The 288,358-nt window shown below is 36.2% G+C and overlaps 1 long non-coding RNA gene across 1 annotated transcript; it reads right to left on the minus strand.

Moving 5' to 3' along the window:
• Positions 1–59,325: 59,325 nt before the first annotated feature.
• On the minus strand, positions 59,326–196,942 carry LOC132360610 (uncharacterized). Its single transcript, XR_009501130.1, has 3 exons — positions 196,863–196,942; positions 108,331–108,524; positions 59,326–59,641 (listed from the first exon to the last, which is right to left on the minus strand). It is a non-coding gene; the product is annotated as an uncharacterized LOC132360610 (long non-coding RNA).
• Between the last annotated feature and the right edge of the window lie 91,416 nt (positions 196,943–288,358).

Genomic DNA, 288,358 nt, shown 5'->3' on the forward strand with positions numbered 1-288,358 from the left:
TATTGCCTGTCGGCTTAAAACAAACAAACAAGCAAATACTAACTTATTGTTGAAGTTCCAAATGTTAGGTCTCAAAAATTCTTAGTAATTATAATTTCCCAAGAGGATATTTTGAACAGTATAAGTGAGCTGGTGTTAACAGAGGGAAAATCCATAGTCATATAGTTTCAGCAAACTTGACGTCTAGGATTCCTTTGGCTATTCGACTAGTAGGGATTTGATGACGATATGACCTCCCATTATGCTTCATGGTGCTAACCCAACCCCAAATTATTAGACTTTCAGGAAGGTTGAGGAACATATTGTAAGTCTGTAGTTCTAGGATTTGGAAGTTACAGAGAAGCATAGAAGAGTGGTTTATGGTGGGAACCTGCATAACACTTCTGTGTCTACAACTGGAGATACGGCAAAGAAATATCTCTTGTATTCATATTTCTCCACCTTCTTTTCTTAACTAAAATTCATCCGGATCTTTTCCAAATAGTTAGTGTTTATCAAGCTCATACAATCTGCTAAACAATAGATGATAAACAATGCCAAATGAAAGAGATAGCCAAGATCCAGGAAGAGAAATGGAAATAGATCTAGAAGTGACATTTCTCCTCATTATACTTTATTAGATGAGTCTTAGTATTTGATTCAAAGCCCTAATGAACTAATCTCTGCCTAGCTAATGGAAATTGTCTCCTGACACTATTCCTTGGACATCCTAAAGTTTCCCATTTACTCACTTATTCAACAAATATATATGACCATATACAAAACCATGTATGCAGGATACAGTATTGAACAAAGCAAAGTCCCTGTCCTAATGACATTTATTTTCTAGTGTGTGTGGGGGGCAGGGGGCGGTGGGTCAAGATACAGATTAACATATAAATGACCAAATAAGATAATTTCAGATAGTGATGAATACTAATCAGAAAATAAGTAAAGGATAATTAATGAGTTACTGAATTGAAGAATGGACCCCAGGATTTGGGTCTTTCAAGGAGATGACCTATGAATAAAACCTGAATAATGAAAAAGAGGCAGTCTTGGGGTGTTTGATGAGAATCTATGGAAAGAGAATGAAAGCAGAAAAAAAGTCCTGAGATTGAAATGATGTTGCTACATTCAAGACTCATGAGAAAAAAAGGCTCATATGGCTGAAGTATAGTTGGTTGGGTCTGGAGAGCTTGGAAAGACACGTGTCATGTAGATACAGGTATATGGTCCATGGTTGTTGTCACCAGCATTGTCTGAGAGCTTATTCTTGGTCCCCACTCCAGACCTACCAAATTAGAATCTGTAGGGCTGGTTCCAGGTAATTTTTATGCATCCTGAAATTTGAATAAGCACTAGTATATGTACAATTCTAGGAGTGATTATTTAGTTGGTGGCATTAATGTTGAAATTTAGTCTAATTTAAATGCAAAATCTTTGAGTAGGGGTTACTGCAAAAACATTGTGTGACTAAAATAAAACACTCTGGTTTCTGTAGAAAGGGAAGAGTGGAAGAAGAGAGACCACTTTGGAGGAAATTACAGTATGGTAATTGAGAAATGATTTTGACTTGGACTGAGTTGTATTCAGTGATGATGATTAAAAAATTATTTCTCCCAAAAAGATTGTAGGATGAATTGGATGTTGGGTAAAAAAAGAAAAAAAGGTCTTCCCTGGTGGCGCAGTGGTTGAGAATCTGCCTGCCAATGCAGGGGACACGGGTTCGAACCCTGGTCTGGGAAGATCCCACATGCCACGGAGCAACTAAGCCCGTGCACCACAACTACTGAGCCTGCGTGCCTGGAGCCTGTGCTCCGCAACAAGAGAGGCCGCGATAGTGAGAGGCCCACGCACCGCGATGAAGAGTGGCCCCCACTTGCTGCAACTGGAGAAAGCCCTCGCACAGGAACTAAGACCCAACACAGCCATAAATAAATAAATAAATATTAAAAAAAAAAGAAAAAAGAAAAAAAATTAGGAACAAGAAATGTTTAAGCCATTGTGGTTAATTGGATTATTTACTGAAATGTAAATAATTTGAAGATGAACAGGTTTGGTGGAGAAAAATGCAGATAATGAAGAGTTCAATTATGGACCTGTTAAATTTGAGAGGACTAATACAGTATAGTATAAAGAATGCTTACAACGCAATAACAAGAACCCAACAACAAACCTGATTTTTAAAAGAGCAAAAGGTCTGAATAGACATTTTACCAAAGATATGCATGGCAAAAACACATACAAAAAGATGCTTCAAATCATTAGTCATTAGATAAATGTAAATATAAACCAAAATTATATGTCTCTACCTACTCACTAAAAAAAACTAAAAATTCTTAGAATAGCAATACTAAGTTTGGGTTAGAATATGAAGCAACTGGAACTCTCACATATTTTTGGTGTGAATGCAAAACTTCTAAAGAGAAGGATGAAATTGTCTTCAAAGGGAAAAAAAGTGAGAATGACGTTAGACTTCTGACAAGAAAATACTAGAATAATTTGAAATAACTCCTTTAATATTGAGTCAAAATTATTTAAACATAAAACTTTATTATATTTAGCCATATGGCCAATTAAAAATTGTAACCATCAACTAAAAGATATTTTTTAAATATACAAGGATTCAGAAAACCTAGTAGGCACAGTCCTCTGGAAAAGAAATTACTGTTTTTAGTTGAGCAAAACAACAAGAAAAGGTGTTCCGAAAAAGAGGAGGGTAGAACATCTAAGAATGACTCAGATCAGCAGTAAGATCAAATCCTATGGTGACAGACATGCTACAGGCTAGAATAAAATTAGTCCAAATTATGTAAGGAAGTCAGAAGGGCTCCATAAAAATGTCTTAAGGAAGAAAAAGACTGGTGTCCTCAAAACCCTGCATTATATTAGTGTTGAGGTTCTATACAAAGAGGGGTAGAGTAAAGCAAGTACTTTCCTTCCATTGTGATTAAGAGAAAACAAGTTTCGGACTGAAAAACCAGAAAAATCAGTTATGTGGCATTATCAGTGGCATGGAATACTTTCTCCCTTGAAAATAATTGGCAAATTAAAATAATCATAATTATCATATGTTGCCCTTCGTACCATTTTCTCCTTACATTTTCTAGTAATGATCTCTTTGAGCAGCATATAATTAATGCCATAAAATAATATCTTCCATTTTAGGTGTCAAATCCCAGTACTTAATTCCACAAGAGATCATATGTAATAGCAATGTTTTAAATTTTGAGTGAAATTTGTAGAGAAAACTAGGAAGTCAATTATTATTATAGAATAAAATGCAAATGTTATAATATAACAGTAATAACATGGGGATAAAGATGATGTTAACCAGGACTCAGCCAGAGAAGCAGTAGGACACATACACACACGTGAGTGTGGGTATATGCATACATAATGCACATATTATGTATAATACATTAAGGAACTGGCTAAGCAAGCCAGAAGTCCATGGGGGAAGGCAGGCAAGAAGGAGGACATATTTGTCCTCCTCTGTCATATTGATTAGAAAAGAAGCATGGTTGTGAGACAGTTTTTGAAAGTGAAACACTCAGTTGAATATAAAGTAATTTTAAAATATGATTCTTTTTACTCCATAAAGAGATTTCTTTATTTTGGAATCACTGGACTATTATCTCTGTAGTTTAAAGCAGAGAAGAGATGGTTAAGCGATGGAAACTACCAGGACAATTACCGATACTGAAAAATAAGCACCATAAAAATGTAGAAATCTAATTTGGCTATTGGAACACCTCCTTAGCAGCTATTCACTCCTAATCAGCCTCAAGTTGTAATGAATAGAATAATAAGCACCATTAGAATAATTCACTATTCATCAAGAATAATAAACCACTTAGAATAACAAGGCTAAAATAATAAGCCAGTGCTTAAATCATGGGGAAAGACTAGGGAGAAGAAAAGGAGATTCTCAGAGGAGGTGAGATTATTGCTGTTGTGAATTACTGAGCTCCCCTAATGTATTGAATTTGGTATTGACCTACTTCACTCCCAACTTCTGCATACTGCTCGATATCACTCATTGTGGTTTGTAGACCACAGACTCACCTAGAGTGCTTGTTAAGACAGAGAGAGAGAGATGGGGGGTTGGGAGAAGATTGATTTTCAAGGCTTCACTCTAACTGGGACGATTCTTATTTATAAAGCTATCTACTGTTTCCCCTCAATGCCATTTACTTCTGCTGTCCTTTCCACCTAGAATGGGCTTGATTTCTAAATTCACCTGTTAAAAATCTGTCCATCCTTTAAGGCTCAGATTAATAGCTATTTCCTTCTTTACCCTTCCTGAATCCAATATCCCACCCACTTACCCATCCTGGCCAAAGTGGAAGTAGAACTTGGAGAATCTTAGCAACAAGAAAAGCTAAAAATTACTTAGTTCAGGTCTTTTCACATGAGGAAGAGAAAACCTTAAGATGTTCACTTAAAGGAAAATCTTCCTTTCCAAACAAGTATTATTAAAGTTGCTCCTAACAAAGGAACTAAATAGACTTATGTAAGAGGGTGATTAAATTACTATTACAAAGATTATAGATTTTTAAAAATGGATAGAATAAAAAGAAATAAAGACAAATACTGATCTCTTTCATATGCAGAATATAAAACAAACAAACCAGCTCATATATACAAAGAACTACAGAGGACAGGTTGGAGGTTGCCAGAGGAGGGTGAGGAGTAGGAGAAATGGATGAACTGTTTTTGTTTTTAGTTTAAATAAATAGAAATTTTAAAAATAGATGTGACTTTCAATGAGATATACAGGTATAAAATATATTTGGTTATTTGTATTGCTGTTTAAAAAGGAAAATGAACACTAAAAGATGATAGAAATAGAAGAGGGAATTTTAGGTCCTTTTCCAACCCTGATCTTCTATGGATCAATATTTTTCAGTTTTAGGACTGGCTTCCTTTTCAGCAACTGTGCCAGCCAATTGACTGCCCTGTGATCCTCTTTCTAAGTTTAACATACAATATATATATTTTTAATACCTGAATGAGAATTTACATACATTAATGAGTTGATTTCAGCAAAGTATTTTGAATAATGTGTTCTGAATGTATGTGTACAGATATGAAATATTAGTAAAATTAGCCTACTCCTTCTCCCCAAATATTTGAGTTTCTTTAAGCATGACACTGTAGTGAAAATACCAATATTGATTTGGTGAAGAATTTTTACCTCTTTTAATTATATCATGTTTGTATTCCTAAAGAGACAAATGATTTAGAATTCACTTAGGTATTTATATAATATTTGATAACTCTGTATTTTATAATACATGATAACTGATCAAATTTTCCTTTAAGGGAAACAGATAGATAATTGTATCCAATGAAAAGCCTGACCTTCTGAGAAGCAGGAAGCTCTTTCAGTACTTTGCACGTGGCTCAATATGGAGAAAAGAAGTACATTTACCAGACTGTTTGTCCTTTGGCTGCAACTTTGAGAGGAAAAGCAAACAGGTTCTTTCGACAGACCAAATGAATAAATCAGTACTAATTTCTGCACAGTTTAACACAACATGGACTACATAAAAAATGCTGTCAAAGGAAGAACTTTTAGTAGTTTTAAATTAGGAAAATAGTTCCCATGCTTAAAACTGTTTTAAATATCATTCTTATTGCATATTCTTATCTGTCCCTTTTCTCTGTTCTTGGTAAACTCATGTATGAGAGTGTCAGAAAAAAAAAGTGTGTTTCCAGTAAGGTTGTAGTAAATGCATGGATTCCATAAAGTTATGAAAAGCCCTTGGTAATGAAACTTTTTTGCAAACAGTGCGATTAGATATCAACTAACAAATAATATCATTATCAGAGGTTAACATCTGATATGACCTAATAAAGAGAAACAAATATACTTTTATAGAAAATAGACTGAGCTTTAATTTTGTTCTCAACAAAAGTTAAGAAGTTCATTGACTGAAGCCCTGAGCTATATTCCTGTGAAGTTCTGCTCATAGCCAATGTAAAAAATATGTCTGCCCCAGCTTCTTATTATCCAAATCCATTTGTAGCTAAACAAGTTATCATCAGAATGAAAAGCTGCACACTGGATGCTTTATCATTACTGCCTCCAAACTCCTACAAAGTGCCTTTCATCACTTTAGCTTATATGGAAAATTTATAAGAAGTTGATTCTGGTGCTCACCCTCCTTCCCTCCCTCCCTCCCTCCTTCTCCCTCTCTCTCTTTCTTTTAGAAAACTATATGCTATTGTGTTGTCCTGGAGGAAGAAATTTTCCTCTACCCTTCTAGGTTCTTCTGGCTGGTCTAAGAATTACATTGACATGAGTCAGATTAACAAGAGAAAATCAAACAAAATTTATAACATGTATACATGGAAGAGACCGAGGAAAACTAAGCAATTCACCAAAATGGTTGAAACCCTCACCTTAAATACCATCTTCAGCTAAAAACAAAAGAGAATGTTAGGATAGTGGCTTGGGACTTCAGACGAGAAGAAGGCAATTGACATGGAAATGGGAAAGAAAATGTTGGGTAAAGAAATGTTTGCTGGGCTGTGCAAACACAAGGGGACACAGAGAGGATTTTAACAGACTTTGCTAGGTTCCTCCCTGTCTGCCATACCTAGTTCATACTATTGTTATCTATGGTGATAGCTCCATTCCTGGAACAGGTCCTCTATCTGCATTCTTTAGACATTTAGGGGAAGGTCAATGTTTCTTCCTGAGTCTTTTGAAACTTGATTGTCTTCAGCTTGAAATAATCTGCATGCCAAAGACATATTCTGGAGTGGCAAATTTTGCTCCCCTGATAGTGTATTCTAAATACAGTCAGAAGGAAAGAGTAGAACTCCAAGGAATAGGAGCAAGACATCTAGCTAACCAGTACCTTGGGAATAGCAGGAGTTTGTGGGCCAGTGACTATGAAACAGTCACTTTTAGATTATCTGCTAGACTCAACTTCTTTGAGAACTATTTTGCCCATTCAAAGATAAAGCACTGTGGGATAAATAAGCTAACTCTATCTGTGGTGAGTTCACTGGGAAAGGGATTTGAGCTACATCCAGAAATCAGTAGGAATTTGATAAAAAGGAAAAGTAGGCAGTCTTATATAGAAGAAACATATTTGCAAACACAATGAAAAATAGAGAAGTTCTATATAAAATTCAGTGTGCTTAAACTCTTGAATGTGTGGTGCTGAGTGGCGGGAAGTGAGATGGCATCCAATCAGGAAGGGTTTACTTGGGATTAGCAAAGAATTGCAGTTCAGGGTCTGCAACAATGGCGAGCTATATGCAAGTCCCTGCACAGGAAGGGAAGGAGAACTCTTTTACAGAGAGGAAAAGGAAGTTGAGGGGGCTATAGTAAACAGAGAGTCCATGGCTTTTATCGGCTGAGTTGTTGCCAGGAAAGAAGAGGTCCTTCTTTTTGTTGGGCTCTGCTATTGCTGCAGGGCATGAGAGCGCCCCCTACTGGTGCCCTGACTCTAGTTAATTGAGGTTGCTGTTTATTATTTTTTATATTTCCCCTTTGATAAATATCTTCCTCTGAAAGCATCGCAGATAAGACTCAGGTTTTCTCATTTCAGTGGCTTTTTGTCCCTCAATGCCAGAAAGAATCTTTCCTGGGTGCAGTGTTTCAAGTCATAGGGAAGTGCACTGAAAACCTACTGAGGTCACATTTGAGTAACAGGGAGGGGTAGGAAGGAGAACTCTCAAGCACATTGAATCTCAAGTTTGTATGTTATCAAGATCTTGACATTAGTGATCATCTGAAGCGTTATGTTACCATCAAAGGTTTGGCAAAAAACTTCCAACAGGCCTGGTGTGGATATCTTGGGAAAGCTATCTCATCAGATGTTGGCTGCTTCAGTTCTGGGAAATCTTTACTTTCAGGTCACCAGATGATGTGCAGGTCCAGTCAGCGTTCAGTGCTATCTTTAGGTGTGTCACAGGAATCCAAAAATCTACTCCCTGGAGTTTGGCAGCACAAGGATTTATTGACAGGGTACCTCTCCAGTGGATGAAGAGCGTCCTTCTGGAGGCTTTTTATCTAATAGACGAAATCTCTAGGTTACAAGGTATGATGCTTAAGTTCTTTGTCTCGTGAGAGCACACTGTGAAAAGATTGCTCTACTAAGCATCTTTTACCAACTAGGCCTTTGCAATATTGGAGTATTTCTCCTTTTATCATTTGTAGGTCAAAAGAGGCAGGAGCCAAGTGCATTGAGTATCTAGTGACTATCTCCAAGGGTATGCATTCCAAAAAAGGTGGATCTGAGATTCAGAAGGACCAATGGATATGCTTTTGGCCAAAGTATTTGGAGGGCCTCTAAACTCTTGCCAATTGAGTCTTAATAATGCCATTAGTGCATTCAAAGTTGCAGTGAAACTTGTAAAACCAGCCAAACAGCACACACTTGTCGAAGTACCTGGCCAATAAAGTGGGCTCCCAATTACTAAGAAGCTCAAGAGGAGTTCCCCAAGCAGGGATAATCTTTTCCAAAAGGACTTTAGTCACAGAAGATGCAGTAGCCTGACTGCAAGGGAAGGCTTCAGTGCACTGTGAAAACATACAGACCATGATTAAAACATATTTATACCCATGAGACAGAGGAAGTTGTATGAAGTCCATTTGCCAGACCTTAAATGGTCCATTAGGCAGTTTAAAATGTCCAGGAACAGTATGGACATGCTTCCCTGGTTTGTATTTCAGATAAATGGGATGAGTGAGGTAGGCACTTTTTGCAACCTTGTTAATGTTTCCCCACCAATATTGATTCATGAAGGCTATCATTTTGTCGGTAGACCAGTGGTTTAATGCATGTACAGTAGTAAGTAGTGGGAATTTTAAAGTCTTCAGGACTGTGTTGTTATTTGGTTGGAAGCAGAGCTCTCTCTTTTTATCCAACCAACAATTGTTTTTCCAATCTTGTTTTTCCAATCTTGTTTTTCCTTTTCTGAGGCCAATTGTTGGGCTTTTTTAGCCAGTTTTTCTAAGGTGACAGAGGTTTGACTGATTTTGATTCCTTTAAGGGCAGCATTCTTTGTGGAAATGTCAGCAAGGTGATTCCCCTTAGTTTCCACAGAGTCAAGTTTAGAATGCTGCAGAATCTTAATACCTAAAGCAGCAGGTAAAAGTACTGGATCTAATCATGCCTAAGCATAGGGGCCATTTCTATTTTGCTTCCACTGAAAATAAGGTAGCCATGTTGCTTCCACAGCATTCCAAAATCATGAGCTACTCTGAAAGCATATCTACTGTCAGTATAAATATTGGCAGTTTTGTCTTTGGCTAAAACACAAACCCGTGTAAAATCTTATAATGTAACCTGTTGGGCTGAAGTAACCATAGGTGAAGGTGATGCCTCAGCATCAAAAGTTGTCATAATATCTTCAGCACAATATTTGCCATTGTCACATTTTAAATAAGAACCATCAGTGAACCATGAGAAGTCAGTGTTACTCAAAGAATCCTGCAGACCATCATGAGGATTCAGGAGCCATCTGTCAGTAGTAAGCATTTGTGAAGGACTTTGTTGGTGACAGAGGGGAGAAGAGTAGCAGGGCTAAGGTTATTGCAGTGTAAAAGAGTTATGTGAGAAGCAGTTAACAAAAGGTCTTCATAGGAGGTGAGACAGCCGACTGAGAAATGTTGAGTGTGATGAGAGTTCAGGAGGGCTTCTACTGCATGAGGTACAAAAATGGTTAAATAGGATCCCACAACAATTTTCTCAGTGGCTTTAACCAAAAGGGCAGTGGTTGAAATGGTTCTAAGACAAGGGGGTATCCCTATGCCACAGGGTCCAGTTGCTGTCTATAATACCCTATGGGTCAATGATAGTCCCCATGTTTTGGGCTGAGTTCCCCCAAGGGCATCCCATTCCTTTTCATATACAAAAAGGGAAAAGGGAATCTGATAATTGGGATGCCCAAGGGCAGGTGGGTTCATCAAACTCTCCTTTAATGCCTTAAAGTGGGTCTTCACATAAAATTGGGGTGGGGTTGTTATTGTTTAGTAAAACATACAGAGCTTTAGCCAGAAGAGAGAAATTTGGAATCCAGTTTCAGCAATAACTGATTAAAGATAACTTTACAGTTGGTGCTTAGGTTTGGGCTTTAGGAAACTTAGGATGCCATGAAATCTACCTGGGACTAGATGTAGCCCTTGTTCTGATATCTGATGCCCAAAATATTGAACCTGGGTTTGGGCAAACTGCAGTTTTTCTTTGGCGACCAAATGTTTCTTTAAGGCTAAAAGCTTTACCAAGTGGATGCTGTCTTCCTATGAGGAAACTTGAAAAAGAAAACAAAGAAGGAAATCATCCACATGTTGCAACAAAATAGAAGCCCTAGGAAACTTTATATCATCCCGATCAACCTCCAGTATTTGTGAAAAATAAGGACTCTCAATAAAATCCTGAGGCATTACTGATCAGGTGAATTGTTTTTCTTCCCAAGTGGTGGCCAAATGGTATTGACTAGCTGTATCAGCTGGAATACTAAAGAATGCACAGCATAAATCGATTATAAAGAATTTGCTTCCAGTGGAAATGGATGTTAGTAATGTATGAGGGTCAGGAACAACAGAATATCAAGGGGCGTTAATAATAATAAATGAATAATAATAACAGAGTGTCAGAGGTCATGAACAAACCTCCACCCTCAGCCCTTAGGTTTTCTTGCCAGTAAAATGAAAGATTTACAGGGACTAGTATAAGAGACAGAGAGGCCTTGAGCCCTATAATCTTCTATTATGGTCTTTATGCCTTTACGCCTTGAAGGGCTTCTTTACTAATAGTGTAGGGATTAATTCTGGAAAGGGGTTTTGAGGGATCTATTTGAATTTTGATAGGGGGTGCTCTGTGAATTTTGCCAATATCAGTTGGAGATTTTGCCCATATGTGTTGTTGCCCATATGAGCTGACTCAAGGGGGACAAATGATCTAAGTTTCCAGAATCACCTCTAGTGCCGTCATAGATGGAGCAAATAAAAGATATCAAAGGGTCATTTAATTCACCTGTTTGGTTACTTTGATTACCATCAAATTCTAGAATTACATCCCCGTTTTGGGAAAAAGAAATTCCAGCATGATACTTCTCTAAGAAGTCTTGGACTAATAAATGGTGGAGGCAAAGGAAATAAGAAGAAAAGGGTGTATATTTCTCAAAGGGCCTAAACAAAAGGGAATAGGTTCAGAGACAGGAACCTTTTGAGGTTCATTAGAGATCCCCACTATTTGAACTATTTTAGTACTCAAGTGGGAGCTGCTTTATAGTAGTGGGATTGAGCACCCAGAATGTGGGACCAGTGTCGATTGGGACTAAAGTGACTCATCCCCAATCTGGAGAAATGTTTCTCCAAGCCAATTAAGAGGGAAAATTGGGAAGAGCCCCTGTAGTTCCTCGGAGCTCCATCATCGATAATTGGGAGGTTGTTGGAAAGGCTGGTTAGAGAGCTAAAGGTGCCTAAAACACTTATGTTTATAATGATCTCTTTGTCCTAGCTCTTTGCAATAGTAGCAGAAACTAGGAGAGTTTTGGTTTCACTAACTGGAGTTGAAGATTAAGAATTTTAGTGGTCTTCCTTACAGGTGACTCATCTAGAGTGCAAGAAAGCTAGTTAACCAGATGGACTAAATCTGCAGTGGACATAGTTTCCCATTCCATCCTGGTTCTTTCTACTAGGTGGGAAAGGTCCCAGTTCATCCCATTAATAAACATAGCGTTAAAAGCCGCCCAGTGGAATTGATATCTGAATGAAGATCAGAATTTTCTTTAAAAACAATCTGAAGTCAATTGTAACAATCATGAACAGATTTATCAGACTTTTGTTTATGCAAGCCTGAATTTTGTTCCAATGAACAGGCTTTGGAAAAAGCCCTAGGAATTGCCCAGTGAAGTCACCTAGCAATTGCTCAAGCCTGATCCATACAGTAAGTTAGCAGGCTGGTCCTCCAGTTGTTATACTAGAGACCTTTCAGGATTTTCCCAATAAGTGGTTTTTATCCAATGCTGGGCCTGGCCTTCCCCAACAAGCATATGAACCAGCTAATGTAAGTAAGAGAAACCAGGTTGATCTGTGAGGATCTTTGGTTACTTTGGGGAAAACTTTGACTATGGCTCCCAGTTCAGATTTAGTCCAGGGAATATAAGAAATTAAGGATTTAGGCTCTGGATCCTCAGAACACTTAATTTTAAAGGAATAGGTTCTGGCAAGTTCAGAGGAAAAGGGAAGTCTGCTGGAGCATTGGTACGGGGGAACTGAGAGTATAGAGGAGGTATAGTTGGTATAGACGGGAAGGAAGAAGGTGGTGCCAGAGGCAGGGCTAGAGCAGGAGGAACAAAGAGAGAGAGACAAGATGTCAGGGAGGTGTAGCCTGAGACAAAGAAGACAAGGAAGAGGAGCATGAGGTTTTGGAAGCCATTTCATCTTTTTTTAATTGTTTCCCTCAGTTCATCTTAAAATTTTATTTTGCAGAGAGGCAATTTTAGACTCCTGATAACATTTGGAAGCCTCGAAATACCAATCAAAATAGGTATTCCATTCAGTTCAGGAAATGTTAGAGCTATGATAGTCCAATTCATTTTAAGAAAAGTAAGTTTGGGGATATCAAAAGATCCATAATAGTCATTGATATTCTAAATTGCCTATGGTTAGGTCAGTCCATTTTAGGTAGAAATGCACATAAGGAAGGACCATGGATTTTAAACATAAAAATCAACCAGAGTTCCTGTCGGGGGAGGGGAGCACTATCAAAATATTTAGACAACTGGGATCCCATTTCTCAAAGGTTTTTCTCTAGAGTAAAAGAATAATTTTCAAAGAGCCTAAACAGCTTAAGGTTAAAACAGTTTAAACACCTCAGATAGCTCAAGCAACTTGCAATTAAAACACATCAAATAGCTCAAACAACCTGCAGGCTTAATACTAGCCAGTTCTAAGGGAGCAGCTTGGTCCCAAAAAGAACTAGGCTGTAGGCTTCTCAGCTCAGTCGCCATAGAACAGCCCCTATTCTACAGGGATGGGCCAAAGGCTGAGCCGGCTGAGTTCCAATAAAACAGTCCGTGTTCCCAAAGGAATGGGCCAAAGGCAGAGCCAGTCCAGTTGGAACAGAGTGATTTCAAATCAGACCAAAGGGCCAAATGAGTACTTGCATACAGAACAAGGCCTTAACTAGGAAGGACAAAACCATGGGATAGACCCTGAATAAAGCCTACAGAGCTTCAAAATGTAAAAAGAGCATTATCTCGGATCCAGGAGAAAGATGTACCTTCCAACTCCAGGGTCATCAAGAAAAGCATTGACAATGGACTCAGTGTGGATAACGCACCTGTTTCTTCACCAGCCCCTGAGTCGTAGGGGGTCTTTTCTGGATCTCTGTACAAGCCACCAAAATGTTAACCTAAAATAGACTGCCAGTTATATCTCCAGCATAAATGGTTTTATTCAGGATTAACATACAATTGCAGTTCAAGGTCTGCAACCATGATGAGTCATGTGCAAGTCCCACCACAGCAAGGGAAGGAGAACTCTTTTATGGGGGGGCGGGGGCGGGGAGGAAATTGGGAAGGCTATCATGAACAAAGAGTCCATGACTTTTCATTGGCTGAGTTGTTGCCAGGAAGAAGAGGAGTCTTTCTTCTTCCTCTTGGGCTCTGCTATCATTGCAGGGCCTGAGAGCGCCCCCTTCCGTCTCCGGACGCTATTTAATTGAGGTTTCTGTGTATTAATTTTTTACAAAAGAAATGCCCAGGATTTTCTCTCTTACTGCCCTCAAATCTCTTGTGGAAGCTGCTGTTTTTGCTGAGTCCATCAGGAACCCAGCCCACAAGAGAGCCCAGAGGGCACAATTTGCATTGTCACTCTCCCAAAAATCTGGATAGAGAATTGGGAAGTCATTTGTCTTAGGCTCCTCTCTGTTTTCACACTATAGTGTTTTCCAGAAAGATGCCACTTATGCTTCAGCATCTGGACCATTTCTACAAATGACTTTCAGTGCAAATCTCCAGATAAGTCCTCTCCTTTGAGCTACAGACCTGTACCTAGTAGAAGCAAGATAATATATACTTCATATTACATTCGTAACAGTTTTCATCAGTCCTTTATTACTTGTTTTCTTTTCTTAAGCAGCTGTCAACAAAAAGTCTCAGAAAAACAAGTCAAAAATATTTCTTTTCCTTACCACTAGGGAAAAAAAACAGACCCCGTTCTGTGTCATCAAACTAGTTATTATAAAGTCATAAATTGAGATCAATGGATTAATCTACATGTTCTATTCAGGGCAGCATGTGTGCAAAATGTGTACCTGTATTCTGTTTTCTGTTAATTTTGCCCTTGAAAGTTTTATTGGTTAAAAGAAGATCTTTTTAGATACCTGGACACCAGAAATAATTTCTTTGTCCTATACAGTATAACAGTAACTCTTAAAAGTCTGTTTTTCCTCATTAGTCACTTTACTTGTTAAATCTTGGCCAAGAAATAATACTTATATTAACATCTGTGTTTTTCTAAAAGTATAAGCTTTTGTAATTTTTTTTTCAAAAAAGTTAAAATCTCACTTTTTCCTTTTAGCCATAAGTGCATAACATGTGAATTATGAGTACGCTGTATGCTCTCTTTTAACAGAAAGATTAAGAATATTTTTCTCCTTTAAATCAACAGTTTCCTTCAGCCATTAAAAGAAGAAGGAAATCTTGCTGTTAGCAATAACATGGGTGGACCTTGAGGGCATCATGCTAAGTGAAATAAATCAGAAAAAGACAATAAAAAAAGTATGATCTCATTTATATGTGTAATCTAAAAACAAAACAAAAATGAAAAAGTTTTGTTAACTTTTTAACAAAAGTTAAATTTAATTTAAAATTTGTCAGATAGTGTTTTTTCTCTCCTTCTAAAATATAATCTCAATGAAGACTGAGTTTATGTATTGAATCTCAGTAAACTAGTATAGTAATTAGCAGTTAATAAAAATATTAAATGCATGAAAAGATTCATGAATAATGTATATGACTGAGTCAATAAATTCTGGCCTTTGGTTGACACAGCTATTATCTCAAGCAAAATGATGAATGGTCTCTCTTAAAACCTTTTTCCTTATTAGTTTTTTATTTGTTATGGATTCCTAAAACTATTCCAGGTAGTTAGTTTGCTGGGATTCTGATTCTATGAGCTCAAAATATACTCATATTATCAGTTTCTAAATCATTACCCTGCTAAATAGTATAATAGTATTATTTCTTTAATTTCAAGTCAACCTGGGTTAATAGAATGAGAAGCCTTGCCTGTATAAATATGCTCAACATACTAGCTACAAGTATATTGATAATTGAGTTTATCGATTTAGCTTTTATGGAAAATTAATTTAAAAAGTTAATGCTTTCCTACAAGTCTTAATACGATCCAACATTTTGCTTCCATATAACCACTACTCAATCAATCACATAGTAAAAGAGCGTGTTATAAAGTATGCAGTTAAACAGTGGACTAAAGCTTCATCTACCTAAGTGAAACAAATTTGGAAATATATGACATATAATTCATAAATCAGTAAATTTTGGAATCAGAAGGCCTATTATGGATATGTAACTTGTTACCTTGTAGATAAGGAAAATGAGATCTGTGAGTAGTTGAATGCCTGGCCAAAGTCACCCAACTGTCTAATAATAGATGTCTAGAACCAACACTTCTAATTCTTAGTCTTTTGCTCTTTCTACTGTATATTACCTTTTATCTAAAATCATATTTGTGCCAGAACAACATAAATACTTGCCTTAATTCACTTTACCAGTTCATGAATCCGTTGATAATTTCTTATGTCTAGAGCAAAGATTTAACCACATGGCATACAAAATTATAATCAGCAATTGTCAAAAACATTTTAACTTCAGACCTAATAAGCTGTTTTATAAAAAATAGTCGATCTATCAATGTTCAATATACATTTAAAGTATATTTTTTTCAATGTAAATCTAGTACTTAATGAAAGCACAAATTGTCAGTCTTCAAGTACAGAACTCCTGAACGAATTAAGTATCAGCTACATTTAGCTAATAAGATGACTGTGAGGGACATTATACATGAGAAGTATAGAATAGGGCATAGAATGAAAGAAGAAATCAGATCAAGATATAGCCAAAAAGCAACATGCTTTTATGATTGATAATAAATTTATTAGAACAACAGTGTCTTGCAAAAGTTAGTTTGCTTTACCTTGTGTAATGAAATGGTTCACCAGATTACATCTAGACCTTTCTTTTCTCTCTAAACTTTTTTTTTCTTTCTTTACATGCATGATTTTTTAAGTATATGGTAGTGTATCTGAAAAACTAGAAATAGATTGAAAATTCTGGAATGAGAATTAAATAATTAAATAATAGCTTTAAAATATTTTGATATGTTATTTTGATTTTTACTTAGTCTTTATAGCTCTCTCATGTAATTGAAACACTACATTCAACGGCTATAGCATTCTTCAACTACAGAGAAATAAGTCTGGGGTTGGATTAATATACTGCACCAGAGTTTATTTATTTGGCAATAATGAAAACAGTAGGCATGAGGTTGTTGAGTTACACCACATAGTGATTAAAGAGACACTGGTACCCATAAAAAAAGAAAACAAGCATATTTTCTACTTCCTATAGGTAAAAACCAATAGCAGGTGATTCACTGCTAATGCATCTCTTTCCCTAAGCCTTGTTAGATGCTCAGTAATTCACAACTGTATGTTTTGAGTAACAGGCAACAAGAGTAAAACAGCAAATGTTTCATTTGTTTTCTATCCTGAGTCAAACCTAAGCAACTCCATGCTGGCACAGCTTTGTGAAGAAACCTATAACTTATATTGCTTTCCAAGGGGTTTGGAACTCCCTACAGATTACTGGGGTTTTGCCATATAAAGAGAAAGACCCTCATCATCTAAGCTGGAGAGTTAAAGCCCCCATTTTGTAAATCAAATAAACATTTTACAGTTTTCTTGGCATATATGTAAAATGCTTGACATTTCCAAAATATACCATGATTTTATTTCAAGAGCTCTATAATGTCTTCTGTAATATTCCCCATACTCTTTTCCTTGCAGGCAATCTTATAGGCTGTGTGTGTGCACGTAAGTGTGTAATATTTCTAAATAAACAAACAAACAGTATATATGTGTGGGTGTGTGAGCAAATGGAAGGATGATAGGCAGGCTCACCAAGGCTTTGGGATTTGAGTCCATGTGATGATGGTGTGTTAACAGTCCCTATTGTCTCTTGTGACATCTGTGCCTGTGTTGGATCTCAGACTCCCAGTGCCATTTGAGCTGCCCAGGGGCACATGTCTATATTGGAGCTGGCGTTTTGGGAGAAGAGGCTCAGTGAAATCATGGAAAGTATCTCTCAAACATGGTAGATACAGATTTCCTGATTAAAATTTGAGCTTCAATATTTCTATCTGTGTGATCTTGGGCAAGTTACATAACCTTCTTTGTCTCTGTTTCTTCAGCCTCCAGGTTAAATCAATATGCACCTGGGAGACAGAGAATAATGTGACTACACATTGGTGTTGGTGGTTGACAGCAAATATTTCCTATGGAATACACATTCCAAAGTTTTCAGAGAGACAAATGTCTCAAAACTGCCAGAAGCTACATCTTTTTTATGTACAGTTGGGATTCTAAATCCAAATAGAGAGTAATTAAAGTTTTTATTCTAGAAAATCTTGAGATAGCATTTTCTGAACACCTCCCATCATACTGCCCAGGATTCTTTCACCCAAGTCTAAGGTGACCACAAGGAAAAAGCATTACCATGTGTCCTGTGAGGCTAAGGGCTGACATCTTAGTTCATCTCTCAGAATGTACTTTTTAATACCATTTCTATTTATTGCTGCCCTTTTCTCCAAATAGCACTCAGAATTAGCCTCTGTTCAAGTAGATGAAGTCTTAGTAATGCAGTAAAACTCACCTTATTGCCTCATGCTCCAATTCTTCTATTAAATTCTTTTCTCTCTCAATCTATGTCTACTTCCTTGTGACCACCTCACTGATAGCCAGGTTGCCATACACAGTTGTAGCAGTTTGTGCTCTGCTCAAAGAGACCTAACCAAGGGAGTAGCTGAAGACTGAAATTCAAACTGCATTCTTCTTACCAAGCAATGTTCCCAGAAGGGTGGACATGTTTTTCTAAATTACACAGTTGAGTAGAAATAGGTCACAAGGCAATCTAAATGTCTTTTTACAATGGTGATGGGATAAAATGGCCAATAAAAAGAAATCCTAAAATTCCAAAGGATAAAAGAGGGCTAATTTGTGTGTGTGGGGGGAGGGTGGGTGTGTATCATATAGTTTTCCATTCTATAGAATTATAGATTTTCAACTTCCGTTATTCCATTCTCTTTCCCATAAAGAATGAAGTGAGGCCTAGCGAAAGACCAAAACTCACAGGCTCATGCAGCCTCTGCAAAATGTTACTTCTTATGCATGTCTAGTGTTTGGACACCAGAAATGCTTTTGCAAAGTTTCCTGTCAGACCAATGTATATGCTATAATGAAAGTAAAATATTTAAATCTTTAACTGTATGGTGAACTCTCTTCTTGAATTAAGTGGTAGGAATCCATAAAGATATTTCACACATAATTAAAAAGGTGATAATTAGGTTTGGGCCATTTGATATTCTGAAATGTGGTATTTGGCTTGCAGATAAGATCCTTTTAATTCAAGCCAGGAAAACTCTTGCGTAGAATCAAAGACTAATATCTGAAATTTCTTATCTTTGAATGCATTTTTTTTATTTTTGGAGCAGCAGTGGAAAGCATTTCAAAACTAATAGCTCTAGCAAACGTGATTCATCATTTCTCCCTCACTCCTTGGTTTATAAGTCACTTTCCTCCAGCTGCAAGTAGAAAAGGGAATTTTAACCATAAAACATTGAAAGACTCAAGCGCTGAGATTCTTGACAATTTAATGAAGACTCTTCATGCATTTTTGCCACCTTCATGGTTCTGATGCAGTGATTTCAGAAAGAATGGTCTACTCTGATGAAGGAAATACACTGGCCAAATTCCAGGGGTCCCTTTACTCTTTATTTCATAACCGCTGATTAATTTGTAATGTATTCAAAGCAGAAACTGGCCTTTTGGCTCTGAAGCTCTTCTTTTTTGTGCTTTGTGATATAGGTATGACAGAAATGATTTTTTTATATTGTTATCTGCCATTTAATGTGGCATTGTAAGGCCTAAAAGATATCAAAGACTAAGACACCAATTAGAGCATAATGCTAGACACTTCATATTTGGATGATATGCACTTATCAACATACCTTCAAAAATTCATACAACTAAATAGGTAATGCAACAAAATATTTCCTTTTAAAGAAAACTTGTCTTTGAAAGATGAGAGGAAAAACACCTCATTAATCATCTGCATCAAACTACTCATTGTTATTGTGCAAAACCTTATACCCTTTTACATTTGTACTATTAATCATGGATTGTACTGCTAGTAGAGCATCCATACATATTCCATGGATGCAAACAGGGATATTTTCACTTTTCCTGACATATGCCTAAAATTTGAAAATTGTAAATGTCTAGAATGGCTTTGATTTTTTTCATATATATTCTAGAGGAGGATAATGGATGTTTTTGAAGAAGCATTCACATGTGTACTATTTTTTAAAGTATACACATTAAGTTTTATTTTTCTAGAAGAATGCTTCCTTCCAGTTGGAATTTTACATTTCTTCGGAAAACTCAAAAGGCATTTGAAACTGTCAAATAATCAGGGTTGGGTTTTTCCCAAAATTATTTCATGAGAGAAATAAATGCCTTATATTTATAACAAACATTTTAATACTAATATTTATATTAGTTTTAAAGCATTGTAATATTAATAGAAACTGTGAACCAAATGACCGTGTTTAATTATGAATAGTAGAGCTTTTGGTAATAGCTGTTGAGCTGTATATTTAGCCCCAGAAATCTGCTATGATCCTTTAAAAAAAATCTTGAGTTGTTGGTAAATATGGAATAGAAGATAAAGACACAGGGTACAGAAAAAAGAGAAATAAAGCCATCAGAGTAGCCAAGGTCCATAGCACTATATAAAATATATTGAACTTATTTTATTACTATCAATCATGTACAGAGCTCTCTTATTAAAACATTAAATGTAAAACTTCCTCTCCTCTCTGTAAATTATAAAAAATCAATGAGTCTGTACTAAATCTTCCAAATTTTATGGAAGATACTTTTTGACAGTCAGTATATGAGTGAATTTCAAACAAAGCTTCTGAGAAGTAAGCAATTCAACTATACAAAGAACACTGCCTAATAAACCCTATCATGCCCTGATATAGAAAGAAGAAATGTATGACTTGTGAACTTCCTTCTAAACAGAATTGGAACAATAACATAATTTGCAACTTAAGTATATATTATAACATTCTTTACATGGAAATATTACTTCTTCCCTATCCATCTTACAGGGGTTATTGTGACAATCAAAATGAGAAAATCTTTGTGCTATTGCCTTGAAAACTGGCAAGTACTGTATTCTTCTTCAGTGTAATTATTTTGTTGTGATTATTTCTTTATAGCATAGATTGTATTTATGATGTATAAAACACCCTTCAAGTTGATATTAAAAACAATGAAGACTCATTATAGTATTTTGCTACACTTAACACTCTCCTTTAGGATTACTGTCTTCCTTTATTAGTTTCCTTGGAAACTTGTATTCAGTAATCACTAATAACTAGCAACTAGTAATCATTTGTATTAAGGTATGAAAATAGAGTTGCTAGGTTTTGACCCAGAATCTGATTGACATATCTTATCTGGAGCATCAGGAAAGCTGCCTGTGTATGAAGCAAACACATAACTAAGGCTGGTTTCAATGTAAAAATGACCTAGGAACTTGAGTGCTATAAATGATGTGCAGACTGTAAAGGCTTGTTAAATCTCTTCAGAATACCTGTCTGGTGATTTAAATAAATGGGAACTCTTCCTGCTTAAACAGAACTTTTGCTGGTTTAAGAATACTCAAGTCTTCTGTCTCTGAAATAGCAAAGGTCTCTGAGAGAATATCACATACAGATGGAGGTATGCTTCTTAGCTTTGCTGTGGGTTCATGGGGTGAATTGATCAAATCTCGGTTTGAGGCTGTATTCTTCAACTCAAAACAAAGAATAGTTCTGTAAACATTGACAACTAAGTCATGCAACATGGGGACTATTTCCAGATATGAAGGAGCACAGCAAATATTATTTTAAGAAATTTTTTAGAAATTAAATTAAAGCCTTTAAAAGCAGGTTTATTTTCACCAGAGAAATTTATAGGAGGCACAAGCCACAGTCCTCCTTATAGAAAGGAAGTGTGCTTTAACTCCTCTTCCTGCTGGTAAGAGGAGGTTGTTAATTTTTCAGGAATTTTATGAGCCAGTGGTAAGGTAGTTTGTATCTTGAAATTTGCCACGAAGTCTGTAACTACACCACAGAATCTGGAAAACTACCAATCAGGGCCTCTCTCTCTCTCTCTTTCTTTCTGTTGTGGGAGTAAAGTGTTGTTTCATTTTGCTTTCTTTGTGTCTAGAAAGTTGCTCTTAAACATTTACCAGCGTACTACGGGGCTTAATTCACCTCTTCAGTAATACTTTCTTGAAGACTGAAATCCATTTCTACACAAAACAAATATTCATTGGTTGTCTTCTAAATGCTTGACATGGCCAACTGTCCTTGATCTCATTCTACTTCTGTATCTGTATTTATATAAATAAAAAGAAACATGATGACTTGTTTTATAAAATAATTTAGTGAAAGAAAAATATCAGCTTTCAGGGACCAGGCAAGATAGGACAGACATTTATAGGTAATAGCTGCTTTGAGAGTTGTATGCCTGTGCCGCTCAATGAGAATAGCATTTGGTTACTGAATCACATGTTTATATCCCCCAATTTTCAATTTTCAAGGACATTTTGTTATCCTTTTTATTGTTCCTGGTTTTTCAGTTTAATTTATCATGTCCCTAAGCACTATATTATATTAGAGAGAATATGACATAATCCCTGCCCCAAATAAACTCATAATCTAGTGGAGATAACAAATGCAATCACAGTTATTTAAATGTCAGTATGTATGCATTATGCAAATATATATATTCATGACTTTACCATGTTGTAAAAACTGAGTTGATTGTTTAAGGAGACTATACAAATAGGTGAGAGATATTAAGAGGTACAAACTTCCAATTGCAAAATGAGTGAGTCACAGGTATGTAACATACAGTGTGGAGAATACAGTCAATAACTATGTAGTGCCTTTGTATGGTGACATATCATAACTAGACTCATCGTGGTGATCATTTTGAAATGTATAGAAATACCAAATAGCTATGTTGTGTAACAGGAACTAACATAAGGTTGTAGGTCAATTATACTTTGAAAACAAACAAACATACTCATAGAAAAACAGATTTGTGGTTACCGGTGGAGTAGGGGGAGGGGGAACTGAATGAAGGCAGTCAAAAGGTATAAACTTTCAGTTTATATGTAAGTACTAGGGATGTAATGTACAAAATAATAAATAAAATTAACACTGGTGTATGTTATACATGAAAGCTGGTAAGAGAGTAGTAAATCCTGAGTTCTCAACACAAGAAAAATTTTTTTTCTATTTCTTTAACTTTGTATCTATATCAGATGATGAATGCTCATTACGCTTATTGTCATAATCATTTCATGATGTATGTAAGTCACATCGTTATGCTGTACACCTTCAATTTATACAGTGGTGTATGTGAATTATATCCTAGTAAAACTGGAAGAAAAAGAGGGGTGACTATACATATTTCACAATTGTAATATAAAGAAAATACTATAAGGCATTTAATTTTGTTATTGTTGGTAGGATGACAAAAGTAACACTGATAATTTTTTTTTTTAATTTTTATTTATTTATTTATTTATGGCTGTGTTGGGTCTTCGTTTCTGTGCGCGGGCTTTCTCTAGTTGCGGCGAGCGGGGGCCACTCTTCATCGCGGTGCGCGGGCCTCTCATTATCGCGGCCTCTCTTGTTGCGGAGCACACGCTCCAGACGCGCAGGCTCAGTGGTTGTGGCTCACGGGCCTAGTTGCTCCGCAGCATGTGGGATCTTCCCAGACCAGGGCTCGAACCCGTGTCCCCTGCATTGGCAGGCAGATTCTCAACCACTGCGCCACCAGGGAAGCCCCCTATAATAATTTTTTTAAAAGGGCATAAACATTTGGTTCTGGTTCTAGGTCCACGTAACAGCTAAAGGTCCACTTTCCTCAGAGATCCAGGAAAATGTTTTTTTCTTTCCTTTTTTTTTTTTTGGTGCTGTGCTCCTCTTAACATGTGACCTTCACTTAAAGGCTTAAGATGGTTGCTTGAACTCCACACTTCATGTCTTCATTCTGCTCAGTATGAAGGAGGAAGGGGAGGAAAGTGTACGTCCTCTCCCTTTTAGGGAGACTATTTACAAATTCCTCTGCATATATCTCATTGATAAGAACTTAATCACATGGTCACGCTTAGAAGGAAGTCAGAGAAGTATAGTATTCTAACTGGTGCCAATGTTTAAAGTGATTAAAAAGTAGCTTTCTGTTATGAAAGAAGAGGAGAATGAATATATGGTGGTCTTAGGGGTTGGCCACATGTGGGAATCCTGCACATGGACGTTTAGTCATGGAGTATCCTACGCTAAAAGGAATACTGAAGAAAGGAATGTTTTCTACTAGTTCCTGAGGAAACACAGTTTTCTGGGACAGTTAACCAGAGCCTGAACTGGTGGCTGTATAAACAAGGGTGCTGGGAAGAGCTAGAGCAAGTGGCACAACAAAGGCCACATTTCATCAGATTCCTGGGCTTCAGCAAGAACAGCACAGAGTCTCTGGAGTCCAGGAGACAGTAAGCGGGGCACTGGATCAAGAAAGGTAGCCCCAAAATTCGTAAATGCTATTAGAGAAGGCAGTGGACAGCAGCCCTCTTCCAGAGTGGTCCTGAAAAGAGCATTTGAGAACTCTTGACTGAGAGGAACAGATCCAGTCCTGCTTCACTTGCAAACAGGCAGTACAGGCAGGTCAGAATCTCAGGCAGGTGTCTGGAAGCTGCACACACTGAAGAGAAGGATATTAGGGGCTGAGTGGACCTTTCTTCATTTGGCAGGTAAGGGCTCTGAGTGAGATAACTTGACTTATCAAAGTAAGTGTGACTTTACTTGTACCTGAATTGGTGAAACCGGGACATATCAATTGTAGTAGACCAGAAACCCCAAACTCTTGACTCTGCTGCAGAATATCAAAGGAATATGTCTTTTTTCCCCCTACCCTCTCTGAATTTCTCTTATTTTTATTTTATTATAAATGGAAAATATTGTCAATTGAAATTGGGTGAATTACATCCCTGTTTAAACATCAATGGAAATATAAGAATTCCAGATTGTATCATTTATCTTCTCATTTAATAAGATGTTAATCAAATACTATGAACTTCAGAAAAAGATTTGATTAAAAATTCCCTGTTTTTTCCTCAAATAGAAAGTTCTATGCAAAAATCAAGTGCCTGGTCTGAGTGTAAAATCAGTCTTCCATATACTACTGCACCAAAATTCAAAACAAAGTAAAATACACCATGATGTTTTATATAGATATATGTATAGCCTAGTGGTTAGCTTTGAGGGAAGGCAACCCTAATTTTGGATTCCAACTTTCACATTCACTGGCTGTGTCTATGAAATGAGAATTATATTAGTAGTACTCTGGTAATTTTGTTATATGGATTCATTCATTTGCTTATTTAGAAATATTTATTGAGATCCTACTATATTCATGACACTGTTTTAGGTGTTAGAGACACCTTCACAATGAGGAGGATCAAACACCTGCCCTCGTGGAGCCTCCTACCTAGGTGGAGATTAGCTGAGCAATACATTGAGCAATACAATTAGCTTGCAATACATTGCAAGTACTTAGCATATTTCCTGAAATACGGTAAATATTCCCTAAGAAAAGCAGCTGCCATTGCTTCTGTCGTTTGTGAAATAACTAGATGATTGAGAAAGTCACTTCATTAGAGTCCTACAGTAATCGTAACATTGTATTTGCTTTGGAACAACTGCTACTCTCCAGCTAACTCCAGCCATAATACTCCTTAATAAAAATATGAGATACATTGAACTTAATTCACTCAAAGTTCCTTTTTTTTTTTTTTTATTTTGGCGATAAATACAACTATGTGGTACAGTGGAGTATTCTAACTTTCCAGCTGAAGGTACTATTGAAAGGCTGAGTACCATGCATTTTGCCCCCATTAGAACTACTTTGTTCTAAATACTAAAAACTCAAATACCCTATTTTTTATGACTTTGATTGAGGAGAGAGCTTTAATTCACGTTTCTAGTAGCAGAATTTATTACTTCTACACAACTTCGACTGTTATCAGAATTAGATTTTACTTTGTCAAAACAAGTTATTTTATGTTGACCTAATGACCGAAGTATATAGAATACATTAAAATTGTATATCACCTGACACAAGTAATATTGTATGTACTTTATCACCTGTTATTTAGAATAGTGTTTCATCAGAAAATATTTGATAATACCTTTGTAGTATAATAATCACACAGAAGAAATCATGGTGTATAGCTCTCTTCTTGAGTGTGGAAAAAATAGATGAAGCAAATTTTGTTGCTTAATACATTTGTGAAATTCTTCATAACTAGGAGACCTTTAAATGGAATATAGAGATAGCAATATTTTATATTAAAAATTTCCAGAATATTCAGGAGAGTGGTGGATTGGCACTTTTTATTTTGGACTTTAAAGCACAGAATTATTTGAAAATATCTCACTTAGCACAACATGAATAAAATTTAATCACATATCACATAAAGTATTAAGTTTCAGTCTCATTTAACCACCATTATTCTTAACTACAGAAATGTTCATTGCTTGTGAGCTATTAAATATGCAATTTAATATTAAGTTTGTCACATTTTGGTAACTCTCACAATATTTTAAACTTTTTCATTATTATTATTTTTGTTTTGGCAATCTATGATCAGTGATCTTTGATGTTACTATTGTAATTGTTAAGGTGTGCCATGAACCACCCCCAAGATGGCAAACTTAATTGATAAATGTTGTGTGTGTTCTGACTGTTCCACCACCCAGCCATTCCCCCCACCACAATCCCTCTCTTTGGGCCTCCCTATTCCCTGAGGCACAATAATATTGAAGTTAGGCCAATTAATAAGCCTATAGTGGCCTTAAGTGTTCAAGTGAAAGGAAGAGATGCAATTCTCTCTCTCTAAATGAAAAGCTAGAAATGATTAAGCTTAGTGAGGAAGACATGTTGAAAGTTGAGACAGACCAAAAACTAGGCCTTTTGCAGCAAACAGCCAAGCTTTGAATGCAAAGGAAAACTTCTTGAAGGAAATTAAAAGTGCTACTCCCGTGAACACAGGAACATTGTGAAAGCAAAACAGTCTTATTGCTGATAAGGAGAAAGTTTTAGTGATCTGGATACAAGATCAAACCAGCCACAGCATTCCCTTAAACCTAAGCCTAATCCAGAGCAAGGCCCTAAGTCTCTTCAGTTCTGTGAAGGCTGAAAGAGATGAGGAAGCTGCAGAAGAAAAGTAGGAAGCTAGCAGAGGTTGTTTCATGAGGTTTAAGGAAAGAAGCTGTCTCTATAACGTAAAAGTGCAAGGTGAAGCAACAAGTGCTGCTAATAGAAGCTGCAACAAGTTATACAGAAAATCTAGCTAAGATCATTAATGAAGGTGGCTACACTAAACAATAGGTTTTCAGTGTAGACAGGACAGCCTTATACTGGAAGAAGGTGTCATCTAGGACTTTCATAGCTAGAGAGGAGAAGTTAGTGCCTGGCTTCAAATCTTCAAAGGATCTACTGACTCTCTTGTTAGGAACAAATGCAGCTGGTGACTTTAAGTTGAGACCAATGATTATTTACCATTCCAAAAATCTAGGGCCTTTTAGAATTATCCTAAATCTACTCTGCTTGTGTTCTGTAAATGGAAAAACAAAGCCTGGAGGACAGCACTTCTGTCTACAGCATGGTTTACTGAATATTTTAAGCCCTGTTGAGACCTACTGCTCAGAAAAAATGATTCCTTTCAAAGTATTACCAATCATTGACAGTTCACCTTGTCACCCAAAAGCTCTGATGGAGGTAGATGTACAATGATATTCATGTTTTTTTCATGCCTGCTAACACAATATCCTCCTTCAGCCCATGGATCAAGGGGTGATTTCGACTTTCAAGTCCTATTATTTAAGAAATACATTTGTAAGGCTATAGCTGCCATAGACAGTCATTCCTCTGATGGATCTGGGCAAAGTAAATTGAAGACTTCTGGAAAAGACTTACCATTCTATATGCCATTAAAAACATTTGTAATTCATGGAAATAGGTCAAAAGATCAACAGGAATTTGGAAGAAGTTGATTCCAACCCTCATGGATGACTTGGAGAGGTTCAAGACTTCAGCAGAGGAAGTAACTAGATGTGGTGGAAATAGCATGAGAACTAGAATTAGAAGTGGAGTCTGAAGATCTGACTGAATTGCTGCAATCTCATGATAAAACTTTAACAGATGATAAGTTGCTTCTTACGAATGGTCAAAGAAAGTGGTTTCTTGAGATCAAATCTACTCCTGATGAAACGCTGTGAAGATTGCTGAAATGACAACAAAGGATTTAGAATATTACATAAACTTAGTTGATAAAGGAGTGACAGGATTTCAGAAAATTGACTCCCAATTTTGAAAGAAATTCTACTGTGGGTAAAACACTATCAAACAGCATCACATGCTACAGAGGAATCGTTCATGAAAGGAAGAGTCAGTTGATGAGGTAAACTTCATTATTGTCTTATTTTAAGAAACTGCTGCAGCCACCCTAACCTTTAGCTAACACCACCCTGGTCAGTCAGCAGCCATCAACATCGATGCAACACCCTCCACCAGCAAAAAGATTAGGACTTGTTGAAGGCTCAGTTGGTTAGCATTTTTTAACAATAAAGTATTTTTTAACTAAGGTGCATACATTGTTTTTTTTAGACATAATGCTATTGCATACTTAAGAGACCACAGTATAGTATAAACATAACCTTTACACACACTGGGAAACTAAAAAAATGTATGTGACTCGCTTTATTGCGGTAGTTGCTTTATTCTTGTGGCCTGGAACTGAACATGCAATATCTCCGAGGTATGCCTATAGTGTTTTGGAGAGTCTTTTATTGGCACCCAAGCAGCAGTTGCTTTTTTCACTTTAGGTGATTTCAAATTAACACCTGGATGGAATTATTTTATTAGAAAGGTAGAAAGAAAGGAACTAAATAAGAAAAAAAGCGAGTATAATAGTTATAGTACTTATGAACGTATTGTACTATTTGGTAGATGTAAAACTGATTATAATGTTTGCAATTATGTGAAGCCTTTGTTTAATCACCGATCTTTCCTTATTAAAGAATTGGAAAACTCATTAGAGATATCAGCAAATGAAAAGATAATGAGTCCTATCCTTGGTCCCAAATAGCTCTTTTTTATAGTTTTCTGGGTTTCACATTTGTCCTTTTATGTTTAGTTACCTTCTTTTCTAGGGAATTAAATTTCTGTGCTGGATACAAAGATTCCCTCAGAGACTAGCTCCATTTACTTAACTAATTTGATAGTACAAATGGTCTTTTGAATATACTGCTCTAAAATTGTATTTCTATTACTCTTATCCTTTAATGTCTTTGGAAGCAAACTTTTTCTTTGCCTGTGACATTTATTCTAACTCCTTTTAGACATGATGACAACAATGACCCACAGATAAACCACATTCCAAAGGTCAAATTTGAACTTGGATTGTTTTTCATAATTTTTTAAATCTACTTGTCCTTTTAAAATATAGCATTAATAAAAAGAAAATTAAATTTTAAAGGAAGAACAATTGGAACATATCTGAGCCAAAGCACATTTTATTGTGCAGGTGAGAATAAAAGTCCAAAATATAATAAGAATTTTAATGATAGTTGAGGATACATTTTTTTGTCATAAATGCAGGTCAAGAAGTAGCTAGACTTGCTATAGGAAATATTTAGTCTACATCGGATAATGAAACACCGGAACCGTAGACACAGCTATGCCTAACTTACTCGATAATATCCAGTGGTACGCTGGAGGAGATTCCTATGAGTTTGCAAGAACCTATTATGCACATTTCTTTCCAATTCCACATTCAGTGACCTTATGTTAGTTGCTTGAAATCAGCCATGGTGGGAATATTTGCACCTCAGAAATCAACAAATACCTCAAATCAGAGCTTTCTCTCCCCTGGAGAGCTGCTTATTAAATTTACTAGCATACCACTGGCAATATCCTAAGAAGTGAAGATTGGAGTGTTCAACTTTTAAAGGCACAATTTAAAGCAAGCACATTGTGCTTGGTGAGATTCCAGAGATCCTACTTCTGCTCTTTTTCTGTGTTTAAAAACTGTGGATGATGACCTTCCTGAGTCCTACTTCCAACCTGCCATCACTTTAACATTTCTATCTTTCCTTACCTAATGCCAAGATGCTCTGGATACCAGAGGTAGTAAGTCCGAAGAATTAGTATTCATTTAGGCCTACAAGGATCAAAACTCTTAATAGTAGAAGCCCATTTCTCCCTGTAATTGCCTCATAACCTTTTTAGATGATTGGGTGAGAATCTTAAGAAAATTAAATCTCTACTAAAGCATACCATCTAAACCAAGGGCTCCTGGACCCTTGTGAATGCTGTCTCTTAATACCAACAATTATGTTAGGAGGTATGCAGGAAAGAGTTAACCCAGCAGGGTGTGGGTGCCCACTGTGCAGTAGAGGGTTAACTCAATGGAATTAGGCAGCTCAAACCTCATATATTCTAAAGAAAGGATTGGCTCTTGACCAGGTTCTGGGAGATTATCTCAACCCTTGGAATATCCTGCATCATGAGAGTATCTTTGTACAGTGGAGCCATGCGCCATGCTGGAGAGTCTATATTAACAATGTGCTTTGTGATGGGGGCCTTGGGCCAGGATGTATTAGTTTGATCTCTGGAGGGGTTAGAGATTGAGTAATTCAGATGAGGCATGCTGGTGTTCCATGCCTACGCGACTAACCCTTCCCACCCATGTGAAAAATCTCTGTACACCACAGCTCAGGTGAGCTTCCCTTGTGGGCAGTACTTCATGCATGCTGTCACATGTCATTGTTGGGAGAATTAAGCACTGTCCGTACGACTCCACTGGGAGAGGACAACTGGAAGCTTATGGCTGGTCTCTTCTGGACTATGCCCTATTTACCTTTTTCCTTTGCTGATTTTAATCTCTAATCCTTTCACTGTAATAAATGGTAACTGAATTTCTGAGTTGTGCAGGTCTTTCTAGTGAATAACTGAAACTGAGGGTCACCTTGGGAAATCTTGACACAAGTGATATTCAGGTGAAGGCTCTGACCTGGAAGTCAGGAGTCCTTAAATCTATTCCTCCTTCTGTCAAGAATGTAACTCTATGACCTGAGGCCATCTGCTCTCTTTGCTAGATTCCAGTTTATCTATATAATTTTTAACCTATGTGACTTCTGAGTTCAATTCTATATTTGATATTCTGTGATTCTAAATATGCAATTTACCTGTTATGTTTCTGTTAAGACTTCAAAGACAGTAACACACTCAAGTCCTAGATCTTTGAAAGTAAAAAAGCATGTGAGAATACTTTAGTGCTAATAGTAAATCTGGTTTACCTTTGATTTTTTGGGGGGGCCAGGGGGGCAGTCTCCCTCTGATCATCTGCTATTCAAAGGTGCCACTACTAAAGAAATCAACAAAACCAAAAAAAAAAAAAAAATAGCCCCCTGTATGTATAACAATGTGTTGGGCACTGTGGACAATGGATACTTTTTATATTAAATTATATTCTTCATTGTCATTATTGGGAACCATAAACTTTAAAATATTATGTTATTTGTCTCAAACAGGAAGACTATAAAGTTGTCAAGGGATTGGAAAATGTCTTCCAGCAAAACTTCAAAAATCTCAAAACACATTTATTAACATCAGAAGTTAAACCAGGCAAAGTTAATTCTCCATTGCTCTTATGATAAGATCATACATTTTAAAAGTTAGGATTTCTTGGAGCTTCAGTGATTCAACTATATTTTTGAGTAATAAAAAAAAGATGGCAAACTATTTCTGACTCTTTTTTTTGTATTTTCCTCTTAAATTAATGATTTGATTTAATTCTGGGGACAATCTTAATCAGAATTAACAATTTGGATTTTAAGCCAAGGAGTATAGAATGAATTGAGGCCTTTGCATAGTGTAAACTATATCATTCAGCCTTTAAATGTATCTTACCCATCTTTTGAGGGACTCCTGACAGGTATCAAGAGAGATCCAAGTGCTCCTCCCTTTTTTTAGGTAAAGAAGTAAGGAAATGCATCTTTGCTTTATGGATACCAAAAGAAGAAACAGGGATTGTCCTATATTATTTTGTTTTATTTTGGAAGAATATAACATGAAATCTACCCTCTTAAAAATATTTAAATGTACAATATGTTATTGCAGACTATAGGTACAATGTTTTATAGCAGATCCCTAGAGCTTGTTCATCTTGCTTGACTGAAACTTCATGCACCTTGATTGGTAACTCCCTGTTTCTCCTCAATCCCCAGTCACTGGCAACCATCATCCCACTCTTTGATTCTATAAATTTGACTCTTTTAGATACCTCATAAAAGTGGAATCACGCAGTATTTGTATTTCTGCGATTGGCTTATTTCTCTTAGCATAATGCCTTCAGGTTTCACACATGCAGTTGAATTTTGCAGAATTTCCTTTTTTTTTAAAGGCTGAATATTATTTCATTGTTTGTACAGTTGACCCTTGAGCAACTTAGGGGGTTAGGGGCACTGACCACATATGCAGCTGAAAATCTGAGTATAGCTTTACAGTTAGCCCTCTGTATCAGCAGTGCAGTTCTGCAGCTGAGGGCTCAACCAATCACCAATCATTTAGTACTGCAGTAGGTATCTATTGAAAAACAATTATTGTATAAATAGACCCGTGCAGTTCAACCCTGGTCAACCGTATAGGTGACAGTTTCTTCATCCATTCATCCTTCAATGGACATTTAGGTTGTTTCTATGTATTGGCTATTGTAAACTGTGTTGCAGTAAACATGGGAGTACAGATATTTCTTTGAGTTCCTGATTCCAATTTCAATTATGTTGAGGTATATTCCCTCAATACCCAGATTGTTGAGAGTTTTTATCATGAAAGGATGTTGAATGCTGTCAAATGCTTTTTCTACATCTGTTGAGGCATTCATATAATTTTTAAAAAATTTTTATTGAAGTATAGTTAATTTACAATGTTGTGTTAATTTCTCCTGTACAGCAAAGTGATTCAGTAATATATATATATATATATATATATATATATATATATATATATATATATATATATATATATATATATATTTTAAATGTTCTTTCCCATTATGGTTTATCTTAGGATAGTGAATATAGCTCTCTGTGCTATATATTATGACCTTGTTGTTTATCCATTCCGTATATAATAGCTTACATCAGCTAATTCCAACTTCCCACTCCATCCCTCCCCCAAACCCCTCCCCTTGGCAACCACAAGTTTGTTCTCCTATCTCTGTGAGTCTCTTTCTGTTCTGTAGATAGGTTTGTTTGTGTCATACATTAGATTCCACATATAAGTGATATATGGTATTTTTCTTTCTCTTTCTGACTTACTTCACTTAGTATGATCATCTCTAGTTGCATCCATGTTGCTGAAAATGGCATTATTTCATTCTTTTTTATGGCTAAGTAGTATTCCATTGTTTATATGTACTACGTCTTCTTTATCCATTCATCTGTCGATGGACATTTAGGTTGTTTCCTTATCTTGGTTATTGTGAATAGTGCTGCTATGAACATAGGGGTGCATGTATCTTTTTGGATTAGAATTTTGTCTGGATGTATGCCCTAGAGTGGGATTGCTGGATCATATGATAGTTCTATTTGTAATTTCTTGAGAAGCCTCCATACTGTTTTCCATAGTGGCTACACCATTTTGCATTCCCACCAAGAGTGTACCAGGGTTCCAATTTCTGCACATCCTTAAATATTTGTTGTCTTTGGGGATTTTTCCACTTTTATTGACATATAATTTACATACATCACTGTATTACTTTAAAATGTACATCATAATGATTTGAGTTATATACATTGTGAAAGGATAACTATAAGTTTAGTTAATATCCATCCTCTCATATAGATACAATAAAAAGAAAAAAAAAGTCTCCTTGTGATGAGAACTCTTCAGATTTACTCTCTTAACAACTTTCATATGTATCATACAGCAGTGTGAACTATAGTCATCATGTTGTACATTACATACCTAGTACTTATATATTTTAAAACTGGAAGGTTGTAACTTTTGATTACTTTCTTCCACTCCCATCCCCATCCTCTGGTAACCACAAGTCTGGTCTTCTTTTTTTAAGATTCCACATATAACTGAGATCATACTGTATGTGTCTTTCTCTGTCTGACTTGTTTCACTTAGTATAATGTTCTCAAGGTCCATCCATATTGTAACAAATGGCAGGATTTCCTCATTTTTAAGGCTAAATAATATTTGTGTGTGTGTGTGTATCTTCTTTATTCATTCATCTGTTGGTGGGCACAGATTGCTTCCATATATTGGCTAATGTAAATTATGCTGCAATGAACATAGGGGTGCCTGTATGTTTTTTTTTTTTTTTTTCATGTAATGTCTGAAACATTTATATTAACATATTTCCATACATATTTCCATACAAATACAAATATGATTTTTAGAAATTTCATGTAATGTCTGAAACATTTATATTAACATATTTCCATACATATTTCCATACAAATACAAATATAAGATTTTTAGAAATTTCATGTAATGTCTGAAACATTTATATTAACATGTTTCCATACAAATAACCCAATGAAAGTTTAGTATTAGTTGTTTTGTTTGTTTTTTTATACTGCAGGTTCTTATTAGGCATCAGTTTTATACACATCAGTGTATACATGTCAATCCCAATCGCCCAATTCAGCACACCACCATCCCCACCCCACCGCAGTTTTCCCCCCTTGGTGTCCATATGTCCATTCTCTACATCTGTGTCTCAACTTCTGCCCTGCAAACTGGCTCATCTGTACCATTTTTCTAGGTTCCGCATACATGCATTAATATACGATATTTGTTTTTCTCTTTCTGACTTACTTCACTCTGTATGACAGTCTCTAGATCCATCCACGTCTCAACAAATGACTCAATTTCGTTCCTTTTTATGGCTGAGTAATATTCCATTGTATATATGTACCACATCTTCTTTATCCATTCGTCTGTTGATGGGCATTTAGGTTGCTTCCATGACCTGGCTATTGTAAATAGTGCTGCAATGAACATTCGGGTGCATGTGTCTTTTTGAATTACGGTTTTCTCTGGGTATATGCCCAGTAGTGGGATTGCTGGGTCATATGGTAATTCTATTTTTAGTTTTTTAAGGAACCTCCATATTGTTCTCCATAGTGGCTGTATCAATTTACATTCCCACCAACAGTGCAAGAGGGTTCCCTTTTCACCACACCCTCTCCAGCATTTGTTGTTTGTAGATTTTCTGATGATGCCCATTCTAACAGGAGTGAGGTGATACCTCATTGTAGTTTTGATTTGCATTTCTCTAATAATTAGTGATGTTGAGCATCTTTTCATGTGCTTCGTGGCCATCTGTATGTCTTCTTTGGAGAAATGTCTATTTAGGTCTTCTGCCCATTTTTGGATTGGGGTGTTTGTTTCTTTGATATTGAGCTGAATGAGCTGTTTATATATTTTGGAGATTAATCCTTTGTCCGTTGATTCATTTGCAAATATTTTCTCCCATTCTGAGGGTTGTCTTTTCGTCTTGTTTATGGTTTCCTTTGCTGTGCAGAAGCTTTGAAGTTTCATTAGGTCCCACTTGTTTATTTTTGTTTTTATTTCCATTACTCTAGGAGGTGGATCAAAAAAGATCTTGCTGTGATTTATGTCAAAGAGTGTTCTTCCTATGTTTTCCTCTAAGAGTTTTATAGTGTCCAGTCTTATATTTAGGTCTCTAATCCATTTTGAGTTTATTTTTGTGTATGGTGTTAGGGAGTATTCTAATTTCATTCTTTTACATGTAGCTGTCCAGTTTTCCCAGCACCACTTATTGAAGAGACTGTCTTTTCTCCATTGTATATCTTTGCCTCCTTTGTCATAGATTAGTTGACCATAGGTGCGTGGGTTAATGTCTGGGCTTTCTATCTTGTTCCATTGATCTATGTTTCTGTTTTTGTGCCAGTACCATATTGTCTTGATTACTGTAGCTTTGTAGTATAGTCTGAAGTCAGGGAGTCTGATTCCTCCAGCTCCATTTTTTTGCCTCAAGACTGCTTTGCCTATTCGGGGTCTTTTGTGTCTCCATACAAATTTTAAGATGATTTGTTCTAGCTCAGTAAAAAATGCCATTGGTAATTTGATAGGGATTGCATTGAATCTGTAGATTGCTTTGGGTAGTATACTCATTTTCACAATGTTGATTCTTCCAATCCAAGAACATGGTATATCTCTCCATCTGTTGGTATCATCTTTAATTTCTTTCATCAGTGTCTTATAGTTTTCTGCATACAGGTCTTTTGTCTCCCTAGGTAGGTTTATACCTAGGTATTTTATTCTTTTTGTTGCAATGGTAAATGGGAGTGTTTCCATAATTTCTCTTTCAGATTTTTCATCATTAGTGTATAGGAATGCAAGAGATTTCTGTGCATTAATTTTGTATCCTGCAACTTTACCATATTCATTAATTAGCTCTAGCAGTTTTCTGGTGGCAGTTTTAGGATTCTCTATGTATAGTATCATGTCATCCGCAAACAGTGACAGTTTTACTTCTTCTTTTCCAATTTGGATTCCTTTTATTTCTTTTTCTTCTCTGATTGCCGTGGCTAGGACTTCCAGAACTATGTTGAATAATAGTGGTGAGAGTGGACATCCTTGTCTCGTTCCTGATCTTAGAGGAAATGCTTTCAGTTTTTCACCATTGAGAATGATGTTTGCTGTGGGTTTGTCATATATGGCCTTTATTATGTTGAGGTAGGTTCCCTCTATGCCCACTTTCCGGAGAGTTTTTATCAGAAATGGGTGTTGAATTTTGTCAAAAGCTTTTTCTGCATCTATTGAGATGATCATATGGTTTTTATTCTTCAATTTGTTAATATGGTGTATCACATTGATTGATTTGCGTATATTGAAGAATCCTTGCATCCCTGGGATAAATCCCACTTGATCGTGGTGTATGATCCTTTTAATGTGTTGTTGGATTCTGTTTGCTAGTATTTTGTTGAGGATTTTTGCATCTATATTCATCAGTGATATTGGTCTGTAATTTTCTTTTTTTGTAGTGTCTTTGTCTGGTTTTGGTATCAGGGTGATGGTGGCCTCATAGAATGAGTTTGGGAGTGTTCCTTCCTCTGCAATTTTTTGGAAGAGTTTGAGAAGGATGGGTGTTAGCTCTTCTCTAAATGTTTGATAGAATTCACCTGTGAAGCCATCTGGTCCTGGACTTTTGTTTGTTGGAAGATTTTTAATCACAGTTTCAATTTCATTACTTGTGATTGGTCTGTTCATATTTTCTGTTTCTTCCTGGTTCAGTCTTGGAAGGTTATACCTTTCTAAAAATGTGTCCATTTCTTCCAAGTTGTCCATTTTATCGGCATAAAGTTGCTTGTAGTAGTCTCTTAGGATGCTTTGTATTTCTGCGGTGTCTGTTGTAACTTCTCCTTTTTCATTTCTGATTTTATTGATTTGAGTCCTCTCCCTATTTTTCTTGAGGAGTCTGGCTAATGGCTTATCAATTTTGTTTATCTTCTCAAAGAACCAGCTTTTAGTTTTATTGATCTTTGCTATTGTTTTCTTTGTTTCTATTTCATTTATTTCTGCTCTGATCTTTATGATTTCTTTCCTTCTGCTAACTTTGGGTTTTGTTTGTTCTTCTTTCTCTAGTTTCTTTAGGTGTAAGGTTAGATTGTTTACTTGAGATTTTTCTTGTTTCTTGAGGTAGGCTTGTATAGCTATAAACTTCCCTCTTAGAACTGCTTTTGCTGCATCCCATAGGTTTTGGGTCATCGTGTTTTCATTGTCATTTGTCTCTAGGTATTTTTTTATTTCCTCTTTGATTTCTTCAGTGATCTCTTGGTTATTTAGTAACGTATTGTTTAGCCTCCATGTGTTTGTCCTTTTTACGTTTTTTTCCCTGTAATTCATTTCTAATCTCATAGCGTTGTGGTCAGAAAAGATGCTTGATATGATTTCAATTTTCTTAAATTTACTGAGGCTTGATTTGTGACCCAAGATGTGATCTATCTTGGAGAATGTTCCGTGCGCACTTGAGAAGAACGTGTAATCTGCTGTTTTTGGATGGAATGTCCGATATATATCAATTAAATCTATCTGGTCTATTGTGTCATTTAAAGCTTCTGTTTCCTTATTTATTTTCATTTTGGATGATCTGTCCATTGGTGTAAGTGAAGTGTTAAAGTCCCCCACTATTATTGTGTTACTGTCGATTTCCTCTTTTATAGCTGTTAGCAGTTGCCTTATGTATTGAGGTGCTCCTATGTTGGGTGCATATATATTTATAATTGTTATATCTTCTTCTTGGATTGATCCCTGGATCATTATGTAGTGTCCTTCCTTGTCTCTTGTAACATTCTTTATTTTAAAGTCTATTTTATCTGATATGAGTATAGCTACTCCAGCTTTCTTTTGATTTCCATTTGCATGGAATATCTTTTTCCATCCCCTCACTTTCAGTCTGTATGTGTCCCTAGGTCTAAAGTGGGTCTCTTGTAGACAGCATATATATGGGTCTTGTTTTTGTATCCATTCAGCCAGTCTATGTCTTTTGGTTGGGGCATTTAATCCATTCACGTTTAAGGTAATAATCGATATGTATGTTCCTATGACCATTTTCTTAATTGTTTTGGGTTTGTTTTTGTAGGTCCTTTTCTTCTCTTGTGTTTCCCACTTAGAGAAGTTCCTTTAGCATTTGTTGTAGAGCTGGTTTGGTGGTGCTGAATTCTCTTAGCTTTTGCTTGTCTGTAAAGCTTTTGATTTCTCCATCAAATCTAAATGAGATCCTTGCCGGGTAGAGTAATCTTGGTTGTAGGTTCTTCCCTTTCATCACTTTAAGTATATCATGCCACTCCCTTCTGGCTTGCAGAGTTTCTGCTGAGAAATCAGCTGTTAACCTTATGGGAGTTCCCTTGTATGTTATTTGTCGTTTTTCCCTTGCTGCTTTCAATAATTTTTCTTTGTCTTTAATTTTTGCCACTTTGATTACTATGTGTCTCGGCGTGTTTCTCCTTGGGTTTATCCTGTATGGGACTCTCTGCGCTTCCTGGACTTGGGTGGCTATTTCCTTTCCCATGTTAGGGAAGTTTTCGACTATAATCTCTTCAAATATTTTCTCTGGTCCTTTCTCTCTCTCTTCTCCTTCTGGGACCCCTATAATGCGAATGTTGTTGCGTTTAATGTTGTCCCAGAGGTCTCTTAGGCTGTCTTCATTTCTTTTCATTCTTTTTTCTTTAGTCTGTTCCGCAGCAGTGAATTCCATCATTCTGTCTTCCAGGTCACTTATCCGTTCTTCTGCCTCAGTTATTCTGCTATTGATTCCTTCTAGTGTAGTTTTCATTTCAGTTATTGTATTGGTCATCTCTGTTTGTTTGTTCTTTAATTCTTCTAGGTCTTTGTTAATCATTTCTTGCATCTTCTCAATCTTTGCCTCCATTCTTATTCCAAGGTCCTGGATCATCTTCACTATCATTATTCTGAATTCTTTTTCTGGAAGGTTGCCTATCTCCACTTCATTTAGTTGTTTTTCTGGGGTTTTATCTTGTTCCTTCATCTGGGACATAGCCCTCTGCCTTTTCATCTTCTCTATCTTTCTGTAACTGTGGTTTTTGGTCCACAAGCTGCAGGATTATAGTTTTTCTTGCTTCTGTTGTCTGCCCTCTGGTGGTTGAGGCTATCTAAGAGGCTTGATGGGAGGCTCTGGTGGTGGGTAGAGCTGACTGTTGCTGTGGCGGTCAGAGCTCAGTAAAACTTTAATCCACTTGACTGTTGATGGGTGGGGCTGGGTTCCCTCCCTGTTGCTGTGGCGGTCAGAGCTCAGTAAAACCTTAATCCACTTGACTGTTGATGGGTGGGGCTGGGTTCCCTCCCTGTTGGCTGTTTTGCCTGAGGCAACCCAACACTGGAGCCTACCCGTGCTCTTTGGTGGGGTTAATGGCAGACTCTGGGAGGGCTCACGCCAAGGAGAACTTCCCAGAACCTCTGCTGCCAGTGTCCTTATCCCCACGGTGAAACAGAGCCACCACTCGCCTCTGCAGGAGACCCCCCAACACCAGCAGGTAGGTCTGGTTCAGTCTCCCCCAGGCTCACTGCTCCTTCCCCTGGGTCCTGATGCACACATTACTTTGTGTGTGCCCTCCAAGAGTGGGATCTCTGTTTCCCCCAGTCCCGTCAAAGTCCTGCAATCCAATTCCCACTAGCCTTCAAAGTCTGATTCTCTAGGAATTCCTCCTCCCGTTGCCTGACCCCCAGGTTGGGAAGCCTGACGTGGGGCTCAGAACCTTTACTCCAGTGGGTGGACTTCTGTGGTATAAGTGTTCGCCAGTCTGTGAGTCACCCACCCAGCAGTTATGGGGTTTGATTTTACTCTGATTGCGCCCCTCCTACCGTCTCACTGTGGCTTCTCCTCTGTCCTTGGACGTGGGGTATCCTCCTTGGTGAAGTCCAGGGTCTTCCTGTCAATGATTGTCCAGCAGCCAGTTGTGATTCTGGTGCTCTCGCAAGAGGGAGTGACAGCACGTCCTTCTACTCCGCCATCTTGGTTAATCTCTCTGCCTGTATGTTTTTAAATTAGTATTTTCATTTCCTCTGATATGTACCCAGGAGTAGAAATGCTGAGTCATACGGTAGTTCTATTTTTAATTTTTTGAGGAGGCTCCATACTGTTTTCCATAGTGGCTATACCAGTTTATAATCTCACCAACAATGCAAAAGGTTTCCTTTTCTCCACATCCTCACCGGCATTTGCTATCTATTGTCTTTTTGATTATGGCCTTTGTAACAGGTGTGAAGTGATATCTCGTTCTGGTTTTTATTTGCATTTCTCTAATGACTAGTGATGTTGAGCATCTTTCAAGTACCTATTGGTCATTTGTATACCTCTTTTTCTGAAAAATGTCTATTCAGGTCCTTTGTCCATTTTTTTTTAACATCTTTATTGGAATATAATTGCTTTACAATGTTGTGTTACTTTCTGCTGTATAACAAAGTGAATCAGCTACACGTATACATATATCCCCATACCCCCTCCCTCTTGAGCCTCCCTCCCACCCTCCCTATCCCACCCCTCTAGGTGGTCACAAAGCTCCTAGCTAATCTCCCTGTGCTATGCAGCTGCTTCCCACTAGCTATCAGTTTTACCTTTGGTAGTGTATATATGTCAGTGCTACTCTCTCACTTTGTCCCAGCTTCCCCTCCCTTCCCCCACCATGTCTTCAAGTTCATTCTCTACATCTGCGTCTTTATTCCTGTCCTGCCATTTTTACCTGGATATTTGGGGTTTTCCTATTAAGTTGTATGAATTGTTTATATATTTGAGAAAGATTGGCATTAATTCCCCTTTAAATGTTTGGTAAAATTCACCAACGAAGCCATTTGATTCTGGGCTTCTCTGTGTTGGAGAATTTTTGATTACTGATTCAATCTCTTTTCTAGTAATTGGCTAATCAGATTTTCTATTTATTCCTGATTTAGTCTTGGTAGTTTACATGTTTCTAAGAAATTTTCCGTTTTCTAGGTTGTCCAGTTTGTTGGCATATAGTTGTTCAGAGTAGCCTCTTATGATCCTTTGTATTTCTGTGGTATCACTTGTCTCTTTTTTCATTTATTGTTTTGTTCATTTGGGTCCTCCCTCTTTTCTCCCCGGTTAGTCTAGCTAATGATTTTTCAATTTTATCTTTTCAGAGAACAAACAGTTTAATCTTTTCTATTGTTTTCCTTATCTCTATTTCATTTATTTCTGCTCTAATCTGTATTATTTCCTTCCTTCTGCTAACTTTGGTTTCAGTTTGTTTTTCTTTTGTCTTTTACTTTTTGATAATAATCATACTGACAGGTGTGAGGTGACAGCTCATTATGGTTGTGATTTACATTTCCCTGATTATTAGTGACATTGAGCATTTTTTTAATATAGGTAGGCCAGTTTTAAGTTTTCTTTGCAGAAAATTTATATACGTCCTTAGCCTATTTTTAAATTGGGTTATCAGGGGTTTTTTTAACTATTAAGTTATAGGAATTTCTTATATATTTTGGATATTACCCCCTCATCATATACATGGTTTGCAAATAGTTTCTCCCATTCTGTGGGTTGCCTTTTTGCTTTGTTGCTTATTTCCTTCACTGTGCAGAAGCTCTTTAGTTTGATGTAGTTCCACTTGTTTATTTTTATTTTTATTGCCTGTGCTTTTGGTGTCATATCCATCAAATCTTTGCCAAGACTTATATCATGAAAGTTTTTTTCCTATGTTTTCTTCTATGGGGGTTAAAGTTCTAGGTCTTATATTTTAAGTCTTTAATCCCACTTTGATTTTATTTTTGTGTAAGGTATAAGATAAGGGTCCAATTTCTTTCTTTTTTTCTTCCTTTTTTTTTGCATGTGGTTATTCAGTTTTCCCAGCGCCATTTGCTGAAGACTGTCCTTTCCCCATTGTGTGTTTTTGTGAAATATCATTTGACATTTTATGCATGGGATGCATGGGTTTATTTCTGTGTTCTCTATTCTGTTCTATTGGTCTATAAGTTTGTTTGTGTGCCAGTACCATACTATTCTGGTTATTGTAACTTCTTTTTTTTTAATTTTAATATTTTTTCTATTTCTATAAAACTACCACTGGGATTTTGATAGGGATTGCATTGAATCTGTAGATTGCTTTGGATAGTATGGACATCTTAAGAATATCAGGTCTTCCAATCCATGAACATGAGACATCTTTCCATTTGTTTGTGTCTAGTTAATTTCTTTCACCAATATTTTGTAGTTTTTAGTATTCAAGTCTTTCACTTCCTTAGTTAAGTTTATTCCTAAGTATTTTATTCATTTTGGTGCTGTTGTAAATGAAATTGTTTTCCTAATTTCTTTTTGTATAGTTCATTTTTAGTGTATAGAAAAGCAACTGATTTTTGTATGTTGATTTTATATCCTGAAACTACACTGAATTTACTTATTAGTTCTAGCAGTTTTTATGGAGTCTTTATAGTTTCCTATATATTAGATCATATCATCTAAAAACAGTGACATCTAAAAATTTACTACTACCTTTCTAATTTGAATGCCTTTTATTTCTTTATCTTGCCTAATTGCTCTGATGAGGGCTTCCAGTACTACATTAAATAGAAGTAGTGATGGTGTACATCCTTGCCTTTCTCCTGGTCTTAGAGGAAAAGCTTTCAGTTATTTTCTGTTGAGTATGATGTTATCTGTAGGTTCTTCAAATATAGTCTTTATTAGATTGGGGAAATAGCTTTCTATTCCTGGTTGTTGAGTTTTTATCATGAAAGGGTGTTGAATTTTGTCAGATAGGTTTTTTTGACATTTATTGTGATAATCATGTGATTCTTATCCTTTATGTTATTAATGTAGTGTATCATATTACTAGATATTCATATATTTAGCTGTTCTTGCCTCCCAGCAATAAGTCCCACTTGGTTATGGTGTATGATCTTTTTATTATGCTGTTGGATTCTGGTTCCTGATATTTTTTGAAGATTTTTTATCTGTATTCATCAGGGATATGGTCTGTAGTTTTCTTTTCTTGTGGTGTTTTGTCTAGCTTCAGTATCAGGATAATGTTTGCCTCATAAAATAAGTTTGGAAGTGTTCTCTCCTCTTTAATTTCCTCAGAAGAGTTTCAGAAGGATTGGTGTTCAATATTCTTTAAATATTTGATAGAATTCACCAATGAAACCATCCAGGTCTCAGCTTTTCTTTGAGTAGTTTTGGTAACTTATTTAATCTCCATACTAGTTATGGGTTTTTTCAGACTTTCTATTTCTTCCCAATTTAGATTTAGTAGGTTTTATGTTTCTAGGAATGTATCCATTTCACCTAGGTTATTCAGTTTGTTAGCATATAATTGCTCATAGCAGTCTCTTATGACTCTTATTTTTGTAGTATTAGTCTGCTTTTACTTCTGATTTATTAAGTCTTCTCTCTTTGTGTTAGTCTATCTGAGGGTTGGCCAGTTTTTTGTTTTGTTTTTTTTTTTTAAAAACCACAACTCATTTCATTTTTTTCTTTTTTTAGTTTATTTTTATTTATTTTTGCTCTAATCTTTATTTCCTCCTTTCTGCTAATTTGGCATTTAGTTTGTTCTTTTTCTCTAGTTCCTGATATAATGTTATGTTGTTGATTTGAGATCTTTCTTCTTTTTTAGTGTAGATGTTTATCACTATGAACTTTCTTCTTAGTGTTGCTTTTGCTGCATACCATAACTTTTGGTGTATCTTTTTGTTGTTCTTGTGTGTCTCAAGGTATTTTCTAGTTTTTTAATTTCTTCTTTAACCCAATGGTTGTTTAAGAGCATACTGCTTAATTTCCACGCATTTGTGAATTTTCCATTTTGACTTAGAATTCTAAGTTTCATTCCACTGTGGTCAGAAAAAATAACTGGTATAATTTCAATTTTCTTAAATTTTTAAAACTTGTTTTGTGATCTAACTTGTGATCTGTTCTAGAGAGAGATGTGTGTGCTTAAGTAGAGTTGTGTATTCTGCTGCTGTTGAGTGGAATGTTCTATATATGTCTTATAGGTCCACTGGTCTGTAGTGTTATTCAAGTCCTTTGTTTCTTTATTGATATTCTGTCTGGATGTTCTTTTCATTATTGAAAGGGGTATTGAAGTCTCCTATTATTATTTTATTGCTGTATATTTCTTCCTTCATATCTGTTTTTGCCTGCCTTATATATTTAGGTGCTTATTACATTGGGTTCATATATAATTATAATTGTTACATCTTCCTGGGAATTAACTCCTTTATCTTTACATAATGTCTTTCTTTTTCTCCTGTTTCAGTTTTGAACTCTAAAGTCTATTTTGTATGATATAAGTATAGCCACCACTGTTTTCTTTTGGTTACCATTTGCAAGGGATATCTTTTTCCATCTCTTCACTTTCAGTCTATGTGTGTTCTTAAATCTAAGGTAAGTTTGTTGCAGAGGGCATATAGTTGGGTCTCTTTTTTGTTTGTTTATTTGATTTCTTTAATCCATTCAGCCACTCTATGTCTTCATGGGCCAGCCTCATACAAGGGAAGATCCTTACCAATCATTGCAGCCTGAGATTCCGAGGGCCTCTACTCTTTCCCTCACCATGGAGAAGTAGGCAACTGTTGTATTGTCCACTCATTGTGTGCTGAGCCAGGGGACAGGATCAATGGCATCTTCCAGCCTAAGCTTCTGCCTTTCCCCTGGGCAGCTAGGATGTGCTGGATCTGTCAGAACTCCAAAACTGGCAGCTCAGAAGCCAGACCTCTGAAGAGCCCCCTCAGACATGTTTAGGTAACTAAACATTTGATCTAATCCCTCCCTCCCCTAGGTGAGGTTGGGAGCTAGGGGGTCTCCCCTTGATTATATGGCACTGTGCCAGGGGAAGGGTCACTGTCAACAAGGTGTCCCAAATCCCCTTACCAGCTTCAGTGAGTCTAGTTTTGCATTCTCCCAGGGTTTGGAGCCTTTCAATTATTTTCTGATATATCAGGAAAGGAATTTGTTTTTGAATTGTTGCTAAATCAGTGTGATTGTCAGGGGAAAAGGGGGTCTGGTCCTTCCTACTCTATCATCTTACTGACATTACTCCCCATGATATTTCAAAATATGGTAAAATGTTGGTAACATTTCACTGAAGGACAGAATTCCTGATTAAAAATGGCTATTAACAGAGCATATTTATAATTATTTAGAAGAGTCAGTTACTTGAAGATGAAGTAGGAGACTAGAACTTGTTATGGCGGGGATTTAACTGATTTAAAGTAAGCAATTTTACAAAGTTATTTAAAGTTAAGCAATAATCTAAAAAGTAAAGGAAATAAACAAAGCAAAAAAATATATGATGGGATATTATTGTCTGCCAAGTTTGAGCATTGGCTCTTGGGGTTTCCTATATAAGCAAAACCGCTTGTATGAAGGCTGATATCACCTTCATTCTTTTTATCTCTCCAAGGAAAACAAAAACACTTCTCCGTGTTTCTGTAGAAAAATGCCTCAGAGGACCTTATGTGATGACCTGATGTGACCTACTTTAATTCACACAAGTCTTGGGTCCTTTAGACACAAAATACAAAAAAAATATTTGGAAGATCAAGACAGTAAGTTATTTCTGAAGGAAGAACTTTTTTTTAAATTTTAATATTTTCTTCTATTTCTATAAAACTGCCACTGGGATTTTAAAAGGGATTGCATTGAATCTGTAAATTGCTTTGCATAGTATTTCGACAAATTGTTATTGTGAATCTAATAAGTCCTCACTCATGATGTGTGAGAAGTTGGGTGGGAAATCTACCCCCAAAAAATGGTTGTCTGGGGCTTTGTGAAGGTCATTGGGACAGGCCAGTAGTCTTTGCTTATGTCGCTGCCTCTAGAACTGAGAGGCCATCAGGGAATTTAGAACAAGGAAAAAATGTGAAAACTACACTGCTTCAGTATCCCATTTCTCAGTAAGATCTCAAGAGATTTTCTTTTCTTCAGCACTCTGGTAGAGTGCAATCTTTAGTCAGGCTTATGGGCAACGTTATGGCTGCTGGCCCAGAGGCCAGAAGGCTTGTTGACCACTTTGTCACAACTTCTTCTAGGTCCTAACATACATTTGGCTCATAGAAGCCACCCAACAAAGAAATGCAGCACCTCTTTCCTTCAAATAACATTTCTATTACTTGAATTAAATCATTTGAAATAGCTTACCAATGATAACAAGTCACTATCTCAAGGATTCATTTTATGTTACAATAATGGAAACACACACTTAAATTACTTCATCATCTGTGATTTTGCTTTTGTAACAATTAGAGTTTCTAATTTCCCCTCAATTTTTAAAATATTCAATGTCTTTATATACTTACAAATCCATTTATGCCACAGAACAAAAGGATACTCTAATAATCATTATCCCACCTCCCATTGTACTGGGATATGAGAGTGGTAGAGAGAGAAGTAATCTCTCAATGAGTATTAGAGCAAGACCAGGAAAAATATACTTTTAGCATCTTGATAATATAGGAAAAGATCACACAGTTACATGTTCATTTTGCAAGGATAGGAAATTGAAAAAAACATGCAACGGCAAGAAAGTCAATTAAATTTTAAACAAATAGGGAATTTTAAAAACTTAAAACAACAAATCTTAAAATAGAAGGGGCCTCAGCAGTTCACTATGAAAGATTAATATTTTTTAATTGAATGAAGGTGGTTTTAGAAGAAGCTTACTGAATTAGAACTTTTTTGCTTTCAAGAAAAAGACTTAACTCACCAACTCACATGATTCAGTCATGGGAAGGGTAGAAATTACTGTTGCTGGCCTCATGTTCTTCCACCTTCACTAAAGAGGAAGCACTTGCCCAGCTCAATTTAGAAAAGCCCTTGCCTCACTTTGATCAGAACGCTACCCAGTAGTGCTTCTTAAACTTTAATGTGCCTATCAACCACCTGAGGATTTTGCTAAAATGAAATTCTGATTATAAACAATAGGTAAGCCTGGAGTAGAGTTTGAGAGTCTACATTTCTAACGAGCTCTCAAATGAGTCTGATGCTGATAATCCTCAGAATTTCAAAAAAAACATTGATGCCTCTTTCCTACTGCCAGAGATTCTGATTTAATTGTTATGAAGTGGGATCTCAATATTTGGAGTTTTAATCCCCCAGGGCAAAGTTTGAGAAGCACTGCTTTAGAGTAAAACATTTCAAAACTTCCTGATCAGAAGACTTGTTAAAATACCAATTCTCAGTCCCCATCCCAGACTAACTGGATCTGAATCTCCAGGAGAAAGGCCTGGAAAGCAGTATCTTTAGCATGCGATTTCTTAGCATCAGGAAAGTTTGGTAAACACTGTCCTAGAGCAATCATAGAGGCCAGGATATGATGTATATTACTGGCCCAGTGGGTCATGAATCTACTTTAAGACCAATCACTGTACTAGAGAAAAAGCATCATGCAACAAACCCCTTTAGATCTCCTTGAGGAGGAAGGTCAATGGAGAGGAAAATTGGTTCTTCAAAGGGATCGAGGAGTGTGAATCATCAATATGGGAATTATCCTAAGTGAGAGAGCCTGCCTTTTAATTTGTACCTATTAGAGTTACCTCTCAAAGCAGGATTTGTAATGGCTACACATCACATATTCAGTTAATTGTGTAAGGAGATGCCATTTGTGATATTTATTCTTGTTTTTTAAAATATCTATTTAATGACATTTAAAAATTTATAATTTCCTGTCTTCTTTTGGCCCACAGATTATCTATAGAAGGGTTTACAATCGAGTTGCTTTTCAAGACTCTAGTGATGTTTATATGTAACATATAAATGTTGTTTCTTAACAAATATCCTGGGAGATATTCAGTTAGAATAATAAAAATATGCTAGACTGCTGAAACTAAAAGTTATTTTTTGTTTTTATGTTGAGCAAACATGTTTTGACTCATACAAAATGCCAGGCAGTGTTCTAAGGCTCAAAATGTCTCTATACCACCAAGATAAGTGGACTTGTCCCTAAGGTACTGAAGACATTGGGTAGATTGTATAACCTCCATAATTTTCCCTTTTAAATGACATAGATTCTTTTTTCTCTAATTTTTATTGGAGTGTAGTTGATTTACAATGTTGTGTTAGTTTCTGCTGTACAGTAAAGTGAATCAGGTATACATATACACATATCCACTCTTTCTTAGATTCTTTTCCCACATAGGTCATTACAGAGTATTGAGTAGAGTTCCCTGTGCTATACAATAGGTCCTTATTGATTATCTATTTTATATATAGTAGTGTGTATATGTCAATCCCAGTATCCCAATTTATCCCTCACCGCCCCTTTCCCCCCGGTAACCATAAGTTTGTTTTTTACAACTTTGATTCTATTTGTTTTGTAAATAAGCTCATTTGTACCATTTTTTAGATTCCACATATTAGCGATATAATATGATATTTGTCTTTCTCTGCCTGACTTATTTAACTTGGTATAATGCCCTCAAGGTCTGTACGTGTTGTCACAAACGGCAGGAGTTCCTCCTTTTTAGGCTAAATAATATTACATTGTGTGTGTGTGTGTGTGTGTGTGTGTGTGTGTGTATATATATATATATATATATATATATACACCATGCCACATTTTCTTTATCCATTGACCTTCTGATGGACACTTAGGTTGTTTCTGTGTCTGGCTACTGTAAATAATGCTGCAATGAATTTGCGAGTACAGCTATCTTTTTGAGTTAGTGTTTTCATTTCCTCTGGATGTTACAGCGGGACCACTGATCTTTGTGGGAAACACTTAGTGACCATGGTGTGGAAGTGTTGACCTCCTCTCCCACCTCTGTGATGTTGGGCTTAAGCCTGGCCACTGTGGTGTCCCTAACTCTGGCTACCATTGTCCTGGGTCTCACGAGGAGGCATTGGGCTACTTTCCACCCTGTGTGCACTTTGCCTCCCCAAAAAATAAGAAAGTGAAAAAGAAAGAAAAAAAAAAAAAAAACAGAAGTGGAATTACTAGATTATATGATTGTTCTATTTTTAAGTTTTGAAGAATCTCTATACTGTTTTCAATAGTGGCTGTACCAATTTACATTCCCACCAAAAGTACAAAAGGGTTCCCTTTTCTCCACATCTTGTTATTTCTCCAACACTTATTATTCCTTGTTTTTTCTTTCATTTAAATTAATTTTTATTGGAGTATAATTGATTTACAATGTAGTGTTAGTTTCAGGTGTACAACAAAGTGAATCAGTTATACATATACATATATCCACTCTTTTTAAGATTCTATTCCCATATAGATCATTACAGAGTATTGAGTAGAGTTCCCTGTGCTATACAGTAGGTTCTTATTAGTTACCTATTGTATATATAGTAGTGTGTATATGTCAATCCCAATCTCCAAATTTATCCCTCCCCCCTTTTCCCCTTGGTAACCATAAGTTTGTTTTCTATTAATACATCTGTGACTCTTATAATAGCTATTCTAACAGGTGTGAGGTAATATCTCGTGGTTTTGATTTGCATTTCTCTGACAATGAGTGATGTTCAGCAACTTTTCATGTACCTGATAGCCATTTGTATGTTTTCATTGGAAAAATGTCTATTCATATCCTCTGTCCATTCTTAAATCAGATTCTTTTTTTTTCTATTGACTTATATGAGTTCTTTATATATTTTAGATATTAACTGCTTATCAGATTTATGATTTGCAAATATTTTCTCTCACTCAGTACATTGTCTTTTCATTTTGTTGCATTGTCTTTTCATTTTGTTGACTTCCTGTGCAGAGCAGAAGCTTTTTATTTTGATGTCTTCACACTAGTTTATTTTTGCTTTTGTTGCCATTGCTTTTGGTGTCAAATCCAAAAAAATCTTTGCCAAGGCCAATGCCAAAGAGCTCACTTCCTATCTTCTCCTCTAGTAGTTTTATGATTTCAGGCCTTGCATCAAGTCTTTAATTCATTTTGAGTTAGTTTTTGTGTATGGTGTAAGATAGGGGTCAGTTTTACCAACACCATTTATTACCCTTTCCCCATTGTGTATTCTTGGCCCCTTTGTCATAAATTAATTGACCATATATGGTGGGTGTATTTCTGGGCTTTCTATTCTTCTCCACTGATCTATGTGTGTATTTTAATACCCATTCCACACTATAATTACTATAGATTTGTAATATAGTTTGAAATCAGGAAATGTGATGCCTGCAGCTTTATTCTTACTCAAGATTGTTTTGGCTATTTGAAGTCTTTAGTGGTTTTAGGATTGTTTGTTATATAAAAAAGAAAAAAGTCATTGGAATTTTGATAGGAATTGCATTGAATCTGTAGATTGCTCTAAGTAGTATGGACATTTAAACATTTTAATTCTTCCAGTCAGTGAGCATGGAATATCTTTCCATTTATTTGTATCTTCTTCAATTTTTTCATCAATGTCTTATAGCTTTCAGTATACAGGTCTTTCACCTCCTTGGCTAAATCTGTTTCTAAGTATTTTTTAACACAATTGTAAATAGAATGTGTTCTTAAATTCTCGGACAGTTTGTTATTAATGTATGGGACTGAAACAGATTTTTGTATATTGCTTTGGTATCCTGCAACTTTATTGAATTCATTGATTAGTACTAACAGGTTTTTTTGGTCAGGTTTCTAGGGCTTTCTATATATATAATATTATATCATCTGCAAATAGAGATAGCGTTACTTCTTCCTTTTGGATTCAGGTGCCTTTTATTTCATTTTCTTGTCTAATCTCTCTGGCTAGGACTTTCAGTACTATGATGAATAAAAATGGTGAGAATGGGCATCCTTGTCTTCCTTCTGATATTATAGGAAAAGCTTTCCATTTTTCACCACTGAGTATGATATTAGCTTTGAGCTTGTCATATATGGCCTTTATTATGTTGAGGAATATTCCCTCTATACCCAGATTGTTGAGAGTTTTTATCATGAAAGGATGTTGAATGCTGTCAAATGCTTTTTCTACATCTGTTGAGGCATTCATATAATTAAAAAATGTTTTTTATTGAAGTATAGTTAATTTACAATGTTCTGTTAATTTCTCCTGTACAGCAAAGTGATTCAGTAATACATATATATATATACATTCTTTTTTTACGTTCTTTCCCATATAGCTCTCTGTGCTATATATTATGACCTTGTTGTTTATCCATTCCATATATAATAGCTTACATCAGCTAACTCCAACTTCCCACTCCATCCCTCCCCCAAACCCCTCCCCTTGGCAACCACAAGTTTGTTCTCTATCTCTGTGAGTCTCTTTCTGTTTTGTAGATAGGTTCGTTTGTGTCATATATTAGATTCCACATATAAGTGATATATGTTATTTGTCTTTCTCTTTCTGACTTACTTCACTTAGTATGATATTCTCTAGTTGCATCCATGTTGCTGAAAATGGCATTATTTCATTCTTTTCTATGGCTAAGTAGTATTCCATTGTATATATGTACCACATCTTCTTTATCCATTCATCTGTCGATGATCATTTAGGTTGTTTCCATATCTTGGTTATTGTGAATAGTGCTGCTATGAACATAGGGGTGCCTGTATCTTTTTGTCTGGATATATGCCCAGCAATGAGATTGCTGGATCATATGGTAATTCTATTTTTAGTTTTTTAAGGAACCTCCATACTGTTTTCCATAGTGGCTATACCAACTTACCTTCCCACGAACAGTGTAGGAGGGTTCCCTTTTCTCCAAGTCCTCTCCACCATTTGTTATTTGTAGACTTTTTAATGATGGCCATTCTGACCAGCGTGAGGTGGTACCTCATTGTAGTTTTGATTTGCTTTTCTCTAATAATTAGTGATGTTGAGCATCTTTTCATGTGCCTCTTGGCCATTTGTATTTCTTTTTTGGAGAAATGTCTGTTTAGGTCTTCTGCCTGTTTTTAGATTGGGTTGTTTGTTGTTGAGTTGTATGAGCTGTTTGTATATTTTGGAAATTAAGCCCTTGTCGTTCACATTGTTTGCAAATATTTTCTCCCATTCTGTAGGTTGTCTTTTCATTTTGTTTATGGTTTCCTTTGTTGTGCAAAAGCTTGTAAGTTTGATTAGGTCCCATTTGTTTATTTTGCTTTTATTTCTATTGCCTGGGGAGACTGACCTAAGAAATCATTGTTACGATTTATGTCAGAGAATGTTTTGTCTATGATCTCTTCTAGGAGTTTTATGGTGTCATGTCTTATGTTTAAGTCTTTAACCCATTTTGAATTTATTTTTGTGTATGCTGAGAGGGTGTGTTCTAACTTCATAATTTAAATGTGGCTGTCTAGCTTTCCCAACACCACTTGCTGAAGGGACTGTCTTTTTCCTGTTGTATATTCTTGCCTCCTTTGTTGAAGATTAATTGACCGTAGCTGGGTGAGTTTATTTCTGGGCTTTCTATTCTGTTCCATTGATCCACATGTCTATTTTTGTGCCAACATCACACTGTTTTGTTTGCTGTAGGTTTGTAGTATTGCCTGATGTCCAGGAGGGTTATGCCTCCTGCTTTGTTCTTTTTCTTCAGGATTGCTTTGGCAATCCTGTGTCTTTTATTGTTCCATATAAATTTTAGGATTATTTGTTCTAGTTCTGTGAAAAATGTCATAGGTACTTTGATAGGTATTGCATTAAATCGGTAGATTGCTTTGCATACTATGGCCATTTTAACAATATTAATTTTTCTAATCCAAGAGTGTGGGATATCTTTCCATTTCTTTGAATCATCTTCAATTTCCTTTATTAATGTTTTATAGTTCTCAGTGTATAAGTCTTTCTTAAGTATTTTACTTTTGGGGGTGTGATTTTGAAGGGTATTATTTTTTTACATTCCCTGATATTTCATTGTTAGTATAATCAAATGCAACCAATTTCTATGTTAATCTTGTATCCTGCTAACTTGCTGAATTCATTCCAGTAGTTTTAGTGTGGAGTCTTTCAGGTTTTCTATATACAGAATCATGTCTTCTGCATATAATGACAATTTTACCTCTTCCCTTCCCTACATTTTATTTCTTTTTCTTCTGTGATTGCTGTGGCCAGGACTTCCAATACTATGTTGAATAGAAGAGGTGAGAGTGGGCATACTTATCTTGTTCCAGATTTTAGTGGAAAGGCTTTTAGCTTTTCACCATTGAGTATTATATTGGCTGTGGGTTTGTCATAAATGGCTTTTATTATGTTGAGATATGTTCCCTCTATACCCACTTTGCTAAGAGTTTTTATTATGAATGGATGTTTAATTTTGTCAAATGCTTTTTCTGCATCTATTGAGATGATCATTTGTGTTTTTTTTTTTTAATGTGGTGTCTCACATTGATTGATTTGGTATGTTGAAACATCCTTGTAAACTTGGGATGAATCCCACTTGGTCATGGTGTATGATCTTTTTTATGTGTTATTGGATTTGGTTTGCTAATATTTTGTTGAGAATTTTTGCATCTATATTCATCAAAAATAGCGACCTCTAATCTTTTTTAGTAGTGTCTTTGTCTGTTTTTGGTATCAGGGTGATGGTGGCTTCATAGAATGTCTTTGGGAGTATTCCCTCCTCTTCAATTTTTTGGAAGAGTTTGAGAAGGATTGGTATAAAAGTTCTTCTTTCTATGTTTAGGAGAATTCATCTATGAAGCCATCTGGTCCTGGACTTTTGTTTGTAGGGAGTTTTTAAATCATAGATTCTATTTCACCTCTAGTAATTGGTCTGTTCAAATTATCTATTTCTTCTTGATTCATTTTTGGTGGGCTGTGTATTTCTAGAAACTTGTCCATTTCTTCTATGTTGTCAAATTTGTTGGCATATAATTGTTCATAGTATTCCCTTATGGTTTTTTGTATTTCTGTGGTATCGGTTGTTATGTCTCCTTTTTCATTTCTTATTTTATTTGGGTTCTCTCTCTTTTCTTCTTGGTGAACCTGGCCAGAGGATTATAAATCTTGTTTACCCTTTCAAAGAACCAGCTCTTGGTTTTATTGATTTTTTTCTATTGTTTTTTAATCTCTGTTTTATTTATTTCCTCTCTGATCTTTATTATTTCCTTCCTTTGGCTGACTTTAGGTTTTATTTGTTCTTCTTGTTCTAATTGTTTTAAGTGGTAGGTTAGGTTGTTTGAGATTTTTCTTGTTTTTTTGAGGAAGGCCTGTATCAGTATGAACTTCCCTCTAAGAACTGCTTTTATTGCATCCCATAGATTTTGTATGGTTGTGTATAATTTTTATCCTTCATCTTATAATGTGATATATCATCATATTGATTTGCAGATGTCAAACTGTCTTTGCATCACTGAAATACATACCACTTGATCATGGTGTATGATCTTTTTAACATACTGTTGAATTTGGTTTGCCAATATTTTGTTGAAAACTTTTGCATCTGTGTTCATCAGGGATATTGACCTGTAATTTTCTTTTCTTGTAGTGTCATTGTTTGGCTTTGGTACCAGGTTAAATGTTAGATTCATAAAATGAGTTTGAAAGTGTTCCCTCCTCTCCTAGTTTTTGGAAGAGTTTGAGAGGGATTGGTATTAATTTTTCTTTAAATGTTTAATAGAAATCACTGGTGAAGCCATCTGGTCCTTGACTTTTATTTGTTGACAGTGTTTTGATTACTGATTCAATCTGCTTCCTAGTAACTGTTCTATTTAGATTTTCTATTTATTCATGATATATTCTTTGTAGGTTGTATGTTTCTAGGAAGATATTCATTTCTTATAGGCTGTCCATTCTGTTGGCATAAAATTGTTCATAGTATTATCTGATGATCCTTTGTAAACCTAGGCTATCAATTGTTAAGTCTCCTCTTTCTTTTCTGATTTTGAGTTCTCTGTTTTCTTTATAAATCTTGCTAAACATTTTTCAAATTTATCTTTTGAAAAAAGAACAGCTCAGTTTCATTGATCTTTTTTCTATTGTCTTTTGTTTCTATTTCATTTACTTCTGCTCTAATCTGTAATTTTTTTTCTTCTACTAACTTTGGGCTTAGTTTGTTATTTTTAGTTTGTTATTTTTGCCTAGTTTCTTGAGGTGAAAAGTTAGATTGTTTATTTGAGATTGTGCTTGTTTTTATATAGGCATTTATGGCTAGGAAATGCCCTCTTAGAACTGTTTTGCTGCATCCCATAGGTTATGGTATGTTGCATTTCGCATTCATTTGTCTCAAGATATTTTTTGATTTCACTTTTGATTTTTTTCTTTGACCCATTTGGTTCAGTAGCATGTGGTTTAATCTCCAAATATTTGTGAATTTTCCAGTTTTCTTCTCGTAATTGATTTCTATTTTCACACCACTGTGGTTGTAAAAGATGCTTGATATGATTTCAGTCTTCTTAAGTTTATTGAGACTTGTTTTGTGTCCTAAAACTAACATATGATCTGTCCTAGAGAATGCTCCATGTGTGCTTGAGAAGGATTTGTATCCTATTGCTTATTGATGGAACTGTCAGCGAATGTTCTTCAAGTCCTTAGGGTTTAACCTGTCATTTAACTTTCATGTTTACTTATTCATTTTCTGCTGGATGATCTATTCATTGATGAAAGTGTGGTATTGAAGTCCCCTACTATTTTTGTATCACTGTTTTCTTTATGTCTGTTAATATTTGCTTTATATATTAGGTGTTTATATGTTAGATGCATAAATATATACAAATATTATATCCTCCTTGTGGACTGACCCCTTTATCATTATACAATGACCTTCTTTTTCTCTTATTACAGTCCTTAAAGTTTTTGTCTGATATAAGTATAGCAACCCTAGCTTTCTTTTGGTTTTCATTTGCATGGAATGTCTTTTTTTCCATCTTTTACTTTCAGTATCTGTGTATCCTTAAAGCTGAGGTGAATCCTTTGTAGGCAGCATGTACTTGGGTCTTGTTTTATCCAGATCCCATTGGAGGAAGGGTCTCTTAGAGGTTCCAGAAACCCATTATATTTCCCCAAAATACACACAGAAAAAGACAATAAAAGAAAACACTGTGGAATTCTAAAGGGTCAAGAAGAAAAACTATATATTTAGAATTTAAAAATTAATAAAGCACATTTTTATCTTTTAGAAGAAAAAAGAACAGTTGATCATATAGAATACCACTTAATCTTTTTAACAGACTTGACATGTTCCTATAGACAGCTAGATACTGAGTGCCTTAGGTTTTCTTCTCTTTCATTTTTCTTAATGTAGGAATTTTATGTGGAAAGACTCTACCTTCTCACAAGTATTAGCCAATGGAAAATGAGAACCCTAGTCATTTAATGGGGCATAAACAGAGCAACCAATTGCATACTTGATTTTTGCCTTTCATTCATTAAAAATCTCTGTCAACTATGAAAAGCATAGAAGAGTCAATTTATGGCTATGATTATCTATAAATATATGCAATTGATAGCCCTCATATAGAATAAATTAATTATAAAATTTTAGAGTGCAATTAGATTCAAATACTCCTTCACCAAAATACATAATGTTGTATTCTAAGCATATAATTTTGAGACTGATGCAAATTTACACTATTGGCATATGGATAAAAGTCCTTCATTGAAGTGAGAAATTGCAAATGCCATAAACTCAGTATTTTAATGTTAATTTCAATGAGTATGTCTGATGCTTTACATTTATACTATATTTAACCAACTCCTTGTTTTCCTACCCACTTTCATCTTAAAAAATTATAAAGAAATGGAAAATTTTCTCCCAAATCATGGGACTCAAATCATAGCTTCAAGGGTTTGCTATACAAGTCAAGTGAGTTAAGAAAGGTATACATTTTTTAGTGACATGGGACAGATAAATAAGGCTAGAACCAAGGTGTTTTTCAGACTGTGAATGAATACCCAATCTGCCAAGTAATATTTCCAATGACATATTAGATAACTCAAAAAAAAAAACAGAACAGCAACAGATACAAGACAACAGTAGTTCTACACTTTGCACAAATTGTACGTGAGTTACTAAGCATGAAGGATAGGATAACCATATTTTTAGGCTTTTCATGAGTGCTGGTCTACATTTTTCTGCAACAAAGTAACTTGGATCTTAGAGAAGAAATACTTAAAATGGAAAAAAAAGTAGTATGTTGGAAGTATTAATAGTCTCCCTACTTAAACTTCACACATTAAATATGAGTCTGCCATTAGAATGAGGTAGCTGGAAGATGCTACTTTTTGTCATTGTTATTTTGTCTGTTACTGTTGTCTATTTGTTTTGCATTCCTGTAGTTAGTTTTACTCCACTACCTGAATGATAAAATCAAAAAGACTCATCTGTGTGTTTCTTAAATAGATTATGCCAACTGCATTTTGAAATCTAGTTATGAAATTTAATTAAGCATTTAAGCATTATTATATGAAATATGTTTGTAAACATTTATGTTAATAAAGGCTAGTTGAGTGTTATGGAAAAGAAAAACCCTGATATAGGTAATTGTCTTACTCAGTTCAGGTGGCTATAACAAATTATATAGGCTGGGTGACTTAAAAGAAATTTATTTCTCACTGTTCTGTAGGCTGGGAAGTTGAAGATCAAGGCTCTGGCAGATCTGGTATCTAGTGAGTATCCTCTTCCTGGTTTGCAGACAGCCATCTTCTCCCTGTACCTTCACATGAGAGTGGGAAGGGGCGTGGGGAAGGGATAGAGATATAGACAGAGATAGGGAAATAGCTAGTGTTCTATCCCATTCGTGAGGGCTCTACCCTCATGACCTAATTATCTCCCAAAGGCTCCACCTCCTAATACAATCACATTGAGCATTAAGATTTAAACATATGGAATTCGGGGGACATAAACATTCATTCCATAGTGGAAAATTATACCAATGAGTGGCTGAAACTAATTATACTGACTGCAAATACTGGTTAACTTCTACAAGGATTCTGCCCACAGTTTTTAAAGTAAGTAAGTATATTTTCTATATTTATAAAAGAGAATAAAACTTAATATAATTAATGCAAACCAAATTTTATTGATTATATACCATATATAAAATATATATATGATAAATTAATATACATTAGGTTTTAGGTTAAAATTAAAATGTTTACATTATGTACCTATACATTTTTATGATTCTCTGCTTTGCCTGGGTTTCAAATGGGTTGATCAACAGAATTTCTATTGTCTATATATGTTTTCATTTCATGACTAGATAAGTGTGTAAATAATGCCCTTGTGTGTGGAGAAGATACTTATTGAAGATAACTAGAAATGTGTGTTTAAGGTGATGTATACTTGTCGTTTTTACTTTTCTAAACTAAAAAACTCTCACAAATGTAGTTAATTTTTTAGTCCCTTGTCAAATGTGTCTTAGGATGACAAATCATTTCTTGACCATAGAAGTATATTCTGGCCTTATTAATTAACTAAACATTACATCTCACTTTTCATCGTCATTTCAAAGGCTGATAATAATAATAATAATAATAATAATAATAACAATACTAAACTGATTTTAGTTGGTCCATTTACCTGGAATGTATTTGCAAGTTTCTCAAATAGCATTTACAGTAGACCATCTTAAATATAAGAAATTAAATTCCTTTATAGGTACAGGACCTTTGTCAGGTACAATGAAAGCTTTGTCTACATTATACCTGAAGGCAGCATTGGAAATACTCCATCATGACCAGGAGCCAGATTATAAGGCTGTCTTGCATAAGGGTGCTAGCCTAACTGGGTGAGTGTTGCAGAACCATGACCCTGGTCCTGGGCTAAGCCTGCCCCAAGGAAGGAAAGTCTTTTTTTCCCCCCAATTCTCACAGAGGAGACGATGAGTTAGCAACGTCCCTGTAGGAGACACTGATTCCAATATTTCTTGGAGGTTGGAAACCTATGTGGACTAATTGCAATAATCTTAGTATAATTATTTATCAGTGAAATGAATCTTTTGTATTCGTCTTCATCCATGTGCGTACTACAATATATTGTTCATGTGCCCTGGTAATAACAATAATTTTTAAAAGTGTATTTCTTACTACTATATTCTATGGGGGGGTAGGTGCAGAAGATTATTTTTCATTGCATTTATTCATCTATGCTTTTATATCTAAGTACTCTTAGAACTTGGATTATTGGCTTGAAAACTGCATCTCAGCATCTGCCCTCATATCATTTAATTGTGTAGAGAAATACCTTTTAAGCACAGCTACATTTAACTGACAGATATTTGCAAGATGTAATCCTCAATTTTTCCTGAACTGGAACTGGGAATAGATCTGATCACTTTTGCCATCTTAGCTTTTTAAAACTTATATCCTTTGGTTCTTATTTATTGTTTTACTGTATACAAGTTTGATCTTTACTTGAAAGTCTTAGCTCCCCATTGCCTACTTTTTAATGTACCTGTACGAACAGAAAAACAACAATCACAGTAGAGTGGCAAAATTTCTGCAAGGGTCATAAAGCAAAATATTTCTTTAAAAAGGAAAAGCAATATTTAAGCAGGAATATGTGTGCAGATGATCCTTTGTCTGGTGATTTGTTCTGCCAGGACCTGGCTTAAATCACATGTCCCTCAGAAGGCAAGGTTTTTCCTTCTTCCTTTACTTCTCTGGTTTTCACTTTTACTTTTGTTTGTCCTTTAAAGAAGTTTCTAAAATTTGTGCTTTATGGCTCTTAATCTCCTCATAGTCCAACTGACAAGGTCAGTGAAGACAGATGATTAAAAACCACACTTACAGGCGAATGCATAAAGACCCATTGAGAAGGTGTTCATTGTCCATTGTGTATTTATCTTTGCTTCCAAAAGGCTCTTTGTCAGAGCCCAACTGCTTCATGCTGCACCTGGAACAGAGCATCAGCATCTCAACATGCTTTCCAAATCAGTACAAATCTAAGCACAGAATCTAACTGAGCAAGTCTGTGAAGTTTTTAAACTACTTACCAGTGCTAAAATCTTTGAAACTTAAGTACCTTTATCACTGGGACTATGAGGCCTATTAGTCCAGTAAGGGGTAACATCTTCTTTATTTTGACTCACTCTTTAGACCTTTTCACTATTGTTGTATTTTTAAATGACTTTATATTGTGGAGGATTATCTACTCTAAACCATTCTTCTACTTAAACCATTCTTCTACTGATGATTTTTTAGGACACTGATGGTTTTCTGATTGGTTTCTTTAGAGATTTTGTGCACTTGCCTTTCTATATATAAAGCATACAAACAATTTGGAGTACTGGTTCTAGAGAAGTATCGATTAGAAAATAGTGAACAGAGAGACCTTTCATTTTCAGCAATCCTATGTCAGCAGTAATTCTACTGAAGAGAAAGTGGCCCCTTATGAGAGACAAAAAAATAAGATGACAAAATTCAAAAGGTACCCAAAGAAAACTTTTTTTTCTGATTTCAATACCGATTTTTTTAATAGAAAAAAAAATTATGAGAGAAAGAATCTTGTTAATTTTCATAAACTTTCAATTATAGGATCAGATATCCATCCCTAAAAGCCTTGTAAATTCTGATTTAGTTCAAATGATGAATCAACTTGAGTGAGTAAACTTTTTTTATTTCAACATATTTTGTTGCTTTGACTTACCTAGTTATTAAAGTGCATTTCAGCTCCCACACTCAGCAATCTGAAGTTGTTACTCTTAACAGCTTGTCGTATAGTTCAATCTATGGCAAACTAAAATCTAAATCAATTTTATCTCTGTCCAAGAATCTACCATCAAAATAAGGTGGGAAAATTCCATATCCTCTCATGTTCTATTTCCTTCTCTTTCATTATCATCTCCCACTAATATTCTCATCTACCAGTGTTGCTTTTAGTCTTCACGTGATTTTATTTTGCCTAGTCTGCTACTTATGACTGACTATGCTCTATTACCTTCTCACACCACTCTGGAGGGAAGGAATGTTTCCAACTCCTTTTGTTGTCCCTGCTACTTAGCCCAGTGCCTGGAACATGTTGGATATTTAATAAATACACTCACTCATACTTGTTTTCCAGAAATATCATGAGAACTCTTCCTATTTCCTTTTGTGAGGGTTATTTAAAGGAGGCTCTATGAAGGCAGGGATTTTTTTTGTTTTAGTCTCTGCTTTATATGCCAGATACTATTCTAAGGAGTAGGTATAAATAGGCATTAAATAAATATTCATTGGATTAACTATTTAATTTAGTGTTCATATTTTCTAAACCATTGTATATGAATTCAGAAAACTTGAATACGGTAGGGCTATAAAATTATATCAAAAAATTTAAGGGAAAAGCTAAAATGACATGGAATTTACTCTCAAATACTTTCCTGTAATTTAGTAAACTGTGTACAGTGTAACATTTCAGACTCGCTATACATACCTTATATAGTCAAGGTTACTGTTGAATAATGAAAATATACCTTAATAAATAACATTTCCATTCAAGATCAGAATGCTATGTGATCCTTAAGGGACTACGTTTACTGATGATGTTGGCTGTGGTCCAAAGGCAAAATATCATGGTTATTCAATGTACTTGTTGGCATTTAATCTGCTAATTATTGTTTAAAGAAAAAGTCCTTGACATTTCAAGAGTTATTTCCAATCATTGCTGTTACAGTGTGCTACACTTCTTTTCATTACAGAAAAAAAATCACATAAGGCTATGGCAGCAGAAATTGAATAAATATTAACATTTACATAGAGTAACTTCCTATTGAACAACAGTCCATGCTGATAAAAAAGCGGCCCAAGAATTCTTATGACATGAGAATCACTCATTATTACTTTAGGTAGGGGGCTATGCACGCTTAGAGGTAACACAATTAGGGTGACCACTACAATGTATGAGACAGTGATTGATTAGTAGGAAGTTCTAGGCTGCTTAGTTCAAGCTCTCATCCTCAAGCCAGTGAAGCAGGAATAATTTCTCATAGAAATTACTCTCTGATATCTCAACTTCCTTCCTAGTGTTATAGCTGACATCAAATAAATATTTCTCCAGCCTAAGCTTAGACAGACAAAAGATTTTACAATTAAAGGAATAAATTTCTAGCTTTAGAAACTCAACATGTGTCAACAAAGAATACTCTTAAAGAGACATTAATTGCAAATATAAAGAACTTTTTAATATTTTGATTCAAGTAAAAAAAAATACTAAAAAAAATGACAACTGGGACAATATGAATACTGAGTAAATTCTGATGATATTAAGAAATTATTGTTTCTGTTATGTAAGTGCGATAATAACACTGTTGCAATGTTTTAGAATGGTCCATTTGTTTAGTGATTCACACGGACATATTTACAAATAAAATCATTTGGGATTGGCTTCACAATGGTAAAGTAAGGGGATGGCAGGAGTTAAGAGCATATATAAATGAAAAAAGATTGGTGTTCAGGCAATAATTGTTAAAAACTAGGTGATGGATGGTGAAAAACTGAAACCATTTCCACTAAGATCAGGAAAAAGACAAGGTTGCCCACTCTCACCACTATTAATTATTCAACATAGTTTTGGAATTTTTAGCCACAGCAATCAGAAAAGAAAAAGAAATAAAAGGAATCCAAATTGGAAAAGAAGAAGTAAAAAACTGTCACTGTTTACGGATGGCATGATACTATACATAGATAATCTGAAAGATGCTACCAGAAACCTACTAGAGCTAATCAAGTAAAGTGGCAGGATATAAAATTAATGCACAGAAATCTCTTGCATTCCTATACACTAATCATGAAAAATCTGAAAGAGAAATTAAGGAAACATTCCCATTTACCATTGCAACAAAAAGAATAAAATACCTAGGAATAAACCTACCTAAGGAGACAAAAGACCTATAGGCAGAAAACTGTAAGACACTGATGAAAGAAATTAAAGATGGTACAAACAGATGGAGAGATATACCATGTTCTTGGACTGGAAGAATCAACATTGTGAAAATGACTCTACTACCCAAAGCAATCTACAGATTCAATGCAATCCCTATCAAACTACCAATGGCATTTTTCACAGAACTAGAACAAAAAATTTCACAGTTTGTACAGAAACACAAAAGACCCCGAATAGCCAAAGCAATCTTGAGAAAGAGAAATGGAGCTGGAGGAATCAGGCTCCCTGACTTCAGACTATACTACAAAGCTACAGTAATCAAGACAGTATGGTACTGGCATGAAAAAAGAAATATAGATCAATGGAACAGGATAGAAAGCCCAGAGATAAACCCATGCACATATGGTCACCTTATCTTTGACAAAGGAGGCAAGAATATACAATGGAGAAAGGAGAGCCTCTTCAATAAGTGGTGCTGGGAAAACTGGACAGCTACATGAAAAAGAATGAAATTAGAACACTCCCTAACACCATACACAAAAACACACTCAAAATGGAATGGATGGAATTTAAAGACCTAAAGGTAAGGCCAGACACTGTAAAACTCTTAGAGGAAAACATAGGCAGAACACTCTATGACATAAATCACAGCAAGATCCTTTTTGATCCACCTCCTAGAGAAATGGAAATAAAAACAAAAATAAACAAATGGGACCTAATGAAACTTAACAGCTTTTGCACAGCAAAGGAAACCATAACCAAGATGAAAAGACAACCCTCAGAACGGGAGGAAATATTTGCAAATGAAGCAACTGACAAAGGATTAATCTCCAAAATATACAAGCAGCTCATGCAGCTCAATATCAAAAAAAAACAAACAACACAATCCAAAAATAGGCAGAAGACCTAAATAGACATTTCTTCAAAGAAGTTATACAGATTGCCAACAAACACATGAAAGGATGCTCAGCATCACTAATTATTAGAGAAATGCAAATCAAAACTACAATGAGGTGTCACCTCACACTGGTCAGAATGGCCATCATCAAAAAAATCTAGAAACAATAAATGCTGGAGAGGGTGTGGAGAAAAGGGAACCCTCTTGCACTGTTGGTGGGAAAGTAAATTGATACAGCCACTATGGAGAACAGTATGGAGGTTCCTTAAAACATTAAAAATAGAACTACCATATGACCCAGCAATCCCACTGCTGGGTATATACACTGAGAAAACCATAATTCAAAAAGTCATGCACCACAATGTTCATTGTAGCTCTATTTACAATAGCTAGGACATGGAAGCAACCTAAGTGTCCATTGACAGATGAATGGATAAAGAAGATGTGGCATACATATACAATGGAATATTACTCAGCCATAAAAAGAAATAAAATTGAGTTATTCATAGTGAGGTGGATGGACCTAGAGACTGTCATACAGAGTGAAGTAAGTCAGAAAGAGAAAAACAAATACTGTATGCTAACACATATATATGGAATCTAAAAAAAAAAAAAAATGGTTCTGAAGAACCTAGGGTCCTGACAGGAATAAAGATGCAGACCTACTAGAGAATGGACTTGAGGACATGGGGAGGGGGAAGGGTAAGCTGGGACGAAGTGAGAGAGTGTCATGGACATATATACACTACCAAATGTAAAATAAATAGCTAGTGGGAAGCAGCCGCATAGCACAGGGATATCAACTCAATGCTTTGTGTCCACCTAGAGGGGTGGGATAGGGAGGGTGGGAGGGAGATGCAAGAGGGAGGAGATATGGGGATATATGTATATGTATAGCTGATTCACTTTGTTATACCTCATAAACTAACACACCATTGTAAAGCAATTTACTCCAATAAAAATGTTAAAAAAGAAAACCAAAAATTAGGTGATGGGTCCTTGAGGTTCACTATAGTATTTTTCTTCTTTTGTAAATATTTCAATTTTCTATAATAATAATTTAAAACAAAAAAAAAGGCAGCAAAATTATCTTTTGTATAAAAGAGAAGGCAGAGTAAGGAGAAAAGTATGTCTTTACCTCAAAGGCACAGAGAAACTAAATCAGCCTACACCAAGCTTTCTCTTCTCAACCTATGTTGTGTGTAATAACAGAACTACCACTTTGAGGTATATATTTTTGTATTTCTTCTGGAATTTTTTCTTCCCAACTATATTTTTAGCTCAATGAAGAAAGCTACTTTTTCTTAAAATGTTTTTGTATCCTCTACAGTATATAAAAACAACAAGGATATACTTAGTATTGAAAATGTGCTGCTTAATATTTTTTAACTAGGAAAAGTAACGTAAAATGAACATTTCTGAAGTAACCATAGTATTCAAATTAAAATGCAAGACAATGTCAGTGAATGAAGACATAAAGCAGATAAAAACTCAGAAAGGATTTAATTTTAGCAAATTACCCAAAGCCAGAAAGTAGTAAACAAAACAGAACAGAAATCTCAAAAAGAAAGATAGTTGGTCAAAAATGAAAGCAGAGTAAGAGAAAATTAAGTGCAGGGCACCTAGAGATGATGACAAACTACAACTGGAGAAATGGAAAAAGAATACTAATTTCTACCATGTTCCAGGCCGTATTATAAAAAGTAGGTCTAAAGTAGCAAATAAAACAAAATTCCTGTCTTCATACAACCTTTTTTTCCAGCTTTATGAAGGTATAATTAACAAAGTTGTAATATATTTAAAGAATAAAAAGTGATGATTTGATATGTGTACACATTGTGAAAAGGTTTCCCCCATCATGTTAACACATCCATCACCTCACATATATAGATCCCCTCACTTGGTGAGAACATTTATGTTCTACTTTCTTAGCAAATTTCAATGCTACAGCACAGTGTTCCTTACTCAACCCATAACAAACCTTGCACCCCTTTACTAACTTCTCCCTATTTTCTCTACTTTCAACTTCTATAAATTTGACTTTTTAAAAATATTTCATGTATAAGTGATACCATACAATATTTTTCTTTCTCTAATTTATTGCACTTAGCATAATGCCCTCCAAGTTTATCCATGTTACCACAAATGACAGGATTTCCTTCTGTTTTGAGGTTAAATTATATTCCATTTGTGTGTGTGTGTGTGTGTGTGTGGTGTATCACAGTTTCTTAATACATTCATCCACTGATAGACACTTAGGTTATTTTCAGATGGTGGCTACTGTGAATAATGCTTCAAGCAACATGGGAGTACAAATATCTCTTTGAGATAATGGTTTTGTTTTCTTTGATATATACCCAGAATGGGATTGCTGGATAACATGGTAGTTCTATTTTTAATTTCTTGAGGAACCTACATACTGTTTTCCACAGTGGCTGCACCAGATTACATTCCAGTCAACTGTGCACAAGGGTTCCCTTTTCTCCATATCCTCACCAGCATTTATCTCTTGTCTTTTTGATAAGCACTGTCCCAACAGGTGTAAGGTGCTATCTGATTGTGATTTTGATTTGCATTTCCCTGATGATTAATGATGTTGAGCAATTTTCATGTACCTATTGGCCATTTGTATGTCTTCTTTGGAAAAATGTCTATTCAGATCCTTAGCCCATTTTTCAATTAAGTTATTTTGGTTTTTTACTATTAAGTTGTATGGGTTCCTTATATATTTTAGCTATTAACACCTTACCAGATATGTGGTTTGAAAATATTCCCTCTCATTCCATAGTTTGCCTTCTCATTTAGTTAATAACTTCCTTTGCTGAGCATAAGCTTTTTAGTTTGATGGTGTCCTGCTTCTTTATTTTTGCTTTTGTTACCAAATTTAAAAAATCATTGCCAAAATCAATGTCAAGGAGCCTATCGCTTATGTTTCCTTCTAGGAGTTTTACAATTTCAGGTCTTACATTCAAGTCTTTAATCCATTGTGAGTTGATTTTTGTCTATTGTGTAAGATAGGGGTCCAATTTCTTTCTTTTGCATGTGGCTGTCCAGCTTTCCCAACACCATTTATGGGAAAGACTATCCTTTCTCCACTGTATATTCTTGGCTCCTTTGACAAAAATCAACTGACCATTTATGAGTGGGTTATTTCTGGACACTCTATTCTGTTCCATTAATCTATGTGTTTGTTTTTATGTCAATACCACACTGTTTTGATCACTGTAGCTTTGTGATTTAGTTTGAAATCAGGAAGTGTGATACCTCCAGCTTTGTTCTTGCTCAAGATTGTTTACCTGCCAAATGTCTCATAACTAATAAGTGTAGGAGTAAGAATGCGTATGGTATCCTTGATACCAATGACTTTCTCGTTTCTCCTTTTAAGTTATTTTTCTTTGAGAGTGCCTTATTTGTCCATCTGCTTTCTTCTGTATGAGCTTTGGGAGAGGGATGCAAGAAGAACAAAGCTGAAAAAGTAGATCCAACCATAGAGAGCCACACAAACAAAAACTGTTTTTTTCTGTAGTGGTGGTGCTTCATTACTGGTGGAAACATCAATATTCATTTATGAAGTCATGGCCCATTCACTGCATTTTTCTGTTAGTTTATCTGTAAGATGAGTGATCTTTCAGTTTCTGATTCTTTTAATCTATACTATTTCCCACAATTCCCTGTGTCAGGACTTTTCAGGTAATTTCAATATGTGCTTGGTCTGCCTCTTACCTCTCAGATTTTGCAAAGCACAGATAAGCCTTCTGTTCATAAAGTAATGATGATGATAACGATCAATACAGCAAATTACTAGATAACCTACATTACAACAACTGAATTTCCTTCTGAAGACAGACTTCCTGATGGAGATCATATGCTATTATATGAAAAGTAGGTAGGAAATAGTTCTTTGTGGTAAAAGTTTATACTTTTTCCTGGCTTGGCTGATTTAGAGATAGCATCATGTGAAATCAATCAGGTAACCTTTTTGCTTCTCTTTGAAATATAGCCTGGTATATCTTTGTAGTACCTAAGGAAATTGGTCAGTTTATTGGAGAGGGAAATGATGATAAAGAATAAGGAGGAGGTGGAGGACAAGAAGGAGAAAGAAGAGGAGGAAGAGGACTTGATTTTTGAGACTATGTAAAACTTGACTGTACCTTAGAGTCATCTGAGGAGCTTTCAAAATCTTGATGCCCTGGGACTACCCCAGCTCAATCATATTAGAATTTCTTGGGGTGGAATTCAGGCACATTGTACAGTCAAATCTGAAAACAAATGATGTAAATAACCCATTCATTAACTGGAGTTCCACTTGTCAGTAAGTTCTAAGTAGTGCATCAGGATCAACTAAAATAACATGCTTGTTATTTGTTCTCTTTATCACCACTTAATGTCTACATGAACTCAGTCAATTCACTCTCCATTCTAAGTATAAAGTTCCCAGCATGGAAACTTGAGATAATGCCATGTTTCCCTCAGGTGGCTTTGAGTATTAAGTGAATCAATGTACAGTGCATGGCACGTTATCCAGAACATACCAATCACTAATGAATAGAGGCTAGTGAATTAACTTCTCTTGGGAAAATTGAGGAAATCGTCATTCAAATAATTTTTTTCTTGTATTCTGTAGTTCAGATGATGAATCCAGGTTGAGAAATACTGTTGTTACAGATGCTTTTTCTAGACTTTTGAAATCAGACAGTCTTATATTTAAGCTGATCTACACATTTACTAGCTTTGTGTCCTTGGAAAAGTTACTTAATCTTTCTGAGCTTCAGTTAGCTCATTTATAAGCTGGAAATAATAAGACTCTTGGAATTGTTGTAAGAAATAAATGTCTAAGTGCATAACATGGTGCATGATATGTAGCAAGTTCTTATGACACATTAGCTATTACTATTTTATAACTATTATTTGTATACTTTTAGAATTTCTTTGGCCAATGCAATTAATGAAGCTAGTATTACAGTACTGAAAGAAAATTTGGCAAAAGGATAATAGGATTATAAGAAATGGAAAATAGTACAAGTTGTAGCTTTTGGTTTTTTTGACACTCAATATTTTGCTTTTCCTATCATTTTAGTAAGTAGAGACACTTTGAATTACAAGATAAACTATTTAGACAAAAAGAAATCTGTAACACCATTATAGTGGTGAGGAATACACAACATTTAAGAGATTATCCATTCCATAATACCAATGGGCACATAAACTTGGAATAGAGAATTTACAGAAATGACATATAGAAAGATATGAAAATAAATGTAGTTTATTTCTAAATGTAGAAAATAAATGTAGATATAAGTAGTTGCTTTTAATTTTTTTTATAATTTACTGAGGCATTTCCCTTTCTGATAGTTCACAGAAACAATACAGCTGCTTCTCTTCCACTGAAGCTCAATATAGTTGTTTTTAACATCAAAAGGCTGATTATAAGCTATGAAGAGCTTCTCTAATTTTTAGGCATGGTTGATTTCTCCTTGTGTATATTATAATTTTTGTTGTTTATTATATTGAGTGACTTACAAATATTTTTTGCCTTTAGAAATAACAGATTTGTTGAATTTGCTAAATATTTATTGCATAATGCATTTCCACATTTGCAAATAAAATATGATAACTTCTCAGTCATTTTTAGAAATTTAGTTGCATCTTGATCTGTCACAAAATTAAGAAAATGTTTCCGATTATAGTGCTAGGAGCTAAGAGTTACATAGTTCTGAAAAGTTCCTAAGTGATAAATTGGTGAGGTGCGTAAATTTGCTACAGGTCAGTCTTGAGATCTCGTTAGTGGTGACTAGTGGAACAAGATTCTGAAAGAGGTGCCAAGGCCCTGGATTTCCTGAATAAAACTAACCAGAGGTTGGTGAGTTTAATGCTCAGCATTTTTTCTGTACCCTCCTACTATTTACTCTGTTTTATTCATTCTTTCTTTTCTTTTACCTTTTTATTTTGACATAATTTCAGACTTATTGAAGTGGTGAAAGAACAGTACAAAGAATTCCCTATAATCTTTATCCAAATTCCCCAAATATTAACATTGTCACATTTGCTTTTCTTTCTCTTTCTCTTTCCCTCTCTCTTCCTTATGCTCTCTTCCTTTCTCTACTGTTGAGGAAATATAATTACAAATAAAATCTTCTTTCAACCCAGAAAACCTCTTCACAAAGGTGTAAGGGAAAGAAAGCTGTATTACTGAATAAGCATTAATCCAGAATTCGATGCTCTTTACAGGCAATCTGCTAAGAGACTGCCTAGAGGGAAAAAAAAAAAAAACACCCTTTTGTATAACCTAGCAGATACAATCCATTTGCAACCTGGAATGAGGGACTCGCCCAAATTAGGTTCCTACCCTCGCACAGAGAATTGGAAACTGGGCACTATCTTCTTAGGTGACCACATTATAAAGAGATGGTTCCTGGGTCTTAAAGCTAACAAGAGGCTTATTTAGCTTCTAAAAAGGTTTACATACATTTTAAAGACATTGAGAATGTGCTTATAATACAAGTTGTCTAAAGGACATGCTCTAAGAAAAGCGAGAAGGGAAGTTTCTTCCCTTATTTTCCACAGGGAAATTTAAATCTCTTATTTTTAATTTGTATTTACCCTTAAAACACAGGTACACTTATAATCTTTATTTTGAACCCTTTAAGAGTAAATTCAGACATCTATAATATAGTCACTAACTAGCTTAATCCTAGAATATATAGAAAGTAGTTTGAGAATTGCTAAACTATACCACTGAAAAAGCATACCTACTACAACTAAAGTTCAGTATTTGTTTATGATTGTATAAATATTATATCCAAAGGTTAATTTCTAAAAAAAAAAAAGTTCCTTGATCTATAAAAGATGGCAGAGTAAAAAGACCCTGAGCTCAACTCTTCTCATGAGCACACCAAAATTACAACTATCTGAAAAACAACCATCGATAAAAATGACTGGAATCTACAATAAAAGATCTTCTACAGCTAAAGACATAAAGAAGGAAACACAACAAGACTGAGAACAATTATATTGCAGAGGTTCTCCCACAGGAGCAAGAATTCTGACCTCCAAGTCAGGCTCCCCAGCCCAGGAAGATGAACTCTCAGAGCATTTGGCTTTGAAGGCCAGTGGGGCCTAATTGCAGGAACCCCACAGGCCTGGGGAAAATAGAGACATCACTCTTAAAAGGTGCCCAGAAAAATCTCAAGTGCACCAGGACACAGGGCAAGAGAAGTAATTTGATTGATAAGAGCTGCTGCTCTTGGAGAATCTACTGGAAAGACGGTGGTGGGTGGGGGCTGTGTGTGGCTGCAGCTCACCTGGGGACATAGACACCAGGGGTAGACATATTGGGGAACATTGTTGGCAGCTGACATCTTGGCTCAGTATCTCCAAGATCTGGCCCCACCCAACAGTCTGCAGGTGACAATGGTGGTATGCCTCAGGCCAAACAACTAACTAGGTGGGGACAGAGCCCTACCCATCAGTAGACAGGCTGCCTAAAGGCTAAAAAGCCCACAGCTGCCTCTGGGCTTGCTCCAAGACCCAGCTCCACCCACCAGTAGACAGGCACCAGCCCCTCCCACCAGGAAGCCAGACCAAACCTCTAGACTAACCTCATCCACCAGGGGCAGACACCAGTAGCAAGAAAACTATGATCCCGCAGTGCAGCCCAAACCTTTCCTTGGGACCAGCAGGGCCCTAGTCTGGCCCAAGAGCAGATCAACACAATCTTCGGGACACCCAAGACCCCATACCCAACTGTGTCAGGAACTGACACACACACCCCAATGATCTAAAACAAGCTCTGGGAACCCTGGGCCCTGCAGCCAGACTCCAGTAATCAGCTCTGTCTGCCAGTAGACTAGCACTAACCACGGGATTTGGCTTTGCCTGCCAGTGGGTGGGCAACAGCTCCAGAGTCTTTGGGACCCTGAATCTGCCCACCAGAGAGCCAGCAGTAGACCTGAGAGCCCCCTAGGGCTCCACAACCAGCAACCTGGTGACCAGGCCCCACTAAATAGCAGCCAGGAGCAGCCACACAAGGCAGGGCCTGGCAACTAAACAACTAGGGGCCTATTAGACCACCCACACATCCCACCACAAAAAGACCAACGTAGCCCCCTTAGGGTGAAACCCTAAAGCATATAGCTTGGGTGACAAGAGGGAGTGCACTCCTGGGATGCATAGGATTCCTCCTACAGAGGGCCACTTCTCCAAGGTCAGGAGACATAAATAACCTACTACATACATAGAAATACAAATAGCAATTTAGCCAAAATGATGCAGCAGAGGAACATGTTCCAGAAAAAGGAACAAGATAAAACCCAAGAAGAAGAACTAAGGGAAGTGGAGATAGGCAATCTACCTGAGAAAGAGTTCAGAGCAATGATAGTAAAGATGATCAAAGAACTCGAAAGAAGAATGGATGCACAGAACAAGAAGTTAGAAGTTTTTAAGAAATAGCTAGAAAATATAAAGAACAACCAAACACAGATGAAGAATACAATGACTGAAATGAAAAATACAATGGAAGGAATCAGTAGTAGACTAAATGATTCAGAAGAACAGATCAGTGAGCTGGAAGACAGAGCAATGGCAATCACTGCCACTGAACAGAAAAAAATGAAAAGAAATAAAGACAGTTTAAGAGACTTCTGGAACAACATAAAGCACACTAGTATTTGCATTATACAGGTCCTAGAAGAGCAAGAGAGAGAGAAAGGGCCCGAGAAAATATTTGAAGACATAACAGCTGAAAACTTCCCTAACCGAGGAAAGGAAATAGTCCCCTAAGTCCAGGAAGTGCAGAGAGTCCAAAGAGGAACACACCAAGACACATTGTAATCAAAATGACAAAAATTAAAGATAAAGAAAGAATACAAAAAGTAGCTGCATAGCACAGGGAGATCAGCTCAGCACTTTGTGACCACCTAGAAGGGTAGGATAGGGAGGGTGGGAGGGAGATGCAAGAGGGAGGAGATATGGGGATACATGTATATATATAGCTGATTCACTTTGTTATACAACAGAAACTAACACACCATTGTAAAGCAATTATACTCCAATAAAGATGTTAAAAAAAAAGCAACAAATAATATACAAGGCAACTCCCATAAGACTATCACCTGATTTTTTTCAGCAGAAACTCTATAGGCCAGAGGGAGTTGCAAGATATATTCAAAGTGATGAAAGAGAAAAAATCTACAACCAATAATACTCTACTCAGCAAGGCTCTCATTCAAATTTGATGGAGAAATCAAAAGCTTTACAAACAAGCAAAAGCTAAAAATTCAGCACCATCAGATAAGTTTTAAAACAAATGTTAAAGGAACTTCTCTAGGTGAAAAAGAAAAGTCCACACTAGAAACAAGAAAAATATGAAATGAAAAAGCTCACTGGTAAAGGCAAACATACAGTAAAGGTAGGAAATTGTCCACACACAAAGCTAGTAGGGATGTTAAAAGGCAAAAGTAGTAAAATCATCTGTAGCCACAATAAGCAGTTAAGGGATACACAAAACAATTAGATGTAAAATATGATATCAAAAACAGTAATCATGAGGAGAGGAGAGTACAAATGCAGGGTATTTAAAATGCATTTGAAATTAAGAGATCAGCGACTTAGAATAATCATGTATATATATATAGACTGCTACACAAAAACATCAAGGTAACTGCACACCAAAAATCTGGAATAGATATACACACAAAAAGGAAAAAGGAATCCAAAAATATCATTAGTCATCAAAACATAGGAGAACAAAGACAAAAGGGTAAAAAAAGACCTAAAAAAACAAATCCAAAATAATTAATGAAATGACAATAAGAACATACATATCAATAATTACCTTAAAGGTAAACAGACTAAATGCTCCAACCAAAAGACACAGACTGGCTGAATGGATACAAAAACAAGACCCATATATTTGCTGCCTACAAGAGATTTAGTTCAGATCTAGAGATATACACAGACTGAAAGTGAGGGAATGGAAAAAAGTATACTACCAAAATGGAAACCAAAAGAAAGCCAGAATAGCAATACTCATATCAGAAAAAAATAGACTTTAAAATAAAGACTGTTACAAGAGACAAAGAAGGACACTACATAATGATCAAGAGATCAATCCAAGAAGAAGATATAACAATTGTAAATATATATGCACCCAACATAGGAGCAACTCAATATATAAGAAATGCTAACAACCATGAAAGGAGAAATTAACAGTAAAACAATAATAGTGGGAGTCTTTGCCACACCACTTACATCAATGGACAGATCATCCAGACAGAAAATCAATAAGGAAACACAGGCCTTAAATAACACATTAGACCAAATGGACTTTATTGATATTTATAGAACATTCCATCTGAAAGCTGCAGAATACACATTCTTTTCAAGAGCACATGGACCATTCTCCAGGATATATCACATGGTAGGCCACAAAAAAAGGTTTGGTAAATTTAACAAAATTGAAATCATATCAAGCATCTTTTCCAAGCACAATGTTATGAGAACAGAAATCAACTACAAGAAAAAACTGCAAAAAACACAAACACATGGAGGGGGAAAAATAGGCTATACTAAACAACCAATGGATCACTAAAGAAATCAATGAGGAAATCAAAAAATACCTATAGACAAATGAAAATGAAAGCACAATTATCCAAAACCTATGGGACACAGCAAAGGCAGTTCTAAAGGGGAAGTTTATAGCAATGCAAGCTAACCTCAGGAAACAAGAAAAATCTCAAATAAACAACCTAACTTTACACATAAAGCAACTAGAGAAAGAAGAACTAACAAAACCCAAAGTTAGTAGAAGGAAATAAATCATAAAGATCAGGGCAGAAATAAATGACACAGAGACTAAAAAAGCAAGCTAACCTCAGGAAACAAGAAAAATCTCAAATAAACAACCTAACTTTACACATAAAACAACTAGAGAAAGAAGAACAAACAAAACCCAAAGTTAGTAGAAGGAAATAAATCATAAAGATCAGGGCAGAAATAAATGACACAGAGACTAAAAAAGCAATAGAAAAGATCAATGAAACTAAAAGCTGGTTCTTTGAAAAGATAAAATTGATAAACCTTTAGCAAGAGACATTAAGAAAAAAGGAAAAGGGTCCAAATCAATAAAATCAGAAATGAAAAAGAAGTTACAATCGACACCACAGAAATACAAAAGATCATAAGAGATTCCTGCAAATAACTATACACCAATAAAATGGACAACCTAGAAGAAATGGACAATTTTTTAGAAAGGTACAATCTCCCAAGACTGAACCAGGAAGAAATAAAAAATATGAACATATCAATTACCAGTACTGAAATTGAATCAGTAATTTTAAAACTTCCAACAAAAGTCCAGGACCAGATGGCTTCAAAGTTGAATTCTACCAAACATTTAGAGACAAGTTAACACCTATGTTTCTGAAACGATTCCAAAAAGTTGCAGAGGAAAGAACACTTCCAAACCCATTCTATGAGGCCACCATCCCCCTAGTACCAAAAGCAAACAAAGATACCACAAAAAAAGAAAATTACAGGCCAATATCACTGATGAACATAGATGTAAAAATCCTCAACAAAATACCAACACTACATTAAAAGGATCAGACACCATGATCAAGTGAGATTTATCCCAGGGATGCACAGATTTTTCAGTATCCACAAATCAATCAGTGTGATACACCACATTAACAAATGGAATAACAAAAACCATGGTGTAATTTCAATAGATGCAGAAAAAGCTTTTGATAAAATTCAATATCCATTTATGATAAAAAAATAAAACTCTCCAGAAAGTGGGCAAAGAGGCAACATACCTCAACATAATAAAGGCCATATATGACAAACCCACAGCTATCATACTCAACAGTGAAAAGCTGAAAGTATTTCCTCTAAGATCAGGAGCAAGACAAGGATGTCCACTCTCACCACTTTTATTCAACATAGCTTTGGAAGTCCTAGCCACAGCAATCAGAGAAGAAAAAGAGATAAAAGGAATCCAAATTGGAAAGGAAGAAGTAAAACTGTCACTGTTTGCAGATGACATGATACTATACATGTAAAATCTTAAAGGTGCCACCAGAAAACTACTAGAGCTCATCATTGAATTTGGTAAAGTTGCAGGATACAAAATTAATACACACAAATCTGTTGCATTTCTCTACACTAAGAACAAACTATCAGAAAGAGAAGTTAAGGAAACACTCCCATTTACCATCCATCAAAAAATATATATATATACTTAGGAATAAACCTACCTAAGTAAACAAAATATCTGTGCTCCAAAAACTATAAGACTGTGATGAAAGAAATTGAAGACCACACCAACAGATGGAAAGATATACCATGTTCTTGGATTAGAAGAATTAATATTATTAGAATGACCATACTACTCAAGGCAATCTACAGATTCAATGCAATCCCTATAAAATTACCAACAGTATTTTTCTCAGAACTGGAACAAAAAATTTTTGCATTTGTGTTGAAACACAAATGGCCCTGAATAGCCAAATCAATCTTAAGAAAAATGGAGCTGGAGGAATAATGCTCCCTACCTTCAGACTATACTACAAAGCTACAGTAATCAAAACAATATGGTACTGGTACAAAAACACACACACAGATCAATGGAACAGGATAGAAAGCCATAAATAAATCCACGCACTTATGGTTAATGAATCTACAACAAAGGAGGCAAGGATATACAAGAAAAGACAGTCTTTTCAACATATGGTGCTGGGAAAACTGGATAGCTGCATGCAAAAGAATGAAATTAGAACATTCTAATCTAATTCTAATGCCATATACAAAAATCAACTCCAGATGGACTAAATACCTAAATGTAAGATTAGATACTGTAAAACTCCTAGAGGAAAACATAGGCAGGACACTCTTTGACATAAATCGCAGACATAATTTTTTGGATCTGTCTCCTAGAGTAACGGAAACAAAAATAAACAAATGGGACCTAATTAAACTTAAAAGCTTTTGCACAGCAAGGGAAACCATAAACAAAATGAAAAGACAACCTACGGAATGGGAGAAAATATTTGCAAATGGTGCAACTGACAAGGGCATAATTTCCAAAATATACAAACAGCTCATACAGCTTAATATCAAAAAAACAAACAACCCAATCAAAAAATGGGCAGCAGACTGAAATAAACATTTCTCCAAAGAAGACATACAAATGGCCAACAGGCGCATGAAAAGATGCTCAACAGCTAATTATTAGAGAAATGCAAATCAAAACTATAATACAATGAAGTATCACCTCACACAAGTCAGAATGTTCATCATCAACAAGTCTACAAATAATAAATGCTGGAGAGGGTGTGGAGAAAAGAGAACCCTCCTACACTACTGGTGGGAATGTAAATTGGTACAGTCACTTGGGGAGAACAGTATGGAGGTTCCTTAAAAAACTAAAAATAGAACTACCCTATGATCCAGCAATCCCATTCCTGAGCATATATCCTATCCAGAAAAGATGAAAACTCTAATTCGAAAAGATACATGTACCCCAATGTTCATAACAGCACTATTTATAATAGCCAAGACATGGAAACAACCTAAGTGTCCATCGACAAATGAATGGATAAAGAAGATGTGGTACATATATACAATGGAATATTACTCAGCCATAAAAAATTGAAATAATGCTATTTGCAGCAACATGGATGGACCTAGAGATATCACACTAAGTCAGGTCAGACAGAGAAAGACAAGTATCATATGATATCACTTACACATGGAATCTAAAAAAAAAAAGATACAAATGAACTTATTTACAGAACAGAATTATACTCACAGACATAGAAAACAAACTCATGGTTACCAAAGGGGAAAGTGGGGTAGGTGTAAATTTGGAATTTGGGATTAAGAGATATAGACACTATATATAAAATAGATAAACAACAAGGACCTACTTATAGCACAGGGAACTATATTCAATATCTTGTAATAACCTATAATGGAAAAAGTATATATATATATATATATTTGTATAACTGAATCACTTTGCTGTATGCCTGAAACACTGTAATCAACTATAATTAAATTAAAAAATAAAAACCAAAAAAAACTTGGTTTCTTTTTCTCTCCCCTTCAGTGAGGATTCATAGTTAATGTTTAATTCATTTGTTTTTGTGTTTTTAGGGTATTTACCCAAACTATTTGATTTTTTAAAAATTATTTTTGAGTGTATGAAAACACTAACATGATTCTAAAAGTGTTGGAGGAGGTCATGAGAAGACATGACCTCTGGCTGACCCTGAAATGGACCTGGGGAATGGGAGGCTCCTCACCCCTTCCCCTGTCCTAGGAATGTGTATTGTGCTTGCCTTCCCCATGCTAGAAGCTGCCCAAGGAAGATACAGCCTTGAGATAGTAAGGTGTTGTTGAGACCATCTGGACGGTACACATGACTGAACCCAGTTAAGGCCTCTCTGTAAACTTTTAAGATTCTGGCAGGTGGATGCAGAGATCTATTCATTTTGTAGCTGCCCAAGACAAGCCTCATAAGTCGCCTTGCTTATTAAACCTTCCACCTACCAATCTGGAGTGACTGGCCTCTTTCTTTGGTCTCTCCCTGCCCTCCCCATATGGGAGACTGTTTCAGATTCCACCCTGGAAGCTCCTGGGGTTGTGAACCAACAAAAAAGTCAGAACTGCACACAATACTAAAGATGCTCTTTTTTACTTTGCTTTTTCACCTAATACTTAGTATATCCTAGACATCACTCTATATTGGTTTATAGAATCTTTCTCATTCTTCTTTTTCGTAAACAGAAATGTAGTACTCCACTGTGTGGCTGAACCAGCTTTTCAACCTCTCTCCAATATGAGGTAATATAGGAGATTGCAAACAATTACAAATAGTGCTGCAATGAATAAATGTGCATAAATTTTTATATTGTTGGGCATATCCTTAAGGCAAATTTCTAGAAATGGGGTTGCTGTATAAAGAGGGTAAACACAGGGGCTTCCCTGGTGGCGCAGAGGTTGAGAGTCTGCCTGCCAATGCAGGGGACACAGGTTCGAGCCCTGGTCTGGGAGGATCCCACATGCCACGGAGCAACTAGGCCCATGAGCCACAACTACTGAGCCTGCGCGTCTGGAGCCCGTGCTCCGCAACAAGAGAGGCCACGATAGTGAGAGGCCCGCGCACCGCGATGAAGCGTGGCCCCCGCTCGCCGCAACTGGAGAAAGCCCTCGCACGGAAACGAAGACCCAACACAGCCATAAATAAATAAATAAATAAATTTAAAGAGGGTAAACACATATATAGTTAAGTTAGATATTGCCAAATTTCCCTCCCTAGAGATTGTACAAATTTGAATCTTCACCAGCAATGTAAGAGAGTGCTTGTTTCCTTACAGTCGCACCAAAATTTGTGCTTTCAAATATTGATCTGGTTAGTGAAAATAAAAGGAAAATTTTTATTAGGATAGTCTCGATTTTTACTTCTCTGGTACAGTGCTACAGGAATTCAAAGTATTTTCAACCGTTACATATCTAAAACATAATTTGATATCTAATAAATGAAATATTTAAAAGCAACTTTACCAGCAATTATGTATTATCTTCTACCCTAAAAATCAAAACACGTGCCCATTGTTTTGTCCTGCAACCCTCCACCTGGACAGTATCTCATTTCCTGTATGCTGTGTCTTCTTTGAGTTTGCTAACGATTTTTTTCTTCCTTTGTGAACATTGTACTCTATGTTAAAAGTTTTGCCTGGCAATCCATTCTTAGCATGAAGGGTCAGTAAACACCAGTCTCGCATGTTTGAGTGATAGGGGTAAACCAAACTTATAGGAAGTAAAAACCAAACTAAGAAAAACTCAAAAGAATTCCCCAATATAAACCTTTTCATCATAGCACTGGGTGGAACCCAATGCACAGAACTCTTTACCTAAATTAGACTACATTATTTACAGACAGATCATAAAAAAAGCATAATGCAAGTATTACAAGAGTGAAATTATAAATTTAGGAATAATTTTATTAGCAAATAAATGGAACCTGTGTGGCAATAATATTGCAGTGAAATAAATGCACCTCTGGATGATCCTCCATGACTGATTCTGCTACTCTTCAATGGATCTGAAATCAGAGTGGGCTATTTTAATCTTTCACATGGCTGCCTTCCCAGGCATGTCAAGTACTCGCAGATTTTAGATTCATCAGTCCAAATCTCTTTTGCAGTAGTTGTTCACTTTAGGCCTTATAAGCTAACAGAGATATGCCTGTCACAAAATATGAATGGCTGCATCTTTTTCTTTCTCTCATTGCAGCTGTTATTTCTAGAATGTTGGTACATTCAGAATATATAATATATTGCATTGATTTGCCTCCTACTTAAGCTGGTTTCATGTATGAAAAAGCAAAAGGTTTTGTTTAAAATATTATAAGTGGAATGAACTTACAGTAAATGCTAAATGTTTTCATTATAGATAAGGTATATACCTGTCTTGAATCTCAAAAAAAAAAAAAAAACAATTCCTAATCTTCTCTTTTTGTCTTTAAACAATGCAAATTGCTTATAAAACACAAGAGGCAAGAGAGAAATGAAATCTCACTTCTATAAAATGAAATTAAATAGAGAATATTTTTATAGTGGATTTTACACCCACACAGATCACCAAAAGCCATCTCTTTTGGGCGTTTAATTTAAATTTTCATTGTCATTGTTTTTAAGCCTCTTTATGTACAAAATGATAACCTTGCAAATCCTATAATAAGAGATAGATTACTAACATCTATGTAAGAAAATTCAGTGACTATTCATTCTCAAGTACAGTCAGAATTCTGTGTTATCTAGACATTAAATACCATAAAATTTATGTGGCTGAGAATCAAGTAACCTTGAATTTTCTTATTATCAACAAATATTTATTGAATATCTAACCTAGTATAAGAAATTGTAGCATAATGATTTGTATATTTACTGTACACAGACTTATTTTATATAAGCATTATTTTAGAAACATACAAACTCTCCTTAAAGAGATACTTCATCTTGTCCTAGATAAGCAGAAGATACAGATTTCTGATTTCTCCCCCATAACTGAAAAGTTAGTGGGAAGATTTCCCTGAGGTTATGGCTTAGTTGGTGAGTAAAACGTTGATAGGGGAAGCCACAAGTTAGAAGAAAATATAAATTAAATAGGAATAGTTACTTCTGGTTTTCATTGGAATACAAATGAAATATTATTATCAATTTTGTCAACTCATGTTTCTATTACTTTTAGTCATTTGCTCCTTTGACATCCTATAGTTGTATGCAGTAGTTCTCTAAGATTTAACAATTATGCGTCTAGTTTCTTCCATGACTCATTTTGCCACCTTCATACAATGTCACCTGGTGACAGAGAAAAATATATCATTGTTTCTAACTCCCCACCCCACAGACCCCATAATCCATACCAAAACTGGGCAATATTAGGCATTCATTTTGAAATCTACCTTCAGTTCCATTTGGAAAGTAATTTCATTTAGTCTATTCTTTGAAACAAAAGGAACTTTAAAAAATGTTCCAGATATTATTTTACTGTTTGATGTTAGCCATTTTCTGGAACTCATATATTTATATAATATATATAATATATATAAAATCTTGGTAAATATATAAAATATAAATTAATGTAAATTATGTAAATATTAAAATATAAATGCATTTATAATATGTAAATATAAAATATAAATGTATTTATAACATACAGGAGGAGTTTAAAGTCATTTCCTCTAGCCATGACCATTAACCAACTGCAGTGAAGACAGAGTGTAACACCATACCCCAGACATGGTAACTGCTCAAAAACATTTATCAAATGAAAGAACTAGAAAATGTCTTTGTCATTAAGAGAACTATTGTTGGAAACACTTGAGCATCAAATGCAACAACATGTCCATGTCACACAGGCCTGGTGAGCTCCAACCATTGTTCTGGTATTAACGTCAAGTGCCATTTATAAAAATTATCATAAGCTTATAATTCATTACCAGTTTATAGAGCACTTCATTATTGGAAAATGACATAAAATATCAGGTAAACATAAATATCTAGAGAAAACATCCCATCAAAATGGCTGTGGCAAGTCTTAATAGTTGTGAGACTTCAGAGGTTTATCATTTATTTCACTTCACTATAGACTAGTGTGGCCTTGTTAGCAATACGTTGGGTCCTCTAAGTTAATTTATTTTTTGTTCTCCAGTTATTTTATTAATTTCAGCACCACTTTCATAAATTAATAAGAAAAATACGTATATATCCCCAAAACTCTATCAGCTTGTCTATTCTCAGCATAGGGACAATGTTAGTTTTAGAAACAGTTTTTATTTTCCTATAATCTATTCAGGGCATCTGAACTCAGCAGCAAAGGGGGAAACCCACAGGGTACTTAACAAAGGAGTCACTCCCGATCACAGAAGTGGTTTTCTTGGAGAAGTTATTGAGTTCACCATTCGGTAAACATGGTGCTGTCTTGCTGTGGGGCTGCTCTTGCTCCATTCTACACGGTGGCAGCCAGGTGTTACTTTCCTTGCTTTCAGACCTCTCACGACCTCTCTGTCTCCTTACCATTCTGAACTTACCTAGTTCATTCTGGCTGAATCTCATTCAAATCCAGTTTCTGATCACTCAAGGCAAGGGATGTTTTAAAGAAGGATTTTGCTGGCACGTACTTTTCCATCAAGTGTTAAAAAACTTGAGGGAGATTCATTTATATTATAGAGCAAACTTGTCACCTGCTGCCTTTACCTTTGAAGTCCTCTTGTTTTATATAATAAGAAAATTAATTTAGTTTTTTCTCTCATGTTTTTCCATTATACAAAGTGAAGAAAATATTGTGTCTTAAAATTCAAAGACAAGTCACTTTTGTCTGCAGCATGATGGCAGCCTGCATCATTTGCCTTTTTTTCTCTTCTTGATTTGCAGCTAATTGGACATACATAACCAAACCCAAGTGCCTCTGCCTTTTATAACAGGACAGCCAGGATTTTCTACCCACCTGTGCCTCCAAAGCTGGGCAGATAAGACCTCAGTGGGGATGATGGATCCTGGGAGTCAGTGAGCCTGCCCTAGCTCCACTCATGTCCATCAGGGAAAAGGGAACTGGGAGAGAGCAAAACTGGGTGGATATCCACAGATGACAGACAATTGGTGGAGGCCCTGCCTGCCTGATAGGGGACTCTGGCATGCTGTTGAAGAATAAAGACAAGTTTTGAGGCAGAGGACACAGAGGAACTAAGTCAGCATCTCTCCCCCAGGTGACATTAGAGGCCACCTCTTTGGCAGTGGAGGTAGAAAGTGAAAGTGTTGAGTGACCATCCAGCTGCCCCAGTTGTTCTGGATGCAGGTGGAGAGACCTATTTCTCTTCACCAGGAGGGCACTCAGTGACTGGTGGGGGGGGCTGGTGAGAAATAGAGAGACTCAGACAAGACTGTCAAAGGGCACTGAAGGAATGCATTCTCTCCTTTGAGGTTTCAGCAGGAGGTCTGCCCATGGACCTCTGGGAGTGTCCTACTGGAAGATCCCTCTACTAGACTCATGGGCAATCCCCAAAGCCTCATGTGCTGAGCCCATACCTCCCCTCACTCTGCTGTCAGTTCTGGGTGCTCAGAGAGCTCTAGCTCTGGTAGGAGAAAACACAAACTTGAGCTGTAGCACCACCTTCTAGAACACAAAAGAAAAGATTCTAATTACCAGCCTGTTGAATTGTAAGAAACAAAACAAAGTAAACATAAGATCTTAACTAAGAAAGTAGTCTGCTACTTTATGTGAGAAAACAGAAGCATATACCGTCAAACACCATTGAAAAATCAGGGAAATATGGTATCACAGAGAAAAAAATTCTCCAGTAACCAAACTCAAAGGCATGGAATATTGTAATCTAATTGATAAAAAAAAAATTTGAAATAGCTGTTATGAAGAAATTCAGTGAGCTACAAGAAAACTCAGGAATAACATTAATGAGCAGAAGGAGTTATTTACCAAAGAGATTAAAATTATCAAAAAGAAGCAAACAGACATTCTGGAGCTAAGGAATTCAATAAATGAAGGGTACACTGGGACCATAGGTAACAGGGCAGACCAGATGGAGGAAAGAATAATGACTTGGAGGACAGAAATATAGAAATAATTCAGTTACAAAAGGTGAACTTAGATTTTTTTTAAAGTGAGCAAACCCTATAAGAGCTATCAGATTTGACCACAAAGGCAAATATAAGAATAATTGCTACACCAGAAAAAGAAAAGAGGGAGAAAGGGACAGAGAGTGTATTTAAAGAAATAATAGCTGAGAACTTCCCAAACCATGGGAAGGAATTGGACATTCAAGTTCATAAAGCTGATAGAACACTATTATCTCAATGCAAAAAGATCTTCTCCAAGACACCTTATAATGAAATTGTCAAAAATCAATGATCAAGAATCTTAAAAGTAGGTAGGGAAAAGAAATAAAATCGTCTACAGAAGAACCCCCATTAGGCTAGCATCAGATTTCCAAGCAGAAACTCTACAGGCCAAAAGAGAATGGAATGACATATTCAGAGTGCCAGCCAAAAATACTTTATCCTGCAGAGTTATCCTTCAGATATGAGGGAAAAATAAACAAAAGCTGAGAGAAATCACTACTACTAGACCTTTCTTGCAAGAACTGCTGAAAGGAGTTCTGCAAGGTGAACTGAAAAGAAGCTAATCAGGGACATAAAAACATATAAAAGAACACAACAAAGGTAAAGGTGAAAAATAAACATTCAGAATAGGGTATTAACCCATTTACTATAGTATAAAGCTTAAGGAAAAGAGCATTAAAAATAACTACAGCTACTATAATTTTTTAAATGAATTCACAATGTAAAAAGAATTGTGACATTAAAAATATAAAAGGGGAGGAGTAAGGGGGTGGAATCTTTATTGAAGAATGAAAATAAGTTGCTATCAGCATAAAATGGACTTTTACCTGTGAGATGTTTTATGTAAGCCTCATGTTAACCACAAGGCAAAAAAAAAAAAAAATCTAGAGTAGATTCAGAAACATATAAAAAGGGGAGACTGAGCATATCACAATAGAAAACCACTAACCAACAAAGGTAGACAGAAACAGAAGGAAAAAGAAAGAATGGAGATACAAAACAGAAGGTAAATAAGATGGCAGCAGTTAAGTCCTTACATATCAATAATCACTCTAAATATAAATGGATTGAGTTTACCAATCTAAAGGGACAGTGTGGCTGTCTGGATAACAAAAACAAAACCCAACTATGCTACCTACAAGGAACTCATTTCAGCCATATAGACACACATAGGCTCAAAGTTAAGAGGGGGAAGAAGATAGTCCATGCAAGTGGAAACCAAAAGAAAGCAGGTAGCCATACTTATAACAGACAAACTAGTCTTCAAGACAAAAACAGAGACAGAGAATATACTTACATAATGATAAAGGGGTCAATACATCAAGAAGATAGTACAATCATAAATATATGCACACCCAGCCTCAGAGCACCTAAATATATTAAGCAAATACTAACATAACTGAAGGGAGAAATAGAAAACAATAAAATAATGGTAGGGAACTTCCATACCCTACTGTCAGCAATGGATAGATCATCCAGACAGAAAATCAACAAGGAAGGAGAAGATCAAGATGGCAGAGTGGAAGACTCAGAGCTCATCTTCCCCCATGAGCACATCAAAAATACATCTACAAGTGGAGTAATTCTCACTGAAAACAAACTGAAGACTAGCAGAAAGACTCTTACACAACCAAGGCTGTAAAAATGATCCACACTGAGTCAGGTAAAAAGGAAAGAGAAGTGATAGGGTCAAGACCTGCACCCCTAGGACAGGGCACAGAAGAGGAGGAGAATTACACATGCTCAGAGATCCTCCCTGGGGAGTGAGTGGTTTGAACCACATAATTTGGCACCCTAGCCTTAGGGTCTGACACCAGGAAGTTGAGTCCCCTTTGTTGGTTTGAAAACCAGTGAGACTAACAGTAGGGCTGTAAGAAACCTTGACTCTGCTTGTGAAGAGCACACACATGCTTGCTTACTTCCAAAACAAGGCAGAAGAAGCAGACTGAAGCTGCCCAGGAGCCTGGCTGGGTTCCTGTGACTGGGTCCCTATGACCACTCTTGTGCATGTACTGGCCCATACTAAGCACATGCTCTGGCCCCTCTTGTTCTGCAGCACAGCTCCACACTAGGGTGAAGGTCCCTGCCAAGGAGAGTGTGCAGTTGTGGGGAATGGAGCCAGCTTGGATCCTGTATTAGCAACTGAATGGGATGAAGGCAGCCATTACTGGCAATCATGGGGGTGGCAAGCTGGGAGTGGTTTGGAACTCTGGTGTGCTGGGACTGCACCAGCATGTGCCCCAGACCACACAAGGCACCCACCATGGCCCCTCTTGCTCTAGCACTGCTTCCTTCTGGGACCAAGATGCCACTGCTAGGAGGGGGGATAGCACACACTTAGAGGGAATGGAGCCAGCTTAGACCAGACCCTCAGGGCTTCTATTCCAGCAATTTAGGATGTGACTCTACCCCCCCCCCCCAAAGGTGGTGGTGGCCATTGAGCAGAGGAGAAGCAATGGTTCACACCTAGGTCTGACTCTAGCCCCTCCATCTCAAGCCACACCTCCCACTAATGTGATAGTAGCCAGCACACTCTGAGAGAAAAACATGACTCATGCTCACTTCAGGTCCAGCTCCCCAACTAAAGCCACTGGGGACATGCAGACTATAATAGGGATGCTCCCATATAATGATGCCCCTTCGAGACACGGATAGGCAACTGTTTCACCTGATTTCATAGAGACAGAGAAAGTTAAGCAAAATGAGAAGACAGAAGAATTTGTTCAATGAAAGAAGAAAAAAAAGCCACCCCTGAAAAAACAGCTAATGGAACAAATAATTTACCAGATAAAGAGTTCAAAGCATTAGTAATAAGAATTAAATTAGTATTAGTAATACTAATTAAAGTGGGGAAAAGAATAGATGAACACAGTGAGAATTATAAAAAAATTAAGATAGAAAATATAAAAAGGAACCAGTCATAACAGAAGAATACAATAATTGAAATGAAAAACAAACTAGAAGGAATTAACATCAAACTAGGTCTTACAGAAGAATGCATAAATGATCTGGAAGACAGAATAACAGAAATCATCCAATCAGAACAGCAAAAAGAAAAAAAAACAAGAAAATGAGAACAGTTTATGGGACCTCTGAGACAACAAGTATACTAACATTCAGAGAGGAAATAGAGACCAAAAAAAAAAGAAAAGAAAAGAAAAGATCAGTAAAACCATTAGTTGATTTTTTGAAAAGATAAATATAGTTGATATGACTTTAGCCAGGCTAATCAAAAAATCATGAGAGGACCCAAATAAAATAAGAAGTGAAAGAGGAGAAACTACAACTAACACTACAGAAATACATAGCACCATGAGAGACTATTCTGAACAGTAATATGCCAACAAACTGGACAACCTAGAAGAAATGGGATAAATTTCTAGAAACAGTCTTCCAAGACTGGATCAGGAAGAAATAGAAAACCTGAAAAGAGACTGAATCAGTGATCAAAAAACTCCGAACACAGAAAACCCAAGGACCAGGTGGCTTCACTGGCAAATTTTACTAAACGTTAAAAAAAGAATTAACATCAATCCTTTTCAAACTCTTCCAAAAAATTAAAGAAGAGGGAACATTCCCAAATTCATTCTAAAAGGCCACCATTACCCTGATACCAAGTCAGGTAAGGAAGTACACAACAGAAAACTATAGATCAACATCCATGATGAATATAGATGCAAAAATCCTCAACAAAATATTATCAAACTGAATTCAACAATATATAAAAATGAGGGAAGGTGGGAGGGGATAGACAGGAATAGGGGATTAATAGGTACAACTTATTCTGTATAAAATAAGTAAACTACAAGGAAATATTGTACAGCACAGGGAATATAGCCAATATTTTATAATAACTTTAAATGAAATATAATCTACAAAAATACTGAGTCACTATGTCATACTCCTGAAAACTAATATAATATTGTAAATTAACAAAGAAATGCCGACAGTGAACCATATTTCAGACCAAATGAACTTAGCAGACACATATAAGACGTGTCATCTAACACCAGCAGAGTACACATTTTACTCAAGTGCATATGGAAAATTCTCTAGGATAGATAATATGATAGGACACAAAACAAATCTTAGCAAACTTAAGAAGATTGAAATCATACTAACTACATTTTCTGGCCACAGTGGTGTGAAACTAGAAATCAACAAAAAGAGGAAAGCTGGAATATCTACAAATATATGTACACCAAACAATACATTTCTGAACAACCAATGCGTCAAAGAAGAAATCAAAAGGGAAATAAATAAATATCTTAAAACAAATGAAAATGGCAGAAATAGAGACACAGATGTAGAGAACAAATGTATGGACACCAATGGGAGAAAGTGGGGGGCGGGCAGTGGTGGAGTGATGAATTGGGATTGACATGTATACACTAATATGTATAAAATGGATAACTAATAAGAACCTGCTATATTAAAAAATTAATTAAATAAAATTCCAAAAAAACAGCAAATGAAAATGGAAATAAACACATCAAATCCTATGGCATGCATCAAAAGCAGTTCTGACAGGAAAGTTTATAGCAATAAATGCATATATAAGAAATTGGAAAGATCTCAAGTAAACTAACTTTACACTTCAAAGACTTGAAAAAGAACAAATTAAGTTCAAATTTAGCAAAAGGAAGAAAAAAGTAATGATCTGAGCAGAAATAAATGAAATAGAGACCAGAAAAACAATAGATAAGATCAACAAAACTAAGAGCTGTTTTTTAAAGAAACAAAACAAAACAAAATTTATGGATCTTTAGCTAGAATAAGAATAAAGGGAGAAGACTCAAAATAAATGACATTACAACTAACACTGCAGAAATACATAGCGTCATAAGAGATTACTATGAGCAACCATATGACAACAAATTAGATAATCTAGAAGAAATGGATAAATTTCAAAAACTCACAACTTACCAAGACTGAATCAGGAAAAAAATAGAAAACCTGAGAATACCAAACCTATAAAGAGATTGAATCAGTAATCAAAAATCCCCCAACACAGAAAACCCTGGGACAAGATAACTTCATTGGCAAATTTTAGTAAACATTTAATGAATAATTAATGCCAATCCTTTACAGACTCCTTCAAAAAATAGAAGAGGAGGAAACACTTTCAACTCATTCTACAAGGCCAGCATCACCATGATACCAAAGCCAGGTAAGGACATAACAGAAAATATACACCAATAACCCTGATGAATATAGATGCAAAAATTATCAACAAGATATTAGCAAACCAAATGAAATTCAAGGACACATTCTATACAATGACCAAATGGAATGTATCCTTAGATTGCAATGCTAGCTTAACATATGAAAATCAATAAATGTAATACATCCCATTCATAGAATGAAAGATTAAAATCACATGGTCATCTCAATAGATGCAGAGAAAGCATTTGACAAAATGCCACATTCTTTCATTATAAAAACCCTCAACAGATTGGGTATAGAAGGGACATGCCTCGACATAATAAAGGCTATATATGACAAACCCACAGTTAACATAATACACAATAGAGAAAAATTGAAAGCTTTTCCTCTAAAATCAGGAATAAGACAAGGATGCCCACTCTCATCATTTCTATTTAACATAGTATTGGAAGTCCTAGCAAGGGCAGTTAGGCAAGGCAAAGAAAAAACATGCATCTAAATCAGAAAGGAAGAAAATTGTCGCTATATGCAGATGATATGATTTTGCATATAGAAAATCCAAAGACTTAACCAAGAAACTGTTGGACAAAGAAACTATTTCAATGAAGTTGCAAGATATAAAATCAATATACAGAAATCAGTTGAATTTCTATACAATAATAATGAAATATCTGAAAAAAATAAATAAAACAATCCCATTTAAAACAGTATCAAAACCAGTAAAATATCTAGGAATAAAATGAACCAATGAAATGAAAGATCTGTACAATGAGAACTATGAGACTTTGCTGAAATTAAAAAACAAACAAGTGGAAAGACATCCCATGTTCATGTATCAAAACAATTAATATTATTAAACTGTCCATTCTACCCAAAGCCTTCTTAAATTCAATGCAATCCCCATCAAAATACCAAGGACATTCTTCACAGAAATAGAAAAAAAAATCATAAAATTCTTATGAAATTACAAAAGACCCCGAATAGCCAAACCAATCCTGAGGAAAAAGAACAAAGCTGGAGGTATCACAATTCCTGATTTCAACTATACTACAAACCCATAGCAATAAAAATAGTGTAGTACTGGCATAAAAATAAACACATAGAATAATGTAACAGAATAGAGAGGCCAGAAATAAACCCTGCATATACAGTCAAGTAACATTCAACAAGGGAGCCAAGAACACCTGATGTGGAAAGGACAGTTTAATAATCTCTTCAACAAATGGTATTGGGAAAACTGGATAAACATATGTAGACAAATGAAATTGGACCCCTATATTCCATCCCTCACAAAAACTAAGTTGAATGGATCAAAGACTTAAAACATAAGACCTAATACTATAAGTCCTAGAAGAAAATGTAAGAAAGAAGCTCCTCGACATTGATCTTGGCAATGTTTTTCTGGATATGATGCCAAAAGCACAAATAACAAAAGCAAAAATAAACAAATATGACTACATCAAATTTGAAAGCTTCTGCACAGCAAAAGAAACACTTCACAAAATGAAATGTCAACCTACAGAATGGGAAAAATTTTTGCAAACCATGTATCAGATAAGGAGTTAATATTCAAAATACATTATGAACTTACACAATTCAATAAAAAAAAATAACCACAAACAAACCAATTTAAAAATGGGCAGAGGAATTAAATAGACATTATTCCAAAGAAGACATCCAAATGGCCAACAGGTACATGAAAAGATGTTCAACATCACTAATCATCAGGAAAATGCAAATCAAAACCACAATGAGATATCACCCCATACCTATTAGTATGGCTATTGTCAAGAAGACAAGAGATAAGAAGTGTTGGTGAGAATGTGGAGAATAGGGCACCCTTGTACACTGTTGGTGGAAATGTAAATTGGTTTAACTACTATGGAAAACAACATGGAGAGTCTTTAAAAAATTAAAAATCAATCTACCATATGATCAAGCAATTCCATTTCTGGGTATATACCCAAAGGAAATGAAAACAGATATATGCACTCACATGTTTATTGCAGCATTATTCATGATAGCCAAGATCCAGAACCATCCTAAGTGCTCATCAATGGATGAATGAATAAAGAAGATATGGTACATTTATACCATGGAATATTATTCAGCCACAAGAAAGAAGGACATCCTTCCATTTGTGACAACATTGATGGATCTTGAGCATTTTATGCTAAGACAGATAGACACAGAAGGGAAGGAACCATATGACATCACTTATATGTGGAATCTAAAAAAGCCATACTCATAAAAACAAAGTAAAATGATTGTTACCATGGGAAAGGGGTGGAAAGATAGGAAACATGTTGTTTAAGTGTACAAACTTGCACTGAGTAGTAAAATAAGGCCTAGAGGGGCTTCCCTGGTGGCGCAATGGTTAAGAATCCACCTGCCAACGCAGGGGACACGGATTCGAGCCTTGATCCAGGAAGATCCCACATGCCGTGGAGCAACTAAGCCCGTGTGCCACAGGTACTGAGTCTGCACTCTAGAGCCTGCGAGCCACAACTACTGAAGCCCGCATCCCTAGAGCCCATGCTCTGCAACAAGAGAAGCCACCACAATGAGAAGCCCGCACACCACAATGAAGAGTAGCCCCTGCTCTCCACAACTAGAGAAAGCCCGTGTGCAGCAACGAAGACCCAAAGTAGCCAAAAAAAAAAATTAAACAAAACCTAGAGATCTAATGCAGAGTATAATGGATATAGACGATATTGTATTTAGTCATCAAACCTGCTAAGAGACTAGATCATAATGATTCCAACCACTAATATGAAAGGATAATTATATAAAGTGATAGAGGTGCTAATGATCTCTACAATGGCAAGCATATTACAATATATAAATGTGTCAAATAACATGTTGTACACCTTAAATTTACACAATGTTTTATGTCAAATATATTTCAAAAATAAAAAGTCACTTTTGTCTTGTGTGATTTTTCTTTAAAAAACACTTAGTTCTGAATTTGCATGTGTAAATTTAATTATTTGTAATTTTCAACAAAGTTTGAATGGGCAAAAATTTTTCACACAACATTATTGCATCCAACAGATTCTGTAATATAATGTACAGAGTGCATGATTAGAGTACAAATATTTATTTATAATGTTGCATAACTTTTATAGTATAAGTTTATGACCTCAGAGTTTTTAAATTTTTAGTAGAACTACTTCAGGCTAATATTTTACTTTACATACAAGAACTTTGAGGATAATCTAATATTTAGTAATATTTCAAGTCTTTTTTTCTCCTATAAGGAAGGCCTGAGAATAGAATCACTATATCATGTTGTCCTTCTACACATTGAAATATCTCAGTACTGCACTGGGTAAACACATCATAACTTATGATTCAAACATTAATTAAATTCAATGATTAACTTTATTAATTTTGGTGGTTATGAATTAATAGGTGGTTGAAAATTAATTACTTCTCTAATTAATTACTGATATAGTTGGTTTAAAGTTCACCACTTTGCTATTTGTTTTCTATTTGTGCCCTCTGTTCGTTTTCACTTGTTTTTCCTCTAGTCTGCCTTTCTCAAGTATTATTTATTATCCATTCTATCGTTTCTATTATTCCACTTTATCTTTTATATTGGCTTTATAGCCTTACTTTAAAAATAATTATTAACTGGTTACTCTAGAGATTTCATCATGTATCCTTAATTTATTGTAGTCCAACTTGAGTTAATATTTTACCAATTAAAATTGTTTATAGCCAATATACAACTGTATATTCCCATTTTTTCACCCACTGCCCTTTGTACTATTATTGTCAGATATTTAGCTTCTCCATATGTTATAAACCTCATAATATATCGTCATCAGTCTCAGCAAAATGGAGAAGCTGCCCATACATATCACCATGGTGCACAACTTCCAATTTTTTGAGTTGGGTGTATATCACAACCCTCACCTAAGATCAGATCTTTGTGCAACTAGAGATGTGTAACTCATCACTGCAAATGAACAAAGAGCCCATAGCTTCCTCACCTCTAATCACTGCAACTCCTGGGCCAAGGCATACAGCACCTTTATCAAAGACAAAGGTGAACTGGGAATCAGGGCAATCCATCCAGGAGAGCATCTTCACCTTATACCTGGACGCATTCTTGCCACTCATCTCCAGAGATGTGTACCACAATCACATGGCCAGCCAAATGCTGCCTGGGGGCAGTGGCAAAATCAAGAACACCAACAACTGTTTCCATAAGAAGCTGTAGTTCATTCTGGCAGAAGTTGGTGCCTGTGAGATTAGTTACAAGCATGCAGCAGTAGAGAGCTCCCCCATTTATTGTCCTTGTGGACCACATCATTGAGTTCACAAAGAAACCTGAGTTCACGAGGTCTCTTATGGTTCCCCTGCTTATTCCCAAGAAGCTGTAGTTTATCATCATCCCCACATAAAGAGCAACATTGAGAAGAACAAGCAGAATCTCATCATGAGAGAATCATGATCCGGGACCTGGATATCAAGTGATGGTGATAACAAAATATTGTTATATAAAGGCAGTATTCTTTTAAAAATTTAAAAATCAGTCTTTTATATTTCTGTCATACTTTTCAGGACTATTTGTTTATTCCTACAGTTCAGAGTGCTATTTAGGGATCTTTGACTTTCTATAGTATTTTGTAGTGTGAATCTCCTCATGACAAATTGTTTTTTTTTTTTTTTTTTTTTGTCTGAAAATAGCTTTACTTGTCAGTGTTTTTGGAAGATACATTTGCAGGATACAAAATTCTAGTTCTGTTATTTTTTACTTGCTTCTCTTCAGAAATGTCATTTTATTATTTTCTGGTTTCGTCTTTATTCAAGGTCAGCCATTATCCTTACTGTTATTCTCTAAATGTATTATAACATGTGCTTTTTCTCTGGATACTTTTAAGATTTTCTCTTTTCAGAGGAGCTTCAAGATGGTGGAAGAGTAAGAAGTGGAGATCACCTTCCTCCCCACAAATTCATCAGAAATACATCTACATGTGGAACAACTGCTACAGAACACGTACTGAATGCTGGCAGAAGACCTCAGACCTCCCAAAAGGCAAGAAACTCCCCACGTACCTGGGTAGGGCAAAAGAAAAAAAAAAAAAAGAGACAAAGAATAGGGATGGGACCTGCACCAGTGGGAGGGAGCTGTGAAGGAGGAAAGGTTTCCACACACTAGGAAGCCCCTTCACTGGCGGAGACTGTGGGTGGCGGAGGGGGGAAGCTTCAGAGCCATGGAGGAGAGCGCAGCAACAGGGGTGTGGAGGGCAAAGTGGAGAGATTCCCGCACAGAGGCTCGGCACCGACCAGCACTCACCAGCCCGAGAGGCTTGTCTGCTCACCCGCTGGGGCAGGCAGGGGCTGGGAGCTGAGGCTCGGGCTTCGGTCGGATCGCAGGGAGAGGACTGGGGTTGGCGGTGTGAACACAGCCTGAAGGGGTTAGCGCACCACAGCTAGCTGGGAGGGAGTCTGGGAAAATGTCTGGAGCTGCCGAAGAGACAAAAGACTTTTTCTTGCCTCTTGTTTCATGGTGCACGAGGAAAGGGGATTCAGAGCACTGCCTAAACGAGCTCCAGAGATGGGCACGAGCTGCGGCTATCAGCGTGGACCCCAGAGACAGGCATGAAATGCTAAGACTGCTGCTGCAGTCACCAAGAAGCCTGTGTGCAAGCACAGGTCACTATCCACACCTCCCCTCCCAGGAGCCTGTGCAGCCCGCCACTGCCAGGGTCCCATGATCCAGGGACAACTTCCCTGGGAGAACACAGGGCGCACCTCAGGCTGTTGCAACTTCATGCCGGCCTCTGCTGCTGCAGGCTCGCCCCGCATCCGTGACCCTCCCTCCCCCTGGCCTGAGTGAGCCAGAGCCCCCTAATCAGCTGCTACTTTTACCCTGTCCTGTCTGGGCAGGAACAGATGCTCTCAGGCGACCTACACGCACAGGCAGGGCCAAATCCAAAGCTGAAACACAGGAGATGTGTGAACAAAGAAGAGAAAGGGGAATGTCTCCCAGCAGCCTCAGGAGCAATGGATTAAATCTCCACAATCAATTTGATGTACCCTGCATCAGTGGAATACCCGAATAGACAACGAATCATCCCAAAATTGAGGCGGTGGACTTTGGGAGCAATGATATATATATTTTTTTTTTTCCTTTTTCTCTTTTTGTGAGTTTGTATGTATATGCTTCGTTGTGTGATATTGTCTGTATAGCTTTGCTTTTACCATTTGTCCTAGGGTTCTGTCTGTCCATTTTTTTGTTTTTTGTTTTTGTTTTTTTTAGTATAGTTTATAGTGCTTGTTATCATTGGTGGATTTGATTTTTAGTTTGGTTGCTCTCTTCTTTCTTTCTGTCTTTCTTCCTTTTTTTTATTATTACTTAAAAAAAATTTAATATTTATTTTTTAGTTTTTATTTTAATAACTTAATTTTATTTTATTTTTTCTTTCTTTTTCTCTTTTTTTCTCCCTTTAATTTTGTGCCGTGTGGATGACAGGGTCTTGGTGCTCTGGCCAGGCAACAGGCCTTTGCCTCTGAGGTGGGAGAGATGAGTTCAAGATATTGGTCCACCAGAGGACTCCCATCTCCACATAATGTCAAACTCCGAAAATCTCCCAGAGATCTCCATCTCGATGCCAAGACCCAGCTCCACTCAACGACCAGCAAGCTACAGTGATGGACACCCTATGCCAAACAACTAGCAAGACAGGGACACAACCCCACCCATGAGCAGAGAGGCTGCGTAAAATCATAAAAAGGTCACAGACACCACAAAACCCACCATTGGATGCAAACCTGCCCACCAGAAAGACAATATACAGCCTCGTCCACCAGAACACAGGCGTGGGTCCCCTCCATCAGGAAGCTTACACAACCCACTGAACGAACGTTACCAACTGGGGGCAGACACCAAAAACAATGGGAACTACGAACCTGCAGCTGTGAAAAGGAGACCCCAAACACAGTAAGTTAAGCAAAATAAGCAGACACAGAAACACACAGCAGATGAAGGAGCAAGGTAAAAACCCACCAGATCAAACAAATGAAGAGGAAATAGACAGTCTACCTGAAAAAGAATTCAGAATAATGATAGTAAAGATGATCCAAAATCTTGGAAATAGATTGGAGAAAATACAAGAAATGTTTAACAAGGAGCTAGAAGAACTAAAGGGCAAACAAACAATGATGAACAATACAAAAAATGAAATTTAAAATTCTCTAGAAGGAATCAATAGCAGAATAAATGAGGCAGAAGAATGGATAAGTGACCTGGAAGATAAAACAGTGGAAATAACTACTGCAGAGAAGAATAAAGAAAAAAGAATGAAAAGAATTGAGGACAGTCTCAGACACCTCTGGGACAACATTAAAAGCACCAACATTCTAATTATAGGGGTCCCAGAAGAAAAAAAGAAAGGGAATGAGAAAATATTTGAAGAGATTATAGTTGAAAACTTCAGTAATATGGGAAAGGATATAGTTAATCAAGTCCAGGAAGTGCAGAGAGTCCAATACAGGATAAATCCAAGAAGAAACGCCAAGACACATATTAATCAAACTATCAAAAATTAAATACAAAGAAAGAATATTAAAAGCAACAAGGGAAAAACAACAAATAACATACAAGGGAATCCTCATAAGGTTAACAGCTAATCTTTCAGCAGAAACTCTGAAGCCAGAAGGGAGTGGCAGGACATATTTAAAGTGATGAAAGGTAAAAACCTACAACCAATATTACACTACGCAGCAAGGATCTGATCCAGAATCAATGGAGAAATTAAAACCCTTACAGACAAGCAAAATCTAAGAGAGTTCAGCACCAGCAAACCCACTTTACAACAAATGCTAAAGGAACTTCTCTAGGCAGGAAACACAAGAGAAGGAAAAGACCTACAATAACAAACCCAAAACAATTCAGAAAATGGTAATAGGAACATACATATCGATAATTACCTTAAATGTCAATGGATTAAATGCTCCAACCAAAAGACATAGACTGGCTGAATGGACACAAAAACAAGACGCATATATAGGCTGTCTACAAGAGACCCACTTCAGACCTAGGGACACATACAGACTGAAAGTGAGGGGATGGAAAAAGATATTCCATGCAAATGGAAATCAGAAGAAAGCTGGAGTAGCAATTCTCATATCAGAAAAAATAGACTTCAAAATAAAGACTATTATAAGAGACAATGAAGGACACTACATAATGATCAAGGGATCAATCCAAGAAGATAAAACAATTGTAAATATTTATGCACCCAACATAGGAGCACTTCAATACATAAGGCAAATGCTAACAGCCATAAAAGGGGAAATTTACAGTAACACAATCATAGCAGGGGACTTTAACACCCCACTTTCACCAATGGACAGATCATCCGAAATGAAAATAAATAAGGAAACAGAAGCTTTAGATGATACATTAAACAAGACGGACTTAATTGATATTTATAGGACATTCCATCCAAAAACAACAGAATACACTTTCTTCACAAGTGCTCATGCAACATTCTCCAGCATAGATCATATCTTTGGTCATAAATCAAGCCTCTGTAAATTTAAGGAAACTGAAATCATATCAAGTATCTTTTCAGACCACAACAGTATGAAACTAGATATCAATTACAGGAAAAAGTCTGTAAAAAATACAAACAAATGGAGGCTAAACAATACACTACTTAATTACTAAGAGATCACTGAAGAAATCAAAAAGGAAATATTAAAAAAACCTAGAAACAAATGACAATGAAAACATGACAACGCAAAACGTATGGGATGCAGCAAAAGCAGTTCTAAGAGGGAAGTTTATAGCAATACAATCCTAACTCAAGAAACAAGAAACAACTCAAATAAGCAACCTAACCTTATACCTAAAGCAATTAGGTAAAGAAGAACAAAAAACCCCCAAAGTTAGCATAAGGAAAGAAATCATAAAGATCAGATCAGAAATAATGAAAAAGAAAGGAATAGCAAAGATTAATAAAACTAAAACCTGGATCTTTGAGAAAATAAACAAAATTGATAAACCATTAGCCAGACTCATCAAGAAAAAAAGGGAGAACACTCAAATAAATAGAAATGAAAAAGGAGAAGTAACAACTGACACTGCACAAATACAAAGGACCATGAGAGATTACTACAAGCAACTCTATGCCAATAAAATAGACAACCTAGAAGAAATGGACAAATTCATAGAAAAGCACAAACTTCTGAGATGGAACCAGGAAGAAATAGAAAATATAAACAGACCAATCACAAGCACTGAAATTGAAACTGTGATTAAAAATCTTCCAACAAACAAAAGCCCAGGACCAGATGGCTTCACAAGTGAATTCTATCAAATTTTTAGAGAAGAGCTAACACCTATCCTTCTCAAACTCTTCCAAAATATAGCAGAGGGAGGAACAGTCCCAAACTCATTCTACGAGGCCACCATCACCCTGATACCAAAACCAGACAAAGATGTCACAAAGAAAGAAAACTACAGGCCAATATCACTGATGAACATAGATGCAAAAATCCTCAACAAAATACTAGCAAACAGAATCCAACAGCACATTGAAAGGATCACACACCAAGATCAAGTGGTGTTTACCCCAGGAATGCAAGGATTCTTCAATATATGCAAATCAATCAATGTGATACACCATATTAACAAATTGAAGGAGAAAAACCATATAATCATCTCAATAGATGCAGAAAAATCTTTTGACAAAATTTGACACTCATTTATGATAAAAACCCTCCAGAAAGTAGGCATAGAAGGAACTTACCTCAACATAATAGAGCCCACATATGACAAACCCATAGCCAACATCGTTCTCAATGGTGAAAAGCTGAAACCATTTCCACTAAGATCAGGAGCAAGACAATGTTGTCCACTCTCACCACTATTATTCAACATAGTTTTGGAAGTTTTAGCCACAGCAATCAGAGAAGAAAAAGAAATAAAAGGAATCCAAATCAGAAAAGAAGTAAAGATGTCACTGTTTACAGATGACATGATACTATACTTAGAGAATCCTAAAGATGTTACCAGAAACCTACTAGAGCTAATCAATTAATTTGGTAAAGTAGCAGGATACAAAATTAAACCACAGAAATCTCTTGCATTCCTTTACACTGATGATGAAAAATCAGAAGGAGAAATTAAGGAAACACTCCCATTTGCCATCGCAACCAAAAGAATAAAATACCTAGGAATAAATCTACGTAAGGAGACAAAAGACCTGTATGCAGAAAACTGTAAGACACTGATGAAAGAAATTAAAGATGGTACACACAGATGGAGAGATATACCATGTTCTTGGATTGGAAGAATCAACATTGTGAAAATGACTCTACTACCCAAAGCAATCTACAGATTCAATGCAATCCCTATCAAACTACCAATGGCATTTTTCAAAGAATTAGAACAAAAAATTTCACAGTTTGTACAGAAACACAAAAGACCCCGAATAGCCAAAGCAATGTAGAGAAAAAAAAATGGAGCTGGAGGAATCAGGCTCCCGGACTTCAGACTATACTACAAAGCTACAGTAATCAAGACAGTATGGTACTGGCATGAAAACTGAAATACAGATCAATGGAACAGGATAGAAAGCCCAGAGATAAACCCATGCACATATGATCACCTTATTTTTGATAAAGCGGGCAAGAATATACAATGGAGCAAAGACAGCCTCTTCAATAAATGGTGCTGGGAAAACTAGACAGCTACATGTAAAAGAATGAAATTAGAACACTCCCTAACTCCATACACAAAAATAAACTCAAAATGGATCAAAGACCTAAATGTAAGGCCAGACACTTTAAAACTCTTAGAGGAAAATATAGGCAGACAACTCTATGACATAAATCACAGCAAGATCCTTTTTAACCACCTCCTAGAGAAATGGAAATAAAAACAAAAACAAATGGTTCCTACTGAAACTTAAAAGCTTCTGCACAGCAAAGGAAACCATAAACAAAACGAAAAGACAACCCTCAGAATGAGAGAAAATATTTGCAAATGAAGCAACTGACAAAGGATTAAGCTTCAAAATTTACAAGCAGCTCATGCAGCTCAATATCAAAAAAACGAACAACCCAATCCAAAAATGGGCAGAAGACCTAAATAGACATTTCTCCAAAGAAGATATACAGATTGCCAACAAACACATGAAAGAATGCTCAACATCACTAATCATCAGAGAAATGCAAATCAAAACTACAAGGAGGTATCACCTCACACGAGTCAGAATGGCCATCATCAAAAAATCTACAAACAATAAATGCTGGAGAAGGTGTGGAGAAAAGGGAACCCTCTTTCACTGTTGGTGGGAATGTAAATTGATACAGTCACTATGGAGAACAATATGGAGGTTCCTTAAAAAACTAAAAATAGAACTACCATATGACCCAGCAATCCCACCACTGGGCATATACCCTGAGAAAACCATAATTCAAAAAGAGTCATGTACCACAATGTTCATTGCAGCTCTATTTACAATAGCCAGGACATGGAAGCGACCTAAGTGTCCATCAACAGATGAATGGATGAAGAAGATGTAGCACATATATACTATGGAATATTACTCAGCCATAAAAAGAAACAAAATTGAGTTATTTGTAGTGAGGTGGATGGACCTAGAGTCTGTCATACTGAGTGAAGTCAATCAGAAAGGAAAAAACAAATACCGTATGCTAACCCATACATATGGAATCTAAAAAAAAAAAAAAAAAAAAAATGTTCTGAAGAACCTAGGTGCAGGGCAGGAATAAAGATGCAGGTGTAGAGAATGGACTTGAGGTCACGGGGAGGGGGATGGGTAAGCTGGGACGAAGTGAGAGAGTGGCATGGACTTATATATACTCCCAAATGTAAAATAGATAGCTAGTGGGAAGCAGCCACATAGCACAGGGAGATCAGCTCGGTGCTTTTTGACCATCTGGAGGGGTGGGATAGAGAGGCTGGGAGGGATATGCAAGAGGGAGGAGATATTGGGATATATGTATATGTATAGCTGATTCACTTTGTTATAAAGCAGAAACTAACACACCATTGTAGATCAATTATACTCCAATAAAGATGTTAAAAAAAAAATACCATTGAAAAAAATAAGCCTGCCTGGCCTTTACAGCTAAAAATATAAATCTACTTTAGGGATAAAAGAGACACTGTGGATGCATGGGATGTTTTATCATATTTTGACATAAAGTATTCTGTCAATATGAAATATTAAGATGTCTATTACTGAAAAATAAATTTTCAATTTAATTACATTCCAATCAAAATCCCAATGCAGCTCCAGTTAAAGATGGTGATGGAGGAAAATCCTGAACCCCTCTCCTGCCGCAGACACGCCCAATTTACAGCTACATATGGAACAATTTCCTTTGAAGAAAACCCAATATTATTTGAGTGACTCATACACATCAAGTGAATGTGGGGGAAAAAATCCATATTGAAGTACATAGACAAGGGTCAGATACCACTTCACCATAAATCCTAACTCTAGCACAGGAACCCACACCTTGGAGGAAACTCAAAACCCCAAGTTTCTCCTTGAGCTACCCAACTTTTAAGACCTGCACCTGAGACACAAGCCCCCAAAAAATCTAGCTTTGAAAGCCAATGGGACATGTGTTCAGGATACCAACAAAGCTACAGCAAACTGAGAAACATTTCTTAAAGGGCTCATGCACATAAACCCACACACCCCAGAGCCCAGCACAGCATCAACCAACTGCAAAGAGCCCAGACTTTCCATGAAAGAGTCTTATTTGCTTATTTTAAAGCAATGACCTTTAAAGGGGCAGGCATATAATTTAACACACATCTATGGGTCTCCTGAAATACTCTCCAGGGATGGAGACTGGTGGCTGCCATCTTTGTTCCCTCCCTCTGCCTTGCTCCAGCTCACCAGTATCTCCCAGAAAGGAGTTTGTATCCTCATCTAGCATCCCAGTTTTTGTGGCTGCCACCCAGAGGATGTCCCTTGACCACCTGGTTCTGGTGGCCAGCAGGGCTTGCATTCCTGTGTCCCATGGAACAGTCCTTGGGCAATTACCACTCCCAGGACACAGCACAGACAATAGACTAAAGCACATCCTCAGTCTTTCTGTGAAAGAGGTCTATTTGCTTGTTCTGGAGCCTGAGGGACCAGCTTCTGGTCTGGCACACATGTAGGATCCTACTGAGATGCTCTCTAGGGACTCCAGGGATGGAGGTCAGTAAATGGTATCTATGCATTCTCCCTCTGCCTCACTGGAAGTCACTAGCATCTCTTGGAAAAGAGCTTATACCCCTGTCTGGCACCTGATTTTTTCAGCTGCCTCCCAAGGGACACCTCTAGCTCACCTGGCTCTGGTGGCCAGTGGGACTTACACTTATGGGTCCAGGGGGACTGTAATCAATGGAGACATTCTTAACCAGCTACCATTCCTAGGGCACATCAAGAAGCAACAGAATGAGGTGCCTAGTCTTTCTGTAAAAGAGGTCTATTAGTTCATCTTCATAGCTATGGCCTGAGAGGCAGGCTTCTAATTAAACATACTTCTTAGGGCCACCTATAATCTTCTCCAGAGACCTCAGAGGGTGGGTGCTAACTCTGTACTTTCCCACCGCCTCCTTCCAGGGTATCAGTATCACCTGGATGGGATTTTGTATCTGCTGCCCCAGTTCTTGTGGCTGCCACCCAGGGATGCCAATTGATCGCCTGTCTTTGATAGCCAGGGGGACTTATCCTTATGGGCCCATAGGACTGTATATATATATGTGTGTGTTTGTGTGTGTGTGTGTATTTTTTTTTTCAAAGCTACTTCCTGAGTGTCTGGCTTTCAATCAACCTGAATCTAGATGCTGACTGAGATCCTCTCTTTTGGGACACTGACAAGTCTTGGCACATGGTCAACCACTAGGATCCACTAAAAGTAGGCTGCTTGTATAATCACAAAGGTTTGAGAGACAAACAAGAGCTAGTGCAAGGATTAATGATAAGGTTCATCTCTTACACAAGTCTACTTTTTCAAGAATGGGAGAGGTAGCTGTTTATTTAAAGCATAGAAACCAACACAGAGAGTCAAGGAAAATGAAGTAACAGAGAAATATGTTCCAAACAAAAGAACAAGATAAAACCTTAAAAACATATCTTAACAAAATAGAGATAAGTGATTTACTTGATAAAGTATTCAATACATATCAGAGATATACAAAGGATTGTAAAAGGCTACTATGAATAAATATACACCAACAATTTGGACAACCTAGAAGAAATGGATAAATTTCCAGGCAAATACAACCTACCAAGACTAAATCATGAAGAAACAAAATATGGACAGAACTATTACTAGTTAAGAGACTGAATCAGTAATCAAAAATTTGCCAACAAAAAAAGTCCAGAACCAGATGGCTTCACTGATGAATTCTATCAAACACTTAAAGAAGAATGAATACCAATCCTTCTGAAATTCTTCCAAAAATTTGAAGAGGAGGGAATACTTTCAAACTCATTTTATGTGGCTAGCATTACCCTGATACCCAAAACCAGACAAGGACCACCACAAGAAAAGAAAATTACAGCCAATATCCCTGAAGGACATAGGTGAAAAAATCCCTAGCAAAATGGTAACAAACAACATTCAAGAATACATTAAAAGGATCATACACCACGATCAAGTGGTATTTATTCCCAGGATGTAAGGATGGTTCAGTATCTGCAAATCAATCAATGGGATACACCATGTTAACAAAATGAAGGATAAAAATCGTGATCATCTAATAGATGCAGGAAAATATCTGACAAAATTTAACATCAATTTATGTTAACAACTCTCAACAAAGTGTGTATATAAGGAACATACCTCAAAATAATAAAGGCCATATATGAAAAGCTCACAGCTGACATGATACTCATGGTGTAAAGCTGAAAGTTTTTCCTCTAAAAATCAGGAACAAGACAAGGATGCTTACTCTTGCCTTGTTGAATATTTATTTAACATTGTACTGGAAGTCCCAGCCAGAGCAGTTAGGCAAGGAAAAGAAATAAAAGGCATCCAAATCAGAGAAGAAGTAGTACAAGAGTAGCCATTTGCAGATGACATGATATTACACCGAAAAACTCTAAATACTCCACCAAAAAACTTGTAGAACCAATAAACAAAATCAGTAAAGTTGCAGAATACAAAATCTGTATACAAAAATCAGTCACATTTCTATGTATTCATAATAAACTATCAGAAAAAGAAATTAAGAAAACAATCCCATTTTTATTTTCATCAAAAAGAATAAAATACCTAGGAATAAATTTAACCAATGAGGTGAAAGACCTGTACACTGAAAACTTTAAGATATCAATGAAAGAAATTGAAGAAGATACAAATAAGTGAAAAGATATTCCATGATCATTTTCTGGATTAATATTTTTAAAATGTCCATCCTACCCAAAGCAATCTATAGATTCAATGCAATCACTATCAAAATTCCAATGGCATTTTTCCCAGAAAGAGAACAAACAATCCTAAAATTAGTTAGAACCACAAACGACCCTTAATAGCCAAAGCAATCTTGAGAGAGAAGAGCAAAGCTGGAGGCATCACACTCCCCGATTTCAAACTATATTACAAAGCCATAGTAATCAAAACAATATGGTATTATAGGCATAAAAACAGACACATAGATCAATGGAATAGAACAGAGGCAATAAATAAACCCACACATATATGGTCAATTAATTTATGACAAAGAAGCCAAGAAAATACAAGAGCAGTCTGTTCAATAACTGTTGCTGGGAAAAATGGACAGCCACATGCAAAAGAATGAAACTACACCTGTTTCTTACACCATATACAAATTAACTCAAAATGGATCACAGACTTCAATATAAAACCTGTAATCATAAAACTCCTAGAAGAAAACATAGGTTGTAACCAGTGTAACCTGGATATTGGTTTTGATGATGATTTTTTTGGACTAGACACCAAAAGCAAAGGTAACAAAATCAAAAATAAACTAGTGACACTACTTCAAACTAAAAAGCTTCTGCACAGCATAGGAAACCATCTATAAAATAAAAAGGCAACCTACCAGATGGGAAAAATTATTTGCAAATCATATATCTGATAAAGGGTTAATATCAAAATATATAAAGAACTAATTCAACTCAACAACAAAAAGTAAATTAATAAATAAACAATTTGATTAAAATTGGGCAGAGGATCTGAATAGGCATTTTCCAAAGAAGACATACAGATGACCAACAGGTATAAGAAAAGGCACTCAATCATCACTAATCATCAGGGAAATGCAAATCAAAACTAGAAAGAAATATCACCTCACACCTGTTAGAATGGGGTATAATCAAAGATAAGAAATAACAAGTGTTGATGAGAATGTAGAGAAAAGAAAACACTTTTGCACTGTTGTTGGGAATATAAACTGTTATAGTCACTATGGAAAACAGTAGGGAGTTTTCTCAAAAAAATTAAGAACAGAACTACCACATGATCCAGCAGTTCCACTTCTGGGTATTTATCTGAAGAAACCGAAATCAATAACTTGAAAAGATATCTGCACCCCCATATTCATTGCAGCATTGTTTACACTAGCCAGGATTGGAAATAACCTAAGTGTCCATTGATGGATCAGTGGATAAATAATATGTGATACATACACACAATGGAACATTATTCAGCCATAAATAAGATGGAAATCTTGCCATTTGGGACAACATGGATTTACCTTGAGGTCATTATGCTAAGTAAAAGACGTCAGACAGAGAAAGACAAATACTGGATGATCTCACTTATAGGTGGAATTTTTTAAATGATCATAGATACAGAGAACAGATTGGTAGCTGGCAGAAGGAGGGTAAGAGGTGAGGAAAATGAATGAATGGTATCAAAAGATACAAATTTCCAGTTATAAAATAAATAAGTCATGGGTATATAATGTACAGCATGGTGACTATAGTTAATAAAACTGTACTGTATATTTATTATATATTTGAAAGTTGTTAAATAATAGATCTTAAAAGTTCTCATCATGTAGTAATGTTATATATCAATGGATGTTAACTAGATTTATTGTGGTGATCATTTCATAATATATACAAATATCAGATCATTATGTTGTATACTTAAAACTAATATAATGTTATATGTCAGTTATACCTCAATAAAAAAAATCCCACTGCAACTTTTTTGGGTAGCTTTCCTAATTGACTTTAATGTTTATCTGAAATAATAAAACATGCCTTGACACAAAAAATATGAAGAAATAATAAAGGAAACATTCCTAGAATATTAAATGTCACAAACTAGATAATGTTAACTACACTCCCACTAAAGAAAAGTAGAAAACCTGTACACACACATACACACACACACACTTGATATAAGGCAGCTATCAAGGTAGTGAATATCTGCAAAACCAAATTCAGAAGAAGGAAACTCAGAGACATGAGCCTCGCTCATGGAGCAGCTATTTCTCTGGGGACTATTGCAGATTCTGGAAAAGGTCACTTAGCCTGAGAAACTGTGCCTTGATGATAATGTAATGTCAGTGTTAGACTTCATGACAAGTGTCATGTTACTAGAGGAATGAAAGTTGCAGTTCAGACCTGCTAACAAGCCAAGTCCTGATAAATCCTTCGTGCTTTAGGGACCACATCCAAGGAGTAAGTGTGCCCAGGGAATAGTCTCATTCTCAAGGGGACTGAAGTTAAGGTTCAAATACTATTAGTTCCTTAGAATTGTTTACAAGTAATCCAAGATTGCTAGTGTCCTAGTGTTCTGCCAGAAGCATATGCAAATCCTCTCTGAATGAACATAATATTATCCTAGGCATCATATGATTAAAAAATAATAAGCAGCAAATATCACCCAATAAAAAATATCAGGACAATGAGGAAATAAGAGAACATAAATACAACAAATTGAAAAATACACAATAGAAATAGATGCACAGAGGAACTGGATAATAGAATATCAGATGCAGGCTTTAAAATAACTGTTAAATAAGTTAAAGAATATAAAAGACAAAACCTAGAACTTTAAAAGTAGAATATATAAATGAATAGAAAAAAATAAAATAACCAAATTAAGATCTCTGAAGATGGGTTTAATAGCATATTAGGCAATGTTAATCAGTGAATTGCTAACCAGAATATAGGTCAGAAAAAAATATACAGAAGGAAATACAGTGTTTTAAAAAGAATGGAAATTTTAAAAACTAATGTAAGAAAGGTGACACAGTGACAAGACTAATTTACATGTAATTGGTGTCCCAGAAAAGAGCAGAGAAAGAATCCTTTGACCTTGCCACTCATTGTGGTAATTTTGTCCATCTAGCTTCTGATGATTAATAATCTCTCCTACCTGCCCAGTTGCCATCAGTGAGCCCATATCTGCAATGTCATCTCCCATCATAAGCCTTTGCATACAAAAGAGACCCACCACTGAATTTCTTAGTGACCCTAACCACCTTCTCACTAACGCACTCATTTTTGCATTAGTAAATAATGTATCCTCTGGGCTGTTCATGGAACATAATCATTTGATGGAGGTTTTTGCCTTACACTGTATATTCACTCCAGCATCCCTACTTATCCAAGCCTTTTAATCCCTTCCTTCACTATCTGTCATGGCATTCTGGCAATTCTACCACACTAAATGTTAGTGATTGCTTTTTCCATGCTTCTAGAAGTCATCTTAGTAGCATGTTTGTAACATCTTCTGGGGTCCTTGTCAAGGTGTTGAATCCTGGGTCCTATGAGAGTACTCCCAAATGAATAATCTCTCCCTTATCCAATTTTGTGTTTCAGCCCCTTGATCAAGAATTCTCAGAAATCTAGTCCCATGCTTAATCTCTCAGCTCCTGCCAGAACACACAGGCTAACTCTTGCTGTACACTCTTTTGAGCATAGGCCCTTTCCTCTTTTATCAGACCCAGGTGTCCCCAGCTGAGTTATGACTTAACCCTAGTTACTATCCAAGTAGACCAGAGGGGCAGTGCAGGCAGATCCTGAGTGGACATGCCTCTGAATTTTCTACTTGTGAAGGCTCAGAAAGTTTGAGGCAATCCAAGGATTCATGATTTGGGGCTTCCTATTCTTTTCCAGTCAGGCTCCCAACCTTGACATAGAAGACTTGTCTTGGCTGTGAATTTAATATTTAGATCGTGGCTACTTTTACAATTAAGTCCTGAGCCTCATCCTCAGCTTTCTCTGCTCTCCAAACTGCAGGAGATGAGCGCTCTCGGTATGCAACCAAGGAGTCCTCTTTGCTTTCTCAACTTAGCTTATAAATGATGAATTACTCCCAGCTTCCTAGAAAAATTAATTTTTCTAAATATCAACTGAGTTGAACAGTTACTTCCCAATTTCGTTGCCCTTATAGTTAAATTTTTCTCCATATTTCTCAGAGGTCCGATCTATGTTGTCAGCAAAATCATTCCCTTATACAAGAATATCATTGCAGTCTAATACCTGTGGAAGTCTAACAGTTGGACACCTACCTTGCAGAAGTATCTAGTCTTCACCTACCTCCTACACCAAGGATGGCAGTCCTCACTGTTAGCTGGGTGGCAAATGATCCAGCTCCAAAATTCCATCCCCATGGCTAATTTCTTGGGCCATTCCTTCCATCAACTGCTACAGGTTGGGTTCTCTGGAAGCAGATATGGAGCTGGAGATTACCATGTTGCAGATTTGTTGAGGAGTACTCCTGTGATCAGCAGCTATAGAAGAAAGAGAAAAAGGCAAAACTGGTCAGAAAGAAATGTTGAGATCTAATGCTGTCTCTGTGAAAGTTTTAGCCTACCCTTAGGGGAGTTCTGAAGATGAGATGATCCTTTGAATTTTTTCCAAATTGGGATAAGGAAGCCAGGCTTTTATATCCCTGCATGGATCAGTTATTGGGTATAGGAAACTCCAGAAAGGTCTCTGAAGGGTGCTGTCAGGTAAAAGCTGTCTGCCTATAGCCCTCTCTGCAGATGTGGTACTAAATCCTCATTTCTGAGGAAAATTTGAGTGGCATATTACAGCATCTACCACAATGGAAGATTTTAACATATATATATCTCAAAGACGGATGAAACCAGCAAAAACCAAAATCAGTAGTACATAAGTGACTGGAACAACATGATTAACACTATTGACATTTTTTTTTATAGGAGTATAGTTGATTTACAAAGTTGTGTTAGTTTCAGGTGTACAGCAAAGTGATTCAGTTATTACAGTTCCCTGTGCTATACAGTAGGTCCTTGTTGTTTATTTTATGTATAGTAGTAACACTATTGACTATTAATTGGTATTAGTAGATCACTGCACCTAACGACTGCAGAACATTTTTTTAAGGGCTTTCAGAACATTTACCCATATTGATTTAACTCTATCATTTAAATACTTGCACACAATGAAGCACATTTCTACAAAGTTCAAAGGACCGAACTTATAGAATATGTTCTCTGACCACAGTGGAATAAGCTAGAAATTAAAAACAAAACTATAACCACACAAAAAAAATTCCCATATGTTAGGCTATTAAGCATATACATCTAAATAACTCAAGTGTCAAAGAATGGGTTAGATATAAAGTGGAAATTAATCATATTTTGAACTGAATATAATGAAAATATGACATTTCCCAGCTAGAAGGATGCAGCTAAAACCATTCTTGTTGGTAAATGTTCAGCATTAAATGTAAATATCAGAAAAGAAGTCTGATAAAGCTTCTCAAGAAGTCTGATAAAACCCATCTCAAGAAGTTAGAAAAAGAAGAACAAATTCAACTCATTTTTGAAGATGATAACACTGTGGTTGTATTAAAAGTAGCTTTTTAGATATATGTTCTGAAATATTTGTAAATAAAGTAATATGATTCCTTTGATTTGCTTTAAATTAACTCTAAGGGGGTGGAGAGAGTAGTTTTGATGGGCGTAAGTGTGGGGAGATATAGACGATACAAGATGGGTCATATTTAAGTTGGTTGATGGGCATATGGGTTTTTATACTGTTCTGTATTCTATGTTTAAAATTTTTCATAATGTAAAGGTTTAAAAATAGTGCAAATTTAGTGCTTAAATTCCAAAATGAAAAAAAAAACAATACATGAATAGAAAAATTGGAAAAGGGCATGAATGTGCAGTTAAATTACAAGGCAGAGTAATGGGCAATAAAATCAGATTTCAGGTGAAATATTTTTAAACCAGTCAGGTTTAAAAGCCTTTTGTCAGAAACTAGCCATAATTTAATTTTACTGGAATGAACAAGGACTTTAATAAGTAGTTGATGGTACACTGCATTTTTGCTTTGAATATACATGCTCATGGCTCTTAAAAGTGATAATGTCAGTGCTTTTTATGGAGATGACATTCTGAAGCTGATCATAATGCTCCTGCTTGTGAGCTTGTGGTGAGGACCCATGGGGCCTATTTGACTCAGGTGCATGCAGATTTGAAACAAGATAGACCACCTATGACAGCAGTGCATGTCTAACTTCTTTTAATGCTATACTAGAGTTCCTATCCAGAACAATACATGGGAACAGTTTAAGAAAGTTCCAAGGAAGAACTAAATATATTATTATTCACAAATGACATGTTTGTGTTCATAGAAAATCAAAAATATCTACAACTTACTATTATTTAACAAGGTCTATAGACACAAGATCAACATGTAAAAATCAATTGTATTTAAATATAAAAAAACCTGAAAATTAGAAAATGAAATATAAAATTCATTCATACATTTTATGATATATAAAAAAACATTAAGTGCTCTGGTAAAATCTAATAAAAGATTTTTAAGTCCTCTTCACAGAAACTATGAAATATTGAAAGAAATCAAAGGGCAAAATAAATGGAAGAAATGACATTCAAGAATTTGAAGATTTGGTATCATAAAATGGAAAATTCCTCCCAAAATTCTTCTTCAGATTCAGTACAATACAATCCCAATCTAAAGCTCAGCAAGGTTTTTTGGGGGGAGGGGGAAGTTCCAGGGAGGGATACTGATAAACTGATTGTGCCAAAAATATCAAAGACAAAAGACAGTGTTGAGGAGGAATAACATAGAGGACGTATACCAGATATAAAGGCTTATGTTAGCCTTACAATTATTAAGACAAAATTCTATTGATGTAAAGGAAAACAAAAAGCCAATGGAAGCCATGGAAATTTCAGAAACAGAACCATACATGTATGACCATTTAACTTATGACAGAGATGGTACTGATATTATATTTCAAAAAGTATTAATGTGGAAAAACCTTGTATCCTTCCTGCACCTTCCACCCTCACACACATACACATCAATTCCAGATAGGCTGCAAATGGAAATGTGAAGAACAAAGCAACTGGAAAATATAATAGGAGAAGATCTTCCTTAGCTTGGTGTACTAGGCTGAGTTAATGGCCTCCTCATCTCTGAATCCTGTAAATGTCATCTTATTTGGAAAAAGCAACTTTTCAGGTGTGATTAAGAATCTTTAGTTGGGGAAATTACCCAGGATACCTGAAATACAATCACGTGTATCCTTCTAAAAGGAAGGCAGAGGGAGATGTGACCATACAGAAGAGGCGAAGGCAATGTAAAGAAGCAAATGCTGCAGTCATGCAGCCACAAACCAAAGATTGTCGGCAGCCACCAAAAGCTGGAAGAGGCATAAGAGGGATTTTCTCATAATGCCTCCAGAGGGATCACAGCCGTACCAACACCTTGATTTCAGCCCAGTGATACTAATTTTGGACTTCTGGTTCCACAACTATGAGAGAATAAATTGTTCTTTTAAGCCACCAAGTTGTTGGCAATTTGTTACAACAGCTACAGGAAGTAAATACGCATAGGACAGACAAAGATTGCCCAAACTGGTCATGAAAAAAAGTACTAATCATAAAGGAAAATTTGATAAATTAGACTTTATTAAAATTAAGGATGTATATTCATCAAAAGACATTAAGAAAATGCAAAAGAAGGCTAGGAATTAAAGAAGATATTTATAACACGTAGAAAGATTTGTATCCAGGAAAAAATATATAAATCACTAAGATATAAAAACAGGCAACCTAATAGAAAATGGACAAAAAGACTTGGAGAGGAACTCCATAAAATAGCATATCTAAGTAGTCAATAAATAAAAAGTTAGCAACTCTACTAGTCATCAGGAAATGCAAAGTAAACCATAATGATCTACCATTACAGCCCCTCCAGAATGGCTATCATTAAAGGGGTTGACAATATCAAGTGTTGAGGAGGTTGTGAACAATGGAAATGCTGCAACTGGGAATATAATTTGGGTAACCACTTTGGCTATGTGTTTGGCAGTACCTACTGAAGCTGAACGTACACACATCTTATGACACTAAAACCCCATCCCATCCTTGGATATGTACACAAAAGAAGGGTGTGGGATATGCATATGTGCGTGTGTGTGCCAAAGACAAGCACAAAATCATTTAGTAATGTTGTCTGTAATAACCCCAAACATGAAACAAGACATACATCCATTAGTAGTAAAATGGATAAATTGTGGCATACTAACAAAAAAGTAGACAAATGAGAGGAAACTATATACTCTATAGCATTGAAAATAAATGAAATACTGTCATACCTAAAGAAATGGGTGAATTTCACAGGCACAATGTTGAGGAAAAGAAGTCAAATATAGAATAATACATTGTTTATTATACCTTTTAAATATAGTTCAAAAAAAGCAGTCAAAACTAAAATGTGGTGTTAGAAGTTAGAAAGTGGTTACCTTTGGGAGATGTCGCTAATGGAGGAGGAGAATGTGAAGATGGCTAATGATGTGCAAATTATGTTTTGTCTCTTAATCTGTGTAGTAATTTCATGAGTTAGTTCATTTAGTGACAATGCATTAAGCTTTAATAATCTGTACATATTTCTATATTATATTTTGATTTTTAAAAACTATTTAAAATTTTTTTCTTGGCTCTTTTAAACCACTTTAGTCTTCCGATTATAAATTACCAGAAGTGACCCTGTTGAAATTTTTGACGAAATTGCTTTGAATATATAAATTATTATTAGAAAAATGGCATTTTTGCAATATTTCATCCCCCATACACAAGGATGAGATACGTTTTCACTTATTTTACATTTCTTTATGTCCTTTAGTGATTATATACATATGTACATATATATATATATATAGAAACACACACATTTCTTTTCCTATACAGATCTTACACTTGGTGTATAGCCTCTATTTCTAAATGCCTTATGGGGTTAGTTGCTATTGTGAAAAATATTTTTAACGAGTTGGTGCATAGAAAATTGTTCTTTGTACTACTTTTTATGCTGATGTTTTTAAATTTTTTCACATCAGCAATCATTTTATCAGCAAACAGTGAAGTTTTATTTTTCCTTTGCTATAATTTTCCCTTTAAAAAAAAGAAATCTTACCTTATTGAGCCCCATAAGTGAAGCCATTAGATAGAAGCCATTATAGCTGGAATCCTTGATTATTCTTCACCTTAAATTGAATGTTTCTAGTACTTATGTCTTAATTATCATTTGTTTGGGCATTTGTACCATTAAAATATTTTTTCAACTATTCAACAAGCCTTGCATTTGGGGATTAAATTCTACTTGACTCTGCTGTATTTTATCTATGTGTTACTTTATATATTTTGCTACTTGTTTTTAGAATTTTGCCTCTATGTTCATAAATATTGATCTATAATTTTTCTTTTTCTTACTGTTCTTGTGTGGTTTTGAGATAGTTTTTCAGAATGATTTGGAAGACCTATTGCTCTGTAGTCTTTAGAGTAGTATACTACAATGACATTATCTTTTCTTTAAGGTTTTGTGAAATGACCCTGTAAATTCTTCTAAATTTAGGACTTTGAGAGGGGGGAGCAGAAAACAGAACACTGTTTCAATTTCTTTAGTAGTTATAGGTCTCTTAAGATTTTTACTTCTTGAGGCCATTTTAATACTTTAAGTGTTTTTCAGAAAAGTATCTATTTCATCTAATTTTTCAACTTTATTAATATGTTCATTTTTGTTGATATTTTGAACATGTATAATGTAATATAATCTGTATCCAATTTTTATAACTAATACTGCCTTTTGCATCTTCTTTCTTTTTTTAAGCTCTATTGAGATATAACTGATATCCAAAAACATTGCACAGATTTAACATTGTGATGAGATTGGACATATGCATATCACTACAATCAAGATGCTAAACATATCCATCACCTCCAAAAATTTCCTTGTGTGATTGTGTGTGTGTGTGTGTTAAGGACACTTAACATGAGATGTATTCTCTTAACAAATTCTGAAGCACACAATACTGTATTATTAACTATAGGCACTATGTTATACAGCATATCTCTAGAATTTATTCATCTTGTATAACTGAAACATATATCCATTAAGCAATAACTTCCTATATCTCCCCTTCCCTTTTCCCAGAAAATCATCATTCTATTCTCTGCTTCTGTAAGTTTGGTTATTTTAGATACCTTTTGTAAGTGGAATCATACAGTATTTGTCCTTCTGTGACTGGCTTATTTTTCTTAGCATAATATCCTCCAGGTTCATCCATGTTGTCACAAATGTAGGATTCCCTTCTGCTTTTTAAGGCTGAATAATATTCCATTGTATATGTATATCACATTTTCTTTATCCATTCATCTGTTGATGGACATCTGGGTTGTTTCCATATCTTGGCTATTGTAGGTAATGTTGCAATGCACACGAGGGTGCAGATACTTTTTGAAATCTTGATTATTCTTTCTTTTTAATCATTCTTACAAGAGGGTAGTTTAATAATATTTTCAAATCATCAGCTCTGGTTTTAGCTTATCTTTGCTACTATCTCTTCATGAAAAAAATTATATATTTTAAATTCCATACAATTGGATTTAAAGTGATTTGAAATTAGATTGTCAATTTAGTTATATACCGTGAGAGATATATCTGGCTAGATTACCAATATGAGTCATTTTCACAATAATGGAATTTATTCCATTATTATATGGAAGATCAATCACATTATTATTGAATTAATACAAAGAAAGTCTTTAGAAACGTTTCTACAAGCATTGCTAAGTGGATGATTGCTCTTTTCCAATTAATGCATAGTTCTCTTATAAGTACAAAAATTACTCCTTAGGAATCATTTTGTTTTTCTCTTCATTGTCTATTGTATAATAAAGACTCAGTCTTATGCGTTGAGTTGAAATGAAGTGAAGATTAAAGATTCTGTCATTTTTTCTTAATTCTACTTGTATCCTTCTCATCTTCATTAATTCATTCCAGAAACAGGTATTCAGCACTATCCTGGAGCATGACAACACAATGGTAAATGATTCAGGGAAGATCCTGATTCAAAGAGCTTATGTTCTTCTGTGAGGAAACTCGAAAAATAGACAAGTAAAGAAATAAAGACAATCCTAAAATGTGATCAGTAATTTTTTTTAAATAACAATGTGGTATAGTTAAGTGTGACTAAGTAGGTACAAGGGGGAAGGGGCACACTGTATAAAATGAAATGATCACCAAAGTTCTCCTTAAAAAATATTTGCAAGACCAAAATTATGAAAATGAACCAGCTATGAAAAAAATGATTGTGAATCACTGAAGGAAAAGGGTGTAACAAATGCGAAGGCCACAAGACAAAAAAGACCTTGGCATGTTTGAGTAAGAGAAAGAAAGCCCCTGTAGCTGGAACCTAGAAAAAGAAGAAGTGACTAGTAGAAGATGGAGTAGGTGAGAGTCAGACCATGTGACTCTGAGCATGTGATCTTGTAGACCAAGGTAAGAGTTTGGTTTTGATCATAAATACGATAATAAGCCATTACAGAGTTGTTATTGTTGCTGTTGTTGTTGTTTTATTTTTGGCTGATATTTATGTTTTGTTTAACAGAAAGCTATGACCTGATTTCAGTTTTTAAAAGACAGTTTTAGTTGTAGCCTACGAAGAATGGTTTGTAAGCAACAACAACAGGAATAGAAATATCAGTTATTACAGTTTAAAGATGACATAGATTTGGACCAGCACAATGGCAGTGGAGATGGAAAGAAGTGAACCAATTCAAGACACAAATTAGAGACAGAACAATCATGATCCATTGATGAATTAAATAGAGGGATGGGCATGAAGGAAAGGGAGAAATAAAGGAAAATCCAGGGTTTGGGGCTTGAGAAGATGAGCACTGGTATAACGGGGTACATTACAATACCGTTGTCAAGATGCCAAATTTTTCCCACTAATTATATTGCACAGATATTTTTCTAACAGTGTAGAGACAGTAAAATACAATGTAAGGAGCAATTAATTATGAGTCAGAGGACTTTGGTAGCTTACTTGCTGTACAAGGCTTTCTCTCAAACTAAAAATTATGAAAGGGCTTCCTGGTGGCACAGTGGTTGAGAATCTGCCTGCCAATGCAGGGGACACGGGTTCGAGCCCTGGTTTGGGAAGACCTCACATGCCCTGGAGCAACTAGGCCCGTGAGCCACAATTTCTAAGCCTGCGCGTCTAGAGCCTGTGCTCCGCAACGGGAGAGGCCGCTACAGTGAGAAGCCCGCGCATCGCGGTGAAGAGTGGCCCCCACTTGCTGCAACTAGAGAAAGCCCTCACACAGAAATGAAGACCCAACACAGCCAAAAATAAATAAATAAATAAAAATAAAATAAAAATAAAAAAGGAATTCTTTAAAAAAAAATTATGAAAATAATAACCAAATGATTGTGCGAATTAAATGAGATAACACAGGCAAAAGTAATCAGCACAATACCTAATGCATAATATTTATTCAGTACTTATTGGTTAAATCTGAATATAGATACATTCTCATCACCTTGATAACTGGTGGAAGATATGCTGGTACCACTGGATTAATTTGTTTACCTTTTTTTAAATCTCAGAGATAGAGACTGAGAAACACCCTATTCTAGAAAGTCATACATTTATCTATAATTTCTTCAAGAAGGTGACTTCTTCAGATGTTAATCTTGTCAAGTTTAATATGGAGTATATTTAGATTTACTTAAAGAGGTTAATTTGTAGATGCTATCAGTCTATTTTCTAAAATATGTCAAACACTAAACTGTCAAAAGAGGGGTATAAGGCAGGTATTGAATAATTTGACATTAGGTTGTTTAGGGGTAAACCATCTCAATCCTTTCTTATAATTTATACAAGTCAATTAAATCTCTCTAAAAAGAGGTTTTCATCATGGTAGCAGAGGAACAGAATCGGAATAGGTGATCTTTTAAGCCATGTTTATGTCAGGCCTCTAAGATGGGAGGAAATATACTGCATTCCTTGCTGATAATAGTTAATCAGATAACGAGGTTCTATACATAAAATCCTCTGTCAATTCTAAAGTATAATTAATTCCTTCTGCAAATGTTTATTGAGCATATTCTATGTCCCTGACCAAGCACCTATATTCTTAGAGCTAAGAATTGCAGGAAAACAAGCAGGAAAGTTAACAGGAAGTCTAGTTGCAAGAAAACAAGTGATAATTGAATGAATGAATTGATCAGTCAATAAAAACACAGGACAATTATTACAGGCCAAAAAAGAAATAAACAGGAAGATGTAGGAAACAGAAAGTTACTTAGGCTGGGTAGGTTACTTTAGTCAATGTAGGCCCTATGAAGGAAGTATCATTTCAACTGGAAGTTGAAAGATGAAACTAATCCAGCCTTGGGATCCAATGAAAACAGAGGTCGAGAGATAAGAACAAATGTAAATGTCTAAGCTGATAATAAGCTTATATTGTTGGTGGAAAATGAGAAAACTAAAGTGGACAAGGAATAGGAAACAGGATAGAGCACAGTATGAGAAGAGGTATGAGAATAGGCAAGGGCCAGATAATTTATGAGTGCATAGGCTATAGGAGGTAATTTGGATTTCTTTTAGCATGATGGAAAACACTTAGAAGATTTTAAGCAGTAGAGCTACATATTTCAAAATAATTAATAGGTAAGATTAGAGACAAACAGATCATTTAGAAGGCTAATAATGATGGAAGTAGTAATCATGAAAAAGGTGAAAAGTATTGATGCTTGGGAAATATACTGAAAGTAAGGTTGACAGGAATTGCTGATGTATTAGATGTACAGAAAAAGGAAGACAATTGCCACTCCTATATATACCTTTTATATATAGGCAGCATCACTAACTGAGATGTAGAAGGCTGAAACAGGACCAGGATGACGGGAAGTAAGGGATGGAGCCAAAAGTGACAGTTCTCTTTGAAACAAATGAAATTTAGAATACCTACTATAAAAAAAAAAAAAAAAAAGAATACCTACTATACATCTATGTGGAGCTTTTGAAAAGGTAAAATAGGTATATCATTCTTAAGCTCAGAGATTGGGGCTGGATATATAAACTTGATAGTCATGAACATAAGACAGTATTAAAAATCACAGGACTACATCAGATTGTATAAGGAGAGGGTGTGGACATGAAAATACTGCTGAGAATTTCTAAATTGAGAAACAAGGATTGACCACTGGACTTATCAAGATGGAAGACATTGGTAACTTTGACAAAAGCAATTTCAGTAGATCACGGGCAAAAAGTTTAACTGAAGTGGATTGAAAAGCGAAGGAGGAAATAGTGTGTCTAGAATATGTGTGTGAAAAAGAGCAGAGAAATGGGGTAGGAGTTAGAGGAATATTGTGAGGACTAGAATTTTTTAAGAGGGAGATACTATGATTTTTTATTTTGATGGGAATTTTCAGATAAAAGAGATTAAATTGATTGTGAAAAGAAATAAGCTATAACTACAGAAGCAAAATCCTTGAGTAGGTCACAAGCAAAGAATCTAATGACCAAGTTGATCAAGTGGAAAAAATTTTCTTCCATGGGCACACAGAGAGTTTCACTAATTTCAACAGGAAAAAAAGGAAGGTACATGGGTACAATAGTAAATCAATCAATGTCTATTCAAAAATATCTCCACTGAAATCTCCTCCCCCTACAAGAATTAGCTGCATATCGTGTAAAAGTGTAGGCTGTGGAGTCCAACTGACTTGGTTCAAATCTCAGCTCAGTGTGACCATGAAGAAAACTGCTTATCTGTGTCTCAGTCTTTTCATCTGTAAAACGGGGATAATAATAGTACCTACCTCATAGGTACAGTTGAGATAATGCAAATAAAACTTTAAGACACAGTTGAGGGGGAGTACTAAATAAATGTGGTGGTTGTTACTGTTGTCATTACTATTATTATGACATTATGTTACTATAGCCAACTGCTTATTCTAGATCTCCACTTGGATGTCTAGAGGCCTACCTACCTCAAGCACAACATGTCTTAGATTAGGTATGTAGTATCCTAAATTTGCTGATGCAAAGCCAGAAAAATATTATTCCTGAACCAGACCATCAGTTACACTTGTCTGATTTTATTTCCTTCATCTTTTATCTTATCTGAAACTCATTAGCAATAGTAAATATTACTTATAAAATTCATTTTAAAATTTGATATACTATTTTTTTAATTCAATAAGTTCATGTGTCGTACAAATATAAAGCAATATCAATTCAGAAAACATTTACATTTTCCCCTTTTTTTCCCCATCCATATTCAATCCAAATATCCTAAGAGCTTCTCAACAAACTTTTAGTCATACTAAAATTATGTTTATGTCTCATGGTCTGGCACAGAAGTCAATTTATAAATTATAAACTTTAAATTAAAATTGGTCAATTTCAAATTATTCTAATTGATTTTATCAGAAAATTCTATAAACGTTTTGTGGGAAATATTGTTTTCTATTAGCTGTCAGAAAATAGATTTTTATTTTCTTTCTTTTTAATGAAATAAAATTAAAATTGGAATACTCCCAATTGAGGGGGAAAGACATTCAATTAAAAAACCATCTACTTTATTAAGTTAAAGTTTAATTTCAGTTTTCATTACATGCAGCTGCATTAAAGCATACTTCAGCATTTATATATTTTTTCATGATATACACAGAAATACTTCAGTTTGTCAAGGATATCACATTGTTTTAGAAAGAAGAGTATTCTTAGGAAATGAAACGTTACCACAAAATTGTAAAATACAATAATAACTATCAGCAATTAATGACCTGTGGCCAAAATGGACATATAAAAGAATCAAACCTTGTAATGAAACATTCCTTAGGGAGAATATTAGGAAAATGTACTTAGAGCTTATTAAAGTCAGTATTTAATTGGGTAGTCACTGTTGCACATAAATTTATATTTCTCTTAAAAAACTGCTAGAGAAGTAGTTTTCCTGTATTTGATAGTCTTTCAGTCAAAAAAGCAAATAGAATCAAATGGTATGTGCACAATAAATAGGCTGTACATTGAACAGTGTATTACATAAAATCCTAAAACAAAGGTTTCACTAATGTTAATTATTGAGTATTATATTGTGTCTTGGAAATAGAAAGTGCTTCAGATATATTCAACCCAGAATATTTCATATATTCAAAGCACTAGAAGGTAGCAGAAATACAATCTCTCCCCATATCATTGACATAAACCCCTCTTTATATAATAAACTTTTCTGGAAACCAGGTAAAAATAATTTTAAAATTCTCATAGATATTAGGATACTGATTACACATACAGATACTGTCTAAAACCCTTTGTACTGTCAGGAAGGACCATGTCTTTCACAAAACAAGATGAGGGACTAGAAACAAATATAATAGGTTGACCCACATGAAACTCCCAAAATTTGATCCCTTTGTGTTGGCAAAAATATTTTTATATGATTCAACTTTATGACAACAAGAGAAAGGCAAATATATTAACCAGTCATATGCTTGAGATACCTACAAGGAGTCAGTTTCCCAGCTGTGGTTAAGAAGTAGATAGAGACCAGTGCCTCCCATCAAGCCTCTTAGATAGCCTCATCCACCAGAGGGCAGACAGCAGAAGCAAGAAGAACTACAATCCTGCAGCCTGTGGAAAAACAACCACATTCACAGAAAGATAGACAAGATGAAAAGGCAGAGGGCTATGTACCAGATGAAGGAACAAGATAAAACGCCAGAAAAACAACTAAATGAAGTGGAGATAGGCAACCTTCCAGAGAAAGAACTCAGAATAACGATAGTGAAGATGATCCAGGACCTCGGAAAAACAATAGAGGCAAAGATCGAGAAGATGCAAGAAATGTTTAACAAAGACCTAGAAGAATTAAAGAACAAACAAACAGAGATAAACAATACAATAACTGAAATGAAAACTACACTAGAAGGAATCAATAGCAGAACAACTGAGGCAGAAGAACAGATAAGTGACCTGGAAGACAGAATGGTGGAATTCACTGCTGCAGAACAGAATAAAGAAAAAGGAATGAAAAGAAATGAAGACAGCCTAAGAGACCTCTGGGACAACATTAAATGCAACAACATTCGCATTATGGGGGTCCCAGAAGGAGAAGAGAGAGAGAGAAAGGACCCAAAAAAATATTTGAAGAGATTATAGTCGAAAACCTCCCTAACATGGGAAAGGAAATAGCCACCCAAGTCCAGGAAGCGCAGTGAGTCCCATACAGAATAAACCCAAGGAGAAACACGCCGAGACACATAGTAATCAAAGTGGCAAAAATTATAGACAAAGAAAAATTATTGAAAGCAGCAAGGGAAAAATGACAACATACAAGGGAACTCCCATAAGTTTAACAGCTGATTTCTCAGCAGAAACTCTACAAGCCAGAAGGGAGTGGCATGATATACTTAAAGTGATGAAAGGGAAGAACCTACAACCAAGATTACCCTACCTGGCAAGGGTCTCATTCAGATTCGATGGAGAAATCAAAAGCTTTACAGACAAGCAAAAGCTAAGAGAATTCAGCACCACCAAACCAGCTCTACAACAAATGCTACAGGAACTTCTCTAAGTGGGAAACACAAGAGGAGAAAAGGAAGTACAAAAACAAACCCAAAACAGTTAAGAAAATGATCATAGAAACATACATATCGATAATTACCTTAAACATGAATGGATTAAATGCTCCAACCAAAAGACACAGGCTTGCTGAATGGAAACAAAAACAAGACCCATCTATATGCTGTCTACAAGAGACCCACATCAGACCTAGGGACACATACAGACTGAAAATGAGGGGATGGAAAAAGATATTCCATGCAAATGGAAATCAAAAGAAAGCTGGAGTAGCTATACTCATATCAGATAAAATAGACTTTAAAATAAAGAATGTTACAAGAGACAAGGAAGGACACTACATAATGATCAAGGGATCAATCCAAGAAGAAGATATAACAATTATAAATATATATGCACCCAACATAGGAGCACCTCAATACATAAGGCAACTGCTAACAGCTCTAAAAGAGGAAATCGACAGTAACACAATAATAGTGGGGGACTTTAACACCTCACTTACACCAGTGGACAGATCATCCAAAATGAAAATAAATAAGGAAACACAAGCTTTAAATGACACAATAGACCAGATAGATTTAATTGATATTTATAGGACATTCCATCCAAAAACAGCAGATTACACGTTCTTCTCAAGTGCGCATGGAACATTCTCCAGGATAGATCACATCTTGGGTCACAAATCAAGCCTCAGTAAATTTAAGAAAATGGAAATCATATCAAGCATCTTTTCTGACCACAACGCTATGAGATTACAAATGAATTACAGGGAAAAAAACGTACAAAAGAGAAACACATGGAGGCTAAACACTACGTTACTAAATAACCAAGAGATCACTGAAGAAATCAAAGAGGAAATCAAAAAATACCTAGAGACAAATGACAATGAAAACACAACCATCCAAAACCTATGGGAGGCAGCAAAAGCAGTTCTAACAGGGAAGTTTATAGCTATACAAGCCTACCTCAAGAAACAAGAAAAATCTCAAGTAAACAATCTAACCTTACACCCAAAGGAACTAGAGAAAGAAGAACAAACAAAACCCAAAGTTAGCAGAAGGAAAGAAATCATAAAGATCAGAGCAGAATAAATGAAATAGAAACAAAGAAAACAATAGCAAAGATCAATAAAACTAAAAGCTGGTTCTATGAGAAGATAAACCATTAGCCAGACTCATCAAGAAAAAGAAGAGGACACAAATCAATAAAATTAGAAATGAAAAAGGAGAAGTTACAACAGACACCGCAGAAATACAAAGCATCCTAAGAGACTACTACAAGCAACTCTATGCCAATAAAATGGACAACCTGGAAGAAATGGATACATTCTTAGAAAGGTATAACCTTCCAAGACTGAAACAGGAAGAAACAGAAAATACGAACAGACCAATCACAAGTAATGAAATTGAAACTGTGATTAAAAATCTTCCAACAAACAAAAATACAGGACCAGATGGCTTCACAGGTGAATTCTATCAAACATTTAAAGAAGAGCTAACACCCATCCTTCTCAAACTCTTGCAAAAAATTACAGAAGAAGGAACACTCCCAAACTCATTCTGAGGCCACCATCACCCTGATACCAGAACCAGACAAAGACACTACAAAAAAAGAAAATTACGGACCAATATCACTGATGAATATAGATGCAATAATCCTCAACAAAATACTAGCAAACAGAATCCAACAGCACATTAAAAGGATCATACACCATGATCAAGTGGGACTAATCCCAGGGATGCAAGGATTCTTTAATATACGCAAATCAATCACTGTGATACACCATATTAACAAATTGAAGAATAAAAACCATATGATCATCTCAATAGATGCAGAAAAAGCTTTTGACAAAATTCAACACCCATTTATGATAAAAACTCTCCAGAAGGTGGACATAGAGGGAACCTACCTCAACATAATAAAGGCCATATATGATAAACCCACAGCAAACATCATTCTCAATGGTGAAAAACTGAAACCATTTGCTCTAAGATCAGGAACGAGACAAGGATGTCCTTTCTCACCACTATTATTCAACATAGATTTGGAAGTCCTATCCATGGCAATCAGACAAGAAAAATAAATAAAAGAATACAAATTGGAAAAGAAGAAGTAAAACTGTCACTGTTTGCAGATGACATGATACTATACATACAGAATCCTAAAAATGCCACTAGAAAACTACTAGAGCTAATCAATGAATTTGGTAAAGTTGCAGGATACAAAATTAATGCACAGAAATCTCTTGCATTCCTATATATGAATGATGAAAAATCTGAAAGAGAAATTAAGGAAACACTCCCATTTACCATTGCAACAAAAAGAATAAAATACCTAGGAATAAACCTACCTAGGGAGACAAAAGACCTGTATGCAGAAAACTATAAGACACTGATGAAATAAATTAAAGATGATACCAACAGATGGAGAGATATACCATGTTCTTGGATTGGAGGAATCAACATTATGAAAATGACTATACTACCCAAAGCAGTCTACAGATTCAATGCAATCCCTATCAAATTACTAATGGCATTTCTTATGGAACTAGAACAAATCATCTTAAAATTTGTATGGAAACACAAAAGACCCCGAATAGCCAAAGCAGTCTTGAGGGAAAAAAACTGAGCTGGAGGAATCAGACTCCCTGACTTCAGACTATACTACAAAGCGACAGTAATCAAGACAATATGGTACTGACACAAAAACAGAAACATAGATCAATGGAACAAGATAGAAAACCCAGAGATAAACCCACGCACTTATGGTCACCTAACCTATGACAAAGGAGGCAAAGATATACAAAGGAGAAAAGACAGTCTCTTCAATAAGTGGTGCTGGGAAAACTGGACAGCTACATGTAAAAGAATGAAATTAGAACACTCCCTGACACCATACACAAAAATAAACTCAAAATGGATTAAAGACCTAAGTGTAAGGCCAGACACTATCAAACTCTTAGAGGAAAACATAGGCAGAACACTCTATGACATAAATCACAGCAATATCCTTTTGGACCCAGCTCCTAGAGAAATGGAAATAAAAACACAAATAAACAAATGGGACCTAATGAAACTTAAAAGCTTTTGCACAGCAAAGGAAACCATAAACAAGACCAAAAAACAACCCTCAGAATGGGAGAAAAATATTTGCAAATGAAGCAACTGACAAAGGATTAATCTCCAAGATTTACAAGCAGCTCATGCAGCTCAATAACAAAAAAACGAACAACCCAATCCAAAAATGGGCAGAAGACCTAAATAGACATTTCTCCAAAGAAGATATACAGATTGCCAACAGACACATGAAAGAATGCTCAACATCATTAATCATTAGAGAAATGCAAATCAAAACTACAATGAGATATCATCTCACACTGGTCAGAATGGCCATCATCAAAAAATCTAGAAACAATAAATGCTGGAGAGGGTGTGGAGAAAAGGGAACCCTCTTGCACTGTTGGTGGGAATGTAAATTGATACAGCCACTATGGAGAACAGTATGGAGGTTCCTTAAAAAACTAAAAATAGAACTACCATACGACCCAGCAGTCCCATTCCTGGGCATATACCCTGAGAAAACCATAATTCAAAAAGAGTCATGTACCAAAATGTTCATTGCAGCTCTATTTACAATAGCCAGGACATGGAAGCAACCTAAGTGTCCATCATCGGATGAATGGATAAAGAAGATGTGGCACATATATACAATGGAATATTACTCAGCCATAAAAAGAAATGAAATGGAGGTATTTGTAATGAGGTGGATGGAGTTAGAGTCTGTCATACAGAGTGAAGTAAGTCAGAAAGAGAAAAACAAATACACTATGCTAACACATATATATGGAATCTAAGGAAAAAAAAAAAAAGTCATGAAGAACCTAGTGGTAAGACAGGAATAAAGACACAGACCTACTAGAGAATGGACTTGAGGATATGGGGAGGGGGAGGGGTGAGACGTGACAGGGTGAGAGAGTGTCATGGACATATGTACACTACCAAATGTAAAATAGATAGCTAGTGGGAAGCAGCCGCATAGCACTGGGAGATCAGTTCGGTGCTTTGTGACCACCTAGAGGGGTGGGATAGGGAGGGTGGGAGGGAGGGAGATGCAAGAGGGAAGAGATATGGGAACATATGTATATGTATAACTGATTCACTTTGTTATAAAGCAGAAACTAACACACCATTATAAAGCAATTATACTTCAATAGATGTTTAAAAAAAAAAAAAGGAAAACAATCCCATTTACAATTGCATAAAAAATAGTAAAACACCTAGGAATAAGTTTAACCAAGGAGGTGAAAGACCTGTACACTGAAAACTATGACACTAATTAAAGAAACTGAAGAAGATACAAATACATAGAAAGATATTTAATGCTCATGGATTGGAAGAATTGACACTGTTTAAATGTCCATCTTACCCAAAGCAATCTACAGATTTAATGCAATCCTTATCAAAATTCCAATGGCATATTTTACAGAACTAGAAGAAATCTAAACTTTGTAGGTAACTACAAAAAATCCTGAATAAGAAAACAGTTTTGAGAAAGAAGTACAAAGCTGGTGGTATCATGCGCCCTGATTTCAAACTATACTACAAAGCTATCATAATCAGAATAGTATGGTATCGGCACAGAAGTAGATACATGGATCAATGGGACAGAATTGAGAGCCCAGAAATAAACCTATGCATATATAGACAATTTCTGACAAGGAGCAGAGAACATACAATGGAGAAAGGTAAATCTCTCCAATAAATGGTGATGGAAAAACTAGACAGCCCATGCAAAGGAATGACACTAGACCACTATCTTAAACCATACACAAAAATTAACTCTAAATGGATTAAAGAGTTGAATGTAAGACCTGAAACCATAAAATTCTCAGAGAAAACACAGGTGGCAACTTCATTGACATCAGGTTAGCAATGGTTTTGTGGCTCTGATTCCAAAGGCAAGGGAATCAAAAGCAATAAGTGGGAGAAGATATTTGCAAACCATGTATCTGATAATGGGTTAACATCCAAAATATATAAAGAACTGATACAACTCAACAACAGAAAACAAACAACCTGATTAAAAAATGGGCAGACATTATGAATAGACATTTTCTCCAAAGAAGAAATATAAATGGTCAATAGGTATATTAAAAGATACTCAGCATCACTAATTATTAGGGAAATGCAAATCAAAACCCCAATAAGATATCACCTCACTCCTGTTGAGAGTGGCTATTATTGAAAAGACAAGAAATAGTAAGTGTTGGAGAGGATGTGGAGAAAAGGGGCCCTTGTAAACTGCTGGTGGGACTGTAAATTGGTGCAGCTATTATGGAAAACAGTATGGGGATTACTCAAAAAATTAAGAATTGAACTACCATATGACCCAGCAATTGCACTTCTGGGCATTTTTTCCAAAGTAAACAAAAACACTACTTCAGAAAGTCATATGCACCCCTATGTTCATTGCAGCATTATTTACAATAGCCAAGATATGGAAACAACTTAAGTGTCCATCAATGAATGAATGGATAAAAAAGAAGTGAGTTCACACACACACACACACACACACACACACACACACACACACTAGAATACTAGTCAGCCTTAAAAAAGTATGAAGTCCTGCCATTTCTGACAACATGGATGGACCTTAAAGGTATGCTTAGTGAAATAAGTCAGACAGAGAAAGAAAATACTGCATCGTTTCACTCCGATGTAGAATCTTAAAAAATAAAACAAGCAAAACAAAAACAAACCCATATATAAAGAGAAGAGATTAGTGGTGACCAGAGCGGAGAAGAATTGAAGGGTGGGTAAAATGGATGTCAACTATACAGTGAAGGATGATAATTAGACTTGTAGTGGTGATCACTTTTATTATACATAGATGTTGAATTATAATGTTGTACACCTGAAACATAATGAAAAGTGTAAACCTGTTAATAAGTCATGTAATACGCAATAAAAGAATTAACATTGATACATTTCTAGAAACATACAATCCCAGGAAGACTGAATCATGAAGAAACAGAAATCTGAAAGGGCCAAGTTAATGAAAAGGATGTTGAATCAATAACACAAAATTGTCCACTTAAAAAGTCCAGAACCAAAATGGCTTCACTGGTGAATTCTACTAAACATTTAAAAAATAATTAAAACCAATTTTCCTGAAACTCCTCTGAAATATTGAAGACGAGAGATACTTGCAAGTTATTTATGAGGCCAGCATTAACTTGATACCAAAGTGAGACAAAGACACTACAAGAAAATAAAAATACAGGCCAATATCCTTGATAAACCTAGGTGCAAAAATCCTCAACAAATGTTAGCAAAGCAAATTCAGCAGCACATTAAAAGGATCATACACCATGATAATGTGGAATTTATCCCTGGGATGCAAAGATGGCTCAACATACACGAATCAATAACTGTGATACACCACATTAAAAGAAAGAAGGATAAGAATCATATCATTTCAATATATGTAGAAAAAATATTTGACAAAATTCAACATCCTTTCATGATAAAAATCTCAAAAATTAGGTATAAAATGAATGTGTCTCAGCAGAATAAAGGCCATATATGACAAGCCCACAGCCAAAATCATACTCAGCAGTGTAAAGCTGACAACATTTCCTCTAAAATCATGTACAAGCCATGAACGCACATTCTTGCCACTTCTATTTAACACAGTACTGAAGGTTCTAACTAGAGTAATCAGGCAAGAAAAAGAAATAAAAACATCCAAATCAGAAAGGAAAAAGTAAAATTGCCTCTGTTTGCATATGACACAATATTATATATAGAAAACCCTAAGGACTCTACCAAAAAACTGTTAGAGCTGATAAACAAAATCAATAAAATTGCAGGATATAAAATCAACATACAAAAGTCATTTGCATTCCTATATAGTAACAATAAATTATCCAAAAAAAAATTAAGGAAAAAAAAATCTCACTTACAATATCATCAAAAAGAATAAAATAATTAGGAATAAATTTAACCAATGAGGTAAAATATCATACACTGAAAGCTATAAAACAATGAAGAAAATGGAAGAAGACACAAAATAATGGAAAGATATCCTGTGTTCATGGATCAGAAAAATTAATATTAAAATTAATATTAAATTAATATTGTTCAAATGTCCATACTACCCAAAGAAATCTACAGATTCAATGCAATACCTATCAAAATTCCAATGGAATTTTCCATAAAAATAGAAACAGGCATTCTGAAATTCATATGGAAGCTCAAAAGACCCTTCATAGCTTAAAGTAATCTTGAGCAAAAATAGCAAAGCTGGAGGCATCACACTTCAAAGCTAATCAGAACAATATTGCCATAAAACAGACAGAAAGATCAATGAACAGAAAAGAGAGCCCGGAAATCAACCCAGGCATATATGGTCAACTAATTTTCCACAAAAGTACCAAGACTACACAACAGGGAAAGGATAGTCTTTTCAATAAATGGTGATGGGAACACTGGATATCCACCTACAAAAGAATGGAATTGGACCTTTATCCTACACCATACACAAAAAACATACCCAACTTAAATTTAAGATGTAAAACCATAAAACTCCTAGAAGAAAACACAGGGAAAAGCTCCTTGACATTGGTCTTGATGATGATTTTTTGGATTAATTGCCAAAAGCACAGGCAACAAAAGCAAAATAAAAAAAACAAGTGGGACTACATAAAATTTAAAATGTTTCTTCATAGGAAAAAACTGATCAACAAGATGAAAAGGCAACCTATGGAATGGGAGAAAATATTTGCTAACCATATATCTGATAAGGGGTTAATATCAAAAATATATAAGGAATTTTTACAAGTCAGTAGCAAAATAACCCAAATAAACTGATGCAAAAAAGGGGAAAGGACCTAAATAGACATTTTTCCGAAGAAGGCTGACAAATGACCAACAGATACATGAAAAGAAACTCAACATCACTAACCGTCAGAGAAATGCAAATCAAAATCGCAATGAGATATCACCTCTCATCTCTTAGAATTTCTATAATCGAATAGATAACAGCAAATGTTGGTGAGGATGTGGAGAAAGTGGATCCCTTGTGCACTGTTGGTGGGAGTGTAAATTGTTATAGTCATATGGAAAACAGCATGGGTGTTCCTTTAAAAACTAAATATAGAACTACCATATGATCCAGCAATCCCACTCCTGGATCACTGGAGTGGGAAATGAAATCACCATCTTGAAGAGATATCTGTACTCCTGATTTTATTGTACTTTTATTCACAATAGCTAAGATATGGAAACAACCTAAGCGTCTGTTGAAGAATAATTGGATAAAAAATAATACAACACACACACACACACACACACACACACACACACACACAGAGGAATATTATTTGGCCATAATAAAGAAGGAAATCTTGCTGTCTGTTATAACATGGAGGAACTTGCAGGGCATTATGCTAAGTAAAATAAGCGAGACAGAGAAAATAAATACTGTTTGTGTCACCTATATGTGGACTCTTAAAAAAAAAGAAAAAGTCAAACTCAGAAACAGAGAATAGAGTGGTGGTTGCCAGAGGCTGAGGGATTGGGAGATATTGGTCAAAAGGTACAAACTCTCAGTTACAAGATGAATAAATTCTGAGGATCTAATGTACAGCACAGTGATATAGTTAATAATAATGTACTGTATACTTGAAATTTGCTAACTGAGTAGATCTTATGCCTCTCACCAAAAAATAAATAAATAAATGAAAAAAAGGTAGTTGTGAGGTGATGGATGTGTTTATTAACTTAATTAATGTTAACTTAATTAATGGATGTGTTAATTAACTTTGTAAAGACGATGAAATTAATAAACCTTTGGCCAGGCTGATTGGGAAAAAGATAATGAGGAAGACAAAAATTATCAATATAAGAAATGAGAGAGGTACATCACTACAGATCCTATAGACACATATACTTGGCTAATATTGTGAGCAATTTTGTACCAATAGGCACAACAACTTAGATTAAATGAACAAACATCTTTAATGATATATGACACTAAAGCGTACTTAAGAAGAAGTAGATATCATAAATAATCTATATGGGTTAAACAAATATAATTTGTAGTTAAAACATACCCACTGAGAAAATTCTGGGTCCAGATGACTTCACTGCTCCATTTGCCACAAACTCTGATAATAGAAAAGGAGAGACCACTTCTCCATGCATTTTATGAGTCCAGCATTACCCTGATATCAAAATCAGAGACACTAAAATAATTGGATTCCTGTGTCCCTCATGAACATAGATACAAGAGCCTATAACAAAATTTTAGCAAAATGAATCAAGTCATACATAAAAATATTAATATTTCAGGATCATATGTGATTTATATCAGGGATGCAAGATACAAGATTGGATTAATATTAAAAAACCAAACAACATAATTTGTCATATCGACAGACTAAAAAGAAAGGCCAATGATCATCCATAAATTCAGAAAAATCTTTTGATAAATTTCAAGAATCACATTGTAAAAAAAACTCTCAGCAAACTAGGAATATAAGGAAACCATTAACAAATAACGTCTATAAAACCCCTACAGCTAAAATGATGAAATACTGAATATTTTTCAGTATTTCAGACAAGAGTGTCTGCTTCACCACATATTACTAGAGGTTCCTGGTCAGTAGCCAAAAACATAAATATAAAATGCAAAGAAAAGGAAGAAAGCAAGAAGGAAAGGAATACATAGGAAGAACACTCTTTGACATAAATCACAGCAAGATCTTTTTGATCCACCTCCTAGAGTAATGGAAATAAAAACAAAAATGAACACATGGGACCTAATGAAACTTCAAAGCTTTTGCACAGCAAAGGAAACCATAAACTAGATGAATAGATGACCCTCAGAATGGGAGAAAATATTCGCAAACAAATCAACGGACAAAGGATTAATCTCCAAAATATACAAACAGCTCATGTAGCTCAATATTAAATAAACAAACAACCCAATCTAAAAATGGGCAGAAGACCTAAATAGACATTTCTCCAAAGAAGACATACAGATGGCCAAGAAGCACATGAAAATCTGCTCAACATCACTAATTATTAGAGAAATGCAAATCAAAACTGCAATGAGGTATCACCTCACACCAGTTAGAATGGGCATCATCAGAAAATCTACAAACAACAAATGCTGGAGAGGGTGTGGAGGAAAGGGAACCCTCTTGCACTGTTGGTGGGAATGTAAATTGATACAGCCACTATGGAGAACAGTATGAAGGTTCCTTAAAAAACTAAAAATAGAATTACCATATGATCCAGCAATCCCACTGCTGGGCATATACCCAGAGAAAACCATAATTCAAAAAGACACATGCACCCCAATGTTCATTGCAGCTCTATTTACAATAGCCATGTCATGGAAGCAACCTAAATGCCCATCAACAGACGAATGGATAAAGAAGTTGTGGTGCATATATACAATGGAATATTACCCAGCCATAAAAAGGAACAAAATTGAGTCATTTGTTGAGACGTGGATGTGGTACAGATGAACCGGTTTGCAGGGCAGAAGTTGAGACACAGATGTAGAGAACAAACGTATGGACACCAAGGGGGGAAAACCGCAGTCGGGTGGGGATGGTGGTGTGCTGAATTGGGCGATTGGGATTGACATGTATACACTGATGTGTATAAAATTGATGACTAATAAGAACCTGCAGTACAAAAAAACAAACAAACAAACAAAAAAACAACTAATACTCAACTTTCTTTGGGTTATTTATATGGAAATATGTTAATATAAATGTTTCAGACATTACATGAAATTTCTAAAAATCTTATATGTTCTGGTATAATGTTATAAGTCATAATTCTAGTTATTACTTTAAAATGTAAAGCTCAGAAATAACTAAATTTCCTTGTCAATTGCATTATTATCAACTTTCATCAAATCTTTAACCATGGTCATTTTTAAGTCTTTTGTCATTTACAGACAGTTCTGGGTGTACTCTGATGCTTTCACAAAAAATGTTCCTATGAAAGGGTTTCATCTTCAAGGAATTCATGGAAAAGACTCTGACAAGTACAGGTTTCTGGTAACTGACTATATTGCTGAACTGAATGAATAAGCATTTTCAGAACTCTAGTGGAAAACTGATGAATTCATAAAAGTGCTAACAAAAGATCAAGATAAAAAAAATTAATTACATGGGACTGAGTGAACTGATGAGGATGATTATAATTTTTGTGACTTTCTGTTTGAATAAAAAAAATAATAATCCCACAAGGACTCAGAGGCAAAAAATATACAAATCAATTTTCACTGCAAAGTAATGGAGCTGTTATAGTGGAGGATTACTGGACTGAATGTCAATATTATGACATAGTATGAGCATGTTTCGTGTTTTGTAATTGCAATCATTGTTGCTTTGGTTGTGGTCATCCGTTTACAATGCTTGGTGTCAGTTTATTTATCTCTTGTAAAAATAAAATACAGTGTGTGTGTGTAAAAAAAAAAGAAGTAGATAGAATCTGAATTTTGTAAGTAACTCAAGCTTTTAAACAGACAAAAGCTATATATGCATCTAAATTTTAATTTGATTAACTCACTTTTAGAAAATTGTGTGGAAAAAAAGAATAAAGGAATTTTTATATTAAGATGAAGAACTTGAACATTCAATTTTGTTCTATTATCTAAGAAATGACAGTTTACAGCTTTTTAAAAATTTTGTGTCTATTTTAAATAGCATTTTTTTCTACTTCCACTTCACCACATCCTCAGAACTTTCCAAAATCCATGTGCCACCTCAGAAGTTTCACATTAAATGTCAGATCATCTATTGTCTACCACACTGGATAATATCAAGCTTGTATTAAAAAGCCAATTAGTGAGAACTTTAACTTATGGGGAACGAAATTGTGTGAAAGCTCAGTTCTTTATTTCAAAGTTACTGCCAAATAAGACCTCAGTTTCAAGGAACTTTTTAAGGAGACCACCATCCTACTGCTTGATCATACCTTCTAACCTCTCCCAGTGCCCCATCGATGGTCTGGGGGAAACAGGAAAAGCTGTGCTACAGTGAGGCCAGCAATTGTGGTTCAACAAGAATCAGTAAAAGGTCAGCAGCTTCAGTTTGATCTTTCTCCTTGTAGATTTGCATATATTAAACATGAACGTCTCCACAGATTCAATGCTTAAGGCTAAGCAGAAAAAAAGAGAGTTGGGGATGTATTTAGCAAGGGTACCTCCACAAATTTCCTATACATATGTACTTCAATAGCTTAGGGGCAGGTCTCACCCGTTCTTTAACTTATCACACACAGGTAGAAAACCCTTGACTTAAAACTTACAAGAAACATGCCAATTCACATATGGCAGGGTTGTTTTCTATTGACTAAAATTAAATCAGAAAAAAATTTTGAGAGTGTAATTTGATAACTAATATATGCCTGAAATTAGGAGTTAGTTCATCTTAAAAGCAAAACAGGGCCTCTTCACAAGTAGATAATGTTTTTCTGTTTATAAAAGGCTTTTACATATGATTTCATCTAATCATTAGTAAGTAACACCTAAGGTATATAAAATCCCACTTTACTGTTGAGGAAAAGGAAGACTAAATGGAACAGTTTGCCCAAGTTGACATAGCAAGTAGCAGAAATAAAACTAAAATTCTTTTTATCTGACTACACACATAACTCTCTTTTATATTATGGAATATTCATAGGACATACTAAATATATCATGGGATATACAAAGAGATCCTCACTAAAGCTTAAACACTATGTTGTACTTTATTCCCTGACTTTTAGAGACCTGGCCACAGTCAATTCTTGTCATTATGTGATGTTTTATTGCTTACAATCAGGTCAACGAAAAATCAATGACATCCCTGAACTCACAATATCAGTCTAGTTACTCTTAATTGTATTTAGGTCCTAAGAGAGGGGCTGGGAGAGGACTCTTGAGTGAAACAAAACAAAAGAAAACCAACCAACCAACAAAAAAACAAGAAATAAAACAAAAATAAGCAAAATAAGACCAAACCAAAAATGAGACAAACATAACTAAACACAAATGACCAAAAGAAAACAAAACAAAAACTGTTCAAAAAATCCAGTTTTTGCATAGCTATTCTAATCTCTAGTTTAAAAAAAATTATTTTTCTGCATTATTTTGTGCCCCATGCTATTCCAAAGAACAGAGCACTGATTTGGAGAAAAAAAGATAACACTAAGTTTAATTTTTTCTTTATGTAGTTCTCCTACCACTGTAAGAGTGAATAATTCTTTAGCTTTAAATGTTGTTATAAATTTTGGTGATAATTTCAGGAAAGTATATAGAAGTTAAAAACAAAAATCTTGAGTATTTTGTATAGTCACATACTATTGTATTGCCTTCTTGTATATGATACTTAGAAAACTAAGCTCTGGGAACATAATTTTTTGATGATTTCTTTATAGCTTTATCAATACTTACTATTCTGCCTAAGCATGTTTTGAGAAAACTATTACCATTTATGTCTTAGCTAATTTTGCTAAATGCTTTTTGTTTTTTATAGCAACAATAGTGTTAGCATTAGGAATTCAAATTATTTTGGGGTAGAGAAAACCAGATGTAAATTGCAATCAAACAAATTGTTGTTATTGGTGTGTGTGTGTGTGTGTGTGTGTGTTCAACAGTGTTACAAATAAAGATGTTAGTCCATGCATGGAATAAATAATAGAAAGAAATTGCTCAGCTGTAATGTGTAAGATCAACTAACAGTCTTCCTAACTATGAATACATTTGTAGACAATTCCAAGAGTGTTAAAACTTTAGATCTCAGAAAAAATTGGGGTGCTAAAGTGGTAAAAGTTCATACTCCTTAAAAAGTATACCATTTAACTTTCATTGGGAAGACAAGAATATTGATGTGCAATGGACTGGAGGGAACTTGAATTAGCTCAGTCAATTAAGTCATGATTAATTTATGTTAGATCCTGCTCTCCTGAGTCTATAAAAGCCAAGACTTTAGTTAACTGGCAGTATTTAGTTTAATAAAAGTAAAGTCTTTAAAAATGAATTCTAGACAGAGAAAAAAATCTACTATTGACACAATCGATAGACAGCAAGAGTCCCACTTTAATTTGTGTCAATGGAAGTTAAAATAAATTTAGAAACTAATAAGAACAGGGTTGCTCCCTTCAAATGGCTGACCAAATTTCCCAGATAGTTATTAGCATTAGCATGGCTTATACAGCAGCTCTGCCTGGACGTGTGACAAATCATAAGTATTCACAAGAGCAAAGGCTTTCTTTGTAGCAATTGCTGCCGCTAGTGATAAGTTCAAGTTCTGTACGGGTCTAACAAGAAACATTCAATTGCTAGTACCTTTGGTCAAAAATGATTCTTCAGAGACTGAGTAGATTTTGGTTACTCTAATTATCCATCTGAACATAATACATGAGCCTATAGGGCCTTTGTGTATTTAGGGTATATTGAGGGAGCATGTGGCGGTACACCTAGCTAGGTTCCTAAACCAGAGAAAATAATAGAGGCTCATTCAATATGTTCAAGGGAAAAAGCAAAAATGAATCTTAAGGAAAATGCCTCAGCTCCATTCACACAGTGGCTCAGACAATCTAAATATTGTGCAAAACATTTCACTGAATACAGGAGTAGTACTTATGATTGATCTTTCTTTAAAAGAAACAAGTGAGGGCAGTGTGCATTTTTAGGAATATCTTCTTGGCTGATGAAGGGAAGTTATATGGCTGATTTGACTCACCTCATTTTTCTGAAACATTTGAATTAACCCTACCTATGTAATCTGAGTTCTAGAAAAGTCATGAATAATGGCCTCGTATGGGATTGACCTTGATAGAGCAATTACTCTGTATGATGCAAAAAATAGATTCTACAAGTTCAAATATGATGCTCCCAAGAATACTATGTGTGGATTTTGCCAGACCCAGTAAAGTGATTGAGAACATAGGATCTGAAGTCAGACTGCCTGGGTTTCAATTCTGATCCTGTTATCGACTAGTTGTGCGGTCCTGAACAATTTATTTGACTTCAATTTTCTTCATATGTACAAGAGAGATAATAAAATAATAGTCTCTACTACAAAGGTTATCATTAGGATGAAATGAAATATGTATGTAATACCTGTAGCACCTTGCCTGACATAGTCGGGGCTCAGGAAGTATTGGCTCTAATTATTGTTTATAGCTTAATGTCACTTGCCACCTTACTTGAAGGGTATTGGAGGTGGTGTCTGGGGGCCATTATCAGTTTCTAGGCTTAAAACACACAGTTCCATGGTTATAAGGCCTTTGTCTTGTGGTCAAAATGAAGAAACGGCAGAATGGGATGAATTAGAGCCTGTTTACCTAACCAAGAGCCATCTGGGGCTCTGGCCCTCTTCCCTCTTCTGAGGCATAGTCCAGGGCAAACAGGAGCATCTCATGTAAAAAAATAGTGGTTAAACAGAGAGGTCTTTCCAAATATGTTCTTATATTTCTCCTGAATTAAACTTTAGCTACTTTCTATCATTATTTTTAAAATATATCAATATAATGTCGTTACATGTACTTAAAATCACAGCTAGTGCGTTATATAAAATGTCTGAGATTGTAACAATTCATTTCCTTTTTACTTACTTACACTTTTGATTTTGAAACATATGCTTGCAAAGGAAAGGACTCTACTTGAAGTTTTTTTTATATAGACTGAATATTTTTTTTATGTGTTACTAAGAATTCTGGCTAAGGGCATCAGTGTCAGATACAACATAGCTATTCACAAAAATGACAGTGAGAAAGACACACTCTCCATGATTGTAAACGCCTAAGTGCTCACATTATCTTCCATGAAACACATGCTTCAAGTAGTGATCAAGCACAGCCATAGTCCTTCTCACAGGCAATGTGGCGTGAAGTAAGAAGAGTCCCATCTTTGTGACATGCCATGTTTCACTGCTGGCATGAGAGGGCCTAGGGGGGTTTTTTTGTCTTTTGTTTTGGTATTTTTTTGGCGAAAGTCAGTTGTAGGTAATGATATAGTAGCTCAAATGTGTCATTTTTCAGCAGTAACTATCATAATTTCTGTTGGTCTAGAAAATCAACAATGGCTTGTTCACATTGACTGAAGCATTAACTGGACAATGGAAAGAAGGGTATTTTTGACAGCAGTGGCACCTGTATAGGGCCTTGAAAACAAAACAAGGGAGAAGGGTATGAAAAGTATTCTGTTTTTTTGAAGTGGATGTGAAGATGACCTTGTGTAATGATAGACTGATGTCTCCAAAAAGGAAAAAAAAAAAAAGTGAACTGCCTATGAGGTCTAACAAAGGATAGATCACTAGAAATAACTTTTAAGAACTGGTTTAAAAAAAAAAACGCACAGAGAAACATGAAGACCTTATATGTCTGTACAAAAGTCAGCCCCTTTTGAAGATTGGGGAAAATGGTAAAAACAATAATGATCTCATGTGCTTAATTGTTACCCAAACCTTTGCTTACAATATTAGCAAGTTTATTTTCTTATAAAGGAATACATGTCCATTGTAAGCAACTTGGAAAATATAGCTAGACAAACAGAGGATCACTTAAATAATCCATTATCCCACTAACTACCTTTGCATGAGTCCATTTTATACAGAGCAACTGCTGTGATCTTTCTAAATTGTTCATCCGTTCAGAACCCTCTAATGGATCCCTGGCACACCTTAAAGTCTAAATGACTTTCCACGCCTATACCGCCCCAAATGACCTGGCCCCATGCTCTCTCTTTTTCTCCCTAATTTTCCACCACTCTTCCCCTAGCTCATTCTACTCCAGTCCAGAATTGAGCTAGGATTTCTCAAATATGCCAAGCACATTCCTACTACAGGGCATTTCCAGCTGTTCCCCGTTTGGAACGCTTTTTACCCAGATACTCATGGCCTTTGCTGTGGACTTCATTCAGGTCTCTGCTCAAACATCACCCCTCAAAGAGGCCCTCCCTAAGGACCCCATCTATCTAAAGCAACACCCCTCCCATGACCCCCTCTCCTTAATCCTGCCATTTCTTAACCTCACTTACACATCATTACGTAACTTTACATCGCATATTCATTTATCTCCATGTTGTGTATATTCACTAAAACGTAAGCTTCCAGAGGCTGTTTTGTTCATCAGTGCATCCCCAGTGCTGATCAAACCCTTGACCTACAATGAGCTCTCAATAAATATTTGTTGAATAAATGAATACCCAATGTTAACACTTTGGTTATAAAAATTTAAAAAAATGTTTTGGGGTGCTTATTTGGGCCATTCTTCTAAACGCTTTACATGTGTAAACATTTAATCTTCCTAACAATCAGAAAAGAAAGGTATCATTTTGTTTTTCCAATCTTATGAATGAGGAAATGGAAACAACAGGAATATTGAAATACTTGCCCAAGATTGATTTAGTAAATGTCAGAACCAGAATATGAACCCGAGCAGGCTGGCCTCACAGCCAAAATCTCAGTCATTTGTCCGCTATCTCCTTTCTTTCCCACTGTCTCTCTCTCACACACACACTCTTACATGCACAAATGTGTTTTGGGTCTATTTTCCGCATAATTAAATATCCTCTGGCAACATCATTTTATGCCTACACCATATTTCACTCTTTGAGTTTGCCAGAGGGATTTTTAAACCATTCTCATATGATGAAAATTTACAGATATTTTTCTTTTACTACTGTTATAATTAATGTTATTTTCTATAAATCAAATTCTGAGATAAAAAGTACACTTTTTTCTCAAGGTTTTTAAAAATTTATGTTACCAAATTGTTCTCCAGAAAAATTAACATAATATCCATTTCTTCATACACTTACAAACTTGAATATACATATTTTAAATTTTATTCATTTTGATAAAATTTTTAATTTAATGTTTGCCTGCTTTCTAGAGGGGTTGAACATTCTTTATAAATGTATTTCTTCATTTTTGGACTTCCCCTTTTTAACTGAGTAAAGTTTTTAAATTTCATCTTATAGAATTATAACATTCATGTATTAAGTTTAGTAATGCTCATATGTTTTGAAATATTTTTCTAGCTTATAATTGCCTTGAAATTTTTCTTATGTTGTCTTACGTGAAAAAGAAATTTCAGTTATATAATTGTGTTTGTGTGTCTTTTATTCTGTGATTACCAACACTGGATATATATATTATTAAACAAATGCCGTAATGCTTACCATATTCAAGCTACTTCCAAGTCCCTGGTTTTACTCACAAGCTTTTATTCTAGAACTAAAACCTGTTTGCAAGTGCTGTGTTTTGACAAATGTTTATCTTTGGTACCAAATGAGTCATCGGGCACACCTGGTATTTCCCCTAAAAGTGAAGTGCTAGCTAAATTTTGGTCTGCATTTTACCTGCCTATTAACTGGGCCTCCTGTCCCTTTGGGACTACAAAATGGAAACAAAGACGTAGGTAAAGGCCTGTGCATAAAAAGGGAAAGGTGCCAGAGTCATTTCATAATTTTATGTTTTATCTTTACCTGTCTGGCTACTGAGTAATTTATTGCCAAACCACACCAGGTCAAAAAAGAGGAGGCATTTACTTTTTCGCAGTGGGATGGTGAGCTCAGTTAGAGTTAACTCTTTACCAGGCCCTATGCTGAGTGATTATATATATTTACATTTATACACATACACACACACACATATATATCATACATAAATTACATATATATATACATTATACATTTATATTGCCACACATACATATCACACATACATTACATTTATACACAAATGATATATGTATGTCAATTACAAATATATTGACAGATCAGTCAGCCAATCACAAAGCTATTCTTTCCCATCTAATTTCATGGAGATTTTCCATATAACCCCTCCCACCTCGGGCAGACATTTTTATAAGAGGAATGTACAGACCACTTTTTAGTGTATTTCAGCAGTGCCCAACAGTAAATAAGAGAAATAACTTAGGAACAGAAATTCAATTGAAAAGTCTAAAGACTGAACTCTGAACAATTGTAAGAGATGTAGAACTCTTGGCATCCACAGTGATATAAAGAATTCAGCAAGGCATGAAACAATCCAACACTGACTGTCATGGGTCAATGAAGCAGTCTTGGAGAAAAACAAGGAATCAGATGACAAAAGGAGAGTATACCTAGACCAGAACAAGGACAGAATCTTTCAGGGGCCCCTCCTGAAGAAGGATATCCCCAGTTCCCTAGAGAAAAGGGATATAGAGACATAACTATAGAAAATATGCAGTTATACTGCACTGTGGATAAGCATTTTAAAAATAACCTTTTGGTGAAATACAAGCAATTTGTTCCAAAGAGTACTTTAACTCTTCTCAATAAATAATGATGTTTTATTAAATCTTACATTAAAAGAACCCCTTTAGGTGCTGAAACTACTAAACCCAGTTGGCACTAGAATAAATCACACTGCTTCCAGGTTGGCTAGTACAACTGGGTTCCAGCCCTTTTAGAATGTCACAATTACCATAGCCTAAGCCACCATTGTCTCTGACCTGGAACACTGTAATGGCCTCTTAATGAGCTTCCTTAAGTCCACACTTAGTGCCCCCCACCCTCCATACACTTTACTGTCCACACAACAGCCAAAGTTTAAGTAGGGCTTCCATATATCAAAAAAGTATGATGTTACTATTTACGCTAATGCCTTTATAATGAATGATTCAGGTACCCTCAGAGGAAAGAATTCATTATTTTCAATTCAAAGTGGAGAAACAAACACCATCCCTTCTCCATGTCTCTCCATGAACCCAGGACACAAAGTCCAGGAACACAAAATGTATCTTCTGCTTCTGTGAGCAAAGCATCTTTCCCTGTGTCTCAGGAAGAGATTACTCCAGAAGATATTATTACTCTAACCAGTAGTAATCATTTGATTTCAGGTTATAACTGTTAAAACTTGGTTTTCCTTATCTCACTGGCCAGTCCTAGATTTCCATTGAGGATTTCTACTCTTCTTCCCAATTTTGGAGTAGTTCTGTTTACCATCCTCTACTCTGTTATCCTGAATTTACACGTAGTTGAACTCACCCATTCCCATAGCTTTATATAGCATTTGTACACTGGTGAACTGGAAATGTACCTCTACCATTTTATAAATGCAGTCACATTCAACATCTCTTTTTGACTATCTAATGGATAACTCAAACTTGCAAGTCCAGAACAGAACTCTTGGATCATTCCTCTGACCTCTGAAGTGTCCCCATTTCAGAAACTGGGGAGCAAAATCCACTCTATTGTTCTGCTCTAAAACTAGGGAACTGTTCTTAACTCTTGCCTTTCCTTGTCTACTCACTTACTGCCATAGCTATCAGCAAACTCTATCATCTCCACAATCAAGACATCTCAAAATACGGTATTTGCTTGTCTCTTTCTGACTTCAATAAAGATGTTAAAAAAAAAAAAACAAACCCACATCTCAAAATAGAATTCAGAACCCAATCACTTCTCACCACTGCTACCACACTGGTCCAAACACCAGCTTCTCTTCCTTGGACTACTGCAACCATCTCCTAACTGGTTTTGCTGTTTCCACCCTTGCTCCACCTACACTCTGTTTTTCACACTGCACCTAGAATGGTGTGTTTAAAATGCAAATCTGATTACTCTCCTGCTCAGTCACCCCAAGTGTATTTAGAATAAAGTCGATTTTCCTTTTTCTTAACTCTTCTTGCCCTGGCCCCATGCTCTGATCCCTGACCTTAATCTCGCCACTCTTCTCTTCACTTGTTCTGTTCTAGCCTTACTGTCTTCTTTGTAACCTCTCCAATAAGCCAGGAACATTCTCAACTCACAGCCTTTGCCCCTTCATTACTATGACTCAAAGGCTCTTCCCCACCTCCTCCCACCACACACAAACTTTCACACAACTCAGTACATTCAGGCTCTGCTCAACCATCACCCTCCCAGAGAGGAGGGTCCACACCACTGTTGACACCCATCTCCCATTATTCTAGATGCTCTTGTGCTGTTTTATCTTTCTAGCCTTTTATATATGTATGTGTTCATTTGCATATCGCCTGTCTTCCTCACTAGAATGTAAACTCCATGATGTCAGGGATAGCCTTGCTTTAGTTCACAACTATATCCCCAGTGTCTAGAATGGTACTCAGCACATAGTAAGTGTTCTGTAAGTATTTCAGATGAATTATTATATTAGCTAGCATTGAAAATTGACATCTAACATGGCTTTGCTTTACAATGGACCTGGAACTGCTTAACATGTAGGGCAATACTAATGCAAACGTTATCAAAGTGACTCTTTAAAAAGAAATTGATACACATCAAAAAGAGATCTTACACCTGTATTTCACTTAAATAAATCAGCTGAAAAAAAGGGGAGTCATAAACCAAAATTTTAAACAGATAACACCATTTGTTAATCCACTACCACTCCACCAACAATATTTTCTATCCATAAAAAATTTTCATTTATTCTGTAGATTTCTATTATGTTCATTTTATCTACAAACACGAAGATAGACTACTTACTCCAATTTGCCATTGCTTAAATTGTATTTTAAATTCTATTTTTCCTGTGTTTATTTTGTGTCCTCTCTATTTACTGTGTAGTACACTGTATTGATTAATGGCAAATGTATATCTTGGGCACATGCCTGGAAATCTCTAGATCTACACAAGCTTGTGGTACCGATTTGATTTTGAGGATCCTCCTTCCTGTGGACCAACTCTATAACAAAGGAAAATTTTTAAAATATCCAAAATAAAAAAGGTTTCCTTAATACAAATAACTCTTGATTGTTAAAAACAAAATGTCTAAAATTCCACTTAAACTCTCAATATTTATTGATGATAAATAAAAATGTCTTAAATTATGATTTTACTAAGTTTTTGAGAAAGCTCAAGGATTTAAAAATAACAATTAAAAGGGCTTAATTTCATTAAACATTTCAGATTGTTTTCCCTTCATACTTATATGTATTTATTGTCTTTTTTCCATCTATTAAGGGAAAGTCACCAGTTTCAAAGATCACAATGTTTGCAATTGATCACATATATTTTCCAGAACTCTTTATTCCAGTGTCAAGCTACTTGAATGTTCCAGATAGATAAACCTGTTTTATTTAGATACAAGTTATCAGGACATTATTTTTAATTCAAATTACATATTTTCTGAGGATTATTTATTGGGTGTTTTACCTCTAAAATTTACCTGAATTTGCTTTTTCTGTGAATTTCTGAGATGTACTGCATATGGTTAAAGACCAAAGATATAGTAAGTGCTCCCCTTTTTCCCAGGCTAGAGCCTCTATAATAACACAGAATCAATCTAAATTAGATTTAAAAGTTTATGCCCAAGGGAAGTGTTTCCTATTAACTAGCAATGTATACAATTAAACTTAAAGCATGGTCATAGTGTTTTAATCAGGAAAGCTAAGAGTCATTTCTGTCCTGTGGGGTAATAAATGAAGGCAAAAGCAATTGAACATGCTTTCTGATGTGCTAAGTGATATATGGGCTCTCCTGAGTCACCAAATTGGAAGGGCCACATGCTTAGTTAATCAACAGTGCACAGTCATATTGGGGGAGAGGTGATAAATTTAACAGATGTTATACTCACAGGGGTCAAGGTAAAATGGACTTGACCCACCACCTCAGTAATTAAAGATATGTCTTTAAATGCCTATTATCAAATGCCTGACTATAAAAGAGAATGAATTTTTTTATTCTCAGTCATTCACTGTAAGTGGATTTAATAATACTATCAACCAGAATGGTCGAAGCTGGCCACTGACTAATATGTACTAACTAATATATTGACAGTTAGGGAGAAAATCAGATCCTGGGCGACCAGTTAATGTACTTCCTTCCAGAATTTTCAGGGCTGATTAGAACAAAACCACATCCAGAGAAAACCGTTAAGACTACACTCAAATTGCTGATCCTGTAGGCTTTTCTCCTTCAAGAATAAGCCATGCATTCTCTGCCTAGAAATGCTACATTTCTTGCACACAACCTAAGTGCAAAAGGATGAAAGGAATTCTCAGCTCAAATTCAGTCACCTTCCATTTCAAGTATGTATACCACAACTTCCTGTGTTTGAAAATTTGTTTGAATGGGCAAGTGATATTTCTGGAGTTACAAGTTTGATGCCTGTTTTCTGATGATAGCATGTTTTCTGTTCTGAAATTCCAGTTACCGTTTAAATTTTTTTAAGCAAAGAAGTTGAATTAAATAGCATATGTGGATTATTCCTATTAATGAAGAGAATAGGGTTTCTTTAGAGGTCTTTATGGTTCAACAAATTTGAAATTTTTTTCAATTTCCATCATCTCTGTCTACTACCATCAGGTCTACAGTTGTAATGTTGCTATTTGGTTAGTTGACTGTAGTTGAGCTATAAACGAACGGTGTCTTGGAAGATGACCATTTCCCTTTCTTTCATAACTCTTTAGGACTAGAGAAGAAAGCCCTCCCTCTTTTCCTCTCCCTTCTGTATCCTCAGTATTGGCTGGAAAAATACACTCATAAGTAAATCTAAGGAGAGGAAAGAAGGAAACATCTCTTTTCTCATCCAATGCCATATCCTGGGCAATCTTTCCAATTTTAAATCTGCCCTTGATAAACCACCATTTGGGTTGAACTTCAAATCCAAGAGTGATTGGAATTAAAAATTGGGGCTCCACTTTACTGATTACAATGTTCACAAAGTAAATTATTTCTGCAGCAAATCAGTTTGAAGATATTATTTTAAATATTTCCATCCACTTGTCCTACCTGCTCTCTTTTATGTCACTATCTCACATGAGTCAGCCCAATCCCTTTGAGCCTGTTTACTCCATAGCAAAACAAAAATTAAAATTATACCCACTCTATCTCCTTTCACATTCTCTTCTTACTTTTATGATTAATAATAAATTAATGTCCCATGTCAAAAAAATATGAGCATGTATAAAGTGTTAAAAACCTCTTTGTCCCAAACACTCTCTCTCAGAAACCCAACTCCTCCGAATTATCTTCTGTTAACAGCCATCTATTCTAAAAAGAAGCAAGCCACGATTGAGTCATAACAATGGAAAAGAAGGAAGCATAGGAAATCTTGGAGTAATATTCCAGAATGGTGAAAATGGAAAGAAACATATGTGGTATAATATAAATGCACCATTCTACACCTTGGTCTTTGCTTTTTATTTAGTTCTGTACTTTATGGCATACAATACTTCTATTTCAGTATCTTAATATCTGACATATGTGCATGAAATTTCATCGTATGAATGTAACAAAATGTATTTAACTCCCTTTGATGGACATCAGGGTAGTTTTAAATTTTGGTAGATATTATTAAAGACCTTCCATAAAGATGTAAATCTATACTTTTACTCAAGACCACCTTTAGAGCTGGGCAACCAGGACTCCTACTCTAAACTACATTTTAGAGGGCTCCTTTGGTCCTGCTCTAAGCATGGCTCTGCCAAGAATGGGAGGAAACCTCAGAACTAAGGGGACATGCCCACCCAGGACCTATATTCTCTATTCCAGGTAATACTCTGAGTATCTGGAGCTGTAGAATTTTCTGTCCAAACATACCTGAACCTGCTTCCAGAGACTGGAAGGGTCTGTTCCCTGAATCTGTTCTTCTTGGGATGGAATGCAAGTGACACTCTGAGGTTTGACAGGTGGCCAAGGAGGGTTGTGAAGATGGATGTGGGTGGATGGAGCTTGATGGCCAGACATGTGTTGCCAGGCCCCTTCTGGTGAATGATTACATAGGTCTGGGACATGAACAGGGGCAGACTGAAAGCTGGCAGCTTATATTCCATTCTTGTCCCATAAGTTTAAGAGCTCATCTGCTCTCGCTAACAGGACGTAACAGTTTTTGTTTCCAGAACCCTTGCTATCAATTAGTATTATATTTTTTTTTTTCAATTTTTGCCAGTCTGAGAGTTTTTAAAAAAACATGTTTTATTGTATTTAAATTTGCATTTATTTAGTTCATATTTTCACATACTGATAGGCCATTTCAATTTTTTTTCCAATATACTACCTATTTTATTGTTTGCCCATTTTAAAAATCAGAATCAAATTAATAGGTTCCAGTTCAAGACGGCAGCATAGAAGGATACTGAACTCATCTACTCATCTTCTCTCATAGACACACCAAATCCACAGCTATATATGAAACTGTTTCCTCTCGAAAAAAAAACAAAAAAATCGAAAACAAAAAACTAGATGAGCAACCCCTACACATCAGGCAAACAAGAAAAAAACCCACACCCACATCGTAGTGGGTAGGAGAGGCTGAGACACGATCTCACCATAAACCCCACTCTCAGCACAGCAACCCACAATTGGGAGGAAACGCAACTCAAGCTCCTCCCTGAGGAGCAAAGGATTTGAACCCCACATTTGACACCCCAACTTTTAAGACCTGCACCTGAGAGACAAACCCCCAAAACACACAGCTCTGAAAGTCAGTGGGACTTGCACCCATGACTTACACAAGCCTGTAGTGAACTGAGAAACGGTTCTTAAAATGTTCATGCATGCAGACCCACCTACCCTAGGACCAGCTGACTGCTAAGCAGCCAGAATTTCTGTGAAAGAAGCTTATTTGATTATGAGAAACATATGGCCTGAAGGGCAAACATCTAATTTAACACACATCTGGGGTCTATGGAAATACTCTCCAAACATGGAGGCCAGTGGACACCATCTTTGCACTCTCCCTCTGCCTCACTCCAGCTAGCAAGTATCCCCTGGAGAGAGCTTGCACCCTCATCTGGTGCTCCAATTTATACGGCTGCCACCCAGGTGACACCTCTAGGTCTCCTGGCTCTGGTAGCCAGCAGGACTTACACTTGTGGGTCCCACAGGACTGTAACAAACAGAGAAAAAGTTCTTAACAGGCTACCATCCCCCGGGTATGAGAGGAAGCAACTAAGGAGCCCAGTTTTTCTGTGAAAGAGATCTGTTAGCTTATCCTCATAGCTGCAGCCTGAGAAGCAGGTTTCTAATTATACACACATCTAAGGGTCAACTGAAATCCTCTCCAGAGACCTTGGAGGGTAGGCGATATCTTCATGCTCTCCCTCTGCCATGCTCCAGAGTGCCAGTATCTCCCAAAAGGGAGCTTATGCACATTTGGTGCCCCAGGTTTTGTAGTGGCTGCCCAGGGGATGACCCTTGATTGACTGGCTCTCCTGGCCAGTGAGGCTAGCATTCCTGGGCCCCATGGCACTATAACAGATGGAGAGACAGTTTCTGATCAGCTGCCACCTCCAGGAAACAGTCAGACTGCTGACTGAAACACATCACCATTCTTTCTGTGAAAGGCCTACTTGCTTGTCCTGGAACTTTGGCCTGAAAGTCAAACTTCTGGTTTGGCACACATTTAGGAGCCTGGTGAGGTGCTCTTAGGGGATGGAGGCCAGTGGACACCATCTTTGTTCTTTCCTTCTTCCTTGCTCCAGGTTGCTGGTAACTCTTAGAAAGGAGCTTGTTCACTAATCTAATCTAGCACCCTGAATTTTGAGAGTGCCACCCAGGGGACACCTCAAGATCACCTGGTCCTCATGGCCAGTCAGGCTTATACTCCTGATCCCACAGGATTGTATATATTTGCATACTTTAATAGCTGCTGCCTGAGGGTCTGGCTTCCAATCAGCCTAAATCTAGGTGCTGTCTGAAATCCTCCCCTTTGGGACTTACAGGGCTTGGCACAACCTTAACTACAGGGAGGCACTAAAAATAAAGTAGGCCACTTGGACAATGACAAAGGTTTGAGAGACAACCAAGAACTAGAGCAAGGTTGAATAACATTCATCTCCTACCCAAAGCAACTCCTTCAAGATTGAAATCATATCAAGCAGATTTTCTGACCACAACAGTAAAAAGCTAGATATAAATTACAAGAAGAAAACTGGAAAATTCACAACAATGTGAAAATTAAACAACATGCTGTTAAACAACCAAAGGGCCAGAGAAGTAATCAAAAGATAAATCAAAAAATACCTGTGATAAATGAATATGGAAAATAACATCAAAACTTATAGGATTTCCAAAAGCAGTAATGAGAAGGAAATTCATAGCAACAAATGCCTACATCAAGAAACAAGAAAAAATCTCAAACAAATAAATTTATACCTCAAGGAACTAGAAAAAAGAAGAACAAGTAGAGTCCAAAGTTAGTGAAAGAAAGGAAATAAAGATCAGAGGAGAAATAAATAAAATAGCTAAAAAGAGAATAGAAAAGATCAATGAAACTAAGAGGTGTATTTCTGAAAGATAAACAAAATTGACATACTTTTAGCTAGACTCACCAAGAAAAAGAGATGACTCAAATAAACAAAATCAGAAATGAGAGGGGAAAGATTAACACTGATATCAAAAAATATATAAAGTATTATATGACACTACTATGATTGCTTCTCAGCCTTTTAGCTAAGATAAAGTGAGGGCATTATGCTAACATTGGACAAACTTGAAGATATGGATAAATTCTTAGAAATATACAATCTACTAAGAATGAATTATGAAGAAACAGAAAATCTGAGCAGACTGATTACCAGTGAAGTGATTGAATCAGTAAGAAATAAAACCTTCCAACAAACAAAAGTCCAGGACCAGATGGCTTCACTGGTGAATTCTACCAAATATTTAAACAGGAATGAATATCAACTCTTCTCAAACTTTTCCAAAAAGAAAAGGAGGGAACACATCAGAATTCAGTTTATTGGGCCAGCATTACCCTTATACATAACAATTGAAGGATACGCCAAGAAAAGAAAATTACAGGCCAATATCCCTGATGAACATAGATGACAAAATACTTAACAAAATATTAGCAAACCAAATTCAACAATAGATTAAAATGATCATACACCATGATCAAGTGGGATTTATTCAGGGATGTAGGGATGGTTCAACATCCACAAGTCAATCAACACGATACACCACATTACTAAAATGAAGGATAAAAATGATATGATCATCTCAATAGATACAGAAAAAGCATGTGACAAAATTCAACATCAATTTAAAATAAAAACTCTCAACAAAGTGGGTATAGAGGGGAGGTGCCTCAACATAATAAAGGCTGTATATGATAAGCCCACAGCTAACATCATGCTCAATGGCAAAAAGCTGAAAGCTTTTCCTTTAAGATCAGGAATAATACAAGGATGTCCATACTTGTCACTGTTATTCAACATAGTATTGTAAGTCCTAGCCAGAACAATTATGAAAGAAAAAAGAAATAAAAGGCATCCATATTGAAAAGAAAGAAGTAAAATTGTCACTTTTTAGAGATGATATATATTGAAAATTCTAAAGACTCCATTGAAGAACTGTGAGGACTAATAAACAAAATTAGTAAAGTTGCAGATACAAAATCCATATACAAAAATCAGTTGCATTTTTATATGCTAACAACAAGTAACAAAAAGAGAAATTAAGAAAACAATCCCTTTTATAATTGTATCAAAAAGAATAAATTTAACCGAGTAGGTTAAAAACATTTACACTGAAAACTATAAGACATTGATTACAAAATTGTAGAAGACATAAATTAATGGAAAGATATATCACGCTCATGGATTGGAAGATTCAATGTTGTTAAAATGTCCATTCAACCCAAAGCCTTCTACAGATATGCAATGCAATTTCTATCAAAATTCCAATGGTGTTTTTTTCACAGACATAGAACAAATTATCCCAAAATTTCTATGCAACTACAAAAGATCCTGAAAAGTCAAAGCAATCTTGAGAAAGAATAACAAAGCTAGAGGCATCATGCGTCCTAATTTCAAACTATATTACAAAGCCATAGTAACCTAAACAGTATGGTATTGGCATAAAAACAGACACATAGATCAATGAAACAGAATAGAGAACCAAGAAATAAACTCATACATAAAGAGTCAATTAATATGACAAAGGAGCCAAAAATATAAAATGGGGAAAGGACAGTCACTTAAATAAATGGTGTTGGGAAAACTGGACCTCAACCTGCAAAAGAATGAAAAGGGACCACTATCTTACACCATACACAAAAGTTAACTCGGAATGGATTAAAGACTTGAGTGTAAGACCTGAAGCCATAAAACTCCTAAAGGAAAACATGAGCACTTTGACTTTGGTTGATGATGATTTTTTGTTTGTTTGTTTTGACACCAAAAACAAAGGCTACAAAAGCAAAAATAAACAAGTGGGACTCTACCAAACTAAAAACTTCTACATAGCAAAGGAAACTATCAACAAAATGAAAAGGTAACCTACTGAATGGGGAAAAATATTTGCAAATTGTATATCTGATAAGGGTCTGATAAGGGGTTAATTTCCAAAATATATAAAGAATTCAAACAACTCAACAGCAAAAAAAAAAAAAAAAAAAAAAATTAAAAAGATTAAAAAATTGGCAGAGGATCTGCATAGGCATTTTTCCAAAGAAGACATACAAATGGCTGGCAGATACAAGAAAAGGTATTCAACATCACTAATCATCAGGGAAATGCAAATCAAAACCACAATGAGATAGCACCTCACACCTGGTAGAACGGCTAGACTCAGAAAGACAAGAGATAACAAACTGGGAAGATGTGGAGAAAAGGGACCCTTGCACACTGGGAATGTGAATTGGTACATCCACTGTGGAAAACAGTACGAAGTTTCCTCAAAAATATTAAAAATAGAACTACCATGTGATCTAGTTATTCCACTTCTGAGTTTTTATCCAAAGAAAATTAAAATGCTAACTCAAAAAGATATTTGCACCCCTATGTTCACTGCAGCACTGTTTATAATAGCTAAGACATGAAACAACCCAAGTGTCCATTGATGGTTGAATGGATAAAGACGTTGTGGTACATATATACAATGGAATACTACTCAGCCAAAAGTAAGATGGAGATCTTACCATTTGTGAAAACATGGATAGACCTTGAGGGAATTATGCTAAGCAAAATAAATCAGACAGAGAAAGACAAATATCATATAATATCACTTATATGTGGAATCTAAAACAAAACACCCAACTCATATATACACAGAACAGACTGGTGGTTGCCAGAGGTGGGGGGTTTGGGAGGGGGTAAAATGAGTGAAGGTATGAAATAAATAGGTAATGGAGATATAATGCAGAGCATAATGATGATAGTTATTAATACTGTATTGTATACTTGAATGTTGCTCAGAGAGTAGACCCTAAAAGTTCTCATCACAAGAAAAAAATGTTTGTAACTATGTGTGGTGATGGATGGTAATTAGACTTATTGTGGTGACATTTCACAGTATACACAGATACTGAATCACTATATTGTAATCCCAAAACTAATATAGCATTATATGTCAATTAAATCTCAATAAAAGAGCAAAGTAATAGTTATTAATCTGTTCTCCTATATAATTTATCTCTTGTATATAATTTTTTTCATTTGGAGAATGTTATAAATGTCTGATTCTTGTATGTAGGACATACCTGAGTTTTAAATCTCACAGCATTTTACCTTTTAATTGGTATGTTATCTCATTTATATGTATATGATAATGAATATATTTGACCTTCAGTCTACATACTTTGTTTTCTTTTCAGATTTTTAATTACTCATTTGTTTTATTGTTATCCATCTCTTGTAGTGATATCTGTATCTTCTTTCTTCCCTCCTCTTAGAAATTGTAGTGAGTTAAAATCCATTCTTAATTTTCAACTGGTTTTCCTTCAGAATTTTAAATCATATGCTTAAAACTCAGTTTTCTAAGTTATAAAGTTTAGAAAGCATCTATTGTTTCCACACTATGAAAGGTCAGATACACATTTCCACTTTCTCTAACATTTCTCCTAGTTTGTTTTATTACTTTTATATTTTGATCTTTATGAGTTTATATTCTGATTTCTAAACATAATATGCCTACAAATCTTTACCCTTCCTTTTACATTTATATGAATTCAAAATGCACAGGCAGTTTTTGACACTATTGCTTCTCCATTTCCTAGTGTTCTTGTTGTTTTGTTTTGTCTTAAATTTTAACTTTTCAGTTGTGCAATAGATGTCAAAACTGGCCTTAGCACTTTTCAGTTTCTCCCATAAGACATGAGTCTATGTCTTTATCTCTTAGAACATGCTTTAACCAGTGGAATGCTGTGGAGGGATACCATGTGGATTCTGGTCCAAGATCTCAGGAGGTCTTACAATTTCTTCTCTTGTGGTACTTTTGGGACCCCTACCACCCCCACCTGCAAAAAAGTCTGGGGTAGTCTTGTGGATGGTGAGAGACATGTGACCCGTTACCCTCATTGGCCCAGCCAACAGCCTTCCAACCATCAGACATTTGAGTGAGGCCATCCTGGATCATTCAAATGCCAGGAGACATGTAGCTAAAAGTGGATGCATGAGAGCCCAGAGACATTGATCAAGTTGCCCAGATCAGAAAGTCTGCTCAACCTACACACAGAACCATGAGCTAAATAAGAGCTACAGTTTAAAGTGACTACATTTTGGGGTGATTTGTTTCATAGCAAAAGCAAATTGATAGAGGTTGGTTGACAGAATTCATAATTAAGATTTTTTCCTCGGCAGTGTCTCATGGGTACTATACTCTCTGAGTCCTTTCTTGTTTAAGAAAGGACTGTTGCCTTTATTAATGAATAAAAATGTAGCTGGTTATTAAATTTTAGAATCACAATTTTTTAAACTCAGAATTCTGAAGACGTGCTCTACCATCTCTTGACATGGCATACTGCTATGAAGAATCTGAGTTTAGCCTAATTTTTCCTCTTGAAGGTAACTACTTTTTCTGATGGATGACTGCAGTACTCTTTATTTAATCTTGAACATTAATATTTATGCCATACAACCCCTCAGGGCTGATAATTCTACTTTCTTTTGGAACATGGTATTCCAAGTTTAGATTTGTAAATTCAGTTCTTCTTTCATATATGGAAAGTTTTATTGCTTTTTGGTATTCATTTCAGCCTCTAATTCAAAGACAACAACTACGCAAATGTTGCATCTGAACTCTCTCATCTTTATGGCTAATTGCTTTCATTGTTTTATCTATGCAATTGCCTCAAACATGTTCTTGCTTCCACATTATCTAGCAGTAAGGGTACAAAGCTGAAAGGAATAATTAATTTTATACTGCCTGGACTCCTAGTAAAGAGAGATAGCTGGGGCAGGATGTCTGTGCCTCAGTTTCCTCACTTATAGAATATAGAGAATAGTAATACTAACTAATGGAAGTTTTCTGAGTAGTCAGTGAGCCTTATAAAAGTAAGACCCTCAGAAGAGTTCCTAGTATGTAGTAAGTAAATATTAGTATTAAGCAATGAAGTGTTTATTACCATTATAGATTATCACTGGCACTTTTTTCATCATGTTTTCTTCTTATTGTTTCCAATATGGTTTTAATTTTTGTAAAGACCTTGCTATTATCTTCAATTTCTTTCCATAGCTCACCCACCTCACTTTTTCAATTTGTTCTGTTTTTCTGTTCTCTTTTAACTCTTTTCCGACTTCTCTGGTATTTTGTCTATTTTTTTCCTTCAAGTCCCTATTCTCTTTTATTTCCACGTACTTCTTAGAATCAAATTCTACTTTTCTAATGTAAATTAAAACCATCCCACGTGCACCATTCCAAATACCACTTTGGTGATCTGCTCACTCTGAAAAGAGAAATCCCAAAACACAAAGTGAGACAGCCACCAAGTGAGTTAGAATTTACTTATTGCTCAGAAACTACAAAGCTAGCTTCTGTTTCCCCTCTCTGCTCTTTCCTACCTTACCTCTACCACACTTTTTTTTGTGTTCAAACTCCAAGCTGCATAAAGTAATAAGCTTGTTTGAGACCAGATGCTACTGGTGCCTCACGTCCATCCACTTCTGATTTCAGCTGGAGCTCTAGTGGACAGTTCTGTGGGGGCTCAGTTTTGCTTCAGACCACCAGCACCTAATCTGAAGTGGGAACCGTTGCTCCTTCTGCCTGTAGTCTCAACTCCTTCTTAGATGCTTTGAGAGCCTGTTCATCTCTCACAAGTACTGCTTGGAAGCATAGGGCAGGCAGGACCCTTGAAACAACCTTCAACCAATAAGAGACAGGACTCTGTAGATAAATGTTCTGCCTCCTCCAAGTGGAAAATTCTGAGAGGTATTCTGTACACTTCTCAGAGGTCCCAGTGGAATCTAACGTGAATTACTCACCACAGAACCTTTGATAAAACTCTGGCATGCCAACTTTCCCTCCATCCTTGTCTTTCCCTCCCTGATCCCTAACTCCTGTGTCTGAAATCACTATCTAAATAATCTCTGTACCAAAATCCTTGTCTCAGGCTTTGCTCTGAAGAAACCCATACTAAGACATATATCTATACAATCTCTCTTTAAGCTTTTCCCCCCCATTCCCCTGAATATGGAACTTAACCCCAAGTAATATCCCCAAACTTTCTATAGCCTATTCCTGTCCCAAGTTTGTGTGATTTACACTGAAGTATTGTTCCTTTGGTAACTCAGGATCAAATAAATTCAAATATTTAAAAAAATATGCATCCCGATTGAGATTTAGAGTTGTAGATGAACTTGTCTCATGCAAACAGGGGATTTTCTCCTTTTTTAAATTTTCATGGTTTTCATTCACTTAGGAGGATTTTTGTTGAACAGATATAAATAAATTCTAAATCCCTAAAGATAAGAAATTATTTTATCTATTATCATAGAGCTTCCAAACATAATATGTGATGCTTCTGAAAAATAAAGAGTTTATAGTCAACACTAAATTCTCTTTGAAATGTATAATTCCGTGCTTGGTACTAAGCCATAGTTCCATGGTCTCAATTAGAAAAGTCGAAAAACTTCCTTTGTCTAGAAAGTTTAGAAACCTTTAGTAATTGAAGCAGAAGAAGTAGATGGTCTAAATGTTAGATGACCAAACGCAAAGGGAATTTACACTTTGTTTCTCATTACCTGAACTGTATAATCAGGGAGAAGGGTTGTGTGAATAGCAATGTCTACAAATAGGAAAAAAACACATTTTAATAATTAGTTTCAAACTTCATTTCCATTTAATTTAAACTAGAATTATAAACAAATACAGCTAGCTGCAAATTTATCTACTTTCCTTTGAAAATGCAGTTTTTATTAATATTTGCATACTTCATAAAAAGTGTGGTAGGAAGAAACACTACAATAACAATTTTGCATTACGCTAACTGGAGGTAGTGACTTAGGAGAGCAAAGTATTCTAACTAACATTCTGTTTTGAATATTAGTATCACATGATGTTGAAAATATTTAACTCCCTGGCCACAAAAAGATCTTAAATTCTAAAAAAATATATAACTGATTTACCTAGTAAGACTAGAATTTACTTATATAATGTTTAAATGTATACAAGTTAGATCACTAAAATTCTAAATGACTTACTTATTTTATGCCATTCATAGACTCTTGTTACTTAAAACTAGATTTATAACAGCATGTCTTAAAGTAACTCATTCGTTCAGTAGTAGCATTTTTGGAATGCCTTCTGTCTTCCACGCTATGCTAGGCAGCGGGAAGGAGAAGGGACCCTTGACTGCACAGAGCTGACAGTCCAGAGAGTATCAACATGTAAACAGGCAATCCCAACACAGAATGAGCAATGTCATGATCAGACAAAAAAAAAAAGAGACCTGTGGGAGCACCCAGGACTGTCTAATCCAGATTTATAGAATAAGAACAATTTTTCAATGGCTGTCCTTATCTAATTGCCTAATAATTGAAATTAAAAGTTTTCTATTACAAAGCTGGTTCCCTAAGAGATCAAAAGAAACTATTTACCTGAAAAGTTCCATGCAAATTAGAATTATTTTGCATTTTCATGTCTTTAAATAGGCAGAGAGAGAGAGAATGCTTTCAGTGTAAATCTGTCTTTGAACAGGGCTTCCCTGGTGGCGCAGTGGTTGAGAATCTGCCTGCCAGTGCAGGGGACACGGGTTCGAACCCTGGTCTGGGAAGATCCCACATGCCGCGGAGCAACTAGGCCCGTAAGCCACAATTGCTGAGCCTGCGCGTCTGGAGCCTGTGCTCCGCAACAAGAGAGGCCGCGATAGTGAGAGGCCCGCGCACCGCGATGAAGAGTGGCTCCCGCTTGCCGCAACTGGAGAAAGCCCTCGTGCAGAAATGAAGACCCAACACAGCCAAAAATAAAATAAATAAATAATTCTTAAAAAAAAAAAAAAAAATCTGTCTTTGAACAGATTTCTTCTGAAAGTGATTTATTGGCTATGATTAGTTCTCTGTAAACATCCTAAAAGAGCAAAGTTTTAATATCTTAAATTACTCAGGAGAAAATAACCTAAATACCTTCATTAAATGCCCTTTGATAAAGGCAGAATACTGTTGTTAATCCTAATTAAAGTTCTTTATAATTTCCAAAGGACAAAGAACAGAAAATAATGACCTAAAAGAGAGACACTGATTACCTCAATGCACTATTCTGTTTCTTTATAAGATAAATGTTTTAAGAAGGTAAATCAATATTGGGAAGAAGAGTTTTAGCCCACTTAACTGTGCTAATATTTAATATTTATTGAGCATTAACAATATATAGGGAACTGTTTAAAATTTCAAGTTAGTCATGGTTTCTGGCAAGGGATGGTTATTTTATTTTTAACTGCATTTGGGTCCCAGCCATAACTCTTATAATACCATGCATTCTCTATTAGAGATCTAAATGTTAATTGTTATAGAATTGTTAAATTCTTTACAGGTGACTTTAGACAAATCAACTGCTATGTGTTCACAGCCCCTAAACATCAAGCATAGTGATAGATAAAACTATTAGCATAAAATTATTTAAACATATAGAAAACTCAATGTAGTCTATTTTTTAAAAACTAATAGCAAGTTTGCAGGATAAAAATCAACATGCAAAATTCAATTTCATTTCAATATAATAGTAACAAGCAATTGGACATGGAACTTTTATAAAACAGTACCATTTTCAAATAATCAGACATATATCCGACAAAATATTGCGAGGTCTCAACACTACAAAATAGTGCCGAGAGAATTAAAAGAATAAATCAATGGAGAGTTATACCATGTTCGTGAGTCAGAGGATGAGATATTGTTAAGAGGTTGATTCTCTCAAATTGATCTATAGATTTAATACAATCTCAATCCAAATCCTATTAGGCTTTTTGGTAGAAATTGACAAATTGATTCTAAAACCTTCATGGAAATGCCAAGGATGTAGACTAGCCAAAACAACTTGGAAAAGAACAAAGTTATAGAACTAGCACCACCTGATTTCAAGGCTTCTTATAAATCTAGAGTAATCAAGACAGTGTGGTACTGTTGTAAAGACAGGAAAGTAACTCAATGGAACAGAATGAAGAGTCCAGAAATATATTCACACAAATACAGAAAACTAATTTTCAACAAAGTTGCAAAGACAATTCAGTAGGGCAAGGACAGTCTTTTCAAAATATCGTGCTGGAAACATTGGATGTCCATATACAAAAAAATCAACTTCAATATATACCTCATATCTCATACCAAAATTAACTCAATTGATCATGAACGAAAAAATTAAAAGTATAGGAGAAAAATCTTTGTGACCTCGGGACAGGCAAAAGTTTCTTTGATGCAGCACCAAAAGTGCAATCCATAAAAGAAAAACTGATACATTGGAATTCATAAAAATTAAAATGTGTTCTCTTTGAAATATACAGTTAAGAAAAGGAAAAGACAACATAAATGGGAGAAAACATTTGTAAATCATATATCTGATAAAGGAATTGTATCTACATGTATAATGTCTTGAAACTGTACCCTTTAAACATGTACAATCTATTGTGTGCCAGTTATACCTCAATAAAACTGTTTTGAACATTTACTGAAATATTATTCCTCATTAGGTAAAGTGCATTCTATAATGTCACCTTCTGCTTTTCTGGTATGGACTGTTCCCATATTTCCCAGAATAAAATAAAAAGCAGCTTGCAAAATTCATTCTAAGCAGTTTTCAGGCAGTTTTCTGGAGTCTGAGAAACTTTTGCAAACAGGAATGAAAATGTGTGCTGCCTTTTCATGCGTCTCTTCAGAGGAATACTTATCCTCAAATGAGCATTAACCTGGGAAAGTACAATAATCAGACCTAGTTTTTAACCAAGTTCCAGAACAGTTTTCCTTAACTCATTTTCTCGTCTCAATGTTACCCACTATGCCCTTAGGTAGAAATAATTTCCACCTATTCAGCCTTTCTCTTACCAATACTACATTTTAAAGATTGGCTTTTCTTAGACTATTTGGACAATGGACAAAGAATTTCATTACTAAATGTGTAAACTTCCCTTGTGTCAGCAAGGACATCCTACAATATAAATAAAGACTATACTTCTAATCCATCACCTTATCTGAACTCCTGCACCAACAAAGAAGAAACAACATAATCGTGTACTAAAAACTCTCCTTTAGCCAACCATGAGGAATAGTAATGTGTCCACTGAGCACCAGGGAATTACAGAGCAAATATATTTGCATGTAAATCATGGATACATTTATAAATTTAATAAAACCAAGCAACAAATCATGCAATGAAATTGGGAATCAAACCAGGTGGGAATTGGCTTTAAGTGTCCAAGGATAGAAAGAATTATTGACAGAAAAAGTTCCAATGTGAGTATAAGGTACACTGACTACCTGAGGACAAATATTTATTAAACCTATTCCTATATGAGAGAGAGACACAGAGAGAGAGAGAGAGAGAACATGAGAGCGAGCTTCTTTCCAAGATGAATGTGACTGAACCATTCCACATGTGAAGCATGGCACTTAAACTCTGAATGTGTTTACTCAGAATGACTTGCAATACACTTGTAATACCACTATTGTCACTTAGCTTCTGTACCTAGAAATGAGAATCAAGGAAAAAGGATCAAGCCAGGGAAGTTTGATGAGTTTGGTTATCTAAATGTAGTTAAACTTTCATTCAAAATAAAACCCCATAGAATCTACACCTTATATCATGAAAGCAGATAAAAATACAAAAGACTTGTGTTGTGTTTTTACTTTTTCAAAGCATATAAGTTTTTACTTTCATGCAATTTTAGGATCCTGTAAAACCAACCTTCATTCAATATATCAAGACACTCTCTAATCTATTTAAAGTGGCAAGGCGTTTTCAGCACCAGGCCAAAGGGTTAATGCCATGGCAAGAAAAGTCATAATAAGTCAAGTACAATTTTTATGTGATACACTCAAAGAAATTATTGTAATGAATGAGACATTTCTTTAAGTACTAGGAGGCATTTTCAAATGGAAAATGGTTTAACATGAAAACATAATTAAATTCCAGGCAAAATGAGTCGAAAATAATTTAACAGCATTCTTATTATACAGTTAGTTTATTTGTTCAATCCACTTAATTTATCAGAGTTCTCATGGTAAAAATAAATAAATAAGTCTAAGACAATGGCAGCCTTATGAGAAGCACAGCTATTCTGGTCACCCTCAGCTTATTTCATCTTTTCCCATGGAGATGACCCCAAGACATTTATCATCCTAGTTATTGATTAACCCAAAGGCAAGGTCTTTTGTATGAAAAAGGCATTGAATGAAAAGCCCAGTCATAGATATAACCACAGATAAGTCAGAGCTTTCTGAATCTGTTTTTCTCTACATAAAATGGAGAACAGGTAAAAATATAAAATCTAAAATTCTACATTCACACGTTGCTCAGGAAATACCAACCAAGAAGAGAAATGGTATGGGGAAAAAGGAAAGAACATGTTAACTCTTAAATGAAAGACATTATAGAATTCAAAACTTAAAAATTATAAGTAATAAATCCTATATTTTTCTACACACTTTTTTTCAAGCTCCTCTGTTTTAAATTACCCAATAAAACGTACAATTGCATGTGACTCTAGATAAAATATGAGTATTTAAGGATCTTAGATGATTTCTAAATCAAAATATGACTCTTCAAAGTCCTGTCTTAAACCCTCCAGAGTATCTCTACTGCCAAAAATAAAGTTTGAATGTCCTTCCTTCAAAGCCCTTCACATGGTGTGGTCATTTCCTTTTCTAGCTGCATTTCTCAGTTTCCCCAGCAGCCCCTGACTCAACTGTGCAGGGAAGACACTGGCTCACTGTTTCTTAGATAAACCACACATTTTCATGCTTTTTTTCTCTTTTCCACTTGGCAAGTTCTTATCTTTCCACTCAGCTGTAATGTCACCTCTGCTGTGAAGATTTCCCTGATCATTTCCTGTAAAGATGGTTGTTTCCTCTCTGCTCACAGTGTAGTGAAAAGAACCAGAGGATCCAGAGTCCAGCATGAATCCAAAATTTCCAGCTTCCACCACTGATCATCTGATCCTGAGTAACTTACCAAATTCCTCTAATCTTTGTTTTCTTATCTTCAAAGTACTTTAGTTCAGCAATTGCTTTATTATGTAATATGAGGGCCAGATACTATAATGTACATAAACTATGTAGACCAGAACCTAGCACATAATAGACTCGTAATGAATGATAGCTATCACTATTAGTATTCCTCACTACTCTACATAAGAGTTCACTGTCATTATTTCACTTATGTCTGTACCCCACACTAGACCATCAGAGGGAGGGGTCATATTTAATCTTCTTTGGATTCTTAACAGCTAGCATAGTGCTGGCAGAGAGTCGTCACTAACTGAAGAATGGACAGATGGAAAGATGGATGAATGTGTCATAGAGCACAACACCTTATTTTACAGCTGAAGAAACCAAGGCCCAGCCTATTTAAGAGATTTTCTGTAGGCCACACTTCTAGTTAGTGAAAGAAAGAATGTGATAGAGCAGAAGCAGAGAGGATTTAGTTATCAGGATCTTTCCGATTTGAATCTGCATTTCCTCCACTCAGTGCTTTTTGGATGAGGTTGTATATTAGGTAGGCCTGCTTTCCTCCAATATCTGCAAGTCATGTGACTCAGGCTGACCAATCGGACCACCCCTCTTCCTCTCTGCACTACTGTGATTAGTTCAGGGGCGGAATTATAGCTCAAGCAAGGCCACGAGAGTTCTTTAAAAGTCACTACTCTCCTTAGACTGATGCTGCTCTGAGACCAAAGCTTAGCTAAATGATAGAGTGGAAAGCAAAAGAGGAATAGCATAAATGTTGACATCATTGGAAACTGTCTCAGGCTGCAACTGAAGCTCCTTGTACTTCCACTATTTGACCTACAAGTTGAGTTTCTAGCATTTGCAATCATAAGGATCCTAATACAATTTTTTTCCTAATTTCTAGACCCATTTTCTTCCTGTATATCTTGATGTCTGCTAAATAACTACCAAATAATGTAAAATACCAACAAAGACAAGTAGCAGTACACTAAACCAAGTGTTTCATTTCTAATGGCAAACCTGATGCATTTAACCTCAGTATCCACCAATTAATAGAGTGCCAAAAATCTGAATAAGATGATATTGCTAAAACTTGCTATTCAAAATATGACCCCTTACCACTTACAGAAATCATTTTTATAATTGAAAAATTACAAGATTTGCCAGTCAGTTTTACTTTGTGTACAATTCTTACACAAAAGCATTTAACCCTGAGCTACCAACAAGTTTGATATTTTAAAACATATCTGTTTCACACAGTGCTATCAACACAACCCTCTCCCTATCACTTACCTTTGTGGAAACATTTCATTAATATAAAGTGTGTTTTCAAAACAGAAATATAAAATGACTATTCTATCAGTGGGATACATTAAACTAGTTTACTTTATTAAAGACAAATTTTCAAAAGTCAAAATCTAAATCATTTTCTTACTGACCAACTTATTTACCTGCTAGGTGACAGATCAATTTTAAATCTTTGAACTAAATATAGTTTAAACTCCTGCTGATTTACAGTGCAGGCTGGAATTTAATAAATGTCCTTTATAAATAAGTTAGGTATACACAATGTGGCACTGATGGTTGAAATTTAAAACAAACTACCACTAAGTCCCCTAATAGTCCCAGTATTTTATTGTTCTACAAAGCCTTGAATTATTTTGTTCAACTATATTCACTATTTAATAAAAATCTTTCAGGTAAGAAAAAATATGGAATCCAATGTATTAAAGTACTGATATCAAAAATCAGAACGCTTAGGCCAATTTACCCAGAAGAACTGTCCAAAGCTTAATCGCTATCAATTATCCTTTCAAAAACTGAATGTTGGATTAAGATTTGAAAATCTTAATGAAATATTTATCCTAATAAATATTGAAAAATATTATGTGATAGCGTGCTAATTAAACTTTTCCTAAAACAACTGTTTAAAATATCCTGTCCTAGAGAGAATATTTTTAGTTCCTCAGTCATTATTCTTGAGTAATTTTAACTGAGAACTAGACACTCATGTTCTCTTTAAATAGCTCCACCTTTCTTAATTTACTCTAAAAAATTGTGCATGGTGAAGTAATATTTAAGGCATTAATTCACATGTTTCTTTCTTCCCCTTAGTCCTCTTACACCCCATCACTCTTATGCAACACTCATTGCCTTAGGATGGATTTGTCACAGCAAAACCAAAGAACAAATGAGTCAGATTATTGGCTTTCAACCTAATATACCAAAAATCCAGGTATGAAACAAATAAAACTGGAAGAATACTTGCTGTACAGTTTTTTCCCATTCCAGAGGATTTTCCTGGAAAGTGTTGCATAGTTAGATGTTAATGACAATCTCTAAAGAAGGGAATTTATACCCTGACCCTCTCCTGAGTCAAACATCTGGTTTGGGGGTTGGAGAAATGGAGAGCTGAGAATCACAGAACCTCAAATAAGTCTGGAGTTTTGAGAGTACAGAGGACAACTTCTCTTTTCCCCAGTAAAGCTCCAGGAATTTTTCCAGCCTTCTAGAGAAATCTGATGTCCAGATGATGAGGAACAATGGATTAGAAATGTCTCCAGAAGGACTCCAGGAATCTCATCCTGAGGACAGCCTCACAGAGCCTCTGAAGGCTCAGCCCAGAGAGGCAGGTGGTGAGGACAGAGGGTTACAGAGCAGCAGATACCAGCATGTACTGGTAACTGGAGAACAGGCAGGACTGAGAATATACAACAAACACCAGTGTGGAAGGCCTGCTGACTGGAGGTAGGATCGAGGAGTAGATGATGATGCAGCAGTGGGTTTCTAACTGGGACTGATTGCAACCAAATACCTGGTATTTCCTGACCTTTCACCCCACCAACACCTGATACTATGTTGGCCCATTAGAACTTACATGGAACCTCAAAGAGATGAGGGTGTATTAGCTAACTATTGCCCTGTAGCAAATTATCACAAATTTAGGGAACTTAGCACCTATTAGTTCACTGTTCTATGGGACAGAAGTCTACAGCGGCCACACTGAGTTTTTGGCTCAGGATATCACAAGCCTGGCATTAAGGTGTCTGCCAGGCTGAGTTCTTGTCTGGAGGCTCAGGAAGGCTCTGCTCCCAAGCTCACTGAGGTTGTTGACAGAATTCAGTTCCTTGTACCTATAGGACTACAGCCTTGTTCCCAACTGGCTGTCAGCCAGGAATTGCTCTCAGTTCATAGAGGTTAAACAGGTGTATCACTCTTAGTGTAACTGACACCATCTTGGTTCCTCCTGTACTTCCACTGACCCTACCCAGGACTGTACTGTGTGGGAAATTACTTCTCTGCTGTCAAGGGCTTTGCAGTTAATAGATATTGTTTATTTTTCTTAGGACCAGGTGGCATCTATGCTCTGTTAGTCCCCAGACAATGAAGTCCCCAAACATTCGCTGACATGTTTCCGGGACCCATGAAACTAGTTACCCATTCATACATCTTGACTTAGGAACATACTTCCTGTCTCCAAACACATACCCCCGTACCCTAGGTTAACTATGAAATTGTCCCAGTGGCCCCTTGGCAGTGCACAGTGCAGCTACAAATGCTTCCGGATCATTCCCTGCCTGATCCCACCCTGCAAGTAAGTTACCTTATAATAAACTGATGCATTGATTGTATGGAGCTCCCAGCCTCATTTTTCGGTCTCTAGATACCTTCTCAGTTCAGCAGGTACTTTCTGTCCCCTCTACCCTCCAACAACAGACCACTCTCAGCCCTCAGAGCCTGCCAGCATTCCTTGCCGTGTGGCCCCTTCCATCTCTCATGCCATCCATGAAGAATCTCCCTCACATCAAATCCTTCTCAAGCTTCAAATCTGATCTATCTGTCTCTGCTGTCTAGACCCATATTTAAAGGGCCCATGAAATGATGCCAGACTCACCAAGATAATCTCCCTTCCTTAAAGTCAACTAATTTGTGACCTCAACTATATCTTCAAAATCTATTCACAGCAGTACCTAGATTAGTGATTGACTGAACGACTGAGCAACATGTGACCTCTAGAGGGCAGGAGCCCTGGAGGCTATCTTAAAATTCTGCCACCACAGAGGGGGAGGAGAAAATTGGCCTAGGAAATCTGGAAGTGACTTAGAAACCTCTAATTGAGTATGTTTATGCTGAACTGACTAGGATAAAGTTTCTAGTCATCTTTAGTGTAATATAGGTCAAGAAAGAAATTAATCAATCTTGGAAAATTTCTTTAAAAATCGTTCTATATTACACACACCAGAGTTTGTAACCCATGTTATCTGTACCCACTCATATTATACCTTGTTTTGTTGTACTTCACTCTATTGCACTTCACAGATATTGTGTTTTTTAAAAATTGAAGGTTTGTGGCAACCCTGCATTGAGCAAGTTTATCAGCACCATTTTTCCAACAGTATTTGCTCATTGTGTGTCTCTGGGTCACATTTTGGTAATTCTCGTAATATTTCCATTTTTTTATTATTATCAATATATTTGTTATGGTGATCTGGGATCAGTGATCTTTGATATTGCTACACTGACATGTCGAAGGCTCAGATCACAGTTGACATTTTTTAACAATAAAGTATTTTTAATCAAGTTATGTAGATTTCTTTAGACACTGATGCTACAGCACACTTAATAGACTACAGTATAGTGTAAACATAACTTTTATATACACTGGGAAACAAAAAGTCCTTTTGCACAGCCAGTTTTTAAAAGTGTGACTCACTTTATTTAGGTGGTCTGAAACCAAACACACAACGTCTCCTAGGTGTGCCTGTAATGCTTAAGCTCATATGTAAACTTGGTGTCATGACGTGAAATTGTGTCAAAATCCCTTGAAAATTTTATGTGCGTCCCCACATTACCAGAGTGAACATAGATACTTGAAATTATAATACTTGGCCACCAGTCTTGCAGCATTTTCTATCTTTAGCTAATTCTATTCCTAAACCTTTCTGGCATTGTTTACATCCTACAATTCCCTTCACCTATCAATAAATCTGGAGCTCTCCACTTTTATCTATTTTCTTTAGATCATGCCTAAGACTGTTGAGGAGCAGGCTGGAACATCAAGAAATGTCCTCATATATAAATCAGAGTCAGAGCGGGGCCAGGATATGAGGTTTTTCTCCCTGAGCAACTTCTTTACCCCCTAGGTGATGGAACCCAGGTGAGACCCAAGTCTCAGGGTCAGAAGTGCACCTGGGAAAAATTCAAAGAAGCAGCAGCCTTCTTAACATTCTTCAAAAACTAAGGATGGATAAGAGAGACCTGAAGGTGCTTTAAAGAGTACTCTTGAATTCCACTTCCTGTAAGAGTACTCTGATCCTTATAGACCAAAAGGGTTTCACTGGGAAATTGCCACTTGAAAGAACCTTCCATTTTGATAGGCAGCTGAGAGCCAGATTTCCTGAGAATTACAATTCCCCCCCGCGAAAATAAAGCAGAAAAACATTGAAGACCTCTACACTGAGACTACTTTCCTCAGCACCACAAACACACAATTAATTTACACTAAAGTCGGATTTTTAAATGTTAGAATTGTAGGTTACAATTTGTCTGGTATAAGGCTGTTGTTTTTACCTTACAAAACAGAGAGTAAATCAGATTATCAGTAATGCCTTGACTCAGCTATAGTTTTTGCCCAACTATTACTTGTAATTATTCTGGCTCTAACCTTGATGCTAAGAGCTCTCTCCACGAACCAAAATACATAACCAGTCTCCTTTGGGAATAAAGGGGAATGGAATAAATTGAAGAAAGACACTCTTCGATCGGCATCAGGAGCACCAAGCAGCCTCTAAATGTATTCAATTCCCACTTTGTTTTTAAAGAAGACTGAGCTATTTATTTCTGTCCCGTGGGCAAACTCAGAATATAATGGACACAATGTCAGAGAGAATGAAGAAAAATGATGATATTCCCCAGAAGAATAAATACATCTTTTGCAAAAATAAAGTTACCAGAGTCACTCTAAGTCCCACGTGATCAGCTGCTGGGAGACACAGAAGTGAGCCGAGACTATTGTTCAGAAAACTTAGGTAAATGAAGATTTATATTTATAATGAAGCAGCATCCGTAAAGATTGATCAGCTTTTAAGAGCAGAGACTCTGGTTCTCAAATCCCGAGATGTTACCTCGATTTTCCTAAAGGTATTTGTATCTTTGGACCACATTCCACTCTTGGGATCTCAGAGACTCCTTACTGATAGCGCGTGTTTTGAGCTCTAATACAGGGAGAAAAATGGCCTTCTCCATGTGCATATGGAGGACCATTCGGGATTTCTGAGCTGCTCCTTCAACATCTGCCAGAGAATGGAGTTTTACTGGAGAATGCTGCCTTCCACTTAGCAGTGACAGCCAGTTTTTAAAAAATAATGATTTGATATTAATCACTTAACCATAGATGAATATTGCCTGTCCCGAGAAATATTTACCAGAGCCTCCTCACTGCCTCAAAATTCATCTTGTACATTCCCAGCTCCAGGTCTCTGCTCATTCCTTCTCCACAAAATCCTTTATAGCTTCCTAATACAGCTCATATCCTACTTTCATAAAGCTTCTCCCAAAAACCTGAGTTCAAATGATTCCCCACTTCTCAATTCTTTTAACAGTTTCTATCTGCACTAATCATATTAATGTGTTCCTGCTTCCCACCTCAAGGCCTGTAGTTCTCTCTTGGTAAATCCCTGCAATAAACTGAATAATGGCCACTCAAAGATATCAAGTCCCAATCCCTGGAACTTATAAAGATTACCTTATTTGGATAAAGGGTCTTTACAGATGTAATGAAGTTAAGGATTTTGAGATGAGATTGCCCTGGATTATCCAGGAGGACTCTAAATGCCATCACAAGTGTCCTTAGAAAAGAGAAGCAAAGGGTGGTAGCACATATGCACAGACAAGAAGGCAATGTGAAGACAGGCAGAGTTTGGAGAGATACAGCTACAAACCGAGGGATGCCGATAGCTGCCAGACACTGGGAGAGGCAAGGAATCAATTCTCCCCTAGAGTCTTCGGAGGGAACACAGCCCTGCTCACCATGGTTTCAGACTTCTGGCCTCCAGGACTGTGGGAGAATATATTTCTGTTGTTTAGGTCACTAGTATGTGGTGACTGATTACAGCAGTTACAGGAAACTAACATGTTCCACCAAATAAGCTCGTTGATTGACGCATTTCTTCTCAGAGGGAATATAAGGCAGCAAGTAGCTAAGCTTAGCGTGTCTTGATCAGACACATGGACTTTCCTAGCTCCATATTTACATCTGGCTGGTCAGGTTAAAATTTGACATCCCCCAATTGTAAGAAAAATGTAATCCTCTCTTTGCAAGGTTATTCAGGTTCTATTATTCCCAAGTATAAATAGTTGTTTAGTTCATGAATTTTTGAAATAAGACCCATGGGTTCCAGTCACAGCCCTGAAACTTGCTAGATTTGTAGGTTAGGCAATTAATTTAACCTATTTAAGCTTCCATTTTCTCATGTATGAAAAGATGATACCTTCACAGAATTGATGAACGGATGAAATAATTCATGTAAAGCACAGTGTTTGGCACACTATAATTGCTTAGTAAATGGCAGCTACTTTTATTATTGGGTTTCCTACAGTCTATTTGCTCAACAAATATTTACCAAAGGTCTCTTATGAGCTAGGTACTCTACTAGGGGCCAAGACTGCAAATCTAAAGAAACAGACCTCCTCCAAAAATTAAAAATAGAACTACTACATGATGCAGCAATTCCTCCTCTGGGAATAAATCCAAAGGGAATGAAAATACTAACTCAAAAAGGTTTCTGCATGCCCATGTTCATAGCAGCATTATTTACAATAGCCAAGACATGGGAACAATCTAAGCGTCCATCAACAGAAGGATGGATAAAGAAATTGTGAAATTTCTTTATGAAATATTATTATTAAAATATTAATGAAATATTATTCAGCTATAAAAAATGAGGAAATCCTGCCATTTGTGACAACATGGATGGGCAATGAGGACATTATGCTAAGTGAAAGAAGTCAGAGAAAGGCAAATTCTGTATGATCTTACTGATATGTGGAATCTTAAAAAAAAAAAAAGTCAGGGACTTCCCTGGATGTCCAGTGGTTAAGACTTCGCCTCCCAGTGCAGGGGGTGTGGGTTCCATCCCTGGTCGGGGAGCTAAGATACCACATGCCTTGCAGCCAAAAAACCAAAACATAAAACAGAAGCAGTACTGTAACAAATTCAATAAAGACTTTAAAATGGTCCACATCAAAAAATCTTTAAAAAAAAATCAAACTCACAGAAAAAAAAAGATCAGATTTGTGGTTACCAGAGGTGGGAGAGTAGGTGCAAGGGGAGGGAGGGGTAATTGCAGGAAGGTGGTTAAAAGTTACAAACTTCTAGTTATGAAAGTAAAAAGTACTGAGGATGTAATGTACAACATGATGACTACAGTGAAAACTGTTGTATGCTATATAAGAAAGCTCAGACAGTACGTTTTAAGAGTTCTTGCCACAAGGAAATTTTTTGCTTTTTTTTTGCTTTTTCTGCTTATCTATATGATATGATGGATCTCAATAACTAATCTTATTGCAGTAATCACTTCACAATATACGTAAGGTAAACCATTATGTTGTACACCTTAAACTTATACAGTGATGTATGTCAGTTATATTTCAATAACACTTTGTGTGGGAGAGAAATAGACTAAATCCACATACTCATGGAATTTATATAATACGATTTATATTCCTAACCAGTGCACTTTTAAAAATTCTTAAGATGAGTACTTGATTGCTCTCATTTGTTTTCTCTCCTCTCTAATAAGAGGGCTTTTAAGGCTATAAAATATCCCTTAATTTTAGCTTTTTCTACATTCCATATGTATGAAGTGTTCTCCTTTCCACTGTGTTTTGCATGGCTGATTTCTTTTTAAAATTTCTTCACTGATACAAGAGTTATATAGGTGTGTGTTTCCAAAATGTAAGTAGTTAAAATATTTTTTTTCAATTTCTAGTTAGTTATCTCAATTGTATTGACTTATGAGCAGACAGTAACACAATTGCCCACTTTTTTAATTGCAAAAGTTTTTTTTGTTACCAAGTGCATTTCATGTAGGTTTGTTACTAACATAATGTCTTCAAAAAATATGACTTTTGTATTATACATTAGTCTTTTTTATCTTGTTTAGGGCTCTAAATTTTTTAAATGACCTTATTAACATCGCCACCCCTTTCTTTAGGCTTGCATTTGCCCAGAACTATATATCTTTGCCAAGATTTTTTTCATTGTCAGTCTTTCCTCATCATTTTTGTTGCTTATTTCTTATAAATCGTATACAGCTAGGTTTTGTTTTCTAACTCTATCTAACAGTTTGCCTTGTAGTGGAAATCGGTCCATTCATACTTGGAATATACTTCATTTTATTGCTTCTATCTACTTTATGCTGATTTCTTATTTAACATCATTCCTTGCCCTATAGATTTATTTCTTAATATTTTCATTACTTTTTTTACCTACTCTTTTATTCTTCTTCTGTTCACTTTTAAACTTAGCTTGACTTTTTCCACGCTATTAATTATCACCTTCTAATTTTTAGGGTAATACTAGCTACTATAATAAATAAACTCCAACATTTTAGTAGCTTAATATATGAGAACTTATTCCTAACATTCCAAAGTAGTTCCAGGCAGTAGGGTTCTGCCCTACTCAATTATTTTGGAACTCATGATGACAGAAACTCTGCACTTAACCGTATTCTTTCAACTAGATGTTAGCATCAAGCTAAAAGGGAAAAAACATGGAGAATCATGCCTGGCAGTGGGACCCATTTGTGCTCACAATCACTCACACGCAGGGGAAGCTGGGAAATGCACTCTAGCCATGTACTAGCCATTATCAGACACACAGGACTCTCCTTATCACTTAACAACATATCAACTACACACTCTGCCAGGTTTCCCATGTTTCTATCATAAGGGCATCCATCAACCATACTTAGACTACTATCTACTATGCAAAAGCACATGCAGAAGGAAAAATAAAATGGAGGTCTGTAGATACACTTATGAATATAGTTATAACACGTGCAATTTTATTCTCTGAGAGGAATCTAAAGTGTAATTCCAAATGTTTGCCAATTTGGTTCTCCAAAATGCGCATGTCACTCAGAGACTAGCCACTTCTTCTGATTAGTTCTGAACACTTCCTCACACATACTATACACTCCATGAAGCAGGGGCACGGTAAGAAGGCCCATGTTTCCAACAATAGCATTGAACATTCATTCACACATTATTGATTTTTGTGATCTTAAAATACTTTCCAAATACTCCATTTAATCCTTTCAGAAAAGTTTTTCATCAAAATAATGATAAAGTTACTAAGATTGAGTTTTCTGGTAGATACTCACAAAAAATGTGAACTATTTTATCTGGGGAAAGGGAAATTACTCAGGAAAAGAAGTAAAAGCTGAAATGTACAACACTCCAGGATCACCAAATTTCTTCATGATTCATTTCACTCCATAGTCGCAGAATGGAGAAAAGGCCTGGAGTTAGCAAAATTTGCATCATTCAATTCAGTGACCCAGTGCTGAACAGGATCATAATTCTGTAGCAGCTCAGCTATGGTTGAGGATTAGACTGAGGCCTGGGTTACAAAGGTTAATTAAAGCACCCAAAGAAGGATTCAGAAGACAATTAGAATGCATCACAAAGCATCAGCATTACCTTGGGTTTTATGAGATATTTTCTATTGCTGGTCTTTGCTAAATAGGGAGCTATTTTTATGTCACTCTAAATTCCATTTAATTGAAGTTTTTGTTGCATAATTTACTTCTCCCTTGTCTTCTTAAAAATTTCTAATTTAGCCCTATATTTCAAAACGTGCTTCCTTTCATTAGCACGGGATGTCCATTCCTTTCCCCAGTGCTGTCCCATATTGTCTAAATAGTGGGAATTTTATTTTTATGTCCAGAGTTCTGTGGTCCTCACTGAGTCAACTTCAATGTGTACCTGTCTCACTTCTAAACCTAAGTTTGTTCATAGGATAGTCCACAGATCCTGCATTAAGGCAACTCATAGACTTCTGAAATAAGTCCTCATCTTTGAAAACCTTCTATTATTAGAGTTTAAAATACTTTACGGCCTTGCTTCAATAAAGCTCCCTTTTGCATGAAATTAGAGTCTAAGGCAGGTTTATCCTGCACACCATCTATAAAGTTAATTATTAAAAATGCTGGAAAAAACTCATGAAAGCAACTTTATCTTAACAGTTTCATGGCATGAATCAAAGCTGCAGTGTCACTGTTAGTACCAGAAGAAATTAAATTTTATCTGAATGCCACACAGGTAAAAATTGGTATCTGGTGTTAAACAGGTAATATCACAAGTATGTTTTAAGATTTTTTTAATAACCTGAATGAGATTAGAATAATATAATATAACCCATATAGGGAAATCAAAACACATAAATAAAATATATCTAAGTTACTTCTCCATATGAGAATTAACTCTAAATTAGGCCATAGATCTCTTGGCCCTGTTTATATTTATCATTAAGGGTCAACAGGGGATCAAAATTCCAGTTTGATCTCCTTTGCATGTCCTGGCCTGTAGGGAAAATGTAGCCCATATTAGAAATTTTAGCAAAAGGATAAATGAAAATGTTTTTATTCCATTAAACAACATTATGACACTCTTTACAAAGCAGAGCATATACATCACTAAGGAGAGGACTGATACCAGAATAGTTAAAGGAAATAAACTTTTTTTTTAACCTTTTTTGTTGAAATAAATTAAGACTTACAGAAAAGTTACAAAACTTTTATTGTTGAAATAATTTAAGACACAGAAAAGTTACAAAAATAGAGCAAAGAATTCTCATACACTTGCTGAAGTCCCCAAATGTTAATATTTTAACACATTTACTTCCCCTTCCTTGCTCTCCCTTCCCTATTTTCCTACCTGCTCTGCCTCTCTCATATATATATTTATAAATATATGTTTATATACATATGATTTACTTTTTTCTGAACCATTGGAGAGCAAGTTGATACAACGTCCGTTATCCTTAAAGGATTCAGTGCATATTTCCTAAAAAATAAGGGCATTCTCTTACCTTGTACATTCAGTTACAATTATCAGAAAATGAACTGCAACCTAACCTAGAAACTGTATTCAAATTTTGCCAATATCCCACCTGGGTCCTTTGTAGCAAAAGAAACATAATTCTCTTTCTCTGGTCCAGGATCTAATTCAGGATCAAATGTTGCATTTAGTTTCACATCTCTTTAGATGAAGTCTGGGAATAAGAACAGGAACTACCTCACAGAGCTGTTAAGAGGATAAATGAATATCAGCCTGAGCATAGTATCTGACACATGTGTGGTGAGTAAAAATTAACAATTATTTTAACAATATTATTGTTCTTTGAACAATTTTGTATTATGATTATTATTTTTCTAAATTAGAACATAGTTTGGAGTACCACATTGTAATCTGTGTCCTTCTGTTAAGCAAGAACCCCCTCTTAGCCATCTTATACCAAACATAAAATTGACTCTTCTTTAAAATCTTTGATTAATGAATTGAGGGATAGATATTAAATTCTCATCTATGTTTTGAAAAGTATCCTCAATACTGAGCACCTATTCTTTCTAAGGAATAAACAGGACAGAAATCAGATGAAACAGCACAGAGGTACAGAGAAGAGTAATGGGAAATGTTGCTTAATGAACACTTTGATCATCTGATCCAAGAACTATTAATATTTAATATTTACATATATCAAAGTTTCCAAAAAGAACTACTTATGGATGATTTCATTAATAACACATACCCTTAAAGCTGCATCAAATTATACTAATTATACTATTATCTTTTTCTGTTTATTTGATTTGCTTTAACGTTCTCATAATTGCCACAAATCAACTGTGATCATATGAGCCAAATTCTTTAGACACAGTGTAAATCAAAGAATGTATTTGATTCATCCCAAAATTTAATTAGAAAAGTGTATCTTATGACCTTTCTGTTAGTGAGTCTTGAATGTTTTTCTTAACAAATGTCCCCAGGCAAGAAATAATTATCATAAAATGTGAGAAAGATACACTAAGGTACATAGCAATGAGATTATTTATCAGCTAATAGGGTATCTCACTGTTTGATATCATGCAAATTTTTATCACTGTGGAAATTTAATTTGCACCTTTGATTTCTTTGTGCTTTCCTTTAACCCAGTTCAGCTGTTGAGTTACCTTTTTTTTCACAATAATTGTAACTCTGATTTATTCTTCTTCCTTAAACAGACAAAATAGTCATGGAGATATGCCATTAAGTGAGCTGGAGAACACAGAGTAGTTCAAGGTTTCCTTAGTACTCAAAGACAACTTAATTGTGCTTACAATTGTGGTCAAAGTAATTTGAAGGCACTTGGCTTGGTACTCAGCATAGGTACATTCTGAGTAGTAGCAGCTGCTAAAACATTCTAATTGTTCATTCTAATTGTCTAAGTGATCTTGCAGTTGAATAGCACATGTGAATCATAACATTCTATGGCCAAACCATAAAATCAAGAACCAGTAGCTCTGTTAATCAGAGTTTAATTTAGGATGTGGCCCAGATATATATTAGAGTGATTCCCTAGACTGGCCAATAATTTCAGTGACATATTTCATTTTCATTCATTTTTCTGTCATGAACTATTAAACAACATTGCTTTTGTACCCTCCCTTACTTCCTTACTGATATGCCTAATCTCTTAAATTAAATTATCAATAAAATCATTCTACAACTAAGGTGCCAAAATTTGATGACCTAGAAAAGAATATTAAAAGTTTGGGATAATATATTATAATAAGGAAAAATACAGTAGAAAAGTTGTGGATAGTATCTTATAACAAGGAGAACACTGTGGGTAAGATGAGCCTTGAAAATCCATGGTGTTGATGAGTCAGATCAAGATGGTGGAGTAGGAGTATGCAGAGCTCACCTTCCTTGACTAATACATCAAAAATACAACTATATGTGGAACAATTCTCACTAAAAACTAACTGGTGATTGGCAGAAAGACCCTTGTACAACCAAGGATATAAGAAAATTCCACATGTATTTGGGGAGACAGGGAAGAGAGGCAATCAGGTCAGGACCTGTGCCCCTGGGAGGAGACACAGAAGAGGAAGATTATACTGGTGGAGCTCCTCCTTGTGGAGTGAGCAGTTTGAGCCAAATATTAGATGCTTGGCCCTGGGGTGCAACACTGGGAACACAAGTTCCCTTAGCCGTTTAGAAAACCAGTGAGACTAACAGGAGGGCTGTAAGAAACCTCGACTTTGTTCATGAAGAACCTGCACACAGTTCCTTACTCCTGAAACAAGGCAGAGAAAGCACAGGACTTTGGTTTCTCTCAACTGCCCTGGCGTGCACCCCAGCCCGAGCCAAGCGTCTGCTCCAGCCCCGCTTGCTTTGCAACACAGCTCCGCACTAGGGCAAGACATGCAGCAGCCAAAAGGAGTGCTCAGTTGTGACAGACAGAGCCAGCTCCAACCCAGAATGGCATCTGAAAGGGTGGGAATAGCCATTGCTACTGCTTACAAAGGTAGCACATCAGAAGCAGTATGGGAATTTGACTTGTGTCAGGACTGCCATAGCCACACCCTGATTGACACTGAACACCCATGACGGCACCTCTTACCCCAGCACTGCTCCCCTCTGGGCTGAGGGTGGTGGTGTGGGAGGAGGGTGAGCACACACTTAGAGGAAATAGAACAAGATTAGACCCGACCCTCAGGGCTTCTGCTTCAGCAATTTGGGACCCACTTCCACCCCCAATAGGGTGGTGTTGGTCATTGAGCAGAGGAGAAGCAATGGCTCACACCTGGCTCTGGTTCTAGCCACCCCCCCCATCTCTAGGCCCACCTCCTACCAAGGTGATAGCAGACTGTAGAGTGACTCTCCCACACGAAGACACTACTTCAAGACTGCAATAGGTAACTGTTTTAACTAATTTCATAGAGACAGAGAAAATTAAGCAAAATGAAAATACAGAGGAATATGTTTCAATTGAAAAAAACAAGATAAAACCCCTGGAAAAAACTAATGAAACAAAAATAAATAATTTATCATAAAAAGAGTTCACAGCATTAGTGATAAGAATGCTAACTGAATTAGGGAAAACTGTAGATTAGCACAGTGAGAATTTTTAAAAAAAAATAGCAAACATAAAAAAGAACCAGTGAGAACTGAAGAATACAATAACTAAAACGAAAAACACTAGAAGAAATGAACATGAGACTAGGCAATACAGAAGATTTCATAAGTGATATGCAAAAACTAGACAGAAATAAACACAAGATTACCACTAAAAAACAAATCATATACCACAAGGTAAGAAACTAAAAGAAGAAAAGAACAAAGAAGAACTATAAAACCAATCTGAGAACAAGAAATGGCAATAAGTACATGCCTAGCTATAATTATTTTAAATGTCAATGGACTAAATGCTCCAATCAAAAGACATAGGGGGGTTGATTGAATGGAAAAAATAAAACCCATAAAAATCTATATGCTACTTATGAGACTCACTTCAGAGCTAAAGACACACACTGACTGAAAGAGAGGGGATGGAAAAAGATATTTCATGCAAATATAAATGACAAGAAAGCTGTGACAGAAATAATCATATAAGACAAAATGTACTTTAAGACAAAATGTTCTTTAAAACAAAATATTTAGCAGAAGACAAAGAAGGGCATTATATCACAATAAAGAGATCAATACAAGAAGAGGATATAGCACTCATTAACATATATACACCCAATACAGGAGCACCTAACTATACAAAGCAAATATTAACAGACATAGAGGAAGAAATTGATAATAATATAATAATACTAGGGGACTTTAACACCTCACTTACATCAATGGACATATCATCCATACCAAACAAAATCAATAAGGAAACAGTGGTCTTACATGACACATTAGACTAGTTGAAATTAATAGATATCTACTAGACATTCCATCCAAAAACAGAATATGTTTTCTTTTCAAGTACACATGGAACATTTTCCAAGATAGAGAACATGCTTGGCACAAAACAAGTCTGAACAAATTTAAGAGGACAGAAATTATATCAAGCATTTTTTCTGACCACAATGGTATGAAACTAGTAATAAATACAGGAAAAAAATGGGAAAAACACAAACACATGGAGACTAAACAGCATGCTACTAAAAATCCAATAGATCAATGAAGAAATCAAAGAGTAAAGCAGAAGATACCTTGAGACAAATAAAAGTGGAAACACAAATTTCCACAATCTATGGGATGCAGCAAAAGCAGTTCTAAGACGGAAGTTTATAGCAATACAGGCCTTCCTTACAGGTTGTTTATTGGAGAAAAATCTCCAATAAACAACGTAACCTAGCATCTAAATGAATTAGAAAAAGAAGAACAAGGAAAGCCCAAAGTCAGCAAAAGGAAGGTAATAATAAATATCAGAGAGGAAATAATTGAAATAGAGATTAAAAAAAAAAAAAAAACCTAGAAAAGATCAATGAAACCAAGAGCTGTTTTTTTAAAAATATAAATAACTGATAAACATTTAGCCAGGTTCATCAAGAAGAAAAGAGAGAGGAACCAAAAAAAATAAGAAATGAAAGAGGAGAAATAACAACCAATATGACAGAGATACAAAAATATAAGCAAACACTATGAACATGCCAACAAATTGGAAAACCTAGAAGAAATGGACAAATTCTTAAAAATGTACAACATTCCAAGACTGAATCAGGAAGAAATAGATAATCTGAAGGAACCAATCATTAACAGTAAAAAAAAAAAAAGAAAAAGAAAAAAATTGAATTTGTAATAAAAAAATTTCCCCCCAAAAAAATTCCAGAACTAGATAGCTTCAGAGGGGAATTCTACCAAACACATAAAGAAGAGTACTACCTATTCTTCTCAAACTATTCCAAAAAATTGAAAAACAATCCCAGATTCATTCTACAAGGCCAGCATTACCCTGATACCAAAACACACAAAAACATTCCAAAAAAAAAAAAAAAAAGAAAAGAAAATTACAAGCCACTGTGCAAAAATCCTCAACAAAATATTAGCAAACCAGATTCAACAATATATAAAAAGGAGCATATACCGTGATCAAGTGGGGTTTTATTCCAGGGATGTAACAATGGTTCAATATCCATAAATCAATCAATGTGATACACCACATTAACCAAAGGAAAAATAAAAATCACATGATCTTCTCAGTAGATGCAGAAAAAGCATGTGAGTAAATCCAACATCCATTCATGATAAAAAAACTTTCATCAAAGTTGGTACAGAGGGAATATGTCTCAACATAATAAAGGCTATTTATGACAAACCCACAGCTAACATCATACTCTACAGTGAAAAGCTGAAAGTATTTCTTCTAAAATCAGGAAAAAGACAAAGATGTTCACTCTCACCACTTACATTTAACATAGTATTAGACATTCTGGCCACAGTAGTAGACAAGAAAAAGAAATAAAAGACATCCAAATTGGGAGGGAAGAAGTAAAACTGTCACTGTTTTCACATGACATTATCTTATATATAGAAAACTATAAAGTCACCACCAAAAAACTATTAGAACTAATAAATGAATTCAGTAAAATTGCAGGATATACTTAAATCTGTTGCTTTTCTAACAATGAACTATCAGAAAGAGAAAGCAAGAAAATAATCCCATTTAAAATCACAGCAAAAAGAATAAAATATCTAGGAGTAAACTTAATCAAGGGAGTGAAAGACCTATACTCTGAAAACTATAAAACTGTGATCAGGAAACTGAAAATGATACAAAGAAATGGAAAGATATCCAATGCCCTTGGACTGTAAGAATTACTATTTTTAAAATGTCCATACTACCCAAAATTAATGCGATCCCTATCAAAATACCCATGATATTTTTCACAGAGCTAGAACAAATAATCCTAAAATTTATATGGACAAAAGACCCCAATTTGCTAAAGCAATGTTGAGGGTAAAGAACGAAGCTGGAGGTATCACACTCCCTGACTTCACATTGTACTACAGAGCCACAGTAATCAAAACAGCATGGTACTGGCACAAAAAGTGACACATAGATCAATGCAACAGAATAGAGAACCCACAAATAAGCCCACACACCTGTAGTCAATTAATCTATGACAAAAGAGGCAGGAATATACAACGGAGAAAAGACAGTCTCTTCAAAAAGTGGTGCTGGAAAAACTGGACAGCCACAAGTAAGACAATGAAATTAGAACATTTCCTCATATCACATACAAAAATAAACTCAAAATGAATTAAAGATCTAAATTTTAAGTCCTGAAACCATAAAACTCCTAAAATAGGACATAGGCAGAATACTCTTTGACATAAATTATAGCAATATTTTTTTGCATCTGTCTACTAAGGCAAAAGAAACAACAGCAAAATTAAACAAGTGGGACCTACTTAAACTTAAACACTTTTGCACAGCAAAGGAAACCATCAACAAAATGAAAAGAGAAAGTACTGAATGGGAGAAAATATTTGCAAATAATAGGATGATAAGGTGTTAATATTCAAAATATATAAATAGCTCATACAGTTCAATATAAAAAAAAATAACCCATTTAAAAAATGGGCAGAAGGCCTGAATAGACATTTTTCCAATGAAGATATACAGAAAGCCAACAAACACATGAAAAGATGCTCAACATCACTATTCATCAGAGAAAATCAAATCAAAACCTCAATGAGATATTACCTCACAGCTGTCAGAATGTCTACAAATCAAATCAGCCACTATGGAAAACAGTATGTAGGTTCCTCAAAATACTAAAAATAGAACTATCATATAATCCAACAATTCCACTCCTGGGCATACATCCAAGGAAAACAAAAACACTAATGTGCAGCCTAATGTTCATAGAAGCATCATTTACAATAGCCAAGACACAGAAGCAACCTAAGTGTTCTTCAACAGATGAATGGATAAAGAAACTATGGTATGTGCATACACACACACACACACACACACACACACACACACTGGAATATTATTCAGCCATAAAAAATAATGAAATTCTGCCATTTGCAAAAACATGGATGGACTTAGAAGATATTATGCTTAGTGAAATAAGTCAGAAAGTCAAATACTCTGTTATCACTTATATACAGAATCTAAAAAATAAACAAATGAATGATACAACAAAACAGAAACATAGTCACAGACACAGAGAACAAACTAGTGGTTTCCAGGGGAGAGAGAGAAGGAGAGAGGGGCACGATAGGGGTAGGGGATTAAGAGATACAAACTACTGTGTATAAAATAAATTTGCAACAAGAATATATTGTACAGCACAGGGAAATACAGCCACCATTTTATAATAAATTTAAATGGAGTATAATCTTAAAAATATTCAGTCACTATGTTCTATACCTGAAACTAATATAATCAGTAAATTATAGTATATAGTAAATCAACTATACTTCAATAAAAAACAAAAGAATGAGAGTTAAAAAAATTCAAGTCTCAAGGCCACAGTCTATGGTCACCTCTCAACTGAAACGCTGGAATGGAGGGCAGTCATAGACCATTCTAGTGATCCCAACCACCTGTGCCTAACCACATATTCTGTTGGAAATGTCATTCTGAATCTGGTTTGATCTCACAGATCAGATAATCTCATGCTTCTCTAAAAGTCATCAAGCTAATCTTTGGGAGACATATATATAAAAGCAGATGAATTTAATTTAAAAACATTTACTAAATGACTATATGCTAAATCAATTTTTAAAACTGTGGAAATTATTATCAAAGCTTAGTTTGCATCCCCAAGAAGTAGAGTGTTTGGCACATACAAAAAAATATGCATGATACATGGCAAAGGCGGTAAATTGTATAAGATGGGCACAAAGTAGAATAGAAAGCCTGAGGAAAAAAGGTGACTCTCTTGAGCCCATCAGTACTGGAGTCTTTGATATGATTCTCAGTTCAGTACAGTGTAAAAGAGTACTGGCCTCTTGAAGGCATGGCCTAGTGAGTTCTACATAAATGACTTTGTGAAGTCCATACAAGGTTAAGATGAAGAGACAGAAATCTCATTCTCTGTCCTGTGCACACTGTGCTTCACGCCTCAGTGAATTTTTTCATTAGAAGATAATATTCAAAATCATGAATCAATAACCTATTAGAAGACTTACAGAGGCTTAGTTTAACTGTCTTCACTTAGTAATGGTAAATATATAATAGTTAGGTAATCATTTCATTATTTTCTACTTCATTCACAGAAATACACAGCACTCAAAAGAATGCAGGTATTTGATAATTTTAGAATGAAAACACATTAGGCGTTATTAGTTTAAGCCTCCTAATTTACAAAGAGAGAAATAGTTACCCACAGAGTTTAAGTGACTTTCCCAATGTCACAAGTAGCTAAAATGGGTAGGGCTAATAATTGACTTTTTTGGTATCTATACACTATGACTTTTGTCTTTTGCTGATCGTCGTTCCTCATAATTCAATACCCATTCTGCCTCAAATCAAGTCCAGCTAGTTAACTATTTAAGAATGCATCTTTATGTACTTTAATATTTTTGGTTGAGAACATTTAAAATAGTTTAGAGCTCTTTTAGAGGTTTGTGGTTCCTACTAAAAGTACTTTAGCATAGGAACACTGCATAATTTAGCTTCCAAAGACTTAAGGACATAAACAATGATTGTCGACTCTTTTTCAATCCCAAAGTAGAAACATCATAGGAGAATGTGGGTCTACTATACAACTGACAGTCCAGTGTAAATTTTAGCATCTTCAGCAATCCAGGCAACACGGAGTAGATAACCATGTCTGTAAACTGCCCCACTCCAAAAGGCATTCTTCATGAGAACAATCCCAACAATTAGGAGCATTTACAAAACCTTTCAAGGCAAAATTGTCAAAAGAAAAGAATTATTATACTTCTCCAAATTCAAAATAATTGATGATAAGCATACAGTTAATATAAAACAGTAGAGAACCATCTGTGAATCTTTATGATAGTGCATTAAGAAAAAATAATATGATGACAGGCTTTTCCCAATATTTCCTCTCTGCAACATTTTTTAACAATAATAAGCAAAAAGATTGTATAATGTATATTGAGAGATGGAAGAGCAGGAAAAGACTTTTATAGTGTGGTTGATTCCTAAGAAAATACAAAGAATTTGAATGGGTAGGAACACAAATTGAGAATATCTCAGTCAGGAAAAAATACCATAAGCAAAGGCCTGTACGTCTTCCCTGGATTAAAGTATTTTGTATTGTCATTCCTATGAATTTAATCACATATTTCTTTTTATACCAGTGCCTAAAATATAGGCCATCTACCCCAGTAGGTTGGTAAATATTTCATACTGGAGGTTATTCTTTATGTCTTTTGTCACATAATGATACCCTATTGCCATATGTATAATAAATATTACACCAGGGACAACTCTATCTCATATTTGGACATAAACTTTCTGACCATCTCCTGGGCATATTACCCAATAAAAAAAATCCTACATTACATACAGAAGTGACCAAACATATTATTAGTATGAAGGAAAACAATGTTGGAAGAAAGCCTAATCTGCTGGAAAAAATCATAATTATATTTGAGATAAGCCTTAACCCAGGAGTTTCAGGTTACACAGTAGAGTACAATACGCTGGAAGATTGTAAAGGAGATCTAGCATCTAAAGCACCTGATAAAATATGAAGTTGCAAAATCACATTCTCAACATGTTTCTAAAGTATGCTTTGATCAACTTCTTTAAAAAAAATTTTTTTTCACATAGTTATGTTGTATTAAATTGAATTGGACATTATTTAATTCCATAATATAGCAAGGAATCATCTCCAGGGAGATTCTGACAGTATCAACAATCTGAGAGTGGAGAGGGAATGTGATCTTGTAGGGGGGTGGGGTGAGAAGGGGGAAAAACCTCTAAACAAATAAATTGGAAAAAAAGCCAAGATTATTTACAATTCTCTGTAACACCACAACAAATAGTAATTTGTGTTTCTAAGTAATATCACCAGAGACTCTATGTAACCTATAATAAGCAGAATTAGAAAAGCCACAAACTGAATTTTATAACATTTCTCCCTCCCAAGTTTACACTAAATTCGCTAGGAAATACCTTAGCCTAAATATAACACCATTTAAAATATGAAGACCCCACCATGGAAAAGTGAATTCTAACGTAATTTTATTTTTATTTTAAGGGTATATTTTCACACTGCAGGCCAAGTCTCAGCAATAACCCCCACTAGGGTTTAGGAAACTAGTTATATAATAAAGAATTCTTTTTGAAATGCTGAGTAAACCAAAATACGTACAAAATTTCATTCATTATTTACCTATCAGAGAAAGCAAACAGGTCATTTCACAACTAATTCTTACATAGTCATTAGGAGATTTGATTATGTAGTAGTCAATTTACATTTGATAAAAATCTACACTTAATTAAAATTAGCTCTATAAATAATGTGCTATCATCTGGGAAAAATACTGACAGTGTGAATCACTACCCAAAAAAGCTCTTATCTTCTACACAACTTTTAATGAACACCTGGCTTTACAAGGTAATATTTACTGGACAGGCATTTTTCAGGCCTTGGAAGAGAATCAGAATAATGCAAAAAAACAAGATCAGACACTGAAAGAATAATGTTTTCATATCTACAAAATCATTATAAATCAGCAATCCTTATTTGTTTTAATTCATAAAACCACAGACATTGAAGCATAATTCATAGTTCAATAAAAATGAACCAAAGCATTCTGAAAATGTGGAAGTATTCTTAAGTAATGTACCTTAATTTGCCTTAATTTGATAAATAATAAAAGTAATTACAGTTGACCCTTAAATAACGTGGGTTTGAACTGCGCTGGTCCACTTATATGTCGATTTTTTTCAATAAATATATTGGAAAAATGGAAATTTGTGACAATTTGAAAAAAACTTACAGATGAACCATGTAGCCTAGAAATATGGAAAAAATTAAGAAAATGTTAGGTATGTCATGAATGCACAAAATATATATGGATAGACATATAACATACAAAATATGTGTTAATCGACTGTCTATGTTATCCATAAGGCTTCCTGTCAACAGTAGGCTATCAGTAGTTAAGTTTTGGGGAAGTCAAAGGTTACACGTGGATTTTCAACTGCGCTGGGGGTCAGAGACCCTGACCCCTGTGTGGTTCAAGGGTCAACTGTACTCTCTTTTGCTACAAAAATGCATTGTAGGGCTTCCCTGGTGACGCAGTGGTTAAGAATCCGCCTGCCAATGCAGGGGACACGGGTTCGATCCCTGGCCTGGGAAGATCCCACATGCCACGGAGCAACTAAGCCCATGCGTCACAACTACTGAGCCTACGCTCTGGAGCCCACGTGCCATAACTACTGAAGCCCATGCGCCTAGAGCCTGTGTTCCACAACAAGAGAAGCCACAACAATGAGAAGTCCGCGCACCACAAGGAAGAGTAGCCCCCACTCGCTGCAACTAAAGAAAGCCTGTGCACAGCAACAAAGACCCAACACAGTCAAAAATAAAAACAAATAAATAAATTTATTTTTAAAAAATGCATTGTAATTCACTTGTCTTGTAGATTTGAACCAAAATTTCTGATAGGTATATTGAGTATAGGGGCTGTTACATGATGCCAATTAGTTAAACTTTTTAGATTTAACTGTTTGTTTTTTGCATCACTTATAGGTAGCCTATGTTATTTATTTGCTAAAATTTTTTAGTTGAAAGTAAATAATTAATTGTGGAAGCTCCTTAGGGCAGTAATTATGTCTCTTTTATTTAACAGCATCTCCCCTACTCCTCCCATAGTGTCTGGTGTGTAGAAGGCACTCGGTAAATATTGGCTAAATTAAAGAATTCATTTAAAAGTTGGATTATGATAAGAAAAGTACAAAATGAACAATGAAGGTAACTGTGTAAAGCAGAAGGAAAACAGAACCTAGGTAATATAAAACAAACTCCCCTCTGTTAGCTGAACAAAAATATGGTATGCAAATATTAAGGAAATTCAAAAGCAGGTTTCATAGTCATTAATAATGGCTTTGTACTCCTTATGTGAATATTGATAATGCCACCTTGGCTTCTGTATCAAAGCAAAATTTGCTTTGTACTATAATTATATTTAAATGATACTGCATAAATATTAAATGATGGTATTGATTGTGGCTAAGGTAGAACTTCTTGTGATGACACAGTGAGATGCAATGATCAACACATTCCAGAATACATACTTTCAAGAACATCATGACCTCTTGCTCCAAAGGAAGAGTTTAAAGCATTTTCTATAGCATATATCACAGTTATCTAGAAAGTGAACTTTTTCAAAACCTCACCTTCTTGAAAAGTTTCTCATTATTTACCCAGCTGACCAAAGAAGGACATGTGGGCAAAGACACATGTCCATCATTAGCTATCCTATAGCTGCTGCACAGATGTCCGGACCATATTGTTATCAAAATAGCTTCAATGTTGCTACAGCACCCTAATGAGGCATAAAATGTTCCTCTTTATAATACAGATATGTACACATCTTAATAAGAACAAGAGAATGATTTCTGAAACATGGTACCTGCTAGCCTTCCATTAAATCTCTTGGTCCAACTCTCCTTATTTTAAGAAAAACGATCTTCATGTATTCATTAAATACAGGTTTTAATTTAATGCTATGTGGACAGCATTGTACCAATGGCAATGGAGAGTTCAAAAGAAGTTTATGCCTTGGTTCTTGCCTCTAAAAATCTTAAATTCTAACCAGAGAAATAAGATTTATACACATAAAATGGTCATCTTGTCAAACATATAGAAATAATAACATGAATAAAAACATCACAATGTATTGATTTTTTTTACTATGAAATGCTTTACCAAGCATTTTTCTTGCTGTTTCTCATTTAATTCTCACAAAAATCCTGTAAGGTAGATTCTTTTATTATTATCCCCACTTTACAGATGAGGAAAACCTAAGTTCCAGGAAGCTAAATATATTGGCCAAGATCACATCCCTGGAAGAGACAAAATTCAATCACAGTTCTTTCTGTCTTGAAAGGTGGTGCGGGGAAACACTATACCTCCTAAGACTTTGTGGATTGAAACAGGCAGCAGGAGGGGCCTACTGAGAGGAGTCAAGACATGATTTAGATAGGTATGCATGGTGCATTCATAAAAGACCTTGAACATTGCCCTAATGAAATCGATTGACTAACATAGGAAATGGAGGACTAGCGCATAAGTCCTAGAGAAGAAATGTAATATAAAAAATATGTTTAAAACACTATCCTGGAACCATATTAAGCTAAATGATAATTTTGAAAGGTTGAGATTTATGGAAATCAAAAGACATGAAGAGAGGTGAGTGATTTACATCAGAGTAATCATTGTGGAAATGGATCAAAAAAAGAGATAAAAAATCCAAGGAATATTAGACATAAGTCAAAAGCCTTTGCTGCCTGGTTAAATGTGGACACTTTATTGACTGTGAGTTACTGGAAGGCAACTAGCAACAACAACAACAAAATAATAATTTATAGGGTTTTCATGCAAAAAAGGCATTATGCCAATTGGATCAACTCCAAAGGGTAGAATTAGTTATTTAGTAGGCAAGAAGACAATTCTATCTTTTAGAACTCACTAGAAAAAAGAACTTCAGAGGAGCTTTCAAATGGGAAACGGGGAGTTTAATAGGTATAGAATTGCAGTTTTGCAAGATGAAAAAAAAAGTTCTTGCAAACTTTTTTGAAATTGGTTCTACAATAATGTGAATACACTTAAAACTACTGTACACTTAAAATGGCTAAGATAGTAAATTTTATGTTGTATTTATTAACCACAATTTTAAAATAGAAAGAAAAATTATTTTAAGTGGAAGGTACTACCCTGTAAGGTAGTGATTGCTCATTTTTGTAGGTACTCTGGTAAGAAATATGATAGAGCTTATGTTATGGAGAGAAGCACTGCATTAAACAGAAAGTTGAATCAGAGACCTTGGAAGGTCCTTTCCAAATTCAAGAGTTTCAGATTTAATAATTAAATTTTTCTTCTGGATTGTTTACAAGTCTCTTATCAAATTCTCATAGGACTAAATGACCAAAGGAAATAGAGAAACAATTTCTCCAAACAGGAAATAATTTAATATAATAAAATTATTGAATCCCTATTATATCAGTTTCCTAAGGCTGCCATAACAAAGTACCACAAACCAGGTGGCTTAAACAATGGAAATTTATTATCTCACAGTTCTGAAAGCTATAAGTCTGAAATCAAGGTGTCCATGGGGCCATGGCCCCTTTGACACCTATAGGGAATCCTTCCTTGCCTCTGGTGGTTTGCTAGCAGTCTTTGGTGTTCCTTGGCTTGAAACTACATAACTCCAATCTCTGCCTTTGTCATCACATGGTGTTCTCCATATATCTCTCTGTCTTCATGTGGTCTTTTTTTATATATAAAACAACAGTCATACTGATTGGGGGCCCACCCTAATTCAATATGATCTCGTCTTAACTAATCACATTTTCAATGACCCTATGTCCAAAAAAGGTAACTTTCTGAGGTACTGAGGGTTAAGACTTTAATATAGGGGCTTCCTTGGTGGTGCAGTGGTTGAGAGTCCGCCTGCCAATGCAGGGGACACGGGTTCGGGCCCTGGTCTGGGAGGGTCCCGCGTGCCACGGGGCGACTGGGCCCGTGAGCCACAACTGCTGAGCCTGCGCGTCTGGAGCCTGTGCTCCGCAACGGGAGAGGCCGCGATGGTGAGGGGCCCGCACACCGTGATGAAGAGTGGCCCCCACTTGCCACAACTGGAGAAAGCCCTCGCACAGAAACGAAGACCCAACACAGCCATAAATAAATAAGTAAAATTTAAAAAAAAAAAAAAAAAAAAAAGACTTTAATATATATTGTGGGAGCTACAATTCAACTCATTTTCAGGATCTTTTGCATTCTCGATACCACTTTCTATGGAAAGATAAGATGAGCTGTAATGAGTTTCTAAAAAATAGCCCATTCGAGCAATGAAGAATTCAGATAATACCATACAGCTACCCCAAGATGTGACCAAGAATTTCAAAGAAAAACAGGATAGTCTAACAGCTATTGTGTAAGCAAACCAAAGTGAGGTCATCACAAAAAAGGGAGTTTGAAGAAAGGCCTTCAGTGAGCCACTGATTAACATTTTCGAGCAACTTGACACAATTGTGTAAAACCGTGACAGACAAATCAAGATGATACCCAGCTATAAAGGAGATTCTTTAGCCACAGCTCACAATAAACTGTAACAAGATATTCAAATTGCAGCTACCAGAATGAAGCAAATGACAAATGCCAGGTGTACACAGCATAGAGGTGACAGGTAGTTCAATATTATATTTTCAGCCTCATCCACACACAGAAATACTATTGTCACCATTAGTAGGTTGTCTAGAAAGAATAATAGCATGCTCAGAAAAGTATCCCTCAGACATTTCTACAATGTGCAAGTCTTAAAGATTTTTATTTCTAATGCACCTAATAGTGGTCATTCACTCAATCTAACAGAAGCTGATAGCCCAGTTTCTCAAAATAAGATTCACACTACATTTAAGTTTTATGTCAGCATTTGATCCAAGAAAAATTAATATGACAGGAAAAAAAAACAGTTTACTCAACCATCAGGGTGGAGTGGAATAGAGGGCATACGCTGGTGTCTCAAGAAGAGTCAAGAGATGCCCATGATAACAACCCCAGATGCCTGACCTGGCACAGAGGATTTAGACTTTCAATCCTAAATGAGAGACAGTAGCAGGCCAGTCAGGGTCTCATCCTGGTTATATGCAGAACCAAAACAACTGTCCTAGATTTGTCAGTTTGTAAATCACCCCTCATGAGAAATACTCTATTGTCTGGATATTGTGGGCAACAAATATTCTTCATATTTGCCTACCAGGAACCTGGATATATTTTGCCCCCTCCCACATGGTATACATTCACCAAGCACAAGAACATTCCAGGAATAACTGTATAATACATGTATAATCTTAATGATTTGCAAACACTTGTCTAGAACATGTTCACATTTAAAACATTTTTAAATTAAAAAAAAAGAAATGTCGATTTAAAGTACAAATAGCAATGTACTTCTTAAAACATCTAAAAGACAAATGTGTCCTCACATCGCTTTATCCATTACATCAGATTGCCAAATAAGTCTTCAAAGTTGTTTGTTTTAGAGTTATTTGGGTTTAGCATTACTTGTTAGAAAACTATTTAAGTTAAAATGATAAAACAGTCCCTTACACAATTAGACTCAGCACAAGATCACATACAAATGACAATTACTTACTAGTAATTAAAATAAATCCCCAGAGGAAATACTCAAACAAAAATTAAGGAACATAATTCTTTTTTAGCATTTTGTATTGAAGTATAATTGACATGTTGACAAAAATTAACATGTATTTAAAGCATACCATCTGAAAAAGTCTTGACATATTTATATATCCATAAAACCATCACCATAATCAAGATAATGAACATACCCTTCACCCACAAAAGTTTCCCTGTGCTCCTTTGCAATCCTTCCCCCATTCCTGTCTCCTCCCTTCCCCAGGCAAACATTGATTTGATTTTCACAATAGATTAGTTTGCATTTTCTAGAATTTTATATAAATAAAACTATACAGTATGTATTTTTTTATTCTGGCTTCTTTCCCTCCGCATAATTATTCTGAAGATCATCTATTTTGCTGCAATATACATATGAACATATAAATATACCTGGATTCACTCACATACAGTGAACAGTAGTTCATTCATTTTTTTTGCTGAGTAGTATTCCATAGTATAGATATATCACAATTCACTCATCCATTCCACTGTTGGTGGATATCTGGTTTGTTTCCAGTTTTGGGCTATTACAAATAAAACTACTACGAATATTTGTGTGTAAGTATTTGTATATATGTGTGGTTTCTGTCCTTTTCGGTAAAATCTAGAATAATTGAAATTGAATTGAATTGAATTAGAGGCAGGTATACAGTTGTCCCTTGCACAATGTGGGGGTCAGGGGTGCTGATCCTCCGTGCAGGTGAAAATCTGCATAAAACTTTACAGTCGCCTTCCAGTATCCTTGGTTCTGCAACTGCAGATTCAACTAACTGGATTGTTTTAATACTGTAGTATGTATTTATTGGGAAAAGTCTGCTTATAAGTGGACCCTCACAGTTCAAACCCTTGTTGTTCAAGGGTCAACTGTATTTTTAAACTCTTAAGTAAAAACTACTGTTTTCCAAATTGGTTGGACCATTTTACGTTCCCACTAGCTGTATTTGAAAGTTCCTTTACATCTTCACCAACACTTGGTGGGATCAATCTTTTTCATTTCAGCCATTCTAATAAGTGTTTAATGGTATCTCATTGTGGTTCAGTTTGCATTTACCTTGCTTAATCTTTGCCTATTTTATCTTGAGTTTTTTTTTATTTTTCAGTTTTGAGAATTCTTTACATATTCTCCATACAAATCCTTCGTTAAATACATGGACATTTGCAAACATTTTCTTTCAGTCTGTGCTGGCTTTTTCATTCCTTTAACAATGAAGTTCAGAGAACAGAAGTTTTAAATTTTTATGAAGTGCAACATATCAATTCATTCTTCTACGGGGCATGATTTTGGTGTCATATTTAAGAAATGTTTGCTTAATCCAAGATGACAAACCTTATTCTTAAGGTTGCTTTTAGAAGATTCGTAATTTTAGGCATATATTTATGATTTTTTTGCATTGAGATTTACAATTTCCCAGCACCATCTGTTGAAAATAGTAACATGTCTCTACCAAATTACCTCTGCACCTTTGTCAAAAATCAGTTTTCTCTCTAGTATTCCCTTTTATTCAGTTTTCTGGAAGAGTTCAAATAGAATTGGTATTATATCCTCCTTAAATGTTTGGTAGAATTCACTAGAAAAGCCATCCAGGACTGCAGTTTTCTTTGTGAGCTGGTTTGCAAATACAAATTCAATTCTTTTAATTCAGATTATCCATTTCTTTTAGAGTGAGTTTTGGTAGTTTGTATCTTTTGTGGACATCTAAATTATCAAATTATTTGGAAAAACTTGGTCATAATATTTTCTCAGTATTCTTTTAAATCTATAGAATCTATACTGATATTATTCCTTTATTGGTAATATTTGTCTTCTCTTTTTTCTAATCAGTCTGGTTAGAGATTTATCAATTTTATAGATCTTCTCAAAGAAGGAGTATTTGATTTTATTGATTTTTCTTTATTGCGCTTCTGTTTTCTATTTTATTTATTTCTGCTCTGCTATTAGTTCCATTCTTTTGCTTTCCAGGGTTTCATTAGCTCTTCTTCCTCTAGTTTCTTAAAATGGAAGCTGAGGTCACTGACTTGAGACCTTTCTTCAGTTCTAATATACATACTTATTACTATAAATTTCTCCCTAATTATTGCTTACTCACACATTTGTGTTTTAATCCTTATAAAGCTCAAAATGCTTTACCTTTTGATTTATATTTGGCCCATGGGTAATTTAGAAGTGTGTTATATAGTTTACAAATATTTGAAAATTTTCTAGTGAGCTTTCTGTTATTGATTTCTAATTTGATTTCATTACAAAGACCATACTGTGTATAGTTTGAATCTTTTTAAATTTTTTGAGATTTGTTTGATGTCCCATAGCATGGTCTATCTTAGTAAATGTTTCATGTACACTTGAAAAGAATGTATGTTCTGCTATTGTAAGGGGCAGTGTTCTGAAAATAGCAATTTGTTTATAAGTATTGTTCAATTCCAAATTCTTATTGATCTTTCTCTAATTGTTCTAACACTTATTGAAGTGTTTTAAAATACCTGACTATAATCGAAGATTTGTCTATTTCACCTTTCAATTCTATCAATTTTTGCTTCTGTGAAACTCTGTTTTTGAAGCTCTGTTATTAGGTGCATGATTGTTTAGGATTACATGTGCTTTTCACGAAATAATTCCTTTGTTTTTATGAAACGGTCTCCTTTATTTCTGGTAATAGTCTTAGCTCTGAAATACAATATTTATAATAAAATATAGATACATTCTTTTGATTAGTGTTAGTATAGTATACATTTTCTCATTCTTCTTTTTTTTCTCATGGATGTTAACATTTTAATGTTCTTCCTTTGAGATTTTCCTTGGCATATATGATCACATTTTCTTACAAAATGAGGCTCAAATTATGTACTTGTCCTTTCATTTAACAGGCTTAAAATTAAAAATACACAAACATAGTTTTCTTTCCTATTTTATTTCCTAACATTGTTTGATCCATCCTTTCACTTTTAAACTATTTGTGTTTTTACTTTTAACCTATTTGTGTTTTTACTTTTAACCTATTTGTGTTTTTACTTTTAACCTATTTGGATCACCAGCTGAGTCTTTTAAAGGTTTTGTAATTAAGAGATTTTGTTTTAGTGTTACTTGAGAAAGTAAGAGCTAACCTAAAATTCACAAGATAGTACTTTACACACCTACATTTAATACAAACTCATATGCAAATAACAGTTATTTATGACCAATCAAAATGAATACCCAGAGTAAATATTCACATCAGAATAAAGGAATATAATTCTCATAAAGTTATTTTAAACCAGAGATGATTAACCTAAATGTCTTATTAAATATTGATATTTTAAAAAATATTTGGTAAGTTAGATCCCTAAGTCTTATTTCAGAAGAAAGTAAATGGGTAGCCTGATATTCATGTACAAAATAAGACAATTAAATATATGTGTTGTAGGGTTGGACAAGGAGTAGGCAGGTGAATCTAATTTGTTCTTTTTCATCATTCCCTGTACATATATATTTAAATTTTTTTTAATTTATCAATTATCAGAGGTTATTATTACTAGTAGTAGTGTAAATCAGTAACATTTTTCTGGAACCTAATGTATGCATGTAGTTGATACAGAAATTTCATTTCCAGGGTTGTATTTAAGACAATGACAATGGATATACACAAATTTTTCAGTGATATTCTTCAAAACAGTACTGTCAATGACAAATAGATAGAAATAAATTAAATTTCCAAAATAGATAATCAATTAAATAAATTATACTACAACCATAAAGTGGAATACCATGCAGCTGATAAGCTAATAAATATTTAATGTCAAAGGAAAGGATCTTGAACATACTATTAACTGACTTCAAATTGTATTACAAAATAGTCTACATAATGATTTCATTTTAAAATATATATATAGTAATGAAAGTTTTGAAATACATATGATACTGAAAGAAATGAAATTAACATTTTAAAAGTGGTTATCTTAATATTTGAATTATGGATGATTTTTATTTCTTTGTGTTTATATAAACTATATCTTCACTCTCAAAATTTAATACAATGAATATGTATTTCCTTTATAACCGGATAAAAAGTATCATTCACAATTCATAAAAGAAATGCAAGACTTTAATTTTTATTAATCAAACATTTATTGGTAAATGACTTGATGTGTGTCATGAGTTATATGCAGGTGTGATATATGGTGATGGTTCCTGCCTTCGAGGTTCATAGAAAACTATCCTGACAGATCGTGATTTGGGAAAACCAAACCTACATTTTAAACAAAGCTAAAATAGTAAAAGCTGAAATTAAATGCCCTTCCTGATGAATTCACATAAGACTGCACCCAGCTGCTTTGGAAATATCAAAGATAATTCACCCATTAGCTGCTAATTCAAAAAGCAAATCTTATACCTCAAATTATGGCTTTTAGAATTTTGTGAGTTTTCTGACAAGTGGTACATTAAACATGATTATAGTAAGTCCCCTACATGCGAGCAAGTTCCATTCCAAGAGGGCGTTTATAAGTCCAATTTGTTCGTAAGTCCAACAAAGTTAGTTTAGGTAGCCAACTAACACAGTCGGCTATATAGTACTGTACTGTACTGTAATAGGTTTATAATACTTTTCACACAAATAATACATAAAAAACAAACAAAAAATAAAGAAAACATTTTTAATCTTACAGTACACTACCTTGAAAAGTAGAGTAGTACAGCACAATAGCTGGCATACAGGGGCTGGCATCAAGTGAACAGGCAAGAAGAGTTACTGACTGGAGGAGGGAGAGAAGTTGGAAGATGGTAGAGCTGAAGGATCGTCAGCAATAGGAGACAGATGGCAAGCTGCAAGTTCACTCACACCTGACGTTGTTAGAACACACATTCGCATCTTTGAAAGTTCGCAACTTTAAGTTTCGTACGTAGAGGACTTTATTACAATAACCATCATCATCCTGGTTTTCCCATAGGCAGTGTATTGAAATGTTACAGCCTGTATGATCTTAAAGTGTGAAAAAGCAAGCGTATAAACATGTGTGTATATATACGTATATACAGAGTGCATGTTATGCATATATATACATATACACACTTTGTATATACATATTTATATGCATATATGTGTATATGTATACTATGTACATAGAGAGAGAGAGAGGAAGGGGAGGGGGAGGGTTGGAAGAGGGGAAGGAGGAGGCGGGAGAGAGGAGGGAGGGAGGAGTAGGAGAAGTTGTTTGATACTTGTTTTGACTAAGGACTTGTGTGAACCATTGCTAGCTGTTAATGGAATTACAAATGAATCAGAAAATGACTAAATCTCCAGTGACTTCTGAATCTTGGGAGAATGATAAAGTTTTACATAATACGAATTAGAAGTCACATATTGCAGGCTACGATACACAGCAATAAGTTATGAGTTCCCAGACTTGAGATTCAGAAGCAGATAGAGTGCTACAGGTATTCCTAGAAGAAATAAAGATTTCTGACTTTGTTGATCTAGAAAGGTTTCCTGGTTGAAGTGTCATTTGAGCTGCAATTGTGACGAACATTTACTCTCCTTAAAGTCAGCAGAAACCCTACATGACAAAGGAATGTTAAATGAAACAGGTATATTTTCCTGTAGAGGAGACATACAGTACCCATTGCCCTATGACTGCCTCCCAGCCTCACAAATAATACAAATTTTCCGCACATGACATTTGAATTCTGCCAAAGACTATCCCTTGACCAAACTTTAGTTATCTCCTCTGAACTCTTTTCAATGAGGCCTCAACCTTGGTCTCCTCCTGTCTTTGACCTGTCTTTCAAGCCAGTCTTAGTAAGAATCCTCCTACATCAGTTTAGTGAGGATTCTCCCATCCTTGATATCCGAGCATACTTGATATCTGATCACATTCCTCATCCCTTACCCTGCTAAGCCTTTAGCCTGCCTTCGGCAAGAATCCTGTTAAATCAGTTCAACAAGAATTCCCCTATGTTTGACATCTCATCTTAGTTATTTTTCATTCACTGACCCCCTCACTCTGCTCTCCGGTGACAAATCCCTAGCTGTCTTTACCGTGTTTGGAGTTGAGCCCAATCGCTTTCCCGTACTGTGATTTTCCTATTGCAAGAGTCTTGAATAAACCCTTTCTTACCATTTTAAGAAATATCAGAATGATTTTTTTCTTTTCAATTCTGAGGGACAATTCTGAATCCAGTCTGCATAGATACACCTTGCTTTATCCAGTATATACAATTTTAAAAACTGCAATTCAATTGTAATTGTATATCAATTTCTATTTTTCTTTTTATTTATTTATTTATTTATATTTTTGGCTGTGTTGGGTCTTTGTTGCTGTGTGCGGGCTTTCTCTAGTTGCGGCGAGCGGGGGCTACTCTTCCTTGCGGTGCGCAAGCTTCTCATTGCGGTGGCTTCTCTTGTTGCAGAGCATGGGCTTTAGGACCGTGGGCTTCAGTAGTTGTGGCACGTGGGCTTCAGTAGTTGTGGCTCACAGGCTCTAGAGCACAGGCTCAGTAGTTGTGCACGGGCTTAGTTACTCCACGGCATGTGGGATCTTCCTAGACCAGGGATCGAACCTGTGTCCCCTGCATTGGCAGGCAGATTCTTATCCATTGTGCCACCAGGGAAGCCCTCTGTTTTTCTTTTACAAGGAAAACTTTTCAGTTACTCAACAGGTGCTCATTAAAAACCTATCTCTAATAACTGTGAAGGGTCTGAGTTCACCATACTCACAAACTAACGAATTAGTCTGCCAGTTTCATGGGTGCTGGCAAAAGACAAGAGACTCCTGGGTCAGAAACAACAGACTTGTATTATTTATGACGTAGCAAGTAGCATGACCATCAGCATATTTGCAGCAGCTCCCCTTTCCCCCCAAGTCCCACGGAGGTGATACGGATGAACTCAGATGAATGCTACACACAGTGAGTTGCATTACAAGAAAGAAACACTGAGTTTAGAGAACCTGAATCTTTTACAGTGTGCAGCAGGCATGACTGCCCTTTCCTCTAGAGGGAGACTAGCTCTGTTTTCCAAGGCTGATCACTATTCAGACATCCTTGAAAAGACAGTCAGAGTAAAGATTAATTAGTGCCTCACTTTCAAAATGTTTAGAAATGTGACAGACCCTTAGAGAATTATCTCCCAGTACTGTTTTGAGCCTACAATCATACGAATCCTGTTAAGCATGTAAGAATAAGGTAATTTATCAAAATGTGCATTTTCATGTACGATTTTTGCAAAGCCTGAGATACACTTATATATAACAATAAATTCATTACTTAATCAATGAACGTCAGATATCAGTCCCTTTTTGATGTAAATTCTTGATGGTTGGTTGGTGAGATGGAAAGAAACAAGAGAAAACATTTCATTTCTTTCATTACCTTCAATTCTGCTCTTCATCCTAAGTGACTGCAAACTTTTCTAGAACTTTCCCTGTCTTCTCTAACTACTTACAGGGGAAAAAGAAAGCACTTACTGGGTGGCAACTTTAGTGTCAGGCATTGTAATAGGTGATCTTTCTTCTCTTCTTAATGGTCTAACATCTCTCCAGCTCCAAACCCCATATTCAACATATACACCTGGAAGTTATACAGAACCTCAGATTTAGCAAAACCAAAATATCATTCCCATATCCCACAACTCAAAACCAGACTCAAGCAGATTTGAATTTTATTGATTAGACATGGGGGAACAACCAAAGTTTAGCCAAGCATTACCTTTCTGGTTTGCAAGCATTCTCACGAATTAGATCCAAAAAGAAAAGATGGAAGTAATTCATTCTCTCTCCCTCTCTCCCTTTGTCTCCTTCTCTCCTTTTGTGTGTGTGTGTGTGTCTGTCTGTTTGTCTGTCTGTCTCTCTCTCTCCCCTACCTCCTTATCTTTATATTATGATAAATCCATCAATGGGAACTTTCAAAATCCATTTGTTTTCATTTTCTTGAGATAAAGACACAAACAACACCTCTAAATACACCTTAAATTTTACATATGAAATCTGAATAAATGTAGAAATGCAGCCTAATGGCTTGACAAGAACACAAGCTTTAGAGATAGGGGCAGGGTCTAACATGTTGAAGACTATTGCAAACGTTTGCACTCTATTCCTTCCCATCTATTTTCCAAGTCTAGCATAAAATATATTTTTCAATAACTGAATTTAGATAAATCTAACAATACTGAAATAATTACTTGAAAGGAAGACTGGTTTCTAAATTCTCTACTTAATTCTTAAACATCAAATTGAACAACTTCATTTGTGGTTTTAGCATTATTTAGACTTATCTACATCTCTTGTGACATTTTGTAAACATTCAAGTATTAAATAAATTCATTTCTTCAAATGTATGTTTTTTCTTTTGTCTGCTTTAGTCACTGAGAAGAGATTACTTCCGTACAACACGTCTGATACTTTGAATGTTTCCTTTTGACACTGCTCTCTGAAAATTACAAAGAAGTTGGATGTCAAGTTTACAAGATTTTTAACAACTGCATATGCTCCCCATGCTAAACCAAAATAAAAACCTATATTCTCCACCCCAGCCATCATCAATGATGTTTTAAAAGAAATTTTAATTATATAATTTCTGGATTAGTCCTAGGGTTATAGAGTGAAAGGGTACAGAACACAGTGTCTTTGCCAGAAAGCCTCAGGAGCATGGGGCATGGTCAAGGTTTACATGGTCTTCCTTCTCAAATGCATAGACTTTCAAATGCCCTGAAACATGCCACCAGAGCTCAGGTATTTAACAGGAAGCCAGCACTATACTGGAAGTAGAAACATAATTTTGAGGTGGGATAAACATGAAGGATGGTGTAAGAAATTCCTAATTATGAGAGACTACCATGGATCGAAACTGTGTGAATAGGTTTCAGTATCCTGGAAATCGCTGAACGTTTGGAGAGGTCTTAGGGCGTAATGTATAAGAGCCTGTGCTCTGAAGTCAGACAGCCCTGGGCTTGACTTTCAACTTGTTCTGCCATTTACTGTGGGATGTTGGAAACGGACTTAATATTCCTTAGGCTGCTTTTTTCCTACCCAAAACTTTAAAAAAAATTTTTATATGAAGAAACTTAGCAATGATTGTGCGAGTTAGTTCCTTATAGAATAACACACTGTTAGGTGTATATGCCAGTACATATGTTCAGTGGTGTGACATCCATTTTCCATACAAGAGGAGGCATTTTCTGATAATAATAAATGTACTGCTGTGTAGCAAACCATCTGCATTTCTTGTGGAAAAAAGTATCTGGAACATAGGAAGAATTAATTAAGACCTTTTCTCTTTAAAAAGTTAATTCTCATGAATTCTTTAATATCAAGTATTCTTATAACAGCAATAACATTGCTGAGAGAGTGTGGTATGCTCATCCCCAGAGGTTTAAAGACAAGCAAGACAAACATTGTCTGGGGCAGTTGAAGTTCAGACTAAAAACACTCAGATACGCTTGACAAGTCCTAGAAGCTTCTATAATTGGCCACCCAGAATTATAGATTATAGCTCAAATTTCTTTTTGTTCTGACCTGACCAATTATTTGTGTAAATACAGGAAATCTGAATACTAGAGACTGATCTTAATTCAACAAACCAATTCAGCATATATTCGTTAAAGGCTCGCTATAGACTAAGCACTGGGCTACACACAGAGTATACACAGACCTGTCCTTATGGGATGTTCAGTCTAATGAGGCCTACAGTGAAGTCAACAGAGAATGAAAACCTGCTGCGATGAGAGTCATGACTGCGGTGAGTGCCCCGTGCTGGAGAAGCACCCAGGGTGGATGCCACCTAACCCGGGTGTTAGTCCAGGACCTGCTTTCTGCCACTAGGGCAACTAGGAGTCAATCAAGTTAAGGGCAGGTGGGAGATGTGGGGTGAGAGAATATTCTAGCATGTTTGAGGGCCCAAGCCTGTAGATGAGAGAGTGTGGGTTTGAAAAAGTGTCAAGTTTAGTATGACTAGGGAATTAAGATTGAGAAAAGAAGCAGAAAGAGATGAGCCTGGGAAGATAAACAGGGGCAGGTTCCTGATGGTCTTGTAATCAAGATTACACGTTTTGAACTCTGTCCTAAGAGTAGCTATGAAGCCATGGAGGGTTTTTACCAAAAGCAGTGCTATATGATAAGAATAGAGCTAGAGAAAGAACATTTTATTCCTTCCTCAGCTTCTTTACTTTAAGGTACTGCGGAGATGGAGGAAAGCTACTGCTTATCTTCTTCATGACTATTTTCATCCACTGGAAAATGGTTAGGAAATAGGGAGGCCATATAATTGATCGTTTCCAAATAGTAATTCAGGAACAACAAGTGTCATCAGGGTGTATGGTCACCCCAATAACTCTACATTCAAACCTCTCCCTCTAATCTTTTGTCTGGCCCACAAGTTTTTTAATCCTATTTAAAATGCAGAAATCAAATCCAGACTTTGTAGTAATCAGCAAGAATGGGTTCATTTGTAAGGCTAAAGGATTATCATTCTCTTCATAGTTAACCATATTCTCTTTGCTCTTCTGGGTACGACTTGTTGCTGGCTCAATTACAATTTGTATCACATTACAATTCCTAACTATTTTCAGTTATACTTGGGTTTAGGGAGTCTTTGCTTTACAGTTATTCTACCTCAGAATTTTCCCTACCAAAATGTATCTCGGTTTCAATGGATCATTTCTTTAATGTATAGAGATCACTTTCAATTATTCCCATCTTTGAGCTGTTGGTCACAGAATTAACAGCCATTAGGTCATAAAAGACAGGAACTACACCTCCCTAGATGGAGTGAGGCACATATATTTATGCATACTTACTAGATGAAGGAACCAAATTATGTTATTTTTATTGTTGTTTCTCTCAATTAGGTAACATATATGGGTCCTATTAACATTATATTACACATGAGGAAAATGAGGAATTGGACATAGAATGCTATCATAGGAAAAAATTTTTATTCATTCCCAAACTGTTCTTAACTATTTACTTTATAGCTACCAAATGAAGTCGCTGCATGGAAATGATTATTTCTTCTTCCTTAAAAAAAAGTCATATTATAACAAAATATGGGACATTCATTGCAAAAACTGATTTAAAATGCTAATGCTTTTTTAAGTTATGGAAAGTTTCTAAAGACAGATAGTGATTAGCTTATGAATTTAAATGTTATATTGACCTTAAGGTGGAAGCTAGGTCAGTTGAAAGAAGCTTTATTTGCAAAAAGTATATATTCAAAGAACAAACTGTAAAAATCACATTGGGGATAAAATGCCATTCCTAATATTATTTTTATTTCCAAATACAAAACTGTTATTTAAACCATAAATTAAAACATAGTTGACATATTTGTATTTATTGATCCTCAAATATAATCCTTTCAAAGGTTTTCGTTTCCTGCTTAATTTCAGGATTCTGGCTATTAGTTGCATTTCCCTTACATTTCTTCTAAAATTGATATATCAGAAATGTCCTTTATCTGGGTTTTAGAACATATATAAAATCTACTTACGAATAAGTAGCTTTGGTTTCTATTTTAAATTCTTACATTTAAAACCACTACTGTGGGTCCCTCACCTCCTTGGAAACTTCAGTGCCTTCCACTTCACTCCGTTTCAGCCATCATTCTTGCCCACAGTCTAAAATCTGGCCCCCCTTGACACTGAAATAACAAATGCTAATGTTTTTCTAAGTTCAATGTCTTCTTCCAGCTCTCTCACCCAGTTCTTTACACTTTACTAAATTTTCAGCCTCTAAGAGATTTCTGAGTCTTGCTCTGCTGATTGCTTTATCACTTAACAATGGTTTGGTTTCGTTTTTTCCTTTCTGTGTGTGTGTTTGCCTGTGTGTACATACATATGTGCACACATGGGGTGTGCATCTGTCTCATAATTTTCTACTAAATGCTGTAGGTAAAGTGAAAAGAGCAGTTCTATTAGTGCAAGGAATGTCCATGACTCATCCATCCCAGCTTAAGACTCACAATGCTGTAGACTGAAGTCTGCACTGCAGTTACAACCTGGATGACAGCTCAAGCCCTGGAGTCCTTTGACCATCACTCGCTCTGAGCCCTAGACGCAGCATGAATCCAACGTGAGATTGAGTCACCCCAAATCAGCATCTCAGCACTATCTGACAGCTCAAACTCACATTATCCCAAAAAAAACAAATAAAGTATGGGCCAGAAGGAGTGAATTGCTCAAGGAGCTGCCCTCTTAGAAACTGGGCCCAGCCGCAGAGCTCCTGGACAACTCCCAAGGCATGAATCCAGGGGTTTGCTGGTCAACCCCATGTGCAGTAGAGAGAATTAGAGACATGGACCTGCAGGTCTAGGATTTAATCCAGCCTGAGGCATCCGGTTGAGATAGCATTGCCAGCCCCAACCAGTCCCAGGAACAAAAGAAGTCGTAGGAATTCCTTCCTTGGAATTTTCTATGTGCAACAGCACTCTGAGGCACAGGGCTCCAAGCAGCCTCACTTGCCCAGGTCAAAGGGCGCTGAGTCCAAAAAGGGAACATTCTAAAAGGGAGCAAGTAGAAAGCAAGAGTTCAAAGAGTCCAAGGCAAAAGTTGTCACACTCCTTCTGACCTAGCATCAGAAACCCTGCAGTGTGACTTCTGTCTCATTTTATTGGAAACAAAAGTGTCACTGTGGCCAGATGTGAGTCAAGAGAAGGAGAATTAGACTTCACCTTTTGATGGTGGAAGTCAAGGTCACATTGCAGAAGAGCATGTAGGGTGGATGCTACTGTTGCAGACATCTCTGGAAAATATAACCTGCCACAATCATCTTAATTGTAATTCTCCGTAGCACTTAGTGTTTTACTGGAGTTGCCCATTCACTTTTTTATATTCTTCACCAGATTGTCAAATAATCAAATGACTGATCACCAACACTTGTGCCCTTCACTCCCCTGGAGCCTGTTGATAGAGGCAGTTCATATGAGAAAATGAAAACAAACGTCTGAAAACTAAGAAGGGAGAGCAATAAACAAATTCTATGGATTGACATACAACTAATCACATATGTATTTAATGACTAAAAGTAACATAGCAAACTTTCTTTTACTCTTTCATGGGAAAAGCCAACTTCTGTGAAGAACTGTGCCAAATTCATCAAATAACTATTCAGCCCTTTGCCATAAAGGTTTTACATAATATGTAAAACTCTTCTATGCTTAGTTCAAAGCAACGCAATAAGGAAAACACAGAAGATAAAACTTTGAGCACAACGGTTTGTATGTCAAGGATGGTATTGCTTCCCAATGCCCATGGAAGGGATGTGAAGGCATCCTGAGAGTAAGGGATTGAGCTGCTTTAATAACAGAGATGAAATTGATAGCTTATCTATCCTCATTCCAGTCTGCTCCAACTTACAATGTCTGAAAGTTTTCACCCTCAGAAAAAGTACAGAACTTTATGAGTCTCTCATTTTTCGCTAATCTTCAGATGCTGAAAATCATTTTAAACCCATTCCTGTCATTTTGGATTTGCATAAGTGTCTTGCAAGTAAAGTCTAAAAAGGCAAAGGCTGATATAGTGTGAATGAACATGCCATAAAACATTTCAAACCTTATATCATTCATGTAAATCTTTCATGACTTAAAATTTTTCAACTCGCCAATAACAAGATTCGGGCTAGATGCAATAGCTAAGGCTGAGATGGTGAATTCACTAAAATCCTCCCTCCTGAGACACTTTTAAGTTTGGAGGAGGGTGGAAAAAAAAAGAATCTTCACTTTGGCCTGAAATTGGCAATCTAAGTCATGTGTTTACATGATACACTAGTTGAGGGAGGAGGAAAATTCTACAGGGCTTCCTTAAGATAACAAGGGCAAATGTATTATTCACCAGTGAGATGGGGAAGGTTTTTGGTATACAAATTCTGTCTATATCCAAATTACTTTGGCTTAAAAAAATGTTTAATTTAGTCAAGAAACTGAAGAATCATTTATATATATGGAATTTAGTTTTACTAAATCAGCCTTATTGTATTTCAAATTGAGCACTTTTGTACACTATCACTCAGATAGTAGCTTTCAATTGTGAAATAGAGATTTAACAAATCTCTAAGTGGCTTACAAACACATTGCATAAAAAAATGCATCTGTTCTCCTAAGCACCATTTTTTCTTAAACACAAGTCAGCTATTTATGAATTAATCTAACTCAGACCCTATCAAAATTTTCACTTTAATTTGTGCCATAAAAAACAGCCATTAGAATTTCAACTGTATTTTTGAAAATCCCAAATTTGGCAGTGGCTTAAATGCATCGCTCTGTGACTTTCCTGCTATACAGACCTGACCCATTTGTTGTTCCAACTTTAAAAAGAGAAAGACCAGGAAAGGAAATAACTAAAAAAAAATAGAAATTTGGCAGAAACTAAGAAGCAAATAATCCTTAATATATATATGTAATTAATATTCTTAAAGTTCTACTAAAAATATAAACTAGTATAATTGAGGGTAGAGAGGGAGAATTTCATTTTTAATGCTTGTGAATTAAAACATTATGCTTCAGAGTTCTTATTGATGAAAGTTGTTCAGTTTTATTTAGTGAAGAGCCCATTATCTACTGTCTTACCCCTGCCTACAGAGAAAGTGGATAGCACTTGAGAGGCTGAGTCTAATAAGGCCCATTTTCACCTCTGATGATGCAGACAGCTGTCTTCTACACAGTTTGTACTAAGGATTGTAAGAAGGGAAGTGTCCAAAGCAGCTCTTTTGCCTAAGAGCCACAGGGACTACCATTAGTTGTACAGTTTTGGATGGATCATCCTTTTATAAGAATCCACGCTTGTTGATGTTTTTCTATATAAATGCCACAAACATACACAACATAGATACTATACTGAGTAAGGAATCATCTTGTAAATTTGGAACAATACTTATCCTCATCCCTTCTCCAAGCCCCACCATGCACTATTTCTGCAGAGAGACCTTGAATGTTACTATTGAAAGTGATGAAACCACACAATGTCTAATGTGAGCATCTGTAACACTTAGCAATATGTCTAATCCTTTAAATTCATCTCTTGTTGACTCTCCCACATAACTGAATTCTCCATAGAACTTGCCTCAAACCTCTTCGCGATAATGGTGATGGTCATACAACCTTATGAGTATACTAAAAACCACTGAATTATAAACTCTTTGAAATGGTTCGCTTTATGGTATGTAAATTATATCTTAATTAAAAAGAGGAAGGGCTCCATCCAAAGAACCATCAACAAATAGGTCAGTGATTACTTAGAAAGCTAAAAATATTTCAATGTGTATTTCACAACATTGTCCTTGGAGTCTCTGATACAGTAGGCCTGGCAGATACCCTAGTAGTTTGCATTTTAGCAGGCACTTGAGGTCACACCTGATGTAGGTGATCTGCAGGGCATCCTTGGAAAGCAATAATATTTTTGCAGGAGTGAAAAAGAATGCTCAAGTGTAAGCACTGGAGCAGAAGGAAGGAAGGACTAAGGATGGAATTCTATGGGGCATCACTCTCATTGTTAAGCTAATCCGTGATTATGAGTTCATACATTCTTGTTGACTAATAGGATTTCACCATCAGGGCTTGCATGTTTACATTATAACAGACTGTATTGGGAGAGTCTATTTTAATCCAAAATAAGTGACCTTGATGAGAAATCTTAGACATCAGCTTAGGTTAATGCGGGAGATATGTGTTGGCAGGTAGACTTTTATTTTTCCCTCAAACATGCCACATAGGTGGCTTCCTAATTGTTCATGCATAGGGCCAGCTTTATTCTCATATATTAGCCTTTTGACATCTCAAAGACACAATTGACAATCAGAGTTCTGTAAAATAGTGACTCTAAAATCTTCGCCAAGTAACCAAGAAAGTCATCGCATGCTTACTAGACTTTGGTGTGGTCTTCAGTCCCTGAAGAAAGAATAAAATAATCTATACAGATTAATGTACACCAGGCCTGGAAGAGTTGAAGCCAGTAACAAGACTTTCACTGAAGACACGGTATGATTAAGTGGGGTTTTTTAAATTATATGTTAGGTAACTTTGTCTTAAGAGACATTTAAATGAGTTATATAACTGCTTTCTTCACATTCTTTTGCCATGTAGATGAATTTCAATTTACTCTTTTAATATCATTACAAAAGCAATGAAGAACAATACATATTCCTGCTAATACTGTTAGGGCTGTTAAGTTATTAATTACATAACTAGAGTATATTTAAATGGTTGCTGGCTTGCTTATGTATAGTAAAGATATAATTCTAAAATAGCTAATGGTACTTAATATAAAACAGAAGCATAATTTGTAATCACCCTTAATATACTACCTTTATAAAACACAGTCCATCGTAGTCATATGACCTTTGATGTTTCAATTAGAAAAAAAAGTAGGAAACAATTTCAGAAAGAGGACAAAGCTTACACCTTCTGAAAAGCACTGGAACCTAACTCTGAACCAGGAAGACCAATATTTTAACACAAAACTTTAATTCTAAGTTAGTTTGTTCACTATTTTTAAAAACTGTATGTAGTTATTTATTAGAATTCATTTGGGATGGAAATCTTTAATATTGTTGTCTACTTAAACTTTTTCTGTGTTGTTTCCCTAGTCACATTCCTCCTTGCTATTAACTGTCCGGCTGAAATATATCAGTCCCACAGTTTGGACTCACATAGATAACCTGACCTACTTCCTTAGCTCTCCTTAGCTATACTCTAGCACTGAATCATGTCGGTTATCACCTTTTCAGAATAAGTGCAAAATTTATAAAATTCCTAATATCATCATTGTGAGCCTGGATTTGAGATCTTGGCAATCATAACAAAAATACAAACTCCCAGAATGCATATGGTACATGATACTTTTCAGAGTTATTCATTCAACAATTAATGATTAAGTGGCCACTAAGAGGTCAGCATTGAACTTGTCATTACAGATATCAAGACAAATAAGACATAGCCCTCTCCTCAAGGACATGGTCCAATAAAGATTATTGATACTTCAGCACCAAGATGCAATAAAGTAACATAAGTGCTGTGATGGGTATATATGAGAAACAAGAAAACAACAAATTAAAGAATAGTTATTCCTCCCTGGATGTGGAGACAAGGGCTCCTAAAAAGTTATACCAGAAAAAAACAATGCTGAATGTTAAAAATAATAAGCAATTGTTTGTTTGTTGAACAAAGATGATATATCAGCCAGGATTCCAAAAAGAAACAGATAGCATACTCCATGAAAGTTAATGTGTAGAGGGTTTGTTTACAAAGATCATTTATTTCTGAGTAACTTAGTTTCTGTACTGGAATAAACACCTGACAACTTTCAAGAACAAATAGTATTTGTATACTTAGTAAGAATAAATGCCATCATTTAAGCACCTACCCTGAGTCAAGTGCTTCACTTATAACATCCCTGTAAAAACCAGTATATATTCATTCATTCATTCATTCAGTAAATATTCAATGACCCCCTACCATTTGTCAGGCATTGTTTGAGCACTGGAGATACAGCTGTGAAGAAAGCACTGAAGGTCCTTCCTTTCATGGCAATTTCATGGGAGGAGGCAGACAACACACAAGTAAATGAGAAATTTTGGCTAGTGATGAGTATTATAAAGAAAAAAGCAGGCTTATATTAATCAAAGTGGCTGGGTAAAGGTGTAGAGGAGTTGGTTGTTATTTTAGAAAAGACCACTCTTAAGAGAAAATATGTGAGATAAGATATGAGTGATGAGAAAGAGCCCAGCTTGCAGGACCAGGAAAGGAGGGTTTTGAACAGAGAGAGGGTCAAAAGCAGAGTCTGCAGAATGAGCTTAACATGTTCAAGAAATAGGCAATAGGTTTCAATGAGTGGCATGGAGTAAGCAAGGGAGTTCTGAGGTTGGGGGTGCCATCAAATAAGGTGTGAGAAGCTAGCAAAAGCCAGGTCATGTAGGCCTTAGGAGCCATGGTTTAGTTTTATCTCCTTTAGAGTACAGTAATGTTGTCACTTGCTTTATTCACATGGGTGGTAAGTGGTAGAGTCCACATTCAAACCATGCCTGTCTGATCCAACCTATTTCACTACATCAAGTCATTTTATTGACTATCACTTCCACCAGGTAGGTTAGGAAGAGTAGGCTGAAATTCTTTTAAGAATGTGGTAAAAGTGAAATATCATCTAGGCTAGTGATTTTTGTACTTGTGTATATTAGTTATATCACATCCTTGATGCTTAAATTCTACCAATGGAAAAGCTATTTCACTATTTTTATGAAATAGTAAGAGATCATGCCTAAAGACATTCAAATCATATTCCAAAATAAATAAAGAAGTTTTCAAATATGATGTATGATCATCCAGCTCACAACAGAGCTCAATTAAACTTTCTGTGAATCAAGTTAAAGAGTTAAAACCCTAAGGTATCACTCCTGTCATGAGAATTTCTTCTGGTTAACCCATGGGAATCTGGAGTTTCTAAAATGTACTCATCTGCTTGCTGAATGTCAATACTATATCTGAATTAGGTGATTACTTTGAGAAAACCTGTGATTGCTACATTTTCAAGCATGTTGGAGGATGGATTGGAACAGCATAGATATGGAATGAAAAGATGTGAAAGGTAGGAAATTAGAGTGTATTAATTAAGCAATTGAAACTCATTTGGGTAAGAGCAAAAGCAGTTTTAGTGCAGTGTGAATCGTTAAGTTAGCACAGAATGTCACTGGTTACTATAGGAACTTGGCTAATGGAAAATGAAAACAGCTGGATTTATGACGTCCATAAATGTGTTAAACAGCTGCCTACTCACTGCCAATGAAGATTATTGAAAGTGGTAAATAGTGAGACTTTTACATACAAGTATGTGGGGAGGAAAGTGACTAAGTTGATAAATCTTAAAATTGTAAGATATAGAGTAAATATTTTTAGATTATTTTTCAGTCATTCCTTAATAAACCACTGGTTTATCCTGAGAGTTAAAAATCATAAAGCTTCTATGTATAATTTGTTTTAATTTTTGTATTGAGTTGAATTTGGTCTTCCACAAAACAAACCTGCAACGTTTACTGTCAGCTCCATCAGTACCGAGATACCTTAGGGTTTTAACTTTTTAACTTGAGTCACAGAAAGTTTAATTGAGCTCTGTTGTGAGCTGGATGATCATACATAGTATTTGAAAACATCCTTATTTATTTTGGAATATGATTTGAACGTCCTTAGGCACGACCTCTTATTATTTCACAAAAATAGTTAAATACTCCAACAATTGTCTCAAATAACTAAAGGAATTTAAAAGTGATGGTTGTAACATTAATTATAATTTAGAAAAGCAAAAGTATTCATTCTAAACCACAGTAAACTACATACATTAATGTAATCTTGTAACAAACAAGGGAACATTTATCTCAAGTTTGTTATTTCCTGATTTCCTCTTTTCATCCCCAGGATCACTGTTGAGTTCAGGATCTCATTTACTGATACACGGACAACTGCAATAACCACCTAAACTATTTTTTTCAAGCTTTCTCCTCCAATGCATTCTCCACACTGCCAGCTGAGCCATCTTTCTAAAACAGCACTTCCTACTGAAACCCCGGATTCCCAAAAACTGTGGGAAACAAGTCAAACTGCTTACTCGGGTATACATGGGTTTTGGTAACCTGGATCCAACTAACATTTTTAGTTTCATCCTTTTAGAGTAGGACGGCCTAATGAGTGTGTGGTGCATATCAGGTACTTTGATTGTGAAAGAGGGAGCTATTAGTAATTACCCGGGGACAGCAAGCGTAAACAGACTAAAAACAGGCCTATCAGAAAATATGATTACCTTATTTAAGAGCCAACAGAGAAGACTCTTAACAGTTCCTTTACTTTCCCAAGATAAATCAGCTGCTCCCTCCTCTATGCTCCCTTAGCACTGGGGACTTAGCAATTTCACATAGTAGTGTGGGTATCCTTATATTTATTTCCCTTGTTAGGTTCATATGTCCAAGAAGTCAAAGATCCATCTTCTCATCCTGAGTACCAGGTACAAACCATGTACTGAAAAGGTGTTTAATACATGTTTCTTGATGGTGAATTACTACTGAAGCAGAAGACTAATAGACTTAAGTGGAAGAAGTAAATATCCAAGAAATAGGACAAAGACAGAGATCTGATCACCCAAGTCAATCTATAAAATTATGTTGCACAGGAACTCTGTATGAGTATTCATCCCAAAGGAGAGGAATATCATATATAAATAATCCACCTTGCCTATCCAAAAATATTACATAGCACTTGATCATTTATCTGTGCATAGCATCTGTGCATTTATTCTTTGAGATGAAAGAATAACCTTGCATTCTTCCTTTAAATGGCGATATACAAAGATAAAAGATAAAATACAAAAATTTTAAATCCTGGTTTTAAAATGCTTTGCAACATGTTAAATAGTATTTGAATATTTGTTATGGTTCCAAAAGCGTCTCTTTCCAGTCACACCAGGATGCTAGCATTCCGTTTAAAATTCTCAGGAAGGTATGATCCTGCAATTATTCTGCTCAGTGATTAAGATCATTCCCACTTTACTTCTTACAAGTGTTCCTTGCCTGTGTGATGTTTCCCACACAGGAACGTCACGGCTAATTCTGCATAGTCACCATAGCAGAAATAAATGAACCAAAGATGTAACTCTAATGAAAAATCTATGACCCCAAATGATGCATCATCACAGATTCTGATGAAAAATGCTAAGATCCTCAAGTCTATTTTCTTATTTTGCAGAAGAAAACATTTGATTTTAAAAACATTTGATTGAGAATGATATAAAATAAGATGTTTTAAAATGAAAATATGAGAATGTATGTACATGGGCAAGACTTTGTATTATTAGTTTCAGTGACTTCAGCAATCTTCATGAGACAAATAATCCTTATTCGTAAAATATAAGGAGAGGGCCCTCCTCCAAAGTCCGGCAAGTCCTCACCCTAAGTGGAGCCCTGGTCACTTTTTAGAAATCTCAATATAGCTTCATCAGCCCCAAGACTCAATCACCTGGGATCCTCAGTCCGGTATTCACAAATTTTATCAAACATACTTGAAGTCAATTATTTCTAATCCATCTTCACTCCCAACATTCTTTATTGCTCTGCACTTTCTCTCTCCTGTATCCTCCCACTATTTTCCTTTTGATAAAATGTTATTATGAAAAATAATATGTATTTATTTCAGACAACCTAGAAAAGATTTTAAATGCAAAAAGAAAAAAATGGAAGTAATTCATAGGAATACCAACATGCAGATATATACCGACTGCATATATGGGATGTTCACTGTCTGATGTTTTCAGAGTCATATCTTCTAGAAACTTCCCCAGCCCACAACCCCAGGCCATGGGGCAGAATCAGAGGCCTTGCTTTACCGCATGACCCCATGCTCCTGGTCACAGCAGATTAGATCAGGAAGTCAATTTCTGACTAGCCAAAAGTCAACTTCATTCTCTTCACAATTTGCCTCAAAAATGTGTTAAGATCCAGGGAGACTGACGATGATCACGGTAGTTACCACTGATCTTTTTGCATTGTATAAGCAGATTAAGAGGGGTGGAGGAAACAGAAAAAGAGCACAGAAACCAGAAATAAGTGAGGCCATACAGTCCTTGAGAGGCAGAGAGATTGGGACATCAACTCCTAGTGGTTCCTTGGAGCTGGTTCCCAGAAGGTATGGCAATAATTCAGTCCTGGCATCTGTAAAACTTGATTGTATCTTTACAATAATTCCCCACCACCTTTATTCTGTCATTGTTACTGTGTCATATGCAGAGTTATGCATATAAATTTCTTTATTATGAAATGGTGCCGTGGTATTTTGTTTTAACCAGCATTTTCAGTGAACACATCCTGAGCATTTCTGTATTGTTAAATATGCTGTATTTTCATGACGGCATCATTTTCTACCACGCAACTTTACCGTGGTTCATATAACCAATACCTTGCTGGAAGACATTTAGACTATAACCAATGTTATACTGTTGAAACTCCATGCCTTCTCCCCAGCCTTTCCAGAACCCCTTTTCTTTTATAAATAAGCCCCCTTATGTACTCAACCTTTACAAAGAATAGTCTCCACTGTTGTGCTTAACTCTCCAAGGAAAGCTTTATAAATTTCAGAGTGCTTATGGTAGAATCTCCCATTGCCTCTTCCAGACAATTACTCCTACATTCTTGTGAGGGCAAAATAACAAAGTGACAAGAGACCAAGTTTTGGAGCCAGATTGCATAACTGCGTTCAAATCACAGCTCCACCATCTTGTATAACCTTAAACAAGTTATATAACTTCTCTAGGACTTGGTTTCCTCATCTGAAAAGTGGAAATAACGTACCTGCTTCTTAGGGCTGTAAATGATTAAATGAGTCAACAGATATCAAGCACTTAGAGCACTGCCTGGCACACTCTAATATTAGCTCTTAATATTATGAGAAAGTTTATTCAGTTCTGAGATTTAGCCATCTGTTATATACAGCCTTATCCTCCTCATCTATTGAGTTCTTTAGATTCTTTCAAAGTTTCCTTTCTCAGCCTATATTTACTATAATCCTAGGAAATTTTAACTTCCATGGAACCTCATTTATAATTAAATTTAAACCAAATTTAACTTCCAACAATCTAATTTTCCACCTTATACTCATTATAATCCTAGGAAAATTTAACTTCCATAAAACCTCCAACAATGTCACCTTACAATTTCTGAGCTGCCTTTACTCCAGTGATTCTCACTTCAGTTAATTTTAGTCACTTCCTCACAAGGCCACATGGAGGATACTGTGATCATCAAAAAACCTCCACCTAAGGAACCATCAGTTTATTCAAGGCCACATCTCTCATGGCAGTCAACCCTCTTGTTTAGTCAAGAAAACTAAGGGCATCACACAACATCACTTTCACCCTTGAGCCCTCATTTACACCCATAGCCATTCTTGTTTCTTTTATTCTATTCTCAGTCCTCTCAGCCCTCTGAGGAAGATTCAACAGTCTTCTTCCTACTCAAGGCCAAATTCCCTACCTAAGTCTTGTCCTTTGTCCTCTTTTGCTCCTTTGTCAACATCAGACTCCTTTACACAAGTTCTTTTAAATACTGGGGTGAGCTAATGGAAAAGTGGACTTTAGTGGAGAGGTTGGTCGATGAGATTAGGCATCTGTGTTTGCTAATTGGTGCTTATAAAAGTTAGACTCCTATCTTCCCACAAAGACTGGGAGGTAGGAGCACTATCTTAATGATTACAGGCAAACCTCAGGGATATTGTGAGTTTGCTTCCAGACCACTGCAATAAAGCAAATATCACAATGAAGCCAGTCACATAAATTTTGTGGTTTCCCATAACCAAGACGAAAAGACAACCCTCAGAATGGGAGAAAATATTTGCAAACAAAGCAACTGACAAAGGATTAATCTCCAAAATATACAAGCAGCTCATGCAGCTCAATATCACAAAAAGAAATAACCCAATCCAAAAATGGGCAGAAGACCTCAATAGACATTTCTCCAAAGAAGATATACAGATTGCTAACAAACACATGAAAGAATGCTCAACATCACTAATCATTAGAGAAATGCAAATCAAAACTACAATGAGGTATCACCTCACACTGGTCAGAATGGCCATCATCAAAAAATCTACAAGCAATAAATGCTGGAGAGGGTGTGGAGAAAAGGGAACACTCTAGCACTGTTGGTGGGAATGTAAATTGATACAGCCACTATGGAGAACAGTATGGAGGTTCCTTAAAAAACTAAAAATAGAACTACCATACACCCAGCAATCCCACTACTGGGCGTATACCCTGAGAAACCATAATTCAAAAAGAGTCATGTACCACAATGTTCATTGCAGCTTTATTTACAATAGCCAGGACATGGAAACAACCAAAGGGTCCATTGACAGATGAATGGATAAAGAAGATGTGACATATATATACAATAGACTATTACTCAGCCATAAAAAGAAACAAAATTGAGTTATTTGTAGTGAGGTGGATGGACCTAGAGTCTGTCATACAGAGCGAAGTAAGTCAGAAAGAGAAAAACAAACACCGTATGCTAACACATATATATGGAATCTAAAAAAAAAAAAAAATGATTCTGAAGAACCTAGGGGCAGGACAGAAATAAAGATGCAGACGTAGAGAATGGACTTGAGGACACGGGGATGGGGAAGGGTAAGCTGAGATGAAGTGAGAGAGTGGCACTGACATATATACACTACCAAATGTAAAAGAGATAGCTAGTGGGAAGCAGCCGCATAGCGAGGTCACCTCGGTGCTTTGTGACCACCTAGAGGGGTGGCGTAGGGAGGGTGGGAGGGAGATGCAAGAGGGAGACGAGGGCTTCCCTGGTGGCGCAGTGGTTGAGAGTCCGCCTGCCAATGCAGGGAACACGGGTTCGAGCCCTGGTCTGGGAAGATCCCACATGCCGCGGAGCAACTAGTCCCGTGAGCCACAATTACTGAGCCTGCGCGTCTGGAGCCTGGGCTCCGCAACAAGAGAGGCCGCGATAGTGAGAGGCCCGCGCACCGCGATGAAGAGTGGCCCCCGCTTGCCGCAACTGGAGAGGGCCCTCGCACAGAAACGAAGACCCAACACAGCCATAAATAAATAAATAATTAAAAAAAAAAAAAAAAAGAGGGAGACGATATGGGGATATATGTGTATGTAGAGCTGATTCACTTTGTTATACAGCAGCAACTAACACAACAATGTAAAGCAATTATACTACAATAAAGATGTTCAAAAAAAAAAAATTTGTGGTTTCCCAGAGCATATAAATGTTACGTTTCCACTATCCTGTAATCTGTTAAGTGTGCAATAGCATTATGTCTAAAACAACAATGTACAATCTTTCATTTAAAAATAGTTTATTGCTAAAAAAATGCTAACTATCATCTGAAAACACAGTTGTCACAAACCTTCAATTTTAAGAAACACAGCATCTCGGAAGTGCAATAAAGCTAAGTTCAATGAAAAGAGAGAGGTTTGCCTGTACATTTCAAAAGGATGGCTCCTTGAGAAAGATGTTCCTGGAATGTAAAACTGGCAAGAGTCTGGGAGAAGATTTACATCTCAAAGGGACAAAGGAAAAATTTTTAATTGTAAGGGCTGTAAATGGAAGAAAAGGAAGGTTAGGAGCCTATAGTCAGGAATAAGCTTACCTAAAGTTTAGTCCAGCTAGGGGGAATGTTAGGACCATATCAGTCACTCTCTACTATGCTTTTCCCTCTTCCCTTGCTCATCTTCCATCACATCTTCAATGCAGGGGTCCTTGGTAATGATTCTTCTACCCACTGTTCATTTAACTCAACACCTCCATCTGGGAAACCTTGACAATTTCATGGTGTCAGTTCCCACCTGCTATTATCCTCAACAACTCTTCTCATTCCTTCACCACAAATTTTCTCTCTCAAACACTTTTCAAATCCATCCCCTCCTATTAATTCCTGCTATAATTTCTTGCCTCCATCATTACAACAGCTTCTTAAATCAGTGCCTTTCCATGAGTCTCCCTTCACACAGCTGTCAGATATCTAACTAAGATCAATCTAATGTGTGACTCCAGAGCTTAAAGCTCTTCAGATGCTCCAGACAGTTCAGAGATAAAGGACAGGCTCCTTCCCAGCAAGAGTACACAAGCCTCCATGACCAGGTCCTGGCCCATTTCTACAGCCTCATCTCTCGAAAGTTTGCCCTGTGCACACCATGCTGTCTCTCCTCTCCAATCTCTGGCTCATGTTTTTCTCTACCTATTTCATTCCCATTCCCTTACAAACCAAAGCCAACCTGTCCAGTATGATCAGCTTAATTGTCACTTTCCCTAGAAGTCCCTGATTCCCTTTAACTGAGTACGGTGCCCTCTGTAAACCTCCATAGGCTACACTCTGCACTCATCCATAAATATCCATCTGTTTGTGTATTTCTGAGTAATCACGAACTCCTCATGAGGGTTTAACCTTTTGCATGTTTATATCCCCAACAAAAAGTACAATGCCTGGTACATAGTAGATGTTTAATTATTGTTTGTTGATGTATTAAATGAATAAATATGTGAACAGATAAATTTGCAAGTGGAAGGATGGATGACTGAGACATATCTTTTATGCTCATAGGCAGATCATAAAGAAAGCAAATATTTCCATAGAGTTACACGCATATTACCAAGCAGGCATAAAATGATCTTAAAACCCGTACTATAAGTTTAATTAAAATCCCAACTCTCTGACTTTTTAAGTACTTTAACCATACATTGTACAAAAACTTCTCTTGGATGGAGGGGTCACGTATGAACAAATTCTAGAGGCAGAGTTCAGTTAACCTGATAGTGAGCCTCAGGCAATCATAATCCTCCAAAGTCACGATAGCATACCAGAACACTATGGCAGTAAGCCTCAGGTGCCATTCTTAAAGATGAAGGGTAGAAAGCTCACTGCAATTTTATATCCTATTTAGGCAAGGTGAGAAATGCTTCTGAAATATTTGAGCCAATCTACTATTTTAAAGCATTACTTTCACCCCCATAATTTATTTATATCAACCATTATGCTAATTAACATGCTATTAATTCTGCCAGTGAAAACCCATTGCTAATGTGCTAATTGGTTAATCTTTGGTGCTAGGAAGAAAGCTAAAACACTTGTAATAGTGCCTCTGGATTGTGGCCTTGCTAATTGAATGCTGGTGGACCACCCCTGGAGTGTGAATACTGGATTAGGGCCACTGACTGCCCCTCTGGTGGAAATTAAAGCTAACTAATGCACATTTACATCACACTGTTTACTGAAGTATTATAAAGTAGACTACAGACATCTTAATGGCAACCATCAACATGAATATAAACTCTGACTAGAAATAAAAGAACTCCCAAACTCTGGCTTAGCTCTTCCATAGAGTGAGAAAATTGTGGTCCCAGATTTATTTTCTAAGTGATTCTGCATACATGTAATAAATGTGGTCTCTACAATCAATATTTAAGAAGAGAGAAAAGGAAATATATTTGATGTACCTGTCCAAATGTTTAGCACTACACCTCAGAGGAAAATGTTTCTTCATGTCTTTATTATGTCATCAGCATATGACCTGAGGTATAAAGATAAATTTCTCCAAAGTACTTTGTATTAACAAGAGAGAAAATAAATAAGAACTTTCAGCATTCTAAAATACTATGCTTTCTTCTTTAATATCATCATATTAATCTTTACCTCTGCAATGGTGATGAAAAACATGTGACATTACTGTTATTTAGTCTTGAATAAGACATATTAGCAAAGTTAATACTGTATCAGTCTCTGAAACCTGCAGTATAAATACAGTTCTCAAAACTGTAGGATAAAGATATAATTTTCTTTTGGAAATCAAAATATCATAGATCATCACATGGTGCAGCTAATGGAATACTTTTTGATATATTTCCTTTTATTTATCTTAGATATGAATAGTAGTCAATTTCATATCTCAAATATGGCTTTCTGTGTCATAGGCTTGAAATACTACAGGTGACAAGGAAAGACTTCTGAATGTTAAATAGTGAATCTTTGCTCAATTCTTATAAAGAATGACAAAAATGGGCTCAAGAACAAGGGAAAGTGTTGATATATTGATGTAATTTTAATTCTCCATGTCAATGTATTGGTGGGCAGTACACACACACACATAACTGCATCTAATAGGTTGTAAACATAACATAGTTTCTCTTTTACAAAACAGATGTTATGTATTATAATTAGTTACTTCATCCCAACTTCGAATAACTTAAATAGAGCTTGGTCAAAACCACTGAGTTCTATTTTCATGTTATCTAAGGTCCTCTTTACTACGTGGAATCCGCTTGCTCTGGAATAAAATTTTTATAATGCTCTGTAAGTTCATCAAGCTGGTAAGTAGGGTTTTTCTGTTTTGTGCTATCATTAGTCTCTGTCCAACAGAACAATGCCCAAAATGCAGCTAATCAATTCAGAGGAAAACTATGATGAGAGCAATTATTTTAGGGAGGATTTACCCTAAGCAAACTTGTGGGCAAAGCCTAGATTTGTTTGGCAAATTCTATAACTCCTGCTCTTAGCACTACCTCTTCTGTTCTACTTCCCACTGCCATATTTTACAGCTATCTATGGGCCACTCAAGGATTCCCACAAGTGCAACCTTTCCTGGGCTGACCTGTTCCCAACCCAAGACAGTGTCCAAACCTGCCCTGCCCTTATCTCATGTCCTCTGGTCCTAGATGTCTACTGGAAAAGCAAATGAACTAATTTACACTATGATACTTGCTCTAGTCTGAATGTTTGTATCCTCACAAAATTCTTATGATGAAATCCTAACCCCCAAAGGTGATGGTATTAGGAGGTGGCATTTGGGGGAGATGATTAGGTATGGGGCAGAGCCCTCATGAATGGTATAAATACTCTTATAAAAGAGACCCCACAGAACTATCTGGGCCCCTTCCACCATGTGAGAACACAGTGAAAAGGAACTATCTAGGAAGGGAGAAGGGAGCCCTTACCAAACACCAAATCTGCCGGCGCCATGATCTTGGACTTCCCAGCCTCCAGAACTGTAAGAAAGAAATTTCTGTTGCTTATAAGCCACCCAGTCTAGGACATTTTATGATAGCCGCCTGAACAGACTAAGACATTATTAATATAAGATTATGGCCTAATAGGGAATCCCTTAAGAAACATATTTGAATAGTAATACATTCATTATTAACAACAAATATTCATGCAGTGTCTCCAACACTCTAAACACTGTTCTATTCTATGCTGCTAGAGATACATCAAAGAAAAATATCAGTGGAGAAAGCAGACAACTATCCCAGCCCTGGTGAAGTTACATTCTAGCAAGGAGAGAGAGACAGAAGTATATTCATATATTCATATTTCATTCTATGGAAAGAATAATGAAATAAAACAGGGTAAGAGGATCAGCATTGCAGGGTAGGGAAAGGGGTTGCAATCACTGAGAAGGTGGCATGTGTCCAGAGACCTGAAGGAAGTGGCAAACAGGCTATTCGGATATCTGAGGAAAGTGCCTTCCTGGCAGAGAGAACAGCCTCTGCAAAGGCCCTAAGGCAGGCGCGCATCTGGTTTGTTAGAGCAAGAGCAAAGTGAGTCAGGAGGAAAGTAGTGACAGAGGAGATCAGAAAGAAAAGGGGGAAGAAGGGATAGAGGGGACACACCAGATTATCTAGGGCTTTGTTAATAAAAGCCTTATGAACTTAACCTTCATGGTCAAATGTGCTGTAGGAATTCCAGTTACTACTGCATATTTATTTCCTTTATTCATTCAATATTTTTGAGTGCCCAATAAGTGTCAAGCATTCTCTGAAGTGCTGAGCATTCGGAAATGGAAAGACTGCCTTTGGAGAGTTGATAATTGAGCAGAAATACAAAGCAGGCAATTACAGCATAAAGTGAAAAGCTCTATAATGGGAATATCTATAAGAGACACTCAGAATATAGGAGAAATAGCTCAATATGGGATGCAGCAGATAAGACGGGAAGTGGAGAGTCAGGAAGGAGCAGGCTGTACTTGAGCTGAGCTGAGCAAAAAGGTAGGTGTCTCTCCTATATGCGAAGGGCATTATAGGCAGAAGAAATAGATAAGAAAAGTCAGAAAGTAATTAAGAAGCAAAATGTTTTCTGGGTATTATAAATAGCTCAGTAGCTTCACAGCAAGAGAATGTATTGTCTTGTAAGCATCAGAGTAGAATGAGCTGTGTATCCCATCACAGTGCCCTTCTTGATGGGTAATTGTTTGAGGGCCCTTAATAGGAAAAAGCAGAACTAGCCACCCACGAACTTTTCCATTCCAGTTCAAGATCACAAGTCTACATGGTCACTTACAGGGTTCTTGGAATTACAAAGGTATCTCTACCAAAGAAGAAAACTGCACAAGACACATCAGAGCCTCCCCTGAACCTACAATCCCAGATTGTGACAATGTGTTAGCTGGCAGAAGCAGCTCCACTTTCATTCCCATCCTCCTCCTCAAGCTACTATTACTCACATAACGTTTAATCCTGACAACAATTCTGCTAGGTAAGTATTATCTACTTAACACTTCATGTAACATCAGTGGGAAAATGCTTTTAAAATTACTGAAATAGCTTGTTTCTTTGTTTTAGGTGAGCCCTGACATTCATCTCAGCAGTAGACAGAGTTTTAGTTTAAGAAAGTTCAGTAATGGGTCGCTTTTAGTATTCATCAGAGGTAGCCATCAGAGGCTAGTCTAGGATGGGAGCCTTGAGATGAAGAGCCCCTGGAAATGTCAGCAGGGTGGAAACTCAGGGGAAGGACACCAGCAAGGGAGCCCTTGTAACCAAATAACCAAAGGCCTCTAAGAACTGTGATGTCTAATATTCAAGTTTAAGCAGTTTCCTTAAAATTACAGTAATACTTTCCTTTCCCAACTCTATTATGCCCCAGAAAAAGAAAAGAGTAGCATTCACTTATAGGGCAAAGCTGTAAGGAGAGATCAAAGTTTACAAAGAAGGTAAAACAGCAATTAGGGTTTCAAGAATAAAGCAGAAAAAAGAACTCGCTGAATGTGTCTGCTACAATTCTTCCCCATTGCCACCATCTTGGTCCAAGCAATGGTCATCCTTGGGCTAAACTCAGACAAACCTCCCAAATACTTAGATACCCATTCTTTCCCTGGTTCCAACCCTCAATCCACCCAGTCATCTTCTTAAGATGTTGACCATCTCCTCTCTTCAATCATCTGCACGAAGACGTCTGACACTCAGACTGAAATCCAGACCCCTCCCCCTGGCCTCCACTGCCTGCCCTGATTAATCACCTGTTTACCTCTCTAATCACATCTCACACCTTTCTTGAGAGGCTCTAGCCCTCCCGGTCTTTGAACAGAAGGCTGGGGGTTTGGGCACCTGCTGTTATTTCTCCCTGGAGGGCAAATCTCATTATTCTGCCTGGTACCTACTCACGCTTCAGGTATCAGCTGAGGTTCTACCTTTCAGAACAGTTCTCCCTGACTCCACCCCTCACCCACATTATTACCTCTATCTAAAATTTATCAGAGTTTGCAATCGTATTTTTTGTTGTTGTTGTTTTGTTTCCTGTTTTCCTAACTCACTAGATATAAACTCTGTAAGGGCACTCTTTTTTTTTTTTTTAATACATTTATTGGAGTATAACTGCTTTACAATGTTGTGTTAGTTTCTGCTGTATAACAAAGTGAATCAGCTATACGTACACATATATCCCCATATCCCCTCCCTCTTGAGCCTCCCTCCCACCCTCCCTATCCCACCCGTCTAGGTGGTCACAAAACACCAAGCTGATCTCCCTGTGCTATGCGGCTGCTTCCCACTAGCCATCCATTTTACATTTGGTAGTGTATATATGTCAATGCTACTCTCTCACTTTGTCCCAGCTTCCCCTTTATGCCTCTTTCTAACTGTAGTTCAAGAGTTTAGCAGAAGGCCTGGGAAACAGTAAGTGTTACATGGTCACAGAATTATTCACACTTTTCTTCAGTGTAGAAAAATTTTAAAATCTAGTCTTTTAATTTTGCTCTAACTAATCTCCCCTTCCTCACTACTCCAAACTATAGTGTATACCAAAACCAAACAAAAGAAAAATGAAACAAAAATAAACAAACGAACAAAAAAACCACACTAAATATCCACTCTGATAAACTCAATCTGATGCAATACTCAGATATCCTCCTTTAGATAATGCTCAGATGTTTTTAGGCAAACTGCTTAGTTTCACATTTCCGTCCCCATCTCCTGGTCATTTTTAAGATGGCTTCAGGATATAGCTGGTGGGGACAGGCATGGTTTATGTGACCTAGGGGTAAAAGGGATGTGCAGGTTGCTCTGGCTCTGTGGGTGCCTTGGGTGATGGCTCCTGTCTCCTCATTGCTGCTTGGTTTGCTGGCCCTCACAGCTGCTGGTCCTAAAGTCAGAAACTGGTAGATCACATAACCTGATCCCTCTGGTCTTGGTCAGGAACCTGCAATGCTCCCTGGCTTTTCTCTACTCTGGGTGTCCCAGGTGGTCCCTTCTGAACCTCTGACATACTAAGCTAGCTACTAGTCTGCATTTTCCTGCCTACATGCCTCTTATTCCCCATGATAAAACAGACCCCATGGCAGACAGCTTGGCACTCAACCCAGCACTTAACCTCATATGACCCTAAAGGACAAGAGAAAAGAATTTAGAAAACCCCCTTTCTCTCAAAAATGTTTGAATTTCGGGAATTCCCTGGCGGTCCAGTGGTTAGGACTTGGTGCTTTCACTGCCATGGGCCGGGTTCAAACCCTGGTTGGGGGACTAAGATCCCACAAGCCACTTGGTGCAACCAAAAAAAAAAAAAAATGGAAAAAAATGTTTGAATTTCTGCCAATTACCATGCTGCAAATTCATTTTTGACTATCAGAAGGTGGCAATTAACCCTTTTATTCTCTTTTCATTCCTGTTGACATCATCTGGGGGGGGGGCAGATAAATTTTTTTGCTAGAATGGAGTTAATGTACACACACAAAAAATGAAAAATTTTAAAGTGTTTTGTACATTACTTCTCTTGTTTAATGAGCTCTCACTCAATAAATATTTGTTGTATGAAAGAAATGTGTGGGTTTTTTAACTGACACAAGGTGAAATACAGAAAATGGCAACAAACCTACCAGACTTAACTATCCATACAGTTGGTAATAAAATTCTGCAAAAAATAAGTGTCTGGCATACTCTTTCCTTGACTTACTACAATTTTATCTTGCAGAAATAAAAACAGGGTCTATAAATATAATTTTAACAAGAAAAAGAATTAGTGCTATAGGAGTTCACGGTTGAAGTTTATGGTAGAAATTGAACTTTATAAGCCTAGACTTTAGGCTTAAAACAAAACAAAACAAGAAGACCCTTATTTTGTGCCTCCCTTCTCCAAAGAAAATAATCTTCAATGGATAAAGTAAAAATCACTGAAAGGTATTGAAAACCTGCATAATTTAAATGAAAATAATTTACAGGGATTAGAAACTCTATCCCAGGATATGGAAAGATATCACAGTTGTAATTTTGAATATGCTGCCCATAATTTTGAGAAATGCTGACTAATGGGAAAGGTTCCAGGAAGGCTTTAAGAACAAGATTGTTTTGGAGCTGCTCTTCAGAAGATAGAAGTAAGTAAAATGATCTTCAAAGGAAAATAAGCAAAATTCCAGAGTTGGGAAAACACAAAGTAAAACTTAACTATAGTACTGGTATGTGTAAGGAGGCATAAAAAAGAAGCCTAGAAAGGGTTGACATCAAATCCCGGGATGTCAGGCTAAGTAATTTAGTGGTTTTTGTGTATCCTTCAATCCTAGGGATATAACTCAAAACTTATATTCTCTTCATTGTTATTTATTGGATCAAAGAAATACTGCCTACCATAAGTACACTTTCTAAGATTCCATTCCTATGTATGTAGTCAGCTATGATGACTTCAGGCATTTCAACTACGTATACAATTTTTTAAATCAATTATTCTCAATAAGAAACTTGAAGTCAAGGGAACTAGAGCCAAGTGGGCATCGAGGAGGGCTTCCAGAAGAGATATGGTCTCAACACTAATTTTAGTGAGGTAGACAAACTCTGTCAGAGAAGCAGGAAAAAAAAGCATTCCCAAGGTTGGAAAATAGTGAGATGGCTAAAAAGCAAAAGGGCCAAGAGACAGAGAGAGCAGATTTGTTAGGATAATAAAGAGTAGTATGAAAGTATATTATAGAAGAAAGAGCTATATTTTACATTATCCACTTCCACTTACTACAGAGTGCCCAAGGACAGAAATCTTGACCTACTACCTACAAAGAGAAATTATTGCTTCCAAAGATTTGATAGATTTTCCTGCCATGGCCAGTCATACCAGTGCACTTTCCTTCCTTTATGTGACTTAAGATGATTTCTGTGTTTTTTCCAAGGTAAGAAATCAGAATGTGTCTGTTTTGACAATATATCTTTTCCACTGCTTTCCAAATTTTACAATCATAACTGGAAATAGATTCCTCCGTAGTTTATAGCCCCTTTTCCAATGACAGTAGAAATTCACACTCTGATGCCCTCTGCTTTTTTTCCCTTTCAAAGGGCAGAAGTGATGTTTCCTGTGTATGAAAGAAGAATAAGTAGGATGGTAAGATGAAAGTTTAGAGTTTAGAGAGAAAAAGAAATCTCAGCTTCAGGTTTGCTTTATAGAAAGTGTTCACAATATTCTTTAGAAAACATATTACAGATAAATACTATGCTGCTCAAACCCACTGGGCATACTCCAGGCACTGAACAGTATTTATTAAATGATTAATGGACAAATGCAGGCCCTGAAGAACAAGTAGGTCAGGACTAAACACCGCATTGGTTAGTGTTTTCAATAGGGACCAACAATTAAGAGATTGTTTACAGTCTGCAATCAAGGATAAACATACAATAAAGGTTATTTGCTTCATAATATTTATAATTAAATTTTTAAAACTCTTCAGCTTCTGATTCCAATTATAATATGTACAAGGGATGGTATTTACAACCACAAAGCGGACAATAGGCAGTAGAACTCTCTGATCCCTAAAGAATAAAGGGGGAAAGTGACAGGAGCCCCATGATTGTACCAGTTGATGGCCTGGTGTCAGTTTCTAGGCCACAATGCAAGGAAAGAGAACCCAACTAAAGTCTAGAGTCCCACTAAGTGTCAAAAAGAAAGATTGGAGTTTGAGGAGGCCAAGACAGCTAGAATTTGCCACGTATGATGCTGGAGAGAAGGGAGGTATGTAGAGAGAGCTCTGGAAAATCTTTGGCTAACTACTGATCTGCTCGTATATGAGAGGAAACTATCCAAGACCAGGGAAAAAACCACTGAAAAGTGATAGGCAGAGTTGACACAGGGCTAGAAATTGATCATATTTTTATCAGACAGAGTGGAAATGTCTTGTAATACAAAGTGCTCTAAATAAAGTTCTGAGAAAGATACCTCTTTAGTAGTGGGGTTAAATTAGCCCTAGATTAAAAGCTGTTCTGGACCCACCCTAACAAAGTTTAAACTAACGCTTCAAATAATCCAATTGATTTCAAATAACATAACTTTATGTTAGAATAAAGTCTAACACAATTTAAAAGAATACAACAGGGCTTCCCTGGTGGCGCAGTGGTTAAGAATCCACCTGCAATGCAGGGGACATGGGTTCGAGCCCTGGCCCGGGCAGTTCCCACATGCCGCGGAGCAACAAGGCCCGTGCACCACAACTACTGAAGCCCGCGCGCCGTGCTCCACAATAAGAGAAGCCACTGCAATGAGAAGCCCGCGCACCGCAACGAAGACCCAACGCAGCCAGAACTAAAAATAAATAAAATAAATTAAAAAAAAAGAATACAAGAGAATACAGCAACCAAGAGCATGTAATTTACCATAACCATCATCCAATAAAAATATTACTAGGTATGTGGAGAAAAAGGAACATATGACTCATGACTTAAGAGAAATATCAATAAATAGAACCAGAACCAGAAATATCAGAGATGGTACAATTAGCATTAAAGTGCATTTAAATGACTATTATAAATATTTTCCATAGTTCAAGAAGGTAGAGAAATGGATGATATAAAAAATGCATATTGAACTTCTATAGATAAAATAACAATCTCATCTAGGAAATGACATCAGAATAAATCATTCAAGAAAAATAGATGAGTGAACTTGAAAACAGCAACAGTAACTATGCAAAGTAAAGCACAGAGAGAAAAAATACAGAGGAAAAAGTGAACAAACCCTAAATAATTTGTGGATAATAGCAAATAATCTAACATACTTGCAATTAAAGTCCTAGAAGAAGGGAAAGGAACAGAAAAAAAAAATATTTGAAGAAATTATGTCTGAAAAAAAGCCTCTAAACCTGATAAATATCAGTAAACTTGAAGTAAAAGAAATTTTAAAAACCAGACAAAGCCACATCATAATAATATTGCTTAATACCAGAGGTAAGAGAAACAACTTAAAAGCAACCTAAGAAAGAGATGGATTATGAAAGATGATGGGATGCTGACAAATGTTTACCAACAGGCTCTCTGGGGAAAAAACGTGGCTTGTGGTGTTTGCGGATTCTGTGGTATAAACACTCCCACTTGGCCTATTTCAGTCTATCAGTCTGATGTCCCTGAATGCTAAGTTTGGAACTGAGGCTCACAGTCAGCTCTCATGAAGTGGTACAAGCTGGCCCCAGCACACCACTGCATACAGAAAAATGGTAGCAGACTTCTTTTTAGAAGTAATGCAAGCACGAGGACAAAAGCACAGTTCATTTAAAGTAGTTAGGGAAAAAAAAAAAGAAGTCAACTTGGAATTTTTATCAAGCAAAATATCTTTCAAAAATAAACACAGACTAAACACTCTTTTTACTTAAACAAGAGCTTAACTTAAATAAAAAAGAATTGACTACCAGCAGACCTATAATACAATAAATATTAAAATAAGTTTTTAAGCTGAAGGAAAATGACATCAGATGGAAATTTGAAGAGGGACAGGAGTGGTGGACACGTCAATATGCATGAAAGGCATGTATCTCTCATTTTAAAACTTTTACAATAACTGACTATTCAAAGCAGAAATAATGATATATTTAGACATTAATTTCATATGTAGAAGTAAAATGCATGCCAACAATAGCACAAAGGATAGGAAGAAATGGACCTCTACGGAGCTTACATTCTAGGTGAAGATGCATAATATTATTTGAAGATACACTGTAATAAGCTAAAGATGTAGATCATAAAATGTAGAAAAGAAACAAAATAAAATGGTATAGATTTTAAGCCAGAAGTAGAAATGAAAATCAAATATTAATGCAAAAAGTCAGGGAAAAGAAAAATAGAACAAAAAAGTACAGACAATTGCAAAAACAAATATCAAGATAGTAAACTAAGCCCGCATTTACGGAAATTGTATTTAATGTAAATGCCCTACACAATCCAATTAAAAGGCAGATTGAAATATTGGATAAAAAGCAAGAGCTTAATATATGCTTTCAAAAAGAAACCCACTTTAAATATCAAGACACAGATAAGTTAAAAATGAAAGGATGGAAAGAACTTTTCACGTGAACAGTAATTTTTTTAAAAGCTCAAGTGGCTGTATTAATAACAGACAAACTAAATTTCAGGACAAAAAGCGTGAAATGTCAAAGAAAAAAAATAACATACTGAACATCAAAATTTTTAATTTTTGCTCTTCAAAAGACATTCTTCAGAAACGAAAAACAAACAAAAAAAAGCAAGCCATGCTTATAAGAATATATCTATAAAATAAATATTAGATAAAGGATTTGTAACCAGAACATAAATTTAAAAACCATCTCAGCTTTTTAAGAAATGAATAAAAGATTTTGATAGGCACTTCACCATAGAAGATATACAAACGGTGAAAAAATACAGATAAAGAAACTCAACATCTATAGTCATTAGAGAAATGCAAATTAAAACCTCTATGAGATACCACTAAACACCCAGTAAACACCATTTTAAAATTTAAAAGACTGACAATAATCAATCAAGTGCTGGTATAAATCATGAAGAATTGTAATGCTCACACATTTCTGGTGGGAATGCGAAACGGTTGAGTAACTTTGGAAAGCAGTTAGGCAATATCTTATAATGTTTAACGTTCACGTATATACAACCCAGACACCCCACTCCTAGATATTTGCCCAAGAGAAATTAAAACGTTTGTCCACACAAGGCTTGCACTTGAATATACAAGGAAGTTTTATTCATATTAGGTAAAATACTGGAAACAATCCCAATGTCTATTTTTGACTGGATAAACAAATTGTTATGTCAATATGATGGAAAACTACTCAGTAATAAAAAGTAATAAACTACTGACATATGCAACAATGTAGATTAATTTTAAAAGCATTATGCTAAGTAAAAGAAGCCAGACACAAATGACTACCTTCTTTCTTATTCCCTTTAAATTAAATTTTAGAAAAGACAAAACTATGGTTACAGAAAGCAAATCAGGGGTTGCACAGGCCAGGAGTAGGGTTAGGATTGACTACAAAAGTGCACAGAGAATATTATGGGGTGACAGAAATGTTCTAAGTCATTTTGGTAGTTAGACAATTGTATACTTCTGTTAAAACTCAATGAAATTGTTTAATTTTATTATATTCATACTTCAATAAAGCTGATTATCAAAACAAACAAAAAACATTTTAGTTCAATTCTCATCAAAGACCTAAACTCAGTTAAAATTTTGGCTCACTGATACTGCTAAACAAGATGTAAGTCTTAATTGAAGTCTGGAATTAATGACGATTTTAGAGATGAAAGTCTTATTTTTGCAAGTGAGAAAACTAAGGCCCAGGGAGGTCAATTAACTTTTCTTATATCACACATCTTAGTTTGCCTGAACAGTCCTGCTTTATTCCTATTGTCCTGGTGGCATAATTATTAATGGCACCCTCTTTCACTTCCAGAAATGTCCCAGTTTGCATGATGAGTTTTTGGTCACTCTACCTGTACCATTCAGCAAATTAGTAGCATAGCAAAGTCTCAAACTCACGGTTCCTTGCTCGCAGCCATTGCTTCCCACTGAATCATACTGTCATCGGTCTGATACAGGAGGAAAGGGGACATTACCATCTGAAAATCATCTTGTCAGATAGATTTAATAAATAGGTAAACAGATTCTCCCTTAACACATACATTTATACTCATATATTTCTCACTCACACTGACATATATACATGATGCTTACACATTCAAATTTATATACAGGGTTTACAGTTAGAGCCTCCCCATTTCCCAGGACTCAATGGATATTGATGTACATTGTGTCCCAAGGAAGAATGCAATTCTCTCTGAGCATCTTATCTGCCTTTATGGAGTTACCTGGTCTTGCTTATTCACTTTGGTTCTCTGTGTCTCAATTTATCCTCTGTAAAAGTTAGATTACCTCTATTAAGTTAATATAACTAAAAATCTGTAACCCTGTGTTTGAGAACCAACTTAGAATATGCTATGGGTTGAATTGTATTCTCCCAAAAAGATATGAAATCCTAGCCCCCAATACCACAGAATGTGACTAGATGTAATCAGTTAAGATGAAGTCTTAGTTGGGTGAGCCCCAACTAAGTCTTAGTTGGATGAGCCCTTAATCCAATATGACTGGTGTTCTTATAAAAAGAGGAGAAGAGACACAGAGACAAAGACACAAAGAAGCTAGAAGAGGCAAAGAAGGATTCTCCCCTGCATGTTTCAGAGGGAGTCTGGCCATGCCAACTCTTTGATTTTGGACTTGTAGACTCCAGAACTATGAGACAATAAATTTCTGTTGTTCTAATCCACCCAGTTTGTACTAATTTGTTATGGTAGCCCTAAGAAACTAATACAGTAGGTGACTCAGTAAATACTCAAATACCAGGATGGCAAATTTTTACTAAAATTGATACCTTTACTTTCTAATTCTATCTGGCTGAATGTTAGGATGTTTTATCAGCCTTCTATCTCTCACCAGCATTACCAATTTAGGTAAAGTCATGTCTCACATCTAGCTTTTATGGAAACTTAGGTAGCTCAAAACCCTGTTAAATTACCAATCTTTCCCATTATCCATCCCATGACAATGTATACCTCTTCTACATTTTCAAAAATCAGAGAGATTCAGCAACTAATACTCTAGGTATGTGAGTGTCTCTGTCCATTCAGGCTGCTAAAACAAAACCAAAAATTGGGTGACTTACAAACAAGCATTTATTTCTGACAGTTCTGTTGGCTGGGAAGTTCAAGATCATCGTGTCAGCAGATTCAGTGCCTGGTGAGAACATGCTTCCTGCTTCACAGATGGTGTCTTTTTGCCATATCTTCACATGGTGAAAGAAGCTAGGAAGCTTTGTCTGGCCTCTTTTATAAGGGCAATAATCCCACTCATGAGGGCTCCACCCTCATGACCTAATCACCTCCCAAATGTCCCACCCAATACCATCACCTTGGGGATTAGGATTTCAACACATGAATTTGAGGGGAAACAAACATTCAGGCCATAGCAGTAAATCAGCTAAATAAGAGGCAGGGGGATGTTATCAGAATAGATGGAAATAGAACCCTGGGTTCTTTCCCCTTGACCTTTGTATATCTTTCCATGAGAAAGCCCTTCTATCCAGTGGGTACTCCTACACTTTTCCAGCATTTCACAGCATTCAGCACCAGCCGAACATCATTAAATATCTTCTACATGGGACAGTGTGTCAATTATCACTTAAGATCTTATGTTTTCCCCAAAGTTCAGGAAAAGTCCACAACTGAACATGGCAATAATCAAAATAATATGTGGTCTATATTAAGTCATAGATAAGTGACTCTCAGTTAAGATGGTCCTATTGGAATCATTGATGGGGCTCTAACACTGCCACCCACCTTCTCCTGACCATATAAAAACCACTACTTAAAGGAAGCACTCATAAAAGTATCTCAAAACCCTCAAGTATATTGAAGGGTGTAAAAAAAAATGAGAATGATTGCTATAGATTCTCATCTATCTTGTTCATTTATTGACCTTAGAATGGGTTAAAAACATGTTCAGTTTTTAGAAAAGATAAGTTTCTAAATACTTTGTATAGTAGGGTCCTAATTTTTTTAGTATTTTTTTATTGTGGTAAAATATCCATAAACCATTTTAGTCCTTTTTAAGTATTCAATTCAGTGGCATTAAGTACATTCACAATGTCATACAATCCATTTACAGATTTTTTTCATCGTCCCAAACATAAACTTTGTACCCATTAAATAACTCACTACTTCTCCCTCTCCCAGTATGATCCCATTTTTGTAATAAAAGTCTGAAGCATATATATCAGCTGTCTTCAAATGTTGATTTTATTTGATCAATATTTACTAAGTATTTGTTCAGCACCTATTTTGTACCTTCCCCAAAATGGGTAATGGGACTAAAGGTCTTTAGAAACTACTTTGAACTTCATAGAATAAATGATTTAGAATATGTATAGCCCTTAGAAATAACACCTGGCACCACAGTAAGCAGTATATTGGCATTCGTTATTACTATCATTTGTTTTCTTCGTCTTTATTTTCTATTTTTTCTAGAGTGAATTATTATTTTTATAATCAAAATAAAGCTCACTATGAAATTTTTAATAACAGAAAATCCGTAAAGTACAGAATAGGTAAAGAATTCCTATCCAAATCATAAAATAGTTATTTAAAAATGCAAAACAAAACTATGTGAAGAGATAGACCCATACATATAAGCAAACCTATTAATGGAACTGTCCCAAAATACAATACTAAATAAGGATCTACCCAGGGAGTAGAGCACAGGCCAAACCAGGGAAGAAAGATTTGACATGCTGGGTGCCATTTTCACAACTTTTCAAGTCTGTTTCTGAACAGACAGGGTCCCATGGTCTCTCTAGGGTCTACCTACTGTGCTTCTGCCTCATCCATGGCCCCGATTTCTTTTAGCTGTGACTCATTTCACTTCAATCCTGGGACTGAGGCTAATTTGTTCAGCTATATAGAGGAATATAATGGCACAAATCCTCACTAGGAACTTCTGAAAATGCAGGGTTACCTCTATGCACAGACCAGCAGGGTTTAGTCCTGTCAGGAACATCGGTCTATATCTTCTCTTTCTTTTGTTCTCCCAACATTTTCTGTCTCAGTACCTGTAGAGTACCATGTACATTACTCTTATTTATTGCTTCTCTGAACATGAGGGTTTGACAGTCAGTGGTGCAAAGCTTATATCCTCAAAAGATTCCTCTTTCAACATGTGTAATTGACTCCAGCTCTTTAAAAGGTAGCTCTTTACACTCACAGTTGAACACAGCCATTTGTATCATCTGTGCTAGTTAAATTATACAGTCTCAGCTTTATTGCTAAATTTCAAGACTACTCAGAAAGTCACTAAATTATGTGTTCTGCTTACCAGAGGAAAAAGGTATGTCATCACGGTCTGGTGCTCTAACACTTTGGGTCCTAATGTCTTATTCAGTCCTTTTTAGTGACTAATCCAGACCACATTTGCATTAAGAGTCTTAACCCCAGTCGCAGGTTTAATTTGTTTTAAACTCTATTTAGGCTTTTGGGAGCCTCTATAATGAATTTCATTAAACAGAAAGATTATATAATGTACTTTTTTATGATTAATTAACTCTGTATAAAGATGATCATTATAATTAAACTCAATTTGACTCATGTGTCATTATCATAATAATCGATCAAGTCATTTTACCCCATAAGCGTTCAAAAACTGCAATGCATGTGAAACAATCCTAAATCATCCAAAAAATGTAATTTTTACATATTTTTCAGAAACCCTACAGTCTTTTTCCGGTCCTTTCAGCTAATGGCCACTTCCCTGACTCCCCTTCAATACATCTGATCACTCCAAAGATCACAATACTTTTACCTATAAAATTCTCATTTCAAATCAGAATGACAGTATAGCATAGACGTATATGATGTTTTTGTTTTTAAAATACAGGATTTGCTACTTCCCTCAGGTTACTCAGGTGTGTGTATGGTCTTTGGTCACAACATGAAATCAATGGGCAGCATTAATCAGAACCCCCATGAAACACACTCTCAGAAGTGTGACCTGGGCAACCTGGTGAAAGCATTGGCACTAGATAGTAAAGAATATTCCCATTTCAAAAATGATAAGGAAGACTTGGGATTCTGGCTACTCACAGCAACTCAGAAAACCCACAGAAATGCTCACCAGGAAGTATAATTAACCTTAATGAACTGCCACAGTCTAGGCTCTCAAAGGATTTATCCTGAAACATCACTGATCTTCACAGTGCATCCCTGCATCTAGAGGAGTGTAAAATAACAGCTGTGAGGAAATGCTGCAGGCAAAACAAACAGCAGCAGCATTATGACTATTCTTAGCCTGTCGGGTGGAGTCAGCCCAAGGCTGCTGGCTGAGCTCACACACCGATGTACCCAAGCATCAGCATTCCACGGCGCACAGGAGCGGGATCATTTCAGTAACAAGTCAGAATCCTGACGGAGCACAGAATTCTCTCCGAAATTACTATACTTAAGAAAATGTCTTAAGGAAACAGTGTAAGACACTGTGTGAATTTCGTGATACAGGAGGTTTTCCCATGCAGAAACACACTCCTGGAGGGCAGGGGAGTGGAGTGAATACACAGTGACATTTTGGCCTTTTTTTTTTTTCAATTTTCTATCTTAATTATCTTTCAAATTTTAGTTCAAGCTTCTGTAAGAAGACTTTCATGCTCACCTATACCAAGCATTTATCCTGCTGCACAGCAATCCACGACTGTAAATACCTTGCAGATAAGAAGCCATCTCTCACTCACCTTTGTAGCCCCAACACCTAGGGCAATACCTGATGGTAGGGCCTAAAAAACGTGTTTATGGAATGAATAACCGAATATCCTTTCCAGCTCTGACATTCAATAAGACTAAGATAGGCTAGTCAGATACCCAGCACAGCCTTCACAAATGAGACAGAGGGCTGCTAACTTTGGTGGAGGTGGGAAGGCTTTGGGAAGTACAGAGAGAGAGATAACACTTGGCTCTAGAGCACAGACCTAGGAGGAGCGCCAATTAATAAAAGGAAAGGACAAAAGAAAGTTTCACTTACTAATTTTGCCTAGGACTAACCTGGGGCTCAGTATAGTAAATTAAATGTGATGAAGCTTGGTCTTTGTGGAATAAACAAGCAGAATGACCTGACCTCAATCAAGATGTCCAAAGTATCACGTACACACTCTAGGAAGCAGCAGAAGGGGCATCAAATCTTAAACACATATTTTTAAAATACCTAGACTTACAGCTCCTGTCGGTCGTATGGTTCTTCAGTGTCCTAAATGGGACATTAGTGTCCCACCTTAGGAATATTTTGGAAATTCATGGTTTTCTTAATTTTTTTTGATCTTCTAGTATAATTATACCTGCATATTATATACTGAAATGTATATTATTTTATTATAACTTACTTTCCTTTTATATTTCCCTTAAATTACAGTTTAGTTTCTATTTTTTAAATAAGTATACATAGGTTTTATTACCTATATATTTTTTAATAAATGTAAAGGGTTACATAATATTTGCTGTTAAAAAGCTCAGTCTCAGCTCCAGCCATCCCAAAGAATAGACCAAGAGAATGGGGATTGCATAAATGGACTCTCTACTTGGGTTTCTTCCAGTTTTCATTGTAGCATACCCTTCAGATACAAGGAACAACTGCCCTGGGAGATTCCACCTAGAGGTCTCAGATAAGGGTGCTGTGCTTCAACATTTGATGCTGATGCCTGTCATGTTGTCAGATCTGCTACCTTTGGAGGTATAGAATGGTTTATTCTACTATGGAAATTAAGAGAAATTCAGAGGACACATTTAAAAGTCCTTGAAAGAAAAATAGAAGGGTTGGGTTTTTTTCTCCTTTTCAACAGAAAGGTTGCTTTCTGTTGCTTAAAAGGTGCAAAAAAAGTAGGATCCATCATAATCCATCCATCATAATCTTTTGTCCATAACACACCATTATCACTGGTCCACGCCAAAGGATCCAAAGTCCCTTGACCAAGATGAGTTATAGCAGAATAGAATCTTATTCCAGGGTTATATTACATAGTCAGTGTACAAGGCCAGAAGTCACAGAAATCAAATTACCCTAGAAGTTTCCTTACATCAAGCATAAAATACAGTGTATATGATTTTGATCAATAAACCTGAATAGTAATTATTATGCATATCAAAGTTTAAGAATCATCTAGCTAGAATAATGAAAGGAATAAAAAACTCAACCATTCAGATTTCTGATTATTTGGAATTTTCTGCTGCTATGATAACTCTCAAATGCTTGGCAGCCAATGGGGGATAGATGGAGAATTTCAAAATATTCTCACCTTCCTGGAAGATTAATTTTGGGGATTTTTTTCCTTTTAGGAGTTCTCAAGGTTCTTTTTTTATTTTTTTTAATTTTAGAATAGTTTTAAATTTACAGAAAAGTTGCAAAAATTGTACAGTGAGTTCCTATGTATCTCACACCCAATTTCTCCAACTGTTAACACATTATATTAGTATGGAACATTGGTCACAACTCACGAACCAACATCATTGTTTACTACAGTTCATAACATGCATATTTCCTTAATTTTTACCTAATGCCCTTTTTCTATTCCAGGAGCTCATCCAGGATTTCACATTACATTTAACTGTCTATCATATCTCGTTAGGCTCCTCTTGGCTGTAACAGTTTCTCAGATTTTCCTTGAGAGTTTCAAGGAGCACTGGTCAGGAATTTAGTAGAATGTCCCTCCATTGGGCTTTGTCTAATGTTTTTCTCAAGATTGATTGGAATTATGGAGTTTCAGGAAAAAAAGCCACAGAGATAAAGTGCCACTCTCATCCCATCATATCAAGAGTACATACAACCAACACGATTTATGACTGTTAAAGTTAAGCTTGCCGACTGAATAGAGGGTGTGTGAGGTTTCTCCACTGTTAAGCTGTTCTTTTCCCCCCGGACATACTGCAGGTACTGTTTGGAAGAAAATCATTATGCACACCACACATAAGGAGCTCTGAATGATGGTCATGAGCTTCCTCCCTGACAACAGAGCATTTACATAAATTATTTAGAATTCTTCTGCACAGATCTATTCTCCCAATGTATTTATTCAATCATTTATTCATATCACTATAGACTCACAGATAGTTATTTTATACTCTGAGTTATCATCTAATACACTTTATTGTGTTGCTCAAATTGTTCCAGCTTTGGCTAGCGGGAGCTCTTTCAGTCAGCTCCTGTGGCACTCTGATATCCTCCTGTCATCATTGAGGTGTTCTGTGGTTTGTTTTCTACTAGCACTTTTTTACCTTCTAGCACTGTAAGATTACAAGATTTTCCAGGCTCATCTGAATTCAATATTTCATGGATCATTCTAGTTTCTGCCCCTTGCTTGTCTGTAACCTCTCACTCCAACAGTAAAAGACCTTGCTCCCAACATCTGCCATTGTTCTATTTCAGTATGCATGGTGGATTCAGCATTTTTCACCCATACTTCAGTGGGAAAAAACTTTATCAACTAGAGTACAGTGCTGATGTACACTTCCATTTGCCATTAGTCTTACAGTCTCCACTCTTCCAAAGTTACTTAGGTCACCAGCTTTCCCTCCCACCTCCATCTGTGAGGTTATTTTATACATTTTTAATACAGTTAGATTCTTTCTTCACACTCTGTACCTATCCTGAGACCCCTCAACCTCTTAAATTTTTTTTAAATTTATATACAGTAAAGTTTACTCTTTGTGTTGTAAAGTTCCATGGGTATGAAGAATGAAAATGTCATGTATCCATCATTATAGTATCATACAGAATAGTTTCATCACCTTAAAAAATTCCCTATACTTCATCTACTTAATCTTCCTCCACTTCCCAAATTCCCGGCAACCACTGATCTACCGACTCCAAAGTTTTGTTTTTCCCAGAATGTCATATAGTGGAATTATACGACATAAAGCCTTTTCAGACTGGCTTCTTTCCACCAAGCAATATGCAGTAAAGATTCATCCATGTTTTCGCATAGCTTGATAGTTCTTTCCTTTTATCCCTGAATACTACTCCATAGTATCAATGTATTGCAATTTATCTAATCATGTATTGAAAACCATCCTGGATGCTTGTGGGTTTGGTGATTAAGAATAAAGCTGCTACAAACACTCACATGCAAGTTTTTATGTGGACATAAATTTTCACATCAACTGGGTACGTACCTCGGAGCACAACCCCTAGATTGTGTGGCAAGACTAACTTGGGCTTTGTAAGAAATTGCCAAACCATATTCCAAAATGGCTATATTATTTTGTATTCCCACCAACAATGAACATGAGTTCCTGTTGCTCTGCATCTTTGTCAACAATTGGTATTGTCGGTTTTTTGGACATTAGCATTCTAATATATGTGTAGTGGTATTTCACTGTTAACACACAAATAACATTGAGCATATTTTCACACGTTTATTTGCCATCTGGATATCTTCTTTGGTGAGGTGTCTATTCAGCTGTTGTGCCAATGTTTAACTGGTTTTTTCTTTTCTTATTGTTGAATTGTAGGAGTTTTGTATATTTTGAATATAAATCTTTTATCAGATATGTGGTTTGTAAATATTTTCTCCTAGTGGTTGACTTATTTTTTTATTCTCTTAACGGTGTGTTTCACAGAGCAAAGTCTTAATTTTAATAATGTCTAATATATCAATTTTTTCTCTCATGGAACTAACTGTTGGTGTTACATCTAAAAACTCATTTCCAAACCCAAAATCACATAGATTTTTCTCCTACATTTTCTTCTAGAAGTTGCATAATTTTGCATTTTATATTTATGTCTATGATCCACTTTGGTTAAATGTTGTGTGGCTAGGTTTTGGGGGTTTGGGCGTTGTTTTAAGTGTGCGTGTCAGAGTGGAAGAGTGATGTGGTGGGGAGAATGACGGTAGAAGTAAGAAACTAAAGCCAGTATCTGAAATCAAGGAATAAGTGATGTGGCCCTACTGTGTTCACTATGAGAGCATTTTATCTTTCTCTTTTCATAGCTCCTCCAGGGAAGAGGTATAGTAGAGTAAACAAGCTTCAGAAGGCCTACTTTGGTGTTTCGAAGTTCTCATTCACCTCTGAGAAAAATGCCTGCCTGAACTACTTCACAGAGATGTTTTACAGGACAACAGGGATTATGAAAAATAAAGGCACTTTGGAAAATCCAAAGGCCAGTACAAATGTAATTTAACAAGCACCACTTTATAATGAACAATCTTCCTTTAAGTTCCCTTCCTACACTATGCCTGGGAGGAAGAAGCGTTCCCCTTACTTATTGGAGAATTTTTCATCATATAAACATTCCATCTAGAGAGCATTTCCGTGTCAAGCTGAGGCCTGATGTGCTCTGACCCTCATTCTCTGCAGAGCAACTGTGTAAGATTAAACATCCCTTAACCCCACATCTTCCTCCTTTCCCCTCTCCCTTTCCTTTTCTACAAAGGGCTGAGTGAAGCCTTAGGGAAACGATACATTTTGTTAAAAGATAAAGATTTTAATATGCTTCAGTTTAAGAGTTTATTAGAGCAAAAATCAATTTGAATAGGGCAGCATCAAACCAGAAGTAGTTGGGGGCTCTCCACCAACAGGAGCTCCGGGAAAGTATTTTATAGAGAAAAGGCATAAGCAAAGCAAGGAAATCTTTGATGGGCCATAGCTTATTACTTATTCTTAGGTTTTGATTTCTTAACCTTGAGGCATTTTCAGGCTTAGGTTTTGGTTTGCTTACCTACACTGCTATTAGAACCACCTCAGTCTAATAGCCTCCTTGTTTAATTAATTTAACAATTTATAAGCCTATTTAGCAAACAGCCTGGCCACCTGTGCTTGAGAGTGAACAAGATCCTATTCTGAGCCCTCTTCAACACACCATGCTCTACCTAGAGGAAGCTGAAATCATCCTTTGCCTCCACCTCCACGTTGTAAGTTGAATGTGAGCCATAACCCCTAGTCACAGAGCTACCTACCAAGTAGACCTCAGTCCTACAGCATCCAAATCATCTGCCAAGACATGCATCAGGGATCTGGCTGCATGAAGCAGCATTAGTCTTTGAGACTGGAGTTTGGCAGTGGTAAACTAATCACTAAGTGAAAAGCTAGCCAATTCTTGACCTTTTGTCTTCTTTCTGAGTTTCCCTCAGCCCCAAAGTCCCTTTAAATAGAAAGGGGAAAGTTGAGTTCCTTGTCCATCTGTGCCTTCAATAGATTCCCACACCATCCTAGATTTGAAATGAATTACCTAATGCCTTCAAAATGTGAAGTCTTTCTATGCCTTCTCAAATTGAAATGGAAAGAAACATACTTCAAACTGAAGATTTCAAATGCAAGATCTGAATAACAACTCAGTTCTCTTCTTCCTTCAGCAAACTGCAAGTCTTCAAGTATAAAATATTCCCTAATGAGCAAAAGAAATGATGCTTTTTTGTAGGGGGGAAATGCAAGTGAGTAGTGAAACAATCAATACTGATATTTCCATTAGCCTGAAACCCCATTAGAGACATTTGTAATTAATTGCAAATATATTTTGAACACAGACGATTCAACAAGAATACCACATTCACGTTACATTCTAATTCTGTTGATCTGGCTCTTTCTATCACTGGAAACAACTTATGTAATGAATACCTAACCTTTGCTATGTGAAATGAGGAACTAAATGAAGCTCACATTTAAATGTAACTGAAAATGTGTCAAATGAGTTGTAAGTGAATAAAGCATGTCAGAATGATTATTTTCTAAAGGTGACGGACACTTTAGCTGTATTTCCAGGTATGTGGAGAAGCTATTAAAATTCTAGCAAGGTCCACCAGGTTCAGAGAATGACACTGGAAATTTATTAGGGGTGCCAAATTCAGTCGTATTCTGAAGCGTGTTAATGTTTTCCACTGCAGACTCCTATAAAATTCATTTCAAGATCTTTGTGGGAAAAATGTGTTTATGAAAATCACAGAGCCTCCAAAGAAGAAATAGAAGAATAAGAGTGTGTGTGAGTGTGTGTGTGTGTGTGTGTGTGTGTAAATTGCTGTATTTTCAAACAATATAAACTGAAAAAAATCCAAAATTGCTCTTTCTATGTTCCTTACTTTCCAAAGCATCATATATCCAATGTATTCGGCAAACCTTCCACAAACTACTGTGGCATTGGTTTTTCTTACATTTATATATGCTATCACCAGGGCCTTATCTACTCTCAAAGTCACCAGACTTCCAAACAAGCCTCTTCTTAATTAACTGTATTCCAAATACCCCCTAAACATACAAACCCTCTACCATAAAACCAGTGCTGAGCAGAAAAGATTTATGGGTGAAAGGTATTTTCTTTCAACTTCTTTCTCGAACTTCTTTCACTCTTTCTCACTGTCTTCTGTTTGCTGGTTGGTTTATTTGGTTGGTTAGGTAGCTGGATTTGGTTGGTTAGTTTGCTTGCTTATGGCAAGTCAGGGCATTCATCTTCAAGACTTATTTAAAGTGTTATACTTTAAATTGTGTTTAAAGTCATTAACCTTACCTCTAATTTAAGATATGTTCCTCACAGGAACACACTTGCCTCCTTAGATGTAGGGAACTACTGCTGAACTAATTTAGCAGAAGTAAGCTGGGAAGAAAGCATTAAAATTTCATTCATTTTGTTAAAGACTTTCACAATAGGGAGGGTGAACTCTGATGGGAAAGGTCCGTGGGGCAGGTATGGTTGTGAAGAACAAGGGACCAAAGTACGCAATATAACCCTGGGGTTACAGTGGCCACCAACATGCCAGCAAAAAGTGAGAACCCTGTGGCATGGCTGGTTTGTCTAAACTGTGTTGCAACAACTTGCTGACTGGACCAGTTATTTGACAGCACATCACTGCCATAAAGAAGTATGTGTCCTCTGTGAGTAGATCACAGAACAGTGAAAAGGTCCATCTGAAATCTTAAAATGAGAGAAAGGGAGAGAGAGAGAGAGAGAGAGAAAATTATTGTTCAGGTCTTCACTCAACCCCAATCTTGCAAGATACTTAACCATTTTCCATATCCCACTTATGCAGATAAACTATCAGGCAAAACACAGCTACAGAGAACCAGCTGGAAAACTGCTTTGGATCCATGTCAGGAGTATAGGTTAAAGGACCATTTCTGAACTGCACCATTATGCTCCTTGCACATGAGGCCCCTGGTTTAGAGAACCTTGGGGAAATGTGTGAACTCATGTTCTACTCATGGGTATCAGAGTTTTGGGTTTGTTTGTTATTATTTTCAATTGCTGCTAGTGGCTGAGGTTGCTAATTGCCCTAAAGTAAAATGGGAGAGTAAACACAAAGGTCCCCGTGTATGTTTAAATTTCTCAAGTCAACATTTTTTGCCACATCTCCCCAACAAGAGTGCACAATTTGGGTTCGGATCCCTCCCATTGCCCATGTTCTCCAAATTAAAATCTTCCATTCTTCTTACTAGACCTTACCCCTCACCCCTGGGCTGCTCTCTCCTCTAGGGTCTCGGGGAAGAAAAAGTAGAAAACAGATAAGAAACAATAAAAGTCAGATACTCAAATGTATATATTTGTCCACTGATGCAAGAGGATGTCATTGAAAACAAATATACCACCTAGAAAGCACAGAACGTACCTCCTAAGAAGCAGAAGAATCTAGAATAGGGAAAAGTGAACAACTCTCTCAAACCCTTGGAGGTTTTCTTCCTAGTTTGTTGGGTAATTTACAATCTGAAAGGTAGTGATAATTGATAATGATTTGCTGGTAACAGCCATGTGAATGTGCTTGTATCTGAATGGCTGAAGGCCCCCTTTTTTCTGCCATATCTTGTTTCTGTCCCAGGTCTGTGACCTGTGTCAGGAACACATCAACACATCCCTCAATCATTTATCCCAGGAGGGTTTTCACCTTTGCCCGCAACAGTATTGCTTTTGTTACCCTCTCCTTTTCAGCCTCACTCACATACTTCTTAGTGTGCTACCTACAAATATAAGTTTCTCCAAAGAAAGAAACCCATCTGCAAAGGAGTAGTCCACCTGCTGTTTGAAGCTGATGGTGTATTGTTGATAGATGACCGAAAGAAAACTGAACTCCTCAACTCTTATTTTGCTTTTGTACTCACTGTTAAGGGAAAAGATATTTAGACTAAAATGAGTAGAATAAACATTGGTTACCTGGGCAATGAAGCTCAAAATGAGAGAAGAGCTTGTAAGGGAACATCTATAGGCTGTAAATAAGTTCAAATCTCTTGACCTGAGAATTATATTTCAGGTTACTGAACAAACTTTCATTTGAGAGTGACAGACTTCTGTAGGTAATCTTTAGAGAACTGTGGGAAAAGTGAAAGTCCTAGAGCCCTGAAGACAGTGAACGTGATTCTAATTTTCAAAGGGGGCAAGGTATATTTAGTACAAACTTAAATTCCAGGCAGGACGAAACTGTGAAGGAAAAGTGTATGAGCACCGTTAGCTCTGAGTTTGGTAACCTTTCATGAATGATAAAAGATCCTTTTAGAAATCTGATTCAAGCTATGGATACGTTTGCCCCCAAAATATGTGATGGATAACTGAAATAAAGGATGGATATCTCTCCTCCCAAAATATATTCATGCACACAAACAAAATTTTGCTAACAGTTTCAGGAAGTTTATAAACTCTTTTAATTTCATTCATAACTTGACTAGTGAGTGCATTAAGAAAGATCATGCCAATTCAAATCATTTCTTCCTTAGCAAGTTTTCTAACTAGTATATCTATAAAAAGGGCCAATAATATATACATTGATTTAAACAAAACATTGTGATAAACTCATTATATTCCTGTAGACAAGATGACAAAAAGTGAGCTTGCTGTTGGTAAAATTAGTTTGTTATTCCTTTAACAATATTTACTAAGCACCTATTATGTGTCATTTACTATAGACACTAAGGATAAAGTGATGCACAAAATAGATAAGGCCCCAATCTTGAAGACCTTGTAGCTTAGTGGAGTATAGTTTGGGAGATGTGGTTTGTAGAAGCATGTAAAAAAAAGACATTAGGTTAGGGTCAACTATAAATTCAAATTCCTGAGATACTGTATATGAAGTGCTTAGCATATTGACTGGCATATAACCAATACCAAATCAATTGTATTTTTGTTGTCATTATTATTTTCATTTTTATCATTGTTTTAAAAGTTCAAGTAAATGCATAATGTTTCTATCAAATAAACCAATACAGTTGTAGGATGAATTAATAGAAATGGAATATCTACAATATAGGAATAAATCCAATTTATTCTATGCTGTTGATGGATTATTACATTTAATTATGTAATGGTTATAGATGTCCTGCCCTTAGAGGTCAACCAAGATGGTAAAGGGACTAACAACACATCATGTGAAGAATGTTGAGGAAATGGGGATGTTCAGCCAAGAATAAAGAAGAACCAGAGAGGACATATGAAGGACTTCCACATAATAAGAAGGTGTACTTTTGTTCCACTTCTCCAGGAGACAGAAAAAACTAGAAATAATAGGGAGAAAAATTCTGACTCACTTAAGGAATTTCCTAGTATTTTGGACTTCCCAATGAAAGAATGGACTCCTTCTGTAGATGGAGAATTCTATAACACCAGGGGTATTTGAGAATTGGCTGGTGGCCCTTTGGTAAGAGTGTTGCAGAGAGAGAATCAAGAAACAGAAAGATAGTTATGTTAGATGACTGTGCAGGTCCTTTACAACCCAGTGGTTCACACTTGCTTTATACATGCGCAAGTATACTATACAGTCCCCGCTTGACTGTTTTTAATTTTTGATAGAAAACAACAAAACAGAAAGTATCAGCGGTCTGTTTTTTAGTTTGAGAATGCCAAAGACAATGTACATGCACACAGGCTCAGTATATACTAGATATTTGCCAAAATGGTATGTGGAACATCTTTCCCCATGATCAGAGCTAGTACATATGAAACTTGGCAACACAGTTGGCTGTGCCCTCAAATGCCTGCTAAGAAGTAGCCAGTCAGTAATTTGGTCTTGCTTATACATGTAGCATAGACCCTGTTCTCACATTTCTAGTTAGTTAAGTCATGACTGCTAAGATATAGTTACAGAATTTCATTTGATTCATAGAAAAATATTAAGAAATCAAGGTCTTCCCTGAACTCATTATTGAAACAAAGGATATACTTTACTGGATAGGTTTGAAGCCACAAACCAAACCTTATTAAATGTGGTTTATGGTTCAAAAACCATTGGTCAACTGCTTACTTCTCAGCAGAATGCAGAACTCAGCAGTTGTATGAATTCCCTCTCAGTTCTCGATTTGCATATCCAATAACATAACATCTCCACTTGGATATTTCAGAGTTCCCAAATTTAACATACCCAAAATCAGCTCTTGATCTATATCTCTGAACCTTTCCATACCTCTAATCACCCCACATTTTAAAACTACACCTTTATCTACCAAGCTACTCAAGTAAAAACCCTAGAAGTCATCCTTGAGATCTCTTTTTCCCTCTCTCTCCTCTTTAAGACTGGTTGATTTCTCCTTCACAATGTATATGGAATCATTTCCCTTCTTGCAGTCTCCTTGGCCATTTTCCTAGTCAAAGTCACTGTCATATTTTTCCTGACCTGTTATGGCAGCCACCCACCAGCCTCCAGCTGCCACCTTAACTCATTTCTATCTCTTCTTCTCAGAAAAATGCCAGAGATATTGACTTGAAATGTAAGTCAGATTTTGTCACTTCCCTGGCCAAATTCCTTCAATGATTTCTCACAATCACTTAAAATATTAACTTCTTATCATGGCTCTCAAGGTCTCAGTTGATACAATGTCTACCTATATCTCCATCTTTATCTCTTGCTTCTCACTCCTTCTCTTATTCTCCAGTATTCTTTCAGGTCTTTAAAACTACCAAGCTCTTCCCCATCCTAAATCCTTCAGGTATTCTTTCTTCTGCCGAGAAAGTTCTGTCCTCCACTTTTCTCTTGTCTGGCTCCTTCTCAACCTTCAGGTTTCACCTTAAATTACCCCTTTTTGGAGAGGCTTCGCTAACAACTGTCCCTAAAGCAAATTCCCTGTCCCCACCTCTCTCCTATCCTGTCTGGTTATCTCTAGCTAGCTTGCTACTCTACTGATTTTCTTTCTAGAGTTTACCATAATTTGTAATTACTTTACTGATATACATGTTTTTTATTTGTTTTTCCCCCACACTATAAGCTACAAAGGGCAGAGGCCACATCAGTTTTGTTCACTATGCATTGGGTGGGGACATACAGCATACAAGGTAAGGGCACAGGCTCTGAAGCTGGACTGCTTGCATCCTAGTGGCGGTTTGCTAATTTATAACTTTCTGACCTTGACTTTCTTGACTTCAATGATTTCTTATGTGAAAGAAGAAAATACTATTTACCTCAAAAGTTTTTAGGAGGATTAAATAACAGATTCAAAGTGCTTAGCATATGGTCAACACGCAACAAATGTCAGCTATTATCATTTTAGTGCCTAGTATATAGAAAGTACTGTATGAGTATTGATGGCCTCAAGGAGTGGCCTTTGCAAGACATGTCAAAACTAACTGGGGAAATCTATCAGATTAAGAAATGATCCTTACCTGGAAGAGATTTATAACCTCCAGCAAATTGTCCTTGCTGTTCTCTTTTCACTCATTCTGGGTTGACTTCCCAAATGGCTTTTCTAAATATTCATCACTTTCTTCAAGTCCTCAAAGGATCACCCCTCACTCTTCATTCCTTCACCTCTAAATTTAACTCTCCCTTTAATTACCTCCTTTCCTAACATCTCAGCAAAAGGCCCTTCCTCTTCTCCAGGGCCAAACCTTGTCTCATACTTCTAAATTTTGTACTCTCCTAACTCCTCTGCATGTAATTACATTTTTTCTGTCTTCACACTCAACTGCTACCTCTCTGTTGACTCCTTGCTCCTGGTCTACAAGTATGCCAATGTCTTCACTCAATATTATATATTATATTGTTCTCTCTGTGTACACCACAGCCCTTCTCACCACTGTATTTCTCTATCAAAAACTTGAATTACCTTTCAAAGTCTGGTGCGATTGTCACTTCCTTTGTTTTGCCTGCTCTATTCCTTTTCTCCTGAGGCAAAATCAATCACCTTTTCCTCTGTCTCTAACAGCACTTCATTTGTATTTCCAATATATTTAAATTCTTTTTAGAACAATGTAGACAGATGGACGGCTATAGAGATAGATGAGAAGGTACTCCCTCCACTAACTTTTGGAGCCTCTTAAGGGCAATGCATATGTCATTCATTTTTTAACATTTCTTTTAATAATTTAGCACTTACAGTGTTTCTTTTTGTTCTCACAATGTTTTGGTCTCTGTGCTAAGCACTTTAACTTTAATCCTAAGAATATTAATAGGGAAACTGCATTAGCCCCATGCACAGAGGAATAAATTCAACCGTCAACTGGTCAGTTGAGTTGCCAGCTATCATTCTTCACCATCATATTGTATTTCCTCCCAGAACTACTGGGAAGTGGAGAGAGGAGGGGAGAAGGAATGGGTAAAGTAACCAAAATGAAACTAGTAATGTAAACACAATCTCCAAAAACCCTTAACCAACAGTTGTGCTTCTTCATTATCTATTTCCAGCCTCCAATACATTTTTTCAACAATAGCTAAAAGCTAAAAGTTACTAAGATAAGAGCAATAGGTAAGATTGTACTCTGCTGCTTATTCAACTATCAGACTTTTCTTGGTTTACTTTATTCTGTAACTTTCTCAGACCATTGTTACTAGATTCTTTATTTTTGGAGGATAGAGCAGAGAAAACTCAAGTCACATGTTTAATTTTAGAAATTTTGAAAGAAGCTTCATGGAGGGGACTACAAACATTAATATTTAATAAGTATAATATTAATAAATATAAACAAACCTGAATAAACTAAATACAACTTTCTCTTATTGTATTAAGCCTTTCAGAATTTAGGGTTGCCTGGCTCTTGCTCTATCTAAATGAATAACAACAAGTGAGATTAGAAAGATACGGAGAAAAAAGGGAACCAGAATACATAAATTTAAAAGACCACATGGGCTTCCCTGGTGGCGCAGTGGTTGAGCGTCTGCTTGCCAATGCAGGGGACGCGGGTTCGAGCCCTGGTCTGGGAGGATCCCACACGCCACGGAGTAACTGGGCCCGTGAGCCACAACTACTGAGCCTGCGCGTCTGGAGCCTGTGCTCCGCAACACGAGAGGCCGCGGCAGTGAGAGGCCCGCGCACCGCGATGAAGAGCGGCCCCCGCTTGCTGCAACTAGAGAAAGCCCTCGCACAGAAACGAAGACCCAACACAGCCAAAAATAAATAAATAAATAAATAATAATAAAAGACCACAAAAGTAGAATTAGACAGAGAAACAGGGCTTCCCTGGTGGCGCAGTGGTTAAGAATACGCCTGCCAATGCAGGGGACACGGGCTCGAGCCCTGGTCTGGGAAGATCCCACATGCTGCGGAGCAACTAAACCCATGCGCCACAACTACTGAGCCTGTGCTCTAGAGCCTGTGAGCCACAACTACTGAGCCCATGTGCCACAACTACTGAAGCGCATGCGCCTACAGCCCGTGCTCTGCAACAAGAGAAGCCACCGCAATGAGAAGCCCACACACCTCAATGAAGAGTAGCCCCCGTTCACTGCAACTAGAGAAATCCCCTGCACAACAACAAAGACCCAATGCAGCCAAAAATAAATAATAAATAAATAAATAAATTTATTAAAAAAAGAAAGAAAGAAAGAGAAATAAAGGCAGTTAATTGGGTGGAGAGAGAGGGCTGAAGGAAGTAATTTATTCAACTCCTCTTACTTAAGTAACAATATTTTAATTCTCTGTCCTCAGCAGCACTGACAATAAAACTACCAGACCTGTACAACATATTTGAAAATTATAAAGCCCACGGCTTAAAACAGGTAAAAGGCTGGAAACCCAAATGTGCACCCATAGAAAAAACGCTTAAATAAATGGTAGAATAACCATATACTGGAATATAATACAGATAATAAAAAGAGCATTGGCAAGGAAACACTAATATATATTGTTTATGGAAAAAAGCAAGCTGCATGAAGTATAGATAGTGCAGAATTCAGCTTTTTTTTAATTGTTAATTTACAATGTTGTATTAGTTTCAAGTATACAGCAAAGTGATTCAGTTATACATGTGTATATATATATATATTTTTTTTTCAGATTATTTTCCATTATAGGTTATTACAAGATGTGGAGTATAGTTCCCTCTGCTATATAATAGGTCCTTGTTGTTTATCTATTTTATATACAGTAGTGTATTTATGTTAATCCCAAATTCCTGATTTATCTCCCCCCACCACTATCCCCTTTGGTAACCATAAGTTTGTTTTCTATGTTTATGAGTCTATTTCTGTTACATAAATAATTCATTTGTATCATTTTTTTAGATTCTACATATAAGTGATATCATATGATATTTGTCTTTTTCTGACTTACTTCACTTAGTATGATAATCTCTAGGTCCGTTCATGTTGCTGCAAATGGCATTATTTCATTGTTATGGCTGAGTAATATTCCATTATATATATATATAACACATCTTCTTTATCCATTTATCTGTCGATGGACATTTAGGTTGCTTCCATGTCTTGGCTATTTTAAGTAGCATTGCAATGAACATTGGGGTGCATGTATCTTTTCAAACTAGAGTTTTCTCCAGGTATACGCCCAGGAGTGGAAATGCAGTAAAAGCTTTTGATAAAATTCAACATCCATTTATGATAAAAACTCTTCAGAAAGTGGGAATAGAGGGCACACACCTCAACATAATAAAGGTCATATACGACAAACCCACTGCTAATATCACACTCAAGAGTGAAAAGCTGAAAGCATTTCCTCTAAGATTAGAATTCAGCTTTTTGTAAATAAATTGGACTATAAGTTATTTATTGTATATATACATATATTGCTAGATAAATGAAATAAAATTACTTAATATTATTATTTTTGTTCATTTATAGAAGGTGGATAATAGAATGGAATGAGGGGATGAAGGCAGAAGTGAGGAACCTCACTTTCTACATAAAAAAATTTGTATCTAATTTTTTACAATAAACATATATTAATGGCATATACATATGTGTGTGTATACAGATTTATTCTAAAATATAGTAATTACTCAGTAGACAGTTTCTAATTAATGATAAAAATTTTTAGAACTTTTCTTTGTCTTTAGGAATTATAATTAACAAGTTAACCACTAAATTATACAAGAGAAGTTAAGATTATCTGGTTCAGTCTCCCTTTTTAGATGAGAATATGACTCTAAAGGGGTAAAATGACTTACCCAAAGTCTCATAGATATTTAACATTAGATCTAGAAGGAATTAATATAGAAAAAGGAAGTTCCTCAAATAAATTAACCAATGAATAGCTTGAAAATCTGTGATGAGGTGCTTGTATGTGAAAGAATTAAGAAGATAGGAGTTTTTTTATTTGTTACTCCAAGGAAATCATTTCTGGGTCTGGGCCTCACAGTACTTGAGGGCAGGAGCCAGAGAACCTTAATGGCTACAAAAAACTTAAGGAAAGAGGAAAATGAAGTATCTGGTTCCAACAGGAAGTCAAAAGAGCTATTCATTTCCAACAGCATTTATCGCTTTCCTACAGTGTGCCAGGCCAAACACATCTAACATGTCAGTGGGAACAAGTAGAATAAACAAAGGATGTACAAGGTCACATGAAGCCTCCAGTCATAACGCAAACACCCAAAACCAAATTATAAATAAATAAAAATAGATAACACCATACCACTTGGCAAAAATAATCTGAGCACATCTTGAAAAAAATGAAAACCAAAATATTTTAAATGGATGACTAACTAATACTATAGCACATAAACCATTCCATGAATGCTATCAAAGACTGCTGTCTGTTATCCTTCTTAATTGAAGTAAACTTAGTCTAATGAATAAAGGGATGCTCTTACAATTTTGGCTGTTGATCAGGATGAAATCAGGAAAGGCTTGCTGGCAGTCCATTCTGAGTGATGATTTGGCAGTGGGTTATTTGATGTTACCACATTCTCTATGTGCAGCTCCCTTCGAGACAACAAGAATCAGTTTGTGCTTTTGAGGCAGGAGATAGATGGGCCCTTGGGATCGACAGCTGGTGTTTGTCAAGTGAAGTAAAATTGAAGCTTTGTTTTCCCCCAGACACTCCAAGGACAAAGCTAGTGGCAGAAGCTGAGCTCTGCAGGAATAAAGAGATAAGATGACCACTCCTGAGGTCAAGGGAACTTCCCCGATTACACAGGCACAGAAAGACTCCTTGGGGGTCAAAAGGTGCAGGCGCCACCCCATAATAGGTGATGCCAAGACGCCCACAGGCCTCTGCAGTGGAATCCATCTTAGCAAAGAGTTGCGCACGCATGCTGGGGAGGGTCCTAGGACCAGTCAGGTGTGGAAAAAGAAACAAGATAGTTGTCCAAACGTAAACAAAGACCTGGAAGAACTGCCCTTATATGAGTGATTTTAATCACCTCTTTACTGCACTCCTCCTCATTAGGGAGGACGCCCACACCCTTTCTCTCCTGGTATGTATTTCTGCCTTGCTTCTGTCTTAAATAAACAAATTGTTCCTCTGTGTGCTCTCCCACTTGTTGTGCTGTGTCTCTAATAATAAACTTTGTGCCTTTTTTATTTTTTCAGTTTTTTGCCTCCTTGAAACATTCTTGCTTTCAAATGGGGGGCAAGAGCCAGGGGAATTTTGCTTCTAGCCTCTAGTCCCTAGTGGTCTAGTGGCTAGGATTCCTGGTTGTCATAGAGGCTACCCAGGTCCAATTCCTGGGCAGGGAACTAAGATCTCTCTTCAAGACTGCTCACTACTGTCTCTCTGAGATCACTTTTTGCCATTTTAGACAAGATTTGATTTTTAGGTTTAAAAGCTCTAGATCTGGACCATCTAAAGAAATACAATAAAATCAGAAAAATTTTCTAAGAAGGCCTTCATACACATGTAACTGATGAGATATGAATAAACTCTATCGATCATACCAATGCCAGTTTCTTAGTTAGGCTATTGCCCTATAGTCATGCAAGATGTTAACATATGGGGAAGCTGGGGGAAGGATGCATGGGACTTCCCTGTGTTTTTTTGTTTGTTTGTTTTGCAAACTCCTGTGAATCATAAATATTTCAAAATAAAAAGTGTTAAAAAATCTTCAAGACATACTTCCCCTAACTGAAATTTAAAATGTGGGTTAAGTTATAAATCAAGTGGCCAATCCCTTGGTTTAAGTACTCTGAATTGCATGACCTCCGAGGGTTAATTTCCATACACTGCCAATCACACTGCAAATCGTACTACCTTTCAGAGGGTTTACCATTTAACAAGCATTCAAACAACATTCCAATAGCTAAGAAAAATTGCACTGTTGGCAGCCATAAGACACCTGAACTACACTTCATCTTGTTAATAGAGTTTCAGTGCAGATTTGTCCATGTTCCCATTTCCCTGCAGCGCTCATTTTCTTTCATTTGTTCTTCATAAACTGTTTTCATCATCAGAAAAGTGATTTTATAACGGGTACTAAATAGTTCCTCAAATCATATTTTCTTGATCACATTTCTTTATCTTTCTGGTAAAATATTAACTTTCTTTTGTATTGCAACAGTCAATCTAATTTGCTCCAGTGTTAGGATAGAAAAATTTACTCTTTGTCTTTACCTGGTATCTTCAAACTTCCATGTAGTTTTTCTCAGGAAATCAGTATTTACTCTTCTTACTGGATGGAGGCATCTTAGAGTAACATCTGTGAATCATGCTGGAACGTGATCACTAAGTTAAATAATTTAAATATGTCCTGGACGTTACTATCCACCATCCTGCAGATAGTGGGAACCTGAGAACACCCATGTTTTTAGTTTGCCAATCAACACTGAAAAGGTGAAAGCAGCCAGGTGACAGGTACTATAGACTGAATGTTTGTTTCACCCCAAAATGCATATGTGAAATCCTAACTCCCAAAGTGATGGTATTTGGAGGCGGGCCCTTTGGGAGGTAATTAGGTCATGAGGGTAGAGTCCTCATGACTGGGTCTAGTACCTTTATATAAAAGACTCCAGAGAGCTCTCTTGTACCTTCTGCCATGTGAGAACCTGGAAAAAAGACAACCTTCTCTAATCCAAGAAATGGGCCCTCATCAGACACTGAATAGATAGAGCCTTGGTCTTGGACTTCCCAGCCTCCAGAACCATGAGAAAGAAAGTTCTGTGTTTATAAGCCACCAACTATATAGTACTTCATTATAGCAGCTCAAATGGATAAGATAACAATTAAAGTAGAAAGAAAGGTTGTGATGGCAACAGAATCTTTGTGGCTGAAGCCAGAATGATGTTTTAGGTGTGGAAGGGTGGAGCTCAATTAAAGATATATTTTCTAAAGAATGTTAAGAGTTATAGAACCGATAGTTTCTGTGGCCAACTTCAAATATAAAGTGAAGTTCAAGGTTTGATATACATCTGACTGTGGCAATGTCATTGCTTTAGCCAGAACCTCCAAGCCTAAATCAAGCCCCCTCATTGAGGCTTGGGTATGATCTGCTTATATGGACTCACCTTGCTGTGCACTTGTCACATGGCAGGATGACTGACCAAGCTGTTGGACATGCCTTAATTTTATGCAAGGTCAATTAGAAGGTTATATTTCATCCTCAGGACTTTTAATTATTTCTATGGGGAAATGATGACTCACAGAAAACAGGAATCCTTGCTCTCACATCAATCAAGTAGTGAGTGGAAGCAACACTGCTAAAAAGAGAAGCGATAAAGGGGGAACCAGAGGTGTTGCTGTGTGTGCTTTTTCCTTGAGGCAAATAGCTGTACCAGCTGTTACTCCCTCTCTCCTGAGATTAGAGAGAAAGATGGATGGCTGTTTTGTAATTGCCATGCATTTAAATCTGTTTGCAAGAGATTTATTTATATCCTACAGTCAATACATTTAGTAAACTGAGCAAAACCCTGCTTGCAATGACAACTTCTTACATTGCATTAAGCAGCTTTGTTTCCAGCTCTAGTCAATAGAGGGACGACAAGCAACTCCTCTGTGATTTCTGGACTATTTGCCTTTCCCAACTAATTGACTTTGGAAGAAGCTCTTCCCTTCATTGAATTTTGTTGCTGTGTATAGAAAGTAACGAGAAGGTGTTACAGCTAGGAGAAACATTAGTTACAGTCTTCTGACCCAACCCTTACGCGACAATGACACCCTTGGCAGAAATATATGTCCCATCTTGACAAACAGCAGAAGAATGACCTTCCAAGGATCTTACAGAAGAATTCACCCCTGATCAACTAACTCTTATTAAGGAAAATTAAAGATATAATGCCAAAATGGTGAGAAAATATCAGGCCTTATGAGTCTGGGAAGTTGAACACCAATGTTTGTCTCCCTTGGTCAATATCCAAATATCACTTTAGTGTCAGTAACACCACTGCACCACTGTCCCACTTTAAAAGAAGGAAGAAAGCCACCTGCAAGAAAAGTAAAAATAGGCAAATGGGACTACATAAAACTTTAAAACTTCTGCTCAGCAAAGGAAACATCAACAGAGTGAAAAGCAACTTACAGAATGGGAAAAATATTTGCAAACCATATATATGATAAGGGATTAATATTCAGAATACATAAATAACTCTTACAACTCAACAACAAAATAAACCAAATAACTCAATTAAAGAATGGGCAAAGGACTTGAATAGACATTTCTCCAAAGAAGATATACAAATGGGCAAAAAATACATGAAAAGATGCTTAACATCACTAATCATCTGGGAAATGCAAATCAAAACCACAGTGAATTATCACCACAGATCCATTAGGATACCACTATCAGAACATAGAAAATAAGCGTTGGTGAGAATGTGGAGAAATTGGAACCCTTGTACACTGTTGGTGAGAATGCTAAATGGTGTAACCACTATGAAAAACAGGATGAAGAGTCCTCATCAAATTAAAAACAGAATTACCATATGATCTATCAATCCCACTTCTGGGTATCTATGCAAAAGAATTGAAAGCAGAATCCCAAAGAGGTATTTGCACACTTAATGTTCATTAAAGCATTATTCAGGATAGCCAACAAGTAGAAGCAACCTAAATGTCAACTGATGGATGTGTGGGTAAACAAAATGTGGTATATACATGCAATGGAATATTACTCAGCCTTAAAAAAGAAGGAGATTTTTGTCATTTTCAATATCATGGATGAACTTTGAGGACATTATGCAAAATGAAGTAAGCCAGTCACAAAAAAAGACAAATACTGCATGATTCATCTCACATGAGGTATCTAAAGTTGTCAAACTCTTAGAAACAGAAAGAAGAATGGTGGTTACCAGGTGCTGGGGGGAAGGGGGTAGGGTAGTTGTTGTTCAATGGGTAGAGAGTTTGTTTTGCAAGATGAAAAAGTTCTAGAGATCTGTTACACAAAAATGTGCAACACAGCACTACTTTATACTTAAAAATTATTAAGCTGGTATTTTTATGTTATGTGTGTTTTGCCTCAATTTCTTAAAAATGACAAAGAAAGCAACTCACTGAACTATATTCAAAACAGACATTTCTTACTGATATGGGCATCAGTGGAGCTTAAAGAACATTTAGATTCTTTTATGCACAAGGAAGTGGAAAAGGGAGTATGAGACAGACTACATCCATCACATACAGCGTTAGAGACTCCAAACTCCAGAATTAGAGATCCAAACCCAGAAGGACAATTTAAAAAAAGGAGCGGGTTGTGGGTGGGAGAAAAGACAAATAATCCTTGGGTGAAACAATTTAAATCAAGCATAATTTTATTTGGCCTTTGTAATAGGCAAATTTCTTTGTTGTGTAACAGAAAACAAAGTCTTATACTAAGGCGGAGTTCAACACTTTACCCCAATGATACAATCAGCAGAGTGAACAAAATACATTCACATCCTGAAATTTGACACTACCTATCACTTCCTTCTTGAAATTAATCCCCATTTTCTCAACAAAACTCCTCTCCTTTAATAACTTGCCTCCAAATAGTTGCTCAGAATTCCCTAGCTTTCCCCCCTCCTCTCCTGCAGATCTCATACACTACCAGAGCTTCAGCTATAACTTAAATGCAGAAAACACTCAAATCTATAGCTGTGGCACTGCAGGTGACACTTTCCTGAGCCACAAAATCTACATGCTTGACATCTACTATATGGTGCTCCCCAAAACTTAAATTCCATATATAGAAAATAAGTGCATTTTCTATACTCTTCAATAACTCCTTCTTTCCCCCAGTATCCTTGGTCTGTTAGTGACAACATCCATCCAAGCATTCTTGCATAAAATCTTGGAATCATATCCTCTCCTAGCCTCACAGTCAGTAAGTTCTCAAGCCTTATAGATTCTTCCTCTGTAATTTGTTTCCCTTTTCTTACCTTTCTTTTTCTCTCTCGCCAACCTAATTCAAGACCTCATCATTCTCATCTCCCTTTACCTAACCTCGCCATTAGAATTCTATGCAATGTATAAGATCAACCATTCTAATCTCAGTGCTACCTGTTTCTATATTTGTAGAATTTCACAAAACATTGTTAACTTCTTTAATTTGTTCCTTTTCATTTTAAAATCATTTTTCACTGAATTTTGAAGTTTCGGACAAGAGAATCCATGTCTTCTTTTCTGTAGAGAAGAATCTAGCAGATATTTGCCTATGGAAGTTATTAAAATTTTCACTGACATCGAATTCAATTCAAAAAGACTTCTTGAAATAGCAAATGTCAGTTACTATACCAATTTGCTTAAGTTTTTCTTCAAAGCAGCCCTCAACATGTAGACATCATTAGAATATATTGGCAAGATTACCAAATACTATCTCACAAAGGATTAATTTTTAGGAAACAAACGAGGTCATTTCAAACTTTGTTCAACTCTTCATCCCCCCCATTCTCTTAATATAATGGTGGATTTGCCCCATGTATGCCTGTGGTTTTATTCTATTCACCAAAAGTGCACATCGACATATACACAAACACATGTGCACTAGATAATTAAGTGGCAAGAAACTTATTTAGTCTAGTTTTAGAGAAGGGGAGCAGATTAATTCTACATGAAGAGAAATGCTGACTTTTATACTGACTCAAATTATTCAACCTGAAATCCAATGGCCAATGAGTGATTGCTGGAGAAAACACACATCATGGGGCTGAGGACTGTTTTTCAATTTGAAACAGTATGTGCACAGTTATTGTTATATAGAATATCAGATAAACATTATTACCAGATGTAAATTTTACTGATTTGGGTAAATATATGCATGATTTATCAATATAAACAATATGTATTTACTGGGTGATATGAATATGGCCATTATCTCCCATATTTCATTTATCTTTTTAGCTTTAATACTTAAGAGTTTGGTGTAAAGAAGGTAGTCAATAAGTGCTTGATGAACTAAATGTGCTCCTTCTTTTCTCTGTTATGCTCTTGAGACGCTAAAAGTTTCAATTGCATCTCTACATTAATTTAGGAAAAAATTTTAGTAGCTTGAGTGTCAGTGCATATAGCAGTTGAAGAAATAAGAATTGGAATAAAAAGATTCCGAAGCAGGTGGACTTTGCCTGGGCAAAGATTTCTATACAGATCTAAAGAGTTTATGTGGACCTCACTATACTATTACAGCAATAATGAGAACTGAAATTAGGGCCGTTTCCATCACATAATGTAGATATGTACCATGCAGCAAAGATTATAGTGAGTTCATAGGGAGAGGGTGGAAGAAATAAAGACTATACCGTAACACAGATAAGGCAGGAATACTGCAAATAAATAGATGCAACAAGTTCAGTCTCTCAGTCCTTCTCCCGACACAATGCCTGTGGTAGCCTTGCTACTAACGTATGGTCTACAGATCATCGGCATCCCTATGACCTGCAAACATCCTAGAAATGTAGAACCTCAGGCCTTACCCAGGACCTAATGAATCACAGTCTACGTTTTAACAAGATTCAAAGGCAAGTCATACAATAAAGTCTGAGAAACACTTTACTCCATCTTTTATAAGATATCACAATGCACCAGTAATGAATAATGGGTAAGACCTAAGATTAGACCATCCTTGATGAAATACTGAAACAGGACAACGCTACCTAAACAGATCAATACTAACAACATAACCGTATACGTGATTCCTGCTTTGATTCACATTTAACTCCACTAAGAGCAGAGCAAAGAACTGGAAAACTCAGTGCTGTGTTAGGTGTTTGCTCAGCCACAAAACAATTCCTCAGGGAAGACGTCAACTCTCGACAAACAGTAGTGCATGAAGGTTTCCATATTAGTGCTCAAAATGTGTGAAAGAGCACGGGTGAGTCAGCAAAGGCAACGCTATCACTTACTCATAAGCCTTAAAATCTACATCAGGAAAATACCACTGGCAATGGTCAAAGTAGGAGCACATCAAAGTCTATGAGGCACTATTGATGGATGCATGGATAGGGACCACAAGCAATCTAATTCAAGAAATTAATTTTAGTCTTTCAGGAAAATGGAAAATAAAAATCTGCCCATTCAGTATTCGTTTTTCAGAGCTAATTAACCTCCAACTCCTGGGAGACATGAGCAGCATTCAAACCTCTTGAGCTCATTCACTTAGACCCCGCCCGCCCCCCCCCCCCCCCCACAGAGGATGTAGAACCCTGGTCCCACACCATGCTGCCTCCACAGCTCTGCTGGAATGTGTGGAGTACAGAAAGTCACAGAGATACCTGAGCAGGATCCATATGCCAGGATCAGAGCAAACTGGGGAAAGGAACTCTCTGAGGACACCCCGCAGCCCAACCTAAACCAATGCCCCATAGGAAAGGGACATTAAGGACTGCTGTGGCTGAGCCTCCTTGGGTACAGAATGAGAGGCCTGTGATGGACCAAGCAGGGAGGAACTCTGCTGGTGTTTTAAATTGCATGCTTAGCCAAATCGTGAAGTATTGCTTTTTGGACTCAGCATCTTTCTCAACTTGGTCCTCACTTTGCTTGTGATGCCTTGTCATGGTCACCGAGGAGCTGCAGTTATTCATTATGGATTATGTGTACACATTTCCGCAAGGCAGTATCTGTCTCTGTCCTCACTATCAGACATCACAAGGTTAACGTGGAAAATGCTATCTGGGTGTTAATCATATATGAAAACTGCTGCTGAGCCTAAGAGGACGGAGAGGACTAGGAGTAACTAAGAAAACGCATTCCCTTGCTATAATATGCATGCACAAGGGAAGGATAGACTGACATGCGTATCCTTGCAACTCCTGATGAAAATCGGTGACAACGTGCCTCTTTTCTAGGACACAATCAGTATTCTTAGTACTTGCATCACATACATTATGGTGCTTCAGGCGCATTTAACCACTTGTGGCCTGCAAGCTTTTCTGTTCTCTAAAAACAACGTCTACCAGGGCAATGTACTTTGGGCTTTGCCACAGAAAAGAAGGGGTGGGCTGCTATAAAAATGCTGTTACTGTATTATACATGGAAGATTGGTTTATTTGACGCCTTTTAGAGGCATTGTGAGGAGAGGAGATTATATAAAAGTGAATCCTTATGTCTCTTTCAAATGCCAAAGCCTTTGCCTTTTCATTAACCATTTTAAGTGAAAACCTTTTAAAATCTTTTAGAATACATACTGGATGGGCAAAAATTATAATGTTCTTTACTTCTCAATAACTAAATTTACCTATGCCTTATGAGTCATTGTTTTCTCACCTTTGCCAATTAAAGATAACTCAGCCTTGGGCTTCCCTGGTGGCATAGTGGTTGAGAGTCTGCCTGCCAATGCAGGGGACACGGGTTCGAGCCCTGGTCTGGGAGGATCCCACGTGCCGCGGAGCAACTGGGCCCGTGAGCCACAGCCACTGAGCCTGCGCGTCTGGAGCCTGTGCTCCGCAACAAGAGAGGCCACGACAGTGAGAGGCCCGCGCACCGCGATGAAGAGTGGCCCCCGCTTGCCGCAACTGGAGAAAGCCCTCGCACAGAAACGAAGACCCAACACAGCCATAAAAAAAAAAAAAAAAGATAACTCAGCCTTTCCAGTGTGAAATTCAGTCTCTTCTGAGTAACTCCTCAGTCCCTCCAGGATCCTCCCCTCACATTCTTCCCTTCCTTCTCACTGGGCGCCAGTTGGGATCAGGTCAAAGAGGAGGGTGCAGGGGAGAGGTGTGTGCCATAACCTGCACTTACTGCCCTTTCTTGAGCCATCCTCATCTCTCTGGCCTCCAGCTATGGCAGCCAGGTCCACACACCTGGCCTCCTGATGCCATGGCATGCACCAAGCGAGCAGTCTCCTTTCAGCCACTTCAGGGGAACTCAGGGCGGGGGCGGGGGCGGGGGGCATGAGCTTTTCTGATGGATTCTCACACTCCATTAGAGAACTCTGAAAGACTACATCCTGAGAAATCCACTGACATATAGCTACTTGATCATCCTGGTGTCATTCTGGACACATGGTTTGCCTAGGAGTCTCACAGAGGTCCTACCCTATACCCAAGGCAAAATACACTGCTCTCAGACGCCCTGAATCCATGAGATTTTAATCGCTACCACCTCCCCCAAGACTCACCAAATCAGGAGGGTACACTGGGCCCTCCTCAGGGACCTGAGCAGTATCTAAGCTCAAGTCACATACTCCTCCAATTCTCTTATCCTCCCTGGCCAGGAAAATGGTGTTCACCTCAACAGACACGCTTCCCCTCCTAGCAGTTATAGTTCAAATTCTATGCACTGAATCTTCCAAGATTCAGGCCTTACTATTTAAAGCCAAGTTTTAGAATTCATGTAATTTATTTTTCTGACCTGAGTCCCTGGATCTTTCGAATGAAAGCTGCAGCTTTTAAGACTTTTATCTCTGCTACAGATACATAAAAGTATGCACAAGAGCTCAAAAACCAAGAATTTGGCTCTCTTCTTTCTGTACCATCAATTCCCTACACAGCAGAGCAACACAGATAACTTTTATGCTGTTTCAATGATAAGACAAAGGGAAGAGGTAGAAGGGATTGAAAAATACAGTTTCATATCAAAGTATTACACAGCTACACATTACTTCTTAAACAGGGGATGCTGAACATCATTGTGCATTTTCTGGATAACGCAGGATTCTTATTGGTCAGGGTGGTAATTCTCTTCTGTATCTACCTTTTAGTTTCACTGTCTCACCTCTCCTGCCAGACTGTGAGCCGTCATGGCTGTTTTGATGGCCGCCTCCAGCAGTTTCTTCTCTGCCTCTTTTCCAGCTTGTAGTTTCTTGTCTGCTATGAAGTGGGAAGCCAGATAACCAAGCTTGTTAAAAATTGTGTGTTAAAGGAAAGCCAATAAGGCCCTGCCCCTAGGAGTGAAGTGCATGCCTTTGTAACTGCTATGTCAGCCTTCAAGGCTGGCTTTTCTTTCTTCTAAGTTTGGGCTGAGTTCCCAAGGGAAGAGGTTGTCAGAAATTCAACCTCTGAATAAGCAGGTCATTACTATAATTTAAAGCATAATATGTATCATTCTCCTTCATAAAAATGACACAATAAAAGCTTAGTAATTTATACCATGGGCATCATGTTTGAACTTAAAATGGGAGTCAAAGCCCAGCAGGTTATTTTCAGACATCTCTACAAAAGGCACACACACCATTAGGAAGAAATGGGTTTTTTTCTTTCTCTCTGTTTTCATGGACTAAAGTGTATTTCCATTTCCCTTTCCCATGAGAACAATGACTTCAGTTATTCAGAGTTCAGACTTTTGACCCAGCTGCCACTGAGGAGGTTTCAACCTAACATCTTAAGTTGTGAAAAACAGGTACACAAATTGGGCTGTAAAACCTGGACATTTTCTTATAATTGCTTGGAAATATCTCAGACTAGAAACAAAGTCAAAGGTAACAATGTAAGGCACTCAGGTTAATCCTCAAGAAATTCTTAATCACCTAAATAAATATATTAGATAGCAATTATCTTCATCCAGCCTACTGACCTTTTGAGAGGAACAAACTTCCTAACTTCAAAGCTGAGATCTTTCAGCTCTGAGGGTGCTCGATTTTCCTCAAAGATCAATAGCAAAGATGCTCCTGGTGAATAGGTACCAAGGATCAGCCATACAAGAGCAATTCCACAACCCTCATGAAACCCTAGCAATATGTAAATTGCAACTTTTGCAACTGAAGACATTCAATGCCAGCTCACTGGAACTAGAGCCGTCTGTCTAGTTGGGTTTTGTTGTGTTTCTCTTTTTTTCCACCTCTCACTTGGTAATAGGAGAAATGTGTTACACTAGCAGGCTAAACACCCAAACTTACTCCCGTTTTACAATAAACGTCTAATTAGCTGCAATCTTTGCACCTGCCTGGATAATATAGTATCCACATTTTCCTACATACTCCCAGTGGCAGCTTCACCGTTGAGCTCCTGTACTTCTTGGTATAATAGGATTTTTGTCTCTTACTTTTGCTTGTGTTGGACACTGCTAAAGAAATTCTTTATACTTAGTGGTACATAATAAACATTTGATGGATTCATTCATTTATTTAGGAAATATTTTTTTGCACGCTAAGTGCTAGATGAACAAACATAGTCTCTCCCTGTATTTGTTATCCACTGCTGCATTAAAATATTACCACAGAGTTAGCAGCTTAAAATAACACACATTTATTATCGCACATTTTCTGTGGGTCGTGGATCTGCGCACTGGCTTCACAGGCTTTATAATCTAGTGAGGCATCCAGTCAAATTCTGTGACATTACGTTCTAATGGGCAGCACCTACACCTTTAGATGCAGGCAGAGGGGAGGATGGTATAAAAAGGCTTAGATGTGTAGAAGGCAGCGTTCACACACATGCCTGCGTGGCCCCTGGTGTGAGGAATGAGGTGAGGGAATGGCAAAAGAGTGGGGCAAGACCAAAGACAGCTCCCTCCCTTTGCCACCATGTTCCAGCTGGAAACTCGAGACGACAGAGAATTCTAAATTTGAATCGAGCTTATCAAGTTATCATGAGCATACATTTGTCAACCACCAATATGCTAAGTGGGCCACCACCTGTATTCTTGCACCAGGTTCCTCAAACTTTCGGGGTGGACCTGGGGATAATACTATGATAAACATATGAATAGTAATAAACAACTAATAGTAAGAATAACACTACAGTTATATCATTTGAAGTCACTCAAAGTCTCGTCACTGAATCCGTTTCAGTTCAATTTGATATGCAAAGTGATATCAGATTTTTAAAGTTTCAGCAATTCTGTCACCTTAAAGAAATGCATGTCCTCTCTTTCTATTCTTTATTCTTTTGTCTCCAGATGAAGGTTTACCTCTTCTATGCTTAGCAGATTCTCTTTGTTCATTGTCAAGGCAGGCTTTTCACTTTGGGCTGTATCCTCAGTATTTTCTAGATTCCTGATATCTTATGAATCAGCTTCCTTTTCTTTATCTCTCCCTTCTTCCTCCTACACCCTCCCATCCAATTTTATACAAGATTCTACCTAATAACATGGCAAAATAAGCAATGGCATGTCTAGTTTGGAGCGACACCTCACATCACTTGTAGCCAAGATCATCTCAGCAACACATCACAGAGTCAGAAAAGAAGAGAATTAGTAGTCCTCAATGGGAGTTGGCACTATCCAGTGAGGCAACAGGGGTTCAAATCCCAACATCTCACATACGAGCTGTGTAACATTGGGCAGATTATTCAACCTTTGTACCTCAATTTTCCCAGTCACAAAATGCAGATAATTGTAGTACCTACCTCATAAGGTTGTAGAGAGGCTCAAATGAGTTCATTCCTGTAAACCTTTAAGACTAGTGCCTAGCTCCATAGGAAGCACTTAATAAATACATGGTATTTGGAGCACAGAGGGCGATCTCTAAGATACATAAATCCTCTTAACAATCTTGAAATCCTTGGCACTTAAAACAAAGCTACATTCACTTCTAATTTGCGATGGAGAAGTTTCACAGAAATTTGAACAAATGACTGCAGGTATCTCACATACATACATTATACAATAGAATTTATTTTTAAAATGTACATTTCAGAGGGACCATGATTCTGTGGTTACATTTGAAGATATAATTAAAATATCGCCACCTAGAAAGTTATCATCATCTTTCAGGGTTATTTTTTGGTAGAAGTATTGTCCTTGAGACAGAGGCAACAGCAGATCCCTTGTAAAATGTCAAAAATTTATAGAAATCATATTATTATAAGGTAGAATGGATGGTGTCAGTTACACTTGCTTCCTTAAGCACTTGTTTAATCTACTTCAGTAACCTTTTAAAGATTAAGATGAAAATTGGTATTTTAGTGTAAGCCTGAGTGTCAGGGCATTTAGACAGTTTAGAGCTGGCATATCATTCTGTTAAAGGTTAAGTTCCATCAAAAATCATCATCCCAGCCTAGTAAACTTTAATGTCCAAAATCAGGTCTTTTCAACTCCTAAAATATTGAATTTTGCCTCTTGCAATATAGCAGCCAGAACTGTGCTTTTTCCAAAATGTATTTTCTGATGAAGAAAAGCACTTAAAAACACTATAGGCTCAAATGAAATGTATCCTTGTGCACAGTCACCTCCTGTGATAGGAAATCTCACCTTAACCACTTTCAAAGTTGTCAGTACCTCTTGCACTTAAAAGTGAGCCAGAACCACATAGAGCACAGACATTCTTTAAATGATTCTAACCATTCTTTGTTAAACATTTTCTTTTACAAACACTTGTGTTTATGATTATTATGTATAATAATTAATTACAGATACATGTTGTGTCTTTGACATTAGCAGAGGGGAGTCATTATCAAAAGTAAAATATTTAATTTTTTATACAATTTTAAAGGTTACACTCCATTTACAGTTATTACAAAATATTGGCTATATCCCCCATGTTGTACAATACATCCTGTCGCCTTACACCCAGTAGTTTGTACCTTCCACTCCCCGACCCCTATTTTGCCCCTACCCACTGGTAACCACTAGTTTGTTCTATCTGTGAGTCTGCTTCTTTTTTGTTATATTCACTAGTTTGTTGTATTTTTTAGATTCCACATATAAGTGATATCATACAGTATTTAGGTTTGTCAAAAACCTAAACACAGAGCTATCATACAACCCAGCCACTCCACTCCTGGGTATATATTCAAAAAAACAAAAATACTAATTTGAAAAGATACATGCACCCCAATGTTCATAGCCACATTATTTACAAAGTGCAAAATATGGAAGCAACCTAAGTGTCCATCAACAGATGAATGGATAAAGAAGATGTGGTGTACATATATACAATGGAATACTACTCAGCCATAAAAAAAGAATGAAATTTTGCCATTTGCAGCAATGTGGAGGGACTTAGAAGGCATTATGCTAAGTGAAATAAGTCAGACAGAGAAAGACAAAAGTAAAATATTATTTAAAAATTTGTTGTTTTTGTTATTTTTATTGAAAGATAGTGTGATTTAGGGTTTTGGAACCTGTGAGTCCTGGTTTCAAAACATGGGCCACCCTTTACTGTGTGGCTGTGAATAAATTACCTCCTATCTCTGAGCTTCAACTTCCTCATCTGCCAAAGGAGAGTGTTATCAGGAGAATTATGTGAAACATAATATGGAAATCTTCTGGAAGAATGTCTGACTTATGGAGGCATTCTTCAGATATTAGTTCCCTTCTACTTCCCTTCACAAAAAAACAAACTTGAAATGGGAAGATTTGTGATTGGGTAATGTGTTTCATCCACATAACACTAACAAGTGAACATTATCCAGTCTTAAAACACCAATTTGTGGCTTTAGTTATAGTTCCTCCATAGACATTCATTTCTCTCCCTATATGACTGTGACCCAAGGAAAGCACTCCTGAGATAATAATAAAACATTTAATAAAACTTTATCTACTACAATTGTCTTCTGGCAGGATCAAACTATAAGTTAATCTACTGGGAATAGTCACAGGTGTTAGTACCTACCCAAAGTTGGAAGCATTCTGGCTTTTTGTGGGCCAAAAGGAGAGATCAATATGGAAAACAATACACTAAGTGGAAATCTGTCACAAGGAAGAGCAGTTTTAAGCTTCCAATCATCATATCTTGAGAACCAGGAAAAGTCTTCATCACCCTGCTATTACCCTCATGGTTTAACTCTAGTCCAGGTTGATTCCAAAGCTGGATTTCTGCCAAAATCTATGGTCATTTACATAGAATTCTGAGTACCTCCCTTTACCCCCAAATGCTCCCTTTACCCCTCATCCCTAGTCTCAGGGCAACCTCTCTGTACTGCCATGCAATTTGTAATCTGGCTCACCTTTCTAACACAAGACCCTTGAGCTTTCCAGAAAAACTCATTGAGGTTGGAGTTGAACCAAAAATTGACCAAGTCTTAGTCATTAGGAGCTCAAGAAGCTCCTTGAAGAGGTGCTCAGATGTTGCAATACTTCTCGCTTGGTTTTGAGAGGCTTCTTGACAATTAGATAACAACTTATGAATAGAAGCATGTTTTTGGTAACTACACTCACATTAGACTGGGGGTCTAATCACTAGGCTAATTTTTACAATAAAGTTACTTTAAAGTGCTATAAGAGCATAAAAGTAAGTGTGACAAACTCTAGGGGTAGAGGATGGGAAAAAAGAAGCTTCTCAGATGACATTTCAAATAGCCATTGAAAAATACAAGTATAGCCACCAAGATCACCAAGTTAAAGGGATTCCTAGAAGGTGTATTCCAGATAAAGAAAACAACTTAGGAAAAAAGCATGAAGATATGAAAGAAAAAAAACATATGGAGGAATGTTAAGTACACATATATGCTATTTAGTGTTGGTCCCACAAGTACTGATTTTTTTATAAAACTATTTGTCCCTAGGTATTCTCTAATAAAAGAAGGAAAAAATCAAGTACATACTTATACACCTCCATGCTGTTGCTATGTGTATTTTTCACATTCTCAGAGCACTCTTCAACATTCTCTCCCAATGAGAGCTTTTGTACTTTATACTTTCAATGAGGGTGAGCACACCATCATGCAACAACTCTCAGGCAATGAGCTCTCTATTGAATAATACTGGGCCGAGTGCATCTGCAACATAAATTGTTCACTTTCTGGGGCCTCTCTCTTTCTGCAATTCATATTGTATCCTGAAAATCAGCTTTGACCCATCATGACTGTCTAGAGATGATATTGCTGGACCTCCAGCTAAAAAATAAAGGAAGAATTGGCACAAATATTGAAATGCCAGAGATTGAAGCCATGAAGGAAATGGTCAGGGAAATGGGATAAAATTATGAAGTAATATGAAACAGAGTAAACATCACTGTGAACTGAAACAATTGACCAATAACCATAAAAATGTTAAGTGAAAGAAATGACAGAGCTATGGCATGGAGATAAAGAGATTTGAATTAAGTGTAAGAATGAAGAGAAGCTGCCAGGATGACAGTGGAAAGGAACTTTGGCTCTGGTTTTTTTTAGCACAATACTCAACTCTAAACCAAGCGTGCGTACAGATCATTGTGGCCGGAGCACAGAATATGCCGGGAGAAGTGGCAGGAGGGAGGCTAAGAAGGTAAGTTAAGGCCTGATCATAAAAATTCTCATGTTAGGGACCTAAAGAGCTTGAACTTCTTCTCTAGGATAGGTAGTAGAAAACATTACATGGTTTTAACCAGTGAAATAACAGAAAAAAAGATTTGTGTTTCAGAAATAAAATTGGTGATGAAGAACCACTGCTTTTTAGTACATAAAATGGCATTATCAGGGAAATAAACTAGAAGATTTACACTGCCACAGAATAATAGATTTTTAAAAACCAATGCAATTAATAAGCACAAATCCCAAACTCTCCACCCAGGTTTGTCAAGTCCAGGGAAAATATCACAGCAGGTAAGAGAAAGGCTCCCTGGTCCAGCTCCAGCTGCCACTTGACCCATCCACTCTCAGTACCTCTTCCCATCTACTCTCCATTTTCTTCTATCAGATTCTACCTCTACTCTGAAAATAGGGATAGTAATAAAGATTCTACCTCTCTGGGGAGAGGATGGAACAAGAAACACTTAAAATGTCAGGTCACAGGTAAAGGTTACTCAGCAGGGACATATCTTATGCCAGTATGCCCCACCTAGCTTGACAGAGGAATTGAAAAGGTTGTCAATGCCTGTTAGACAATCTTACTGGAAAGAAAAGGTCCTTTTATTTCTTTTAACCAAAGTATCACAGGAAACTGAAGTTCAGGCCTTTCAATAGAAGATGAAGGTCTACTTCATCTTGAGTTTCAAACACAGATCATAGCACAACAGGAACATGAGAATCTCAGAACAAAGCAAACCATCACATTCCCTACAGGGAGTTTTCCAAGCACAGTTGTTAGTTTCACAGTCCTTGAGTCTTTGAGATGCTCACTCATATATTCATGGGGGCATTTTTCTTTGAAAATGTAACTCCTAGTCCTTTATCATTTAAGGACAGGAGTGCTTAACACATTTATGTAGCCAAAACAGTGGCACTCAGGAATATCCTGTTAGTGGTATGGATAAAATTGGTTGAACTTTCTGCAGTAATAGAGATCAGCCATCATGATTATGGCACTGCACTGTAAAGATGACACAACTTATGAGATTTTGTTACAGCAAATGCCCTCAAAAAGGGCTCCATGTCATTCATTTTCAACATCCTTGTGGGAAGAGTGACTTCAGTGGTCCTCTGAATGTGACTGCTCTGCTAATGAGACCAGCAAGAGTGCCCATTCAGAATAGCCAGTGGATTTATCAAGTTTATCCATCTCGAAGACTTTAGAAGCCATTGTTATTAGCCTGAGTAATGGCTTTAGTATCTATAATGGTCCTTTACATGAATAATCACTTCAGAGAACAAGGAAAAGTTGGTGGTGGCAGGGATCAAAGATTACCTTTCAACATGAGAGTTAACCATAATCTTCTCACTTCTCTAACTAATAAATCAGGAGAAACTTACAACTTTTCTGTGCTGCAAGGAGTAGGGGGAAGATGTCAACTAGGATTTATGACTGAAAAGTGAGAGAATTTTCTAAATAGTGTTTAAGAATAAATAATCATAATAAATATTTTGCTTTTCATCACTTTAAAACTAATGACTCTCTAGCAATCACAAGGATAAAAATAATTAGAAAATTAATTCAGAGACAAAACTTAAGGAAATGAAAATGTCCACATAGACTTTTGCATCCTAAAGTAGATTTTGGAAACTTTAGAACATAACTCGCATAAGGAAATTGAATATGGGAAGGCATCGTTTATATAGAGTAAACTACAGTATATTTCATAGCAAATAGTTCCATTTGTCATGTGAGCCCTTATTATGAGTCTGTAAACAAAAGTATCAGCTACCACATGGAAATCAATTAATTAACCTCATAAATGGCATTTGTCTTACAAAAGAGTGCTCTAAGCTACATAAAAACATAATGGTTTCTGTATAGATGCTGATTTGCAACTGACACTAAATTACTTTTTAAATGTGCCCCATGGAGCAAAAGGCTTGTGAAAAAAAACCTCGTTATAGAACAGTTTGTTTAATAGCTCCAGTGAATTCAGAATTAGCCAAGATGGCTGGTCACATCCAAAGCATTCACAGTGATGAGAGCCACAGATCAGAAAGTGTCCCGACAGTAAGAAAACTACTGGACCATAATGTTCACAGTAAGAAGAAATGAATGTCAAGGCCTTCCCAAACTAATTGTATCACTTGGCTCCCTCCCTACCTTCTGTGCTGCTTTCAACTGGGTGAGACACTGAACCAGCTGAATCTTGAAATCCAAAGCATTCTCTTCGGAAGCATCATCCATGCCCCAAGAGAAAAACGCTTTCGCACAGTCAGGATACATCCCTTTTTTAGCCCAAATATGTACTCACTTCTTGGTAAGTGTTTCATTCTACTCCAGGTGAGATATGTTCTTCACTTTCCCAGGCTCTATATAAGCACCCACATAAATATGATTGAATTGTCTTTTAAAAGGTGTCAAATTCTTCAGTCTTCAAATACTTCATGTTAAAAATTGTACTTTTAATTTTTAAAAAAATCTGCCTTAAGTCATATGACATTTGTTAGGTTTAGAAACTACTTACTGGAGCTACATGAAAGAATAAGTTTATATCTCATGCCTTGAAAGTTATATTAGCTTAGATTTGGTACAGTTTTATACAAGGATTTAGAAACTAAAGGCTGGTTTTATAGTTAAAATAATCCCTGGCAAGTAAAGCAAATACTGAGCCCTATGCAGAGCATTTAATATCATGAACCATATCAAGAGTAGAGGATGGCATGGCTCCTGTCCTAGAATGCTTAAAATCTGATGCCCTTATCCAAGGTTGTTTCTTCATGCAACTTTGAGGAATGAGTGAAAATGGTGAAATTCAGAAAACTCACTTTTTTAGTTAATCAACCCGATGTATTTACCACATAATTTATAAACTATATGTTATAGTAGTTTATTTTCAACCTCTTTTAAATACTTGAAAGGCATCTAATTTCTACTTCTGCCTTTTATGTATGGCATATATCAGTTAAAGAAAGGGAAATCTGCTTTTATAAAATAAATTTTAACATTTAACGAGTGCTACTTAGGCACAGAGCCATGATGAAATAATTAGTACAAAACTTATCCTCCTAACAACTAGCAATTGGACCAGAATTACCCTCTCAACACCTAGAAAGCCAGATCAGACAACAAATGGTGGAGGACTATGGTCCCTAGAGTAAACAAACAAGATGAGCCCTGTAATCATTACAGCTTTTTTCCTAGATCCACTTGTGTTACAGTACAAGAGGGGGGAATCCTAAGCACAATATAGGAATTTCGCTGAGTTAAGGAGATAGAGATAAGAGTTTGGGAATGCTGTGGTGGCTCGAATCAGATCCATTTGAGACCTTGGTCAAATACACAGCTACGCCTGGGTAGCGTGAAACTCCATGACACTTGGCAAAGGACAGTTAGCAGGGGAAGAACCTATATTATGGAGATATAAAATTATAGATCACAGAAATGCCAAACATGACAAACACAAAGAAATAAATGACCACAAATGTCTATTTATCACCTCCTAGTCCTGTAGGTTAGAAGTCAGGCAGGCTGCACCTGGGTCCTGGGTCAAGGTTTCACAAGGCTACAATCTAGGACTCAGCTGTTTGTTTCTGGAGCTCAGGATTTCTTTCCGCTCATGTGGTTGTTGATATCCATGAAGTTGCTTAGATCAAAAATGAGGAGTCATTCTTAATTCCTTTTTCCATCATTCCTCACATTTAATAATATCCAGCCATCTCTACCTCCATAACTGGCCACTATTCACCATCAAAACTGCTAAACCTTTCACCCATTACACCACCATCTCCCCCCTGATTTTAAAACCTCACAACTGATTTTCCCGTTTCTTTGTTGTCCTCTTCCTCCTTCTTTACTCTATTCACAGAAGCCCAGACTGATTTTTTTCAAACCCTACGACATACCTTATACCTCAACATACTGTGTATCAAATTTAGCGCTCCATGATAAGTGAAAGTTTTCACTGGCCTTTTTCTTATGCATGATATTGAGAAGCTTTTCATATATTCTACAGTTATTTGAATTTTCTTTCTTGTGAGACACTATTCATAGCCTTTGCCAATTTTTCTGTTGTGTTTCTGGGCCTCTCTTAACTGGTTTTAAGAGTTCTTTATAGATTAAGGAAATTAACCATTAATTATAATATGAATTGTAAATATTTTCATAGTTGTTTTTTTGATTTCTAGTTTTAGAGTCATACTTAAAAAGGACTTTTCCACTTAACATGTTATAAAAATATTGTTACATGATTTATTCTAATATTTTTATAGCTTTAAAAAATTTAGCTCTGATAAATTTGAAGTTTTTCTGAATTTAGAAGAGGATCAAATTTTATTTTTTTTTCAGATGTCTACCCATTCTCCCAAAGCCATTTATTAAATCTATCTTTTTACTACTAATCTTAAATGCCATTTTTTATCATAAACTAAAGCTCATGAATTTACATGTGTTTCTGGATTTTCTAATAAATTCCATTATCTGTCTACTCAAGCATGAGTATCAGGCTATTTTTAATGATTGTAGACTTAGTAATACATGCTCAAATATGTAAAGCATCTAATATACACATACACACACATTGCTAGCTATTTTTACTGATTTATTTTTCACATGAACTTCAGAATCCATGTTTCCTGACATAAAAATATTTTGTTATCATTTTCATTAAAATCCCATTAAATGCAAAAATTAATTCATCCATGGAGAACTGTCAATTTATAAGTTGTTTCCCCCAAACCCATGATGAGTCTCCACTTCTTGGAGTCTTCTGTGTGTATATAATTTTAGGGCTGAGGAGTGAGAGGAGTAGTCTACAAAACAACCATCAAAGGAAATATTTATTGAGCACCTACTGTGTGCCAGGCACTGTAGTATGTGCTGACCCATATATTACTTCATTTAATGTCAAATGGCTGACCAGGAAAAGTATCCGTAACTATTAGCACAAAGAGTTCCTTTTCCTAAAATACTGAATAATAAATATAGAGTGAGTGCTAAATGTCCTTAGCTGCCACAAAACACCCAGATGCTAGATAAACTATAATAATATACTTTTAAAAACAGATCTAGGCTCAATTGAAAGTACAGAAAATCTGTAAGACTTAGATAAAAGTAAGACTAAGTTGAAATTATGGACTCAGAACTCTGCTGACTTTGTAACAAAGCCTGTACCTGGAACTTACAGTTTGGGGAATTAATACCTGCTCTAAGAATAAGAAATTAGGCTTTGGCAGCAGTAAAGTCACTTGTAGCCCAAAACCACTGCAGAAAGAAGACCAGTCACTCGACCGGGCTTTACCCTCAGTGAAATGTTTAGTGGTAAAAATTTCACTCTCCCTCAAAGAGAACTTCAAGGAAACCTGTTTATTTCTGCTACTTCTCTTGAGGAGGGTGTGTGTGAGTGGACAGTACTTAAGAATGACAGTCCTGGGTGGTTTTGGTAGGTACCATTCATTGGACTTATTCATAGTTTGGTAAGGGATTTTTATCATTAGTGATGCTGAATTTTTTCAAATGCATTTGTTGCATCTATTTAGATCATACGTATTGTCTCCTTTAATCTATTCTTGATTTAATTGTTCATTATCCTTGCATTGTTAGAATAAACCCAACCTGATGGTTAACTATTGTTATTTAACATTCCGCCGAAACTGAATTGTCAAACGTTTAATTTAGGACTTTTTCATTTAGATTAGTAAGTGAAGTTTGCTTATAAATTACTTGCCTTTTCATATTATCCTGGACTACGTATACATGTACATAAAATCACTTTCACGTGATTTTTTAAGATAAGAAATCTACTAAACCTATTAATTTATTAATTTGCACTTATATTCAGAGGGGAAAGAGATAGACAAAAAAATTTCCTGAACATACATGTAGAGAATGGAGTTAGATACCCTAGATTGGATGTCATTTTCCATGCGAAATAATTGGTTTGTAAGGATTTGAGATTACAGGTTACATTCTTCAAAAGATAACGTTATGCCTTTGAAAACAGGAGATTTCACAAAGGACTTTCTACAGATAAGGACACAAGGACACCTAAATGGTTATATGATACAGGATGGCTACCAATATAAATTCTTATATATAAGTCTATTCCAAACAGGTGGTAAATACATATATTTTTGTGTGTGGTCTTACCTTTCATGCCTCTTTGAAAATACCTTTAAAATAAGAGTTCTATCTACTATAGTTCTATCTATCTACTTGCACTTCATAAACAGTTCTTATTTGTCTGGAAATCCTTTTTCTACCAATTGCTAATTAGAACAGCTGAGAGTTTCAAGGCTACATAGAGAATTTCAGAGCATAACTATATACTTAAAATCAAATTTAAAAGCATATGTATTATGATATACATATTTTTTAAAGGCAAGATTAGCGATGACCTTCCATAGCATTAGAATTAGAGCATCTGCTTCTTGAATGTTTACCAGAGCTCACCAGTAAAATCAGGTAGGCCTAGTGCTTGGTGTTTGGGTTTGGAGAGGGAAGATCACATTTTGATTTTTAATGTCTAGTAAGGTTTTCCATTTCTTTTTGAGACAGTTTGGTATGTTTTTCTAAGAAATGGTTTATTCCATCTAAGTTTTCAAATTTATTGGCATAACATTTTTCATAGAATTCTAACTTTTCTTCTTTATTTTACCTAGAATTATGGTGTCTTTATCATATATTGTTTATTTGTGCCTTCTTCCTTTATTCTTGATCAAGCATGCCAATAACTAGACTATTTTATTTTTATTTTCAGAATACCAGCTCTTAGTTTTGTTGATCTTCTCCATTGTTTCTTTGCTTTCTATTCTAATGATTTCTGCTGTTGTGTTTATTAGGGCTTTTCTCCTATTACTTCATTTCCAGTTTAGATGCTTACCTGACTAATTCTCAGCCTTTCTTCTTCCTTAGAATTACAGGCTATACATTTCCATTAAATTCTATTTTCACCACATTCCTGAAACTTTATTTGTAGTATTTTCATTATCTGATATCAATTGCTATCAAATATTTTCCAATATCTAGTATTTTCTAACATTTATTAACTATAAATCTCACCCCATGAGGTATTTAGGACATGTTAATTTCCCAACATCTGGGGTTTTTAAGTTACCTCTTTTACAGTGACTAGTTGCACTGTGATCCAAGAATATGACCTGTATGACACCAAACTTTTGGTGTTTTTGAGACTTGGTTTATGGCATGAAACGTAATTTTTATAAACTTTATGTTTTTGGCATGAGTTTTTACTCTCTAGATCAATTTTGTTCATTGTGATATACAAATCCTTTATAACCCAACCACATATTTGGTCTGCTTCATCTAATTATTGAGAGAAGTTTATTAAACTCTCCATAATTGTTGACTTTTTAGACTCTGCATACTTTCATCAATTTTTCTCTATATACATATTTTGAGATTATGATATTAGGAGCATGAAATATCACCTTATATCTTCCTGAGAACTGTTCTTTTTATCATTATATACCAACCCTCTTTACCCTTAAAGTGTATTTTTTGTAAAAATAATATAGCTTCACCAATCTTCTTCTGGTTAATATTTACCCAGTATCATTTTCTCATGCTTTTACTTTCCCCCTTCCTGTGTTTTATGTTTTAGGGCTCTCTTAAGAACTTAACAGCAGTTTTGTTTTTTCCAGACTGGCGAGCTCTGTCTTTTAGCTGTGAGTTTAGTCCCTTTGGATATATTTTGATACTGATACATGTACAGTTTTAACATCATGTTCTGTGCTTTTTATTTGCCTTGCTCTTTCCGTGATTCCTCAGTTCTCCTTCCCTATATTTCATTAAACTTTTTGAGACTTTTCCATTAACTTTATCAAAATTCTGCTTTATTGAGCCAAATGAAGTTGCTAACATTTGACCATTTTTTACTTACAAAAATGGTAATATCATATAGTTTAGTAGTCAGACTTAACATACACGTTTGACTTAACAATATCTAAAATTAGTCAGTCTCTCTACCTCCTGTGAACAATATGAGGACATTAGAAACTTCACACCCACCATCTCTTGTCTGGATTATTGCAATAGTGTCCTAACTCTTCCTTCTACCTGTTTTCTTCTTCTCAACAGTTAACTGCCAACACAGGATCCAGACTAATCTTTGTAAAATGTAATTCTTGTCCTGTCACTCCTCTGCTCCAAAACCTGCAGTTGTTTCTCATCCCAACACCCGATATATAGCTCTACATCATCTAGCCCCCATTCCATTCTAACTTCATTTCCCATGACTCCCGAGCTTATTCTGAGTCAGCTGTTCCTCAAACACGCCAGGCAAGCTCCGTCCTTGGGATGTTTGCATCTACTCTTCCCTCTGCCCAGAATCTCTTTCCACCTTCAGATTGTTGTTCAAGTGTCACCCTCTCAATGAAGCCCACTCTGACCCCCTACTTGAAACTACAACCCATCCCACTTAGGATTTCTTATTTCTGCTCTGTTTTTTATTTTCTTTAACATGTATCCTCACCTGAAATACTGTATGGTTTTACTTTGATAGTTGTCTGTCTCTCCCCTCCAGAATGAAATCTCCATGAGCGCTGTGACTTTTGCTGTTTTGCTCACTGGTGAATCTCTTGCACCTAAAGTGGTTGCCTGACCCATAAATACTTGTTAAATTAATGAATTAATAGCCTCTCATAGGCCTTACTTGTTACCGTTCATTAGTATTCTATTTTCACCTTGATTTATAACCCCCAAATGAGCACGTATTACCACCATTGTTTTATATAACCGTAATGTGTATTTTGATTTACTATACGTTTAATAATTTGCTTGCTCAGGACTCCATTTTTCTTCTCATGCTTCCTTTCTGGGTATGACTTTTTTTCTTCCTATAGTACAGTCTTTGGTTGTTTTTTTAGTGTCTATTAGTAGGAAACTCTCAGTATTTGTCTGAATATGGTTATTTTGACTATACTCTTAAATCATAGTTTACCTAGGTATAGAATTCCAGATTAATAACTTCAAAGATCATTCTACTATTTAAGGGTTTCTATTATTGCTGTTGATAAATTAGCTAACAGTCTATCACCCTCTTTGTATGTCATCAGCATTTACTCTCTGCTGCTTTTATTTTTTTGTTGTTTTTTTTTGGCTTTTTTTTAACATCTTTACTGGAGTATAATTGCTTCACAATGGTGTGTTAGCCTCTGCTGTATAACAAAGTGAATCAGCTATACTTATACATATATCCCCATATCTCCTCCCTCTTGCGTCTCCCTCCCACCCTCCCTATCCCACCCCTCTAGGTGGTCACAAGGCACCGAGCTGATGTCCCTGTGCTATGTGGCTGCTTCCCACTAGCTATCTGTTTTACATCTGGTAGTGTATATATGTCAGTGCTACTCTCTCACTTCATCCCAGCTTACCCTTCCCCCTCCCCGTGTCCTCAAGTCCATTCTCTATGCCTGCGTCTTTATTCCTGCCCTGCCCCTAGGTTCTTCAGAACCTTTTTTCTTTTAGATTCCATATATATGTGTTATCTGCTGCCTTTCAAATAGTCTCTTGTCTTCAATTTCATTTTAATATTCCAAATGTGAATTTAATTTAACTAATCTTGTGTTCAGATTCATTGTAATTAATTACTGAATCTGAGAAGTCGTGTCTGTGAAAAATCCAGAAGAATCTGGAAAATTCTCAATTATTTTCTATTTCAATAATACCCCCATTTTCCCAATTTTCTCTGTCTAGAATCCATTTATAGATGTACATGTTCAATTAACACTTAGTGATCCCTGCTTCGCCATGTTTTCTATCTCTTTATCTCTCAGGATGCATCCTGGATAACTGTCCCAAATATGCCTTACTAGTCATGAAATTCCTCTTAAGCTATCTCTTATTTTATCTTTAAGCCCTTCTACTGAACAATATTTTTTTTTAATTAATTTATTTATTTATTTTTGGCTGTGTTGGGTCTTTGTTTCTGTAGGAGGGCTTTCTCTAGTTGTGGTGAGCGGGGGCCACTCTTCATCGCGGTGCGCGGGCCTCTCACTATCACGGCCTCTCTTGTTGCGGAGCACAGGCTCCAGACGCGCAGGCTCAGTAGTTATGGCTCACGGGCCTAGTTGCTCCGCGGCATGTGGGGTCTTCCCAGACCAGGGCTCGAACCCGTGTCCCCTGCATTGGCAGGCAGATTCTCAACCACTGTGCCACCAGGGAAGCCCTGAACAATGTATTTTAATTTCTAGCAACCAATCATGTCATTTTTTAAGATTTGCCTGGTAATGTTTTATCTTGTTTTATACATCTAATTTTTGCCTTCTTTATTACTGATAATCTTAAATACTTATGTTGTGGTTTATGACTGATATTTCTACATTTTTAGAGGTCATGCCCTATATTTGTTATATCTACTAAGTCATTCTCAATTTTTTTCCTTGAAATTTTGGTAATTTTGGATCATTAGCTTATACTGAGCAGGGTTTTATCTGTTTCTGTAGAAACAATAGGCATCTCTTCTGCTGTTTACTCCAAAGAAAATTTTTGTTAATTTCCTGAAGTTACACATTAGGTAAATATGAAAGGAAGTCCTGACTACAAACTTTTATGAAACAGTTATTTCTTTCTTTATGTTCTACCCAGTGTCAAAAACCAAGTTTGACCAACTTGTTTTGTCATATTCCCTAACCAAATGAGCATTTTCTTTCCTATTCCATTAGGTTATGAGGGTTTAGGTTTTTGAAGGTTTTGGCTTTTTATAAGAAACTCAGTTCCAACTTTCTATCTTTATCCAAAGCCCCGTCTCCTCTCACCACATAACTCTTAAAATTCTAGGCTCCTCAAATTAACTGCTGTTTCAGGTCTGTGCTTCCTAAATCAGTTTCCCTCTTCATTTTTAGGATCTAGAAGTGCTCTTTACTTTTTAGATCCCTAGCTCTGGAATTTAAAAGATATTTTTATATTTTATATGTTCATAAATATTTTATAGTGGGAGTATTTTCAGGTTGACTACTACCACATTCCTGGAAACCAAAGTCCTTGCAGAGTTTCAAATATGGAGTGGATTTCAAGGAAATCTACATCAAAGATATTTGCCTTGAACAAGGAGTAGCTATCAGGGCCAAGGCTCCTACAGCATATGGGAGATAATAATGAGAAAAAGCCCTGAAATACTTTAGTATCATGTGTTTCAGTGAGAAGGAGCCTAGAAGAACTGGCCAGGAAAAAAAGCTACTCATTTATAAATCTCAGTAAGAATTCGACACATTCCATGTCCATAGTCCTTATGCAGAAGGCACTGTTTTTGAGAAGCATTTTCTTGCATCTCCAATTCACTATGTCAACACCAAGCTTCTCAAGTATTCATCCCATTATCCCTTTCTTTGAGAGTCTTAAATTTTAAGCATTCATATGGGAACATAGTAAGAGTTGGAGGCATAATTACTCATGGTCATGGTGACATTGTTCTGAAGCTGTGTCAAGTTGTGAACATATATATTCACTGTTAATTAAAATACACACTAATAATACTTTCACTCTCAGACTAGATATATCCAATTATAGTTTGTAAACATCTTGTGTTATAAACTCTATCCTTTCTATGAGTGTTTTCATTTTGCAGGGTATATTTTCCCTGTTAACTATGAAAATTGGTTGCAACTGCTCATTAATTGGGACACTTGTTTATATAGTCTGGCATAACTTGGAACATTAATTAAAGCAGTGTATGTTTCAAATGTACATGCCCTTTCCAATAATTACTGAATTGGTTGGAAGAAGGGTGCATATCTGTGAGGTATAATAAAATTTATATACTCTGTTGCTTTTTTGGTAATACAACATGACTCCACAGACATGGGGCATTATGCTTAGTAAAGGGATATAAATAGGTCCACAGCACCTTATCTACAATTCCAAAATTCACAAAGACTCTAAAAACTGAAAGCCTTGTTTTGTAATTCATTTGGCAACAACACACAACCTGAATTCTTTTAGTGGTAAAATATGATGTGAACTGATATAAGCGCATTTAACCCACTTAGTGTGACTATTTACACATTTTACTGAATAAATATTAAATACAGCACAATGTCCCAGACCTTGATGAGGTATTACACAATATACACATATACAAAGTTGGCATGACATTACCTGTCTGAAATCCAAAAACATTTTGAATCCTGGAAGACATTTGGTTTAATATTTTCAAATAATGGATTGTGGACCTATAATAAGCTAGTATAAAAAGCTATCAGAAATATTTTTTAAAAGACTAAAGTATCTGTGAATTTGGGAATCTTACAAATTGACTCAAGAGAACTTTCATGAATCACAGTTATAATTCCTTGAAGAAGCTTAACAAAAAAGTGAATATATGTGGTAATATATTATCAAAATGTAAGGCAAATAAGTTGTAATTCTGTCATGAGTACTATTATTTTTAAGCATATTTGGAATTAAAATGTAAATTAAGTAATCAATATGGCATTTATAGCCACTAAAGGATGGTTGAAAAACTAGGAGAGTAAGCTCCTTGGAGTTATATACATGTTTGGGGTTTTCAAATTTTAACCCGGGGTTTCTCAACAACCACGTTATTGATATTTGAGTCCAGAGCATTCTTTGTTGTAGGAAGCCGTCCTGTGCACTGCAGGATGTTTAGCCGCATCCCCAGCCTCTACCCACTAGATGACAGCAGCACATCTCCTGCCCAAGTTCTGACAATCACAAATGTCTCCTGGCATTACCAGAAGTCCCCTGGGGGCAACTCAGTTGAGACACAGTCTTAACCCAACTTTTGTATAAGACTTCGAAAGTAGTAAAAGTAGTTTCACATATATGTTGTTATTTTAAACATATCACAAATCAACCCTGTGAGGTAGGTATTATTATACTCAGTTCACCAATGAGGAAACTAAGGTCCAGGGAGGTGAAGAAACTGCCCCAACCACACAGCTACTGAGTGATCAGCTGGGACTCACCAGTCAGCTCAACAGCCCACTCAGCCACGTTCTCCCTCCAACATCATCTTGAAGAGGGTATTGGGTCCATGAAACATGATGCAGATCATCTTTGATTTTTTTTTAAGTAGAACAATGCATCTTGGAACATTCATTACACCATTTCAGCACAAATTATTAGAGAAATGCAAATCAAAACTACAAACGCAAATCAAAACTTACACTACTGGTGTGAGTTATCACCTCACACCATTCAGATTGGCCATGATTTAAAAGTCTATAAGTAAATACTGGAGACGGTGTGGAGAAAAGGGAACCCTCCTACGCCGTTGGTGGGAATAAAAATTGGTACAGCCACTGTGGAAAACAGTATGGAGTTTCCTCAAAAAAACTAAAAATAGAGTCACCATATGATCTAGCAATCTCACTCCTGGGCATATATCTGGACAAAACTCTAATTCAAAAAGATACGTGCACATCTATGTTCATAGGAACACTATTTACAATAGCCAAGACACAGAAACAACCTAAATGTCCCTCCACAGATGAATGAAGATGTGGGATATATATATATATATATATATATATATATATATATATATATATATATATATATATATATATATATATATACACACACACAATGGGATACTACTCAGCTATAAAAAGAATGAGATAATACCATTTTCAGCAACATGGATGGACTTAGAAATTATAATGCAAGTGAAGTAAGTCAGAAAGAGAAAGACAAATACCATATGCTATCACTTATATGTGGAATCTAAAATATGACACAAATGAACCTATCTATGAAACAGAAACTGTCTCACAGACATAGACAACAGACTTGTGGTTGCCAAGGTGGGTGTGGGAGAGGGGTGGGTTGAGAGTTTGGGGTTAGCAGATGCAAACTATTATGTATAGAATGAATAAACAACAAGGTCCTACTGTATAGCACAGGGAACTATATTCAATATCCTGTAATAAACCATAATGGAAAAATATGAAAAAGAATTTATACATGTATAACTGAATCACTTTGCTGTACAGCAGAAATTAACACAACATTGTAAATCAACTATACTTCAATAAAATAAAGTCTTAAAAAAAATCATTTCAGCATGCACAGCAGATGACTGCTTATGCAAGCCACTCATCTCTGGGTCTAAGTCATAAGCGGATCATAGGCATGTCAAATGGAATCAGGTGTTTTCATACTTGTTAAGTCTTGCTAGGCAACAACTCTTGTGGGTAAGGAAAACCAGCAACATAAGCTGGTTTTAATAAGCTTGTGCCCTAAAAATCAGTTTGCAGCTTCTTACCGATAATCCCCAACTATAAAATCACTTAAAGCAATTCCAAACTGATAGTTTAAAATGGAATATTACAATGAAGTATACTAAGAATGATCCTTGAAAATTAGCATTCAACCCAGAAAATTAGTTTCCAATGGCTCCGGCCGTTTAAAATTCCATTTAGAGAACAGGTAGGATCACATTGCCTTAAGTGCATAATAGAAATGCATTTTCAATTGCATGCTTATCTCCAAGGCTTTAAATCTTCATGAAGTTTATTTGACACTGAGCCTGATAAGGAGCAGCGTAGCTACGGAAGCAGGTTCACAGTCAGTCACAGCTCTTTTCCAAATCACTATCGACAATTCCAGTGAAACCTGGCGGAGTCACCACACTATTGATGCAATTTCATTTTCAAATGTCACATTTGTGTCAAACTGTTTACTCCCGAGAGATCTTGTAATTCACAGTTCAGAGGCATAATTTTCTTATCCATCAAACAAAAATGATTAAGCAGTATTTTTTATGACAGCTGCATTCTACACTGTTCTTATAACCGATGCATAAGCACACATACCCTGCATTCGGTAATAGTCATCAAAATTAGAGTATGTTATTTAAAAGTCAAAAGATCAGGTGCTTGGACCCCTTGTCTGCCACATGTGAATCCCCAACTAAAAAATAACTCTTTTCACCTATTTAAAATTTCAATACACATACTGTCGATATAAAAATACAAGTGCATTACTTAAAACAGTTTTGCTAGTCGCCTGGAATCTGACATTTCCTGCATTTCTGTGCTTGTTTTATTTGTTTTTTATTAAGACTTTGTAAGACATTATTTTTTAAAACCCTTGCAGGCTTACAGCAAAATGAGAGGAAGGTACAGAGATTTCCCATATGCCCCTGCCCCTACACATGCATGGCCTCCCCCGTTATCCATATAACCCACCAGAGTGGTACATTTGTTACAACTGATGAACCTACATGACACATCATAATCTCCCAAATCCATAGTTTACATCATGGTTCACTCTTGGTGCTGTACATTCTATAGGTTTGGAGAAATGAATAATGACACGCATCCACGATTACGGTATCATACAGAGTATTTTCATTGCCTTAACAGTCCTCAGTGCTTGACCTATCATCTTTATCCCCCTGGAAACCACTGATCTTTTAGCTCTCTCCATAGTTTTGCCTTTTCCAGAATGTCATATAGTTGGAATTATACCACATGCAGCCTTTACAGATTGACTTTCACTTAATAATATGCATATGAAGTTCCTTCATGTCTTTTCATGGCCTGATAGCTCATTCCTTTTAGTGCTAAATAATATTTCATTGCCTGGAAGTACCACAGTTTATTTATCAAATTCACCTATTGAAGGGCATCTCGGTTGATTCCATGTTTTGGCAATTATCAATAAAGCTGCATTAAGCACTTGTGTACAGGTTTTTGTGTGGACATAAGTTTTCAGCTCCTTTGGGTAAATACCAAGGAACACAATTGCTGGATCATATGGTAACAATATGTTTGGTTTTGTGAGAAACTGTCTTCCAAAGTGGCTGTACCATTTTACATTCCCAGAAGCAATGAATGAGAGTTCCTATTGCTCCACATCTTCACCAGCATTTGTTGTCAGTGTTCCAGATTTTGGCCCTTCTGATAGGTATGTAGTGGTATTTCATTGGTATTTTAATTTGCAATTTCCTGATGGCATATGATGTGAAGCATTTTCCTATCCTCATTTGCCTTCTGTGTAAGTTCTTTGGTGAGGTGTCTGTGACCCATTTTTTAATTGGACCGTTTTCTTAGTCGAGTTTTAATTCTTTGTATGTTTTGGATAGCAGTACTTTATCAGATATGTCTTTTGAGCAGCCCCCAAAAAAGTTGGATCTTTGAACATTCTATTCAACTCTTTCTCTCCCCATTGAGAAACTGGGAGCTGGGGTTGTTCGTCCGCTTGCTCTTGCTGAACCAGGGGGAGAGCAACTCCCAGCCCAAATCTTCATCTCCGTTCTCACTTATCCCCAGGCAGCTAGGTTATGCCAGGTCCCATCAGCACTCTGGGACAGGAAAGTCAGAAGGCAAGCCTTTGACCAGCTCCCTGAAGAGCTGTAACATTAGATGCCTGGATAAACTCTTTCCCTCCCCAGGGAGAAGTAGGCAGCCATGGTTTTTGTCCACTCACTCTTTACTGAGCTGGGTGGAGATGTTATGTCATCTATCAACTCAAGCTGCCTTCTCCGTTCTCCCTCAGGGAGCGAGCCTGTGCCAACCCCTCTGATCTCCAAAACTGGCAAGATGGCAGCCTGTCCTCTGGGGAGCACCCTCAGAAAAGTTAAGATGCTGGACCTGTGAACCAACTCTTTCCTTCCCCTGAGAAAAGCTGGGATCTGATACCTGTAATTCCCAGGTATTCTGATAATACCTTCAACATTTCTTCTATTTTCAAGATAACTAAAGATACATGGCTCAATATAGCAAAATGTAACATTCTTTAAGATTCTTCCCCTGTCATCTGAGCCAAAAAAACTATCCAATCAGCTTCAGTGGCATAGCTTACATGTAACTGGTAAGAGCTCAGGAAGGAAAATAGAAAAATCCATCAAGTCTAATGTTTCAAATAAATGTTTTCCAGAAGCCAATAAAATCATCTTAAAGATGCCAGTTCTCAAATTTTAAAATCTGTAGTCCTCTTTAATATGTAAGCTTAATTTTTTTCTAATTTCCCATCACTGCATACTGCTTAATTTTTCTTAAATCATTTTCTGTAACAAACCTTATCGATGTTCTCACGTACCTCTCTTTCTCACTCCAGTCTTAACAATTATGTTTTGGCACACTCTGCTCCTCTGTATGCCACGTGAGTCCCATCAGTCTGTCACTACAACCACACACTGAGATTTCCAATTACCAGGACCCTCACTCACTTCTGAGCTGGTCCTCCTCCTTCCCTACTCCCCAACAAAGGAAACAGAGCTCTCAGTTCGGCTGCAATACACTTCCAACCATTGCCTAAATTGTACTCAGCTTCTGGACCAAATTAACTTATTGCACTTCTACGGTCAGTTAGATGGTTATTTTTCCATTACAGTGAAAACTTCTTTCAAAAGGATGTTATAAACTTCAGTTCCTAAATGAAAAGATTTTTTAGACTACTTTAATTCATTGTGAATTGATAATATTTAACAATACAAATAAAAAGTAAGAGAGGGCTGCTTTCCTCACCTATTAGGATTTTCCTCACTGATGTGAGTACACTCCTGGAATACCTTCAGAAATGTATTCTTACAAGCACAAAAAATAAAATTTCCATTATGTTTACATAATAACATTCCCAGATCCATACTTATAACCAAGAATGTTTTCAGTATTCACCAGTGTTCTCACTAAACCTGAGTTTTCTGCATTGTCTATACCCCAAAATTTATTTGGAAATAAATGTGCTAAATTTGAATCATTTCATGTGAACAGGGAGTCTTACAATATAGAAATTCGTAAACACTTTCTATGTTACTTAGAAAAGATGAAAAATGGGATACAGTCAGTGCAGAAAACAAAAAATTGTACAGTTCTTTAGGACTCCAGCTTCCTTGAAATTAACGCATTAAGTAATTTACACACAGATAGGAGACTAGTATACAGTAGTCCCCTTATCCTCCGGCTTTGCTTTCTCGGTTTCAGTGATCCTCTCAACCACAATTCAAAAATATTAAATAGAAAATCCTAGAAATAAACAATTCATACGTATTAAATTGTGTGCAATTCTGAGTAGTGTGATGAAATTTCCTGTGGTCCTGCCCCATCCCGCCCGGAATGTGAATCATCCCTTTGTCCAGCAGATCCTGCCCATTAGTCAATGAGTAGCTGTTTTGGTTATCAGATGATTGTCAAGGTACCACAGTGCTTGTGTTCAAGTAACCCTTATTTTACTTAATAATGCTTCAAAGTGAAAGAGTAATAATGCTGGTAATTCTGCCAAGGAGAAGCTGTTACTTCAATAAAAAGGGAGACAGACAGAGGACATAAAGCACTTCCTTTGAGTGAAAAGGTGAAAGTTCCCGACTTAATAAGGAAAAAAACCATATACTGAGGTTGCTAAAATCTACAAAATATTCTATCTGTGAAATTGTGAAAAAGAAAAAGAAATTCGTACTCATTTTGCTGTGGCACCTCAAACTGCAAAAGTTATGGCCACAGGCCATAAGTGCTTAGTTCAGATGCAAAAGGCATTAAATTTATACAATAAAGAGACCTTCAAGATGGCTGAGGAGTAAGACGTGGAGATCACCTTCCTCCCCACAAATGCATCAGAAATACATCTACATGGAACAACTCCTACAGAACACCTACTGAATGCTGGCAGAAGACCTCAAACTTCCCAAAAGGCAAGAAAGGCAAGAAACTCCCCATGTACCTGGGTAGGGCAAAAGAAAAAAGACAGACAAAAGAATAGGGATGGGATCTGCACCTCTGGGAGGGAGCTGTGAAGGAGGAAAGGTTTCCACACACTAGGAAGCCCCTTCACTGGCGGAGACGGGGGGATGGCGGGGGGGGAAGCTTCAGAGCCACGGAGGAGAGCAAAGCAACAGGGGTGCGGAGGGCAAAGTGGAGAGATTCCCACACAGAGGATCAGTGCCGACCAGCACTCACCAGCCCGGGAGGCTTCTCTGCTCACCCGCCAGGGCGGGCGGGGGCTGGGAGCTGAGGCTCGGGCTTTGGAGGTCGTATCCCAGGGAGAGGACTGGGGTTGGCGGTGTGAACACAGCCTGAAGGGGGCTAGTACGCCACAGCTAGCCGGGAAGGAGTCCGGGAAAAAGTCTGGACCTGCCTAAGAGGCAAGAGACCATTGTTTCTGTGTGAATGAAGAGAGGGGATTCAGAGCGCTGCCTAAATGAGCCCCAGAGGAGGGCACGAGCCGTGGCTATCAGCGCGGACCCCAGAGACGGGCAGGAGACGCTAAGGCTGCTGCTGCCGCCGCCACCAAGAAGCCTGTGTGCGAGCACAGGTCACTATCCACACTGCCCCTCCCGGGAGCCGGTGCAGCCTGCCACTGCCAGGGTCCCATGATCCGGGGACAACTTCCCCAGGAGAATGCACGGCGCGCCTCAGGCTGGTGCAACGTCACGCCGGCCTCTGACGCCGCAGGCTCGCCCTGCATCCGTACCCCTCCCTCCCCCCGGCCTGAGTGAGCCAGAGCTCCCGAATCATCCGCTCCTTTAACCCCGTCCTGTCTGAGCAAAGAACAGATGCCCTCAGGTGACCTACACACAGAGGCGGGGCCAAATCCAAAGCTGAACCTCAGGAGCTGTGTGAACAAAGAAGAGAAAGGGAAATTTCTCCCAGCAGCCGCAGGAGCAGTGGGTTAAATTTTTACAATGAACTTGATGTACCCTGCATCTGTGGAATACCTGAATTGACAACAAGTCATCCCAAAATTGAGGCGGTGGACTTTGGGAGCAACTGAAGACTTGGGGTTTTCTTTCTGCACCTAATTTCTTTCTGGTTTTATGTTTATCTTAGATTGGTATTTAGAGGTTATTATCACTGGTAGATTTGTTTAGTGATTTGGTTCACTCTTCCTTTTTTTCTTGTTTAATATATAGATATATATATACTTTTCCTTTTTCTCTTTCTGTGAGTGTGTATGTGTATGCTTCCTTGTGTGATTTTGTCTGTATAGCATTGCCTTTACCATTTTTCCTAGGGCTCTGTCTGTCTGCTTTTTTCTTTTTTGTTGTTTTTTTTAGATTAGATTTTAGCACTTGTTACCATTGGTGGATTTGTTTATTGGATTGGATGCTCTCTTCTTTCTTTATTTATGAGTTTTAATTTTTTTAAATAATATTTTTCTTATTTTAATAATTTTATTTTATTATTTTCTCTTTCTTTCTTTTTTTTCCTCCCTTTTCTTATGAGCCATGTGGCAGACAGGGTCTTGGTGCTCCGGCCAATGGTCAGACCTGTGCCTCTGAGGTGGGAGAGCCGAGTCCAGGACATTGGTCCACCAGAGACCTCCAGGCTCCATGTAATATCAAATGGCAAAAGCTCTCCCAGAGATCTCCATCTCAATGCTAAGACCCAGCTCCCATCAATGACCAGCAAGCTACAGTGCTGGACACCCTATGCCAAACAACTAGCAATACAAGAACACAATCCCACCCATTAGCAGAGAGGCTGCCTAAAAACATAATAAAGTCACAGATTCCCAAAAAACACCACTGGACACAGTCCTACCCACCAGAAAGACAATACCCAGCTTCATCCACCAGAATACAGGCACCAATCCCCTCCACCAGGAAACCTACACAACTGAACCAACCTTAGCCACTGGGGCCAGACACCAAAAACAATGGGAAATATGAACCTGCAGCCTGAGAAAAGGAGACCCAAAACACAGTAAGTTAAACAAAATGAGAAGACAGAGAAACACACAGCAGATGAAGGAGCAAGGTAAAAACCCACAAGACCAAACAAATGAAGAGAAATAGGCAGTCTACCTGAAAAAGAATTCAGAGTATTGATAGTAAAGATGATCCAAAATCTTGAAAACAGAATGGAGAACATACAAGAAATGTTTAACAAGGACCTAGAAGAACTAAAGAGCAAATAAACAATGATGAACAACACAATAAATGAAATTTAAAATTCTCTAAAAGGAATCAGTAGCAGAATAACTGAGGCAGAAGAATGGATAAGTGACCTGGAAGATAAAACAGACGAAATAACTACTGCAGAGCAGAATAAAGAAAATAGAATGAAAAGAATTGAGGACAGTCTCAGACACTTCTGGGACAACATTAAACACACCAACATTCGAATTATAACGGTCCCAGAAGAAGAAGAGAAAAAGAAAGGGACTGAGAAAATATTTGAAGAGATTATAATTGAAAACTTCCCTAATATGGGAAGAGAAACAGTCAATCAAGTCCAGGAAGCACAGAGAGTCCCATACAGGATAAATCCAAGGAGAAACATGCCAAGACACATATTAATCAAACTATCAAAAATTAACTACAAAGATAAAATATTAAAAGCAGCAAGGGAAAAACAACAAATAACATACAAGGGAATCCCCATAAGGTTAACAGCTGAACTTTCAGCAGACACTCTGCAAGCCAGAAGGGAGTGGCAGGACGTACTTAAAGTGATGATAGGGAAAAACCTACAATCAAGATTACTCCACCCAGCAAGGATCTCATTCAGTTTCAACGGAGAAATTAAAATCTTTGCAGACAAGCAAAAGCTAAGAGAATTTAGCACCACCAAACCAGCTTTACAACAAATGCTAAAGGAACTCCTCTAGGCAGGAAACACAAGAGAAGGAAAAGACCTACAATAACAAACCCAAAACAATTAAGAAAATGGTAATAGGAACATACATATCAATAAATACCTTAAAAGTAAATGGATTAAATGCTCCAACCAAAAGACATAGACTGGCTGAATGGATACAAAAACAAGACTCGTATATATGCTGTCTACAAGAACCCACTTCAGACCTAGGGACAGATACAGACTGAAAGTGAAGGGAGGGAAAAAGATATTCCATGCAAATGTAAATCAAAAGAAAGCTGGAGTAGCAATTCTCATATCACACAAAATATACATTAAAATAAAGACTATTACAAGAGACAGAGAAGGACACTACATAATGATCAAGGGGTCAATCTAAGAAGAAGATATAACAATTGTAAATATTTATGCGCCTAACATAGGAGCACCACAATACGTAAGGCAAACGTTAACAGCCATAACAGGGGAAACTGACAGTAACACAATCATAGTAGGGGACTTCAACACCCCAAATTCACCAATGGACATGTCATCCAAAATGAAAATAAATAAGGAAACACAAGCTTTAAATCATACATTAAACGAGATGTATTTAATTGGTATTTATAGGACATTTCATCCAAAAAACACAGAATACACTTTCTTCTCAAGTGCTCATGGAACATTCTCCAGGATACATCATATCTTGGGTTACAAACCAAGCCTTGGTAAATTTAAGAAAATTGATATCGTATCAAGTATCTTTTCCAACCACAACACTATGAGCCTATATATCAATTACAGGAAAAATTCTGTAAAAAATACAAACACATGAAGGCAAAACAATACACTACTAAATAACCAAGAGCTCACTGAAGAAATCAAAGAGGAAATCAAAAAATACCTAGAAACAAATGAAAATAAAAACACAACCATCCAAAATATGGGATGCAACAAAAGCTGTTCTAAGAGGGAAGTTTACAGCAGTACAATCCTACCTCAAGAAACAAGAAACACCTCAAATAAACAACCTAACCTTACACCTAAAACAATTAGAAAAAGAAGAACAAAAAAACCCCAAAGTTAGCAGAAGGAAAGAAATCATAAAGATCAGATCAGAAATAAATGACACACAAATGAAGAAAACAAGCACAAGGATCTATAAAATTAAAAGCTGGTTCTTTGAGAAGATAAACAAAATTGATAAACCATTAGCCAGACTCATCAAGAAAAAAAGGGAGAAGACTCAATTCAATAGAATTAGAAGTGCAAAAGGAGAAGTAACAAGTGACACTGCAGACACACAAAGGATCATGAGGGATTACTACAAGCAACTATATGCCAATAAAATGG

Source organism: Balaenoptera ricei, chromosome 2 (assembly GCF_028023285.1).
Source record: "Balaenoptera ricei isolate mBalRic1 chromosome 2, mBalRic1.hap2, whole genome shotgun sequence".
Lineage (NCBI taxonomy): Eukaryota > Metazoa > Chordata > Mammalia > Artiodactyla > Balaenopteridae > Balaenoptera > Balaenoptera ricei.